This window comes from Anser cygnoides, chromosome 1 (genome assembly GCF_040182565.1).
Source record: "Anser cygnoides isolate HZ-2024a breed goose chromosome 1, Taihu_goose_T2T_genome, whole genome shotgun sequence".
NCBI classification, from domain to species: domain Eukaryota; kingdom Metazoa; phylum Chordata; class Aves; order Anseriformes; family Anatidae; genus Anser; species Anser cygnoides.
Window position 1 is genome coordinate 16,208,595 of NC_089873.1, and position 244,722 is coordinate 16,453,316.

At 42.0% G+C, this 244,722-nt stretch overlaps 4 protein-coding genes and 1 long non-coding RNA gene across 12 annotated transcripts; 4 read left to right on the plus strand and 1 right to left on the minus strand.

Annotated features, from left to right (window-relative positions):
• The first annotated feature begins 1,739 nt into the window (after positions 1-1,739).
• On the plus strand, positions 1,740-50,622 carry ABCD2 (ATP binding cassette subfamily D member 2). Its single transcript, XM_066989848.1, has 10 exons — positions 1,740-2,991; positions 4,370-4,550; positions 7,801-7,922; positions 10,690-10,858; positions 14,206-14,300; positions 15,662-15,807; positions 35,416-35,561; positions 42,899-42,983; positions 43,723-43,848; positions 46,160-50,622. The coding sequence occupies exons 1-10, from the start codon at positions 2,071-2,073 to the stop codon at positions 46,368-46,370; spliced, it is 2,202 nt and encodes a 733-aa protein (XP_066845949.1). The 5' UTR covers positions 1,740-2,070; the 3' UTR covers positions 46,371-50,622.
• An 18,373-nt stretch (positions 50,623-68,995) lies between these two features.
• On the minus strand, positions 68,996-74,021 carry LOC125183315 (uncharacterized). The gene is made up of 3 exons (XR_007165132.2): positions 73,894-74,021; positions 73,305-73,455; positions 68,996-71,699 (listed from the first exon to the last, which is right to left on the minus strand). It is a non-coding gene; the product is annotated as an uncharacterized lncRNA (long non-coding RNA).
• A 25-nt stretch (positions 74,022-74,046) lies between these two features.
• KIF21A (kinesin family member 21A) lies at positions 74,047-164,163 on the plus strand. Of its 8 annotated transcripts, XM_048068474.2 has the most exons (37): positions 74,047-74,293; positions 104,218-104,440; positions 105,735-105,917; positions 108,440-108,589; positions 109,473-109,607; positions 112,244-112,411; positions 114,252-114,367; positions 118,485-118,680; positions 119,400-119,589; positions 120,285-120,348; positions 121,058-121,261; positions 124,325-124,363; positions 126,535-126,619; positions 126,802-126,919; positions 128,191-128,379; positions 129,347-129,546; positions 129,965-130,072; positions 130,574-130,642; positions 130,748-130,959; positions 131,632-131,785; positions 132,161-132,361; positions 133,685-133,786; positions 135,530-135,695; positions 136,211-136,231; positions 140,136-140,196; positions 140,408-140,462; positions 141,855-142,072; positions 146,649-146,759; positions 147,320-147,448; positions 149,041-149,079; positions 151,084-151,220; positions 153,627-153,807; positions 154,216-154,380; positions 155,041-155,158; positions 157,794-157,964; positions 163,025-163,224; positions 164,051-164,163. In XM_048068474.2, exons 1-37 carry the CDS (start codon positions 74,250-74,252, stop codon positions 164,142-164,144), a joined length of 5,016 nt encoding a protein of 1,671 aa, XP_047924431.2. In that variant the 5' UTR covers positions 74,047-74,249; the 3' UTR covers positions 164,145-164,163. The 8 variants fall into 8 exon arrangements, with proteins under 8 accessions (XP_047924431.2, XP_047924434.2, XP_047924438.2 ...); XM_048068477.2 differs by lacking the exon at positions 149,041-149,079; XM_048068481.2 differs by lacking the exon at positions 147,320-147,448.
• Positions 164,164-173,706: 9,543 nt separating this feature from the next.
• On the plus strand, positions 173,707-210,361 carry LOC106042005 (sucrase-isomaltase, intestinal-like). Its single transcript, XM_048068484.2, has 14 exons — positions 173,707-174,119; positions 180,296-180,464; positions 181,143-181,239; positions 182,034-182,146; positions 190,037-190,162; positions 190,708-190,839; positions 195,408-195,521; positions 195,634-195,750; positions 195,832-195,916; positions 199,591-199,708; positions 202,810-202,978; positions 203,514-203,630; positions 205,778-205,926; positions 209,715-210,361. The coding sequence occupies exons 1-14, from the start codon at positions 174,100-174,102 to the stop codon at positions 209,842-209,844; spliced, it is 1,656 nt and encodes a 551-aa protein (XP_047924441.2). The 5' UTR covers positions 173,707-174,099; the 3' UTR covers positions 209,845-210,361.
• Positions 210,362-210,916: 555 nt separating this feature from the next.
• On the plus strand, positions 210,917-222,340 carry LOC136789754 (sucrase-isomaltase, intestinal-like). Its single transcript, XM_066990568.1, has 7 exons — positions 210,917-210,940; positions 212,238-212,294; positions 214,012-214,142; positions 214,951-215,039; positions 215,411-215,460; positions 219,131-219,289; positions 222,097-222,340. The coding sequence occupies exons 1-7, from the start codon at positions 210,917-210,919 to the stop codon at positions 222,154-222,156; spliced, it is 570 nt and encodes a 189-aa protein (XP_066846669.1). The 3' UTR covers positions 222,157-222,340.
• The last annotated feature ends 22,382 nt before the right edge of the window (positions 222,341-244,722 follow it).

Consider the following 244,722-nt stretch of genomic DNA (forward strand, 5'->3'; position numbering starts at 1 on the left):
TTATTTTACTCATGAAGTAATCAGCAGTGAAACCAGGCCTACTTTTATTTAGAAACTGAAAGTTAGCTGTACTGCTCTAGTTCAGATTTTGACATCTTCCTGGCTTTGAATTGTGCATTAAAAAATACAAGGACCTCTATCCAGATCAGTAGCCTGTCTGAATAGAATCCCAGAATAATTGAGGTTGGAAGGGACCTCTGGAGATCACCTGGTCTGACCCTCCTGCCAAGCAGAGTCACCTAGATCACCATTTTCCCCACCGGCAGAAACTCCAGTAAGACCCAAGATTACTCCACATCTTCTTGACATAACTTTCCAGTTCACTGTGGACACAATTTGGGCAGCCTCCCACAGAAGAAGTGAGCAATGGATGTTACACGGTCATGTCTTGCTGGCCTTGGCTTGCTGGGTGTTTTGGATGGCACCTGGAGGTTACAATAAGCAAAGCTGTCTCTCTCAAACCAAAGATACTATTTCTTCACCCCGAAGCTTGCCTTACTATGTAAACATCATCATTGCACTCTGTCCGAAGAGGGCTGTTTTATATCAGTAATGAGACTTAATTTAACTCTGCGTGTGCTGAGTCACAGCGAGGTTACGTGGCCTCACTGTGCATGCCTGGGGGAAGGTAGGACTCCTCTGAATGCCTGGAGCACATTTTCTGAACCTGCTTGTCTCACACATCTTAAATGATGCTTTGTGATATACCGGTAGATGCAGTCACTTCATTTTTAAAGCGTGAAGAACACAAAGTCGATTTTTAAGGACTCTGCTCTTCCCTCAGTGACTTCAGACACAATACCTTACCCAAACAAGTGAAGCAGCAGCGATAACGAATTTGGGAGCGAGAAATGCAAACCAACAAACAACCGCCCCTACTGCCAACCCCTTGGCATGGCTGTGGCCAGCTCCCGCGGCCAGGCACCCCACCAAGGGGCTGGGAGCGGGTGGTTCCATCTCCCAGCGCTGCCACAGCCCGGCACCGCACTCCCTGAACCCTGAGGCGAGGGAAGGTGCAACGGGGAGCCCCCCGCAGCCCGGTGAGCTCCCTCCGATACTGACAGCCCTGCCTGCGTGCTTCCCCCTGTACTCGGCTCTGGTGAGGCCGCACCTTGAGTACTGTGTTCAGTTTTGGGCCCCTCGCTACAAGAAGGACATGGAGGTGCTCGAGCGAGTCCAGAGAAGGGCAACGAAGCTGGTGAGGGGTCTGGAGAACAAGGCTTAAAAGGAGCGGCTGAGGGAGCTGGGCTTGTTCAGCTTGGAGAAGAGGAGGCTTAGGGGCGACCTTATCGCTCTCTACAGGTACCTTAAAGGAGGCTGTAGCGAGATGGGGGTTGGTCTATTCTCCCACATGCCTGGTGACAGGACGAGGGGGAATGGGCTAAAGTTGTGCCAGGGGAGGTTTAGTTTGGATATTAGGGAGAACTTCTTTACTGAAAGTGCTGTTACGCATTGGAATAGGCTGCCCAGGGAAGTGGTTGAGTCACCATCCCTGGAGGTCTTTAAAAGACGTTTAGATATGGTTTAGTGGAGGACTTGTTAGTGTTAGGTCAGAGGTTGGACTAGGTGATCTTGGAGGTCTCTTCCAACCTAGATGATTCTGTCATTCCCGCTCCCCCTCCCCGGCGCTCCGGGCCGCGGAGGCCCCGCCGGCCCCCCCCAGCGCCTCTCCCCGCTCCGGAGGCGGCGCCACGCCGCAGGGCAGGCGGAAGGAAAGGGCTCGGCGGCGCGGCCTCGGGCTCAGCCTCTCCCCTCCCCGGGGCCCAGCTTCCCCCCGCCCCGGCGACGAGCGGCTGCGGCCGGGGCCGCCGGGTGGCTGCCGGGGCCGCCCAGCGCGGCGCAGCCAATGGTGGGCGGCGGGGCGGGCTGCGAGGCGCCGGGCCGCCCGCTGCGGGAGCCCAGCGGCCGGGGGAAGGCAGCCCTCAGTCGGCCGCTGCCGCCGAGGGGGGAGCCGGGCACCGGCAGAGCCATGAAGGACCGCCGGGGGGACCCGCGCCGCCGGGCGTGAACCGCAAGCTCTGCCGGCGGAGCCTCGGAGGAGGAGGAGGAAGGGGAGGGGGGGGAGGAAGGATGAGCCGCATGCTGCAGGAGGCGGCCCGGAGGGTGCAGTGGAGCCGGTCGAGCTCCGCCAAGAGGGCTGCGTGCCTGGTGGCCGCCGCCTACGGGCTCCGGCTCCTCTACCCCGTCATCCGGCGGCGCCTGAGGCGGGCGGGCGGCGGGGCGGGCAAGCAAGATGCCGGCCGGGGGGAGCCGCGGGGCGCCGGCTGCCCGGGCAGAGCCCCCCCGGCGGTGAACGCGGAGTTCTTCAGGCAGCTGCTGGAGCTCCGCAAGCTGTTCTTCCCCAAGCTGGTGAGCGCCGAGCTGGGCTTGCTGTGCCTCCACTCCGTTGCGCTGGTTTCCAGGACCTTCCTCTCCATCTATGTGGCAGCGCTCGACGGGAAGATCGTGAAGAGCATCGTGGAGAAGGAGCCCAGGAGCTTCGTGGTCAAGTTGATCAAATGGCTGATGATCGCCATCCCGGCCACTTTCGTGAACAGCACCATACGGTACCTGGAGTGCAAGCTGGCCCTCGCCTTCCGCACGCGCCTGGTGCACCATGCCTACGAGACCTACTTCACCAACCAGACCTACTACAAGGTGATCAGCATGGACGGGAGGCTGGCCAACCCCGACCAGTCCCTCACCGAGGACATCATGATGTTCTCGCAGTCGGTGGCGCATCTCTACTCCAACCTCACCAAGCCCATCCTGGATGTCATGCTCACCTCCTACACCCTCATCCGCACGGCGCGGTCCCGGGGCGCCAACCCCATCGGGCCCACGGTCTTGGCTGGGCTCGTCGTCTACGCCACGGCCCGCGTGCTCAAAGCCTGCTCGCCCAAGTTCGGCAAGCTGGTGGCTGAGGAGGCTCACAAGAAGGGCTACCTGCGCTTCATGCACTCACGCATCATTGCCAATGTGGAAGAGATCGCTTTCTACCGGGGGCACAAGGTAAGGAGGACAGAATCTGAGGGTGCTGGGTTTGCTCCAGCAGTGCCCGAGCTGACCTGCACTTCCCCTGCCGCCCTCTCCGAGCACTTTGAGTCCCTCTGACATTTAAACCTGTTTACAGCTAGCACTTCCCGTTTCCTAGGAAAATGCAATCTCACAGGCAGTGTCTGGGGGGAGCAGAGCGTAGTTCCCTTATGCTCTGACAGTGTTCCTGTTTTGCAGCCGTACCCTATGCCTTTCTAGAAAGCTAATCGTCGTTATTGTTTTTCTCCCACCCAGTGCACTCCGCTTAACTCTTCCAGGCTTTTTTTTTTTTTTTTTTCCTTCTTTGTTTATGAGCTACCAGATTTAATGCTGCCAAAATCAAAACCAAACCACACCGGAAAGTCGAGGGGAAAACTCTATGATAGTAGAGATCGCTACAACCTTTGACACTCTTTTACATAGCTAAGCAAAGATATAGTCATCAGAGTCTTAAAATAGCTTAAGTACTGTACTTCAGCAGTCGCAGTTACATAAACCAGTGGCTTGTTTTAAAGCCACCTTACCAAGCAATTCTTAGTATTTTATTAGAAGTGAATCTTGGCTGTAAGAGCTTTCAAACGTGATTTGGAAAAACAAGTGGTATCGCATAAGGTGAAAATGAAAACTGGAAGCTAGCCTGACGTATTACTAACACTTCCAGTCCTAGCAACGATTATATAATGCAAATGGTTTGTTTTGGTAGAAGCAATTGTGCTCTAAAGCTGCCTGTAGTAGCGTCTGAAGTGCAGCTAAATTAAACAGTTTCTTCTATTCCCACGTATACTGGCTCGAACAGAACGCATTATGTCACACTGACTTGGAACTGTCTTTGACTTGTTAAACCTCTTGGGATAATTCTCTCTTCCTCTAGACCGCTCACAAAAACAAGAAGCATTGCATTTCAGTGATGAGCCCTGCAAGTCAGAGATAATTGATCCCCAAATGCTTTCCAATTTGAGAAGTTTCAGTTGCTGTGAAACTCTACAGCTGCATCTTCATTAAAAGGGTGTAGAATCAATCTTACTTTGATTGCTAGAATCAGCTATAGTGACTGCCTGGTATGTTGTTCCTGTATATATCAGAGATCTTAAAAGAACTGAAAACTTGCCAGTGGGCCATCCAGGGACAATGATGTAAATAAGAACCAGGTCTGCTGACTCCCCTAAAGCTGCGTACTTTTGCTGAGAGAGTGCAGCACTGTGAAGATGAAGTACCACACAGTAAATGAGATTTAAAAGCCACAACTCTGGATAATTGATTAGTTTGTGCACATATGTGAATGTACTTGTGTGGCACATACATGTTTGTTGCATTGTATAAATGTTTTATTTATTTTTATTTTTTTTAACTGTAGGTAGAACTGAAACAACTGCAAAAAAGCTACAAGGCTTTGACAGATCAAATGAATCTCATTTTATCCAAACGCTTGTGGTACATCATGATAGAGCAGTTCCTGATGAAGTATGTCTGGAGTAGCTGTGGTATGATTATGGTCGCTGTGCCCATCATCACTGCAACGGGATTTGCGGATGGCGGTAATAGCTTTTTTACTGATTTCCAAATGTTTCTTCAATACTTCCTCAAAAGACTATCCTTTCCTTAAATGTTGTTCAGATTTATTTACTGTGCACAGACTTTATTACCAGATCCATGTCTCATGGATAACTTTCAGGCACAGGAAGTCAGCTGAGGAGGGAGCAATGCAAAAGATACAGCTTCAAACATAGACCCGATAAACGGCATGAATTCAGGATGCTGGTGTGACATGAGATTGTAATGACACTTGCAGTCCTGTTCACTAGTTTGTTGGGATGGCATGCTGATTCTTGCAACATCTCCCGCTATTTTACAAACTGATACTTACTAACATTCCTAGAGAGCTTATCTCCTCATCCCACAAACCATACTGTAATTACAATTAGTTATTCTATTACATGTTGGCCTGTTAGGAACCACTATTTTCCCCTGACTCACTGAGGGAAGAGGGATGATGTTCATATTTCAGGCTTGCATGGCATCATTTTTGACATCCTGTCCCAGCTTTCCAGGAAGTGGTAGAAGACTCAAGTCATTTGTTATTGCAGATGGTATAAGAAAAAGAGAGCAGAAAAAAAGGGCAATTAGGGAGTGGTAAAGACGAGTCAGGGAGTTTGCTTCAACAGGTTTCCTTATGCACAACTCGAACCACAGGATATATTACAAATTTTCTGGGATTCATTAAGTGTAGATGATACAGTGTAAGCAGAAGGATGCATTTTATGTTTGATACGTTTAACCAGGAATGAATGGATTGTTTTCAGTGTAGGTCTTGGTAATTACATTCCAAATCAGGGCTGTCCAACTGGACAAGCTTGGTTCAACCTGCCCTCACGTTATTTAGCTGGCTTGCAGTTGTGCTTGCACGTGGCTGGGTTTTCAGCTGCCTGAGCCACTGGCCGTCACATGGCTCAGGAGGGCACTATATCAGGACCAAGGCTGGCATCTGGGTAACGGCATCAGAAATACCAGGAGGTCCTATTCCCAACAGACTAATTCGTAGCAAGGCATTTTACGTCATGCAACTAGTGAAGGTTTTCAGCACAACAGAGAAGCGATTAATCAGTTTAAGAGTCTGTCTGCTAGCATGAGAATGAGTGCAGTCAAGACCACACATTGTAAGTATCTCGCTGGTATTAACAGCATGAATTGAAAAATGAAAAAGAATGTCCTTTGCGGGGATTAAGTCACAGTGAAAGTGTATGGAACAAATGAGTGATAATTGATTTGCGTGCATGCTAAACTAAATAACATTCCTGTTACTCATGGATATTCTTTTGATAAATACTTTTCAAATGTGGGAGAAAAAAAAAAAAGACAAGGAGATAGCTCATGTTGTAAAGAAGCAGAATATTTGCTACCAGCAACACGAAATGTTAAAGCACAGAACTTATTATCGAGCCCAGAGGCATATCATAATGATGCTTCATAAACACATTATTAATAACGACAAATCAACACTGTCAAGATCAGCTAGAAGTATAACAGCTATTCAAATAATAGAGCAGACTTGAACTTTGAACGAACATTGATCTAGCTGGTAAAACAGTGCTTCATGTCTCAGCAGATCAGAAGCAAGTTGGTTCAAATCTGAAGGACTAGATGGGCTGGATTCATTACTTTAGGACATTTGTTACTTTAGAATTGGTATCAAAAAACCAGTATCATGATCAGACCTGAGATTTCAGGTATATATAACCTCTCTGCCCTGTTATAGTGTCTCACTTTAAACACAGGAGGCAGGCTGTATGAAAAATGTCTGGGGAAAAGTTAGAGAAAAGCAATCTTGGTGGGTTAGGCATGTAATACTAGAGACCGTGTTTCAGAACAGCAAAATGCTCATAAATTCTGTGTGGTTTTAATTTTTCAAATACCCCCAGAATTATGCCTGAAATGACTGATGCAGCGGTTTGTAGAGATCTCCAAACTATTGGGAAATGAGCTAGCCTGGGTGCTGGAAGCAGATTAAAAAAAATTCATTCAAGAGGAATACTGCATTAGTGTAGTTAAGACATGGGCGGTTCCTAAATGACATACTTTTGATAGTTCTATGTACCCTGCATGGGCTGTACTCCCAACAAGACCAGTTAAATTTGGTTCTCTGAGAAGGAAGAAACAAATTTCAATTTAGTTTATAGTAATGAATTAACTGAAGGTTACTCTTCTTGGAGTGACAATGATGTTCCAAAGAAGTGAGAACTACATGAGCAAGAGTTTTGTAATACCTCCTTTCATTGCAAGCGGTTTCCTGTCTTTTTTAATAAAAACATACCTCTCATTGCGTTCCAGGTGGCTAGATTACATGCGACTAGTTGATGGTGTACTGGTGCTGTACAATTTAATCTAGAAAATAGGAACACGTGTCTCACTTACTAAAAAGTTACAAGACCATCTGAGGACAGAAAAAGGAATATATAGTGTATATGAACAAATTTATTAAATGAGAAGTTTATAAAGTTTTCCCTAAATGATGTATAGCCTATTTCAGTGATTCAGATGTAATTTTGTAGGGATACCTTTTTGAATGTGTGAATAAAATAAAAAAAAACAACAAACAAACCACAGTTAGATTGAAGTACCTAATGAGGACAGAAAGATACATACATCTGGCTTTGACACTGCATGTAGATGTCTGGACAGTAGATTTCTACAACCTGATCTTGTCGGTGAAATGAGGCAGTTACCAAGAAAAAAAAAATACTGTTTGCTATACTCTTGTTCTTGGGTCAGATGAACAGAGAAGCTGTGTTGTTAGAGAAAAATATCTTATTTAAACGCATGCCTTTAATAATAAAATAACTTGCTTCATTCTTACAGAAATGTTGCCAAGTTTGCATCGATATGAATGTTTCATTTTAAGTGAGTAAAACAAGGCTGAAAACAAATAATTGCAAAACCAATAAACGTTCTATCAGAAATCTGTTTCAAATTAGGTTTCACTTTTTCATATTCTGAAAAATTTCAGTTGCATAATTATGTATGAAAAGGAAATTATCAAGGTAGACAAACAGTATAAAAGAATAGGAGGTATTGCATAAGAAGATGAATTCCTTATATTCCCACTTATTGTTCCCAAGCTGTCTATGCTAATTGCATTCACCAGATCTTTCCAAAGGGTAGTTGTTGTAGAGTTAATTTTTTCTTAATTTGAAAGCTGCTTTATAGTGGCTCACATTTTAATCATAATTTATTTGGTAGAGATAATTTTCAGAAGAATATCTAACATTTTTTTTTATTTTTTACTTTTAGAGATTGAAGATGGCCAGAAACAGGCAGTGGTTAGTGAAAGAACAGAAACTTTTACTACGTCACGAAACCTGCTGATTTCTGCGGCAGATGCTATTGAAAGGATCATGTCTTCATACAAAGAGGTATCGTACATCAGTCAAATGCGAACCAGAAAGGAAATAAAAGTAAAACAGGATTTACATCTAATGTAAAGTTAAAAAATAGAATTGTTATTTTTAAGGAAAATTCTACTGCAACTAAATCCATGGAGATCTTTGAAATGACTAGAGTTTGGTCTTTAGATTTAAGTCCTCCAAGAGTCAAAAGTGCACAGCTGCCAGTATGATGCAACACATAAATGTAATTTGTTGTACCTGTCTTCAGGTGTCATCAGAGTACAGTAGAAGTTCCTGGAATCTGAGTGATAAGGGTTCAGATTCCCCCTCTGTTTGGAGCACAGACCTGCATTCAGGTTGTCCTCCTCCCAGTGGACTGTGTATTGGGACTCCCATGTAGAAAAGTGCATGAAATGCAAAAAGAATGGAATGCTTATTTTCTGGCTGCCTAAACCCTAGAGCCATTTTTAGTATTTTCTGAACCTGTTAAATTGTAAATAATTTTGCAAAGTAGAGAAATTTTAGCAGGAAAAAAGTCCACCTTAGGACTGCAGGTAGCCCAGAAATACAGGATGTTCATCTGGAGGATCAGAGAGGTTTCAGGACCTCACCCCAATTCTAGTCAAGTTGGACTTTCACCTGTGTTCTCTCTGGGGGATTTCTCTAGGTGCAGACTGTTAAGCAGAGGAAAAGCTCTGTTATTCTCCTCAACATTTTCTTCTACATTTGGTTCTGTGTTTGTTTAGCTAGTTTTTGCTCATCCTTTTGGTGGGGACCCCTTTTATGGGAGGAGACATGCATTAGCTGGGCAGCTAATCAAAGACTATGGATTCCATTACTTGGAATCCAGCCATTAATAGCTACAGCTTTTTAAATTGGGAGAGGAGAGGTAGTTTGGCGCCTTCAAATACAGTCTCTGACAAAGCCAGAGCCTGTCTTTTTTTTTCACAAAGTGTTCTTCTCTAATGGACTGTGATTTTGACCTATGCTGCTTTAGCTGTTTTCCTTCTTGACCTCTGCTCTTATGAGACTGCCAGATAACCTATTATGCACTGATGTTATTCTACTCTATTTTCCATAATTTAGTCATTTATATAATGTACATGGGGACTTACAAACATTGTGGTTTCATTTTTTGGAAACAAAAATCCTTGCAAAGTAGTAGCAACAGCTGAACAAACTCATTTGTTTTATCACGTGGTGAAATTTTAATCCAGGCAGTATGTGATCAAAGATCACTTCTTAGAACCTCCATCTTAATTTTACATTTGTACTTTTCTTCAAGAAATACTGCAGAAATTCAGGCAGTTTCCAAAAAATGATAGTATGCTTCATTCCACTTAAAGTGGTAGTGAAGCTCCAGTTCTTGCCCACTTGATCCACCACAGCAGCCTTCTTCCAGTGAATGTTGCTCAGTTTGCAGGTGAGGTTGGCTCAACTTTTGCTTGCAGCTCAATAGTTTTGGTAGTACTTCGTGTTTTGACAAAGTGAGTTTGTAGAGTCATGGTTTAGAAACTTAATACAAGTTCTGTTTCTTGTGGGGTGCTGTTGGTGCACATTTCATTCATCATGTGCAGGATTTTCTCCATCAAGCGTCGCTGCTATTTGCTAGAAGGGTTACCACTGAATTTGCTAGAAGGACTCCAGTGTGGAGAACGATGTTACAGCTCCTACAGCCTCAGGCGCTGTTAGCCCAGTACTTTTCCCAGCTGTAAATGCAATTACCAACAGGGCAAGACAGTGTCCAACTGATGGAGTTGAAACAGTGGCTGATTACTCTCTTGAAACTGAGTTTTTTGAGATGCTGTAGCTAGTTAACTTGCAGTGGAGTGATGGCCCTGCCTAGTACTCACTTCTGAATCTTGCACAAACAGTGAAGTTTGCACAGGATTGTATCTTGCTCTTCCTATCTTGTTCTCTGCATTTAGTATAAAAACCTGTCTTTTTAAAATCATCTAATCATACCTATGTAATAAGATGCCCAGGTTCAATTTTTTGCTGCCGGCAGATGGAGGCAGTTCTTTGGGAGTTCTTGGCGTGTCAGTGCCTGTGAATAGGAAACCACCAGGACCGGAGATCTGTTCTTTCTGTATTCACCAGGTGGTAACATAGATAAAAGGATTTTAAAAATGAGAAAGCCCTGTAAGAGACCTCACCATTTTAAAAATTCCCAGTTGTAAACCAGGGTCTCAGATTTAGCTCTGGTGCTCTGGCATGCAGTTGATAGGAGAGTCGTTTCTTTTCTGTACCGTATTTTACATTAGCATGTGCCCTGGTGCTACCTGTTTTACACAGGAAAAGCACACCTTTCTCGGGAGGCTTAGGGAACACAGGGAAATGAATAATTATGGGTGTATATTTTTCTCACTGCTGTTGGTCTTTATTTTCCTGGGAAATGCAGATTTTTTTTTTCTTTTGTATGATAGGCTATTCTCAGCTATCTAACGTAGCTGTCCTCCACAGGCTGAAGACTGTACTGATCAGTGGAAAAGAGCAGTCCCTGCAACCTCCTCGTTTACTAGAGCTATAGTGAATTACACTGGCTGAAATTCGTCCCCCTCAAACTGTCTGTTTGCTGGCTGGTAGGAGCTGTGGGTGGCATTTGGGTTAGCACAGAATCTCAACAGAGGAAAATTGATAGGTGACGAAAGATGCATCATTGATCCTTCCACAATAACATCTGAGAAGCAGTGACTTAGAATGGCTGGAAATGGTTTTCGTGAGTCTTTGGCTAAGCATCTAATTGTTTGAATTTGTGTCGTGTAACTGAAATGAGGCATTTACTGTTTTGCAGGTTACTGAGTTAGCAGGATACACTGCCCGTGTCTACAACATGTTTGCTGTTTTCGACGAGGTGAAGAGAGGCATCTACAAAAGAACTGCCATTATTCAAGAGTCTGAAAACAACAGTAAGAATGGAGATAAAACAGAATTACACATCAATGGGCCCTTAGAAATCAAGGGTAATTAAGTCACATTTTTATATATTCCTCGGGGGGGAATTCCTGGCTGGTGCAACGGGGCAGTAGTTGAACAGAGGTTTTGTTTCTGCAGCAAGTCAGCCTCCAGAGACCATGTTGCCTTCCATTTTATCTTCCTGCTGTTTTGTAACCCTGTGCTTATTTAGTGCTTTTCTAAAACATTTTCACAAAGATTGATCAAGTATATTCTGTGAAAACTTTCAGTGAAAAAGGTATTTCAACTATACTATTAGTGATGGTGGTTGTGGTGGTGGTATTAGTATCTTTACATGGGCAGTGCCTGCTTTCCTCTGACATTTTTTTCCCCAGAAAACTGAGACTGTAACATTTTCATCCTCAAACAGGACATTTTTTGGTGGCTTTGTTTGGGGTAGGAGGGAGACATAGATTGGTTCAGTAGTTTTTGACAAAAATAAGAATTTGTTTTCAGCTACTATCAGCCTTTGCTCATTTTTTCATCATTTAGTGGGAATTGTCAACTGGAAATGGGCTGGCAACTTTACCATTGCCCCCATCTCCCAAATGATCTGATCAACATGCACTTCCTCCTTACAGCTCTTCCTGTCTCTGTCCTGTATCCTTTTGGTGCCACTGTTTTTCTATCTGCACCCTCCCTGAAGCATTTTCTGTGTACATCCCTTTCTTATTATGTTCCATTATGTACCATCTCTCTCCTTTTTTCTCTGAGGTACATCATACAGATTTTGCAACTTTTCCTAATTTTCCCAACAGCCCCCTTCTGCTCCCCATCTCTTCTTTAGTGTTGGAAAGCCTGCTTCCCACCTTCTGGCCTCTGAAAACCAAAATATCAGTTGAGTTGAAGGCACCAGAATGCTCTCTATGAAATATTTTTTTTTACAATTTCAACAGCATTGCCCTTCAGCACGAATTTCTCAACGGTCCTCTGAGAAGGTTCTTCAAAACAGACAGTCTGATGCAGCAGAATAGATAGCTGTGGAAACAGCTGATGTCTTAATCTTGTAAATCTTGGCAATCTTTGGCCGGCACTAAAAGAAATGACATCTTATAGAAAAAAAGGGTTTTAGTTCATTGGGAACAACAAAGTCGTTTTGAGGCTATTTTAGATAAGTACGCATTTTAAAAACAAATACGTTTGGGTGTGACAGAATGCTGTTTGTGTTCCCTTTTGGTTTAGTACAGTAATAGGCTGCTCCTTTTTTTTCTACAGCCTTTTCCTGAGGTTTGATTCCTCCACAGAGGCACATTTCATCTGACTTGAATTCCTCCTAAGTCGCGGTGACTAGTGTTTGCTACCGAGTGCTTGCAGGCTTTCAGAGGCAGCTAGCCAATACAAAACATTAGGACGCAAGGACTTAGACGGAATTTAGGCCAGATGAATCTAGGCCACAGGTTCCATATTATTTTTATGACAGGTTCCATTGTATACTGGTTTTCCTCCTGTCTTTCAGTCTTGATACTTCAGAAATCCCTGCACAGTGGATTTATATGAGGATGAAAGAACACGTGCTCACAACGTGTATGTCTCCATTGTTAGAAAAGAAAAAATGTAATATTCAGCTTCTCCAAAGGCTTTTTCAACACGTACTCTTTTTAAATCATCCAAAGTAAACTTATGTCCCTAAATAATGCTTGTGCTGTGTGCCTTGCGTTCACTATTATCCATACGACCAGCGTGAAAATAGGAAAAACATTAGAATATTTTAACAGGCAGTAATATTGCTATATCTGTTGTGTATATAACAATTTGGAATTTTAAAGTTGAAATATAATTGTGTACATCTTGCAGAAGTACTGGCAAGTTGTATTTCTGATTATGTCCAACAAGCTTTAAAGGCATGCTAAGCCTGCAGTCAAACACTCTGAACTTGGGAAATGAGAATTAAGTTTTCTTAATATTTACTTGGCTTACTATTTTGTATCATAGCTTTTTTTTTATTTACAATTTCTCTCCTGTACCCAAGTGCTTCAAAAATATGCGTGAATTTTGCAGAATTTGCTTGAGATTGTCTCCACAGAAAATTATCCTTCATATAGGCAGATGAATGCTAACTCCAGTGGGTGTATGCATGCTGAGTGACTGGTATGGCCCTCTTTTACTAAAGTATGTCTTGGCCAAATCTGTCAAAATCTGTGATGTGGTTGATCTCTCATTTGCATACCAGGTGCTTTTGAGGAGTCTGAAGGCAGTAGAGCCTGCTATGATAAAGCTGCATTTTTTTTTTTTGACAGCAAAACACTTTTGTTTTCCGTAATTTCATGTTGAACACCGCAGAACTGTTTTAAATATAACTTACTTTAGGAAAAAAAAAAGAACACTTGGGCTGATACATGACACATAAATTTTTGCCCAGTTTGTTATAGTTTGACAAAGTTTGAAGAACTTGAACAAAGAGCCTCCTAAAGGAAAATGTAAAACTTCAAGTTACCTGAAGGAAATACTACCAGATCCCTTTATAATAAACTCAACTTTTCTTTAATTCCATTTTTCTTTATTCAGATTAGTCTAAGTTTTAAAATGTGCAGCCTTCTAATACAGAGGGGGATTCTTTTTTCTTTGCATCTGGTGCATAAAGATAATTTCTGGTACTTGTCTTGGAACCCAGCTGTTGGGTTTTGTTAGGCAAATCCATCTGCAGGCAACCAAGAAGGTAGAGTTGATTTCTTTTTTAATTATTCCCAGAAGAGTTTGTTTCCAAGTCCATGTGTTATATACATCCAAATGTCTGATGGGCATTGTATATTTACATTTGCCACTAACCCAGATAGTAAATATAGCTATTGGAGTGAAATAATATTATAGAGGTTTCCACAAATACTTCTCAGACTTTTACACTGTCTGTGGCTTCAAAAAGAGATAGAAGCGAGCCACTAAATATTTTATCCTTTGCTCTTGTTTCTGGGGGAGGCTGAACTGGGCTTACAGTTTCAGAGCGGGTAGCAAAAGGAGATTCCATTTTCCAGTGAAATCTCCAACAGAAGGTGGACTAGACTGCCTGTGTCCAAGGCTATCCTTGAACTTTCTTACTGATTGATAACGACCACCTATTTAAAACAAAATACAACAAATACAGGTAGGATGTGAATAAATGTCTCTTTGTAGTGCATTATATATTTCTAATGCATACTGTGCATTATATTTATAATGAAATTTTGGATCCGTTACACACTTTTGGCTAATACTGACTGTGTCTTTCTGACCACCTAAGATACATTACCCAGATTTTTTATTCAAGTTGAAACTCACCAATTTATACTTCTCAGCTGTGCACAAAGGCTGCAAGATACTGCTTAATGGGAGGTTTCCAAAAAATTAAACGTTGGTGTTTTCTTTCTTTTTTTTTTTCTAGGAAAAGTTATTGATGTTGAACATGGAATTATTTGTGAAAATGTTCCAATTATTACTCCGAATGGCGATGTGGTGGTTTCCAGACTAAACTTCAAAGTAAGATGATATGCAAGAATCTTCTGATTGTTGCCATCCCATTAACATAAACAACACAGAATTCATGTACCTTATGTTAAGTACTTGGAGGAGCATATGGATAAAAGGGGAAGTCCAGAAAGGTAGGCATAGTAGCTCGACAGAGGCAGACATGTGTAGTTTATCCTGCTCAAAGAAAGAGAAGAGAGGATTTCTGGTGCTGTTTCCATCTGAAAAAGGAGACCTGGGATTTTCAAGGGCATATATGAGAGTCTGCATCCGTTTTACTTAATCTCGGTGAAATTGGGATGCTTTATTCACATGGGCTCCTTTTAAGGTCTGTGTTCACAGCAACAGTGAAAAAAACTTAGTATGTAGTTAGTTTTAGCTGATGATCACAAAGAGCAGTACTAATAGTTGACAGTATAGTTCACAAGCCTTTACTCGGTAAAAGTGGAGTCTTTACTCAGTGAAAACTTGGATTGTTTTTAAAAATCTTTTACAGATACCACTCGGTAGATGCTTGCGATTTTAATTGTTGACCTTCACTGAATTACTCCCATGCATATCCTGATGTACCAGTGCAGGTGTTACTATTTTTAAAAATAGTTGAAATTACCGGAACGCTAACTTGAATAATTCCAGCAGGTCCTTTAATTTAGCTAAAGCAAAGTGTTCCTCTTGTCACCTCTATGCAGTACAGGCATTAGCAACTAGAAGGACAGGGTCCTACTTATAGCAAGGCTTCCTATGGCTCCAGTGTAGGAATTTCAAATTTGTAAAATTACAACATTACAGTCAAGGAGACAGTTCTATTTATTTGTCTCCGCAGACAAAACCAACAAAAATTATAATGTAACAGTCAGTATATTTATATAAAACATTGACATTGTAATTATGCATATATATATACTCCTATGTACGCATGTTAATATTTAAATGAATAAAACCAAGTGTATTGCACCCAAAATAACACTGGTAATTAAGTAGGAAAGGACAACATGAAGTAATTTTTCCAAATCATTTGATCTGGCTCACATAGCTTAAATTATTATTACCGATGGGCATAGTACTGCTCTGTATGCCATCAATAACTTTGGGCCTGATCCGCATTAGAATAATTGATTCTGACTGCGATGTATTGATCTTTTGATATAATTAGCATACCGTATAGGAACACTCGGACATTATAGAAGTTATTTTCATTATTATACCTAATTCCACTGTTTCCAGAATGTTTGCATAAAAAAATGTGCAGGTGATTAATGAAAAGGGTTGATAATTTGATATAAATGCTTGCATATCTCCCTCTAGGGTTCTTAGAGCACCTTGTGTCATATCTACTGCACAGTAACATATTTTCATTTTCGTTATTATTGTAGGTCGAGGAGGGCATGAATCTTTTAATCACTGGTCCTAATGGCTGTGGAAAGAGTTCGCTTTTCAGAATTCTAAGCGGTTTGTGGCCTGTGTATGAAGGAGTTCTCTACAAACCCCCACCGCAGCACATGTTTTATATACCACAAAGGTATGTGTTTTGCTCAAGGTGATACCTTTTCTGGTTACATGCATTTTGACCCTGCTTCTCTTATTTTCCATCTGTGATATCTAGAGCCCAGTTACAAGGTGGTGAGCACCACCTCAGCTGTACTGAGAGAGCTAAAAGAAGAGATTGCTTTTTGTTGGTTATTCAAATCTTTAGTCATTGACAAGGGGTAGCTCAAATGTGATGGACACTACGCTTCCCTGATGGCGAAAGAGTCCTTTATGATTGGGATCAAGGGAACTGACTAGAATCTGAAACAAATTTGAAATAGACTTAATAGGTCGTAATTCTGATTTCATTTTAAAACCAAAGATTAAACCAAGTGAGAGTGTTTTGGTTCCCGTATTTTGAATTGTTCAAAATAATGGTAAAAACTTCAGCTCTTCAGCTTTTACACTGCAAGACAAGAATCCAATCCGATATTAACAGCAAATTGCCTTTTTCATAATGTGGGTTCATTTCAGTAAAGGGAAACAGCTTTTTTATGCTTTGTTTGTGCTCTGATATGCTATTGGACTCTCAGAACATAATTTAATGCAGTTGATCTTGAATATCTCCTCAGAGACTTCTAACTAGGTTGTTTTGTGAAAGCAAGATCAAACACTGAGAATCTTTGATTGCTTTCTGTAGTTCATTTCTTCCCAAGGGCAAAAGAAGTATTCATGGCACAGTTTGTAGTCTTGTTTAAAAAGTACAAGTTATTAAGCTGAATGGAAAACATTAACTGATGAATAGATTTTCTTTGCTTCAGTTGAAGGTAATGCAGACAACTTATCTATAACTTTTTCAAATTTATGTATAATTTACTGTCAGCCCCTGTCATAAAAGTTCTACACAGAGAAAATTTTGAAATCGTAGTACATCACATAATGTTCTAGACTCTCCTGGAAAGCATTACGTTATTTGAGTGCTACTGCCTAGAAAAGAAATTTGATTTGCAAGTTAGACAACAAAAGTAAATTATACGTATATTTTTACCTACCTACACACAGTCTTCCTAGCAGAAAATCAAGACGACTTGATTATGAAATAGAGACATGGAGTTGGAAGGTGAAGTATGTGAGGTTCCTACTTCAGTACCATTATTTTATGGCTCCCCTCATGTTAACTCTAAAGCCGTAGATTTCTACATCTGTGTCTTCAAGAAGTACAGCCTTTCATTAACACCTTTGCAAGAACCACAGCATTCTGGGTTTATGGCAAGTTGTTAAGTGTTTTACAGTTTAATTCTTATTTTTTGTCTCAGGTTTATACCTGCACAGATGTCTCCTCCTTTGAGTTACAGTGGTGTATGTAAATCATGGTTAACAAGCAGTAAAATGTGTGTAGAAAGATACTGCATGGCATATTTCATCATACGTTTGTCTGAGAAAGTTACTTGCATGTTTTAAGTTGATAATTACTGGGTATCTGCCATTCTGAGCTTGCAGTTATAAGGGAGATATAAATAAGATGGTATATAAAACTAACAGGTTAATTAAGCACATTAGTGTCTATAAGGTGCTTACAAAACAGGACTGCTTATTTTTATTCTCTTCAATTAATAGTTATAAGGCATTTGGGACATGATCTTTTTTATTCTGTTACCTTCAAAATGCGTAGTGTGAAGCAGCTCTATGTAATAATTAGCAGTAATTTTAGATAGACGATAAAATTAAATTAAAAAATAAAATTAAAAAATAAAAATAAAATTAAAGACGATAGAATGTTTGTGGAAAACAGTATTTTTCCTTAATATGATGTAGATTCTGAAAACAAAAGTATCAATATATTATTAAGTAAAACTAGTTTTGGAGAGACTCTGCCTTAGTTACTTTGTAAGTCCTTATTCAGTTTTTCTTTTTTTGTTCTATTTCAGTTCATCAAACTCTGAACTTCGTATAGAGTGCTTATTTTTCATATTGTCTTTCCTATCCCAAAGATATCCTATCCTCAAAGACTTTATCTTACAACATCTGTATGGGATCAGGGAAAGAGTTATAATCACAGTTTTATTCCTGACTGATGAATGCATGCAGAAATCAAATTCCATATTATTGAAGCGTCTGGTAATGTTAGGTGATCAGTTTGAAATGTACAGGGCTTTTATTTTTGAGATTATTCAACACTTCTGTAACACATTTTTTATTAAGATCTGATAATTCCAGCTGGATTTGTGAATGCTCAGCTTTTCTAGAAGTCTGGTCCTATGTTTGTCACACACGCTAAAAAAAAAGATTGCAGGTAGTGACCAATTGTGGACATTTTGGTTTAAGTGACCTGGCCAGCTTCTACTCTGTAGTCAAATCAGAAATAAAGAGATGGGAAGGGCAACGTTCACTAGCATCACCATTGTGGGACAGACTGAACACTGACTGTCAGTTTCCGAGCAGCTTGAGGGCTTCATTCAGGTAAGGTAGTTGGAGCAACATGCTCTATTAAGTTTTTCAGAGCAGTATTTCAGAATTCCTGTTGAGTGAGATGTTCCTAAAATCATTATTTTTCATAGGTGGAACGGAAACTATTCTGAAGGTTTTTTTGTTGCAGGAAATCTTGAATTTCAACCACTTCTGTTCCCTGTGTGATCCTAGCCCTTTCCCAGAGCAACATCTGAGGCCTCCAGCCCTTCCCACTGATGTCCCCTTTACTCTCGGAGAATCAGTAGACTCTGACGGTGTTTGGGCAGATTTGTCATGGTGCTGGTTGAGGGGATTGAATCCCATCTGCTGGGTTTTGGTTTCCATAAACGTGGTTCATTCTTAGCTGTTTCCTCTAACTTTGGGGCGCTGGAGGAATTGGCTCCAGCACACCTGTTCATTTCCGACCTCTAAGTCAGAAACCAAGATTCAGCCAGCATCTGTGCAGCCCTCCGTGACTGAAGCCGTGTAGATACCGGCATATCACCCCAACAGTGGACCCTGAAGGTGTCAAGCCAATGCAGTCCATCCTAATACCATCCTCCAGGAGAAAGGGTGCAGTGTGGAGGTCCTGCTGCTGCTGGGTAGTCTCTGGGATACCTGAGTGCCGTTGCCATGCCTTGGCTCTGCATGAGCTCTGCACTCCTGGAAGATTTCTTCAGGACTATTCCCTTCTCAGAGGGCAACAGTGAGTGACAGAGAGGGCTCTTTTGACAAGAGCGCTCCATGTTGTGGCTGAATATTTTGAAGCCTCGTTTGATGGAGAGTTCAGCTGTCAAGGTGTGGGTTCAGTAGGCTCAGAAGCACGGCCCATCACTTTTAAGCGCCTTGTATTTCGAAAGGGACTGTGAGACTTAGTCTTGGAGGGATTTGTGGGTCAGTGTGACTGAGTGCAACGAAGGGGTTGGCGGAGGACAGCCATCAGTTTTGTTAGGATGACTGTGAGCATTCTGAGCTGCTTCTTTTTGCTCAATGTATTTGCTTGCTGGGCTTTGAGAGCCTTAGATGAGTATCTGATGAAAGGTCTGAGCAGCTAAGGAAGAAGGGCAGGGTCTGGATCCACCCTCTTTCCACACAGGTGGAGTTTGTTGAAACATCTGGGAATTATGGACCCGGATTGTGCTCAAGGTCAGAGGGAGGGAAGGAGTACCATTCCTCAAGGTGGTGCACAAGTCTGAAACAGCTGCTGGAGACCACTGCACAAAGCAGAGACACCAAGAATGACTTGAAGGAGATTCAGTTTTAAACTGAGGTTTCTACATTTCATGAGCAGATGTGGATTGCTTTATGTGGTCCTGGCAATTTTTGCTGCCTTTATTCCACTTCAAAGTGTTTTTTAACAGCTCATTTATTTGTGGCCTAAATAAATTACACATTTAGTTATTGTTGTTTTTTTTTTTTTTGTCTGTCCCTGGCTCTAAAATACATGTAGAATTTCTCCAGTGGTATCTAAATCATTCTGAAGTCCTGAAATTAAAGCAGCTTATTATGGAAGTTCACACTGGTGCAGCCATTTTGCTTATTAACCCTGTACAAATTGCTGCTTGGTCAAAACTTTCTGTTTGCTTGTTTAGAAATAATTCTAAAACTGCAAACTGAAAAAGATGGTGCCCTGCCTCCATTTCATCATCTATATATTGCAGTGTTACCTTAGAGAAAATTTGGGTTCCAGATTAAGAGGATTTGGGAGGTGGTAAGACGGTATCACCCGGTGAGGTATCATCTACCTCACACTTTAATTTGATGGGTAAATGAAACTGGGCCATAGCAAAAGGCTTTCAGGTTGATGGATGTCTATTAGAGCAGTGAATTAGGACAACATGTATAATTGTGTACGTGTCTCTGTTGCAAGGACGTGGGAGATGGCTCTCCGTGAATCAATATCGTTACAGCCGAGCCTGGTAAGAGCTTCTTCCAGTGTGCCTGTGGCTGAATGTAATTCTGTATCAGCCTTCTTGGCCTCTTCAAGTCGTATGCACTAACCTCATCTGCACATGGGAATTGGTGAAGAATACAATGACTGCTAAGTAACAAAATACTCCCCAGTAAATAGGAGCTCACTGAAAAGATTGTTTTTTCATTTCTGCTCGAAACATCACAGTGTTTGTAGTATTGCAAAAATGCGTGGGAAACCATGTCTTTGCTGAGCTCAAAGGCTACACACGAAAGTATGATTTATTAAAGAGCGAATTATCTCATTGTATACTCCAAATTTTATCACCAGTGCCAACACTTTGTAGTTAGCTTTACTTAGCATTATGTAGGCTTTAAAACAGAGCTGTAAGAGTCCCTATTTTTTTATCTCTTTAGAGTACTTAGCATCATTATTCTGCTTCTTTTGATTTTACCTCTCTGAAGTCATAATAGATGTGTTTTTTTCCCCTTACACAGGGCCAAGGCCTGTAGAATTTGGCCTTTATCAGTCACAATTCTGATGGATATTGATGGGACATACTGCCCTTTTGGGGAGCAGGGAGAGAGAAGCCCAAGGATTTTTGTGAGCATGACTCTGCCACTGTCTGTGGTGTGCCTTTAGAAGAGGAGGGGGGCAAAAGGGAGGGAGACTTTCTGTCTTCCCTTTAAGCCGTCCAGTATCATATTGGTGACAAACGCAGCTTATTCTCAGGAACGGATTAATGTTATGGTATGATGAGAATGATTTGTCACAGTCACCGAATGGTTGAGGTTGGACGGGACCCCTGGAGGCCCTCTGGCCCAACCCTTCTCCTCAGGCAGAGACACCCAGAGCACTTTGCACAGGATCACATCCAGGTGGGCTTTGAGTATCTCCAGAGAAGGAGGTTCTGCAGCCTCTCTGAGCAAACTGTGTTCAGTCACCCCATGGTAAAGAAGCTTTTCCTCATAGTCAGCTGGAACTTCTTGTTTCAGTTTGTGCCCGTTGTCTCCTGTACTATCAGGTGGCACCAGTGAAGAGACTCTAGCCCCATCCTCTTGAGATCCTCCCTTAAGATAAGATCCCCTCTCATTTCTTTAGTCTCTCAGGCTTTCCTCATAAGAAGGATGCTCCGGTCCCCTAATCATTACATCTTAATTTATCACATCTCATTAGAACCTCAGTGGTTCGCAGAGCATATACTCTTACCTCTTCTTCTACTTTGCTGTTCCTCCTTTGCAAAGTAAAATTCATTCAAGATAATCCCCTCGTTGTGTTACTCTCTTAATTAACTGGTCCAGAAGGTAGTAGGGCAGAGAAGAGGAATGCTTGGGGGTGCTCTAGTTGGTAAGGAATCACGATTCGAATCAGAATTCAGAAGCATTGTTTTAAATAACATATTTTTTCATAGCACATCAGCAGTATATCTGAAGGTGGTCTGATTTCTCCAGGCTGTGCCCTATTCCTTCTCTACCTTAAACATGGGACGACAGGAATTAGCGTGCTATAGCATACAGTTCCTCCTAACATACTTCTGCTCTTCTTGCTCTCTAACTAAAAGTCTCAGCTTCCTCAGTTGTAAGGAAACACAGATTCTGCATGTGTTGGTTCTCGTTTTGTTAGTTCTCCTTTTGATATAAACGCCAGCAGAATTTTACACCTACATACTTGCAGGTTACCTTGACAACGCCACAGGAATATTCAGTGTCTCTCCACTGCGAAGCTGCAGTGAAGCTGTAATCACCATTGGAATATTGATATAAATTATTCATTGTTTTCTGCTGTATGTGTCTTATTTGCATTGAGGAATGTATCATGCAGTCCCTGTTGGTTCCCTAACCTTTTACCCTGACTCCCCAGTCTTCTCAGCACATGCCTAAAACATCCATCAGTATTTTTCTCTGTCTTTGTTGAGGATTGATTCACTGATTTGTATTCATAGAACAAAGTAGTTCTTAATCCACTGTGCTCCATTCTCCATGCCCGCTTTCACTGGTTTCTCCCTCCATCTTATTTCTACTGTAATTTGGGTTTTTTTTGAGAGTTGTGTTTCTCCAGCAGCAGGCATAGCTTCCCTCTAATTCCATGTGGCGTTCTGATAGAAAACACAACCCTGATCACTTTCTCAGCAGTCACCACAACAGTGACATTGTAGCACGAAAGAACATGGTTCATGGCACCAAAGGACATGGTTTAGTGATGGGACTCAGTAGGTCAGGTCAATGGTTGGGCTTGGTGATCCTGAAGGTCTTTCCCAACCTCAGTGATCTATGATGCTATGATGACTCTCTGCTTCTAGTTCTGTGTTCTTTCTGCTGCTCATTCTAGTAGAGCTCTAATACTGCTTTCCTTCAATACCAAGCTTGTCAGATGCTAAAACAGAGGCAACCAAAGATGTACTAGTGTCAGATGTTGTTTGTTCTATATCACTTATGATTTATATACCTGTATCTTGCTGTCTTCTTGCTAGGGCAGTATGGGATGTAACGGACTAAATGTTTCTGTGCCCCTCCTAAGCTGCTTGTTTTTGCATATGTCTGCTCTATTTCTGATGTTTTATCATGCAATCCTCCGCAAGTCTTTTCCTGTCTGGTGTTTTTCCTTCTCTATTCTAAAAATATCCTCAACTACTAAACAAAACTGCATCAGCTACTAAGATACATTTTCTCTCCTCAGCTCTGTTGAGTAATCCAAATGTCTGAGGTAATTTGCCTCAAGTAGTCCAAGCATATTCATCACATGGGTGAGACCAAACGAGTATTTCAGTTCTGAGTGACATAAATAAAAAAGTGATAAATTAAGAGTAATTTTTACATTATAAGCACGTGAAACCTTGCAAATTACAATGTAATTCTAGAGTTATCTTAAGCATGGAGGTAGTTAGTAGAGGCCACTGCCATTAGAATGTGATTGTTTTCTAGACAATTGTTGACTACCTAAACAATGTCATCTTGCAAAATTGCTGTGCTCACTTCCAGGTGCCCTATATTACATATTAAAGTTTATGCATATGTAGTGTATGTGTGTAGTTCTGCATTAGACTACTTTCTCGTTAGTGTGTGGGCTGTTGATAAGAGAAGTCCAAGTGAAGGGCTGCTCTAATAAGCCTGTGCAAGTCCTGTTGTCTCAACTCGTTTAGATAAGCTCAGACGTCTCAATGCTAAGTTTTATATTTTACACGTCCTGATGTCTCTTGTCAGCTCACACAGCTGTGTCTTTATGATCCCTTTGGTGGAGGTCAGTCGGAGTTACGCTGTACTCTGACTGTACATGCCAACACCACACTAGCAATTTTCATTGCCTGTCAGCATTTTGGTGATGTTGTACCACCACGTTGACTTGCTGCTTCAGTACTTTGCCATCATTTCAAATCATGCTGTATAGATATCTGCTCCTTTGCATACTTCATCTCTGTGATACTTATTGTTATCAAGTTCATGGCACTGCTTTTAAATATGTGTATTTCCAAAGTTCACCACTTATCTGACAGATGCGAAAAATGCCTGTGATAGATGGTGTTAACATAAAACTAATGATAATATACCTCAGTTATGCGTGATAATTTTGATGCAGGTTTATTCTGAGGAATTAGCTACCACTTTGTTTTTCTCTTTTTTCTTTTTTTTTTAAGATGAAGCAAGTGAAGGCAGGTTAACAAACTATTCTGCTCTTCATTAGAATGAGTGGCCTGGCATCTGTGAGGACCCTTTGACTGTCCCCTCAGCCAGGGCAAAGCTTCTCCTACTTCATCTGGCTGTGACTCAGGTAGAAATGCTTGTGCTTCTCCATGCTGGTTGGAGGGAGTCCTTGCTTACCTCATGTAGAACAGAAAAGTCCTTGCCTTGCTGCCTGGAGGTTAGCTGAAGCTTTGCGTGGCAGGATCACTAGGAGACCTCTCTGTTTCCACTGAAGGCTCACTCACAGCTGTAAAGCTTGAAGGTTTTTAGTTTGCTCTATTCTGACTGACTGGAGGGATATCAGTAATGACAGTACCTCTTCATAGCACATTGTGAACAAGACTCGCCTATGCTAATAGTCAGAGGTGGAAAATGGCTTTAGGGATTAACTGCTACTCCCTCTCAAGCCACAAGCCACGCAAGGTGCCTTCCTTACTGGCCAGACACAGAGTTAGCTAATTAAAGCACAGCTTACGAGCCTTTTCTTTTATTAGGCAAAGAGTGGTAGAAATCCCAGACTGAAGGCTTTAGTCAGCTTGTTGCATTGGGGTTTACAGTTTAGATTTAAAATGTATTTGCATAAATCCAACATCTGGCTTAGAGGCCACAGCTAAACTGATGTTTGTGAAGGACTTCAACATGCTCTGGGGTTTTGCTGCCTCAGTCCCTTCAGACGGGGGCGTTGTCTGGGGCAAGCTGTGCCTCTGGGAGGTTCCAAAAGGACTGAACGTGGGTGAGGAATCTGTGGTGAATCAGAGGTGGAATCAGAGGTGTTGATCTGTACTCAACTCCTATTCCATATGGGGACCAGCCCATTTCCTGGTGGGCAGTTGTCTGCAGCACGAAAGCCAGCACCACACTTTGTACAAATGAAGCCAGGTTTGAATCAGGAGGGAAGTCCAGACTTGTTTTTTTACAGAAATTTCAGTATCACCTCTTATCTACTGGCGGTCTTTTCAGTTGAAGTGGGTTCTATTACTGCCACCTTTTGTATAGTTGGACGCAGAGGCTTCCTTCTCCAGATGCATGGAGGTGGCTCACTCAATGCACAATGTGATCACTTGAATCTGAGTGCAAGCCAAGTTCCTTTTATTTGTGATCCATGAAAGAAATCAAACATTCAGAGGATTAAGATCCGTTCAGTAACTCATTGCGTTTCTCCTAAGTGACAAGTACACAAAGGTTTAATGTAAAGTGCTGTCAGCTGCAAGGCTGATTAAATACCATGACGTGTATGCAACCTAAAGGTGAAATCCATTCTTGTAGTCAGAGCAACATCCCTCCTATTTTGAGTCTTGCTTCAGTATTAACCACATAAATCTTATTTTGGCTCCTGCACAAGAGTGAGTGTCACTAATCTGCAGAACTTCCTCCATTTACATTCTTTTGAAGTGTCTTCCTCAATGTTACAGAACTAAATTTTTGTCTGTGTGTACAACTATTTGCAGGAATATTTCCAAAAGGATCTCTGGCAATCACCTGCTCTGTTTTTCAGAGTGTGTTTTGGACACCGTGTTCTTTCCAGCATGAGCTTGCAATACCTCCAGCCTCTACCTCCTTCTTTTGATAGGATTTGGAATATTCGAAGTTGACATCCAGCACCAGTAATTACATGTTGCTTGTAACACTTACCAGGCATCCATCTATCTGCTGGACTGTTTACAGAACTTCATTTAAAAGCTGGGAAAATTAGGCTTCAATTTTTTTTTAAGAACATTGTCACGTTAAGCATGACAAACATTTTATAAATATGAAGTCACAAAACAGATTATAACTAAGTACGTGGCTGATATTTATAGGCTCTATCCAACAAAGCAACCTGTGCTAGGTTCATTTTGCTAGGATAAAAAGCTCACTTTCTTTTAAAATGTAGTTTTAACAGCACTTCCGTGGGAAAAGTCACTTACAGGTTACCTGAGCTCGCTGTGTAACATACGAGTGGTAGGGATGAACTTGCATGCTAGGAAGTAATCTGGTGGTTGCATTTAAACTGACTAGTTCCTGCAGAGGAGTGCCATTACTGTGTCCAGCTTGGCCAGTTCCCTCCAGCTTAATGCCCTACATTGCAGCTGTTCAATAAGGGATCTTTGATAGATGAACAGAATGAAAAATGTTTAGTATTTCAATAGTATTTTACCTAGGAATATCACAAAGCATGCTTCCAATGCCTGATGCTATCAAATTATGAGAGGCGACTTGGCAGCATGCAACTGGGAAGCCCGGGGCAAAATGATCTACCCAACCTTTCTTAATATAAAAAGCTTGGTACGAAAAGATGCTGACCTTTGGGGTGGGGGACAGCTGAAAGCCCTACTAACAACTGTATCCTCTCCACCAGGAAGAAGGCCTGTCCTCTCCTTGTTACTTTAGCACTCAATGAAAAACTCTCATTACAGAGTCCTGTGCTCTTAAGTGTCCGCATAGTTGACATAGCCAACACCTCTCTCTTGAGGAGAAGGTGGCACTCCTTACCATGCACTGTAGGCTCTGGCTTTTGCCTGGACTTCACAACTTTGTCCCAGTTTCAGTGTGAACTGGACCTTCAGCCCTCTCCTGGCCTCTCTGTGATCTGCTCGTTCAGACACCGATCTTAGGGGTCTGGTCCTGTGTTTGCCTGCTTGCAGGCTGAGGATGTCACATTTTCATCCCTCCTCAGTTCACCATGGTGTCCGAGGTGAATATAAGTTTAATGCAGCATGGTGATTCTGTTCTACATTCTCTTGGAAACAATGCAGACTTCACTAGGAACTACCCACTTGCCAGAGGGAAGAGCATGAGCTGTTTTTGTGTACAAGTGTTCAACCCCCCCACCCCAACAAGGTAAAACAAAGAGCAGTTAACTCGTACACCGAAGGTAGAACTTGTCTAAGTTCACTTAGGCAAAATTTAGACGTGCTTGTGTGAGCTTTATAATGACTGCCTCCAAAGGATGATTCACTATTGCAGTGCGCCACTGAAGGTGTTGGTTGTTGATCCCAGTATGAAAGGCATTCGAACTCTGTTAGGCATTAATTAAAATTCCTTTTACTGGAGATGAGAATGAATAAGTTGATAGCATAGATAATCACGGAAACACAGAATGGTTGAGGTTGGAATGGACCTCCTGAGGTCATCTCATCCGCACCCCTGCTCAAGCAGGGCCATCAGGTTGCCCAGGACCACGTCCAGCTGGCTTTTCAATATCTCTGAGGAGGAGACTCCACCACCTCTCTGGGCAACCTGTGTCAGTGTTTGGTCACCCACACAGCACAGAAGTGCTCCTGGTGTTCAGGCAGCACCTCCTGTGTTCAGTTTGTGCCCATGGCCCCATGTTCTGTCACTGGGCACCACTGAAAAGAGCCTGGCTCTGTCTTCTTTACACCTTCCCTTCAGGTATTTATGGGTATTGATGACATGTGCAAGGCTTCTCTTCTCTAGGCTGACCAGTCCCAGCTCTCTCAGCTTTTCCCATACGTGAGAAGCTCCAATTTCCTCATCATCTCAGTGACCACCATGTCCTTCTGGGTGCTTGGAGCCCAGAGTTCTGCAGCATCAGATGGACCTCTAGTCACATACGGCCCTGATCCCATCCCTGCTAAGGTTCGTTGGCATTATGGTCTCTGGAGTTCTGATAGGGCTTTCTTAAAAGTAAGCAATTCCATTTATCATTTTTACTGTCAAGCAAAGGGAGGTTGGCATGATAACGTGCTGCTTTGCTTCAAGATAAAGACAAGGACATGCAGGTGGCGTAATTGCCGGTGCCAAGTAGGAGCTGCCTCCAGGCTCCTTTTTATGATTAGCCAGCAAAGTTTGTGCTGGGGCCAAGTGATAAGTGCAGTGCAGCACAGGCCTGAAGGCCAAGTTATATCTGCAGCACAGCCCAAGATGGTGCCCGCCCACGTCAGCTGTCACTAACTCCTCAAGGCACAACAGTCCTCTGGTTCAGTCTGCTGCATCTGCTTGTCTTAGGACAAGCTTCTGAGACACACAAGACCTGCTGGAGGTACCAGTTCATTATAGGGCTCCACTGACTACAGGGAGAGCCTAGGATGCCTAACTGAGACTTGGATGAGTAACTTTTAGGTGAGATGAGTCTTTTCTGCAAATAATGCTGAGCAGTCCTCAGAACACTGGATTTGCAGTTCTTTGTTCTCGAGGCTTTATATCATGGCCTCTTGGGAGGATGTAGCAGGTGGGTTTCCTTCTGCAGTTCAGATGTGTGCACTAGCCTAGCATAGATGGGAGCACGTCTTCCCAGACAGGGAAGGCTTTTCCAGGCTTGTTCATCTGCCTATAGTTTTGCATTAATTATGCCCTATCGATTTTAGTTTCTGCTAAACATTGCTACAGCTCCCATGTGGCTACTTGAGGTACCTATAAAATGCTACAAAGTGGCTATAATGGGTTTTGAACTTTCTGTATGTCCACATACATGGTGTGTCTCTGTGTTAATGTGCTGTCACTTTCTGCCCTGTGTAAAGCAAAAGTGTTGCACGGAGGATTAGAGAGCAAAGTCATGGGCAACTAAGGATTGTAGAAACCCAGAGCAAAAGCAGCCTCTCCTATTGCTGCCTCAGTGTCTACACTTGCTCTTCTCCCTGAAGTAAGGTGTCACTGGTGGTCTGCGAGACCCTGAATAGTCTGGGATCTTTGTAAAAGAGGGAAACTGCCTTGCTCGTTGTGCTACACTGCTGTGATAAAGGTCAGAAACATCCCTTAGGTAGGGTATGCCTGGTGGGACTGGCAGGCCAGGCTCTTGTCCAGAGCTTAATGTTCTTTCTTCAATTTATTGATCTTCCTGATCACGCATCCGGTTGATCCTTTTATCATCAGGACTGCCAAAGGTATGAAAAGACTAGGCCTGCTAAAATGGAGTGTTTAAGGAGAGGGGATTTTTTTCCTTCCTTTCTCAGGCTGGTTGATTTGATTCATTGCAGGAGGTATAATTATCTCAGACTGCATATCTGCTTGTATTTTGTACAAATTGTCAGGGCTTTGTTTTTAATTATACGCGTGTTCTTGTGTTCTGTCTGTTCTGACTATTAGAAGAAACAAACTGAACAGGAAGATAAATTCGTGAGTTGTTCACCATAAACTTTTATGTCATCTGATCAGTTCTAGTTATATTGTAAGTGATCTAAGGTGAATAAGTAAATCATCAGATGGGATGATACCTGAGCATGAATAATGCTTTAAGTTAGAGGCTTCCTTTATCTTTCTGTTTATTATTTTCTCCCAGATTATTTTCTTGAAGATGTATACGTGGCTTCTTATCAGAGAAAGCCACAAAGTGACTAGTGTGATTTTTTTGATCCTAATTGCGTTGAAAATTCAGTCTTTAATTCGGAGCACTTCATTTTCCATAAACTATGTTAATGGCTATAGGCTGGTTACATTCCACTCCGGTAACTGATCTATTTGAAATATTTAGAGGATGTTCACGTTAGTTCTGTGTGAGTGGAGAGGAAAGTTCAGTGCAGAGTATATTGCAGAGAGATCAATTATTTATGTCTTTGGAAGGGTTGCTGAAACTTTAGCTGGCCCTAAAATCCCTTAAACTAGACACAGTGCAATAAACTGAGGCTGTTCCTTTTTGAATATTTGGTAAATATTATATTATTTATTCTCTCTATATTAACTCTTTAGTGATACCACCTTCTTTGTGAGAGAAAGTAATGGATACAAGACAACTGTAAAACATTCATTTCTCAAAGTAGTAGTGGTGACGCTGTCATTGCCTCTTTGCTGCTTATTTCATTAATGTCATCAAAGAACCTGGATCACTTTCCTTAGTGGAACCTGGAATTTCTTGAGCATCACCACTGATCAAGCTTTGCTGCCCTTGAAAATGTGGAGTTTTTACTATTAACTTATACCAGGGGCATGGCAAGAGCTGGAGTTCTGCTAAGGTGATTCCAGCTGAGGTATTACAGCACCTAAAATTTAGGATCTTGGCACCAGAAGGGTGAAGGGAAGTTTTAAATACAGGTGGATTCCCTAGGCAGTCAGAGATTTAGGGCTTCAGGAGGATTATCCAGGAAACCTATGTGGTAGATGCAGAGAGCCACCTAGAGTTAAACCATAGGAATCTCTGAAGATGAACGTATGAACTCCTGCCTCTTAGGACATTTAGGTGCCGAGCTGAGAGCTAAACATTAAACCCCTTTATCTATAACGAGCCCTCTCCTGAGAGCAGGCACCTAAATAAGGTTAGAACCCCCTTTAATACACTTTTACAGTGCTACTGAAGGAGTAGGACAGTTACTGCATTTTATATTAAAGAGCACTGAACACAAAAGGAACAACATAGATGATGTTTCTCATGGGGATTGGTACTAAAGTCTCCCTCTTTCCAGTTGTGGCCTCTGACCATTATAGTATATAATTAGGCTCTTTCCAATAATTTTCTCTTTGGACACATGATTGCTGCCTCTTAGAAACAATCTCCTTGCTTCATTGGGAAGATGAGAAGGTGCCCTCTCTTTGACTCCTCTTTAGCCTGGATGCTAGCCTAGAAAAATGGGAAAATGATTCCCTGCAAACTAAAGTGAGAACTTAGCCTGAACCCAGTTCTTGGAAGAGGCTTGTTGACTGTTAGCTTGATATACACCCCCTCATTTTTCATCTCTAGTAGCCACTGTGGTTTGTGTTGGACTTAAAACTGTTTCTTTCACTGTCCCTGCTGTAGTGGACCTTCTGGGGATTTAGAACTCATTTGGACATATCCGTAGGTGTGAACTGTGCCCTTACACTTTCTGTGTCGAAGTGTGCCCTTACACTTTTCTGTGTCGAAGATCCTTCAGTGCAAACACAGGCTCACTGTGATCTTTCAGGTTTCCTAGGAAGACGTCTCCATGGCTGGAGCTTGGGCTTCAGTGTAATCTTCTTGAATAGGAATGCCTACATTTGGAATATGTTTTACTTTAGATGTCAAAGCTGTCACTCTGCACTCTGAAACCATCCCAATCTGCTTGGAAAATCCAAGCTGAAATGGAGAATCTCAGGAGTAATGTTTCCCTTTCTCTCTCTTCCTTGGGTATGTTAAGGAGGGACCTTGTCACACAGAGACACAAACTTAAAAGGTAGGTCAGCCAAGAATTTATAGTTGTATTACACATTGTTTTCTAGAGGATAAAGCTTTTGTAACATAACTTTGCCCATCTGTGAGAATAACAGTGCAGTAATAACTGCAAACATACTTGGCAAAAATGGCAAGTTAGGTCTTGATTCAGTGGCATGGAGATGGGTTCCAGAATCACAAGCCTCATGTTTTTAGACTTCACCTTCCATGGAGAAAATGTTAATCACAGTCTATGCCAAGGAAGATAAGATCATCAGACTGTACCTGGAAGCAGTTCCTTGGGCACTTACATTGGACTAATCCCTTAACTTCTAACGCCAGCCACTTAATTGAGATGTATTTTCAGTCCCTTATTTATTTCAGGGTGCTTATAACTAAGTCTCTGACCCATTCAGATTGCTTTATAGACTTTCAGAGTGTATATTGATTAGTTACTATAATTCTTTAAAGCATTGTAGATGTCAGAACAGGTTAGCAGTTTTGTCAGTACAGTTTAGGTTGTGTAGAAGACCACAAATACTTCTGAATATATTCAGGGAGTATTTGTAAATGTTTCATGTGGATACGGCTTGTTCTGATTTTGGAGAAAAAAATTGGCATCAAAGCCAGACATCTTCCTTAACTTGATACCCAAAAGAGTGAAGCTGCCTGCTCTTCCAAGCCATCAATGAATTAATAGGTATTAGTACTGCCTGTTTACAACATGCAGTGTTAATCTACCCTTCCTTTGAATTGGTGTTGCTTAACATCTCCTACATGTTAGTCCTCTGTTTGGAAAGACAAGTGCCTGCTGTGTACTCCAATCTGTTTCATTCCACCTCCCCATCCTCCCTATGAGATTTCTCTAGTATTTTGCCAGTGTCATACACAATGTCAGGTGTTAAGAGGGGGGCACTGGGGAATCGTCCCCACCACAGGCTTCAGATTGCAGTATGTGTTGGTATTATCTTTCTCTCAAGCCTGTGCTCCAAGGGAGAATTCCTAAACCTTGGGAATGAGAGCTCGTTACTAGGAATTGAAGTGCAGCAAACTGGTACTTTTGATGCAATAAAACCATCAAACTGGCTGAAGAAGGTCCGTTTGTAGGATCTAGAATTGCCTCTTCCAATAAATACCTTGAAATTCCAGAAAACGAGGAAAAAAATCAGTACATTTTCTCAGCTTTCTGAACTTTTGACACCAAAGTTCTAGAAAAGAATTACTGGGCTTAAATCCTCTCTCAAAACCAGTTCTCTTGTCAGAGAGCAAAGAAAGATAGCAACTGCAGAGCTATTACTGTCAAAGACATGACCCCACACAGCACAGAAGTTCCTTTTGGAGTCTAAAGAATGCTTTCTTTGAGATGGATGCCCAGACACTGTCTGAAAGGGAAGACTCCATAAGAAATCAATTATGAACAATGATTAAACTGGAGGAGAACTTCAGGACGAAAAGACTGGTTTTGTTGTTTGAACTGCTAAAAATTTAATGAAAACATTATTTTAACAAGAAGCTTACCAGCAAAGACAAGACTTCACTCCTTCTGTATCCAGTTTCTCGTACTTCATGCTACCTAATGTGTAGCTATCAAACACATGTAAACTCAATTATAAGAACATCTGACTTTTAACAGGCTTTAGCGTGTTTGTCTTTGTGGCATCCATGGGTAGGTAAGGAGGTTATTGTCTTCAAGTTACGGGTAGGGAAATCAGGTTTGGTATGAGATGAACCTCATCTGAGTAGACCCTCACAAGTTAGTTACCTAAACTAGTTGTCTGGGCACTGCCTCCCCTCTGAGGGAGAAAGACAACCCCAGGATGAAATTCATCCCCACCCTAAAATAAATGGGATAAATCAACCACAGAGCTACCTCTCTTTGTTGTCAAGAGTTGGAGCCCTGAACTAGATGCCAAGCAAGGTGAAGTGTGCCCTCAGGGATGTGAGTGGCTCCCTCTGAGATGGGGGAAGCAGAACTTGCTCTCCCACTTCCAGGGACAGACCCATAGCCACAAACCATTTTTCCTCTCTTAGTTAGTAATTGATGGATTTCGCTATTCCACTGCAGGCTGGGCTTTTCTTTTGGTTTTACAGACTAGGTGGGGAGAAGTGATCTTGGTAGTACTGGTGCGTTTAGATGGGAGGCCACAAGGAAAATCCAGTTGTACCAGGAAGCGGTGCTGGTGACTCAAGAAACAGCATGGGAGCAAGCGTCCTAGTGTGGTGCTTCTGAGCGCTGCCTTCCTGCTTGTGCTGTAGGTTAAATCTCAGCTGCTAGTCATTACAGGATCATACTTCGCCAGGGTAAGGTGTTAATCCCCAGACAAATTATATGACAGGTAACTCTGTCCTCCTTGCTCTCACCTGCAGCTTCATGTAAATTACAAAACCTTTTGTACATCCTTCATCTAAACTTTTCTGAGCCAAGGTGGAGTTGCTGTCTTCTGTCCCAGAGACGGCAGCAGTCTGGAGCAAATGAAGTGATTTCTACATATGCATATTTCTACATACAATAATGATTCTGTAATTCTGTGCAATAAGTAAAGACTTTTTTTTGTTTCTGAGAACACTGTGGAAAAGTATTGTATCGTTACTTCATGAAATTACATAATGTTTATAGTTAAGATCTTGCAATGGCTCCATTAATAGGAATGGTTCACTGTTCTTGGTGTTGGTGTTCGCACAGCAGCCCAATAAGCACGAAGCAGAACAGACAGAGCAAAGAGGAGCACCAGAGCTTGTATCTGACTTGTGGTTCTGGTTTTGCTCCATCCTGCCCGCAGCAGGGACATGACCAGATGTTTGTGAGCAGTTCAGATTCCCTGCTCTTCCCACCATCAGCCAGCTGGTGGTGGAAGCAGCATGACTACAGGTGGGTACAGGCTGTGTCTGCAGCACAAACAACTATCTCCGTTCTCTGTGGCAAGAGCAAGCTGCCTGAAAGACTCCTCGTTGCTGGCCCAGTCTCCTCCTCTGTGTCGTCATCCCCTGGCACCACAGCTTTAGTAAGACGAGTGGTATTTTGGCAGATGTACCTAGAGGGAATTAGTTTAACTCCTGGTACCAAAAGCAGGATGGGGTCTTAAGCCTGACTGTTCTTCAGCTCTGACCTTCCCCTCTTAACTCAAAATCCTACAGATCATTCCTTGGAAGCTGGGCTGTTTCTAGCTTTCAAAACAGGACGTCCTTCACAAGAAATCCTTGGAACGCACCAGGAAAAGAGATGGTCGGATACCTGTGTCTCAGACTCTTTATGTGCTCTGGCTAACCACTATACAAGCTAGTTCCTATCTGCACATGGAGCTCAGGTGACTTCCCAGGACTGTGGACATATGAGCCCTTTCCTTCAGGGCTGACGGAGCTGCCTGTGCAGCTCATTGCAGAGCGGTCTTCCTCCAGTCCACTGGGCCATGACTTCTAGCCCGCTGCTTTTCAGTGCTCTGGTGGCTGATAAAAGCTGCAAGGGCAATCCTCTGCTGTGCCACCTCATCTTGCTGCCAGGGCCAGCAATCCTTGGCCTGATTGCTAAAATGATCCATCAGAGTACATAAACCAACGTTTTGTCAGGAGGCATTAGAGTTCCCTAGGCTAGCCCAAATTTTGGCCTAAAGTATCTCAGCTGCTTCAGTAAAACCAGCTCTGGGACTTCTAGTAAGTTCGTAAGAAGTCTGTCTCACTGCACTGACATGGTTGATACATGGTGACATGGTCCAACATGGTGCCACAGTCACTGACCGTGTTTGTGACTGGATGGGGCAGGTCAAAACGGGAATTACCAACATGGGGCCTTTACATTTTGTGCTAACAGGCCTGGCCTTTGCAGACTGAAGCTGGATTTGGATCACTTGAAGTAGATGGGGCTATCTTCACACTTATTGTTGGCATTTGTGTATTTCTTTTCCTCTCTAATTAGGAAATAACTAAAACTAAAAAAAAATGCTGTGTCAGAGGTCCTGCATGTGCTTTGTTGGCCTGGGAGCGAGGCTCACCAAGTGGTGTCATACATGGATGGGAGGCAGCTGGTGTCTGAGGGTCCCTTTGCTGTCCTAACCTGGATGGCCTGGTATCATCTAAATTGCTGTAAAACTGTTCTTCAGTATGACCTTGTTTAGAAACTAGAATTTTGAGGGCCTGGGCTGTACCTGGGGCTGTGCACAGCCCATGACAGTGCGCAAACTGCCCATGGCCCAGGGACTGGGCTGTGGCTGAGGGCTCTGGCTCCGAAGTGGAGACAGCTTATCTTAGTAAGGCAGATGAGATTACCGGGTCAGGGAATGTGGAGGTTCAGAAGAAGCTTCTGATTGTAAGTAGAAACCTTCAAAAAGGGCTCTGAGGTAGATGTTTATTCTGTCATTTTGTTTTCGTGGTAATAATACCCATGTTGCTATGTTGTAATCAGCTGTTATGTAAACAGAATGTTGTCCCTAAGGTAAGTTTAGAAAAACATTCACCCACGATGTACTCACAGATAAATCCAATTTTAGCAACACGGTGCTTAAAGCATTATACTGTGCTCACAGATTGTCAGCAAGATGCACTCACCTGGAGCCAGCTCTGGCTTACCAGTTTCTCTGTGTTGTTTCGCAGGCCCTACATGTCCATTGGAACACTACGTGATCAGGTCATCTATCCAGACTCCGTGGAAGACATGCATGCGAAAGGCTACCAGGATCAGGATCTGGAGTGTATCCTGCAAATGGTTCATCTGTACCACATAGTTCAAAGAGAAGGAGGTAAATTGCTTGTTTTGGTAAAAAGCTTCACAAAATCCATTATTTGGGTGTGTGTATATTAGTGAGACTGACTTCTACTTATTGAACAAGCAAAACTGGATCCAGACCTGTGGTTGTGAGAGCTGCACAACTTCATGTTGCTGCTAATGCTAATGGAGGGAGAAGAGCTCTCCTCTGCAGCAAATCCATGCCCAGCTGAATGTTCTTGTTCAGGTATAATGTCCAGTCTTTTCATGGTATTATGAGATCCCCCTTCATATTTCTAGAAAATGTTGTGTCCTAAAACCTTGTAATGTCACTGACTACACCAACTGCACAGCATGTGAATGAAAGGAGAGTCAGGTCTGCTTTCACCTTCCCGTTTTGTATGATCAGAACTATGTGCCACGGGAAGAAGTGTCTAATACCACACCACCAGTGTGAACAAGTTAAAAATAACCAAATGACAGTGACTGACAGTAGAGCTTTACCATCTACCACTTGCCATTTAAGTTGCCAATGTGTTCCCAGTGTCGTTTGTCCAAAGAGGAGACAGTGTAAATACACTGGTACAGTAAAAGTTGATATGCTGAAGGCTTCTGCTGTATCTAGGGAGCTGAAGCATTTCATGGCTTTTCTTTCCCCCAGCACAGCATTAATTTTCTTTCAGTTGTTCCCACCAGCAGCCACTAATCTCTAGTTTGAATCCCCCCGTCCCCATCATTACACTTCTAAAACAAACATAGGACAAAGTTGGTACCATTTAGAGGGAAGAAGGAGAATCTCCAAACCCCTCCAGGGAGGTGGCACTGGGAGTGCTGGATGAACCCTGCCAGTGAGGTACTCTGCCAATTGTCAGTGCTCCTTTTTGAGAGAGTCATTTGGGTGCATTGCCTTGTAACAGGTGTGCTTGGAGTCTCTCAGGATCATTGTGACAACTGAGTAGTGCCTCAGCCACTAAGAGTCCCAAGGCAATGTCTAAATTCCCATTCCTGCGTGGCAGCCTCCTGTTCTGTTCAAAAGGCAGAAGGTGTATTGCATTTTAGAGTGGGGAGTAGTAATCATTTACAGCAGCAGTTGTATAACTACAGATATTTCTCCACCTCACAGCCCTGTTGATAGACTCTTATCTTTTCGTGGGTTAATGCTTCTTAGTTAAGAATGTAATAATGACTGTTGACCCTCAAGATACAATAGAACATAAAAATCTGTCATCATGCTAATTCATGTTATTATTCGAGTCTGATACTATGACACAAGGATTGAGAAAAGGGGCAGGGAACTAAATGCAGTGATTGGAATAATTGCAGAGAAGGCCTGTACTCGCTACACTGACATTAGAGCTATTACTGTTAGTATCCCTGAGTCAGTTACTTCTCTACGTGGAGTGTGCAGATTGCAGAAGAATGAGCAGATGTGTTGGAATGGGGAGCTGGAAGAGGAGAAGCAGTTCAGTTCTAAGTGGCAGGAAGGCGCTGCGGAGTGTGCATTCATAGCCTGGTGGTACTTGTAGGCATACTGAACAGCACGTGACCCTCAGCAGCCAAAACCACATCCCCAGTGGTCTCTGAACGCACATCGCTGTGGTTTATAACCCTGCAGGTGGAGCATGTAAGCGATGATGGGGCAGTTACTGCGCTCCACCTCTCAGATGCCAGTGCCTAGGGTTGGTGTTCTGAGCTGCTAAACTGAAGACCCAAGTCTTGCTCCACTTTCTGTGCCAAAGGACAGTAATCGTGTTTTATTGCTGACCCCATTCTTGCTCTTCTGCTTGTCTAACTGCACAAGGGAGACTTAGGAAGCAATCTATAAAAAGGAATAGAGGACGGTGTTAATGTTCATTGGTACTGTATCAAAGCTCCAGTCAGGATAAGGGAACACTGTGCAAAAGTTGGCAGAAGCAAATGTTACAAAAACTTTCTTAGGCTGCAATCTAAAATGACACAAGTGGGCAAAGCCGGAAAATAGAGGGAGGGATTACCACATACCAGGAAGTTTTTAAGACCGTAATACACTTACTTAGTCACTTTTCTCCTTGGGCATTTGCAGTGCAAAGGGAGGAGAGACAGGAAATCTGTGACATATGATTTGACACGTTACATGGATTTCATATACTTACGTATTCTTCAGAGCTCCCCCAGTCTGGGTCAAAGACTCGTATTCAGGGTTTTGAACCAGTGGTCTCAAGAAGCGTTTCTCTGGCTCAAACAACTGATTTTTTTTGTTTATACATAGCTGAACGTTTTATTTTTATTCATTTTTTCTTTAATTTCAGTCTTTTATTTAAAATTAGATTTTTAAACTAAAATGATTTCTATTAGAAATGGAGTGTTTTGTTTGCAAAATAATGAAAAGTCCTATGTAAAGCTTGCAGAACAAAGGACTTACACAAAATTGTCCTTCTTTTTTGGCAAACTGCTCTGATAGTTAACAAAAGCTGATGCTTTCCAATCGAAAAGAGTTTTACTGAAAAAATTCTCAGCAAGTTTCTGTGTTGGACACATTTTGTGAATGTACAGCATCTGGAAGAAAGAAAAAAAAAAGCCAGCATCAAACCAGTTTTAGTTATTCAGATTCTTGGGTATACATGCAATACATCAATGCTGTTTCAGTTTTCGTAAATGATCCAAGAACGGAGCTGTCTATCAACCACCTAGTTACAGAAACAAAATGTAATTCTTCAATCCTTTTTCTTCAGATCCTCTTCACCTCCGGAGTCTTTCTCTGTCTCTTCCCCTTTCACCTATCCCCTGCAGTGCTGTGCCTCTACCAGACGGTAGGCTCCTTAGGGCATGACCCCGTTGCTTTAATTGACCACGAATGCCACACACGTATAATATGACGCTTTACAGTTTTGTGTAAGTCTGCTCCCTGTGGGCAGTTAGGAAAAGGCAGATGGAGCCAGAATTACACAGCTCTGGCTCTGAATTTATTTGTCCTGGAGTAACTTCATTGTCTTTGGCTGAGTTATTTGCACATTGCATCAGTTGAAGGGTCACCAAAATCCAAGGGTAAAGTAGCCAGAAAAAGCCTGATATTATTCTCGCTGCCAATGGCATAAATTCCCATTTTTTTGTAGCAATAGGGTTTGACCCAGTTAGAAGTAAGTAGAATAGTCAGAAGAATAAGTAGGCCAATTTGGCATTTATCTTCAGTGTTACCCTTACGAAACCTTTTTCAATCCGTAGCAGCTGAATACACCAAAACCAAACCAAGCAAGCAAAAACCCCACCAGCAGTACCACTCCCACAACACCACCACTCCTGATGTTGCTGAGCCCAAGCCCTAGATAAATCCGCTGCAATTCCCGTGGCAGCAGCACCCCTTGCAGCAGGGGGCAGGATGCCCTTCCTGCAGAACCCCACACCGGCGGTAAGAGGAATGCCGTTCCCCTGCCTACCTTTGCCCTCCGGCCTGTCTGTACTCCTTAACTTTGTCCTCATGTAAAATACTAGAAAACTTGGCAGAAGCTTGAACAGAGTGATGCTGATGATTTAAGATTACATTGTATTGTAATTGGTGCAGTGAGTCATCATGGAGAAACTTGTGTGTATGATATTAATGCTATTCAGTAACGCCATCAGTAAGGTGCCCCATCAATACCTGCAAAGTTGCTAGCTATACCAGAACAATAATTCCGTGCAAAATGGGGAAAACAAGGTTATATGCAGCATGGGTGAAGAAAAGGCATGTCCAGAGGTCTGAAGAATACTATGGAGACGTACAGTAGGTATCCATAAGATGTCTTTTTTGACCTGCTGTGAAAATCTGCATATATTTAGCAAGTGTCAACAGCGCTGGAGCCATAGGCTCATGGTAGCCTGTCACATGAGGGAAGCCGTGAGTGCGTGTAGCAGCATGCTGGCTGCAGGACCAGGCCTGCCCGCTCAGGGCTGATGACATTACTGAACGGGTTTGACCTGTTTATGGTTTCTGAGCACCCCAGATTATAATTATTCCTCATTATTTTGCACATTTGTCATTTCGTTGGGTCTTGGCCAGGGAGCCATTATGCTAAGCCACGTATAAGCACACAGACAAGCATATTTCCTCTCGCCGAGATTTTTCCATCTGATCATTTTAGCCCAGGATTTGCTTTTGTTAATGCCACGGACAGTAACTCTGTCGTGCTCCACCGGCTTTTCCAGGGGCTCTGAAAGAGCCACAAATCCCTGCAGCGCCACGCTGAGCTGGGCCTCATGCCATTGATCGTCTCTTTGTTCCTTCCTCAACTAAGGACTTCCCTCGCACATTCATCCCGCGCAGCACCGGGGCTGTCTTCCATTTTGACAGCTGCCTGGGGACATACGTGGTGCATGAGGACTCCCTGTTCAGCAGCTCATCAGGAGTGGGCTCCCTGGCTGTAGTTTGCTGCTGTAGCCTCTCTCCTGTCCTGCCACCATCCTCCAGCCCATGTCTGATGAGCTGCATTGGAAAATGACAAACTGGGAAAAGGAAATTTTTAACTTCTTTCTTTTTTTTTGGCAGCTGGGTGTTGTCTTGCATGTAAGTGCAAGGATGCAGGATACATAGTGCTACCGACCCCAGGTGTAATCCTTTTTTTTAAAGTCAAATTTAGCTTGTTTTTTCCTTCAGAAAACTTAGGAAAAAGAATTGTAAAAGAAACCGTGCAAGAAAATGAGCTGCTGCTCCCATGAGGCAATCACTAATTTCTACTGACAGCTGTATGTGTTTCTATCACCATTACTCTGCCCCAGCACACTGCATGTGTTATTCATCTTACTGGTTGCAAAAGGCACTTCTGTGGCATCTATTGTTCGTCACATCTGCATCGTATCATGTGCAGTCAAAGGCTGTGTGTACCAAGGAGCTTGGTGAGGAATTTGGGCTCTGAAAGCCAGGATTATGCTGGTACCTCCTGAGAGTGTTGTGCTGTGCTCACGGACAAGCCATTTCTTTTCTTTATTTGTAAAATGGATGTAGCTGTAGGTGCTGAAAGCCCCTGACTTGGCTGATGTTTTGGGAATGCTGAGGTCCTTTCGTGACCTGCTCCATGCCAGCTGCAAGAAAAGAGAAACAAGCAGATGCATTATTGTTAATGCACAGTAGGAAGTTAGTTTATTGTGAGTTAGATTGCCTAAGCGTTCAGAGGAAATAGCTCAGACATTAGAAAATAATTTTTGAAATGGCAAAGGGATAATGCGAAAGTGGATCCTTCCTCGTCTATTGTTTAAGACGTTCCAAGGGGTGAGTAGGGAAGTTGAGGGAGGGAGCGAGGCAGCAGGAGGCAAGAAGCACTGCTAATATCAAGTCAGAATATGAGTTGAAGGGACCCCAGAAATGCTGTATCCTGGTGAGCTGAGGCTAGATCTTACCCCTTCAGGAAAATCAGAGAATGAGTTTGCTGGCTTAGGGACAGGGTTTAGTGGGTGACATTGGTGGTAGGGGGGTGGTTGGACCAGGTGATCTTGGAGGGCTTTTCCAACCTTAATGGTTCTGTGATTTCCTTCCCATTTTGCAGCCCCTTCATGAACCTCGTTCTCTTTCTGACCATTACTAAGACTTCGTAAACCAGCTGGTCTAAACACAGGCGCTGCTTCCATGGGCCATGTGCACACACGTGCACACCCACCCACACCCTCCTAGCTCAGATCCAGAGCTCCCATCACAACACATCCCTGGAGATCATCTATATTCTCGGCTTTAAAATCAGAAAACATAAACAGTCATTTGAATGTCACCTTCAGAAGTGTAGCTGTTTCTATGGCTTTTGTGAGGGCTCCAGGCATTTTGTAATCCTTTTGGGAACCTACAGGTGTTGGTGGGGCAGCACCGCAGCTTTATTTCTGCATGGTCCCAGTGCTGGGACTGGTCATCAGAAAGAGCTTGTGTGCACCTGTCCCCTGTTCAGAGCTGATCTGGACGGCGATCCAGTTAATCCTTACACAGCTCCCTCTCTGCTAGGAGCCAGCTGCTAGGAAGCACTGTGTGCGCCCCCGGGGGGAGCTCACTGGGATCCTTAAGCAAGAATGGAAGGAAACTAAGGAAAAACTGTAGGACTGGTAAAGGTGATGTATTTCTGATGTACACGTGTTTTTTAAATCTATGTACACATTTATAAAAAAATCTTGATACTACTTTATAATTCACAATTTTATGCAGAGAAAATTCTTGGAACTCAGTTTCCAGCATTTTCAGTCCCTGCTTTCAGCCACACAAGCAGGTGGTTCACGCCTCGGGTTCATCTGGGCTTACCTGGGCTGGCAGAGCCCTCCCCAGCCTCCCGCACCACCACAAATCTCACTTTCCTCACCTTTGCTCAGGTATCAGCAATGACACAGCCCACCAGTGCTGTGTTACCGTGCTTGTTACACTGCTTCTGGGCTGATTTGGAAAAATGTTTTCTTCCTCACTTGGCCCTCGCCCACCTTTCTCATTAGATTTACCAGGAGATGTGCCTCACCATATTTTCTCAGTGTCCGTGCTCTCCCTTTTCAAAACTCATCTTTGCTTGCTCTTTTGCTGTTCTGTCTATCTGGATTGTTTAATCAAAAACTTCATACTGTGATTTGGTATTTGAAGTTAATTTTTATGAGGTGGGAATGAATCGTGCCATATTATGCACAGCAACACAAGCCCCCTGTAAGACTGCAGATACCATCAACACCCTGCTGCATGCGTCTGACAGCGATAAGATAAAAGTCGGTTGGAGGCCTGCAGAATATTAAATAAGAATATCCAGTGTTATGCAGCCGTGAGTCACTTCTAAATACAAGGTAGCAGGAAGTTTGTATGTAAAAGCCTCCTGTCTGCGTGCACGGTTCTGTGCATTAGCTGCTTGTCTGGGCGCACAGAATGCATCCCTGTGTCTGCATCTGTGCTTCTCTCGAGTTTGCTGACTCACAGTAGTGAGAGGAGTCAGGCACTAAACATTGTAATCTGATGCTGCTGCTTATGGTTTTTATGTTTGTTTCTTTTTACATGCTGAACTTGTTTTTAAATTTCCACTCAAATCCACTTTCCTTTCAAGAAGTTATAACAAATAATTCCTTAAATAGCAAATAGTTCCATTAAAAAAATGGCAAAAAATGGTTAGTTACACACAGGTCAAAGATGTTTCTTCACAGAGATGGTAAGTGAAGTTTTTTGACAGTAAACGTATGATGGAGAAGGTGAAATTCCTCTTTCAAAGTTGACATAGTATTTGTGACATTTTTCCAATTGATTGCCAGTGGAAAGGCCATGAAGTATTTCTGAAGATGCGATCCAGAACCCTGAATGTCTCTCCGGCAATGGAAGTGCTCTTTATGATTTTGGTTGGGGATGTTGCAAGTTAAGGTGTATTTCCTTCATCAGCTCACATTGTCCTGACATGTTTTGTTTGCATTTTTTGTAAGGCTGGGATGCCATCATGGACTGGAAAGATGTCTTATCAGGAGGAGAAAAACAAAGGATGGGCATGGCTCGCATGTTTTATCATAAGTAAGCATTTGGGTTTGTTCTTGAAATAATATTTGAAAATGAGGAAGAGTTTTGGAGGTTTGCTGTAATAGTTTGAGCAGTAGTAGATGATGATCTCCGTGCAGTGTGCCCTACTGCTAGACGGGTGGGTAGCACTGCAGCCCTTGTCATTTATTCATGTAAGCTCTGCTTTTAGTTTGGGCAATGCTTCTTACTTAAGATTTGCTTTTGGCAATGTAGCATTACATTTTCTGGATGTTCTTTTCTTCACCTAATCAGGCACAAATATCTTCCCGACATCTGTCCTACAAATATTGCAGAAGTCTGATGGACTGCTTTAGAGGCCATGGGAGTTGGAAAGCCAACCTCCAAAATTTTTTGATTTTGGAGACTGCAAACCCTGCAGAGGCAGCCCTGTCCATACACAGCAGCGAACAGAAACTTTCTGAGTTGCCTGTAGTTACAGCGTCCCTTGTTGACAGGACAGAGTAATACCAGGTCGAACTAGGGCACAGAAGTTAGATCACTGTGTACTCACACGGACCAGGAAATAAAACCCATTTTTCCTGGAAGCCACGTCTGTACCTAAAAAATGCTTGGGAACTTTATGTTGGTGCTAGGCAGCTTCCAGCTGCAAATGAGAGGCAGCTGTCTTGTAAAAAACAGCTCTCTACTTCCTGTTGTCATCTCAATTAAACATCGTATGTGGGAATATTGTCCAAAACGTAGATGACTTTTGTTCTTTATTTACTTTTGCAAGGCCGAAATACGCACTGCTGGATGAATGCACAAGCGCGGTAAGCATTGATGTTGAAGGAACGATATTCCAAGCTGCAAAAGCTGCTGGGATATCCCTGCTTTCTATAACACACAGACCTTCTCTTTGGTAAGTATGTCCAGGAATTTGTCATGGTCCTTGCTTTTAGCTTTCTGGCAGACGTGGATTGGCCTTTGTTCTATGAACTAGAACAGGTGTTTAATCAATAGTTACTGCACTTTCTAAGATAACCTGTCTAAAATAATAGCAATGTAAATGCATTTAACATTGATTTTTTTCATTCTTTGACACATACTTACTCCCCCCTCTCATTTTTTTTTAAATGTGTGGCAGTTATTAACTATAAATAGCAACATGCAGGTAGCTAGGGGGCAATTAATTAGTCCACTACACCACAGCCACAATACCTGTCACCAGATTATTCTATAAAGATGATGAGATACATGAGCAGTCTGGGGGAATTTCACTAGTGCTTGGGAGAAGATGGGAAACATGGCAAGTGAATCACCTACACTTTGTTCTTTCATAGGAATTGATGCATCCATATTAAAACTATGTCATATTAAAAGTATGTCAAAACTGTGACATAACTTCAGTCATGTCCTGTATCTGTAGGGCCCATGAGCTTTCAAAATTTGATTTTCTAGTAAAAAAAAAAAGAACAAACGTTAGAATTCTGAGAAAAATCATTCTAGTGAGGTAATGCTAAGTATGGACGAGTCCCTCAAAGGAAATAAATACAGTCAGTAAATACATAAAACAACCGAATACTTAAAGGGCAAAAGGAGATAAGACGGTGTAAGCTGACATTAGCAGAGACTATTTGTTCTGAAGTCCTTGATCTCTGCTAGAGTCAGGTTGTTTGCTTTTTTAAGCTGATGACAAAATGGATCAGAACCTGAATTTTAAGAAAAAATTGGTATTCTGATAGGGAAAAGAAAGTCATACAGACACTTATTTTTAAAATAATTTAAACTATACTTAAAAATAAAAGTTTTTTTAATTTCAATTTTTTTTAAAGTTGGCATTATTTCAAACCACTGCTCAAGAATGCAGGTATTTGAGAGCATCCCACCTACAAATAGTGATGATGCAGAGGGAAATTCTGCAAAAGAACTCGTGAGAAAGACCTTTGAGTTCAGTTTTCCATGGATGTTTCTTGTTTTCTATTACCTGTGCTGTTCAGGAAGGTTTGTAGCCTCCACGGTATTACTGAAATTATCAGAAATCTGGTAATTTATGGGGATCGAGTATTGATAAAAGCAGGTGGCTAGATGGGATGTGATGGCTTTGTTCTGGAGAAGTAAAAAACAAGTGCTGAGTATTCAGAAATAAGCATCAGGTATGCTTCCATAGGGACTGCACTATATAGACAAAGGTCAGGGCCACATGCAGCTTTCTCCTTAAGATTATACCAGGAACTATTTGCTCTTTTATTAAAAATATTGGCTACCTTCCTGGACCACAACTATTAGATGTCTCAGTCATCTATCTTAGCCTCCTGGTTTTATTTTATTTTTTATGGGTGAAGAAATAGAGGGACAGTTTAAGCATTTGTTGTCACAAAAAATAGTACGAAAGAAGTGGTGAATGTAAGCCTGAAGTTGAATCTCATTTGACCCTCATGTCATAAGCTATTGAGTTTATTAAACTGTCACATTCCCCGGATGGAATTTATAATCACTGTTTTATGACGTGTTTCATCTTCTGTAATTTATAGTGATAAATTACACAGTCATAACAGCAGCTCTGAGGGAACTCTCTTGCACCTCCTGATAAATGTCCTGTCAGGTCCTGGCAAACTCCACACACACGTACACCTTTGAATATTTTCAGTGCACACACCCTGATACTCAAAAGATTTGTGGCTCTTACAAAGACTTTTTTTTATTTTGTCTCCTTGCAGTGTTTTAGGACTGGAGGTTTATTTATCCAGCCTTATAAAGTGCAGGGGAACAAACTGAGGTATAATTTGAACAAGCTACTTTTATCAGTAGCATCAGGTGCATCGTGCCTGAATGTATTTTCCCCTAAAGCAGCATAACGTCTCTTGGAAAGTTAAGTAAATAAAATGAACTGGGGCACACATTCCCTTTCCTTACTCTGAAGAGAAGGTATTATTCGTATGTGCAACGGACTGGAACTGGGAGGAGTGTTGATCAGGGGTTATGATCAGATATCTGTAATGTCACTAGAGATGAAGGCCTAGGGAAGTCCTGGGGACAGGCTTTGAAATACCCAAGCCCCTTATAGCAGAGCATCCTGGGTTTATGGGTCACCGAAAAGCTTGTGAAAGTCTTACCAGTGATCCAGAACTGGACAACACTCATCTTCCTGAGAGATGCCACTGAAAACAGACACAGACACCCCAACTGCGTGCAAAAACGAGCCATTACTAACGTTTTGATTTCTGACGCAGGAAGTACCACAGTCACTTGCTGCAGTTCGATGGACAAGGGGGCTGGCGCTTCGAACAGCTGAACACGGCCGTCCGTCTGTCACTGAGTGAGGAAAAACAGAGACTGGAGTCCCAGCTTGCAGGAATTCCCAAAATGCAGCAGAGACTGAATGAACTGTGTAAAATGCTGGGAGAAGACTCAGTGCTTAAAAAAATGGACAAAGAGGAATAAATAATTTATGTTTTATGTTTTTAAAAGTATTTTTTTAGTTAAAAGCATTACAGGTTCAGACATTATCCTTTGCATGCATTGTGCTAGAGGCTTAGAGCATAGAGAAACACAGCCAGCAAAAAATAATGCTCTGAATGCTATGTAGGACTTCAGCATTTTAGTATTAAGGAAGAACGCGGTTGAACTGTGAAAAGAAAATAAGCAAGTGCACAGAGTATGAGATTAGTCCTTGCAGCTTATGTTAATTCCTAGTGAAAGCTCAATTCACTGCAAAGAGCTACCAACACTCTTAGGTTTTGTAGGTGAGTTTTGGCCTGAGACTTGGCCTGCGGAATGTGCTCTTGTACCAGGTCACTGTGTGCGTATGATATGCCTGCTACGCAGAGCGAACCTGGCATCAAACTCAGGCATGGAGCACGGCAGAGGCAGCATCTGGGTGAGTATGCGGATGCGTGCAAAAATCTCACTTGGGTATAAGAAACATTCTTTCAGCCCACGTAAAACAAAACTCCTGTTCTACTACTGAGTCGCATACACACCTTTAGCTGCGTTTCCATAGGAAATAACGTAATAGGCTGACCAGAAGGTGATTGCCTAAGCAACCTACTGCCCTTGCAACAAGAGAAAGAGGGAAAGAGCTGAATATGTAATACACAGGTGCTGTACTTGATGCTGTTGTGCACAGCTTCGGAGGCTCTTTGCCCTTGGTGATTTATCAGCTCCTTCGGGGAATTATTTGTATCCTGTTCATAGCCTCTGGGGGGGGAATGTAGCACTGAGCCTGGCATCAGGAGACTTTGTTTAGCTTGACTAAGTCTTTCATCTGCTTCAGGGGCCTGATCCAGCCACTGGAACTCTGACCCAGTTCCTCCATTGGTAAAATCAGAGTGTAGGCACTGAGACACTTTGTGATGGGGAGGACTGTGGGAGAGGAGAACGGTGGTTTCTAACAATACACTGAATTCTCAGGCATGCCACTTAAAAAGCTCGGCACTTACAAAGGGCTGTGAAAAGTTAGAGCATTTTGTAACCACTAATTGACGCCTGCCATGTTTTGTTAGAGTGGGTGAGCACTGCTCTCCCTGTGGGCAAGCAAGAGAACACAGCAGTTACAGCTCTGCTTCCAGGTGCGCTCACTGGTCGTGCCAGCTACTGCGCAGCTCGGTAGGAACGGTGTCCCCAGTCGGTCGGAAGGGCTCTAAACTGAAACTCCGTGATACCTCAGAGTTGGCCTGAGTGCCTTGCCTGAGGCCAAACCCAGTGAACTAGAAATAAAGACGGGGATGGATGTAAGAGCTCCTGGTCTGCTCTCCCTGCCTGCAAGCACGCTGCCTTTCTTGATGAAATGCTTGCCATGGTCCATTAGGTTCCTTAGCAGCAGCATGTGCTGGGATGGGGATACCGCAGCTGCAAGATGTACAGCTGACCTCTCCTCCTTCATTGCTGGAAGCTGTTCAGAGACAGCTCAGGAGTGAAAGGCAGGGCAGGTAAAAGCCTTTGCAGGTATTTCATCTGCTGCAGGTGAATGAGTGAGCCTTAGAAGAGATACAGCACTCCTGAAGTTTGTTGGTTCCTTTTTTTCCTAGAAGAAGTACAATTTCTTAGGAGATTTCTGGTGATTGTTGCTTACTCTGGGGAAGGGTAGTGCACAACTGCTGAGCGAGGAGAAATGTGCTGGGGTATTTGCTGAGCTGTGTTCAGAACTGAACGCTACAGACAGCTTTTCATAGGAGAGCAGGATTCACATCTCAGAGTAGGCTCTCTTCCTTCTCACTGTGTGTGCTAGACTTGCTGCTTTGGCTATTCCCCTATGGCTCTTGCACCAGAACCTGGAATAAGTCTGGTCCCTGCCCTGCTCCTTCGGAGTCTGTGGCTTGAATGCAACCCTGTACTTGTTCTGGTGACAGCTCTCATTAGTTTTCTCTGCAGAGTCCCCTAGGACATCTCACTGACACAGAAAGGAGTGCTCCTGGGAACCTCTGAAAGGGATGAGAAATTAAGGTTCAAATAATAAGCTGTTGTGCTGCAAAGTACAGGCGAAGTACAAAGCACAGGTCAGCGATGTGGTGGATGACGTGTGCGTGCGTTTTAATCTGCGAGTGTCTCTGCTTGTCCCTCTCCCTGAAGGCTAGCTTTCCTCCTTCTCATCTTCAAAGACAAATTTGTAACTGCTGAGGAAAGAAGAAGTCAGCCAAGAATCTGCTCTGGGTGAGCATAAATGAGATGACTGATGATTTTAAGGCCTGTGTGTTCCTGAGTTATGTTTCTCGAATCAGGTGTGCGCCGTGTGCCTGCCCTTGCCACAGCTGCAGCACACCTTTGTGCTAGCACAACCCAGCCACAAAACCACTTTTCCACAAGGTTCTCCCGAAGCAGGAGCGGAGGTGGAGGAAGGGGAACGACTGTTATGCACTTTACTGTGTGGCTGGGAGCCTAACCAGGGTTGTCCCGTCCTTGAATGAGGAAGACGCTGAGAGGCACCGAACGATTGGCCCAGTTCAGCATAGCTCCCAGTTACAGCTCCCAGCCTCCCACCAAAGCTCAGCACCGCAGCACTTGGCTGGTTGGGAGCTGGTACTGGTGAGCACAGCCCCCCAAAATCTGCTTTATCGCCTTGCAGAGATCAAGCTGGCCATCTGTTCTGGCCCAACAAAAACAAAAAAAAATTTCTGAGGGAACTGCTTAGAAGGAGAAAGTTTTTGTTGGTCGTGTTGTTTGTTTTTAATGAAGTTCTGCATAAAATGTACATCATGACTGATGAGATTTTAATGGAAACTGAAATTGCACTAGAATCAATGTAATAGTATTTTTCTTTGAGTTTGCTATGTATTTCTTGGATCCAGTGATATTCTTGGCTGTCCCCATTCAGTAATATGGTGTAAAATAACCCAGCATCTCACTCTGCATTCTTGCAGGAATGAAAAGAACATGAGAGCGCTGATAGGAAAATAAAACCCTTCCCTAAATAGGATTTGTCTGAGTAATACCAAGCTAGTTTTAGAAGGATTTTCTGTGCTGGTGATTCATTCTTAGTTTCATGGTTTGAAGAGAAGCTGCCCTGGAGATTTTCTCTGCAAACGTCTGGCTTGTTCCAAATGCTGATTGAGACAGGAGCCTCTGGTTCTGTTTCTAGAGAGTTTTGCCTCTGGTGTGATGGAGGGCAGCTCACTTTGTGCTCCTTTGGACATGGCCAGGAAAGCAGGAGCAGAGGTGCACGCTCCCCGCTCGGGGAATGGCTCAGGTTGATGCTCTTCTGCAGCCACGATCGAGGGAGCACGGGGCTGTTGCAGTCCTCCCAGAGAGGGCCAGAGCAGGGCAGGATGCCTCGGTGGTATCCTTTTTCTTGGTACAATGAGAGTTATCCATCAGTGTCAGTTCTCTTTGTGGCTTCCAGGAGCTGTGGCTCCCCGGGGAGCCAAGGAAGCGCCTTCTTGGCTTTCCTTCCAAGTGGTGCATCCAGCTGGAGCTAGGCAGATCCCATTCTCAGCAGGGATGTGGTGTAGTGCTGGGTGTCTCCAGCCTCCCAGGGCAGCCTCTCATGCCCCAGCACTCAGGGCAGACTGGGCTTGGCTGGGTCTGCATCCTAGAAGGGTAAGGTGCTGAGCAAAACTCACACCAGTCTCAATCATGGAGTAACCGTACAATAAAAACATGAAGTATCCACATCAGTTCGTTCAGATAATGCTGGGATTTTTTTTTCTAGTCTTCAAAATGGAAGGAAGCATTTTCTGTGCATGGGATTTCAGTATTTTAACCTAGGAAAAGTTTGTTTTTCGCTTAGTTTTGGGACCAGGCTATTTCGTGTTTTAGATTTGGAAGCCCTCCTTCTGCAGGAGTAGAAAAACGTAAGAATCTTGAAAGGATTTTTTTGAAACCAGTGGGATCTGTATTGAAGTGAGGAATGAAGGACTAGGTATTCGATGGTGTACATTTAGGGAAAACTGCAATAAAAATGATATCCTAAAGCAATCGAACAAACAGATCTACAGGCCCCTCAGTGTGTCAGAATCATCATAATGCATGTCAAAGCCAAGTTTATGAGCCTATGATCAGATTTCAGTCGTATATGGAATGAAATCACCCTACTGAGTCGTTCATACAGCTTGAGAGAACTGAACTGCTAATCGAATGTGTCTTTGTTTTGTTTATGTTTGATATTAATGCCTTTTTGAGAGCCGACAATTTATAAAGCAATAAATTATGCTTTCCAGTTGTAATTTATTCCAACTTCAAATAAAACATGTTGCATTTACTTTGCCTTTGCAGTTTTCCTTATGAACCATGCACAAAGCAGCTGAGACCCGTGCGAGAGCTGTGCGCGCTGGGGACCCCTTCCCGTGCCTCGTTTCTGTGATGGGGTTGGGAAGCCAGGGGTAGGTGTTGTGTCCACCCACCGAGCTGGCTTGTGTCCAGCCAAGTCAGAGAGCACCGACAGAGCAAAGTCCAGGGCGTGAGCCATGAGAAACGCACATTTTGGGGTTTTGGGGGGTTGTAGGACTGTGCTAGGGCTCATCGCAGCACGAGGAGACAGGCTGGAGTGCGGTAGGAGGTGAGGCCACACGTGGCTTTCATGTTTTTTTGGAAAACGTGTTGGTTTTTGTTCCTTGGAGAGCATCCCCATGTTCTGGCCAGGCCAGCAGAGGGCTGGCGCCGTGTGCTGGCTGAGTAGAGGTGTTCAAAGGCTTGGTACAACTGAAAATTTCTGGTCAGTGGGGAATATCTAGAAGAACACCTCACGGGGCCTAACTTCTGATTAGGGCTCATTCTGCGGCACCTGCTTTGTGTGTTTTAAATTAGTGTCTTTAACCCCATGTAAATGAGGCCATCTATGACAGGGCACCAGGAAGTGTAAGAAATACTGCACCCACCCAGCGCAAGTTTGGTGTGTGTGAAGACTCTGTTTTTAAAGAGAGTAATTAAAAAGGAGAGAGAGAGAGAGATTGTGGCTGGTGGCCGATCCGGGGCTGAGGAGCCAGCCAGGCCCCGGGCAGAGTCCCCAGCAAGAAACCAGGCTGGGAGGAGGTCTGGGAAATAAAACAGTCCGACGGAGCCCATGGGAAGAGCTTGGCGAAATCCCCCGGGACTGCAATGCCCTGGTGCAGGCTGAGGCTCAGGGAGCAGACGGTGCTTTGACACCTGTGGGCCTGGTTGAAAATCACCAGGAGAGAAGACACGGAGCCACAAAAAGCCATGCACAGAGCTGCAGGCTCCAGGTTAAACAGGCAAGAAAGGGCAGAGCCTGGCATTAGGGAAGGAGAAGAGGACTGCGCTGGACTAGCTTGGAGTTTGCAAATGCTGGCATGGCCAGGAATGGGGAGGACATGCAGTCATCCCCGAGCCTCCCTTCCCAGGAGCACAGGATGCTGAAGCACAGCAAGATCTGGGAGTCCAAAAGCCAGCAGGACTTTTCTTCACTTGTGTATGTGCTGAGATCCATATTTGAGTGTAAGTCTCCACCATGTCGCTAAACTTGTCACTAAGAAGAGTCCGAAGTGAAAGAAGGTGGTGGGGGAAAAATCCCTGAAGAATTTTCTCTGTTGGATAACTCTATGTTGACTGTGCAGCTTCAGCAACATGAAAAAATCAGTAAAAAAATAAGACTTTTTAACATCTTTCAGAAGTTTACTCTTACATGAGAGATCATTTGCAAACTAAAAATGTTGCTTAATTGCCTGGGAGGTTGGGTGTTGGTTGTTTTTTTTTTTTATTTTTTATTTTTTCCTTATTTTCTCTGTTTTTACAGGGGACAAAGGGAATAATTAAACCTACTTTGGGTAGGTCAGCTTTCTTGGTGTCTGTTCATTAAATAATCCTAAGTTGGAGGAGAAGGGGTTTGGAAAAAATGGAGATGCCACGTATCTGTTGTCATCAAACATACAGGGACAAGCTGGCCCTGACAGCATTTGTAGGATAACACAGGTATCAAGAGAGAAAAAAACACTCATTTGTTGTTTGATTTTAGTATGAAAATTGTAAAAAATTGTAAAAATAGTAAAGTTTAGTTAGATAGAAATGTCTTTGAAATGAAGTTTTATATTTGCTCTGTTTTAGAGCCACATTTCAAGTAGATCAGATTCATGATGATTTTGCTAAAAATCTGGGTCTTTGGAAACAGAAATTATTTTCACTGTAAGTGACACTATAACTTTCACGTAAATCCAACCTATCTGACATTGAAACAACAACAACAAAATCTCATTCACTAATCCTCCAATATCTTCTCTTTTTATCTCAGTTAAAATGTTTTTCTCCTCATCTATAGCCACGCGGTGCCGTAAATACATCGGGTTTATTAGAGAACTCTCTCTCAGCTGCTGTGTTTCCATGCTGGAGGTTTTGGAGATCTCAGTCTTCATCACACAGGTTTCGCTGAGCCTTCCCTGCCCACCCTTCGTGCCCACTTTCTATCGCCTTCTCTTGCCTTGTCTCGAGCCAGCCCAGAGCTGGTGCCCTCCACACAGGAGACAACAAATGCAACAGCATTGAGAAAGCCTGGCTTTTGCTTTTGCTCATAGTAAGACATTCTTGCACCGAGCAAACTCTTCCCAGTATCAGTTTCTGCGTGCGATGCCAGGGTGTTATAAAAGTTGTGGAGCTCATCCTCACGAAGCACAACCAATCCCCGCCTAATCCTAGCAAGGGCTCATCAAAAGCATGCAACTGCTTTTCATAATGTGCTTCGGAGTATTGTTAGGTAACGCGTAAATATAAGCAGCTCTTAAATAATTACAGGTCTTCAACCAAAAATCCCTTTATATTTTGGATGAAATGGTAGCCACAGAAGCAAAATTATGAAAATCCCCCTTTCCTTGCTAGAGTGAAATGAGCGTGCGAGGAGGAGCAGTCCCAGTCTCTTGCCAGCCTACTTCAGTGCTGTAATCATGGTGCAGAACTCGAGCCCGGCCTCACCTCTAATCTTCACTTGTGTATGTGCCATACGGCTGATTACTGAGCATCAGAGGATAAGGGCTCTGTTTATTAGACATTTGACACATGTTATTATGGGTGGGAAAAAAAAAAAAAAAGTTATTAATGCATTTCATGAAGAGATGAAAGCCGAGGCGAGGTTTGCCTTCCTGGGAGAACGGCTGTGTTTCCTTTGTACAGGCTCACTTCCAGGGACTTCTGAAGGAAAGTTAAATTCCTCCTTCGAGTCATTGGCTAAAAAGTGCTTCTGTCTGAGACAGGTTTTAATTAAAAAAAACACCTAGTGGCATTGTCAATTTTAAAGGTATTCAGAAATCACAGGATCGCAGAATCAGAGAACTGTAGGGGTTGGAAGGGACCTCCAGTGATCATCGGGTCCAACCCCCCTGCCAAAGCAGGTTCCCTAGAGCAGGCTGCCCAGGTAGGCGTCCAGAGGGGCCTTGAATATCTCCAGAGGGGGAGACTCCAAAATGCCTCCTCCTCAAAAAAGAGCCCGCTAAATGTTCCCTTGAACCACCCTGGTCTCGTTTGGTGGCTGTGCGGTGGCTCTGGGGTACAGAGGAGACAGTTGTGGTGCTGAGGGGACACCGCCGAAGCGCCCGCGCCTGTGAAATCAGCACCAGCACGGCCTCCTCCTCCAACCCAGGCTTATTGCATACAAATTAATCTTCTTGCTCTCGGCTTCAACTCCTGGTCTGCCTATCGAAGTTCCCAATTAAGGCTGGAGTTCCCCGGGGCACGTCGCAGACAAACCCGGTCGGGTGGGCCGGGCGTGCTCCTGCCTAGGCCACACTTCGGGGGCGCCTCACAAAGGCCTGCTCAGTCTGCCGTGAAGTGCAAGGCCGTGTTCAAAGCGCGTGGTTTTTGTTAGCACCATGTCTGAAGACGTGTGTTTACTTTGCCAATTCAGAGCCTTACACCGCTGCAAAAGGCGTAAACGAGGCTCAGAAGCTGGAAGCTGCAGCTAGCAAATTTGGGCCAGGACGAAGCCGGGGCAGGTTTTGCGTCAGATGGGGACTGGGGTACAGCAGAAAGGGCCTGTCTGGAGCAGGGCCCTGCTCGGTGGCAACTGTGGCTCGTGTCATGCAGTGCCAAAACAGCCCCTCCTGGCCTACCAGTAATTACAGGAAGGGGAGCAGCCACCCGCGCCTTCAGGGATGGTTCGGGCAGCACACCGAGCTCTGGTGAACTCCAGGGGAGTTTGGGAGGAACGGGCTGAAGAACAGGACCTACAAAGGACCGAGCATCTCCAGCTCTTCTCCTGCCCACACCTTTCCAGCAATCATCCAACCATGAGTCCCACGGACTCGGCAGCCCCACAGAAGAGCTGTCCTCCTCACTCCTCCACACAGATTTCCAGATTTTGGAGTAGAGGAGGGTGACCTTGTAGTGGGCAAGCACAGACAGACTCAAGCCGTCCTGCCCTGGCGCCCAGCTGGCCCCACACATGCATGCACGTTTAGCCCACCCCAAAGAGATGATTTTTCATGCAGGACCTACTGCATGAAATGTTGGGCCGAGCATGGTGCTGGGCTGCTCCAACCGTGGTGCTGGGCTGCCTCCAGAGCAGAGCTGGCTCCTGCTGTGCCAGCCTGGAGCATGGGCAGAAGACCTCTGCATCTGCCTGCCCCAACATGTCTTAAACTGGCCACAATCTGTTTTCTGCTCTAATCCCAGCTGACTGCTCTGATCTTTTCAAGGTTTTTGGAGTTCTTGTGGGTGGAGGCAGAAGAGGCACGGTCGCACGTTCTCCTAAAGAATGAGGTGTGTGCAGAAACGATTTGTGTTGTGCTTGAAGTTGAGTCCTCATCCACGGTGTGCTTGGGTGGGGGCAAGGCACAGCTCTACAGAAACTTGTGCAGTCTTACGGGCTCTGATTTACTGTTTCATGGGTAACGCTAAGCCTCAGGAACCCTCTTTGAAAAATGCTGCTAAAACTCCAGCCCACTGGGCTGCTGGCGTGAAGGAAATGGTGTGAACACCACGATGAGCGGTGGAGCCAAATTCCTTCCTGGAGAAGTGCTGGGCTTGTCAGGGGAACCAAACAAACCAAGTGTTTGGTCCACAAAGCTCAGTGTTACCGTGCATCTCCGTTCTTAAAGGGTTTCCTTAATGATGCTGATTAGATTATTAGAGAGGGACTTGCAAGAGCCCATGTTACTGCTGAGCTTGCAGGCTCGTATCACATCGCGCTGCAAAGGTTTGCTCCTCAGCCAAAGACTGGAGCCAGTGGATAACCAGAGTAATTTTATTGGCAAGCATCCCCTGTGAAGTGAGGTAGTGTGTTCTGATGACGACGTATGCAACTCCTTTTGGTGTCACTGGACTAAAATTGCCATTACTTTCAGGCACGACACATAACATGACAGCTCCATGCATGGCCCTCAACCTAACGAAGGCACGTAGGGGTTTGTTTTGTATGAATATAATTTTAAGTTGCTCGGCAACTTGTGGGAGTGGCTGAATATGCGATGCACCATGGCATATATAATCGGTGAGAGCTGAAGTCGAAAGTACTCACAGATCCTAAATTCCTTCCCAAATTATTTTCCCTGTTGTTTGCGTGCTGCATTACTTAATGGGAGCAGATCTGCGTCCCGACCGGCACAGCTATGGGTAGGGCTCAGGAACCAGGGCATTTCTCAAGAGTTTCATGGTTTTATCTCCGCCAGGCTGATGTTCTACTAGCCAAAAACTTGTCTGCCACACTAATGGAGCCTTCAGTGAAGATGACGTAAGCTTCACAGGTGTGGATGAAAGCCAAATTGATTTTGGCCTTTCGTTATTCTTTGTTGTGTAGGACTGACGTGACTGATAAGCTGAGGGGGAAAAAATATTGGGGAAAAAAATGAAACACATCTCAGTTTCCTTCTCGTCGATCCCAGCACTGAAACCGAAGCTGTCTACCTTTGCAGAAACCAGATGTAGCAGGCAGGGAAGCACTCTCACGTTGCCTAGGGCATAGCTTTGATCAGCCAACCTCGGCTTGCCTCTCACAAAGCTTTCTTCATGCACCTGATAAAGGATCCTGCCGGAGATAATGAATCATGATGCATTTAAAAGAAATTAAAGGATTTGTGTCGAACTCTGCCTCTAATCCAAGCCAGCAGCTAATCCAAGGACAGCGACAACCCCGGGCACCCACTCACGGATGGAGCACCCCCAAATTTAGGTCACTGCAATCGGAGAGGCAGAATCGATAGTCCAGGGTGCACTGGTCCCTCTAGCTTACGAGCTTAATTGAAGGGGAAGGAGAGCTGAAATTAATTTTTAAACAACCTGACTGGAGGGCAAAATCATCTTAATTAAATCTCGTTCACTCTTCCTCTGATCCAGCAGGCAGATGGTGTTTCCCTGCTGCACTTTGAAGAGGTTAGCCCAGAAAGACTCCCAGAGAACACAGATCTGGGGCTGTCAGAGCTCACCTGCAGACAGGTTTCCACTGCAGGGATCACCGACGCTGCCCGTCTGTCCGCAGACTGACAGATTTGAAGATGACAGCCAGAATTAGAAGGAAAAGGCTCACTATGCTCCCAGCCCTATCCCTCCATGGTGAAATAAGGGGGTCAGGTATTATGGAAAATCTTATTTTTTTTTTCACCTGGTTAACAGCAGTTTGTGCTTCTTTTTATCGACTGAGTTTTGAGCACTCTCACTTACATGCAGGCTGGCTTTCTGGAGAGGAGAGGTGCTGGGGAAGGTGCCCGGGACAAGGGGCTGGCACACAGCGATGGCAATGTGTGCCCACCTCACCACACTCCATGTGGCTCTGCCTGTGGTTCGTATTTTCAGGCTTTACAGTCTGGATGTGAACCTAGAAATATATATATTAACTAATCAATCAATCAGTGTCTTTCTCCTCTTTACTTACTTCCACAGAGCTAGAATTCCAGGAAAAAGATCCAACTGTTACGAGATTTGTGATTAAAGAGGGGTGAGGATTGGCTTTGCTGAGAGAACAGCTCAGCCCTCCACCCTTTCAGCCCAGCGAAGGATCAGGGCAGAGGCCAGCAGCAGCAGCTAGGTGTCCTTCTGCAGGGCTCCTGGGCGAGGACACCCTGCCAATGCACCCTGCCTCTCTGCTAGAGTCCCCTGCCGTGGTGGAAACAGCTGGGAAAGGAGGAATACGTGAGTCCTGGTTCCGTGCTGGTGAGGTGAGGCTGAGGGAGCAGAGGCTGCAAGCGGAGCAGAGGCAAGAAGAGAAAGCAAAGCAGAGGAAAGGGAAAAGCAAAGAAGGGAAGCCAGGGAATGCTTCCCCTCTGGGGGCAGCAGCAGCTTGCTTTTGAAGGCCAGAAGCAGTGCATCTTTGAAGTTTGCTTCAAGCTGAGCACAGAAGAGCTCCGAGGGTGTTCACATAACAGAGATGCCTGGCAGTATTTCCGGGGCTTGCGCAAGGGCTGCCATGAAGTCAACCAAGAAAGAGATTAAGGAGCCGCTCCCCAGCTCGCAGAGGTGAGACTGTGAGCCAGGGACCCACTCCCTAACCAGCCGCGAGGGTGAGGTGGAAAACCACTCCTCCAGCTGCAGGGAGACCACGCTTCCAGCCCACAGGGAGCCTGCACGCCTCTTGAGAGTTGTTAGAACATGGCTGGGTTCAAGACCACGGAGTGCTCATCAGCATTGCTTGGGCCAAAGATGGTTCAAATGCTTCTTTTTGAACCCATTTGTAGAGCATCTTTAAACCCCCGGTCCCTATGGGACACAAAAAACCTCCAGGAACCACATCCAGCTCTGACCATGGGAATGCCGTTCTGATGTGCCATGGCCGTGCTCCCAGCACCCTCACACCGTGCGAGAAGACAAGGCCTTGTTCCAGGCCGACCACCTGGCTTCAGGCACAGAATCCCAGAATCCCAGAATGCCAAAATCCTCAAACCCCAGAATCACAGAATCACAGAGCAGCTGATGCTGGCAGGGCCCTCAGGAGGCCGGCTGCTCCAGCCCCTGCCCAAGCAGGGACACCCAGAGCAGGCTGCCCAGGACCACGTCCAGGCGGCTTCTGAAGGTCTCCAAGGAGGAGACCCCACAGCCTCTGTGGGCAACCAGTCATGAGCACGATGAGTGCGTGGGGCATGGGGACTGACTGCAAGAGCCACCCGCAGCTCCTCTTTGCCTGGGGAGGAGGCTCTGTCCCCAGAGCAGGAGAGCAGCCAAACTAACTGGCTGCTGTGTGGGTGAGACACAAAGAGGTGTGTAAAGGCTGGTGGACTGCCAACTAGCTTGCGCTGATGTGAAATTACTCTTTATTTCCACCATAATAAAGACTTTTGAGAGCTATTGTTGTGCCTCATGAGGACGCAGCACCGCTCAGCATTGCCAGCAATGAGTTACACGTGTAAAACTTTAGCAATGTCCTCAGTGTCTATGAAACGTGTGTCCTGAACACGATGGCAAGACGGGAAAGTTCCTAAACTGCAGCCTGGGAAATACACAGTTAAAGTTTTTTTGGTGCCTGTATCCTTTTGGCGTAGTCTGCCCCCCGTGCATCCAGGAGGAACAGTCAGAAATGGGACAGTGAAGGGGATAAATGAGCCCTTGGTGTGACTGTTGAGACATGCTGTGTGTACCGCGTCAATAAATGCTGAAAACGTGTCTTTCAGAGCCGCGCTGTCACACATGCCACAGCCAGCTGGCTGTGAGACTTATGGGATGTGATGAAATATTTTCCTGGGTGTCCTTACACAGAGGTATTTCAATGCCATTCCCCTGGTGAGCCAAAACCTGTTTCTTCTTGCTTCAAAACGAGGTGCTACTTGCTGAGGACAACTTACATCATCTGTTTCCAATGACAGTGTTCAGATACTCAGGTGAAGAGGAATGTGGCAAGATTTCAGATTTGCTAACACCCCACCTCAAAAATCACTGCTTGAATATAGTGATATTTGTGCAAAACAACAAATATCGGGTATTGTTATCTTTGTATTTTTGATTTCTGAGCCTTGGGGATATGGCTAATCTAAATTTTCCCGTTTTCTTTGTGAGTATGAGTGTGGGTTACTTTCTTTTCAAAAAATGCTGAATGGTTTTACTTCTGCATAATTCAGAGCAGAACATCAAATCTCTGCCTTTCCTAATAACATTACAACAATGGCAACACTGATGTTTCGTAAAATGAGAAAAGAATTTCTTTTATCTCTGTCTATATCATATAACAGCAATGAGAAAAAGAAAAAAAAGATTAGATATGTATATATGTATTTTCTTTTATGTGTGTATCTTTGAACTGAGCCAACTGGAAAATTTCAGTCCCCCCAGAAGAGATTTCACAAGATTTTCTTAGCAACTAAAAAGGGGGTTGCAGCATAGTACATAAATCATTTTTGGTACCCAAAAATTAATTTATAAAGCATGTTGGACAACAGAAGATAGTTCAGCATGTGGCCGAAGATAGTAACACAGATTAAAGTTCAGATTCATTTGAAAGAACACGATCCATGGGTTAAAAGAAAGGCTGTAAGTAGTAGTTCAGTTAGAAAATATACAGGAAGGCCAGACCATGTAGTGGAGCATCCTGGAAAGATACATGTGGTTATGCTGGGGACTGAATGGTGAGCTAGGTAGTGGTGAATAATATTGAGGTGTATTGGGGTGTACCTGGGTCTACGTGCCATAGGCACAATTCTTTGACTATTTTTGTTGCCTAGAGGCAACAAAAAAATTTTGTTGCTTAGAGGTTAGACAGAAAAGGCTGTACAAAGGCTGTCATGGCAAACGCTGTCATTCTGATGAAATGGCCTCCTTGGCCAAGACAAGGCAGGAACAGCCCTCTAAGTGAAAGGCAGTATTACCTCAATTCCTCTGTTTTCACCCAACCTCAGAGCAAGGTTTTTGTGGCTCTCGGAAGGGTTTGCTGGGTGCATGAGGTGCTGCACTGGGTCTGGCCGGTGTCTGACAGACACCCACAGTGGACAATTACATCAAAATTTCCCCATAGGGGAAGTTTCCTGTAATGGCAGCTGTTCACTATCTACATTGGACCTTGGCATGTGTACGGTTTATTTATCATCGTTAGTTATTACTTTGCACTGCAAAGTACAGGCCGCTAGCACCACTCAGCTGCTTGCCCAGCCCATCAGAAGTACTGCGCACAAGGATGTAGAAAGACCTCATTTTCTTCTGAATTTTACTGGGGATTTTGGTTTGAGGGATATCTTGCCTCAGGGATATACTTCTAGGCCTCTGTGTCCATCGTACCCTTCAGCATGGTGAGGCAGGACTTTGTCCCTTGGTTCATCAAGCAGAAAAATGCGGTCACGGTTTTTCCAGATATATAGATTAATTCAGAGCTTAAGCACTAATTTACGGCCTTCAATCTGGAAACCTTAACTCCAGCAGTGAAAGATATTGGAATTGAAATCAATGTAGAAATATTCTCTGTGGAGCCCCAGGGCTTCTTCATGTCCTGCCCCCAACTACCACCCAAGCAAACATCTACTTAGATAGCTGGTTTGATACCCTGCAGTTTGCTTTGTCAGCAAGAAGCACAAATAGTAAGAGGTTCTCAGACAAATTTCTACATCTCTGTTGTGTTATCCTACCTGGAAAATTAGACCAAGTAGGTCTATTCAGAAATAAATCGGAAGACTAAATGTCAACATATATTCCCTACGTACTTCATTTCTGTATATAACAGTAATATAATAAATATAATAGTAATATACTAATAATAGTATAATAGTAAATAATAAATGGTAAAAATAATAGTAATGTAATAATGTAATAGCAATAATAGTAATATAATAATAGTAATGTATTAATAGTAATATAATAATAGTAAATAATGAATAGTAAAAAACAATAGTAATGTAAAAAATATTATTTATTACTATCCAGTGGTAATGTAAGTTTTGCTATATTTTGGCTTGAGCAACAGCACTGATTTCCAGGCAGGTGGGCTCAGCAGCTCTCTACCAGTGTGCTCTGATGCGGAACATTTCAGCCAGCCAAAGATTTGATATTTACTTTAGTGTCTGAAAGCAGCAGCATTTTAAAATCACCTTGCATGTTGAACCTCTAGGATGCCTTCCTGAAGAATGAATGAAAGGCTTCTGCAACAGGATAGTCTGAAGCCTAAACCAAAATACAGAAATGGCTCAACGTCTGCAAGATGGGTACTTTTCCCTGCCCAATCATGAAAAGAAGGATTCATCAGACATTTGTTAAAAAAGATTGACAGCAAGTATCTGTATCACTTTAATACTGTTCTAATGTGTGAGCTTTCATGTTTCTGCGTCTGCTACAAAGAGGGACACAATGGTTAGTTAATTAAAGAGCTACAGGGTGCGCTAGCAATGGCACCAGAGGTACAATATAGCACCTGGTGAAGTTTTAAAACAAGCCAGTTTTCTGCACAGGCCTCCCAGACTGCGTGTTTGAAGCTGCGCTTGGGAAAGTGCCCTTCTCCAGCCATTGCTCAAGCCAATGGGAACCAGCTTGTTCAAGGTGCGGTTGTACACACCCTGTTCTGCTGTATAATTCATGGTAATTATATGCTAGCTGGAAACACAGAACAAAACCAGGGCTAGAGACAGATAGACAGTCTGGGGAAAAAAAAAAAAAAAAAAAAGGAAAGGAAAGGAAAGAAAAACACCTTTGGTCTGTGACAGTTTTAAACGGTTGTCACTCGTTTCCTCCTGCAGCAGCTACCACAGCCGGACTCCTGCTCCTTGCCTACAGCTGGCCTCACCCTTGCTGAACCTTCCCGAGAGTGGGCACGGTGTCAGGGTGTGGGAAAAGGAAGGTCTCCCAGGGAACCCAGCCCTCTCAAACTGCATTAACACAGCCGTATTATTACAAGAGGTGGGAGTCTGCTTCTCCAGACCCTGGCAGTGCCTCTGGTTTTACACGTGGCCGGACCAGCCACCAGGCAGAGCTGAGCAGGGCTCGCTCCCTCCTGGTGCTGCTGTAAAGGCAGCCCAGGCCCATTGGGTTTGAAGGGCAGGGTCGGTGCCTTTGGCTTCCTTTTGGACCAAAAGCCCTGCTGCCAGGCTGGAGGGCGGCGCAGCAAGCCCTCGGTGCCTGCAGGGATCTCATCTGCTTCTGGCTACACGCTCTCCTTCCTGCAGGAGGCCATAAAACTGACCTTTATGCAGCTGCCAGTCTCTTATTGCCCCTGGTTTAGTCATAGTGGAGTGTAAATTTGCTTTGAATTGCTGGTTTGGGTTTTATTTCGTGGGAGTTTGTTTGATTCCTAAGGAGAGAAAGCATGAACTCATAACTCTCCCAAATAGAAGTATACAGGCTATTTAATTTGGTGTAGCTGCAATGCAGTGTTTTTAACAATTAGTCCCTACTAATTAGCTAATTACACTGTCACTGGTGCAGCTATGAATAGATGTTAAATCTATTGCTTAGTGCCGTAACAGAATCAAACCCACGTGCAATGAGATAACGCTCCCTGCAGACACTCCCAATTTCCCCACGGTCGTTACTACAGGAAAGAGGCAAAATGAAAGCCAGCCTTTTCCAATTTATTTCGTAGCGTGACATCACGTTGACATCGTACCCCTTACCAAGCCCCGGAGACACCCACCAGTGACCCGCAGGCATCAGTGCCGCCACAGCCAGAGCAGTCAGTGTGTTTGGGGCACACCGAGGGCAGAAGCTGTACAGGATTTTTCCTCCTTCACCACAAAGTGCCTGAGACCTGCCCAGTAGGATGGGGAACCAGCATGGTTACAGACGTCCTGAATCAGTTTTTTTTTTTGCAACCCGCACCTTGATGTCCCATGCAGAAAGCAGGAGCTGAGCATGATCTGGCCACAGATCATCATTATTTCATAATTACCCATGCTTTGTACCACCCTTATTCAACAGCCTGTGTATATATCCAAATACACGTACTGACACAGGCAAATTCTGCTGTCACTTCTTAGGAAGGGCATAAATATGTAAGAATAAATCAAGGTTCCATTCATTAAAATTAAAAATAAAATGTGAAGAGGAACTTCCTTTTCACATAAAGAAAAACGTCCCAAACAAGCAACCTGAAATTTTTGAAAGAAAAATCCCGTTCCAAGTAAGAAATGACCATAAGCGGTATCTGGGGGTACAACATGGCAGAAATACTGCAGGCAATCTGGATCATTTATTTTCAGGTGAAGAATATGCTTTGCAAAGACTGCCTGGTAGGGTAAAAATGAGAAGGATTATAAAACAGAAATTAAAATCTCTCTGGACAAACTGTATTTTGCAAATCAAAGGATGTAGAAGAAATGTGAATAGTTGTTTCACCATCTTTCAGCTGAAATGAATGGTGCAATGTTGAATACTTTAAAAAGGAGAAGAAATAATTCCGTTGTTAGATAATCTGAATCCAGCCATGGTAGCATGGCTCCTGAAGATCACTTAGGAAACTCACAAATGTAAATGGAATAAGACTTTTAAATGACATTTTACTATAGACATCTTTATGTAAATCAGCCCACATAACCAATGCTACATGTATCTTCAAGTCTGGAGCTATTTAAATAATGAATAACGATAGCTGATGCGGAATCATTCTGAGTTGATTTACCTGTTTCTTCCCTTCTTCTGAAATTTTAATTACATTGTGACAGAAAAGCTGGAGCTGTGAGACAAAATGGAAGGTTTTCAAGGTTAAAAATACGAGAACAAACATTGTGCTGATTAATAACCAAAAGAACAAAACAAAGCCAGCAATAGTGGATTTAAACAATTAATACCGAAAAAATAATTAAGTTACATATCATCTATCTTCATGATAGTGAAGGCAATTCTCATGGAAAGCAACGTTTTCTTTGAAGACATCCCTCCTGGAGATTTTAATAATAATAATAAAAAAATGGTCAGAGCTTTCACCTTTGTAAAAAGAAGCTTGAAAGTTTGATCTGAGTATAGACTCAGAAGGTAAATGCAAAGAATACCACCTATTTTTTGAAGTGCAAGAGTTTGGCTTCTGCTTTCTTCGGCCTTAAGTCTTGTGAGTGTTGATTAATGTTTTTCATGCCAGTGAAAGCAGTGAGGCTTATCAGTAAGGCACAGATCTCCACTGGGTGAGTAAGGGTAGTAGAATCTGGCCTGAATGAATCAGACAAATAACCATAATTATGGTATCCAGGTGCCCAAGGCGCTGCCTTATTCAGCATACACAGCTGAGAGATGTCAAGCTCTGGATGAACCAGCTACTCTCATCCTGAGCTGGGATGCTCCTTGCTGCTAAGGCTTGGACAAACGTGGCTGGGCAAACTGTGGGAAAACACTAAAATCAGGCCATGCAGTTAGGCAGAGCATGCGGAGACACTTCAGCATCAAACAGCAAGTAGCACTAGGTGGTGCTCTTTTCTCTAAGAAATTAATATTCAATGGCTGCTGTGAGAGGAATGGGCTTGCCTTTTTCTTTCTTTTTTTATTTTTTTTTCTTTTTTTTTATTTTTTTTTAATGACATTGCGTCCTATTTTCTACAGTGGGACTTGACTTAAAGAGCAGAAAACTCGTAAGCAAAAATGTAAAGTGAAACAGAATGCTTTCCTGTGTTGATTAGTCATCTTCTGTAAGCCCGGAGACATACATCAGGTCACAGAGTCCATTTTTGTGAGTGCTCACTGGCAGTGCTTCAGGTCCTTTTTTCCCAGGGCTGTTTGCAGTGCCCCGAAGGTGAGGGATTTCTTACTTCCATAAAGATATCCTATATTTTCTTTTTATTTTTCCATTCTTCTCAGTCAAGGTCTGTGTTCCACCGTAATCCGTCCTTGGTTCATTCCCTCCAAATATTTGTGTTCTTTAGTTGGAATACTCTGTGCTGTTATTTAGCCAAGTATACCTATATATATACCAAGAGATATTTTAAGTCTTCTCCCTTGCACCCATCTATCAGCCATTGCAGTTCTTCCTCATTCCTGCTGTTTTTTCTATAAACAGCCTCGTATTTTCAATGTACAAATCTGTCAGCGTTTTTATTAGCAGCCTCATGAGAATCTTTGCTGAGATCTCTATTTTCCATGAAAAGGCAGACAATAATTTCAGTCCTTATGAAAAGACCTAGAAGCATCTCCTAATACAGACTGACTCATTGATAGCATGTGCTAAATGAAAGTCAGAGCACAAAGACAGAGGAGAAAATGATCTTTCATTTTGGAGAGGGGAAAAAAAAAAAAAGAGTTTTTGTTATTACCACACAGGAAAAAGATGTTAGATTATGGATAACGTGTGTCAGCTCAGTGCCTGTCAAGCAGACAAACCCAGTCTCAGGACTTAGTTGCAAAAGGATTGGGAAAAAGAGAGTAAAAATCCATGGTGCACCTAATTGTGAGTGCAGTTTCCAGTTTCCATTCCAGTTCCCCGATTTTGGGCAAGATGTGTGGAGTTGGAAAAGGTCCTGGGAAGGGCCATAGGGATGTTCAGACATGGTACGAGAAGTTGAATAGAGTTAGAGGGTTCAGATGGAAGAAGGGACAGCTGCAAAGTCGTGGGTAGTTTGCTGCCCACTCTTTCTTTCACTGTTGAATGAGGGAATAGCTGGCTTTGAGCACGTTTTGGAGAGTGAGCCGTTGTGCTGCTATCCCAAACATCGTTTAACTTCTAATGTATTAACAGATTTTTTATGTTTCTCCATCCTCATTGTTTTCAGCCATTTTTCTGAGGCCAAGTGAATGTTTTTAAAGCCAATTCCTATTTGTTCTTTCAAGTGCATTGTGCTAGTTGCCTTCTTCAGTGAGAGCAGCACCATTTAAGAGCTTTAACCAGCCAAACCCTAAGAGAAGTCCTGCTGGGTCAGGCTGAAAACCAAAACCAAACACAGGTTTTGGCCATCTGCACGGCCAAGGATGAGGTTTTGAAGGTGCCAGCAGGGCCTGCAAGGCCCCAGCCTCCCAGCACAGCGCTGCCTGGACAGAGATGTGGGTTGTAGGGCCTGGGGGGTGGCAGAAGGAGATGCTGTTCATGGCGAGCACGTGCACCTGGCCTCCTCGGCTGGTCCAGTCTGCTGAGATCCCAGTCGTTGGAAATGCCTGTTCCTTTTATTAGCTGGTAATGGAGGCATTGTTCACAAATCTTGTCTAATCCCTTCTTATGCCAGCTAATAGTCTGCTTCCCCAACCTCCTGTGGCAATGGATTCCGGAAGTTCCTCACCGCTGCGCAAGGCCCTGCCTCGGTCATTTCGGCAGCAAACTGTTCCTGCACGCCCCGTCCAGAGAGGCAAATTTAAAGAAGATTTTGTCTGTCACTGCTCTGCATGTTGTCCTTTGGCCTAAGCATTTCCAAGCAATACGTATACAGCGAGTGGTATGAGAACTACTTCAAACAAATACTGAGGAAAACAACGCTCAGCATGTTCCCAGGAGAAAGCAAAGAGTGGCTGCTCGGCTGGTGGCTGCTGCCTGGATGAGCAAATGCCTCTTCTCTGCCTGCGTGGAGCCCAGCACAGACCTGGAAGCACGCGTTTTCCTGGCCTTGCAGCCTGCTGCAGGGCTTGGAGCAGTGGCTGTGGCTGCTGCTGCCATGGCACGACGTGATTCTTACTGCGTAGCAGTGGTCCTTGTGTAGCAAACCCTACAGCTCCCTGTTTGGGAACTCCTTCCCACACCTCCTGGCTTGTTCCACCACTGTTGCAACTGTTTTCTTTTTTCTTTCACGAGTCTGTGAGAGTGCCAAGCCAGGCTGCATGCATACAGGGAATAAAGCAACTCGTGCCATGCTTAATCTACAGCTGTCATCCCTTAATTTATAAATTCCATGATGCTATCAAAATAAAGAGTCAGTTTTGTCTTGCAAGACGTATTCTTTCCCTGCCCAGCCCTCTGTTGTGCAGGTGACGCTCCACCCACTCGCTCTTCCCCAGGCTCCCCATGCTGCCTGTGGCTTGTGGTCCCAGTATTGTGTAGGCAATTAGGCGTTTCTTCGCCCACCTTCCGTCCTTAGGTTTTTGTTATTTCTATTTGTTGTTTTTTATTGCGGTAATGCCTAAGGATGCCAATTAGGAAATAGGATTTCAGCTTAAAAACCTGCAAAACAAGTGCAAACCCAGTGAACTCACAATCCGGGGCCTAAACACGCTGTGGCTAGTGAGTACCTACAGTGGGAGGAGATAGGGGAGAACAACGCAGGAGGACAGGGCAATCATAAAACTGGCCACCGATCTACCTCTGCTAACAGCCATTAGAAGGATCTGCAGGAAAATGGCAACTTTCCTGGCCTCGTTGGGACTAATTTCATCTGAGCGTTTTCCCAGTGATGGAGAACTTAAAATTGATTTTGTCTGGAATGTGCCAGGTTTTGATGCTTGCTGTTTAAATACGTGAACTAATTTTTTCTGTCTTATCTAAGGCAGGTTGGCACAGCTGCTGTGAGGAGGCTGCCCTGGACTGCAAACGCTGTGTTCGCCGTGTTCCTGTGGGACTCCTGTCTTTTGGTGCCTTCCACATGTCCAGTCCGAACCCAAAATTGAAAGCATGGTGGTGATGGGGGAAGGGTGAAGGGCAGAGGAAGGATGAGGGTACAGTTGGGAGGGTTGTTATGAAAACCCCATCATGTTGGGTAACTGTATCCTTAAGGCAAAACTGGTGTTGTGCAACTGTGACACATTCATGTCTGAACAGCTGGCTCTGGTGAGAGGCAGCAGAAATGAATTTCCCGTGCAGTTTTTGTATTAATAATTCATCTCATTAAGGTGTGGTCTAACAACCATGCTGGCTGCTAGAACCAAGATGCTGGTTCTGACAACCATCCCTGCTACGGGCATCTGCAACTTGCTTTTCCTTCTTGCCTTGGTTTCCCCACATGAGAAAGGGGAAAAGTCAGGCTTGATTTGGCTCACAGTTGGCCTTGTACTCTGTTCCTTTGGAGGTTCTTTAGTCTTTTCCAACAGTATGGAAAAAGCATAAAATTCAGTCATCCCGATCCCATAGCATTTGGGTTTCTTTCAAGGCGTTAGTGAGAATCAGGTTTAGAAGCAGAAGTTTCTGACCCATGGTATAGAGTCCCTTGTAAAAAAAAAGTGCAGGAACTGGATGCACCTCGGGAGGTATTTAATAGCTCAAAGCCAAAGTAAGGCCTCATCCTGCTAAGACTTGAGTTATATCTTCTATATAATCTTATATATCTATATATTCTACAGACTGTGCTAGATTTGAATAGGGTTATCATAAATCATTATACCGAATTACATTATTGTGAAGGCTACTGACTGATCTATTTTTCTCTCATCTCCATTGTTTATATTCTTCCTGTAATACCTGAAGGGATTTCCAGTTGGCAGTGAAAATTTACAAATTTTTGATCTAAAAAAGCTGATCCTAGCTCTCGGTTAAATTACAAATTCTTAAAACACAGTGACATAAAAGGCCTGTTCATCCTTAACATAAATCTATTTTTTGAGTGGTGCCTGTTATGATCACGTAGGGGAGGGTTTCCTCAGAGATACATTTCAGCCCTCTTCTTTTTCTTACTTCTTCTTCTAGTCTAGCAGTGTTGGTTTGGTAGGGATTTAATGCATATGTGTGCTACATGGCATACAATGCAATGTGTATATTTATATAAAAATAATTATCTTGGAATAATCATTAGTGTAGACAAGGGTTTTACTAGAACAAGTTACAGCAATACTTAGGCCCCGAAGAAAGGGAAATAAGTGTATGGGTACAAGCACATTTTTGTTATATAGCACAAACACTCTGAGCTGCAAAGAGAAGAGAAAAACTGTACGGCTTTGTTAACAGTGCTATGGTTAGCACAGTGCAATTTTTGTGCATAGAAAGCATTACTACATAAAGAAATTCTTATTTCTGCATCAATTACAATGGTGTAGCAACTCTATCCCCACTGAATCCTGTTCTCAGCTCCAGATATGTTCCCTTAATCATATTTCTTTCCATCATATTTTCTCTTTTGCAATTCATTCATTTCCTGGAAGGTAGATGGAAAAGGCCCATCTCCTTTTTTCTTTCTTTAGAGGTTCCTGGTACTTCTTGATCTCCAGGAACCACCCTACAGAGCTATCACTAGGCTTTGACTCCAGAGATCTCTCTTCGTTCTCCACCCCATTCCTTCTGGTCTCCGTACCATGTTCTCTCCACAGCCACCTATGCTAAACCAGCCTGTTTCCTTTCCTTAGCTGGTGTTATTCAGATTATATAAACATGTTCTTGTGCTCCTTTCTTGCTTTACAGCTTTGAGATTACCTTCCCTGTCCCATCATGAGCCAAGCAACTGTTCCTTCAGCAGCCTGTTTTCAATGGTAACTGGAACCAAAGCCCCCCCTGTTATACCTTTTTACGTGCCAGTTTAGAGTGGTTTGACTCTTTTTGTTCCTCTTTGTTGTTTGATCAAAAGTCTTGGTGAGTGATGAGAAGAAATTGGAACGCATTTGATATGTTTTCTGTAAGCTTGACTGCTTTCAAAGACCTGCAAGTTGAAACAGAGAAGCCAGCCAGAGAAGAAAAAGTTGCTTCTAGAAAGCCCTTAAAAATCAAGATGTAACAGTTTCAGGAAGTTTAGTTTAGTGTGTAGTGAAGATCTTTCAAAAGCTGACTGTGGAAAAGCCTAAGGTTCACGTAACCCTAAGGCATCACTTGGAAAATGCAAACAAAAGTTTGACTTTGCCAAGAAGAAACCCAGAAGCACTGTATACTTCAATGCTGAAGAATTTAGTGCTTATTAAATAAAATGGTGTGATTACTGCTGAAGGGTGAATATTGCTGACTTAATTTCAATCAGCAACAGCTCATGAAGTCCATTTTCACGGGAGTCCAGTCACCCTTCCTGTGTCAGAAGATGCTGGAATACAAGTAATTATTGGGTCATACAATTCGTAGAATTATGACAGACTAGGACAAGGAAAAAACTATTGAGAAAATATATAATCCCTTACATGATGAGCAAAGATCTCTGCACTTTTTTCAAATTATCATATGACTGAATGTGAAAGAAAAGATCATTAGAATGTACATTTTGTGTCATATTTGCATATACATTTAGGCTTCATAATGTGTCATGCCAAAATCACAGAATACTTTGTGGATGGCATGCAGTTAAAAATAATTTATTTATTATACAGATTGAAGAAAACAATAGTCATTAAAAAGATGATATCCCAGCTATTTATTTCATGTGAGAGAATTTGATAAGATTGCATAAATTATGCAGATGATTAGATATATTGAATTTTCAGAACAAAGCATTAGTGCCTTTCTTTTATAGCTCATGAACATTTCAGTATCCAGAAGAATATCTGACTTCTAGAATGGTGGACCTAATGTTTAACTTGATAAAACCCACACATCTTGCTTGAAGTCTTCTAGTAGTCATAGTGTATTTGCTCTAGTTAATACAGGTTTACCAGAAATTAGTAATTTCAGCTGTTACTGCCTGTCTCAGTAAAACAGTCTCACCTTGACTACTTAGCAGAAAAAGCACTAGAAAACATCACAGCTGTATTATGCATGTCTGGCTGTTGTCTGATAAGGTTTTGTATAGTGAAATCTTAAAAACAAACAAACAAAAAAAACCTGTCAAAACATCATGGGCTAGATCCTCGTGGCTGTAAATTGTCTCAGCATCATTATTCTCTAGCACTTTTCTATTATTTCCATCAATAGAATCTCTTCTCAGAACTAAAGGATATTTCCAGCAGCTCAAAGTCATAGTCAACCCCCTTAGCATGGCCCTAACCAGCCAGCTGAACCTTTGATTGAACTAGCTTGGTTAGCATCAGTAAATTATCACAGTTAAAATATCTGAAGTTAAGGCTCTACTGCTCTAAGTGGTCTTTCAGTTCTTTAATTAGGTCTTTTCAAAATCAACCTATATGGCACATGCACGACCTAGGCAACCTGGCCACAAACATTACGAGGCCCAAGACTTGGGGCTTGGACATCTAGGTGGAGACGACTGAGCATAAGGGTGACTCATTGCTCTCCACAGACCGATGAGCTGCTCATCATGACTGTGTACAGCTCTTGATGTTCGGCTCTGTAATTTCTGACGCTTGAGGAACAATACGAGGAGCTTCCCCATCTGTGCAGCTGTGCGTGTGCATGCACGTGTGTGTATTTGTCAGTCAGAGCCCTCGCCCGTCCAAATGCAGACCTTTGTTTGTTTGCCCAGTGGATGAAGCTCGTGGCACTGAGTCACAGAGCAGAATGGAGGGGTGAAAGTATACCAGCCGTGACATGGGACTGCTGCCAAGGCACGATGCTCCTAGCAGTCCTCCTCAACGCGCTGAGCAGGGATCAGAGCCATAAAGTCCCTGGCTACTCCCCAGTTTTACAGTTTGTCCCCTCTCTGGGAGCCTCTGCAGCTGACCGGGGGTGACCAGCCGTGCCTGGTGCCTGTGCCTGGGAGTCCACAGCGGCGCTCTGCTGCGGGTCTTGCCTGTAGGCATGTTGAGGAGCATGAGGAGAGGGCACCTTCCCAGCTCATTCTTCAGCTGTGAGGTTTCACAAGTCTGTAAGAGTTACAATATAGCTTTATTAAAGATAAACAAGTCATTGGCAGTATAGACGATGAAAGAGAGGGAGTGATTGTGCCCTTATTTATTCAAGCTAATCCTCCAACGAGGTGAATATGATGCTGGAGAGCACAGGTCAACCACATTATAAGAAAGGAAAAGCAGAAGTGATTTAAGTTTCCTGAGCCAACCAACCTAACAGTATAGCAGAATACTTGCTTATATTAAAGGAATAGGGAAAACCCAAAATAAAACAGTTCATTTAAATAAAAGGACTGTTATTTTCTCAAAACAGGGAATACAGGGAAAAATCTGTCATTAAGGAAATAGGACCTATGTCTTTTTCCTGGTTTACATCTGAATGGTCACAGAACAGGAAATTTACGTGAAATGTCAAGAAGCTAAATGTAACTTGTTTTATTATTTTCAGAGGAGTCTCTCATTGGACTGAAATCTTTAGGATAGAAAAGGTTAACAGGATATTATAAGACCAAAATAACCATAAATGACAAGAGAACAGTTTTACCACCCAAACTAGTTTTTACACCCATACTTCTGACTTTCTGTTTAATCCCAATGCAGATAAAAAATCTTTGTCATAAAGGTAAATCTTTTATGATTGAGATGTAAATACTGACCCAGCTGTATGAGTGATATTAAGCTCAGGAGGAGTTCTGCCAGACTGACTTTGCTAAATTCATTTTCAAAGCACAAGAGAGAGGGTTGAATGTGATCAGGCTGAGAGAAATGTCTAGGGGTTCAGGAAGGATAGAAAAGAAATGGCCCTGGCAAGTTCTAGAGTGTGATCCTGGGTCTGAGCAGCCGGGAATGTCACAGACAGCTCCTGCAGCTGCTGGCTGGGCATTTAGCACGGCTCATGCTGTGGAGAGCTGGAGGCGCGGACCTGCAGGCTTGTACGCATGCTCAGGGTGAGGTTGATAAGGCTTTGCTCTGCTGGGGCCTACCCAGCTAAAGATGCTGCGTGGAACACATGCAGAGTGATGTACAAGTACAAATTCAGCTTTAATGTGTTTGTTACATTAGCACTGTAGCTGTGTCAACCGGAAAGAAGTATTGGATACATTTGGATAAGAAAGTATCCACTTTACTAAAGCTATTACAGCAAAAACATAATAACCTTTGTATTTTCCATGTTTGCTTAAGCTTTATTTTTAGCTTGAGTGGTAAATCTGATGTAAATAAATTATGATATATGATATGCTATAGGAGGCCACTCACCACGGAGCTATTGTTAAGTAGCTCAGTATAATAAAGGTAAATGCACAACACCGTCAGGAGTGTTTAGGTCCCACTAGGTGGAAACGCCCTGAACTATGAGCTTTCTATCGCTTTCATTTTGAAGCTATTTTGCACGAATGCTAACAATTAATCTGTGAGAACTTTATCTATTATCTATAAAATATTGTGAAAAAAAAAAAAGAAGCAAAACATTTTTCCTATGGCATAAAATAGAGAATATGGCTGGAAGCCCAGGGAAAATTAGGTTTTATTCTGTGTGTACCAGGTTCCTGAGGCGGCTGCAGCCTGAACTACCTGCGCCTCCATTTTTCTGCCCTTCCAGTAAATGTTATGTCAGCACACCTCAGTGATATGCTGCGGAGCTTAAACCGCCCTGTTTTCCATCGACATCGGAGCTGTGTATGGCGGTGCTACGTGATTCAGAAGAGCACAGGAGACCACCATTTTGTACAGCAACCTCCAGGCCAGCCGCTTTCTGGAAACGCTCCAATCCCTAAGTGAATCAAGGAGAACAGAAGAGGGTGAGCGAGCGAGGAGGAGAAACATGCAGAGTAATGATGACACAGTGGATTTCTTCTCCTGAGGGGGGCTTGCTTGTGGAAGAGACGTGGATGGCCAGAAGCCCTGTCCGACGGTCAGACCTCACCTGCCCACCTCTGAGAGAGGCCAGGGCCCGGCAGCGAGCAGTATTTGCTACCAAACAACCTGAAGCACAAGGTTTTTAGCATACCACTACAATTTAAAAAATAAAAAAAAGGGGCTTATTCTGACAGAAAGCCTCCCTTAGGAATGCGGGTTGTTTTGGGCAAAACAACGGGGCTTGTCTCCTGGCAGGGGGTACCACTGGCATCAGAAATTCCTGTCAGCCGCCCACAGGGTTTCCAACTGCAAACCGCGCGTTTCGGTAGGGGAAGAGGACAGCGGGCCAGACCTCGGCCTGTGGGGTGACTGACAGACAGATGGACAGACGGACAGGCGGACAGACTGACTGACGGACTGACGGACTGACTGACTGACAGGCCGGCGGGCGGGCTGACGGCTCTCCCCGCCCAGGGCCGGAGCGGGGTGTGTGTGTGTGAGGGGAGGAGCGCCGCCACCTAGCGACTCGGGCACCCAAAATGGCTGGAGAGGGGAGGTGGAGGAGGTGAGGGTGGGGGAGCCGCTGCCTCCGCCTTCTCCTCCTCCTCTTCTTCGTCCTTCTCCTCTTCCTCCTCCTCCTCGTCCTTCTCCGTCGCCAGGGGACCCTCCCCGGCGCGGCGGGGCCGCTCTCCCGGCCCGCCCGGCACCATGTCGGCCGGCCAGGACGAGAGCTCGGTGCGGGTGGCGGTCAGGTAAGAAGCGGGGTGTGTGTGTAGAGGGGGGGAAGAGCTGCAAAACCCTAAAAATATCGGGGCTAACCGCGGCCACACGCTGCAAACGCTTACTCATCGGGGAAAGGCAGCCCCTCGGCTCCAGCCGTTTGCATCGCGAAGCTCTGCCAGAGCAGCCTAGGATGATAAAGGGTTTTTCTTCTCCCACCCGTAAACCTTGTACCTAAAATTGCATGGATGGGTTTCCGTGAGGCTGCTCACACTACACATGAATAACTCTATGTAGAAGCCGTAGTGGGAGTGGAGCTTAAATCATTTTGAAACATCAGCTAATTCAAATTGCTCTTTTATCGGAGATAAAAATCTGGTGTTCATCAGTGAACTCTTGGCTCTTCTCGGTTTTCTATGGGAAGATATTATTTCATTGTTTGAAGAACTTCCAGATTAGCCCACGGATGTCTTCGCTTTCAAGATGCCTTTACATAATTCAAACATAAGAGGAAATATACCCACGCATGCACCCATATATAAAACGTCAATATTTGGGTTTTGGTTGCAATGCTGAATGATGACGTCTTTTTTTCCTTTAAAGAAGATTCTTTATATTATATGCTGATATTTGGAATATTTGATATTTATATTATATGCTGATGCATCTGGAGTATTGTGCCACAAGAAAACAGGCTGTAGGGGAAGGTCTGTCCCTACCAGTTGGTCTTTACTGCTTCCATTTCACCTTATTAGATAAATAGGGGTTGTGCAGGCAAACAGAGGGCATGGATCTTTTTTTTTGGATGAAGGCCGTAGGAATAGGCGATGCTGCTGAATGCTGTTGTGGGTACGTGCTTGTGGGGGCAACAGTTCAATAGCACTTTGGGTGAACAGAGAAACGCCGCCCCTGCACGCTAACGTGGGGCTTATGCTGCAGTTGTTCATTAAAGTCTGCTTGTGGTAGCGTTGTCTGTGTGGAGAGATGCTTTTGTGAGTGGTGTCTGTTGAAGCCCTTTTTCACATAAAAATACAGGGAGGTATTATTCCAGAGCGTAATTAGGCTGTGTTTTCAAAAGGGAAAATATGAGATAGGTGTGATTCTAAAAATAGGGCGTGTTACAGGTTAGCAGACTGCTCTGTCATTTGAAGAAAATATTAAATATCTCCCGAGCCAAAAAAAATAGTGATGTAGAAGTTCATTTAAAATACAAAGGGTTGTTGTAACTAGGAATTAAATAAAAGCTACTGGTGCAAATAGGTTTATGGCTGTAGATGTGCGATGAATAGATTAGAAATAGTATCTGGCAAAAAATTTGTAAAAGTGAATTAACATCACTCAGCTGGATTAAAATAGTTCACTGTAGCTCTTAAAACAAATCCCAGACGTTACAAGGCACATTTCTGTAATACCTTTGTATAACTAACACCTTATATCTGAGTATAGTTCACTGGTAATGAGGGATTACATCTTTCCTCCTGTCTGCTTTCTTCCTCTGGAAGATTAACTATTCATGTACAAGATTTCTCCTTCTCTGCTTAGAAATCATGAACAAAAGCGTGCACAATTACTCTTTCCCCACCAGTGACTCTGTTTAGATTGTTTTCTGCTGTTTCTGGTTGTGTATTTTGTGAGGTCCTATAACACACCATGAGTTGCAAGACCAGTTGCATCAGCGCACTGCTGTACAGCGCGCTATGAAAACTGGATTCTGTTTTCTTCTCCTTCTTCAGTTCTTTTGGGGAACTTGAGCTTAATTCAGTGGAGTGATGATCTCCACTGTTGCGATGATTTAGTCTTTGTTCTGATATGTATGTTTTCTGAACATGGCTTGCTCAACGGGAGGACCAGCTTTTAGGTTGCAACCCACGTGGTAGTGGCTGAACCGAGGTGTTTCAAAGGCGTATTGCACTGAACCCGCTGCAGCACTGAATTTGCTTAAACTTGAAACATCAGCTGAAGAACAGACATTACTGAAATGGTTTAGCAAATTGTTTTTTTTTTTTCCCAGAACATGGTTATCTCACTTAATTGTATACAACACCATTAAAAATATTTCTTTCCAATTAACACCACCTTTAAGCTATCATTTTGTATGCTAATTGCTCTCCATTTTCTTCAGTGTAATAATGGGTTTGTGAGCGATGAACTAAATACTCCGGTTTAGTGAAGCATGAAAGCTGAAAATAATTTGCCATATAATCCAGTAACTAATGTAAAATTCCCCAATTAAGAAAAAAAATTCTTTCTTCATTGTCAACTGCCTCTGAAAGACTTGTGGACTCAGATTTTGATGATGGTCTGCTACTTCAACAAAGAGCCTGGCTCTTTGCATTCCTCTGTCTGACTGTGCGTAGTGTCTGCTTTCAGATGAAATTAGAGAGCCCCTGTGATAGTTACCTAATCAGGTGGCTGTTTTTTCTTTTAAATGTGAAAAGCTATCCTCTTGGCAAATCTGAAATTACCGTCTTGCTTTTCAAAAAGTCTCTTCAGCGTGTGAAGATTTTGCTGAGGAGGCTATGAAATGGTGGAAATGTCGGGCAGCTGTTTCTGGAACCAAGTCCATGAAAGGATGTCAGTTATAGTTCCAAATTTCTGCGTCTTGCCATGTTAGTGGTGTCTGCAGCCAAGGTATAGCGTACAGGTTTCCTGGGCAGGTGAAGGTCTCACGTAACATTGAGGATCTCACTAGCCAGCAGTTTGTGTCCGTGCTGCACACAGGGTCATGGTGCGAGCTGTCCGGGGCTTGGCTGGGGTCGCAGGGCTTGAAATAGCTCCAGGAGCAGAGGTAGCAGTGCCTGCCCTCGCTCCTTGTAGCTTGCAGTGGTACAGTTCCAGCATCCTACCAGTGCTGGTCTAAGCAGACCAGAAAGTTGGGCTTAGGTCCTTTGCACTTTTGGATGCAGGCTAGACAAGGGAACTGCTGAAGAATAATAATGTGTGGATGGAAGTCACCAGGAGGCTTGCTTGGAGGACTTCTCTCTGATGGAGCATGGAAAGATGTCTGTTACGTGGATCCTGTTATGCAGAAGACGTCAACGCTGTAGTAAACATCTGTCTTCTGGTTCTCCGAAGAAGGACGAGCTTGATTCACTGTGAGTCATTGAACGTCCCAGACACACAGATGATAAGCTTCAGTGTTGATTTGTAATGCTGCCTTGTCAGATGCTAAATGGAAAAAAAAAAAAAGAAGAAATAACGAAGAGTTATGTGAAAAGATGAATCGCTCGGGAAGCTGACCACCGGTCAAGTAAAATGGCTATTGACACGTGGCTGGGTGACACCTCGGGTGGAGCGGACAATAAAAGGACATGAATTGATGGTTGGTGAAGCTAAAGGAAATGGGGCTCTGGCGTTGGGTGTGCTGTCATGGTGAAAGATGTGCCTTCTTCCCTGCTTTGGCAAGATAACAAGAGTGCTGCTGCGATCAGCATCTCTCCTGTGTTCCATCCCTCGTGCCAAGAGGGGGAGAACTGCTCCCCTCTTCCTCACCTGTGCAGAGTAGCCGGGGGATCTGGCCGCCAGCTCTTCCCCGAAACATCTTAAAAGTGCCCTTCTTGTACCCGCCCTGGGTGTCTGCAACACTTCGTAACACCGCTTCGCTTCCCTGAAGTCTTGGTGTTTGCCAAGCATGGAAATGATGTGCGCAAAATGTACCGCCTCTATCAGGAAACTTCTTAAATAACAGGGGAAGTAGTAATTGTAGCTCAAGAATTAAAAACTTCTATTTCTGGCATTCCAAGAGGGGAGATGGGGCACTCTAGAAAGGCCTGCTGATTACTAATACAATTTGGGAGCATAAATTTAGCAACCAATCAGGCTGTTTGTGGCATGAAATCAGGACGCACTGTTAACTTTTGATAAGGCAAACGGGCTGCGTTCAAGCCGTGTAACCTTAGCCTTCCGAGGCATAGATTTGTTATGGAAACACTGGATTTGTTCCTACCCTGGCCCTAGTTCTTGAACTACGTGACCAGTTGGCTCTCTTCTGCGTTTTTTTCCTCCTTTGCTTGTTTCTGTGTTTTTTTCACCCCATCTACTGTTTGTCTACCTTTTCACCTTTTGCATTCCCCTTCTCAGCACTTTTTTCTGATTGCACCAAAGTTTTTTTTTCCTCTGTGACAGACCCAGCTATTGCACACCAGAAAATAAGCAGCTGAGTGGAGGGAACCTGGCTTTTTTTTTTTTTGGTAGCTGTGCTTTGACGCCCTTCGGCTGTTGAAATTAATTTTCTTTCTTAGGCTGCTGTTCTGCAAACACTTAGTGTTGTGTCTAAGCTTCCTGCCACGAATAGATCCTGAAATGTCAGACGAGTGGCCGTGTGTGCTGTGGTATATACATCGTAAGCTCTGGCGGGCAGAGGCTCTCGTTTGTGCTTCCCATACAGCGCTAAGCGTTCTCACGCTGTATAAATCAGTCTGTAAGTAGATAAGCAACAGCAATACATTACAGTACTGTGAATTGGCTCCTAAAAATGAGCCAAAGGTTTCCTTTTATTAGACAATTATTATCATCCAGCTGTAATTATGTGAAGGTTTGAAAGTTTTGGGGCAGAATGTCTTGGAAAGTTGGGTATTAATGAAGTTCAGTCTAGCAGTATGCAAGTATTCCCTGCCAAAGACAAAAAAAAATGTTCAACAGTATCAAATAGTAATTTTTTGAGTCATGTCAGGTGTTGGGAAATACTTCTTTTGGAAAGGGAGTCTGTTAATGGAAAGCTACAAAGGAGATTTTGTTTTTGGAAAGCTCACGTTTCATATCTTTTGTAAGTTTTGATGTTTCCCTTTGTACCGTGACTTAAACAAACATTCCCTTGTCCTTCAGTGAAACTTTACGCCACTCCATCCATATGTTTTGCATTTCAGCTGAAAAAAACCCACAGCACCATCTGCTGCTGAATTAATTCAGGTTTCATCATATCTGACTCGATCAACCGTAACTGATGTTGCTTGGGGCAGGCTGAAATCTGTGATCTTGCTTTCTAGGAAATAAACTTGCCTTTCCACCACCCGTGATGTAAACACAAATTCATCCTCTCATGGAGGGGAAAAAAAACCTAGTCAGACATTTTCCTTGATGTTACAATTTCCATGCCAAAAGATGAATGTATCTTGAATTAAAAAAAAAAGGGGGAGGGGGGGGAGAAAAAGGCAATGAGTGGTATCAGTCTGTCCATACTTGTGGGTGAATTGTGTTTTTAACTTGGCATTTCCTAAAGTTTGTAGAAGACTTTGGATTTTCTAAGCGAATTAAACTCCTGTTTCCATTTGGTGGTATTTCCTTTGCTACACTCTTTGGAGAGTTTGGGTTTAGGTTGTCGGCTCAGACGTTCCTTTATTACTGAGCTCCTGAAGGCTTCACATTTTCCTTTTTTCTGTGTGACTTCTGCAAATTCTTCTACAGTAGGTGAATGACCCTTGTGCTTGGGATGGAGGCAGCCTCGCTCCCTCCCTCTGCTTTCCCTTTATTTGCTTTAAGTGTTTCACAGGTTGCCCTTGCTGCCCTGCCTGAGATGGCTGCTGGAATTCTTGCTTTCCTCTTACGTTACCTGACTGCTGCTGGGGAATTAAAGCCATTTGAGGTGCCTTTTTATCTGCTTAAGGAAAAGATTCAGTATTCTGTCATATCTGGGGCTGCTGGGGCACAGGATTTTTTTCTTATACTAATTTAATTCCCATGTAAAATACTCGCAAGAAGTTAAAAGTATTGTTTGAACTGGAGAACAAGAAAGTTTAATTAGAAATCAAACACCATCTGAACGAGTCCAGCAAGAGTAACTACATGAGCTGTGCCTTTTCCTTGTGTCCTCTTTCCCCTCTACTCTCAAAATGTTTTAAATCTTGTTCATTTTCTTCCTGTTCTTCCTCCTTTTTTGTAGTCCTCTGTGTTTATTGCCAGTTTTCCCTGGTGAAACTTTGGTGAAAGAAACGTCTGCTCCTGTGTGACTAAAGGCAGAAACGCAGCCTTATTTTTCCAACCAGTTCTCTTGTTTGATGCATTTGCCATAGCAACAAGATGCAAATGGAGAGCAGTGAAAGGGTTTGCAGGTCGGTGGCCCGGTGACTTTGATGTGTGGAGAAGGCCTGTTCAGTGTGTGTTTTAAACTGTGAACCACATGCATTGCCTTGGAAAAATCCGTGAAGGGACATATTTGTGAAACTTTTCCTTCCTTGAAGTTGTTCATGTTGGTCCTGAAAAGAGTAATTCTTTGAACTGGTGCATTTCTTGTAATGTGTGATTAAAACCAGTTGTTTTTATAGGTCGCAGAGTAAAAATCTTTCCATATGCTGCAGGGACTGGTCTGAAGTGCTCACTTGCGGAGTGCGTGTAATTGGGGTGGGTGATAGGGGTTTGGAGTGCTTACATCCACGCCATGTCCCCTTAGCCATGTGTAGCCTCCAAACATAAGCCTTGGCAGCAACACAACCTTAGCAAAAGCTTCTGATATTATTGTTCCTCACACACAGTAATTCTTGTGCATTCAAGCTAAAGAGTGCTTTCCTGCTGTTGGTTTTAAGAATGGATTCAAGCATTTGTTGTCTGGATAACTTTTCTTTCTCACAGCTGGTTCTTGTGTTTGTACTACTACATGAATGCTACGTAGTTCAGTTGGTCAATAAATACTTAGCTCTTTGGGAGGATGTTTTACATTTAATGCAGATTCTCCATTCTTCAAGTCCTCCAGGTTTCCTGCAATGCATTCTCTTGTGTACGGTAGCTAGAAGGACACCGATCTCCCCCTCACTCCCCTTTCATTTATTTTCAGCATAATCGATCCTTTAAGAACATCAATAAAGCGTGATTCTTGAGGTGGGTAAGAGTTAAAGGGCTGTAGCATGCTGGTTCAGCTTGCAGAGCTGAACATGCAGAAGGATATAGCTAATAGGACCGGACAGGAAATGTTCCTCTCTCATTAGACATCTCAAAGTCTGACTCTATCTTTTCTGCCCTGGTTTCTTTTGATAAAGGAAGATTTTGTTCAAACATTCTTCTTAGTCTAGTTTGTCTAGACTAATCTAATACAGAGTTTTTGAACAAAGGTCTGCCGTGTCTTGGGTCAATGACCAACCACTTGGTTATTGTCTTTGTTGGGACAGAAGCCAACAACCTGTGTATTTCTTCTTTGTCATTTTCATTCACTATTTTTTTTCCTTTTATTTCTATCCATGATAGCAGTCTTAAACAGAAGACAACTGAAACACCAAAGGTAATGCGGCATTTAAACCTGGAAAGCTGTATAGCTGCAGAGTATTAATGTCAGTCATGACGTTATACTGAACTACGTAACTTGTTAGCAATGTTGATAAACGTGGATTTTTTTTCGTTTTGTTTGTTCTTTAAAGTCTTATCTATACACGTTACTTTGGAGACTAGGCGGTATTGATTGTTCCCCTATTTTCTTTTTCTAGTTACAATTATATCATAAGAGTGAATGATTGGTACATTTAAGAAAGGTTAATGTGTTTTATAAGCAAATTGTTTGAAACACATGAAAGACCATGAAATATTTTCACACAGGGTTAAGGGGGAATAAATATCTGAATATATATTTTTTCGAGGCATGAGAGAAAAGAGAAGGGTTACTCTTTTTATAGTTTGAAGAAGTAGTAAGTCAGAGAGAAGGCCACCTGTTTAACTTAAGTAACTAAAAGTGTGATTTACACTTCTGATCTAATCAGCCAGCTCGTCACTCAGGAACAATGAAACTGCCCTTGTGATCTTCATTAGCAGAACTTTGAGTTCAGCAAAAAGTGTTCTGGCTGGTGTTCAGTGAGCTCTAAAAATCAGATCAGAGGTAGGACTGAACTGGTATTGTCAGGTAAGTTATTTGATGTTTAGTTACACTGACACTTAATTGTCCTCTTTTTTTTTTGTTTTGTTTTGTCCTCCCAAAAGCTTCAGGCTGATTCTTTTCCTGCTCGTGGCCCCTGAAGTGACCTACATTGGCTGGTCATCTAGTCAACCTGCTGCCTTGGCTGTGTAGGTCTGCTTCATCTGTTTTCCCCAAAGCCTTTGGGGGAACAGACGGGCTCTTAATCGTTCTTTACGTGTCAACGAATAAAGCCTTGCTAGGCCCAGAAAAGGAAGAAACATTCTACAGTTGAGAGGTTTAGATGAAAGTGCTCTGTTCGGTACTTTCAGCCCCAAAAGCAGGGGTTGATTTTAAACTCTTGTGACTGGTGAACACCAGGACATTTTGGGGGAGGAAGAGGAGACTTACAGAAAGTGGTGTTAGCCTATATCTTGGATACTAGTTGACTGAACGTAAAGGGCAAGTGAGCTCTCTGCTGTTGTTATAGGCAAGAATTCAAGCGATTATAAATAATGCATAAAAATTGATCATGAAACAAACATTGTGGCAAAAAAAAAATAGTATATAGAGAAAATGGAGTTTTTATGCAAGGCATGAAGTAACTTATACATTGATAATGTACTGATAATGTGTTGGCTGATGTCCAGTGTTCAGTTTAGGGTGCCACTGTTCGAGACAAATGCAGACTAATTAATTGTATTTAGAGGCAATTCAGGAGAGAAGGGAGATGACTGGGCATCTAGGGAACAGGACCAGTTCCGTAATGTGAGAGATGGGAAGTGAAGACTGCAAAAAAAAATAAAATACCTGAAGCCAAACGCGAAGTAAAAGGGAATAAATTGTTCTTCATTTTCCAGGTGAAATGGATAAATGTTAATAGTCTTGACTTACCCTAAGAAAAGTAAAAGATAGGAAGAGAACTGTTTACTGTTGTAAGGATGGATGTCCTGGAGCAGTTTGTTTGTGGAGCTGTGAAATTGCCCATAGGAGAGACTTCTAAAACCAGCTCAAACTTCTGTCTGCCAGGAACGCTTTGGACATAGCTGATATTGGTACAGAAAGGTAGAGTGGGTGAATAAACCCTCTGACCTTCCAGGTCTTTTCCATCTCAGTTGCCTGTAATTCCATGGAGCTGCATGTTCAGTGCCAAGGCCTGCATTCAGCAGCTGAATGATCCCGTTCAGAGGCCACAATATGCTTACAGAGGTATGACAATGTCCACGTTAACAATAAAGCTTTGGAAATTTGGAAGGGTAAGCTTAGACTAATTCAAGTATGGAGGGAACTCCAGAGGTCATCCGAACCAACCTTCCACCCAAAGCAGGGTCAAAACTAAATTCAGGCCATGTTGCTCGGGGCTCTACCGAGTTATTCGGTCTTGGAAAAACCTTCAAGAGTGGAGAGTCCTCGGTCTCTCTGGGCAGCCAATACATGGCTGACCTCATGGGGAAAACATTTTCCTTACGCCACCCTGGGAAGTCTCTTGCTTTAGTTTATGACTACTGTCTCTTGTTCTCCTAGCCTCAGTAAGGAGCTTGGCTTGGTCGTCTTGGTCATCTTCTCAGGTATTGGAAGAGAACAGGCAAGAGCTAAAAGCCAGCAAGATATTGAAGAACTCCATGTGTATAGTCTTGAAAAGGGTGAGATGTGGGGGAGGGCTTCAGCAAAGGGACCCCAGCCTCTTCTCCAGATGGGTTCTGAGTATGAAGGACATAGCAGGGCCTTGGCAGACTGACGGGCGTGCAGTGGTGGTGATGATAAGGCTGCTGTTGGGAGGTAATGTGTTGTAAGCATCCGCAGCATGAAGTAGTTGAGGCTTTTGTTTCGGTTTGCATGGTTAATAGATTCTTCTTGTTCTGAAGTCTATTCCCTGCCACCCCCTGGTCTTGAAGGCTGCTTCACGATAGGTGTGATGTTGCTGCTGTGGAGGCCTTTGGAATGTGATTCAGTGAAGGGTAACGATCTGCTTCCCTCTCCTCTCTGCGGGAATACTTGGCAGTCACCTTTGCCACAGTTTAAGCTCATTTATGCTTTTGGCCAAGCTGACAAACAAGAACAATTAACCTCCAGCACTGCTTAATGTTTAGTTGCTTTATAGATGTTCTTGCTTTCCTTAACAATCTCATAGAGTAATTGTTTCCCTGTCCTGCCCGTGACAATTCAGGTTTCATTCTTTCAGTTTTGGTTTGTTCAATATATATTCTGTAAGTCGGAAAGAAACGCAAGCAGTAGTCATTGCTTTATCACATGAAGCATGTGATGATCTTGTGAATACAACCAAAGCGTTGGTTACATATCTTGGAACAGTTTCTCATGACTCTTAGGAAATTAGTTATAATTTGTGCATTATCCATTTTTGTCCTGTCCTTGGAGAAATGGATTTTTAAATTTTCAAGAGTCTTTTTTTTTTTCTCCGCTGTGTTTGTGTGCTCCCATAATGACTGCTGAGCATTGGGCAAAGTAACATTCAGTTTGGTTTGTGTTGTTGGATGCCTGCCTAGTATCCGTGTCTGAGTTGTCTGGTTGAAGTTCAGTCTGTTTGAAAGAGAGGCGTGTACTGGGGGACCAGGGAAAGTCCTTTGAAGCTCCCGACATCTGCATCTTTCCTTGACAACACCTACTACTTTGGATTTCTCAGGCTGCCACTAGGAAATGCTACTGACTAACCAGCTTTATCAGATATGTCGAGGAAATTTGACGTGGTCTAGCCAGAAGACTCTTTTAATTTTTATTTTTCATGTGTACTCTGTAATTTATACTTGCCTATTTCCTCTTTTAGCTTAAAGTGTTTTTGGGAAGGCCGTGTGTCCAACCAAGGACTGTCAGGTGGGGCAGAATGCTGGTGATGTACGGCTCGACATCCTTTTGTGAAAGCAGCTCTCCTGTGTGCCCCCGCAGCAGAGAGGGGATGGTCACTGCAGCACAGCCATGTGTGTGAGAGGGCCTGCCCTCTGCCCCAAAGCTGCATCAATTGGCATTGGGGTGTTTTTCCATTCCGATAATAGAAATGAACTCTGGGATCCTGACTGTTAACCCACTTTCTGTTCAAAATAGGCAACAGTACTGTAATTTGAATTTAATGTACTAATGCATAAATGGTTTAAAGATAATAGCTGTATTTCACATACAAAACTTGTGCACTTGGCTTTCCTTTAGTCACTATTACTGTTTTCTGTGGGATATAGGGTTTGGGCTTGGTTCTTCATTGACAGTTAATGCTGTATTTGCTGCTTCATTGTCTCCAGTTTTGGCAAGATCTGTCTCTAGCTTCTGATGTCAGATCCTCTAAAGTGGTTTTGAATGCCACCCCTCAGAGCCAGTCAGTTTAAGGCATGAATTTAAGGTATTGTAACCCAGGGTTTCAGGTATTAATTCATTCAACTCATTGTGAGACATTTTCTCTCAGAGTCACTTTACTTTTAGTACAATATATGAATTGGATTATAAAAATTTATTTTCCTTATCTGGTTGTCCTCTGAGGCTGAAGGCTCTGTCTCTGGAGATCTTAGATGTAGATGTGGAAAGCACCAGAAGAAAAACTGGTGGGCAAAAACACACACTGATGGATTTATTAGCATGTGAGCACTGGTGTTGGTCGATGTAAAGTGATACTTGATGTACAACTTATAATGTGCTGCTGGGAGAAATAGCTGAAAGAGCTTTTGTGTTCAAGGGCTTTATTTTCTCTCTGGGAGAGAGAAGTGCTACAGTTGTTGCCAGTACTGGGAATTGTCTGGGTGTATGAGCTGTTTGGCTGGGCAGTGCCGTGTGTGACCTATATCGTAGAATCACAGGATGGCTCGGGTTGGAAGGGACCTCAAAGCTCACCCAGTTCCAACCCCCTGCCAGGGGCAGGGACACCTCCCACCAGACCAGGCTGCCCAAAGCCCCGTTTATCCTGGTCTTAAACACTTCCAGGGATGGGGCATCCATGACCTCTCTGGGCAGCCTGTGCCAGTGCCTCACCACCCTCTGAGTAAAGAATTTCCTCCTAACCTCTAATCTAAATCTCCACTCTTTTAGTTTAAAACCATTCCCCCTTGTCCTGTTACTATCTGACTGAGCAAAGAGTCGCTCTCCATACACCAGCGTCCCCAGTTCTGTGTGCCAGCATGAGCAAACGCTCAGTTCGGGGTCACTGGCCGTCTCTCTTCCAAAGCTGGCACTGCTTAAATAATCTGTGTAACTTGTTTTAGTGTTGTTTGTTTTTTTTTTTCTTTCAGTACAGGACTAAGCTATAAGGCTTTGGACACCTGTCCCTATTTATAGGGTCACCTCTGGTGGTGGGATATCAATAAGCTCATCTCCTGAGGATTTATTTGGTATGAATGTCTGTTTGAGTTGGGTCCAATTGCAGCACAAATGTAGGGGATGTCTTCAATTAATCTGTAAATAGCTGAAACGTTTTGTTCCCAAAGGAAATGGACCCTCAGAGCTCTCCCTCTCATCCCCTCCAGCTAGGTAGCAATAACAAGACAGTGTAGCACCAGGGATTTTTCAGTTTTATTGTTGCGTCTAAAAAGTTCAAAAAAGACACAGCCAGAGCTTTGTTCCTTTCTTTTAATCCACAGATCCTTCCGGATATCCTCAATTATGTGCCATTACATACTGGGCTTCTTCAGTTCAGTATGCTGGGGGCTGACGCAAAAATCACAGGAGAGCTCCAGATTGCACAAGGAAATCATTTATGTTGGTTTTAAGTTTTTCCGCAGAAAAGAAAATCAATTTCTTTTTTGGGTCAGGTTTTTCCTCATTTGTTTACGAGCCCTGGTCTAGTTTTTTTTTGTTTTAAATTGTTAACTAAGGTAGGTGACAAGGGACTGTAAATGTCAGGTTCTCTCTTGATCCTTTTTTTCATTTAAACGTGGCTCTAGCAAGTGTTGCTGGTTGTTCCTGCTGTGGCAGCAGGTTCGAGGTGGAGTGTCACTGCCGTACCATCTTCCAGCTGCTGAATCGGTGTTGCTGCGTTTCTGCTGCCTTGGCAAGGCCCCTCTGCTGCTGTCGAGGGGAGTCAACAATCTCCCAGTGCTGCCGTAGCCTGTGAGCCAACAACCCAAATGCTCTGCTTTGCATCGGCTGCTAGGAAACGCAGGGTACGAGCTGAGAGTAAGTGGCTGTGGTACCCCAGGTTACGACCGTGGTGATGGGTGGTATAGAGAAAACACGCAGGATTGTGTACATTTTTGATCCATGAACTCTGATAAGATTATCTGACGTGTTGTGTAACACCTGACAGCGGGATTTGATTGAGAATCCAATTATGCGTGTAGTTAGAGGCATGCTTGTTTGTGAGGTGTAACCAGTCCTGACCTCAAACTTCACGGCAGGGAAATCCTCTCCTTTCATTTCCTTAGCTCCAGATAATCCCGCTCCCTGCTCTGAATCTCTGGCTCATTTAGTTTCAACTTGTTTTGCTCTCCTCCTTGGGCCGCTGGTTCTTAATTCAGAGGCCTAGCAATGGTTAACTCCGGTAAGTATGGTTGAGAAATAACCTATTTGTAGTTCTCCATGGGCCTTGCTAATTATTCATGTGATGAGGCTTATATAAGGGCCGCATTGCAGTTGCGCTTCATCTGATGACAGCGTTTTGTATTTCTGTGTAAACAGAAGTCAAGCGATAAGGCATGGGCAAGCAAAGTCTATAGGTGAAACCAGGGAGAAAGCAAACTTCGGGGAGGATCTTAAGGTGGTTCCATCTGCTGAACTGCTTCATTTTTTTAAAAACGAGATTTTAGAGGTGTTTTTTTTTTTTGATAACTGAAAGAACCTTCATTGCCATTGCCATGCTTTGCTTTAACATTTAAGATTCAGTAGTGGTCAGTTGGACCAAACAATATTTTCTTGAATAGTATGACTTAACAAAATATTGAAAGTTAAAACAGGACAGATATTTTTATCTTCAGCTTTGACACTGAAATTGTAAAAGTAGCCTGTCATGCGAGAGTTATAACCACCTATTTCAGAGATCTGCAAATTCCAGAAGAAAACAAATAGCATTGATCTGCTAATGCTTTGTTAGGCCCTTGATTAATACTGCTGGGCAATCTGTCTAGAATATGAATTAGCTTAAGAAATGTTGCCTAAATATTCCGCCTTTTTCTCTAGGTACCTGTCGTGTCAAAATATATGTTGGAATAAACAGCTTTCTGCCTGTTCTCCCCATCTATCAAACTTTCTTGATGCTGCTAAAGGAGATTATTTTAAATGGAAACAGTTGGCCAAAACACCGGGCCTTTGTTATGCCTCTGAGATTTGTATTCTTTTTTTGAGCCTCACGGTGGAGGCGGCGGAGGTTAGGATGTGGTGGAAGGCCGAGCTCATCCCCTGAGTGGAAATCATGTTGTGTATAGGTGTGGGAGGCACTTGGCTGATTCATTGCCATCAGTGCTGCAATGTTTGGAGCTTGCTGTAACATCGAGTGTTCGGGCTTCTTTGGGCTGGTGAGGAAAAAGTCCGGATCAGCTCTAACTCTGTGTGTGCACCTTTACGAAAGCACAGGCCCTAGCATGGGACTCTCCCAGGCCTGTATGTGCTGCCAGTATGCCATTACTGCTTTGTTTCTTGTGAACATGTATAGTCGTCCCAGCAAAATTCTTTGTTGTAGCATCTCCCTTTCTGCACTGAGCTGTTTTATGCCCCATTTAAGCTAAAGGAGCTCTTATCTTGTCTCGTGTTAAGGGTTCAGAGGAGGAATCACAGAATCATTGAGGTTGGAAAAGCCCTCCAAGATCACCTGGTCCAACCACCCCCTACCACCAATGTCACCCACTAAACCCTGTCCCTAAGCACCACGTCCAGCCTCTCCTTGAACACCCCCAGGGACGGTGACTCCACCACCTCCCTGGGCAACCCGTCCCAGTGCCTGACTGCTCTTTCTGAGAAGAAATGTCTCCTCATTTCCAGCCTGAACCTCCCCTGGCGCAACTTGAGGCCATTCCTTCTAGTCCTATCAATAGTTATCTGTGAGAAGAGGCCGACCCCCAGCTCCCCACAGCTTCTTTTCAGGTAGTTGTAGAGAGCAATGAGGTCTCCCCTGGGTCTCCTCTTCTCCAGACACAACAACCCCAGTGCCCTCAGCCGCTCCTCACAGGACTTGTGCTCCAGGCCCTTCACCAGCTTTGTAGCCCTTCTCTGGACATGCTCCAGTGCCTTGATGTCCTTCTTGTAGTGAGGGGCCCAAAACTGAGCACAGTACTCAAGGTGTGGCCTCACCAGACCAAGTACAGGGGGATGATCACCTGCGTGGAACGAGACATTTGGTCACAAGCTCTGTGGTCGGGACCACAGCCATCTTGGTTGGTCCTCTGGTCTTGATGTGCTGCAAAGGAGACAGTACCTGACGGCTTAAATTTCTGAGGTGATTTGTAACAGTTTTTATAAAAATGCTTGTTTTGAAAGCACCTATTCTACCTGCAGTGCATGCGGCAGCTACAAACTGTTCTGTGGACGGACTGCAGGTGATTTGCATCCATGGTTTCTGAGAGCAGCTGGGAAGCGTACGACGTTGAAGTACTGCGTGCCAAGCGGAGCTGATTGAATTCACTCAGGACAAAGAGATGCGTTTCGACCCCGAAGAGGCTTGTCTGGACAGACGTTTCTTTCTGTCCCCAAGGAGCCGCAGCCGAGCGCTGAGCAGGCAGAAGGGCTCCCGGGATCAGGTGTTGCTGCTTTGTGTATGCCGGAGCTGCGGGAGGTGGGCAGAGCCGCGGCCAGGCTGCGGCTGTGCACGGAGGGGCAGGATTGTTCCAGAGCCGTGGGCAGGGCCTCCCCTGCATGCAGTGCACAACGGAGAGAATTGCCTTTAGTCTGTGAGAGAGCAACCGTGCGATGGCCAGTGTTTTCAAAGTGCCCTTGCGTTAATAGTTCTGGTTGGAGTTGTAAGCTGAGCTGAGCCTTAATGAAAAATTAAGCCTGCGGCTGGAACGTGAAGCAGAAAATACTTAGCCTCACCGCTGGGCCAGCGCAGATGTAAGTTGTTTATAGCAGAACAAGTAGCAGAGAAGTACCTACCTACTTCTGTTTAGATCCTATTCACAGTGTTAACAACATAGCTGGCTTGTGAACCTGTCAGTTCACCTCGTGATGCAGTACCTGGGTGCACTGAACATGAACATGTTCTATCTCGAAGCTAAAACTTTGCTGAAATGGTATTACCGCTATTCCTTTTATTAGTGGTTATTTCAAACTGTAGGCTTGCTAGCGCAGCAAGGTTTGTGTGCTAGTAGCAATTAAACCAGGCCAGTGACTGAGTTCCCACAATAATTTCCACACTGAATTTGCTCAGCCTAGCCAGCAAGGCCTGCCCAGCTCTCTGCTAGAAGACCAAGCAGCCTCTTCTGTTTGATGTTCTCCAAAGTCAGGAGTGTGAAACTGGACCATACTTTCCTGGTGAGATAGAAGAGCACGTGCTGTCATGTTGTTACATTAAAATCTCTAGTGCTAGCTCAACTGTTAAGTGGGATATTGCAGTCAAGGGGTTACTTGTATAGTTTTAACTTAGTGGAGAACTGGTAGGTGTAATACCAAAGCACCACGTTTTTTAACTTCACTCAGGTGATAAGCGTCAGTCAGTTTCCAAACGAAGTAATTGTTTGCTTTGACTTAAGCCATTCTGGAATATGTTTCTCCAGCTTGACATGGAGCGTGTTCTTCCCTGCTGGCAGTGGGCATTGCTACGTTAGGCGATGTGGAGGCAGCCACAGGGGCTCCAGTTGTTTGCCTACTGTAGAAGCTTCAGCCCAAATCAACCAAATAAAAAGTTGAAGTAGTCAATTTCATGTATTTAACAACATATGAAAATTAAAATTGTTTTAAAGTTTCTGGTTGATCAGCTGGAAAGTTATTTTCTCTGCAGTATCCACACTCAAATACAACTTTTCACTTTTAATAAAATTCCCCATTTTCTGACAGAACTGTTTTAACAAAAAGCTGAGTACGTGCCATAGGTGTTTGTGAGAAGTGTACATAGTGTCTGGAAAGTCCTTCAGCATGACTTCCTGCAGAGAGGGTGAGGGGCTGAGGATGTGAAGTAGGGGCAGCACGTCCCCCGGTGCCAATGTTGCTGCAGCAGAGCCGTCTGCCCCCTGGCATTGGGATGTGAATTTGTGTGTGGAAACCTGCTTTCAGGTAAAGTTCCTCCCCTCATCCAAAATCAGTGTGCAGTGGGCTAACTACAGACCATAATCTTTTGTTCTGCTAAGTTTTGCACCTGTTTGAAACTTCATGGGCGGTGGTGTTAGAATCAGTACCAAGAGACTCCCAAATAGCTTCTGGGGGGCTGGGGAGTGGAAAATGAAGATTAAAAAGTTTGGGGACTGTCAGTTCCCATTTGCCTGAAATGCTTGCTTGCAACAAAAGAGCATCCAGCGTTGTACTGAGCGATCAATTCAGAGCATGACTCAGCGTGGAAAAATGTTACCTACTGCATTTCTAGCATAGTTCCCTGAATCGCTGCCTTTCAACTGACTTCAGAGGCTTTCTTCTAAAGCATCATCCGAAGCTGACCAAGAGCAGACAGGTGGTGAAGTCTTCACAGGGCGGCTGAACGCGGTGCCGCTGCATTGGAGCAGAAGGATGGAAGAATTTGTCCCTAATTCTTGATGCTGTTGCTGCTAATGTGGATGTTTTTGCAGCCTTGCAAATAGACACAAAGGAAATAAGTTTGGATTTGACATTCAGGCATATAAAAATGTACAGTTGAACCAAAAGGACTGAAGAAGGTGCATAATATTGTTCCTTTGTTTTGCAAATTTAAAAATAGATAGTACTAAGTGGGGTGGGTTATTTTCTCCTTAGTGCACAGTTATGATTTACTAGGCCAGGACTTGCAGTCACTGCTTGAACAGTCTACCTTCTGTTTGGAAACAGGGCAACTTCTGTTCATTAGAAACAGTCGACAATACACATGAAGAAATTTTCTGCAGTTTGCTTTGGAACGTAGTGGATCGGGTGTTATGGATACAACACTGGTGGGTGGTTTTTTTTTTTTAAGTAGGGAGTGGCATAAAAGTCATACAGTGGATTTTGTTCCAAGAGCGTAGCTCTGAAAACTAAGAATGAAGGCACTGTTCAGAGCAGCTTACTAAAACACAGTTTCTAGCTGTCTTACCCTGTTGTGAAGTGTCTAGTTGCTATTTTAATAGTGTTAGGTAAACAGTCATTTCAGTAATAATTAACGATGACTTGTAATTTTCTTTTAATTGACGTGATCCTCCTTTTCTTTTATGGTATTATTTAACTGTAATTACTTGGGATGTGGCTTGTAGCTTTAGCTATAATAAGCACGTCAAAAACATTTTGTTTATTTAGAGTTACGTGAAATTGGGAAAATGTAACTCCTGAACCCGTCGCTCTAGATCTAAAGCAACCAACTGCCCTGGACTTAAGAGTATATAACTGAGAAGATAATTCCTGTATAGAGGTGAATGAAATAAAACCAGTTTTCAAGTCTGCTGTACTACAAGCAGTAATTTCTGGCCTGTAGCTCTAGGGGTTGGAAGAGTGTGTGGGGTAGGTGGTGTGTGGGCCTTAGCAAAAAGGAAAGGCAAATCTGAGTGAAAGAGACAGCTAGGAGTTATCCTTTGCCACAGATGTAGGAAACCCTTTTATCTTTGTTTAAAAGTAATAGAGAGTGTGTCTTTTTTAAGAACTAAGCTCTTTTGAAGAGATAGTGGTCTTAGAGGAGGCATTCATTTAACTGTTAACAGGGAGAAACTGGATGAAGCCTGGTGTTGGCATGGCTGAGATCTTTGGTCATCTGGATGATTTTGCCTTACGTTAGCTTGTTTTATCTTTCATATTCAAACTTTTATTTTCCTATAGTGAATAAACATTGCTTTGTTTGCTGCTTATTAATGAGGATGCTTGCGGCACCCATTCTTGATTTCCCTGGAAGTGCTGGTAACTTGAAATGTGAGCAAGTTCATGAATGCATGCACTTGTTTTTAAAATAAATCATTTAATTGCATTACATACATATATATTTATATATATATATAAAATTATTCATTTAACTCTACAGGTAAAGCTTTCGCTTTTGGGGGTGCAAATAAGTGTCATTGCCCTGGAAGTAGGAGTGTCCGACTTGTGAACCAGAGAGCCCCCATCAATTCTGTACCTTCAATGGAAAATATTTGTGGGCAACATTAATTCATTCATCAGCATCCTGTGATGCTGTGGGCGATAGTTTTGAAACCATGTGTCTCACTAAATTGTATTTTAATAAAATTTTACTCCAGTAATTATATGGTAGTTACAGGCGTGCTTTATGGAGAGCTGACGCTGTACCCGTTTGCTGTGTGAGTGGGATGCCGTTTCCTGGCTGTGTCTGGATGTGTTGGGCAGATTGGGCCCTGGCTTACAAGAACCCTAATTACCCTCAAATCCCTGAACTCTGTGACCGAGTTCAGGTGCTTAGGTACTCAGCCCACTTTTTCATTCCTTTCCTTTATTCCCCTTACACTTGCATAAACGCTATACTTACTGTAGCTTAGTAAAGCACCAGTACCTAGAGCTTTTTGAGAGGCTGGATAGCCTATATTTGCCACATCACTTTTGACAGTACAGTTTTAGCTCAGCTGAATTCTTATTCTTTAAAATGGCTGGAAATAAAACCTCTCTAAAATATTGGCAGTGTCTGTTATCATGACTCAGTTTTAGGCTCGGCTGTGCATTCTTCACCAAGCTCTCCTTAAGCTCTTTTGATTAATTTTTTTCGTCTTAACTTACATATAATGACATTTATTTAGCAGATTTAATCTCTGGTAAGTGCTCAGTTGTGTACCAGCAAGATGCTACAAAAGGTGTATTTCCTGGTAGTGCCCTGCTTACCTAACAGCGAGGCCGTGGTGTTAACAGCAGCCTGGCTCAACCACTTCTTACTGCTACGTGCTCCAGAGCAGGAATGATACGAGCTGCTAACTTTCTTGTTAAATCTAAATTTTGGAAGAGAAAATGTAATTTGCAGATGATTCTTCCATTTCATTTAGAATTGCTTTCCTCATGAAAGCTTGTTTGCAGAAAGACGCACTTGGCTGCCTGTTTTCTTGGTGTCTGGGGACACTCCAAAGGACCCTTCTTTCCTCTCTCCTCTTGGTTATGTGACCTTTGTGTTCTTTAAACAGTGTGAACACCGGGTACTACTGCCATACATTTTTTGTGACAGTAATTTTTTGCTAGTCTTCAGTCTTGTCAGTGCTAATGAGTGATGTGAAACAGCACCAATGAAATGAAGATGCTACTTCATACTTCATGTCTATGGATGATCTTACCAGTTGTAAAAGCTAAAACTTTTTTTTTCAATAGAAACCTTAAATTTACAAGAAGTGAGAGTTCTTATGATAGACACAGATTTAGTTTGTAGTTTCTGTCCTTGTTTTGCTTTTTGGATATTTGGCTTGGCACATAAATACACGCAAAGCACAGCCATCAAATGCCAGACTTGTAGCTTGTTGAACCCTCTGGAAAACTACAATTTTGGTGGCGTGGAACAGTCACCTAAACTTAGAGCCACAGATGGCTCAGCTCTCCTTGGAGTAAACTTCTGGGTTGCGTATTCTCCTTGATCCCATGTTTCCTCTCTTGGCTCTGAAGGTTTTAATTTGACCTCAGACAGACCTTTTGGAGGGGGAGGCTTTCCCAGACCACCTGCATTTCATGCCTGAACCGGGTACTTCGGCTGTCTCTGCTTTTTTACTGCCCTGGGGTGATGCCCAGACCTAGCAAGCTGAAAGCACGGGTAGGGTTTTCTAAAAAGCTTGAAGTTACTTCTCAAAAATATAAACTACAATGATCTATCACCTTCTAGAGTTAGAATCATAGAATCACAGAATCATTAGGGTTAGAAAAGCCCTCCAAGATCACCTGGTCCAACCATCCCCCTACCACCAATGTCACCCACTAACCCATGTCCCTAAGCACCACATCCAATTCCTTTTTGCTCCATTCTTAAGAGGTGCAAAAGACTCTATTTTCAGGGTGAAACCTTACTAGTGAAGCTGTTTGTGAGTGACCTGACTGTTTCAAGGTATGTCCACATGTTTGGTACAACGCAGTGTCCAGACTTTCAGCTTAGCCAGCCGAGCTCATAGTATGAGCGCTGTTGTTCTAGTGCACTGTAACAGCAGAAATACTTGTTCATGCTTCTTAATCACTAAACTTACTCATTTGTGCGCCCTAATGAGGACGGACAGCCTCTCCAGGCTTATTAGCTCTGTGGGCATCAGGTGTCTGTAGTCATTTCAGCCCTGGAGTGTGTTTACTCGAGGACAGGAAGGAGTGTGATGTCTGTCCCGCAGATTTACTGCATGGTGTAGGTGTGCTGTATTCCCGTCTGTTACGAAATTAATTTAGTTTTAGGAAGGCATGACTCTGTGTTTCGTTTCTTGGTAACAGACCATAAGTACTTTGGGCCTTAATTCATAAATTAATCTTTACTGGATTTGCTTAGATCTAATTTTCTCTAATATGTTAGAATCATGGAATGTCCTGAGCTGGAAGAGAGACAGAAGGATCATCGAGTCCAACTCCTGGCTCCACACAGGACCACCAAAATCAGACTGTGTGTCTGAGAGCGCTGTCCATACAAGTCTTGAACTCCGGTAGGATCAGTGCTGTGCCCATTGCCCTGGGGAGCCTGTCCCAGTGCCCGACCACCTCTGGGTGCAGAACCTTTCCCTAACGCCCAGCCTGACCCTCCCCTGATGTAGCTTCATGCTGTGCCATCGTGTTACTATTTCTGCATTCGCTTTCTGGGGGCGGCGACACGTATAACACTAAATGTTCAGAAGAAAAACAAGGCAAGTGGCACAGTAGAACAAGTTTTTTTTAGCAATCTGTTTGCCGTAGAAATGTTACTTCCATTATCGGTTCAGCTCTAACCAAATTGCTCTCGGATTCAGAGCGTGCCAGTTCTGTGCTTGGCAGGCACTCGGAGCTTATTGTCGTGCTGCTTTTCCATCGCTGCTGACCTTGCCTCGAACTAGAAATAACCAGAGCCTGCACAAATCCTGCCACACGGTCCCTCTCTCTCGCTCTCAAAAGTCAAATTGTTCTCAAAAGCTGTGGCTTTCTCAGCTCCCTAGAGAGTAAATTAGGCCAGGGGAAAACACAAGAAGGAGCTTCGGATGAAAGCATTCATTCATGTTATAAGGCTATAATATATTAGAGGGCTACGGGATTACTGGAGGGGCTTTTATCCCTTCAGTGGGAGCGAGGGATGGGGCAGGGGGCGGCAGGGGCAGTGGGAGGTGTGTGTGGGAGCACACTCGGGCTTTTCCCCTCCCCTAGGTTTTCTTTTCTTGGCAGAAGCACATGACCGTGCCTGTCAGCCTGAGGATGCCATCTGGGTTGCAGAGCCTGCTAGACTGTTACAGAATTGCACAAGAATTAACGTGAAATCATACTGCTCCGCTGTTTTCTGGCCGGCGATAGCAACTGCCTGGAGATGCAGCCATTGTGCGGGGAGCATTGTGCGAGCAGGCAGGAGCAGCCGCCCGCCTCGGCCTGGCACTGCCAACATGATCCCCAAATCAGCACTTAACGGGTAGGGGAGCTGCTCAGAGGCAAGCTGCTGAGCAGGGTAATTGTCTTAAGAAATTAAATTTGTGTTCAAAAAGAAAAAGTAGCCACAGAGGTAGAGATAGCATGCAGCGGGGGAGAGCGGGCCAAATCTAGTTACGGCGGTGGTATGTTTCCTCAGTTACATCTAATTTCAGCTGTTCATTTGTTGCCTTCCCATTACTTGGGAATTGGAAGTGACAGTCTGCAGCACTGAAACAAAACATCCTGCCTTCCTTTCTGAAGACTTTTTATTTTTTGTCTGAGGCATAACAAGCAATCTATTAAAAATGTCACATCTCAGAGGCCATTTGGTAATTTAGTGACTGATTTTGCTGAGTGTTTTGAGCTCACGGCTTAATGGTCGTGTTTAGTGGCTACACGTGAATCGAAGGGATGCTGATTCCTATTTACCAGTATCTTAATAAGATTTTGGAGTAAAATATGGATGACATATGTTCTGCTTTATCTTCTGCCATGCTTCTGAGCAGATGATTTTATCCAGGAAGACTTTATTCCCTGGTACAGCAGCAAATAAAATTTTCATCTAGATCCCTACATGCCATGGCTGCAAGTACTCTGGTACCTGAAGGTAGGAGGCATTGGCACACGTGCAAGATCTCTGCCTCCCTTGTGCAGGGACACGGTGTGAGTTTTGGCTGAGTCCCACCCGGACCCTGCCCCATTTCCCTGGGCTCCGGGCACATGTAAGATAAGCTGGCAGCGCCGAGCTCGGGGTGGACACGGCAGCCATGGCAACTTCTCGGAGAAACGCCGGTGGGAGCGGTGCCCAGACCTTACGTAAGAGCGATAGAGTTACAGTCGCATGGGAGCTAAAGCTCGCTGCCCGGGCTGGGAGCAGCTCTGCAGCTGTGGGGGCACAGCGTTTGGGGGGTCTGAGCCGGCCCCTTCGCCCTGGGGGGGTCACCTGGGACTGTGCCAGCTCGGGACTGCTGGGCAGCACCTCTTTAAATCCCCATGGCCTGTGTGTTTGTAGTGCGAGCATGCCTTTTGTAGGTAATAGCAGCTTCATGTCTGGTGTAATTCCATATTGATGGTACCGATTGATCGACACCGCTGAATAGCGCTGATTAAGGCATCTAGAAACAGAGTTAATCCTTCTGCGGATATAGCACCAAAGTGTTCCAAACGTACCCGGAATTTGCCTCGTGCTTTGCCTTTGTTTATAAGGCTGGTTGTTCATCATTCATTCAAAATTAAAGTACTGCATAAAATAATCATTGTATTATTACTTCAAAAGCGGGTGGGTTGGAGGGGGAGGCAATGACTTGCAACACTCTCACCCTTTTTTGTTACAAAGAGTTGGGGTGTGGGTACATGCATGTTTGGGAAGTAAAAAAGCAGGGCAAAAACTCACTAAAACAGCTCTTGGAAACACATTTGTGTCAATGGCTACCCAAACCCCCTTTGGAAGTGCTGAGAAGTACATTACAGAACTGCATCTGTACTACGGGTTAGAGAACAATAACTCACCAAAGAAAAGCATTTTTATCCATGACCATTAGGTAACACCCCAGCCTGTGTGTACGCGGGGCAGGGAGGGGTAGCGCCGCTTGTGCTCAGGCTGGCTGGCAACTGGAACAGGAACGCTTAACTGGTGATGGTTGCCCATGGGAGCCTGTAGGTTTGTTCCTGGGTCCTTCAGTTTTGGGCCCCTCACTACAAGAAGGACATGGAGGCCCTGGAGCGTGTCCAGAGCAGGGCTACAAAGCTGGTGAAGGGCCTGGAGCACAAGTCCTGTGAGGAGCGGCTGAGGGCACTGGGGTTGTTGTGTCTGGAGAAGAGGAGGCTCGGGGCAGACCTTATTGCTCTCTGCAACTGCCTGAAAGGAAGCTGTGGGGAGCTGGGGGTCGGCCTCTTCTCACAGGTAACCAGTGACAGGACTAGAGGGAATGGCCTCAAGTTGTGCCAGGGGAGGTTCAGGCTGGAAATGAGGAGACATTTCTTCTCAGAAAGAGCAGTCGGGCACTGGGACGGGTTGCCCAGGGAGGTGGTGGAGTCACCGTCCCTGGGGGTGTTCAAGGAGAGGTTGGACGTGGTGCTTAGGGACAGGGTTTGGTGGGTGACATTGGTGGTAGGGGGGTGGTTGGACCAGATAATCTTGGAGGGCTTTTCCAACCTTAATGATTCTGTGATTCTCTAAGAGGTAGACCTGGCATTTGTCACAGGCCAACTTTTCTCATATCCTTAAACCTCACTGAGAGGTAAAGAGTTAATATTCTGTTCAGCTGATTGAGATGAACTCATTCACATGCTGCAGTTGTGGCCTCATTTGAAGTGCCAATGCATACAGCAACAAGCAAGCTATGTGTGCTAGCAAAAATACAGAAAAGCAGAAATACTAGGTGTCTTTGGGATGAAATCTCTAGCTTTCCTTACTCACTCCTTGTTGTGAAGGAGCATGTTTAATGGGGGCGAGTGTAAATTCGGTGGAATAGAAAGGAGGGGGAATTGCAAAGCCAAAGCAGTGGCAGGAAGCTTTTTTTTTTCTTTTTTGTTTGTTTTGGAGAGGTTTTGTTTCCTAGGTTACACTGCCTGCTGCACCTCATTTAAAGTTTTAGTAGGTGCTCCCGGAGTTAATATTTCATATGCTAACAGGTGAGACTTTCTGTATGAAATGTAATGGGCTCAGCGTTTTAAGAGACGAGCACTGGAGGGCCTTGGGTGTTCAGGTCAGTTTGTGTCCTTCCTCCTACTGCGTGGCGTTGGAGCAATGTATGGAGTTATGCTCTGCAGAGCAAGGTGAAAGCAGGCCTTTCCCCACTGCAGAGCTTAATAAAAAGGAACTTTACATGGGATCAATGTTATGCTTTCTTCTTTCCAGCACTCAACTTTTGACTTTTCTTTAAAACAAGGATAATTTGATTCTTTGCCCTTTATAGGTCACTCTCAGGAGCTCTTATGAGCTTATTGCTGTTCTGTCCATGTGCTGAGAAGGCACACGGTAACTGCTGTGAGTATTGCCCTTTGTTACAGCAGCCGAAGGTTTGCAATACTTCACATGAAGACGCAAAATAATTTTTTCCTTGGGGGAGAAATTAGATAATGTGGGGATTCTTCACGGAGTGGAAAGTAGTTGTAAGTATATGTGTGTGTGTATGCAATATAAATAAAGATACATTTAAATCAGTGGGACGATTTTCCATCCCCAGAAATAAACTAAGAGATGATGTTTTTCAAAGGGATATTATGATATTATCTGGCTTAAACAGGAACTCATTCTGGGAAGCCTGGTGTCCTGCATAACACAGGGTATTGACCCAGTGATGGCTGTAGTCCCCGAACTGTACGACCTGAATCGGCTCCAGCTGGCAATATTTATTTCTTAGCAGCGACGTTTTGTACCTATCCTACTGCGAGATTAGTGCCGGGACAATACAGTGCATTACAATGCCACCACTGGATAGTTTAGCCCTCCCTAATGAGACAGCCTGTCCCAATGTGCTGAGGCAGAACAGATTTAGGGGATTAAGATTGATGCGTGTGGCCTGGAGGCTGCAAAGCACCTATAAACAAGGGTTGGGTGTGTTCGTGCTTTGGAGAGGAGGCGAGGGAAGGATGCAAGGTAAAATGTTGTTTGGGAAGCTGCCACATCTAAGGAGACGTGATTGGAAATAGGTAGAAGACACCCAATTGTATACAATTAAGAGAGTGGCCTGAAAAACAGGTGAGGTGGGGCCACGTCGAAGATGAAATGAGTAAATCATATTGGTCCTGGAGAAAAACCCCAGTGGCAGACAGCCAGGCTGGGAACTGGGCAAAGAGAAATGACCAAAATGAACTCTTTCACATCTTCAAGTGTGGGCGCTGCCCGCTTTGCTGACATTGAGACATGAGAGCGAGAAAGGTTTGGCCGTAAGCAGAAGGAAAAATCATTTTCCTATTTGATGTGTGGGACAGGGTGGAGGGGGAAATTTTCCTGTAGGCAGTGGTAGAGCAGAAGCTGACCTGCATGAGGACTAAGACTTGCCAGAGCACACATTCAGTGCAGCTGGAAAGACTTTTTGAGAGCCACGAAGTTCAGGTAACCCACTCACACAGTTCATAAATCAGGTTGCAGCTGAGACATGGTGCTTACTCATTAAGCTCCTCACGGAGCTAAACTTATCAAGGGAGCTGTATGGGTTTCAGAGCACGAAGTGTCCCTTGAACAGATCACGGGATGGGTGGTGAGGATCTTGTCTGCACATCCTTTTTGGGAAAGATGTCTTTCAAACCTGTCACGGGTGCAACCTTCCTACGCCGTGGACAGTCTGTAAGAGAAGTCATACAGAGAAGGCAGCCCTTCAGGGAGAAGCTGCCCTGACGTGGAGAGCCTTGCTTTGTTTTCCCTTTGTGCTGCATGCATCCTAACGCAGTACTGCTTTTTTTTTTTTTTTGCTTAGCACAGCCTTCAGTTTTAGTTGCAAGTCAGGGCGGGATGCTGTGCTATCCTGGTGGAGGAGTCTCAGCCGGGCCAAGCTGCTGGTTGTGACACAGATTTCCATCAGCTCCGCTGGTCTCTGGAGTAGCGCCTTGCTGCAGCAGCCTGGTTGTGGCCACACGTGAGCCCTTGCAGCTTGCTGTGATGCTGGGCTCTGTGGCAGCAGGGTGCTCGGAGGTGCTGCCTGCTCGCAGGCCGGGGAGCTTACTGGGAGGGCTCCGTACTGGGAGGGCTCCGTACTGGGAGGGCTCTCGTGGGAAGTCTTTGCGGGCTGGCATCAAAACTGCTTGCTTGGCAGTCCTGTCACCTCTGTGAATCATGCAAACCTTTGATATTTTTTGCATACGGTTCCCCTTTGTGGTCATTTTGAGCCTTTACTTAGCATTAGAGGGGAGAAAATTATTTGGCACCTGTCATAACCGTGTTAATTCCTCAATGTAGGAAATTAATTTGAAACTTAAAAACAAAACAAGCAAAACCCAGTGAAGATACATAAAGAAAAACTAGTTTTTATTTGTCAGACTTCATTCTACAAGTCAGAGCTAAAAGCCTTTGGGAACTGGGGGGTAAGTTGGGTTTTTGGGATGCACAGAAAGTTACTTAATTTTGAGAATGTGTTTTTCATTTTGATCTTTATAGAAGGTTTTTGCAGGATTCATTGTAGTGGAAAGCAATGTGAGAAGTACCTCTGGAACTTCAGGAGCCCTCAGAGTTCATGCTTGGAAGAACGATTGATTGCCTTTGTGCCGAATTCACTGGATTAGCGAAAGAATAAGTGCTTAGTCTGAAAAAGCAGCTTGCCCTCCGACTGACACGAAGGCATTAACCTAAAGCAGCAGAATAACCAACTTAGCTGGCAGCTTCTACCCATTGCATGCTACAGGCAGGGTGCTACAATGGTTTGTTTGCTCGGTTTTCCACTTGTGTAGGGTGCTTTTTGGAAAGGCACGTGATGAATTTCTCTCTTTCTACCTAGAAATAAAAGCCATTTTATTACAGAATGTTCATTCATTTAGAAGAAAGTAGCACTGCCAAAAGCTTACGTACATCTTTTGTCAGGTTTTGTGATTAGTGGACGCAAGTCCACTTGGATGAAGTTGTTTGCTAGTGAAGGAGCTCTGTAACTCCTGAATTATTTTTCATATTATTTCATTGAAAGAATAAAAGATAATTCTGTAATAGAGAATCCGTGACCTATATTACACACTCCATGTCCTTAAATGCAAATACAATTTCTAGAATATTTAAGCTTATTTTACACATCATACAGTCATTCCTTTAATGATGTTTTTCAAAGGTTTGCTTAATTCCCACTCCGCACTAGAGGGTATGCTGACGAGAGACACATCTTCTGCTAGCAATGAACTTTTTATAAAGCAATTAATATGCAGAAAGCCTTACAAATAAATTATGGTTATTCTTGGAAGTATCACATAGTGGGATACAGTGAAGCTTTCAGAATAAAAGTTCTGAAAAATGCTCCTGATAGAGATGCACATCCCAGAGTGGGAAAAATCCTAATCTGTAATAAAAAAAATAAAATAATAAAATAGGTGATGTAATTTTTACAGCATGTTTCTAACCTGAGTTATGATATATTTTTCGTGATATAATTCAAACTAGTCTGCAGCCCACTCATTCAGAGCGTGCAGAGAGCTCTCCCTACCCGGCAAGTGCTGGGACGGCCGCAGTAGGTCAGCAGGCAGCTTTGGACCTTTCTGTTCCCATTAGGTTTTCGGAAGAAGTTTCACGTGCCTGGGGAGGAGGGTTTTGGCTTCGTTTCCTCTGGAAGGGGTATAATTTGTGCACACTGCAAGTGCTCTGTGCTCTGAACCAGCTAAGTGAAGACACGGGGGCATTTTGCCTCAACACAGCACAGCCACCCCAAACCAAGCACGAATATAGACGTGGCCTGTAAAGCACAGGGTATGAAATATGCCTTTAAAGTGTGCTCTCCATATACAGATCTTCAACTTCAGCGTTGTGTAACTGAAAGTAGCAACGCTGAGGTATATATAGGTACCTGAGGTTTGATTTAAATGGAGAATCTGTATATAACATTCCGTGATTTTTTGTATGTTGCTGTACTGATGTTTTATTGCCCCTATATATAGCCTTGTTTCTCTGCTGTCTTTATGGCCCTGCATGTTTTTTTAGTAGGTTTTGCGTTGAGAACTTGGAAACACTTTAAAAAAATGTTAAAAGTCAATTCCATAAACAAATTATTAGTTAATTACAGCTGGAATAATATGTTATTATGTTGGGCAGAGTTTTTTCTTCCTGGTAGTAAACCATTAAGCAAATCGAGTCACAAACTTCCACAGTCTGCTTTCGTCCCAGCTAGTCCATGAATTCAGATGTGACAGTACTGCAGGAGTATTGATGCAGAGAAACTAATCAATTGCAAAATGTAGGAAGTCTGAGACGGCTGTGTTCCTCAAACTGGTTTATCAGAAACTGAATGAACTGAAATAAAAGCAAGAATTTGTCTCAGTGGGGAAATAATGAGGAATAGGACACTCTTACCTGTAGAACTTGATAAAAATTGTTTTTTTTCCTATGAAGATATGTTGCTTTGCTGAAACCAAGCATTATGTAGAAGTGTTCTTACTGTGACAAGAAAGGAAAGGAAGAAAGGCAAGCCTTCTCCTTGCTATCATAGCAAGGGGTCTTTCATATAAGATAACATATAGCCTTCTGGAGTCCCTGCTCCCAAATTACTACTTCAACATTTTTTTCATATTTTTGTTGCTGTCAAGAAAATCCCTTTTCACAGTGAATGCAGGAAGAAGCTTGGTAAACCTAGAAAGTCTGATTTCAAGATCTGAAATGAATCGTGCAAGTTGCTCTTCAGCAGTGCAACCCATACGTACAGAAACATTCAGGGTCGCGTGCAAGTTGTCAGCTTGAAGTTAGTAGGTGAACGTTCAGGGAAGGTGGCATTATTTTCACAAATGTTTGCACGGGCAGGGCTCTGATACAGTCAGGACTTTTGGCTCAGACGGCAGGAAGCTTCCTGTCTTGAGGAAAAATGAGAAATTTTCAGTAAGGAATTATTTTCAAATTTCTTATTTACACTGTTCGTATGCTCCTTTTTTTAAATGATGAACTTCTAATGGTTCTTTTTGTCTCTTCTTAAACAGAATTAGACCACAGCTAGCCAAAGAGAAGATTGAAGGATGCCATATTTGTACATCTGTCACACCTGGGGAACCTCAAGTGTTCTTGGGAAAAGATAAAGCCTTCACTTTTGATTATGTGTTCAACATCGACTCGCAGCAAGAAGAAATCTATATACAGTGTATAGAAAAACTGATTGAAGGTTGCTTTGAAGGCTATAATGCCACTGTCTTTGCTTATGGCCAAGTAAGCTTTACAATTTTATTTAAAGTATTTATTTTGGAATAAACACAAAGAGTTTCTTGTAATTAATCTTCCTCTTAAGTTTCACAATGCATGAACCTGTTGTTGTTGGCTTTATTTTAAACAAGTTATTTTCTAGAATATTGTTTAGGAGTCTGCACAGATTCTGTGCTGAATGGCAATTCAAATGCAGCAGGCATAAGTGGTAGGTTTGGATTAATAATAGTACTGAAAATGGCATGAGTCCATATAATTCCTGAATTCACCCTTTAATGCAGCAATACAAATTAGTGACTTAAGTAAGTAGATTTACAGATGTAACTTGTACTAAAATTCTTCTTGAGCAGTTCTCCATCCCATCACATTTTCAGGTGCTTTTGGGAGAAGGAGGTTTGGTATTTGTTAATAGATCCTGGAGAACTTCGGGCCACACTTTGTAGGCAAAATGTAACGATCAGATTCCGAAGTCTGAGAACGTTTCCTAGAGAACAGATGTCCCCTCAGTAAGCAGGGTGCATTTTTTTTTCTCAGAGCTGAAATATCATTGAGCACAGCATAGAGAATGCTTTATTGTTTTCTGAATTTTTCCTTTAGTAACTGATTGCATAGAAATTGATCTTAGTGGGATGCTGAATTTCACCACTGTTAAATGTCTTATCTCAAGTGGGTTAGGTGAAGTCTAGCCATGGTGAAACAAAGCAGTTGGCAGATCCAATTTGGTAGATTATAGTCAACAGCATAATGCTGTCTTTGTCTTAGACTTGACCCACTAATTAAGTAAAAACCCAACGCTACCTTGTCTTCTATAGGACTTCAGTTTTAATTAAGCTGTTTTCTTAGTGAAGGTACAGCTTGTAGTCTTAGGTGCTGTCTATAAATGGCAATATTCTACCTGAGATATTAAGGTGTTCTTATTAAGAAAGTTATTTGATCTACTTCAGTAAAGAATGCTTTTACCTCCAAATAAGTGCCTTAATTAGCATTCTTGGTTGAAAATGTTAACTATTCTTTTGACCTCAGAGATGATAACTCAAGGCGGGTGTAAGCAGCTTAGAGGAAGCTTGTAGGGGAAAGGTTGTGAAAGATTGAAGTGGTCCCTGCCTGTGTTGTAGCTGATCCATGGATAAACAGTAGAATTTCTGCAACATCTACTGTTGGTCTACTTTTTCTGACTATTTATGTGCATATTAATATTGCAAAAATGTCAAAAACTGACTTTGTAGTCTCTGTTTAACACTAGTGTTCAGAAACTGTTTCTCTGAATTGTGTTCTAGTGACAACTACTTGTTCAATTTAGACAGGTGCTGGCAAAACATACACCATGGGCACTGGATTTGATGTCAACATAACAGAAGAGGAACAAGGCATTATATCACGTGCTGTTAAGCATCTTTTTAGATGTATTGAAGAAAAGAAACAAGCTGCTATTAAACAAGGACTCCCACCTCCAGATTTTAAAGTGAATGCACAGTTCCTAGAGGTAAATCTGATCTGTGTGTGTGTATAATTTCATTTATTTTCTGGAAAACAAATGAAACACTTTTTCTGGTTGCTACTTTTATACTCTTTCTTTTCCTGTAAGATGTTTTGAATTAATCTTCAAGATTTCAAAAGAATTTTTTATGGAGTTTGCTTTGGCTTTTTAATGTATGAAAAGAGTTTTTTTATCTTATTCCAATTATTTTAGTAACTTTATTTACAGGGTTATTTTGAAGTGTAGAAATAATTACAGTTGTCATCATTTATCCCTTTCTATGCCATACATTTGTTAATGGGGCCTTTTGCTGTTGCTTGTCTACAATGCTTTATGAAAGTTTCTTTCATAAACTTTTCTTTATGAATTCTTGCTTACGAAAGCAAGTCATTTGTTCTATGTTGTACCCCTTGACTAGTGAGCCATGCTTTGCCTGTTTGTTTAACTTTCCCATAGATTTCTTTTGCCTTCAAAATCTGTTCAGTAGACTTGGTAGATTCCTCTCATGAGAGAAGAAACCTAGCATAGAAATAATTATTTTTCTGTGTGTGTGTGATCCTCAGTGGTTTAGGACTGGGCTTCTGTGTCACTGCTCCCTCTTTCAGTAGGCCCAGAGAAAACCTAGGTCGGTACTGTGGATAAACTGTTCCCTTTGTCTGTTCTTGTTACAGCCTCTCACTACTAGCTGTGTATACACTTGTGATTTTTCTGATCCTGCAGCAGGTGCTGGTTCACCTCTTGCAGCTTTTATGCTGTGATTCCTGCCAATGTATCTGTTTTTTAAATCAACTGATATGACTGTAACATTTACATTCACTACCAAGCTATAAAACCTGATACTCAAATGATATTGACAGGGAGAGTCATTTTAGGGAAGAGTTGTATATATGTGTATTATTTAGTTCAGTATTTTGCAACTTTGTCTACTGCGGCTTTGGAAGAAAAAAAAATGTATTACCAAGGAGAAAAACCGGTTGGTTTTACTACTGCTGAAGTAAACTAGGTCGTCTAGTCATATGTTCCTAAAACTGTTTTAAAGATTAACAAACTGGCATGGCTTTTGCACTAGTACAGATTTGCCACTGTTAACCTTAAGCAGAGGTTCAAGTTCCTCTGGCTAATGTTTTTCTAGAGAGATTCTGGGCTTGAGAAAGGGTGGTGGAAATGCTGTGCTGTTCTTTTCTCTCTCAATTTTAACATTGGGAGCTGCAGTGTCATTTCTGCTCAGGCAGCTGCAACAGCAGTGGTGTGAGGGGTAGTAACTGTACTACTTAAGTGTAGTTTCGGAATTCCTTGATTTTTTTTTCTTTAAATTTTTAAAAATAACTTTACAAATGTGGCTGTAAGAGTCCCAAAATATAGCCCAGTAATTGAATGTTACAGTGATAGCAGTATGATGGGTTATTGCAGTACTTTAATTCTGAACTGCAACCACAGTGACATACTTCAGATGAAATCCCTATCTAAATTAGACAAAGGGTAAATTATATATATATATATACACACATATATATAATAGCTTCTTCCTTAAAATGTCATGGTTTTGGATTATTTTTTTTATTGTGCTGTGGCTAAATTGGAACTTCCCCAGAAAGAACATTTCCCAGAAATTAATTTTCTTGCTTTTTTTTTTTTGACTGACAATGTCTCTAATAAACAGCTTGTACAAAAATTATTGTATTAAATTCCTTCTAGGAATTATCTAAATTCTAAATACCTATTCCTTCTAGGTTTATCTAAAAGAGAAACAGACACAGAATTATTAAGGTAAAAGGGAAAAAATGAGAAAAGGTGTAATGGGAGGAGTGTGTGTTGAGTTGGAATTGTTTGGAAGAGGGTGCAGCCAACTGCATCAGCAAAAGGAGAAGCCCAAGGTCAGACCTGAAGACAGCAGGTGCTTGCCACAGAAAGCACGGCCGTTGCTCTGCTGGCACCGGTGCCTGCCCTTGCCTGGTCCCAGCAAAGAGGGATTTTCTTCCAGGTCTGCCTATGTGGAAGAAGTTGTAGCTTCTTAGGGTGACATAACATGGAGTGTGAGGTGCTGGTCTCTGCTCCCGGCGTCAGGAGCAATGTCAGGAGGCGTGGGAATGGCACAAAGCTGTACCAGGGGAGGTTCAGACAGGACACAAGGAAAAATTCCGTTACGGTGAGGGTGGTCACACGCTGGAACAGGCTCCCTAGAGAGGTGGTTGATGCCCTATGCCTGTCAGTATTCAGGAGGCATTTGGACAATGCCCTCATTAATATTCCCTAACTTTTGGTTAGGCCTGAAGTAGTCAGGCAGTTGGACTTGATCTTTGAAGGTTCTTCCAAATTGAACTATTCTGTCCTAATAGTGAGGTGTGCAGATGACTTAATTTGCAGCTGCTGTTTATCATCCTATTGTCCTTGTAAAGCACCCTTTACTGAAAGCCTTGGCATGTCATGGATTTTTAGAACCTTCTGCATGTTTCATGCACAGATTTAGCAGTCTTTGAAGGAATTCCTTCCTATCATAATATTACTTTTTTCCCCTTTTTTTCTTTCAGCTTTACAATGAAGAAATTCTTGATCTGTTTGATACCACACGTGATATTGATGCAAAGAATAAAAAATCAAACATTAAAATCCATGAAGATTCAGCTGGAGGAATTTATACAGTGGGTGTTACGACCCGAACTGTGAATGGAGAATCAGAGGTGACCATTTAAAATAAATTACTCTGTAGCATACCAAGTGCATTCTAAGCATGTTGTCTGTATGTTTTGATAAACATCGTACCTTTCCTATTTTTTTCATTCCTATTTTTCGTCCTTATGTAGTGGTGGTAACATTTCTCATACCTTAATTCCAGAGAAAACTGCAACAAGCAAGAGAAGCAAATATTCACAATTATCATTCTGTTCAAAATGAACAGTTAGAAATAGAGGTTATGCTTGCTAACATAAGCCTTCTGTATCTTAGACAATTTAGGTGTATATTTAGCTGAAACTTTCCTCTGTTTTTTGTAGGCTTAAATATCATGTCCGATATTAATTTCCTCTTAATTCCAGAAATAGACTTTTGCCAACAGTGCAGTTCCAGTGGGAGAAAATTTTTTGGCATGTGTGTAAATCTAATTTCCCAAATCTTGTATGTTATTTTTTTAAATCCTTTTATATTTTATCCTGTGACAGGAAAGCTCTGCATGATGACTGATGTGAGGTAAACTGCTGTTTAAAAAAAAAAAAAAAGTGTCCATGCATTGCAAATCTTAATACAAATGTTATTGTACTATGCTTTTTCATACAAAAAGTACAAAAACCTGTACATTTTTGCCACAGGTGAATGGAAGGGAGATTGCTATGTTATTACTAAGGGACAGTAAAAAGATGGGTACAAATATTTAAGTGGTTTCTTTTAGAAACCACAAAACCCATTTTGTTTACTTATTTAAGAGTCTCTGTGCCTTTTGCATATAGGCACTGAAATGATCGCAAAGAGAAAAAGCTTACTTGTATCCAAAACAATTTGTTGAGTGCTATAGGAACACTTTTTATGTAAATTGCAAGCCATGCAATGTACTTCTTGTCTGTCTTCTAGATGATGCAGTGCCTGAAGCTGGGGGCTTTGTCTCGAACCACTGCCAGTACTCAGATGAACGTTCAGAGCTCGCGGTCGCACGCTATCTTTACCATTCACTTGTGTCAAACCAGAGTTTGTCCTGCATTTAACACTGTACGTATCTTTGCTGTTAGTAAGCTTCGCTGTAATCATTTTTCAAAATGTGAATATTGTTTTGGCAGCAGCTGAGATCTGAATTGCACTTACCAAAAAGTTTCTACAGTCAGCTTCATGCTCAACGCATTTGCTAAATGTTATAATAATTTGATTTAATCTGTGCACATGTAACCATCTTCTAGCCAGAGGCAACAATAAACTGCTGCCTCTTACATGAACCTGCCCATTCTCCTCTAGCATTTTCTTCAGTATTTAGTTACAACATAACCCACGTAACAAAGTTAAAATATAATTTGTCTGTAATTGGGAAAGCGTTTTTCCAAGTCTTAGCAGTTAGTGGGTTTAGGGTTGTAGTCAAGCTGAAAGTGCAGGGTATTTCAGGTGAAGCGTTGATATCCAGTAAGGAGCAAGCAAAAAAACAGTTCTGTTGCTTAGCATTTTTATTTTAAATAGATAAATATTAAGAATTTTGATGTGTTGTAAATTTATGCAGTTTATTTCATTGAAATCCTAAGTACCTAGGTGCATAGATAACACAATTCTAAGCACGTGGAACAGCGCAATGCATTTGTAATGCCTTTTTTTGTTGTGGGTTCTTTCTTTATTTTATTCTTTTTAACACTACAAATAATCATTTGCAGGCAAAATGAGTGTCACTCCCTGGTCCTTTGTGGTATGTAGACCTGCTTTATACCCCTGTTAAAAACACTTCTTGCTGCTTCCCACATCAGAACTGGGGACCTGGTGGTGTGGGCAGCTGTCTCCTCACTCAGGGAGGGACTGGCAGAGCCTGGCCGGGCACCTCGGTCACTGCGTGGTGGCACTGTCTGCTCAGAGGCTTTGCTGAGAGCTGTGCACGTGGCTCACTCCCTGACTGTCTCACCCAGGAGCATCGCTTCTTGCAGAGCAGTGTGTCTGCAATGGGCACTTGCCACCGGCTGCAGATGTAAGCAAGATAATGCCAGAGGCTGGAGTGGGACATGTCTCCTTTGCCTTTCCCTGCAGTGACCAGGAGAGCAGAAGCTGGACCTGATGTGAACACTCCCAGAATATAAATTAATATAAATCCCTAATGGGTGGCTGGGAGAGATGCTGCTCAAGTTTCTGTCTTTGTGGCTGTCTGTAGACAGCAGTTTCAGGAGACTTTTTTTACTAGGGCAACAGCTTCTCTGAGGATGAGGGCATTGGCCGTGTGCTTGTGTCCTGTGGGGTGGGCAGGCAGCCAGGGCACTGAAACGCTGCTCCTCTCGCTGCACTCACTCTGTCAGCACTTCTCAGGAGTTTCTGGACGTACATTTGATTTTACTGGATGTGTGAGAGTGAAAGGATGTGTTAAGCATTGCTTTGGGGGCTGGGAAACAGTGATCCGCCAGCAGTGTGACTGTCAAAGTATCCAAAACAGGGACAGTCCAGTCTCATGGAAGTGGAGTGAATTCATCTTGTCTCTGAAACTGCTACAAAAGGAGATTGCTTAAAAAGCTTGAAGTGTTGAGCTGCTGTGCGAATGGCTTGGTCTGTAGCCACATGTGCTGCTTCTTGCACTAGCGGAGGGAGCTGTTGGCTAGTTGATCAAGGACATTGCCACAGAATACCCGATCTTTTTATTTATTTATTTATTTAAAGAAAAAGCAGAACCAACCATGCTTATTGTGACAGAAATTCCTAATCAAGCCTGTATATTGGACTGTGTGAATATTTTCTAAGTCTGGTATAGACTAGATATATGCCTACTACATGCTGCTGGGGCAAGTAGGTAGAAATAACCCTGAGGTGGGTATCAGAGCAGGAAGGTCAAGAAGTGTTTAGCTTGAAGATTCGTCTCTTCTTCAGTGTTGCTTTCGTGTCAATAGGTCTAATTAGATTTAGAGTAAATTAAAATCAATGATATGTTATAAAGTTAATTGACAAATAAAACCCTTGGACTATGATAAAAGGTAATTTTACTGCCGTGCTTTGGGATGTGACAAAGAAAGAGGCTGAGGAACTGTTCCCTGTTCGTGGTGCAGTGCCTTCCTTGGCAGACTCACTGTGCTGCCCGAGGGATGATGGAAGTGCTGGTCATCCCAATTACCAGACAAAAGGAAGGAACCTCTTTCTCCTATACTCATTCTGCTGTCTTTACTTCCTGGTCAAGTCAGAAGTACTGATGGAATACTGGCTGCTGGGAAAACTGACTTAAAAAATAATTCCTAAAATAAAGTTGAGCAATCGGGCCACAGAGAAACTGATGATGGGGATTAGAGAGGTATAGAGGTATAAAATCAAAATAAGTTGGTTGGAAGGGTCTGGTAATTTTGGTGTGTGTGTAACAATATCATTACAGTTTTGTTAAAATCCTTGTATTTCCTCCCACCTCACCCTAAATCAACTGTAGACCATGCTTAGAAGTAATTGATATTGACAAGCATCTAGAGCTGTCTTCAAGAATATATTAGTAGATATTACTAAAACAAAAACATTTTTTTGTTTGTTTTTTTTTTTTGAGAGATGTTGTTGCTATTATAGGAGAATTAGTAAATAGGAAGGAGATGGACATGACAAAAAGCTGTTCTTGTAAATAATTGTCGATTGAACTTTGTGGGAGACTAATATAAAAGACCTTACCAAGCTTTATGGATTCTCCTTTATTTCAGGATAATGCCACCGATAACAGGATAATATCTGAATCTTCTCAGATGAATGAGTTTGAAACTCTTACTGCCAAGTTCCATTTCGTTGATCTAGCGGGATCTGAAAGGTTAAAGCGAACAGGAGCTACAGGAGAAAGGGCAAAAGAAGGCATTTCCATCAACTGTGGACTAGTAAGATTACAAAACTTGTTTCCATGGGCCGTCAGTACCATCTGCTCTTCCTTTCTGGATCACTTCCTTTAAATTAATCCCTAAAGTCGAAACAGATCATGTGCAGAATGGGGCCTGAAGTATAAGATGTAACAGTATGCAGTATATATTGATTCCTACCAGGTTGTGGCTTGCTAACATTTTCCAACTTGCATTAGGCTCTAACTAGCAAGTAATACTACTTATAACTGTTGTGAAATCTAGTTAGTTACATCAACTCTTAAAAGATCTGGTAAAGTTCCTTTTACTTTTCATTTTTATTTATTTATTTATTTTTTATTCCATCAAGAACCAAACAAGTGGAGAAAATTGCAAGCAGTTTTCAGGGAGTACAGGCACATAAAACATGGACAATGAACAAGTTTAACTGATGAATAAGTGCTGACTCTATATTACAGTTATGAAATGTAGTATAAAACAACCCTAGACAAAACATTTCTAAGTAGAAATAAAATTTTTAAGTTGATAGCATCACTTCATATTTTTTATCTGAGTACTGGCTCTTTATGCATTTTTGTAATTAGCTATTAAATGCTTTATTTAATTATGAGTACACTGAAAAGTAGTGCTGGTGATTATCAGTGAAGATTGTGGTTTCATATCTTTTGTTTTGAGCTGCTTGGCTGTGTGTAGGCTCTGCAATTCTTCTTTTAAAGACCCAATAACACAAGTTCATTTTGTTTGAAATCATACCTTTAAATAGCTTTTTTTTTTCCTGGTTCTAGTGTATAGTATCAGATGTATTCTGCACACTGGAACTTTTAATGATTCTCTTACAGTCAGGGCAGTGGTTATATTTTGTAGCCAACGGAAGAGCATTCACTTCAATTTCATCATTGATATAGGCACAAAGCCAATAGAAGTTTGGAGTTTTAATGGAACAAATGCATCTTTAACAAAAATGGGTTACAGAATGCCCAAAGGCGAAAACAAGCATAGTAAAAGTAATATTTTATATGTTCACAAAACATTTACAGTGAATTCCAGCCATTAACTTTGGGAAACACAGATGAAGATGAATTAAACTTTAAAGCACTCTTAGCACATGGTCTGTATGCAGTTCTGCAATTGCTGGGTGCAGTAAAGCCATTTTCAAGACTGTGTTAAAAATTGATTGTACAGGGCGCCATCTAGAGGAATGTGTTTTAATTTGGCAAGTGAATAATCCTGTACATGTAGTTAGTTATACATCTAAAAATAAGTTTATAGCCAAATATTTAGCTGTTTATAAACATGAAACAAGCCACTTTTTAGCAATGCAGTGGCTATGGACTACATAATTTCAAACCTTAAATGCTTAAATCCTCGCCAGATGCAATTTATTTTATATCCATAGTGGTAGTAAAATCTGTTTTTTCATATCAATACTCCATATATTATTCTAAATTTAGCGTAAAGCAGCCTGATAAAGATCAATTTTAAAGATAATGTGGCTACCATTAGAGGCATAGACAAGCTTTAATAATCACTGAAACAAAGTGTTCGTTACATGAAGTAGTTCTAACTTAGTTTGTGAATGATGTGAGATATCAATAGAAAGTGCACACAACTGTGTTAAGCTCTTTGTTCCTGAAGATACCAGACTGTACAATAAACATTTATAAATTTCCATGCTAACAGTAAATCAAATCATTTCCAATGTAAAAACATAAAGAAATACTTTTTTTAGTATGTTAACTGTCATGTGATTTCTACGCCCCACCCTCCCAATGCACAGGCTGGAGTTTGTGACTGATTTTTAAAATAAAGCTACCCAGGAATTCATTCTAACTTGCATGTAATGTGAACTTGTGTTTTACAGCTAGCTCTTGGCAATGTAATAAGTGCGTTGGGAGATAAAAGTAAGAAGGCAACTCATGTACCATACAGAGATTCAAAGCTTACAAGGCTACTTCAAGACTCCCTTGGGGGAAACAGGTACGGGAATATTTTGCATGTTTCATTGTGAATGGAAGTGAATGAGTACATGATCTTCAGAAAGTAAAATAGCCCTTAAAGAGAGTTGTTATCTTTATTATTGTTTGTTGGTGGGAGGTTCCAAAACTAAATGACTGTTATGATTGGAAATGACTGTTATGATTGGAAATGCTGGCAACGCAAGGAAAAGATATTAAAGAGGCTTTTTGCATCATTCTTTTCAATGCTGTTGTAGCTTTACTAGACATGGGGCTTTGAGTTACCTGGAAATGATAACTTCTAAGTAAAGGACAAGTCCTTCCTCTTTAGATTATAGGTACCATAAATGTTAAATCTGTTATTGTGTCATAGCCTTATGAATTACAGCATAGTTTAAAGCCATGGTGGCTTTCTGCTTCAAGCAGATGTTTTTGTTGCTTTTTTTTAACCTGAATTGTTAAACAATACTGGCTTTTGATGTGTTGCCAGTATAGTAACAGAGGAGGTGACTTTGACTTCGTCTATCTTTAAATACAACTGTAAAAACAAACAAACAAAACAAAACAAACAAAAAACACCAGAATTCTCCCTGGAGAACTTCGTCAGACTATTGCTATTTTAACTTCTCAAATTTTGTGTTCTCTGTTTGATTTTTTTTTGTCACTAATTTCCCTTCAGTCCCTTTTCTCATGCCTTTTCCCTCCCCAAGAGGTAGCATTGTGGTTATCTGCGTGCAGTTATCCCATTATTTACTCACCATCCAGTTACAGGTATCATCCAGTTATATTTCTTCATTCAAGCCCTTTGCCACGGTTTGTGTTGGTTACCATGGAGGTGACTGCATTGCATCCACAGGGCTAAGGCTTGGGGATTAACGATACTGTGCCCTTACTATTTATATTTATAATTGCATTTCATATTGTGAAGTCCTCATAGATGCTGGCTGCTGCTGAAGCTGTGCCTTGTAAGAGCCAGATGAAGGCCTAAAAGCAGAGAGACGTTTCTGCAGAGGCATTCATGCTGACTTTGATGTCAGCCTTACCTCTCAGGAAAGCTTTATTGTTGGCTGATGTCTCTCCCTGGATGTCTGCTGGCTTGCGTCAGCATGTGTTGCCATCTATTAGCTAGGGAGCCCAAACCACATTTGCAAATTAGATTGTCTAGCTCCGACTGCTGCCCTTGTGGGCACAGGCTCACTGTCTGCTCTGATCACCATGAGCAGGAGCTTCATGCAGCCAGTTCTCCTTGCACAAAGTACCCTTTGTTGTTGAGCAAGGCAGCTTAGCACATACACTGCCGTCTTTTCATAAAGGTTGTCTATTTCAGGATATTGTGGATATGTCCAGTTATCTGGTGGTGAGTTAGAGACGAGTAAAATCAAACAACTGTGTCACCAGAACTGTTTGTACGACCCTTCTCTGTCTATGTACTGCATAAAGACGAGGAAGAGAGGCTTAGGCTCTGGAAGCTCTAAGCAAACATGCAACATGAACATGTAGAAAGACAAAAGGGACCGTAGTTAAGTATGTTTTAGCAAGCTAGTACATTTATTGCTCTATTTAATCTGATATGGCTGACTGCTGTCCTCAGGGGGGCAGGAAGTATTCTGGGCATTTCACAAAAGAATAGGGAGAAGTGGAGATTTCTTAAATCACTGCTCTGTTCTTCAGAGATATAACTTCAGTAACAGTCTGCAGTATTGCAGCACAGAGATATAAAAAATGGGTAAAATAAAGGCTAGGATTTTCAAAAGTGTTTAACGGAGGAAGAAACCCAATAATAGGGAAAAATCAGGAGAAACCGAGTGCATGACTTCCAAGCTGTTTCTGGAAATAACTTTACAAATAGCATTTCTTGACTAATTTTATATCAAATACACCAGCTAATAGTCACTTTTCAAGCTGCTTCTAAAATTACACTTTTACTGAAATATTATTTTAATTTGACTCAAAACATTTTTTGTCTGGTAGCTCAACTGCTCCCTCTTCTGTACTTCAAGAGAAATTACAGCTTACTGTAAAATGCAGACAGCAAATGCAGTTCCAGATCATTTACAAGGTTATGAAGATATATTATTTCTGTTCCTGACGGATGTTCATTTTTTTTCTCCCACCCCTCATTTTTATTCATGTAATATACATGACAAGACAGGTAAAAATTAGTAATTTGCTGTTAAGGAAGAGTTGCACATTGTAACACAACTTAAATAATTTCATATCCATGCTTTAGCAAACAAACTGTGGGAAAGCTAAATTTTAATAAATATGCATTTTTTCCTCAGGGAAATCAGATTATTAGATTCCTGCTAGACTTTTCCATAGCTTTTCAAATTCCACCCTAGGTACTACAGTCCACATTAGCCATTCTCTTTTGCAAATACTTAAAAAGATTTGCTGGTAGTGATTCAGGTTAGAATATAATTCAGGTTAGAATACAAATACAATTCTGTAACAGTTTTGAAGCAGCATTTAAGCATTAATGCTTCTTGAGTTATTCAAGTTAAAATATGGAGCACTCTCTAGATTTCAGGGAGGCATTTTAAAGAAGTGGAAAAATAAAAGGAGTAGAATGGTGTTTAAAAATGAGTCCACTACAAAATGCAGATAGGAAAGTGGAGTTTGAGTTGCTCAGTTTTTAAGAAAGCTAGCAGAAGCAGTTGTCTGAGGCTTAGAAAAGGAGTCAGATTCTAAACTGAAAGCACAAGTAGTCCTGATCTCAGAATTACTATTATTTTCTTAATCTAGCATATTCATATCTTTAGGACTAAACTCCACAAGTCTGGGGAGGTGATGCAATGGTACACAGGAGATCTGAGAGAGAATTGCAGAAATCTAGTCCTGTCTTACATACTGAGTCTATCCCGTGTCCTCAGGCTAGTTACTCTTTTTAGTTTAGTTTCCCAGTGTGTAAGGTGAATATAATCACTTGCCTCACAAAGGGTTTCAAGAAGTAATTTGTTTTTCTTGATCTGAAATTACAGAAGGCGAAGATCAGATCCAGTCTGTCTAATGCAGATATTTCTCCATTGCCCTGAAGACAGTGCACTCCTAACACAACCACCTAAGCTTCCACGTACAACAAAGAGAAGCACGTTCCTCTAAAGCCTGCTGGGGATGATCCAGTCACCTCCTATATATGTGTTTTCCCCTGTCTATTGAGAACTTAGGGCATATTGGTGCCTTTAAGCTAGGATCTACAGCTGGAATTCTGGTTCTGACCCCTCCAAACTGTTCTTGTCTCATGTGAAATAAGAGTGAGTGTGTGATCCTGGTTCCTCCCCTTACCAGGCGAATAACTAAAACATTAGGCTGGAATGAAAGGCATTTTTTTCTTTGTTTTTTTCCCCCCCCACCTTTTTTTTTTACAGTCTATTTCTTGGAGCAGGGAGCATGTTCTCACCTTGTATATCCCAAGATGGGATGGCTAGAGGGTGGAGAGGAGCACAGGAAGTAGTTGTTTGTTTTGTGCATAGAGCTCAACTATTGCTCCTTTTTATGGAGGTGCTCTAAGCTTAAGTGGTGTTGCAAAACATGGAATTAATTTCTTGCCAGGTGTACTGAGGATAAGTACTATCTTTTGGGCTTCTTTTGGTATAGCAGATATTTGGAGCTGAAGAATTTAGGCAGTTTGGATCTCAGTAGAAAAAGATAGGTGGAAGACAGGTATTTTATGAAGTTCTGGGCACATACGGGCAGCTGAAGGTGAGTGTTTGGGCAGCTTCCAGATTAAGTGGGTAGCACCTCATGAATTAATTAGTCCTGACAACTAACATGATCCAAATCACTATTTGAGGCCTCAGGTTGCCTTGAAGTATTTTAATCTCAGTTTACATGTGATTAGGAAAACTGAATATAATCTGAACAAGATTTCTAGGAACATCAGTTAATTGCTTTTATAATTTAACATGTAGAACAATTAATGATCTCTCTCTTATACTATGCTAGGGTGATACAAGATGTAACAGTGCTGGAACTTTGTGGTTGACAGTCTTCTGCTACAGTGAGCTAGATCTAAAAAAAATTCACAAATGTTATGAAGTCACTGCATCTTTTTTCACCTTCTATATGAAGACCCATTAGCTTCTCTGTACTCTTTTTGTTCTTGATTTGTAAAGCTAACCTATGTTTGTAACTTGCAGTCAAACACTCATGATAGCGTGTGTGAGCCCGTCAGATCGAGACTTCATGGAAACCTTGAACACATTGAAGTACGCAAATCGGGCACGAAACATCAAGAACAAGGTGATGGTTAATCAGGATAGGGCTAGTCAACAAATAAATGCTTTGCGCAGTGAGATTACACGGCTACAGATGGAGCTTATGGAATACAAAACAGTAAGTGTATCCTTTTAGGATTTCTTCTGCTCTAAAATGATTATAGTTCTACAGCTTGTTTTCTGTTGGCTGATTCCATTTCACACACTAAAAAAATTGGATAGTAACACTCATTTATATAAGCACTTCCAGTCATTACCAGATGCTCTCATGCTTAGTGATGAGAAATAGTCACTTTCAAAGTGAAAATGATCACAGTTTAGATTGGCATATGAAGGAATATGTGAACAGTTATTGGGTACTGCTTTTAAAAACTTACTAGAGAGCTAAAAGTATTTGTGTTTTAAAAATAGTTTTTAAATTATACAAGCTAAATAGTCATACTTCACAATGCCCATTTCTTCCTGAAAATTTAAACTAAAGATAATGCTTTCAGCAATAAATGTGGTTACCAAATAACATCATCTTCCTCTGTTATACTTGAGATAGTATCCTGATTTAATACAGATTGACTTTTCATTTCTTAACCTCCTCAAGAACTTGTATTTCAGGCTAATATGGAGCTATGCAGGCAGGACCCAAGTGCTAAGATGTTGGCCAGACATCAGTGCTTTGAAAATTATCCATACTGTTTTAAACTCTTTGAGAGAATAGTATCTTTTACTATAAGTATCTATGTGGAATTTTAAGCAATCTGTGGCTTGTCTTTGCTATTCTTTTTTTAAATATAGATCAGCATTTACTAGTAATAATAGTAATAATATCTGTATTTCCTTAAGGGTAAAAGGATTATAGATGAAGAAGGCGTTGAAAGCATCAACGACATGTTTCATGAAAATGCTATGCTGCAAACAGAAAACAACAACCTGCGTGTTAGAATTAAAGCAATGCAAGAGACTATTGATGCACTGAGAGCCAGAGTAACACAGCTTGTGAGTGATCAGGCCAACCAAGTGCTAGCCAGAGCAGGTATGCTGTGGGTGTGCTGTGCATGCTTGTGTGTAAACTGCTTAATAAGTACATGAACTCAAATCAGTTACATGTTCTTGTTGCCATGTTTCCCTTGGAACAAAGAGTTGAATATGGAAAAGGTAACGTGGGTTCTACTTTGGCAGGGAAAGGTCCCCATCTAGCTCTTTTCTCTAATTCTGGTGACTTCTATAGATAGAAATTGCTTGGGACTGACTTTACCATTCATGTAATACTATGAACAACATGAAGTGTGAAATAATCCCTTTGGATAAGAATTATTCTATGCTTAGTTACACACGGACTTAAACATTTTGCTTTGGGGAGGACCCAAACACAGATGGGTGACAGTTGGCTTGCTTTTCACTTCATGGAACAATCAAGCAATTGAAATACCACAAATGCATTGTCCTTCTTGTGCACTGTTTGTCAGATTCCTTTTGATTTATAGTACGTCTATTACTAAAAGTTGTTAATATAGAAACAAATGGAATACAAGAAATTATTTTTAATAACCCTGATCACAGGACACAAATAAGAACCACACTCTTAATGCAGCTTAAAGAGGAAATATTTTTCACAAATCAGAAGATCTAAATGTGTAGTCTGTATGACTATTTCTCTTTGCTGGTACATTGCGCCTAGTAGCTTTATTGAGATATTAATGCTGTTGTTATTCTCCCCCACCCTCCAAGGAGAAGGAAATGAAGAAATTAGCAACATGATTCATAATTATATCAAGGAAATTGAAGATCTCAGGTATTTAAATAATATGTATTTAAATCATTTTTATTAAAAACAAATACTAGTAATGTTAGCAAGTAAGTACTTCAATTGACTGATCATTGTGTTTTACTGTGTGAGGATTGCTTTAGGACAGTGGTCCTTCAGCTTCTAAGACTATCTGGTGTTGCTTTTGGACACAGAAAATTTAAATGTTAAAAATGAAGCAGACAATATAAATGTTGTTACTTGAATGATGATCGCAACTTGATATTGTTGCACAAAAACAGCAAATTTGGCCATGTTGTTTTATAATAACTTCATAGTCTGGTATAAATGATAGTACTGATAAATTACTTATTAAAAATTAAATTAAAGGCATTAAATACTCTAGATATTTATATTTTTCTTTCTGGGAGCTGCATTATTGGAAAAAAAAAAATCTGTCCTATTCTCACTTAATGATACATAATACTGTAGCTTTCGTGTAATGTATATACATGTCTGCATATACTGTATGTATCTGTATATATGTGTGTCTCTATATAAATATATTTGTCCACTTGGGTATTTGTATATGATATATGTGCAATGTCTGTACCCACTGGGTAAAATGGACTGACCAGGGATCTACCAGTTTTATTTCATAAAACTTCACCTTGTATTGCAATTTCTTTTAAAACTGAAGATAATGCATTGCAGTTACAGATACTAAAGAGGTGTACTTCTCCCTTTTTTTTTTAAGAGCAAAATTATTAGAAAGTGAAGCAGTGAATGAAAATCTTCGACGCAACTTGTCAAGAGCTTCAACAAGATCAACGTACTTTGGTGGACCATCAGCATTTTCTGCTTCCATGCTTTCTTCAGAAAAAGAGACAATGGAAATTCTAGATATAGCCAAGAAAGATCTAGAAAAGCTGAAAAAAAAAGAAAGGAAAAAGAAAAAGAGGTGGTGTATAAATTATAGTGTTATTTATTTATTTTTTATTAGTAAAGGGATGTGTTATTTTATTAACTTTGAGAATTTAAAATTCGTTGTTTGTGTGTGGGTTTGGTTTTTGAACTGCTGTTCCTACAAACCCTTTTACACGTTGAATTTATAGGTGTTTTTCTCTTGCATCTTTTCTTCCAATGAAGTATATGGTATTTGTAGAACGAATGTCTCCAATTTAATGACCTTTTTATATTTTATAATTTTGCACAACTGTAAAAGCACAGGTGCTCTCCATAACTTCTTTTAAGCATCTGAAGTTCAAAAGAAGTTTTCAAGAACAAAAATTACAATTTTTTTCTGCCTTGTGTCAAAAGTGATACAACTTTCTGAAGAAAAGATATTCTGAATAGCTGGGAATTCTTTGGTAGCTCTTGGAATGGCTTCTTTTGCTTTCTCTGTCTTCTGCTTTTATGAATGTTTTTAATTTGAGGTTTCCTACTTCTCTGCAACATCGTGCTTTGCTGTTTTTGCTATCCAGTTTCTCATCTACTAAAATGCTCATAGACATTGATATAAATGCCTGTTCAGACAGCAGTTAGTACAGCAAGGATTTGTTTGTGTACTCCAAGACTATGATTCCGTTAAAGATGTTTCCCTTTTCCTAGAAATTCTCCATGCTTCTACTTTATTACTTTTTCTACTAATGGTCCTTCAGGCTTTTTCTACAAGTTAGAAGTAAATCTAAAATGGTGCAAGCCTGAAATGTGGTAGAAATGTAAAGTAGCTTTGGGTTAGTGAGATAAGACCCCCTGCAATTTGGGGTCTTATCTATAAATCCATACATTATATGAATGTCTGATACTTCTGGAAAACACTCCTTTTAATTGTAAGTAGATTCTTTCTTTGCATCTCATTTTATTAGGAAACTTTCATGGGGATTTAGATAGATTTTTGTGTGTCATGTTTGTAGGAACTTGAGGAGAGGGTGGAAGTATTAAATGAAATCAGCAGAATCCTCTGGCCTCTGTTCAGCCCAAGAACAGAGCTTCAATGTGTTCTTTAACATACTGAACAAAAAGATGGTGGTAATACCTCTTATTTGTAGGAGATGTTCACTTAGAAAATAAAAACCCTCCACCAGACAAACAGGAATAAAAAACAACCCCAAAACAACCAAAAATGAAACAAAGAAAAACACTTTGGGAAGTTTTCTACAGTAGTAAAAAGAGTAGTAGTAAAAAAGTAGTAGAGAACCATAGAAAAATTTAAATTGGAAGAGCCCTTTTGGTGGCCAGTCTGTGTTTCAAAGTGGGTCTTGTGTTCTATAAAATGGGATCATGCTATCAAAGTGCTGGTACGGATTGAGTCTATCTAATGGCTCGCCTGCAGATTGCTAAATAATGTTGTATTTCTGAGGTGCATTTGTTATATTGATAAGAAGTATCTTTATCTTATAAAAGATAAGATGCTTTCATATCTTAGCATCTATAAAGATTTCATAGATGCTAGGAAATAACAGAATTTGAGGGATTATCCATTCACGGAGTGCTTCCATCTGATTAATGAAATGTAAAGTCTGTGTTCAGGTTACATCATTGTGAATTTTGATTCTATTGAAATTTCAGGAATTGGCAATAGGTATGCTAATGTACTGCAAAGGGACTATTTACCCTGCAGTTTAGTAGGGATTCTTTGCTCTACTTCTGTTTTCTACAGGCATTTAGCTGCTTTTACTGTACTATTTCTTTAAAGGGTTACTATTATTTTAAAGTCGTCTAACTAGCAGTTTCCTATTAAAATGGGATTGGTAAGCCTAGTTACTCACTCCGCCCCATCTGCCACCTTTCTTGATCTGCTCATTTTCTGGTTAAGGGTCAGTATGATTGATTAAAGGTCTTAAATACATGCAACTCATCCAAGTTGTTCTGAGGTAGCCTGAAGATCTAAGAGCCAGTTTTTGAATGAGCAGCAGGTATGTACTGCTTCATATCTGTAGCCTTTAATAAGCATCTGTCATAAAGACTATTGGAAACAGTTTTTGACTGTCTTTTTGACAGTTTTTGAAGTCTTTTGACTTCCCTAACCTTTATTAAACTAAATTAGCAATAAAATGCCATGTGGTTCAGCATGTTAGCTCCTAGCTGGTACTGAAGTAAGATAGCAGGCGGTGTGAAATAGGCTCATATTCAAAACTCCCTAATAAAGAGAACATGAAGAATTTAATCAGTTCTTGAAATTTAAGCCATCTCTACTGTTAAGTCATCCAGACGCTTCTTTGCTGCTACATCACCATTTGTTAAGAAGGAAAAAGTACAAGTAAAAATACTAACATTTTATCCATCTCATTGCTTCTGATGCATTTTTTTTTTAAATAACAAGTAATCACTGGCATCTACTTTTTGAATCCCAGAGAAAATAAACTGCAATTCTTTTTACTTAAAAACAAATAAGACTCCAAACTACAACAAAAAATTGCAGTTTGAAAAAAGTTGGTATGAGTTATATTCAGAATATATGATTTGGAATATTACTAAAAAATTCTCATTAGTATTTTATATTACAATATCTTACCAGCATATATATAAAACTAGTGCATTATTTTTGTCTTGGTATATTGCTGAGGATATGCAACTTTGTTTCAGTGACAGTACTTATTGAACTTTTCAGTTCTTTAACTTCCAATTTTAAGTGGCAAAAGAGGATAGAGTGTCTTTGTGTTTTTTTTTTTTTTAAGAACTGTGAGATTTTTGAATCCATGTTAGAAATAACTCTCAAAAGGAAACATATTTTCTATATCTAAAACTTCTTCATTAGTGTAACTTGAATTTACAGTTGTTGACAGTGACAGATTAGATAACCTACAAATGCTGCTTCTTTGTTTTCTATTTACTTTCCAACTGTGCAAAATGTATTGCCTTTTTACTACTTGTTGTCTCTTGACGATATCTTTTAAAATTTCGTTTTTAAACTCCACAAGCTCATATATCATTTTTTACCTTCTTATCACTTTTGCTTTTCACTGTCTGGTTTGTCCTTCATTGGCTTGGCCTTCCAATACTGTACCTCGTGCTTTTGAAGGCTACAGAAACTTGAGGAAAGCAGTCAAGAAGAAAGAAGGTTGGAATATTTCCCAGGTTTTTAATTAATTGTAATTTCAATTAAGTGGTTGTCATACATGAAAAGAAGTTGGGTAGATTCATAAGTACCTCAAAAGTAGGTCCTTCAGCTTTTCAGAATTCTGTCCTGTTTTGGCTTTCAGCAAGTGCCAAGGAGGAAACTTCTGTTGTGGAGCTGAGGTTGACTTTGGGATTGCAAGCAGTTGTGGGATGGTGGTGCCTTTGGGAGTCGCTATAGAATTAAGTAGATTTCTTTCTTGCATGACCTGTGTGGGATGAAGGGCAGGAGGAAAGTTTTGTAGCTCATATAATAGGAAATGTATAGCAGGCAATATACCACCGTAATAATTTTGGCATGTGACCTTCATACCTCAGTTAAGTCTGCTCACAATCCCTTTGATTTTTTTGAAATCGCATTACTGAAGCCTTGACCATTCTTTCAGTTCAATTTCAGCCAAGGTAATAGATGGAGAGCAGTTACTTTAAAGGCTCTATGACTAAAAAGAGAAATACACTGTCCTTAAAAACTAAAGTAAAGGAGCTTTTATTTTTCAGCTGTCTACTTTGATTCAAAAAATCCACACTGGATTCATGTAGGATGATGACATGAATCTGCAGATCAGTAGTATACCTGTGAAGCAGTCTGGGTCTGTGTGGAGGAGCTGCTGGGTCTCCTTCCTCCTGTCTTCTCCCGTTTATTAGGCAGAACACAAGTTCTCTGTAGTGGCGAGCTCTGTACTGTGTGCAGGAGAAGGGAACCTGGGAACTTCTCTTGATCTGTATGAAGATTGGAGCTAAGATCTATTAACGTTTAAGCTTATTAGTCAACATGAAACAGAGCATGTTGTGGGTTGAGTGAGATGAGAATCTGTGGAAATGAGATTGCAAAGCTCAGTGTTTTTTGTCCAGCATTTGCTTTCTGGACAATTCTGGGTAGATTTTTTACTTCCAGCCTCCAGTCTGCTGCATGGATTCAGCGGATCCACATGAATGCCCTCTGCCTTGCTCATCGTCAGCTGCAGCTGGATTCAGTTTCACTGGTGATGAGTAGGGCAGAAGGAACCATCTAGCACTGTAACCAGTACTCTTTAGAATAGAGCTCCGTCTTAAAAGTGACTTTTAAATTTGAGTAGTTTCTCAAATCCGTTGAACGTGTCTTGTCACCGCACTGAGGACTGGATTTGTCAGTTAGGTCTCTCAATGCTCCCCTTCCTCTTGTGTCTACCCCTGTTCTATCACAATTTCCTGGCTATTGGGGATTGTTTGGGTTTTGCATATGTAATTCTAGAGGGACTGATATTTGGTCCATGACAATTTGCAGAGTGCCATCAATTTTTGAATTTTAACATTTGTATGTGGCATCTCAGCTCTGCACTTTAAAAAACAATAATAATAACAATAAAAATTGATGAGACTTCATTACAATTACAGTTCACAGTTCAGGTCCTTTAAAGAGGAAAGAATATAAAGGTACTTAGCATTTAAATAAATTTTGAACCATACTCTGAAAAACAGAAGCATGGAAATATACTGAAATGCAATGTTGATTGTTGGGAAAAGTTTCTTTTTGAGATGCAATCCTGTTGCAAAAATTCAGTATTTCTCAACTCTTTTTGTTGTTGTATCAATCAACGCCTATTTTGAGCATTCCCTTGATGTCCAAGTAGATAACTGATCCAAAGAGTAGGTGTGGTACTATAGGTTAGGAAATTTTCTCTTAGGGTTTATGCATAAGATTTCAGACAATCGTAGGCATGTTAGACTCTGTTATAGATTGAGAGTGTAGTAATGTCTATACATGTATATTGCACCTGCACACAATGTTCTTTCCTTGTTTAGTAAAAGCTATTTTGGGTACACTGCAACTTCCATGCAAAAAGAATACTTCCGCAGTTTACAAAGATTTGTATTTTGATTGTTCCAGCTGTGCAATATGGACTAAAACAATGTGATACTCATTAATATTGTGTAAGCTAAGATTAAGAGTGATTAAACATTATTTTATTCTGTGTGGGAATTTGGAAGTTGTGTTTTACCCATGCCCAACATCTATACTTTTGTATGCACTTTTTTTTTCGTCTTTATTTGAAATTACAACTTACTGGTTTGGGGGATGGGAAGCACTTGCCATTTCAGTTTGTGAATATTTTGTGTATGTGCCTCTTCTGCTAGTGTTAAAGATGACAACACAGATAATGAGCAAGAGAAGAGAGATGAAAAAGGCCCTTCGGAGAGAGAGAATAATGAATTGGAAGCAGTAAGTATTTATAAGTACTTGTGTTGATTTATTTATTCTCTGTGTACAGATTTACAAGGTTATAGAAAGAAAATTAGGAATGAGTCAGGTGAATATTGTTGCTTCCCAGTGATAGTAGGAAGCAAATGGGAGATGGAGTAGCGTGGGTGTGTTTTAATGTCTTTCTCCTCTATGTTTTGTAGGAGGAAATTCAGGAAGTAAGTGATCATGAGGATGAAGAAGAGGAAGATGACGAGGATGAAGATGACATGGAAGTTGTTGAAAGCTCAGATGAGTCAGATTCTGACTCTGATGAAAAAGGTGATGTCAGTGCAATATTTTGTAGAATTTTTGGTACAGATGCTATCTGTAATTCTTTTTGTTGTTGTTGTTTATGATTTTTTGGGGCAAGCCAGATAGCATGTTGTCAACCCACTATTAATAATGCTCTGTGGATTGTATGTCCAGGGAATTCTTTGTTGCCTGTGATGCTAAAACATATAATCTACATCTGATTAAGCGTCCCCATACTGGCTTTAAAACTGAACAGAAGCCATCAGGTGCTTGACAACACATTTTTTCTTTAGTTAGAATATCTGAAGTGAAAGGCTTAAGTATTTGGTTATTTTTATGAGTCTGGACTAGTCACCAAAGTGACAGCTCCCATTTGGCTAATTTGGGCATGGGTAAAATTTAATTTTGAAATGCTGGGAGTCCATCAGCCTTCCTAATTTTGCAGAGGTTGTGTCTATTTATGTAGAAGCATCAACAGCTGCTGTACTTGTGGCATGCAAATTAGTATAGCTAGAGTGAGAGATAGCATTACCATCAATTCACTCATGTGAGTTGGGCCAAATGGGCAAAGCAAGTCTGTTAATTGCTTCCTGTTTGAGAGTCACAAGCAATTAGCAGCATTTGCAGAACCTAAAATAAATAAATAAATAAATAAATCTGGAGCACATAATCTTAAACCAAAAAAAGGATCCAACTCATCAAAGAAATTAATTAAACTTTTATAAACCTTGCAGTTGGGTTAATCCTTTTTCCTTACTTTTCCCTCTGACTAGTCTCAATCCCTTCCTCATTCCACTTAACATGAATGGGGCAGCTACTCTCTTCTTAGGATTTTGGTAATATTTTTTTTTCAAGAGCTAGAGAAGGGAAAGTCTCCCATTGGAGTCCTGGCAACAGCCAGACTTTCATTCATAAGCCCAGCAGGTTATAAAATCAAAGTTGTTCTCCAGCCCTGAAGTGACTCAGGTCTCACAGTCTGTGTAACTTTTGTATGGGGAAAGAGAGATTGCTGATGGTGAGTTTTAATTGTAAAGAATTAAAACATTTGGGCAACTAAGTTTCAGTGAGAGAGATCTTTTCCTCCCTGTTTCTCAGTTTTATCATGGAGAATGTTTAAGGAGGAAACTTTGTCATGAATTTCAGTAATGGTTTCACTTGCTTCATTGTGTTTCGTTTAGAATTTTCGTATGTACAACGACACGTCAGGAAATGACCTTAACATTGCAGGGGGAATCCATATTTATGTGGTCACTGTTCTGTTAACAGAAGTCTTAATTATCCATATCTTTTTATTTCAGAAAATTATCAAGCTGACTTGGCTAATATCACCTGTGAAATAGCCATTAAGCAGAAACTGATAGATGAGCTAGAAAACAGCCAGCGGAGACTGCAAACACTGAAAAAACAATATGAAGAGAAACTAATGATGCTACAACATAAGATTCGAGACACTCAGCTTGAAAGAGATCAGGTTCTTCAAAATTTGGGTAAGAAGTAAAAATTATTTAAATCTAAATGGTAAGATCTCCAGGTTGAGTTGTTTGCTACTTTCCTTGCCTCTTTTTGCAAACATAAGCACTTGCAGAAAACAGAAACAGGTTTGTACCCAAAATGCTAGTGAGTCATACTTATTTCATTCTAGTTTCTACCAGAATTGAGAGAGAGATTTTTTTCAAAAAAACTACTGCTACTGACAGTTATTTGATTTTACTTGAATGAGCATTTTCAATTTTCTAGGAACTCTCTTTTTTTTTTAACATAGTTCTTAAGACAGTACATGAATTAAAAGTTTGTTTTAGCGCCAACCTCCCCCTTTCCTTTGGCTTGCCTAGAATAAGAATGAGAATCAAAGCGGCCTTGCAGAGATGTTTTACTGACTACCACATATTTAAATAGAGTTGTGTTAAGATGAAAAATTATTGGTGGCATTAATTGAGCCACAAATAAATTGAAGTTTGGGAGAGTACTGGGGGAAGTTTTTTTGTTGTTGTTGTTGGTTTGTTTCTATTATTTCTTTTTAAAAATATACTATATGTGCTTTATCATAGTTACTCTGTATGCTTTTGCTGTTCCCTTGTTCTTCCTTAGACCTTTCCTTTTGCTCAGCATCAGACTGTGGTTATTAGGCCTGATGTCTCTAGGGACCTGGTTTGACTGTTCTTGTGATCTTGTGCACGTGAACAAGCATGTGTGTATCTGTGTCTTCAGGTATTTGGATATTTATTGCCCAGTGCAAAGAAATCAGAAGGAAAGTAGTAATATTTGATCCCTTACCCAGGAAGGCATAAAAGATAAAGATCTTGAAACAGTGCAGGTGACAGGAGCTAGATACAAAGGACATTTTTCAAGCATATTGTGAAAAATGCTAAAAGCAGAGGAAAGAGTCTTCTGCTGTGGCTGGCAAAATGAAAATATTGTAAACAAAAGCAGACTAAGAATTCCCTTTTGTTCTAGGTTCTGTAGAGACCTATTCAGAAGAAAAGGCAAAAAAAATCAAGTCAGAATATGAAAAGAAACTCCAAGCCATGAATAAAGAACTGCAGAGACTTCAAACAGCTCAAAAGGAACATGCACGATTGCTTAAAAATCAGTCTCAATATGAAAAGCAACTGAAGAAATTGCAGCAGGAGGTGACAGAGATGAAGAAAACTAAGGTATATTTCAGTATATTTAAGTGTCTTACAATGAGTGTTTGTTCACTGGAAAATGGGTTGAGATCGTCTCTGCGTTTATCCCCTGGATAATTCTGTTCTTGCTGTCAGCTGCTCAAAAGACCGAAAACAGAAAAGATTTGACGACTGTGCTATTCCTATGTGTGCACATGTGTGTGGGGAGTCCTTTTAGGTTTAATGAACAGATATTACTGCATCAAACGTGGAGAAGCTTGTGCTGCTTATTACCTGTTATTCAGCACTGAGTGAAAAAGACACATTAGATGGAGAAGGGAAATTGCTAAAAGCATGTAATATACTGGAAGATGGTAGTTTGGAGGAAAAAAAACTCTTTACGTAGTGGGGGATGGGAATAGCACTTCAGTGCAAACAGCTTATCTAAGTGATGACTTCTTCACAGGTTCGCTTGATGAAACAAATGAAAGAAGAGCAGGAGAAAGCTAGAATGACTGAATCTAGAAGAAATAGAGAAATTGCACAACTTAAAAAGGAGCAACGCAAACGAGAGGTGATTTAACAGATAGAGAACTTTCATTTGGAATAAGTAGCTATCATTAAGATGTGCATCCATTAGCAAGCATGTGCCCTGTGTAAATGTATTTACTGAGGCAGGCATGTACCTGTATACTTTTGCCAGTCAAAATGCTCATAATTTGGTTTGACTTATGTGATAACTCAGTTCCCAGCTTCAAGCGATACGTGCAACAGAAAACTGAAGACTTGCTGAATATGTACATCAGTGTTATTTTATTAGTGAAACTTTGCAAAACTGTTGCTACCACCTTATTTGCATGTGTGTTGTTTTTGAAAGATAATAACTATAGTGAAAAACCTACTGTCATTCTGTCCTAGAAAGAACAAGAAACCATTGTGACAACCATTCATGTCACAATATTTTTGCAAATTTACATTAGTGTATAAAGGTTGTCTTTTTTTTTTCTTTAATACAGTAATTCCTTGTGGCAGATAGTGGAGAGAACATAATGTGTTGCTTTTATTTTTTCCACAGCACCAGCTCAAGCTTCTGGAAGCTCAGAAGAGAAATCAAGAAGTAATCTTACGTCGCAAAACTGAAGAGGTACTGTGGTAAAACAGTAACACATCTTTGAAAGCAGAACAATATTGTATTGCTGCAACTTAGAATGGAGTTTCAGGGTAATTGTGTCTTTTCGCTCTGTTTCAGGTCACAGCCCTTCGTCGGCAAGTAAGGCCTCTGTCTGATAAAGTGGCAGGAAAAGTAAGTCGAAAGCTGAGCCTGCCTGAGCATCCTATTCAGGAACCAAGTTCTAGCTCATCAGTTGAGCACGATGGCTCCAGAACAGCAGCACAGCAGAAGATGAGAATCCCTGTTGCAAGGGTTCAAGCATTATCTGTAACTGCAACAAATGGAACAGGGTAAGGACTAAAACTCTTCAGTACGCTTCTTAAAAGAACTGAAAATTGCATGAGCTTTATAGCAGATATTCACGCTAATGGTACGTATTGAAGTGGTTGGTATTTTTCAAACTGCTGTCATGTCATGCTCATAAAACAGTCATTTTACCATTACCAAATATAATTTCCATTTTGTGGGCTTAAGTAAGCGTGGAATAATTTAAAATGACATTAAAGGATAAAGTGTATTAAGATGCACAAAAATTTCAAAATCCAGTTAATCTGTTTCAAAGAAATGTCCTTGTGGATCCAAGGCCCGTAATGTTCTTATTTTCAACAGTAATCCTGTTGTAAAACCCAGTGTAATATATTACCTTTACTGATGGGCTTCCACTGCAGCTTGAAGCACATTTCCTTGTTAAACAGGGAATTATTATTAGGTGGCACTGAATTTCAGTGGTGCATCATACAAGATGCCACAGTGCTGATACATTTTTTTTTACAAATGCTATAAATTTAAGTGTAGTAGAGTTCAGTGCAGGGTGCACATAGGTGTCTGGCGCAATGACAAACTGCAGGAAATTCTGCAAGAAATTTAAGTTGTTCATGAAAAATATTCTGGCCTGATAGTTTCCCCATTCAAACCTGGACTATTTTAGACTTAGCTGTATGTTTCTCTTGAATTTAAAACAGAAAGAAATATCAGCGGAAAGCAGTGACAACCAGAGTTTACTCCTCAAAGGCAGCCAGGATGAAGTGGCAGTTACTTGAACGCAGAGTGACTGATATCATTATGCAGAGGATGACCATTTCCAATATGGAGGCAGATATGAACAGGTTACTTACGGTGGGTGACCCACTATGTACTATTGGCTATGTGGTCGTATTAAATAAAGAGTAGTTTATTTACATTTGTTGTAAATGTGTTGCTATGATGGTGTCATAGGCAAAGTGACTTGGAATCCCTTGCAGTCAATGAAGAAGCTTTTAACTCCAGTAAGCATTTGGAGATGGGCTTTCTGTGCTCAGTAAGGAATAACAACACATTAATGGGATCATGTGTAAATATGTTAAAATATTTACCTGTAGAATTTCTTTCTTCACTTAGAAATAATGATGTGTTAATTAAATTTTAAGAAGAAAAAGAAAACAAAATAAGGGCACTGAAGTGCTCTAAGTGTTTACTAATTTTTATGTCATATTATGTCTTTGGGGAAAATAGCAACGCGAAGAGCTTACAAAAAGAAGAGAGAAACTTTCAAAGAAAAGGGAAAAGCTCATCAAGGACGGGGGTGTCAGTGAAGCAGATAGAAATGTCCAAAACATAAATGAAGAGATGGAATCACTAACTGCAAATATAGACTACATTAATGACAGCATTTCTGACTGCCAAGCAAACATTATGCAAATGGAAGAAGCGAAGGTAGGTCAAATATTAATTGAAATAATAGAAAGACGGAAAAGAAGAACAACTGTGTTAGCCTTGAAAACGTTCTTGTTTAGAAACACATTTTGTTTTGGTTGTATAATTATGGAACCAGGAACTGCAAATTGGTGAAGAATTAACTGACATCTGAAATGAAGGGTGTAAATGCAACTGGACCTTCAGATCTGAGTTTGTGTAACCATAGTGCAAGTTAATATGCAAGGCATTTAAACATTGAAACTGATGCTTTCTATGCTGCTGGTGTCAAATTAATATAATTCTTGGGACCAAAAGTTACCAGCTTGTATCATCCTCCTGCAGCTGTTGATACGCTTCTACTCCCTTGTGATGTTTTCATATGCTTTAAATATACATAAGTAGTTTTGTATGTTAGCATTTATGTAAATTACTTTCATTACATATTGCCTTTTGGTATATTTCCAATGGTGGAACAATAGCTTTCTGTAACTAAGGAGGCTTTTCAGTTGAAGTTGCTTGTTTAGGATTGACTTCAGATAGACAGCTTCCCTTATTAAGTTACTATTATGATTGATGTAGAAACTTGAATATTGGCTAAAGCAGTGAAATGTGAAAATTTGTAATGTGCATCGTAACATACGTGATCCAGCAGGAAGAAGCCACCAGATACAGTCTCTGAGATCCCTCAGTGTGTGGTAATATGAAGTCTGAACTGTAAGACTTACCAGTAATTTTACATAGCAGTATTTGAGTTCTCCCTCTGTCACCTTGGGCTAGTTTGTGCGTTAAAGCATGCTATATAGCCAGTAGCTTTTACTGATTTATTTGCATCAGGATTTCTTGATTTTTGGACAGCGTGGTGGAAGGTTACAGGACTTTATACTGCCAGTAGAATAGTGAACACAAAAGACTTCTTAATTCCTAAGGGTACTGGAGTGCTTAATACTGACTGAGAATAATCAGAAGAAAAATAATGAAAAGACTAGGGGGAGAAGTCTTCAAATACACAAAGGGGGCAGAGACTAAAGAAATAAATTTCTTTCTGTATCCACTGTGAATAGCTTAGAAAGGAAGCGTATGAGTTACAGGTTAGTAAGAGTTTTCTAACAGGAAAGAAATGGAAGAATTGGAAGGCTGCAGAATCTGTACAATGGAGTATTTTGGGGGATAGTTTGGAAAAAAAGACTATCGGGCATGGTTTAGAGGAAGCCAAGGGAATAATTGGGTGATGTTGGAGCGTTCTCACTGTTTCTATTTTTTATTAAGTAAAAAATGATTAAATACTTACAAAAATGCATTTTTTTCTCTGACTACCTGACTCTTTTATTGGTGCACTTGTAGGAAGAGGGAGAGACCTTGGATGTAACAGCGGTGATTAATGCTTGCACTTTGACAGAAGCTCGATATTTGCTTGATCACTTCCTCACGATGGGTATCAATAAGGTAATGTAGCAAGCGAAATGTGCGTGTGTGTCAGGACTACGCCATGTATCAGGAGCAGAGCTGTGCTGACATAAAGGCTGGCTAACTTGAATTTACACCTGTGGAAAGTAAGCCAGACAGAGCAAAGTGGATCAGCGCTACTGAGTCATGCTGGTTCTCAGTGTGGAGACCCTTGAGATCTATCGTCCCTTTCAACCCATTTGGTGTTTTTCTAATCCCCGGAAGAGGCCACTTCATTCTACAAAAATATAGCACTGTTAAAAGAGCTACATGAGGTAATTAGCAATCAAATAAATAACGTATTTCCATGTTTTCCAACAAGCTCCTAATAAATGCTCAGGATGTTCTCTTTAAAGACTGGATCAGCTCAGCGACTTTCTTAAGGATGTAAGCCTTTTTAAAAAATTTGTTTTAAGGTAGGATAATATAATGTTGCATGGCACACTTTGATCAGACTTCTGCTTTTGAGTAGAGCAAGATGGGCTTTTCTTAAAGCTTTGGGAAATAATACTTTCAAAATGAGTAATTGGCAGTTTATAACTATGTGCACACATGTATCACATGCTCTTGCAGCTGCTTTTCTTGGTGTTCAGAGGCCACGCTCAATGACACTGAGCTGAGTGAAAGATTTCTAGGCTATTGAAATGAACTTCGAGTCAGGCCCACTGACTAATTTTCTGTTCCATTTTTGCGTTCTTGATTCACTACTGTGGTGACTAAGGTAGTCTAAAAAGTTTGAGAACAAAACAACAAACGTGAGAAGAAAATTCCCATAATCACATTGGCTTCTGCAAAATTTGTTTTATCAGCCCTTAGGTGGGTTGAGTGCATACCTGATTCCTTGCAACAGAGTTAGTGTATGAGAGAGGAGTCTCTGACTTTCTCTGTTAACAATTTCTCCTTTCAATTAACGGCAAAACGTTCCATTATGTGAAGGTCTTTCTTGTAAAATTGATCATGCACGCTTTCTGTTTTATTGTTTCCGCATGCAAAATGAGTCTATTGAAACATGCCTATTGTTTTAGTTTGGATAAAATAAGAATCAAATATTTGTCCATAGTACTATACTTTCTTAATTGATAGTCCTTGATCATCTTCTATCCTGCAAGCATTTCAGAAGACGCTTTCTATCTTCATCTTTCCAATTCTCTTCTATTTGGGAAGTCTTTCCTCTAAATTTCCTTGGCTACACTTTCTTCAGCTAAAAAAGCCCCACTAAACCATGGGTCTAGGGAATTTCCCTTAAAATGGATTCTCTCTTAAGTTAGGCTGAGAGATCTTCCAGCAAAAGCTGAATGTTCAGTGAGTAATTCTGTAGGAAAGATTACTGTTCTGATTTTTCTTTATTACAGTATCACAGGTAATAGATGAAAAAATAATAAAGAAAGGGGTACTATAGTGATTTGTGAAAAAATGAAGGTGTTAATTTTTGTGTGCTTGCTGGTCTTGAATAAGCACAAGAAATCTATGAATTGTACTTGGGATTCATATCCAATTTAGCCTCTGAATGCATATTCAGAAGGAAGAGTCTGAGGATCACAAGTTAAAAGAATGCTAAACCAGTTACTTAAAAAAAGTTTGACTTTTAGTTGACATCTGAACTTTAGGATGTGGGAGAAAGGTTGCATGTTGTTTGTATTCGTAGTTTTAAAAACTTTTTGGCAATTCTTATTTTCTAAACAAGGGTGTTGTGATGAAATATCATTGGTTTTTTGTTTGGTTTTGTTTTGTTTTCTTTCCTAGGGTCTCCAAGCAGCTCAGAAAGAAGCTCAGATTAAAGTTCTTGAGGGGCGTCTTAAGCAGACCGAAATCACTAGCGCTACTCAAAACCAACTGCTGTTTCACATGCTGAAAGAGAAAGCTGAGTTAAATCCTGAACTTGATGCTTTGCTGGGTCATGCTTTGCAAGGTAATTTTGTCATCTTATATTCTGAGCCGTCAGCTGCATGTCATGTTTGCCTTTCATGCATGCTGTACTGGGCATTCTAGGCTGTTTCTTTTCTGAATAGATGCTGTATTTTAACATATTAAATTTAAACTCTATTTCACAATTGATGTACATGCATGTCATTTTTAAGTATATCCACTCAGCAGTGAAATGTAGGAAATAAGCTTTTTATTATTGAGACCTTTAAAATTCAAATAATCTGTCTGTTATTTTTATAAAAGATTGCATTTACAATTCGATGTGTTTTTGACATTTGAATGTGAAATTCTAAACATATAATCCTGTTCAATCACCATACGTTAGTGATTTTGAAAGTGGCATTGTATGTCTCTTACGGCATCTATTCTACTTCTCGTGAGATGATATTAAGAAAAAATATAGAGTACATTTGGGTACTTATGTTTTATTTCTATTTATAAATGGATATGTTTTGATTGGAGTGTTGCTTTTGTTTCCTTGTTGCTGTTATTACACAGACCTAGATAGCATACCGCTGGGTAAGTATGTTTAGCTTTCTGTGTACTGTACAGCTGCATGAGTTACTAATTCATTCATGTTCACTAACTGGTGCGTCTTAGAATTTGTGAGTGTGTGAAGTTTGCATGAACTGTTCTGTAAACGTACTCCTTATCATGAGCTTACAGAGCATTCCTCCTTTCTGAAACCCCCTATAGCATCACATTAGGTTTGGTAGACAAGTGAACACAGAAAGCAGAGCTGTATTTCAAATTTATGACTTACTGTCTGTGAAGCTGTATGTTCGGACTATGTAAGGCTATTTAATGCTATGTTACCACTATAGTTGTGATAAATTCCACCTTTTTTCTGAAAAAAAAAAGTTCTTAATGCAGTTCATTTTTAACCTTTTGCAGATAGTTTATTTCATAATGTAAATATTTTACAGTGTGTAGATTTTATCTCACTTTTTTTCAATTGGGTTTAGTTACTGACTTCACTAACTTTTGAGGAGATTAATCTTTTTTTGTTGTTGCTTCTAAATTATTCCCAAGAAGATGACATGCACTTTCTCAGCTCCTGTGCTCGTAGTCATAAATTTGGCTATGTTTGAAACCTGAAAGAAATATTCCTGATGTCAGTTTGTTTTGTGTCATCCTGTGTTACTTCCAATCCCATTAAGCTGTCCTGTGCTAGTCTGCATAGGCATCTGAAACATTTCATATGTCCAAGACTGTCTTAAAGTGTATAGATCATCACCTGGTATAAGCCAGTGAGAACAATTACAGCTTTGCCAGTGTCTTGACAGGTGGCACCTTCTGATGATCTGTGTTAGAGCATGTTGCTGCATTTTGCTAGTATTTCCTCAGAAACATCAGTGGTTATTAGTATTGTAGTTAGTCAAAAATAGTCCCTTTATTGCGTGTGTTTGTGTGTGTGCATTCACCCCTGTTGGTGTGAGAGCAGTGCTTCTCCAGCCAGGATGTTAGCACTGCATTTTCTTTTAGCTCTGGACAGGCTTTTCACTTGTTAACAGCATCTGGAGCACTCTTTTGAAAAGACTTTTGTTAAATGCATTGAAACAGTAGCTCTACTGTGAAAATTTTTGTAGAGTATATACCATTAAAGAAGCTTTTTAACACTTTGCTAGCATGAACTGAGGCTTTTAAAACACTTAAGCCACTCAGGACTGCGTTAACACCTTTTAGGAAGGAAACTTCACTGGATGTACCTTAAACTGAATACACCATACTAACCTCAGTCCACACTGAAATCCACACTGTTGATAGTCTGTGTTTTGTAGATCACTAGTGGGTAAACCTTTTTGGGCTGCAGTGAGTTCAGACGCCATTGAAGTGAGGCTTTGAGGCTGCGACTGATGACTGGGGCTCTTGTGCAGGGGCTCCCTGGTAATCAGACATGATTCCCAAGGGTGGAAGTGAGTGTGGCAGAGACAAATTTCAACAGCTCAGGGGCAAGACCCACTCAGCCCCATCCCTAACAGGGTAGTTGCACCTTCAGGGTGCTGATCATCAGCTGGTTGTGAACTTCTCCCTTGATGCCTTCTTTCAGCTCTGCGATCTGTAAATTCTTAGCCATTTGAACAGAACTGGCTTGAAGAAGTTCAGGTGTTCCCCAGTGTAGTTGCATACCTGTGTTCAAATGGAGCCTGAAGAAGAGGTTTCGATCTGCAGATGAACTGCATCACAGGCTCAGATTTTTACCCACAGAACGGGCTTTTTATGCACACCTACCTTGGGTGCAGATGTAACACGACCACGAAGTGAAACACTGCTGGAGTGACTCCTTCCTGAAGCAGTGGGAGCTGCTTCTCCTTCCCACCTGTGACAGCCGGACATTCCTGGTTGTGGCTTGCAGCCATGCGTGTGCAGATCTTGAAAGAGCGGGTTAAAAGTTGTCTCCGCTGGATTAAATGTGCTGGTGTGGCACATTTCAGTACTGGCACTGTTCAGGTGTCTCTACATGAGGACGAAGACCTCATCGTGAAGCCATCAGCAAAGCTCTGCACTGGTCTTAGATCACTGATTATCAGTAGTTCTGTCTCCTTCATCCTCACAAGCAGTACTGCCTTTTGCTAACTTTGTTGTTCCTTTCATCTCCTCTTGCTGAGGACTTCTTGCAGAATCTTGCTCTTCTGTCTCTTTGCATTTCTTTTTGTTGTTTTCGTGCACTGGTTTTTACCTGGGGGCTTCCCACAGTCTTCCTGTGATGAATTGCAGATAAACCCAAGGAAACAATTACTACAACACGTCAGGTCATGTGAGTGTAAGCCCACAGGTAAAATCCCATCTTTTGTGGCAATCCCATGCTTTCTGCTTTTGCAAGTAACATCAAAGTTGATCACAGGCCCTTTATGAGAAGTGCATGAGGTAACATCATCACAGTAATTAAATAAAATGCATTTATTTTACTGTCGCTGCTTTGATGCCTTGCTAGGGGGAACAATACCCCAGTTCTTACCTGCAGAAGATACACAATAATAACATATACAGAAAGGATTTAATGTGGGCTCAAACCCAGGATGGAACAACAACAAAAAACAACTGTTGTATTAGTTTTAACAGTGTAACCCTGAGTACCTCTGAAATGCATTGTTGGAGCTGGTATTAGATTGATGTATGTTTTAGGCTTTTTCAGGAAACATTTTTAGATTTAGTGTACACAAGAAGGCAGCATTTTCCCTTTCATTATTTCTTCTGAGAATTCAGCTGGAGATTATATATTTTTTCTGCCTTTCTCCAAAGCATGAACTTGCATTTAAAATATATGCATGGACAAACCTGTGTTGATATGGGTACCAAATATATTAATGCTGTGTGTTACAAACGGTACCTGCTTTCTGGCAGAAATAAGTAAATAACCTTAGAGCATCTCTAACAATGAAGAAGAGATTTAGTGGAATGTCATCAGAATGTTATTTAATCCATACGATTTCATGTGTGTGTTCAAAAATAAGGGACCTGCAGGAATTTAATACCCATATCCTTAAGCTATACTTAGATTTATCACTAGGATAACATGCAAGTAAAGGATTTTTTCTCCTGGCAGTTTGGAATTCATTGTACATATGCCCTGGACTGGTTGTCTTAGCCTGATGTTTTGCATGCAGACATGCTAATCTGATGTTTGATAGTGTAACAGTGTGTGCCATGCATGCTGGTTTTGTCTTTTGTGCACAGGCTTGAATATCCATTTTACCTCAGGAGCGTTTCTACTGAACAGCTTCTTTTCACAATTGCCTTCAATACAATTAATACTTTTAGAAGCAGGTCTATAGTATTAAATGGTGGCATCATCCTGTTTTGAAACGTATATGCTTACATACTAACAAAGTGCTTGCTCCTTGTCAGGCTGATGCTGCCATTCTGTATAAGCTGGAGCTGAGCCTCAGCTCACTAGCTAGATAAAAATGCATTTTATTATTTTTTTTCATTTTAACAGATTTGATTCTGTCTTGGAGCAGGATGATCACAAAAAGGAAGTGGAACAAGCATCCTTGCTGTCCATTGACTAGCATCTTCTTTTCCATGTCTTGCAGTTAATCTACTTTGCTTTTCTTCTTTCTGTCTTCCAGATCTCCTTCTACAATTTCTATTTCTCTGTCAACCGTGTTGCTCTACTACAATACAGGACCACATCTGGCACTATATGCCAAGGTGTATGATTTCCTTAAGCTGTGTGAAAGAACTTAGGAAAATTTATGAATGAAAAATTCAAAAATGAAAATAAATTAGGGAAAAAAAAAACACAGGAAAAGTCAATGAGAAATGACTGGCAAATAGGGATTTGCAAAATCTCTTGACTACCTTTCATATGCCGTTTGTCTACATTCAACATTATCTGAAATGTTGTGTATAGTACTTAAAGCCTGGATATCCTGTTGTAGATTCACAGGCTAATGTTATTCTTTTGGTGATTTTCTAGAAAATTTGGAAGATAGTACTGACGAGGATGCCCCATTGCATAGTCCTGGGACAGAAGGAAGGTGAGCAATCTTTGTTAACTGGATCTGGTTCTAGAAAAAACGCTGTCACTTCCTCTTTTTGTAACACATTATGTACCCATTAGAAGATACCTGTGAAGAGGTTTCATTCCACATTGCCTACCAATTCCCTAGGAAGAAGGATGAAATAAAAAATACACATTCTAAAAAGATACAGCTGTTTTCTTTCTAATTGTGCTGTAATTTCTTTTAGTTCATTGTCTTCAGATCTTTTGAAGCTTTGTGGTGAAGTCAAACCCAAAAGCAAGGTAGGCTGTACAATAATAATAATAATAATTTATACTTTAGTGGCAGCTTCTGGGGGATGCTATTGCATTGCTCTAGAGACATTAATGAGTGAAGACTTACAGAAGGTGAACTGAAGTACTGTTCATGTGATTCACTTGTAATGTGCTTTTGCTTAATACTCCCCTCTGAGAAGCAATGATAAAAATGCATTGTCTTTCAATATCTTGTGGCTGAATTTTTACAGTTTAAGAAGAGATTTTCTTCAATTACTAGCACTCCAAACTGGAGTAGATTTGTAGTTTAGTATTACTGAGGCTACAGTTTAACGCCAGGGGAATTGGAAATATGGTTTCTTTTTTTTTTTTTTAAATTATTTTGTCATAATTATTTGCTTCTATGGTCATAGGAGTGTAAAGGATGTTTATAAGCAAATAGAAATTTGTCCTTCAGATTCTTAATTAAAGTTGGCATTGGAGGTGTATATCCAGGTTGGCTGCAGTTTAATATTAACAGGAGTGGGAACTGGAAACGTGTACTGTTTGTGATTTGCTTCTGTGGTCACAGGAGCATAAAGCAAATTTGTAAAGTAAGTAGAAGTCTATATTCTTTGCTTTGCACTGCAGTCGACTTTAGAGGAACATATCTAGGTTGGTGTTGCATTACTGATAGCGTCCCTTGGCTTCATGGCTCTTTGGGTAGGTAAACTGAATTACTTTGATCTGAAAATGTTGGTATCAAGTAAACATGTAATTTTTGTAAGGGCTGTGTTTAGGCTAGACCTTTTTCTTCCCCAGTGGCCTTTCTTTCCTTGAGGAATTGATCTAAATTTCACAGCAGCAGCTTAAACACGTAAAATGTATGGTGAGCTTTCCAAAAATGACCATGTTGCATAAAGCTTGGCACCTTTCTGAGGTTCTCTGCTGTTTTCCAACTGTTCGAATGCTGAGTGAATCTTAATTCGTCTTGGCTTGAATTACTTCTGAACTGATATAAACTAAGTAGCAGATGTTTTTACATCATAAGAAGCATCAGCGTAAGAAGTTACTCCAATATTATTGTAGTTATTTAAATTCATATTTTGCTTTATTCCTCTGCTTTATAACATTTCATTTAGTTAAACCTTAGGAGAATAACATTGCACTCTTGTAGTATTGATAGGCACTTGTAACTGGTTTCCAAGGATATCCTTTCAAACAGTTGTCAAATCAATGTTTCATGCTGTTGAACTTGACTTGCCTCCTCTGAAATCATCGCGAAGGGTACAGGTGAGCTCCTTGGTTTAGTTTCCAAAGGTAGTTGCCAAGTGATTTGAGGGGGATGCTGATTACCAGCTAATTATAATCTTAAACGTAGCATTCTTGACACATCCTAAGAAATGTTTAAGTTGCAACTTGCTTTCTGTTTGTCTGCAGGCCCGCCGGAGGACCACTACCCAGATGGAATTGCTATACGCAGATAGCAGCGATTTAGTCTCTGACACTAGTGCTGCAGACTCCACTTTGCCTGGCCCTCTTGCATCTGCTGCAGAAACCCAAGAAAGTGGGGTGACTGCTGACACAAATGATACTGCTGCTAGGGACAGGGAGTTTATTCCCCCACCATCTGGCTTACCTTCTAAGATAGGCAGCATGTAAGTTTGGCCATGCTGTACTAATTATTCTTCGCTTCTTAGAAGTGCATGTTGCCAGTTTCTTGTAATCTGTTATTTTAACTTTACAAGGGAGGTTGATCTACTCAAGCTTACTAAATACTGACAAAGCCCTTCCTCCTTTTTCTGCCATCGCCACTCTAAAAGGTAGAAATGCTCTGTTATAAGTAATGTGTTTCCAAACTTCTATTAAGTTGTTCTGTCATAGTGAGATTATTGTAGCCTTGTTTCTAAATAGTGAGAAAAATCCACCTCGTACCTTGGATATTTTGTTTTACTAGTGCTTTGGGAAATTCACATTCTAGGGAGATAGCAGGAAGTCTGCTTAGAACAGCAGAGTTTAAGAAACAAACAAACAAAAAACAACAAAGCAGCAACAATAAAAACTTTAAATAATATAATGTGGTAATAGTATCTGTGTGTGGTCCTAACTGTCAGGGAAAATCTTCCTGTGAGACATTTTGTGTGGACCGTGCTTAAACTGAAGAAGTCTATACATTAATGGAGTATCCAAGTGTAAAGTTGAAACAAACATGTTAAAATCCTAAACTAAAAACTTTATTTTTGTCTTTTTACTCTGGGGCCAAGAGGCCTCTCTTGTGCACTCTAGTATGTGCTTTTTTTCATTTGTTCTTGCTGTTTTTTTATAACTACCAATATCACTGCTGGTTATCAGCCGTTCACTGCTAGAGACCATTTTCTTGACTTTTTTTTTTTAAGGTACTAGCTTCTATATTCTGCAAACTCATGCGTAAACTGAATGCACTTGCCATATTCAACTATATGGAAAAACTGTGTCCCATACCTATCTTCCCGTTACAGATGCTGGAATTAGGCATCTTTCACTATCCATCTGTCCTATTTGCATAATGATTTTACAGCAATCTCCATCTAATGTACACTTGCAATTTGTATTATTTCTACTGTGTATTTCTAGCATGTGCTTGAGGTGGCAAACATGAACAGTAAAACACTACTGACAGCAATTATTAACCCATGCTGATGGCTTCAGTGCATTTTACAAGTTGAGTCTGCTTGAAAATAATGCTCTTGGGGGGTTAAGACAGGTGAAGAAACCCACTTGTTTCAGCAGTTAGTGTGAGATCACTAGGGACTCTTGAAGCTTCAAGATTTAAAACATCAAGTGTTATGGCCTGGCATCCAAGACTCAGGTAATACCAACTTTTGCCTCACTCCATCTGCTAGAATGCATCCATTTGTGTAAGTGAGCTTGCACAAGGCAAAATGGATCTCTTCTAAAAACTGTATTCTGTGAGCATTATACAGTGTGCTGCAGTGAATCGATTCAGCCAGCAGCAGGCCTCACTTATTTTGATTTGCTATTGTTCATGTTTTGGCAGATAAATGATCAAAAATGGCCACAATCAGTCTGTAGTGATGTCCTCACTGTAACATGAAGGCTTTTTTCATAACTAAAGCTCAGTCTACTTTCTACAGTAGTGCTGTTTTTGCTGGTCACTGGTTGTTGTTGACAAAAGGTTGTCTTTGTGAGCCATCCGGCCTTCCTATTTGAGCCTGTAGTGCTTGTTATCTGTTGTAAAGAACTGCATTCTTCTGAGGCAGAGTGTCATCTTACCTGTAATAAACATCATCTCCCTTGTGCCTCTTATGTGGCATTCAGGGATGTGGAATTAGTAACGGTGATCGAAAATATGCGTTCTCTGGAAGTAACAGGTAGTAATTTTATGCTTAGGTGCAAAGTTAGGTGTCTGCATATGCATGAACTCTGCTGTGGAAACCCTTCAGTTTTCTCAGTTCTGTGGTGATTCAGAGAGGAACCAAAATGTGCATGGACAACACTGAGTCCAGCAGCCACTTTGGTTGGAATTCTGCTTATAGGGACAGCCAGTGCTGTTGTCCTTTGAGACTCCCACCTCAGCTCCAGCAGAGCATGGTGGTTTCCCGTCGGTCTTGTGTTACATTTGCCAGCTCTGATCAGGTGTCTGTGATATCCTGGGAAATCTAAAGGGACACTGGAAACCTGTAATTAGGTGTGTGTCTTGTGCTTTTACATTCAGGTTATCAATAGGATGCACCTGTGGTGTTTGTTTAAATCTATGTTTATTCCACGAAGACTACACTTTTATACTACCTGCATTTCCAGGGTTTCAGAAAGGATTCATTATATAATCATGCTTTTTACACCTTCTTCTGAGCTCCATCACTGCGGAGCCAGAGATGGAACACTCAAGGGGCAGGTAGAGAGTAAGCAGGAAGGAGCTGGCTCCGTGTCTGACTTGGAAGCCACTGGTGTGAGTCAGAGGAGCTTGGGCTCTGGTTTCTGGTGTGGTTTATTTAACCTGCTAGCTGCACAGTAGGGATATAGGCAATCTAGGCAGTGGAAACTAAAGCTCAAGTTTGTTATCCTTGTTGAAAAATCTAGCTATTGGGCTGATCATAGGACTTGCCTTGTGACCCCAGGATTTCTGCATTCCTAAATACATACCTCTACAGCATAAAAAGAGGGAGAGTGTGTGTCCTGTTCCCCCTCTTTTTATATGTTCTTTGCAGAGTATGCCTAGAGATACGTGACCCTGCAGGGAAAGAGGTGCTCTGGTGTTGAGTGAATTGAACCCACCTTCCCTTCATGTTTGTGCTCTTTAACCACTACACTTTTGTGCAGAACTATAGAAGTTATTGCTTCTGCTCCTCCTTCTGTATTTTGAAGACCCTGTTTATTTGCAGTTAGGGGGACTGTAAGGGTCTGCACACAACTCCTGGCACTAGGCCCTACAGGTAGGACCTTCACCTTTGTATGGGAGCTTGTGTTCAGCATACATGTGATCACTTGGGACAGTTTGGTCAAGTAGCTGTTCTTAGTTGTGCTCTCCGTTTTCACAGTCACAGAATGGTTTGGGTTGGAAGGGACCTTAAAGATTACCCAATTCCAACCCCCTGCCATGGGCAGGGATGCCTCCACATGACCAGGTTGGCCAAAGCCCCATCCAGCCTGGCCTTGAACACCTCCAGGGATAGGGCATCCACAGCTTCTCTGGGCAACCTGGTCCAATGCCTCTCCACCCTCATTGTGAAGAATTCCTTCCTTATATCTAATTTGAACCTACCCTCTTTTAGTTAAAAACCACTGCCCCTCGCCCTGTCACTACACCCCCTGACAAAGAGTCCCTCCCCAGCTTTACTGCAGGCCCCCTTTAGGCACTGGAAGGCCGCTGTAAGGTCTCCCTGGAGCCTTCTCTTCTCCAGGCTGAACAACCCCAGCTCTCTCAGCCTCTCTTCATAGCAGAGGTGCTCCAGCTCTCTGGTCATCTTTGTGGCCTTCCTTCGGACCTGCTCTAGCAGGTCCATGTCTTTCTTGCGCTGGAGCCCAGAACTGAACACAGTGCTCACATGGGGGGTCATGAGAGCTGAGAAGAGGAGGGGAATCACCTCCTTCAACCTGCTTCTTTTGATGCAGCCCAGGGTACGGTTGGCTTTCTGGGCTGCCACGCACGCTGCTGGCTGATGCTAAATCATGTTATTTTTGCCCACCGGTCCTCAGATGGGGTTTGTGTAACACTGACTTCCTCTCAAGGGAAACCAGCAGAGCATTTCTTGTGTGGAGAAATTGCAGATATGTAGATCCAGACTCTGTAGAGCTCTGAGACTGAATGCTAATAACTGTGTCAAGCCAGTGCCTGCCCACTGGGTGTAGTCTGCTTAGTAAAGTTGTCTGACACAAAAGCACTTTGAGAATTGCTTTCTCGCTTTTAGAGCATTTCTGGTCTTGCTGGTTGTTTCTGATAGAAACAACCTCTAAACACACACACACAAAAAGCATAAACCAAAGCACACATGGCTTTTCTGTTTGTATAGCTAGCAAGGAACAGGAATTGAGAAAAGTGGAGATCATCTGGATTACCAGTAAAATGATGGTGCTTGAATGTCAACATCAGTATTGCACTCTTGATCATTTGTTATTTGTATTGGGAAGTAAAAAGTTGGTATAAAGACCACAGTGACTGTGAACTGGAATTATTTTGTAGAAAGAGCTAGAGAGACAAAGGAGGGATGGAGAGCAAAGAAGAAGAGAAGCAGTGTCATAATATTCAAGCTGTCAGTGGAAGATACTTTCTCACATCCCAGTTGTGAATTTGGTATCAGAACGGGAATATGTTAGTGAATGTTTTAATTCATCTGCAAGAGCCATTGTGATTTCTTTTCTTCATATCCGTAAGTGGTCTATTGTAGATGAAATTTGTGGAATAAGAAATTCTAGATCTTAGACTTTGAGTCTTCTTTGTGGTCTTAATTTGAGGCACATCCTCCAGCTACTGTATTTATTTTAGTCAACCTCTTTTATTATTGAATTAGTAGATCTACTGTGTGTTTTCAGTATGTGTCTCTTGATATGTTGATGAACTATGGAAGTTAATACATTTGGTATATTTTAATAATGTGAGAAAAAAAAAATCTGGTAGTCTCAAGAGATGAAATAATAATACATTAAGTACTTCTGAGTGAAAAAATGACAGTTAATGTGGGAAAAGCAACTTTGACAAAGGCCTGTAAAGTAAGATAATGATTCCTCTTGATTCAGTTCCAGACAGCCATCTTTGTCGGAGAAGAAGATACCTGAACCTTCACCTTTAGCCAAGAGAAAAGTCTATGACAAAACAATGGAAAAGACAAAGGCAAAAGAACAAAAACTGTAAGATTCCTTTATTTTCTCTGAAATAATTTAAACCGTGGGTATATCTTCTTGAAAAATAAATCTGTATTTTCTGTTTCTTTAATTTTCGGACAGTTGTTTTTATTGTTGGCAATGAAATTATTATTGCTCAACTGCTGTGTGTGTATTTTTATTTTTTTTATTCCCCCCAAGTAATTTTGTACACACAAATAACTCTGGACCAGAGCTCTGAAAATGTCCTTTGGAGCATTTGCAAATTTTTAAAATTATTATTATTAAATAGCAATCATCAATTTCTCTAAGAAACTGCAGTTATATAAGAACTTCATTTCACATACTTGATTTTTCTGCTTGGAGCTTCTGCTTTTATCAAGCAAATTTTGAACATTTTGCCACCTTGCAGTCTGAAGCAGTTGTAGTCTTAAGTTTTGTTAACCTTCTCTGGGAAACATCTGTAGCCATCATCATAATTTTATTTATTTGCTTAAGAAAAGAGGATCTAACATTTGAGGCATGTTGCATTTAACATCTCTAATCATTCACAGCCTGTTAAAGAAGATGTTCTTTTTTTCTTGTAGCTCAGATTCTGGAACCCCAGAGGCTAGTCTGTCACCTCCTACTTCCCCACCAAGCCGGCCCCGTAATGAAATGAATGTTTTTAGTCGTCTTACTGTTTCTCAGGGAAACACATCAGTTCAGCAGGATAAGTAAGTCACAGAGGGAAGCCTCAGCCCCCGAACAGGGACTTGGCAAAGTGCATTCAAGTTACCAGTGTAGTATCTGTTAGATATTTTGCCTTTCTCCTGCAAGACAGGAGGAGACATTTCTCCTGCGTTCATGTATCTTTCAAATAAAATACTTAAAAACCTACATGAAACTGCTGTAAAAATTCAAGGAAAACAATTTCCTGCTGAACCTTGTTTCCTGTATTCTAGGCTATGTTTGGTACTTGTAGTTTTAAAGCCTTAAACTGTGACAGAAAAGAACTGTAGAATTTTTAGATATATGTGTATTTGTGTGTGTGCTTACACTTGAAAGTAGAATTAGGCTAACAACGTAGGAAATTGTGCTTTTGACAGTTTTTCAGTTATTCCAGTTCAGAGCACTGTCACAATAGCACCCTGGAGGGCAGGATGTTGAAATGGCTAGAATGCAGTTGTTTAGAGATTATCCAAATTATTGAACAGGCTCACAACAGGAGGTGATCTGGAGGAGCAGATGATATCAACACCTCATTTAGAAGTAGAGCTCAGTTTCCTGGCATGTTAGGCATCTGTTTCTGTAGGAGTTTGTCCAAATTGCAGCCGCCTTGGGTTGAACAGAATTTTTATTGCAGGTTTCAGTACTGATAATAGTGCCATGCAGCACTTATGAACTGCAACTGAAACTTGGAATAAACCTCTGGTTCAGACTATAGCAAGATGAGAAATAGGTCTCTTTCCACTTTTTTTTTTTTTTAAATAAAAATTTTGTTTTCTTTCAGTCTGCAGGGTTACCACATACCAAGCAGTAGCTTGCAATGCTTGCAATAATTTAACAGTGCTTGTAACTTCTTTATCTTTGATATGTCATCTCACTGCTAACTCCCACTTAACCTTTTTCATTTTCTTTGCACTGGCTTTGAAATCAAAAGGAAGCTGCTGGATCTGTTCAATTTGAGTTAGAAATGAAGGGTGTCTTATGACATACTGAAAACATTCATGTCTCGGGGGAACTTTTTCTTCTTGTGTGTTCTCTTGTTTGTTTTTTTTATTTTTTAAAACTCTTCTTGAAAAGGAGAGGTGAAGGACTTTGAAGTAAGGATAATTTCCAAATTGCAGTTCCTTTTTCAGTGGGCTATCAATGTTTAATATTTATATTTTCCAGATTAACATTTTACATCTTTTTTTCTATACTTAACAGGCATTGGTGTTAAAAATGATTTTTCCTTTTCATATTTTCAATAAGCATTATGTTCCAAAGGTTAAAGTTCGAATCCATCTTCTCCTTTTGCTTTACCTTTACTTTTGTAAGAAAATATTGGGGAAATAAAAAATGACTTAGCAGGCGTTACTCAGTTTCTTGGTTTGAGGCAGTCTACCAATGTAACTCACTGCCAAGAGAGCCGTTTAATGATTTTTTTTCCCTAATATTATCATGGATTTAAGGTATACCCTGAGCAATGCTACATACTGTGTATGAATTTGCATTGCTTTTCTGGACTGGCCATGCTGTTGTTTGTTCTTCTAATATGGAGGCTTTACTTTGCTGCTGATACCTATATTCTTTCTCCTCACAATTCCACCACTGTTGGTTGTAGGTCTGATGAAAGTGATTCCTCTCTGTCGGAGGTACACAGGTATTCTCTCTTTCTCTTTTCTTTTTTCCTGGCATCTCTCAGTGAAGTTATTCCAGTTCTTAGGAAATTTCATTTTGCATTTCATTTAGATGCATGAATTTTCCTGATACTTATGCACTGTATAATTTTTGCTTTTGCCAGAAATTTAAAAATCTGAAATTCTGGTCAAGCATGTGTCCCCACCCCCCCCATTTTTTAGGGCTTTGTTTATCATTGTTGAGCATGTCAGTTTGGTGGTTGTTTTTTTTTCTTTTTTTTTTTTTTTTTAATGAAATAGGGTGTACACCTTTCCCTAGACATACTCTCTCTTTGTTTTCTTTGAAAAAGAGCAAATATTTTCTCACTTTTTTGAAGCTCGTCTTTTTTTTTTTCCCTTGTTCAGTTGTACGCTTAGGTCACTAAAAAATTAAATTCTTCTGTAAATAAAAACAAATAGTTTCTACCATGTCTTTTTGACAGGATGCATAGTGGTTCAAGAGATGAAAGAAATGTCCCTAGTCGTGTTTCCAAGCAGTGGCTTAGGCTGTTGGCACTCAGTGAAAAAATTTAGCAAGAAAAGGGCAGTTAAAAGATTAATAATAATGCGTCGGTGGCTTTGTCTAGTCATTGTAGCAAGCATAGCATGTTTTGTCTGTAGATTTCAAAGCACAGCATACAGGTAGATAAATAGCTCTGGGACATGTATTTTACAGGGCTTGTCAAGGGAATGAGTGGGTGAGAGCAGCAGTAGGAGTAATTCGCAGTCTACAGGCAGCGTGATCCACTGGAGAATATTACAGAGAAAAAACGTTAGTTCTGTGTAGCATTAGAAAACAAAGCGCAGACATCTAAAATAATAATAATAAAGTAAACTGTCTATTTCTGTATTCTTGAAAACACTATAAATAAGGTGCAGATTGAAAGATGAAAGTATTATTCAAAGTGAGGAAGTTATGAATTACGTAGAATAGAATCATAAAATCATCATTTCTAACACCGTACCAGATAAACCAGGCCACCAAGTTGGCTCATATCAGTAAAGACCTCTTCCTTCTTGTAGCAGTTTTCTGCTGGGCAATATTTTGGAATTTTTACAGTTTCCCAAACCTGATGGTTTTTATGAGGTAGGGCTTAGTGGCTATTTCTCGTAATTATGAACTTAATCCCTAGAAAGGTGTGGCTGTGAGTCTTGTCTGTGAGCTGGTCAGGTCACAGCATTGTGTTGCATGTTTGTGGGCATTATCTAACACGGAAACAGGGTAGGCTTTTCTACACTTCACAGGTAAAGGGAAGTACGTGTGCACTGTGCATGCAGTTGTATGCATGGGATTTTAGACTACTACTTATTTTATGAAGATTAGTGTGACTTTATGTATTTATTTTTCAGGCTGGGTTACAATCTTTTTGGTACCACCTCAGAGTTAGCTACACGTACCCTGGAAAGATTCCTCCGGAGTGCCTGTAGTCTCACTGCGCACCCTTATAGCCATTTAAGTTTGGTGTTGTGTACAGGCTAGGGACCTTCCTCAGGCACATGAGTTAGTAGCAGTTCTCCAAGCTCGCCCGTAGAGGGTAGCTGATGTGAAATTGTTCCCGGAATTACTTCTTTGGAATGTTTCTCTTTGGAATTGGCTGTGTACGTTACCTTCACTACATTTTTCAGATGTGCTATTTGGACTAAGCTGTCTTTCTGCAATTTGCAGTCTTGTGGTTGGTCCTCTGAATCCAGGAGCTTTATGCATCTTGGCTCTTTCAGCATCTTGCAGGTTTTCCCATGTACTCGACACTCAGCATCCTGTCTCTTTTTGTTTCTTGTTTGTTTTAGTTTCTGATTTCCTTTATTTAGCCCAGAGTTCACACTTGTTAAAGCTAAGTAGTAAAAATCCTTGCATAGTTTATAAAAGGCATTCAGCTGTTCTGTCCTCGCATGTAAAAAAATGAAATTAACTTTTCCCCTACATATAAGTAAATTAATTTGATCTGTGTCTATTACTATGCCCAACTCACATTTTCTTTTTTCTTTAGGGGGATAATTAATCCATTCCCTGCTTCAAAATGCATCCGATCTTCTCCACTTCAGTGTATCTATACAGCTGAAGGACATGCCAAGGCTGTGCTTTGTGTAGATGCAACTGATGATCTTCTCTTCACTGGATCTAAAGGTTGGGCAAGCTTCATGCACCTGTGCTGTCTGTACAGGCAGCTTTTACAACCGGGGTTATTGTGAAATTCCCAATTTGTGCTCAGTGCTGTACACTCAGTGGAAAATGTGAGGATCTGTTTCTAACATAAGCTGAAGAAGGACTTACAGTAATTATCTACAGATTTTAACCTCATTGTGTAGTATTAAGCTACTTACTTGTAGTGGAAAAGGTAACGCTCAAGAACAATGTTAACATTTGTTGAATTTTATGATGCAACCAGTCATGGTAACAGGTGCTCACATGATGTGCAATGGCAAAGTAATAGCCTCAGGGCGTAGAGGTAGAGGTGTGGGAATTAGCACATCTCCTTTGGCTGCCCTACCTACAGGGTTTGAATAGATTCATTCTGCAGAGCTAGAGCTGTTTTCTGCTTTCCACGTGCATCTCATTACCTGCCCATTGTGGGCTGTGAGAGTTGTATGGCTGTTGTGGGTTGGGCTAGATTTAGTAGTCACTAAATTCCCTACTGGGTGGAACAGTCTACGAGCTCTTCAAGCTGATAGGAATAGCATTTTGGAAGAAAACATTTCCTTCCTATTTTTGTTGACTCTGCATTGTAATCACTCGGTTTGGTTTGAAGATAACATAACTGGACCTCAGTGGTTATTTTTCATAAATGTTGTTTTTCATATCACTCAAAAAGTTGTTTTTGTATGTTCTCTTTTTCTGGATCTTTTCATATAAGGCAGTTATAATAAAGGACTCGCTAAGTTCTTAGTAATGCGTGAAACTTTGGAAGTTCTCTCAAATAGAGCCTATGTGATAATCTGTGAATTTTCCTTGAAGGTGTTGAAGCTCAGGTGAATTAGAGTGGTGGCTGGGAAGAAGTTAGTGCCTACTGACAGGGAGACTCTCCTTTTCACTAGTACACGTAACGTGTCCATTCTGAAATTTCAGGGCATCTTTATTTATTCCTGCATTGACACAGAGATAGCACCCTCAGCTGTAGGTCTTCCACTGCTAACATTCAGGTGTGGTTTCTTTGGCTATTCCCCTGCCTATTAAAAATACCAAGGCACACTGATAGAGTGAATTGGCAAATTTTTGGTCTTATTAATTTTCAGCCAACATTTTAGCATTTGTGCAACTGTATACAAGTGCAATAAGAGGATGTATTTATAGCTTCTGCAAATGCTGCTGAGTTGATTTGTATTGAGGTTTCAAATTCAGTGCCTATATGGGGAAAAAAGGCTTTAATTTTTTAATTTATTTTGCATATCTTTTCTTTTTTTTTTTTTCCTTGGAACATAGGAATGCTTGCAGATGTTGTAAATATTTGCTCTTTTTTGTCATATGCTAGCTTCCCATACTTACAGAGGAATATTTTCTGCATGTATTTTGGAGGGGAAAACTTCACAAAGTGCACTTCTACTCAAGAGTAGAAGAGTGTATACAGCTGTTTAATTAAATAAGGCTAAATATTCTGGAATCTGGTGCTGAAGCAGAAAGCTGTAGCTTATTGACTGCATATAACAGTAACAGCCAGTGCCAATTCAGGAATGATAATTAGCTCTCAGGTGCATTGTGGATGTTGGGCTTTGGACTTAACAGTTGAGATTTTTAAAGCAGCTGACCAGTTCTTGGTATGCTTACCTTCTTCATGCCATCGTAACAACTGCTGACACCTGAAGTTAGCTCTTTGTGCTCCCAGTATTTACTCCAGTAAAAATCTATTTCTAAAATATAGAGGATGACTATGGCATGGTGCAACAAGGAGAGTATCCTGTGTGGACTCCATTTGTGCTGCAAAATTCTTGAAAACTTCAATGCATTTGGGATTTTAGTACACAAAAGTTTGCACTATTTAAATTGGGTTGCTACTGAATGAAAACTATGACTAAAGCACTTATGCTGGAATTTTCAGATGCTCTTAAAGCACTGAATAGTTTGAATTGCTTCTTGACTTTGTATTTGTTGTGGCAGTCAATCCTCCATCATCCTGAGGCTCGCATTCTCTCCTGAACTATGATCTTGATGAAGAATTTTTGGGTGTAAAATTGTGTTCTTCTCTTCATCTGTCATCATCCAAACCTCGCAACCTCCAAACTTTCTTTGTCTTTACTCACTTTCCTTGGGATGGGACTTTATCATTTTAAAATGTTCTGAGAGCTAACATGCACATCTTGAACATGACATTTAATGATTCACCCTGCTTAATTTTCATGATGGTAGACGATGCCCATGTGTACTCTTAAAGACCAATTTTGTTTAGTGATTTTTATGCAGTGCCTGCCAAAAGGAAGGGATATCTGTGAATACAACTGAATGTATGGATTTTTTTTTTAATTATTGAGCTTTGGAAAAATACGAGTTTTCTATTTTAATCCCTACCTTTTGTTTTTGTTTTTGCTTGTCTTTGTTTAGACCGTACTTGTAAAGTCTGGAATCTGGTAACTGGACAAGAGATTATGTCTCTGGGGGGGCATCCAAATAATGTTGTTTCTATAAAATACTGCAACTACACTAGTCTGGTCTTCACAGTCTCAACGTCCTATATCAAGGTGTGGGACATCAGAGATTCTGCTAAGTGTGTTCGGACATTGACGTAAGTATATTAAACCTTGAATACCAAGAGCTTAAATGAATCTTTAACTTTATCTAAAATTAGATTAAATTCAATAGTGTAGTTCAAATACACTGTTGGGCCTGGAGGCTTTTTTTTGCTAAAAAAAAAAAGTTAAAAAAAATTTTTTTCATGCTAAAAAAATAGCATGTTCAGGGTAGGTCAGTGTGGGGCATTGGTAATATATGAAAACATGAAACAATTTGCGTACATGCTTATAGTGTTTTATCATGTCTTTGGTATTCATTATTGGCTTTATAGCCCTTTTGCTCAGGTAAATACGTGTTATTTTAAACAACGTATAAAGTAAAGAGAACATAACGTAGTTGTTTTATTTATTTATTTATTTTGTTTTATTTATTTATTTTTCTCCTCCCTCCATGCGCTCAGGTCTTCGGGCCAGGCAATGCCCGGTGATGCGTGTTCAGGAAGTACTAACAGAACAGTTACTATCCCGGCTGGAGAGAACCAGATCAATCAGATTGCACTAAACCCAACTGGCACTTTCCTCTATGCAGCTGCTGGAAACTCAGTGAGGATGTGGGACCTGAAAAGGTACTGAGCATCAGCAGAAGAGAATCTTCCTTGGGTGGTTACATGTGCATGTGTAACAAAGTCAACAAGGTGTTTCCTGTTCATGATAATATCCATATTCTGGGTAAAATACAGTCAAGATATGGATCAACTAATCTGTGCTATAGTTGTTACAGAGATAATGGAATTGATCTTGATTTCCTTGGTTGTTAAGGTTATGGTGAGTTGTTTCAGTAAAATGATTGGGGAAAAAAAACAAGGTTCTGTGTTTAAGACACGTGCTGAAGAGTAAGGTGACAGATGCATGAGTCTTGACTGGTAATTGCAGATGAGGTTATGATTACTGACTGATGTAATGCAATATAATGTGTGGCTATGATAATTACTAGATAGCATTTTTTCCAAACAGAACCTGCACCTAAAGAGGGCACTCAAAATACAGGGAATAATCTAAGGAGTCTGTTTTTAAGTTTTTTTTTTTTTAAACCTAAATAGAAACTTTTATTTCCACTTCACATTTATGCACGGATATGAGAAACAGAGTAAGTAAACCAGTGGAGGACTAGTGAAGACATAGGAGGAAAGAACAAGATCCATCCTGGCAGAAACTGTTATAGCTTATGTTGGATACATGGAAAAATAAAAAGAAATCCTCATTCATTTATTTTCTTATTCTTGAAGATTTCAGTCTACAGGAAAGCTAACTGGTCACCTGGGTCCTGTTATGTGCCTTACTGTGGATCGAATTTCCAATGGACAAGATCTTATTGTCACTGGTTCAAAGGATCATTATATAAAGGTAAACCACAAGTATTTGTCTGTTTATTTTAAATCTTCACATCAGTATGGGATGCAGGCTTCAGCAGGAGTGACTCACATCTCCGTATCTGAAATCTGATAACCAAGGTAGAAATTATTCTATCAGATTATCAATAGCATTCAGTCTTAATAAGCATCATTTTTAATCTCATGATAGAACAATTTTGAAAACAATGTGAATCAGGTTGCCTGTAGTTAAACTTTTTCTTCATTCTTAGTAAGGTGGACTTCAGGTGTGTGAAGTCTTGGAGGAAGATTCATTACACCTGCTGTTTAGATACTTTCACAGGCTAAATGTTACTTCAATGAGTGCCTCCCTTTTGGAGTCCAGACCTACTTGCCTTGGCAGAGGTGCTCTGTTTGCTCTCCACAGTAAAGAGCTTGGGGTCTAGCCCAGGCTCTTGCTTACATGTTACCCCATTTATAAAGTGGGGTTGGAGAGAAAGGCCTCTGCATCTCAGCCCAGCTGTTCAATCCTTTGGGTTTTTTGTTAGCACACACTTTGATTATGCTGAGTTGTGTTTAAGCATAGCATAGTGAGGTTATGACACTTCTCTGCTTCTTGTCATTGTGATTAATTCACTCAGGGGTAGGGAGTCAGTTTTTTTGTTTCTGGCTCTTGCTTTTTTTTTTTATTTTTTCCTACCACAGCCAGAGTGCATTTGAATCTACAATCTCCAGTTTCTCAGGAATGTGCCCAAACCAACAGGGTATGTTTCTGAGAACATGGGAGCTATACATCATCGTCCCCATAAAGCTACCTCTCACACTGCAAAGAACATGTGAATTGTGAAGCCATAAATTTTATGAGGAAGAGACCCTAGTTTGTTGTGGAGGGTTATCCTTCATTCTGGTGTTGCCTGCTGGATTTGCCTATACTTCTCTTACACTAGAGGAAGTGTATAAACACAGCTGGGAGTGCAGCAGGGAGCCAGAACCTGAGCAAGCTTTCTCTCTGAGCTATAAGCTTTCTCTTTTTGCTGTTCCTACCCTGCAATTCTTGGACTCTTGGCTGTGTGGTGGGCTAGCCTCAGAAGACAGGCTGGGAGGTAGGTACATAACTTGATGGCTTGGCCTGTGGATTTCAGTCCTATCAGGATGTCCCTGTGGTTATAGGCCAGAGGATTCTTAGGGAACAGGGCGACACAGAGAGACTCTAATAATTTCTTCTCTATATGGCTCGGAATATTGGGTTAGTTAGGAGCTACCATCCCGGCACAGTACTGAGTGGAGGACATCAGTGGGCCAACAGGATGCAATCGTGTAATGTAAGTTTGTCACACAGCCGACTCCTGTGACAAGCCAAGGGGGTGGGAGGGTTTTGGGAAAACTTATCTGTCAATGGTCAGAGCAGTTTATCTGTTGTGTTCTGCTATCCTTGTGTGCTCCCTTGCTGTGAACAAGCTACCTAAATTCTTATGAGGCTGCCTGCTTCTTGACTTACACTACTAGAATATCCATGGATATTTTGGCCGTGTGTACAGCAGTGGGTGTTCTGCAAGGTTAATACCTCCAGGACAGTCAAGTCACTTCAGACACTACAAATGATGTGCACATTGATGGTCAGTGCCATGATTTGGGATTTCTCGGTCCTTCTGCACACAGGTAGATGGACTGGATGTAGTAGATCTGGTCACAGCATGCTGCTCTCCCTCCACAGAAAACTACGGTGTTATATTCTGAGCCAGGAATGTTAGTCATCTCAGTCTAAGTGCCTAATTCTGGTGGTATCATTGGACATTTTTGTTACAATTGGAACTGATTTGTGTTTATTGAATGCTGTAATTTGTAAAATACCTTTAACTCAGTTAAGGTTTTCTTTCATATTGCCAAGCTGTCCCTTTCTTACTGCCAAGCTTATTAATTTTGAAAAGTCGATGAAGATCTAATAATAGGGAATGAAGTCTGACATTTGCTTGTGAAACAGGTAGTGGTTTTTAAAAGTTACAGCTCATCTGTTCCTCCTCAGCTTAGTTTAACTGAGTGAGTTGTGGCTTGCTGCAATGCAAAATGAAACAGGATTGCTTAATACTATTGCTCTAGAGACAAATAGCTGATGGGCTGGTTATGGCTTAAATTCTTTAAATGACACCATTTTAACAATTTGTTTTACGACTCCATTCTTGAAGCACAGCCAAGGAGAGAGGTGTGTCTAGCCCCTGGAAACTAAGAGTACGTAATGGTGTGAATCCCTTGCCAAAACACCTTGTCCAGAAAAATATATTTCTTCAGGTGTCTCTGTGCTTCTTCCTGTTTGAACCATGTTTCCTATACACAGCTCATGAGTGTTGTTTCTCTAGCCAAAGACATGTTATAGATAGGCTCCTTCTTATGAAGATGCTATGTGTTTCATAACTAATTAGGAGCATATTTTCCCAGATCAGTCTTCTCTATGTCAGCACAGCATTCCTGCATCAGGCAAAAGGCAGAAGAGAAGAAAGAGGTGGTTCTATTAGATAATTTCTCTCTAATACACATCATAATAACATTGGACTGTAATAAGACTTCAGAGACCTTTCCAAGTTTTTCCCTTTAAGTTATTCACTGCGTGTCTCCAAGCTTGTTAGACAGCAGATAATTTGGCTTACCATATTTGATAATTTATTTTATTTTAGATGTTTGATGTAACTGAAGGGGCTCTTGGAAGCGTGAGTCCTACACACAATTTTGAACCTCCCCACTATGATGGCATTGAAGCACTTGCTATTATGGGAGACAACCTTTTTAGTGGATCCAGAGACAATGGAATTAAGAAATGGGATTTGGCTCAGAAAGACCTTCTTCAGGTAATGTAAAAATAATGTGGCTAATGTGACAGTCATGCTTTAGAACTCTTTTCAGGTCGTGTAAATTTTCAGGTTTAGATGATGACTATTCACTTAGTTACTAATGTTTCTAAAATGGAAGGCACAGCACTGAGTGAGAAGGAAATCAATAATGTACCTATCTTTGTACTAGGAATGCACTTGCTTTTCTCTTCAGTCTGTGTAGTGTCAGGAAATCCTGATGAAGTGGTTAGGCTTCATTTTAGTTTTGAGTATGTGTTTTTATTGTTGTTGTTGTGTTTGTTTTTGTTTTGTTTTGCTTGGAATGAAAGCAGCACTTTCCTTCTTCTCTGTGAATTGAACCATTGGGTAACAACATTCTTATGTCACTGACAAGATAGTAAATTTTGGATTAAGAACTCATTAATGACAAACAATGCTTTAGGTCAGGCTACAGAGTATCTTTTTGTAGAAAGGGGTTTAGAATCTCTCTTCCTCCCCCCAGTCTTCTTCTAAAAAGTTTCCTCCTTAGACTGCCGTTCACATTATATAACATAAGCATTCTATAAGACCTGTAATACACATATAGTAATCTCTGCTAGCTGTTAGAAAACATCTGTTTTTGCTAACCATGACGTAATTCAGGGCGAAAGTGGCCACTGGAGGCTACGTTTCAAGGTGAAAGTGTCCACTGAAGGTCATGTAATGCAACCTGCTGCTGCAAGCAAGGCCAACTTTGACGTTAGGTCTGGTTACAGAATCACAGAGTGGCTGATGCTGGCAGGGCCCTCAGGAGGCCGGCTGCTCCAGCCCCTGCCCAAGCAGGGACACCCAGAGCAGGCTGCCCAGGACCACGTCCAGGCGGCTTCTGAAGGTCTCCAAGGAGGAGGCCCCACAGCCTCTGAGGGCAGCCTGTGCCAGTGCTCGGTCACCTGCACAGCACAGAAGTGCTCCTGGTGTTCAGATGGAGCCTCCTGTGTTCCAGGTTGTGCCCATTGCCTCTTGCCCTGTTCCTGGGCACCACTGAAAAGAGTCTGGCTCCATCTTCTTTGCACCCTCCCTTCAGGTATTTGTGTACTTCAGATGGAGCCTCCTGAGCCTCCTCTCCAGGCTGAACAGCCTCAGTTCTTCTCTCAGCCTCTCAAAGGAGAGGTTCTTCCGTCCCTACATCATGCTGGTGGCCCTACATTAGACTTTTCCCAGAAAAAGGGGCCCAGAACTGAGCACAGTGTGGCCTCGCCAGTGCTGAGTAGAGAGGCATTGCCCAGCTGAGTTTTGAAGTCTCCAAGGTCACAGATTGCACAGTTTGCTTTGGGTGACCTACTACGCTCCTTAACTACTCCCGTATGAATTCTTCTTTTTCCTTGTACCCAGTCAGAATTTGGTTTGTTGCAACTTTCTTTGCTGTGCGCACTTGAAAAACATCTGACTGTTCTCACTAGATTTTCTGTTTTGGGTAGTAGAAGATAGCAATTAGGTTTCTTTTCTTCCTTCTTTTTTTCCAGGCTCCACACTCTGATTTCCCTTTCCATCTCCTTGTTCTCCAGCCCCCAAATGTTTTCCTGGGGACAACTGGACTTGCTTCAGTTTATCAATACCCCTCATATGCTGGGAGGCCCCAGATTGGACCTAGTAGTCCAGAGGTGGCCTCCCACCTGCTAAGTACTGGGAAATAATTACTTTCCTTTACTTGTAGTCTACATTCTTGCAGAGTTCCCAAGTATGTGGAAGAAAGAAATAAACCTTCCATGTCTTTAATAGAGGTTTAAAAAATAAATAAAAAATATAAGATAAATAGGGAAGGATATATGCTCTTGAGATAATTGAAGTATATGAGATGATAGCACAGAGAAGGAAAACAAGATGAGTAGAAGAATCACAACCTTGGACTTCAAGAGAGCAGATTTTGGCCTGTTTAGGGACCTGTCTGGAAGAATCTCTTCGGATATGGTCCTGGAGAAAGGAGGGGCCCAAGAGAATGGTTTGATTTTTCAAGGACTTCCAAGCTCAAGAGTGTTCCATCCTGACATGCAGAAAGTGAAGCAAAGTTGAAAGGAGGCCTGCATGGATACAGAAGGAGCTCTTGACTAAACTCAAACGTTAATAGGCAAGAGATGGAAGTGAGAATAGGTAACTCAGGAAGAACATCAATACTGTCTAAATATGCAAGGTTGGAGTTAGGAAAGCCAAAGCCAACCTGGAGCTGAGTCTAGCAAAGGACACTAAAGGCAACAAGGTTTTCCCCAGTGGTATCAGCAGCAAGAGGAAGGCTGGGGAAGATGTGGACCCTGTGCTGAATGAGGCAGGTGATCTGACAAGAGCACAGAAAAGGCCAAGGTACTCCATGCCTTCTTTGTCTCAGTGTTTACTGGTAAGGCTTGCCGCCAGGAGCCCCACGTCCTTGAGACAAGTTGGTGAGTCCCGAGTGAGGGTAACTTACCCTTGGAGGAGGAGGATCAGGTTAGGAAATGTTTAAAACAGACGGGAAAAATTGATGGGACTACATGGAGGCATCTGGCTGATGTCATTGTGAGGCCACTGCTGATTATCCTTGAAAGGTCATGGCAGTGTGGGAGCTTCCTGAGGACTGAGAGAAAGCAAATATCACGCCTATCTCCAGGATGGGCAAGAAGGAGGATCTGGGGAACTACAGGCTGGTCAGTCTCAGCTCAGTACCTGGGAAGGTGATAGAGCAAGTAATCCTGGATACCACTGCCAAACGTATCAAGGACAAGAAGGTGACTGGAAGTAGTCAGCATGGATTCATGAACTCAACCAGGCTGAGGCCTTCTATGATGAAATGACTGTCTTGATGGATGAGGAGGGAATCTCAAGTTGTTTATCCAGACTTTAGCAAGGTTTTTTATGCTGACTGTTTGCAATAACATGCTAATTCACAAACTTATGAAGTATGGACTACAGAAGCGCACTGTGAGGCGAATTAGAAACTGCTGAAGTGGACTGAAACGATTGTAATCAGCAGCACAAAGTCAGGTCACTAGCGGTGCACCCCAGGGGTCAATACTATGTGCTTTTTAACATTCTTATTGATGACCTGGACAGCGTGGCAGAATGTACTCTCACGACATTTACAGATGATACAAAACCACGAGGAGTGGTTAATAGAGGAGATGGTTGTGCTACCCTGCAGAGGGACCTCGACAGACTGGCAAAGAGGAACTTCATGAGGTTCAGCAGAGGGAGATGCCAAGTCCTACATCTCCTAAGGAATAACTCCAAACACCAGTAGCACAGGCTGGGGGCCAGCCAGCTGGAAAGTAGACTTGCAGTAAAGGCCAAGAGCCTCCTGGACTGTGTTAGGAAGAGGGCTGAGGGGAGGGGATCCTTCCCCTCTGCTGGACTCCCCAGTACGAGAGAAACATAGACATACTGGAGCAGGTTCAACGAAGACCTGCATTTGAGCTTCCTGCTGAAAGAGCAGGAAGAGGATTGAGGGACGGGAGCCTCTCTCATGAGGAAGCACCAAGAGAGCTGGGCCTATTCAGACTGGAGAAGAGAGGGCTCGGGTGGGTTGTCAGTATATATAAATACCTGATAGGAGGGAGAAAACAGAGCCAGATTCTGCTCAGTGATATCCTGTAGAAGAACAACGGGCAGAAAAGGACAGGGGGCAGTAGACACCAACTGAAATACATGAAATATTTAAGAAAGAAAATGAGAGTATTTTGTTTGCTTGTTTGTTCTCCCCTGCAAAGGTGATTGAACACTGGAACCAGTTGCCCAAAGAGGTTGTGGAGTCTCCATCCCTGGAGCTCCTCAAAACCAGTACATGGCTCTGAACAGCCTGCTCTGGTTGAGCCTGCTTTGAGCAAGGGATTGGACTGGATGATCTCCAGAGATCCCTGCCAACCTCAGCTACTCTGTGGTCCTGCAGACGTCACATCTAGAACTTAGTTATTTTTTCAGTAAGTGTAGGTATAATTTTGACTTGATCACGTATATGGTAATGTAGCAGAAGAGTCTAAATACCACAGGTTTCATAGGTACCCTTTGACATTCCTCGACACGACTGTTCTACATGAGGAAAAAAGCCTGAAATAGAGCTGAAGCTGCTTTAAAGTATAAATGTTAATATTTCATCAGGTCCTGGTTTGGAAAACCTTTCTGGTGAAAATCATTCAACAAACGTGCTATTTGAAAGAATTTGGAAATCATCTACTTTACTTGGTGCTATACATCCCAAGTAGTGTATATTGTAGATAAACTCCAATAGAAACCTGTAGAAAGGTCCTAGAAAGCTGTGTGTGCTCCATAATATGAGTAAGGCAGCAAAACAAAAGAGTTTCTATAAAGCTGACCTGGAGAAGAGCCAGCCCTGGTTTCCTTAAAAGACAGTAAACTTGAACTGTTATTTCCCTGGTGTTTGTATCAAATGGATGTTGTTCTCAGCCAGTCTGCGCAGCATTTTGCTTTTGGAATCAACAGTGAAATGCTAGTGTCCTTCCTCAATAAAGAGCTAATGTATCTTTTTTAAGTGCTATATCACCAAATCAATTTATGATGCGTAGTGGGAAAAGAAGAAAGGAGGAAAGCAAATATAGAACCATAGTTCTGTTTCCCTGGTATATTTTTTGAGCAGTGTTTGGGATTATTTTCTTTTTGTGTTTTATAACTTCTACAGACAAATTTCAAAAATACACTGAGACCATATGTTCAAATATGCGTTCAAATATGCATTTGAACATATGCAGATTTAGCGTTATCCTAAATTAGCATTATCCTAAATTAATTTCTGTTCCACATCATGGCAGTTGTGCATATTGGTTTCTCTCTCCTTGTTTGTAGCACTATTTATCAAAGAGAAACAAACCCTAGATGACTTGCAGTGTAGATGTAGCCTCATGGAAGGAAGCACCCTCCTTGTTCTGAAGAAGAAGCCACAGGGCTGGGATGTGTCCAGGCTGCTATAGCTAATGGACTGCAGGATGAGAGTTGGGCTTTGAACTCAGGGTTGTTTTTTTGTTGTTGTTATTTATTTATTTATTATTATTTCTACTTCAGTGCACATTCATCTATATTTCTTTCATCCCTGTGAGATTTGCCTGCTTTCTGTCTTTCAGCAAGTTCCTAATGCTCATAAAGACTGGGTGTGTGCTCTCGGTCTGGTGCCCGGTGCTCCAGTTCTGCTCAGCGGCTGCAGAGGAGGCACCCTCAAGCTCTGGAATGTGGACACCTTCGCCCCGATTGGGGAGATGAAAGGACATGACAGTCCTATAAATGCAATCTGCACCAACTCCAGCCAGATTTTCACAGCAGCAGAGTGAGTTTTTCATCTCTATAAGCCTTTTACCCTAGCTTCTGCTGTAGTTCTGCCCATGCAAATGCATTTGGGAGATCTTCAGTTGTGTAAATCCCTTCATAGCAGACATGGGGAAACCTGATCCATGCCCCTAAATGCCAATAACCTGCAGCAGTGGTCTCCGAAGTGGGGTGTGTGCACTGCAAGGAATGCACAAAATGATCCTTCGGGATGGAGGAAGAAAATACTTGAACTTCACTAGTGCATATTTATAACTTAAAAATGAATAAAAACACATATATTGGAGGTGCCTGCTCAAAAATTTTTGAGTGAAGGGGTACACGATCAAAACAGTTTGAAGATCACTAATGGGCAGGATGACGGGGAGAATTAGGCAATAGTGAGAATTTTACCAACTTGCCTCTTCAGTTAGGCTATTATTGCTAGGGCTAACTCCTGACCTGTAGGAATTTTTCTAAAAGCCATGGTACCTGCTTTCTTTCTTAAGTGCTAGCAGGAGCTTTGAAAGATTAAAAGACAGTCCTACTATCCTTGAAACACCTTGATTTGAATATTTGATTCCTCAGTATATGTGAGCATATTCAGTACTTGAAACCTGAGGTGACTTGATTAAGAAAAGCACCTTATTCTGTTAGTTGTGTGGTATATCATAGGTTTCAAATTCTCTTGGAGACCCTTGCATATCTGTTATGGAAATCTTAGTTATACAACAGTACCTTTCTGAATAAAGCACCCGAATTTAAAAAAAAAAAGTTTTTCCCCTTCCCAAATTATCCATATTAATTATGTAACTCTAATACGGTTTTGGTTTGGTTTTGTTTTTCAGTGACCGAACTGTGAGGATCTGGAAAGCTCGAAATGTGATAGATGGACAGATCTCAGATACAGGAGATGCAAGTGAAGATCTTGCCAGTAACTGAGATGGTGGGCAAAAATAAATATATTGATGGATTTGAGGTGCACTCTATGCAGTTTGATGCATGCCTGTTAAGTAAATGGTGATGACTGGAATGAACTGAAAAATAAGAGTGAACTCTTCTACCAGACCTGCTGTCCTTAAAACACGTACTGTATTTAAGAAAAAAAGGTAGCATTCTTGTATCTCAGTGAATCACGTACATATGTCTATATATAATGGCTGAGTTTGTGTGCATAAGTAACACTTGCAGTTTAACTGGAAACCAGTCTTCTCTAATGACCATCTCAAAATTATAACTGGGAATATATTCAAAAGAAAAGTGTTCTGCTGTATTTCACTCACAATTACGATCAGCTGTGTTGCGTTTTTAGGGTAGCACGGGAATGATGATTTCCTATTAATAAGCCTTTGATTATGACAGACGTTTCAGGATTTTAAAGGTCACTTACACTGTTGTTAGGGAAGTGGAGAGAATAAAAGATGGCAGGAAGCTGTTAGTGACAGATCCTTCTGATATGACTGTGTCCCGCTAACAGCAAATGCTGTATGATCTGTGTTAATGTTAGCATATAATCCTCGTTGACCAAAGTTGTGCAGCTATGTATACTCTGTGCTCAGGACTAGAACTAAAACGCTCATAACTTGGTATGTTTTATTAGTGTTTTGCCTATGTTCTGTAATGACTAGGTGTTTGTAATGTCATAACAGAAATATATCTTAAACTATTTTTCTTATGGATTTGTTTCTATCATCTCATTTTCTTTTTTTTTAAAGCAAAAATGTTTTTTCCTTTTTATCTAATTTTATATGCTGCTATATGTATTTTAAATACACTGTTTTGCAAGCCTTGGCAGTTACTTTGAGAACTGAACCACGTGTATTGGAAAAAGCTATGTAAATAGATGGTTGTATAAAGAAAATATCTTATCATGTGCCTGTATGACTTTTAAAGCTCTTAGAGTGTGGATATTGAGGGAGGATGTATAATTTAGCCAACTGCTCTGAATATTAATTTGTAAATTCTGCAAATTTTAAAATTTTATGTAGATTCAGATACAGTGCTTGGATGTTGAGTTTTTTTGATTTTTTTGTTGTTGTTTGTTTGTTTTTTCCCCCAAAAAATATAGATCTGTAAATTATAGCTTATATAGGTAACAAATAAAGATGTGAATGTGAACTATTTCTCTTTGACTTTTTTTTTTTGTCATAGTTCCTTGGTAAGAATTCACTTCACTTGCAAAGGCCCCAGGGGTAAAACACACAATTTCACGTAGTGCAGTAGAATTGCTTGCTGAGTAATGCAGCCCATAGGTTGTTCTGGTACCCCACTTCTGTCTGCTAGTTAGGCATTATTTCTGCTTTCATAGTACTTAGGAACCCTAGTAGGATTCCCTCGTACTAGCAGAAACACAGCAGATGGCTCCTGTTCTCAAGAGATCACATCTCGTACCTTGTTACGTACAGTGTCAAGCAAAGAAAAGCCCTGATGCTTCTTACTTATCTTCGAGAAATTATTTCCTCCTCAGCTCAGCTTGAAAGCAGATGAAAATGCATGCTGCTTGCGAGTTGAAGTCTGATTTAACTCAAGTTTCTGCAGAAATCAGAAATTATGTGCATTGTTAGGCAACGTACAGGTTAGGAGTTAAAATATGCACTAATTGGTATCGCTACAGTTTATCTATCATGCTTTCAGGGTGTTTAAAGGGTACATGTGTACGCGATGTGATTTGGGACCACATCACTACTTGGAGCAAATGGAGAGTGGATTTACCTGTGAGAGGCTGTGCCTGCCTGCTGCGGGGTGCCCTGGCCAGCGTGGTGAAGGCCACCCTCTGCCGAGGCACAAATGATGCCAGCAGCTCGATGACCTGTGGCTTCGGAGCTTAACACTAAGGGCTGTCATCTGGGAACCCTAGGTAGCTTGTTACTGCATAAGATTCACATGAATATTGTGTTTTTCAACTGCAAAAAAGTCCTTACAAACATAAGAGACTACTACTTGCTGTCAGGCTGTTCTGCCTTAAGAAACCATATGGCGAGGGGCTGTTGTTCCAACAGTCTGACTTGCAGATGCTTCTCTCTGGTAATGCTTGAAAACACAGACATTTTGTTTTATGAACTGTCTTGGCGGTTGGCACCAATATGACTGTTAGGTAATTGTGTGTATAGAAAGATTTTTTTTTTCCTTCAAGAAGACATCCCACCTAAAAATGAATCTTACTGTACAACACAGAGGTACTCTGAAAGTTCTTGCCATCAAATAATTGGAGGGAATTTGTCATTTTGTAAAGGTCACAGTACCAGTGTCTTGTTTTAATGGAGATTTCTTCAGCTGCTTTTCTCCAAACTTTTCATTTTTAGTGTAAAATTATGTGTGTGACACAAGATGGATCAGAAAAAGGTAAGCACAGGACTCGGAAGATATTTGTTTAAAAAATGAAGGGAGTCTCTGGAAAACGGCTTTTTATAAGAATCCTGAGAAAAGTCTTGGGACTGGGACTCAGATGTTTATCAAAGTTTGTGGAGAAATTAGTCAGTAGCCCTGTCGTATCTACTTAGATATGTTCTTAAATGCAGGCAAGGCCGTGTGTTATAACAGCATGAGTTTATTGAATTAGCTTTGATAAAATATTGGCAATGCCATTAATAATCTGAGGGGATCCTTATCACAGCTCTGCCTGGTATAAAAGGCTACAGGCTGCGCGCAGAAATCAGCAGTGAACCATGGAGAGAACCAGGAGTCTCTGGCTCTTGGCCGCTGTGCTAGCAGGTAAACGTCTGGTATTCCTATTTTGTTGTAGTCTTCCGAAACAAGAGCTAAGTTTGATAACAGCAGAAGAGCTATTAGAGCAGGAGGTCCTCTTTTCACACGGAAAAGGAGAGAGCAGGCATGGGCTTAACTCCACCTGATGTGACTTTGTGGGAAGACAACAGGGCTGGCTTGGTAAGAGGGATACCTCAGTCCAGCAGTGTGCTCAGCTCTTGGGTGCCAGAGCAGGCAGGCTGGAGTCACTGCGACCATTCAGCTGCTGAAAGTTAACTGGTGCTTTGGTGATCTGTTTTCTGTGGCTTTTACCCACAAATACCAGAGCCTAATAATAGGAATCAGGTTTATTCTCTCTTTAAGTTGCCAGATAAAGGAAGAAGGAATCTCTGCAGCAAGTACCTTGCAAATGTGTAGGTGAACACAAAATGTACAGACTAATACTAAAAGGGGCATGGTATTGCTTTAATTCCTTGCTTACGCCTTATCACAGCATTTTCTAACCTAATTTCACAAAATTGAAGTCAAGATTTAAAAAAAAAAAAACAAACAGTGGGGATACTTTTTCACCTATATCTTTCAAGCTGCCTCTTTAGTTTCTGATCCCATGGAAATTATCATGAAAAAGGAGCAGGTAGTCATAGTTGTTACTAAATTCAGCTGCTCATTTGCAAACATATGTAGAAGATGAAAAGCAAACACAGACCATAAAAGCAGTGAAAATCATGCAGAGGCTTTAAATTTAAATATATATTTCCACTTGCTGCTGTCCCATTTGCACTATTGTAGAGGGAATTCTAGTAACAAGGGCTGAAGGAGGTTGCAGCCTTGTTCAGCTGCTCAGAGCTGCTAGTGCTTGGTTTCAAAATTCCCTAGAACACTTAAACTTCATACAGGTGGGGAGGAGAAAAAAAAATTAAAAAATATTCTTGGTCTCTGCAGGAGCATTTTTTTCCTTTGAACTAGCTTTTTCCTTCACAATATCTTTATGAAGTGTTTTGAAAGCATTTCATTATAGAAATAAGTTGATAAAAGTCTCTTGTTAATAATCTGCTCCAGTATGTTCGGTCACATTCTCTGATTTCAGTAATGAAAACATTGACACTGCATTTTATTTCTATTAGAAAAGAAAAAAAAAGGCAGCTAAATGTGATGGTTTTACTCTATTTTGTGCTTCACCCACCCAGATGTTAACTAGCAAACGCAAGGCAGAGCAGCACGAAGCTGCTGGCCCCGGGAGCTATGGGTTGGAGTGCAGAGGTGGTGTTCGTGGTGTGATTTTCTTCAGCCCCTGTGGCTGCACAGGTTTGAGGACCTCAGCACCCAGATGGCTGTGGGAAGCCTTTGAAATCTTTTAATCTCTTCCTCGATAAGCAGGAACAGTCAGCGTGCAGCGTGCAAAGGCCTGGCAGCTACTTCCACGGGACTTGCAAGCTGCGCGACTTCGCTATGTCTTCCTCAGGGGCACAGTATGAAAAAGAGAGGGTTTGCAATCCCAGCCTGGGCTGAAGTGTTTAATTAAGTTGTTGATGACTCTTCGCTGATTTTTGCTGCACAGATAGGTCACCTAGGGATCGCTGAGGGGTGTTCATGCTCCTTTTGTGCTTTGGATGGAACAAGGGGGGCAGAATTCTGGGCTGCCCTATGGGATGGATGTGTGCTGGACAGAAAGCAGCCAGCCCACCCAAGGGTGGCAACAGAGAGGGCAGCCAAGCACCAGCCTCTGCCAGCTGGTGAAGGTCAACTGGATTTATGTGGCCATTCCCACGTCCAGCAGCTGACACGAGGGCATTGTGGCAAGGATGACTTAGTTACACCAAGCTGGGAGGTTGAGAATATTTCACTAAAAAGATAAACGGAGCTGGTGTTCAGCTCCTGTTTCTGTGTGTTCCCATCCTCTACTTGGAGCTAAACTCTGGTAGGACCACATGATGCAAATTCCTAGTGACTCTGCAGTTTTATGCTGTATTTTTTTCACTATCCAGAATTATTGCTTATGCACAGCTGCTTGTAAACTTCTTCATATGGAGAAGTCCCAACTGCATCAGCAATCACGTTTTAAGCTGCCAAGTACCCACCAGTCCACATAAAATAAAATGTTTAAAGCAGGTGATTGTCATTTTATGGAAAAGAATAATTATCTTCCAAGTAGATTTAATCTTTGAGTACTGCTGTAACGGCTACAATTTACACTTCAAAATAAGTAAGCAGCCATGTGCCTGCTCTCCACAGGACCCTGGGGTGTCCTGTCGGCACCGAAGGCAGCTGGCCCTGCAGAGCCCATTCTCCCTGCATGTAGGGGCAGCGGGGCTGGACCAGCAGCTGGGGACAGGAGAGGGCTGAGTGCCTCATTAAGAGGTTTTGATTTCGTGAATGACTGATCTGTCCCTTTTCTTGTCCTACCAACGTTTTACCTTTACTGTAAGGGAAGATATTTTGCTATATTACTGTATTAAGTCAAGGAATGTTAATACAAAGTACTAATAATACATACATGTAGTATTTATATAATGTATTTATATAATTTATATGTTCATTTATATAAATGAAGCCTCACAAACATATATGTAATCAACATTTTTATATTTACAGATATGATAGAATCATAAAATGGTTTGGGTTGGAAGGGACCTTAAAGACCATCCCGTTCCAACCCTCTGCCATGGGCACACCTCCCACTAGACCAGGTTACCCATGTTGTACAGATGCATGAAGATTTTATATATTTATAACTGTGTATACATACATAACCTCTGTGAATACCATGGCAGAGAATATGCACATAGAGAATGTAGGATGCGACACCTCAGCAGCAGTTTTGGTAGCTCGCTAGTTAACTTTCCATGAGTATTTCTGAGTATTTCACGTATTTTATTTGGTCATGCTTCAGCTGAATACCTGAAGCTCTGAGCACTGAACAACAGAGACCATGCTGTGTTGGCATGGAAAAGAAAGTGGTTCCTCTGGTTTCGGTCATGAGTAGGCATGCTGCCCTGAGGTCACCTCAGTCAAAAGAATTGTAGCGTTGGCCCCCAAATGAGGAAAAAGAAATTATCAAAAAAATTATAACCAAAGCAGATCCCATTGCTTGTTTCTGTGTGGTTTTCTGTGGTCTCTGACTGCTTTCCCCCCCTGTGCAGCCCTAGGCCAGTGCCGCGGCTCCAGCCCGGAGCAGTGCAGCAGGGCCGTGGCGGTGCAGAGGCGGGTGGACTGCCACCCCCAGCCCGGCGCTACCCAGGAGAACTGCGAGGCGCGGGGCTGCACCTGGTGTACCACCGACGTCCCCAACGCGCCCTGGTGCTTCTTCCCCGAGGACAGCCCCTACGGCTATTCCCTGGGCGGAAACGCGGAGAAGACGGCTAAAGGCTGGAGGTAAGCTGGCTGTGAAAACCACGTATTTCTTTTGTTAATGGAAAGGTGAGGATGGGGAATGTGTTTTGCTAAGCCGTGTACAACTGGGGTTCTGCGCCAAGCCGCTCACACCACACCACCGGTGTGTGGAAACCATGTATTCTTCCTATTAATGGTATGAAGAGCCAAGTCAACCATATGAGATTTAGTCATCTAATTTTTAGCCTTAAAGCTAAATGAAATAAATATCACTGCGTGCTACTGGACTCCTCTGTATAGGTGAAAAGCCAGTAATCAGAGAGAGGGGAAAGCGCTAGTGCTGCAGCTGGGATGGCTGAGCACCGTGCCACCCGTCCTGCTGCTCCCGGCTGGGAGCTCGGGCTCCTGCTGGAACCAGCAGCCCACCACCACCTCCACGATGAGGAGGAGATCCTAGCAAATGGAAGAGTAACCTCAGTTTATTTCTCTTCATAAATCAACATTTGATTGATTGTTGTTTTTTTTTTTTTAAGAATTGATGCAGGATAGCTGAGTTGTTTCCCGACACTGAAACTGAGGCCTTTTTCTGTTTCAGGGTAACGCTGAACAAGCGCAGCCAGCTGTCGCTGTTTGGAAATGACATTTCTCCTGTTGTAGTAGATGTGGAGTTCCAGACGAAAGACAGGCTCAGGTTTAAAGTGAGTATTTTGGGGGGAGGAAAGTCATTTAAAGAAAGCCACGCACACTAGCAAACCAGCTAACCTGCCCGGGCCCCCTTTGCCTTGGCTTAGATCTATGACCCCAACACAGAGCGCTTTGAGGTACCCCTCAAGATTGACTCCCCTGGAGTGGCTGCCGAGGACACCAGCTACGACGTTGAGTTCACAGATGATTCCTCCCACTTCAGGATCAAGAGGAAGAGCACCGGCACAGTGCTGTGAGTACGAGAGGTTATTAGCATTGTTTTTTGGAGAAAATAAGAGTGATGGGGCAAGGACTGTTTCCTACTGCTTTATTGTATGTCGGTATGCATGGAAAGGCTCAAGCACAAAACAGCATAAATCCAGATTTATGCTTTTTCCTAGAAAACTCTCATTGTTAATAGGAGTATCTGCCTGTATAATGGGCAATTATCCACGTGCATGCAGGAAAGATTATTCAGTTTCTTATCAAATAAGTTTTGAGACTGCAATTTCTGGGTGCACAGCTTGAGGCATTGTTATTCTCAGCTTGTGAAAGCACTGAAGCACCATTTTATGAAATTTGGGGTGTTGTAATACACCAGAAATTGAGCACCAACTCTCTTGCCACTCTTCCAGATGTAGGTCGAGGAAACTACAGCTCAAAATCACAGGGGCCATCAGCTTCCACTGGTTTCAATGGAAGCAGGGAACAGCATTTGTGGGTCTAGCTCGTTGCTCTCTGAGAAAACCTGGTACTGGTATTGGTACTTTTCAAACTCATACTGGTACGCACCTCAGCAGAAGCTCCCCCCACCAGTGCACATCATCAGGTTTCTCATTTTCTTGCCTTCCCCCAAACTGTCTGTAGCACGTAATGCTACTTAGCAAGAGAGTTTTAGGGAGGTGAGGCTCTCTACATCCTCATTGAGGTGCCAGTTGTGTTTGGGGATGCTATGGTGAAGTAGCCTTCAGCCGTCTGCAGTGATAAATGATGGTGTTACATGCTGCTGTAGGTTACCACTGCATCACTAAGGCGGGCAGAGGAGATGCACAGAATATTGTAATATGGGTACTGTTTGCATCAGGGCCTTGAGAGAAAAAAAAAAACGAAGTGTGCGCTGCCCACAGGAGGCTGTGGTTGTGACTGTATTAGCATTTTAATTTAGATCAGCAGCACATTTTGAGGTGAATCTCCTGATTACACCCACCTCTTGTACCCTTGGGACCTTGGTACCAGCTCTGCTACTGTTGCACCCCTTCCGAGTGCAGATGTAGCATTTGCAAGGTGCATTCCCAGAAGGTTATCGTAATCCAAGCTGTTCATTTTATGCATTAGAAAGTTTAACCCCCAAAAAAAAAAGCAAGTCAGATTTTTTTTTTTCCAGAAGTTCTTTGTCAAACAGACTAAAAATATAAGCATTATCTTTCCATGAAATGTAAGGATGGCTTAACACGTGTGATGCAAGTAAGACAATGCAGCCTCTGAAATGGTGTGAGACTGCAGATGGAACCACTGCACTGGGTTTTTAATTAACTATCTGTCCTTTTAAATTTCAGTCTTGTGGTGTCTCTTTTTCTAGGTGTCACAGCCAATTCTGTAAAGTTTTCTTTTTGCAGTCTATTGTAAATGAATGTATTATGCATTGCCTGATAACAAAAAATAGTTTAATTCCTCGTTAGACCTAACAGCTTTGTGAAAACAGTGCGCTTAAGTTAAAGGCCCTATTTTCTTCTCTTTGTAATGAGAGATTTTTGCAGAGGCTTGTTAATTGGCTTGGTGAAGGAGGAGGTGCCTGCACAGCGAAGCACTGGCAGCTAGCTCAGTCCTTATCTTGACCCCAAACCTGAGGGTTTGGCCTTGGTCAGTCAGGGCATCCTCAAATCTGGGACATCCCAGTTAAGGGAAGGGCTCTCCATGAAGCAAACACTGGATGTGATCCTATGCATGAGGGCTCCCCATGCCCCCAGAGCTGGCGCAGAGATGCTCTGCCACTCAGCAGGCTGGGGGCTCTCCAGAAATAAGGAATTGGGGTGAATACTGGGCATGGTCAGTGGGGTTTTTAGCCTCTGAGCAGTGGTAGTGCTGCTAATAAAACATCCTCGTCAGCAGAGAGACGGAGGATTTTGCCTAGAGAAAGGGAAATTCTGTGCTCCTGGGGTTTTTTATTTCATGTCAAATGGCACAGCCGGTGCTTATAGACTGAAGCATCACACCCCGGCAGGGAGCAGTTCCTCTCACAGCTGAATCATGCTTGGAGTTAAGTTCCCTGTGCGAGGAGCAGAAATGCCTCCCTTTCGTCGGCTTGTCTGTCCATCTGTCCATCCTGTCAGAGCAAACGAGTGCAGGAACACCGCCACATCCTGACTTGTGGCCGATTTAGCCATCAGAGGAGCTGTGTGGATGGAAATCTTTCAGATTAGGGCAGCAGGTTGTACCGCCCGGCCTGAGGGCCACTTGAGCCCATTTGGCTGCAGGCTCAGCCCTGCCCGCTCAACAGCAGGCTTTGTAGCAGGCCGGGGCTGGGCCTGAGGCACAGGCCGTACCTGCAGGGAGTTTGTTTTCCTATTTTAAGAAGCCAGCAGACATGGTCTTGCCATCTCAACAAGCAGCTGAATCAGTCCTTAATCAGAGTGGACAAATGAGGCCCTTTTGACAGCTGCATGCCACGGGGTTGACTGGAAAATAACAACCAGGCCCGGGCACCTTGCTGGACCTGCCTAACGTCTCCGAAAAGGCTTTCCCACTGTAAAGCAATCCCAGATGCTCAAAAACCTTCTTTTCCTCACACTCTTTGTCTCCTACCAACAGTTTCGCACTGTTGGATGACCCACTAAAAGAAAAAACACAAACGCTGAATTTCCTCATGGTGGATATAATCCACGTGGGAGCAGTCTGTTCCTAGCAGTTTGGGGTTGTTCTCTGAAAATCCACACGTGCATTCGTCTGCCCTCCTTGCTGTAGTACAGTCTCTATCCTGTGTGCTTGCGCTCCCTCAAGAAGGATACTGAGTTGCTCAAGTGTGTGCAGAGAAAAGCTACAAAGCTGGTGAAGGGATCAGAAAGCAAGAGTTATGAGGAGCAGCTGAAGGGATTGGGGTTGTTTAGTCTGGAGAAAAGGAGGCTGAGGGGAGACCTCATTGCTCACTACAACCCCCTGAAAGGAGGTTGCAGCAAGGAGGATGTCTGTCTCTTCGCTCAGGTGACAAGGATAGGATAAAAAGAAATGCTCTCAGGTTGCACTGAGCAGGTTTAGATCGGACATTAGGAAAAAATTATTCATGGAGCATTGGTCAAGCATTGGAACAGGCTGCTCAGGGAAGTGGTGGAGTCCCAGACCCTGGAAGTATTTAAGAGATGTGGATGTGGCACTAAGGGACGTGGTTTAGTGATGGGACTCGGTAGGTCAGGTTGATGGCTGAAATTGATGATCTTAAAGGTCCTCTCCAGCCTGGGTGGTTCTATAATTCTGTGCTGCAGACACAGGAGCCATGGGATGACAGGATGGATACAGCTGGTGGCAAGCTGCCGCTCTGTCTGCCTGATGTAAAAGCCCATCCCAGCTCTGCCATTTGTGCACACACAGCCTCCTCCTTGAGAGGAGTGATTTATCGCCACATCCACAACGTTGTAGGGGAGAGCAGTGGAGTCCTGAAGTCTGCAGATATCCTTGAATATTGATTTACAGGCCTTTCTCCAAGTCGTGCGCAAGGAGCCCTTCCAATTGCTGAACCACCCGAGTACCAGCTTGAGGAGGGCAGGATAAATCCAGGGCTGTGTATTCACAATGAGGGGGGAGAGGAATGAATTATGTCAGGGAATAGCCATTAGCAGCTGATTGCAAACCTCATGTGGAGTCAGGATCAGGAATAAAAGGCCAAGTTCCACTACATTTTCAGCTTGCGCCAAGATAATCAGGGGACGGGCTCCTCTTTGCCTGCATGGGGTGAAGATCAGATGGGATCATGCAGGGAAATGATACAGGTGCTGCTGGGGGCTCTGGGACCAGCAGCTGCTGGTGGGCAGCTCTTGGGCTGTCTCCGTTTCTCCTCCTGGCAATGCCTCTTGGCTTTCCTCCCTCTTGCCTCTCTCCTTCTCATCCACTATTTTCATTTTCTCTGTCCCATCCTATCCTGCCCATCTTTTTCACTCCTACTCTTTCAGTGGGGGCCAAGGCAGGTCCTTCCTGTGTCAGGAACAATCAGAAGACACCGGAGGGAAGAGGTGCCAGCTCTGCTGGTGAGGTTGGATGGGACTCAGTCCCATGCAGATGCCAGGTGTTTTCTGTCTTGCTGAGGCTGTGACCCAAGCCTGCAGCCTATCGAAGGCTCCAGGTCTTAGATCTCAAACAAAAGGAACAGGGACTGGAGCTGTGTCTCCTGCCCTGGAGGTGAAATTCCCAAACTTATGGAGCAGTCGAGGCTGGAGGGAAGGCAACCTCTCCCTGCTCCTATAGTACTACAAGAGCTGTTTTGGCAAATTGGCCCGTTAACAGCAGCAACCACGTGGAAAAGGTAGCATGAGGTATGAAGGCTTAAAGAAAGTTCAGATTTCCTTAAAAACAGAGAGTAAAAGGCTGGGAACTATTTGTTTTAAAGCAGAAAAAAATAACAAAGGCATACTAATTTTGCAGTGTGTGATTACTCTGTGGGACTCACTGCCCCAGGGCAGTGCTGACACGGGAGGTTTAGCAGGATGCGTATTCGTGCATAATAAAAAAATCATCTCTAAAAAAAAATAAATATTTTTGTCTCCATGTCTCACAAGATAAGCTAATTCTATGAAAACAGCCAGAAACTTCCTCCATAAACAGATTATTGCAGGGCTGTCTCTGAGTGACATCTTATGCCTTCCTCTGCGATACCTGGCATGGGCCATTGTCAGAGACAGGCTACAGAAGGATGGGCTATTGATTTGATTCTCCACTTTAATATCCGTTCTCCAAGCGATTTTTCCTCATGATGTCATATGAATAATGGAAGACAGCATTTTTCCCAAGCCAGATAAATGCCCTTTTCTCTCTATTAAGAGTTAGGAATACCTCATTTGCTACTGGGAAGACATGGCACAAATAACAAAAATCTAATCAAGGTTTTCCTTCATTTCCAAAAAGGCTGCTGCAGAGTTCAGCTGCCTTTTTTTATTGATTGTGGTAGAAAGCACAGATGCCACTTACCATGAAGATGTTTTTACATAGGCACAGCTATTAGAATGATTTATAGTGCTATTGTCTTAAACTGCGGTTTTGCTGAAAGCAACAGGAGCAAATTGTGTGGATCATGGGTAGCTTGGGTTTGCTCCTGGTTTACAAGAGCCATTATTTTAGTCTTCTAATCATTAAGATTTATGTTACATAGCTGAGACGTATTGGAGCTATATCACTTATTCAAGTGTTTTTCAGTACAAAAATGAAGCATTATATATCCAGCCACTTATAGGAGATGCTCTGATACCGTGACGATGAATTCAGTAGAAGTGGAGCAAAACTATGTCAACAACTATAAATATACTCTGCAATTCATTTTAAAAAAATGTCAGGTTTGTGGAAAATACGTTGCTGGCAAGAACTTTCTCCCCCTATTTATTAGATCACCTTTAAAGTAAGAGAAACATATAAAAAATTATTCTTGGCATGCCTTCTGCAGGCCAGCAGTGCCTGGGGTTTCCTCAAGACTTAGAGTTAATAAGCAGGCTGGCTGTTGTGAGACAGTGGAAACATTTTTCAGAAATCTGAGTGCAATGCAAAATAGGGGAGACAGGGGCTCCTGAGCTGGTGCTGCCCAGCAGCTCGAGTGGGGTGAGCCAGGGCCAGGTATATCCGAGCATCTGAACGCAGGGCCTGTGCTTCTCAGTCACGAAGGTCACTGAGCTCTGCTGGCAGGGTTAGGTCTGCTTTTCTGATAGATGTGTGAAGTTTCCACCTGAATTGCACACAGATAAGATATGGGGTGTTCACCCTTTTACAAGGCTGTGGCTTCCAAAGGGTTTGGAGGCCAAGAAAAGCAGGTGTTAGAGAGGACATTTTCTCCAAGCCAGTGAGCAGGAGAGGGGTGTTCACACCCTAAAGCAGTGAGCTCTTTTCTCTGGTGTTCATTGCAAAAAGCAGAAAAAAAAACAAAACAACAACGAACAAACCCTGGCCCAACCTAAAATGATTTTAAATGTTCGAATAATGTGTTATACATGTCCTAAAGAAGTATTTGTCCCAAGTGTCCTCGCTCTGGGAGTTTTATGTGACCTCCCTGTGTGCGCCAGCAGTTGCTCGCTCACAGCAGCGAGAGTCAGCACTCCTAAAACATGAGCACAGCGAAGTCCTTCAGCCAGGCAAATCATCTGCTGTGGTTCGTATCACAAAGGAATGATGATTGCACTTCTGAAAACCATTCTCTTTTAGTCATCCTCCTCACACATCATGAAGATATTAGTCATCAACATGGGCAGGGGATTTTACCTACCTGCCTGCCCATCCTCCTTACAACTGCCTCCCTGCTCTGCTGCCATTACCTTTCGTCCTGCTGGCCTGAGGCACTTGGGCCAGCCAGAAATTTTAATTTTTACAGAGTTTTCCAGTCCTGAATCAATGCTTTTTTTCCAGGTGTGAGGTTAAAAAAAGAGACAGCTTTACCCTTAAGTATAGCACACAGTGTTTGGGGGAAAACCCTGGCTTTTATCAGTCAGGCTTACAGGAAGGGTCAGCAGTGAGCAGGCAGAGGTGTCAGGCACCCAGCTGATGTTTCTGCAGGCAGGATGGTTCCCACCACAGAGGCTCATCGCAGGGCTTGGATTTCCTGCAGTGAGCCTGAGTGCAGCTATCACCTCTCACGGATTTTCATCTGCACAGGCTTTGCCACCTTTAACTGCAGGTGGGGGTTACATTTCTGACAGTGAACAACCTTTCAGCTGGGCTTTTAGAGTTTTTTTAGATTTTAGGATCCTTTCTGTTGTCCATCACAGCACTGCTGTGGTTTGCAAGGCTGCTGGAGGAGAACCATGCAAATTCCTGCACATGCGGTGTCATTTTATGCTCCCTCCTGTTGCGTTCTTTCTATCTGCCTAAAACCAGCAAGCGGGGAGGTGGGAGAAATATAACATTTCCTTTTATTGTCTCCGAGTGTTTGAGGAATGACAGACAGTGTTTTTTTTCATTTAAATGATTGCTCTTTGCCAACGAAAACACAGCGAGAACGTAGTGAATAGCTCACCACTGTGCATTGCAGAGCCCGAGGGCAGCAGCTCGGGACTGGAGGCAGAAGGAGGAGCCAAGGCAAAACCTATCCATGCTCTTTTTCAGATGAAGGAGACATAGTGGTGCCCAGAAAAGAAGAGGGAGCAATCACCTGCATTTTTAAAGTCATCGTTAATGCTGTGTCTAGCTTGTGGCTGCTCCATCGAGCTGTGGTCTGCAGAAGGACCACGCTGGTGGAGAGCAGTGGCTGGCAGCATGGCGCAGCTGAGAGCAGGGCACTGTTTTGGGGGTGCTGTGCAGAAGCTGAGCTCCTGACAGTGTCCTGGGGGAGTGCACAGGGCGTAAAAGGGTTTCTCTGTGCCATTTCAGGACTCAGTGGGGCAGACAGTCTGCTCCCAGGGCTGTGGTTTTGCAGCACCCCAGTGCCCCTCCTGGGCAGGAGGGACTGGCCGAGTGGAAGGAGCACTTTTAATGCCATGGTAACGCTAATTGTGCTCACGATGGGAAACGTCAGTGCCCTAACGTGAGTGCCAGGGATGTACAAAGCCTCATGTCCTCCGAACAGACATCATGGAGGGTGCTCAATGAGTTAGGACAGATATTTAAGCTCTTCCCAAAGCACTTCCCCTCCGGCATCCTTTGCTTTTTGCATAACCCCGCGGTCTGCTCAGAGCCGTGGCACAGAGCGGAGCTACGTGACATGACGGAGCTCCTTCGGACAGGCGTGCAGCTCCAGAGAAAGCCTCTTGCAGAAAGACCTCTGTTTGCCAAGGGCTGGGCCTGATTCTCAGGGATATTTTGGTATTTTGGGTGCATTAGCCTTCGTGTAAGAAAACAACCTTATTCAGTGCTGCGTGTAGGTGGGGGAGATGCTGGGAGGGAGTGTTGCTGCTGCCAAACAACCGAATCAGGAGTTAAATACAAATTATTACTTTTCCTGCTTGTCAAAAAAGGCCAAATAGACTTTTCTAAAAGGCACACACCCTTCAGATCATGGGCATGATTTAGGGCTGGTCTAGGGCACTGCAGGGATGGATTGTGCCTTCCTATTGCACACGGAGGCAGGAGGGTGCCTTGGACCACCTCTGGCACCCCTGTGAGCAGGTCCTCGCTTCCCCACGGGGAAAGCAGGGCTGCCCAGGCTGGTGGGCTTCCAGCCCTTCCTCCCAGCCCTGCCATCCCTTCCTTCCAACCCTCTCTGCCATCCCTTCCTCCCAGCCCTGCCGGCCCCACCAGGGTGCTGGTGGCAGCCAGGGACAGCGCTGCTCCCCCGCTGGCACTGCACATCCTCTGCTGCTCCGATTTACTGGTTAATTTGATCAACCATTTAATTTTGTCAAAATCATTGACAAAAGACCATTAAAAGGAGAGTTATGCCTCTTCTATGCTCTATGGCTTCGGCTCATTTATTTTAATTAGCTGTAACAAATTCATGGTTAAACAAGGCTCGAGAGGGTGCTATCTAAATGTGGTACTCATGGCATACACAGTACCATTAATGAAACACTTCTCCACAGCTTGACTATGTTCTCCCCCATCTAGCTTGCAGCTCATTATAGCACTAGAGATAGGAAACAGAATGTAACACCTAATTAAAATGTGAGCCTGTGTCCACAAATGATTCAATAGAAATAAAGGCATTAAACTGGTGAGAGAGGTGAGGAAGAGCCATCGCAATATAAACATCCCCTGTGAGCAGTCCGGAGGAAGGTGTCGCTCTGCTGGGCTAGGTGCCTGCATAAAGTCGGGGTAACAAGAGTGTTGGGGTCCTAATCCAGCAAAGCATTAAAAAGTAAAAACTGGTAACAACCAAATATCTGTTGATCTCATTAAGCATTCTGAACCCCACTGCGTAATAACAATTTTTAGCCTGCCCTGTTGGTTGTCATAGAAATAGCACAAGCGATGACTTATTTTGGTAATAGGATTCTAGATAGTGTCTTCTCTTATTTTAGTCGTTCTTTTCAAAATTATACCGACGCGTTTTATTGTGTAAGGAGCTGAGGTGTCTGCAGCCATTGCAAGATGAATTTAATGTGTGTTAGCTTAAGTATATTAGAAGCTTGCGTAAAGCTCAACACTTTTTAATATTGTTACTCTCCAAAATAAAAGTATAAATAGCTGGACGTGAGCTTCAAATGATGCGTACCAAAGATGAGCAAGCTAACTATGTTTCCCTCTGTTTGTCACAGGTGGGACAGTCCCCTGGTTGATCTGTTTTTCTCCAACCAGTACCTGCAGATTACAACGACTGTGCCATCCACCTCGGTGTACGGGTTTGGGGAACATGAGCACGTGTCCTTCAAACACAACATGGACTTCGTTACCTACGGCATGTTCAGCAGGGATCAGGCACCAACGGTAACTCACTTCGGGCAGCACTTTGCCCTGAGCTTGTACCACGAAGAGGGGGTGGCGAGGCAGAGCTTTGCTAAGGGGACACCTCTCTTGGTGTGGTAACACTGCTGATGGGAAGTGATGGCAAAGACTGAACGCCACGTGTCGTGTCATAAGTTTTAATTGAGTAAGAAAATCATAAGCCATTTTGAGGTGATTTGGATACCTATTAGAGGCTTTCTCATGCTGCTGTAGTTGTCAGAAAAAGAATGTTTTGTATATCTAAGTCCTGAGTCAGAAAAGCATTTAATCTCACATGCAGATTGATTCCTGCTCATCCAAACAAGCTGGCCTTCAGCAGGATCTATTAAATGTTTGGCAAAACTGGGGCCAGTGCTTGATGAGTCTATTTTAGCTGGCAAACATGTCTTACCTTTGCCATTCTGGAGGTTTTAGCAAAATATGGAAGGTTTTGTTAAGATTGGCTAATAAGAAGCACCGTGTTGAAGCAGAAAAAAAACTACTCTTGTTCCATCAATTTGAATTCACACCAGTTTAGAGGAAAAAATCCCCAACCTTTAAAAACAAGTCTCTAACTATGAATTAATTTATTTTTTTTGTCTTTGCATACATACCTAGTTGACAAAAAACATGAAAAAATGGCAAAGCCAAGCCATACGTAACATGCTGTTTATGTTTCAGCCATTTGCCAATCTCTATGGAGTTCACCCTTTCTACATGTGCGTAGAAGATGACTCCAATGCCCACGGCGTTCTCCTTCTGAACTCCAATGCGCAAGGTAGGAGGACATACAAATTCACTAAATTGATTGCATATAGAAAGGCAGTAAATTAGTAAATATATAAAAAAACTGTTTTACTGATTACTTTTTCAGTGCAGTAAAAATGTAACTGACTGTTGCATAAGTGAGTGTTCAGTAATTGCTATAAAGTTTTCAAAGAGATTTCAACAGAATGACTGTTAAACAAGGTAAGGTATTTTCAGGGAAAATATATGATTAATTTTTTAAAAAATAGATGCACGTACAGGGAAAGGAGAAGGTGGAGGAAATTTCCTCTGGGATTGGCATAACTGAATCAAATCAATTTAGGTTAGTCCTATATTCTGTCTGTGGAGAGTAGTTTTGTGCGTTGCCATGGCCACCTTACTGTGTTAATCCAATAGTATAATTTCAGAAAAGGGGAATCTTCACTCAGTCTATAAAATCAGTTTCCCCTGGCAGGCAATGACTTCCAATAAGAAGATTAAAATAGCATCTAGGAACCCTAAACACAAGCTCGTGGTTCCTTTTTATATAAATGAAACTGAGACAAATGAATCTGGGCACTCTAATCTGTGTGGGTTTCTGTGATTTATTGCTGCACCGTGCCAATCGGAAGATGCAGATTACAGAAGGACTGGCCAACTGGCCTGTGTGCTCATCTGATCACACGGCAAGGCACCAGGGAGTGACTTGCACGTGTGTCTACCTCTGCCTAGGGACACATCAAGGCACGGAGGAGAGGAGCTCAGCATGCTTACACCTCATGATGCAGAGTTAGTTTGTCCTGAGAATCTGTTTTTCCCTTTCAGATGTTTCTCTGAGTCCAAACCCATCCTTAACTTTCCGCACCATTGGCGGGATCCTTGACTTCTATGTCTTCCTTGGGCCAACTCCCGAAAACGTGGTTCAGCAGTACACAGAGGTTAGTAGAAAGTGATTATGGCACGTGGGGCAGTGCGGTGGAACAAATCCCATTGGTATCGGGTAGTATAAGCAGGTAGCTTGGCCAAAGCTTGGTCTCATTCTGGTTATAAAAAGCAATAGCTGATGTGGTGAGGCAGGTGGGGACGAACAGCAGGAAAAAAATCCTATGAATACATTAACAATAAGAGGAAGACCAAGGTGAGCACAGCCTATTATCAGAAAGAAAATAACAGGATGTATAAAGACTGAAATACATTTTTTTGCTGAAGCCCTCTCCCACACGGCTGTGCTCAGCTACTTAGCACAAATAATTTTAAACAAGGGGATAACAGCTGACTTCTTGCGATGGGAATGGTAACTGCGTGTTCTTTGTATCTGCTGGGAATAGAGCACCGACTTAGTTTGCAGAAGATGAAAATTCAGTGGTAGGAATTACTTTCTTACTATAAGAGGAATCAAACACTTGAATGAACTATTCAGGGGGGCTAGGGAATGTCCCCTGTCAGAAGCTGGTAAAAACAGGTTGGACAAACGGTAATATAGACTTGCCAGGAGTAATCTAGATTTGTCTAAGAGCCAGATGCTGATCTTGTGGCTATCTTTAGGTGCTTTCCAAACCTTCCTTTTGTTGGCATAATCATAGTATTATATAAACACTTACTCTATAATTCGAACTGAGCATTATTTTGAGAAAAAAAAATAGAAATGCTGATAGGCAGAAGGTTGCTAGGAACTTATCAAAAAACATTGAATGCTGTAGACAAGGGACATTCCTATCAGCACCTGGGCCATACTGTGCATTACTACAGCAGCTTCCCTATTGCTATGTCTTTTGTATTTTTCCAATGGGAGAGAGCTGGCTGTATCTATATATTTGGATTCATATTGTGTGGCCCATTCTCAAACCATACGAACACCACCTATGACATAATCATCCAAAAATCCAGTATGGCTGATAGTTTTCTCCTTGCTTTTCATTTGGCATTCAGCTGAGGGAGCCAGACGGAGTTTCCAGCCCTTTTCCCCTTGTCATCGCCTTGATTTGCATGAGTCAGAGAGCTTGTGAGGGGAGGAAACAATGAGGAAGGGCTTAGTTAACATAATTAAAGCAGCTATTTTTTCCCCTTAACAATCTAAATCAGCAGTCATTTTTTGTTTCATTTGCATACCTAGAAAGAGCCCTCATGGTTGTTTTGAGCTGGTCCAGCTTCTTCATTCTGGGTAGTTTGGGGCTGCCAGGGTCTTCTCACTGCCAGTGACAGGAGCAGGCAGGTGCTGGTTTGGAGGGAAGGCCACTAGGTTTGGTGGGAAGGCCACCTGGTTCAGGTGCTGCGTGGTTTGCTCGGGGGTGTGGGCCTGAAGAATGAGGGAAAAAAAACAGGGATTATTTTAAATGCTTCTGTACCAGTGTACAGAAGCAGTCTCAGTCCATATGAAGAGACAGAAAAATGTTCTTGATCGTAGGTACCACATCTGTATTTTGGGTGCTCTCTCTTGTCATTCCACTCCAGAAACCTGTAGCGAGTGATGCAAAGCTCCGGTGTCTTTTTATAAACCCCGTATTTATACTATAGGTGGTGAGTGCAAAAATTTTGTACATATAAATGTATTTACGTATGTATGCACATAAAGGGAGAGAGAGAGGTGACTAGGTGTCACATAAGAAACAGGATTGGAGCTTGGCTTTCTGTGGTTTTGTGTCCTGATGCCCCCTTCTGCCACCTCCACCCTAGGACCCTGTTCACAGGACCTGTCACAGAGCTAGGGATGCTGTCTGGCAGCAGGCTGCGTCTGAGCAGAGGATGGGGTGATGGATATTGGTGTGATTTGTGTCTCTTCTCTGCTCTGACACTGGTTTTTACAAAACTTGTGTGTGCCTCATGGTTTGGAGTTCTTGGATGAAAGTGGCCAGAGGTTTCAAAACCTGCTCAGAGTGGCTGCTACGCCGAGAGTTGGCTTGTGTTGTTCATGCTCTGCTTCAGTAGTGAGAGCAGGAGGGCATTAAAGGGATGCAATGACTAGAAAGAGGTCCGTCCAAGCTCTGCTGGTCTCCCTTTTCCAAGCAGAGCTTCAGGTGGGAGGCTGCTGCTGGCCCTCCGTGTCCTGCAGCAGGAGCCACGGAGCTGTGACCCTCAGAGGTCCTGGTCCCTCTTCACTCCTTCCCCACCTGTCCAACCCTCAGCCCTGGTGCCATAGATCAACCAGCAAATGGGTTTTTGATCCTCCACATTGGCAACCAAGCCCAGAAAAGACAAGTGACCCACCCACCTAGGCAGGGCTGTGATCTCTGCGACGAAAGCCCTTATTTCAGGGAAGTCATTGCAGCAGCACGACGTAGGTGAGAGCCATCCCCATTTCTTTTCAAAGTCTTTCGCTGGTGTTTGAAGGGAGCGTTTCTGCGGCTTAGCAGGTGGCCAGCAGCTGAAAATAAAATGAGAGCGTTCTCACTCCCCAGCTGATGAGTGCTGGCAGCTCGCTTTCCACCCCTGCCTCTCTGGAAATGGAGCTGGAGCAGAGAAAACAAGGTAAAGGGGAGCCGGTGGGCGTCTCCGAGCTAGACATGTCAAATGCCGGGACAAAAAAATCCCCTGCTCTGTATTCTTCAAGCTTGTGCTCCGCTCTCTAGGGAATCTTAAAGAATGCATGGTAGCAATTTCACGGTGAAATAATAACTTCTTCAGTAAACATCCTGAAATTCCCGGATCGCAAATGTTGCAATTACCATATTATTAGTCTCTAGGGCAATGATTTGGCTTTTATGTACGAGATATGTGGGAAGGTGAAGGAGGCAGAAAAGGCTCTGTTTTTCAATTGCATTTTCTGTCACGCTGAGAGGACTCGCAGTGAGGTCACTGTCACCCCCAGGGGAAGGAGAGGGGCTGGCAGGGAGGAGTGTGACCCGCGCCTGGAAGGCATCGCTCAGCAGCATCCCTCAGCTCTCCCAGCTGTTTGCATGGCTTTCCTCTGGGAAGTGGCATGTCAGGAGCTCCCGGCCACGGGGGCCTGCAGCTGGTGGGGCCAGGCTGCTCCCCGGGGACATGGTGCCTGTCTCCTACCCACACGAGCAGATGCACAAAGCCACTGCATGGGGCTTTTTGCAGGAACTACCCATTGCATCCCCTCCGGTGCGTCCCCACTGGCACCGCGGGGTGGACAAACACCAGCTTGGCAAGAGAGCTGTGCCTGGAGCAAAGTATTTTGCTCCAGGCACCTTCTCATGTATTTTATTCTCTTGCTTCAATACCATTTCCAGACCTGAGTGACCCTTCCCTGCCCCCCCATAATGCTTGTTTCTGCACAAGATTTAACTGCTTAGCTCGACTTGGTGCTTTTATGCTGCTCCCTCCAAGGCAGTGAGTTAGGAAAGCCTTGTAATGAAGCTCCCTGCGGGGTCTCTGAAGGATGCAGACTTTCTCTGTGCACCTCTGTGGCTTGCTGCCAGCACCCAGGGGTGGCCCATGCACAGAGACGGGCCAGCCCCAATATCAGACCATCACTGCCAAATCTGGTGGCAGTTCAGGGCAGGGTAACAGTGCACAGCAGTAGAATATGAGCTCCGTAACAAGACAGTCAGGAAAGTTATAGTTTAATGAAAAGAACAAATACCAAGTTTAACAGCTTCTGGGTAGAGTGAAGACCATGAATTTGTTGTTTTACTAAAAATTATCCAATGACAAGCTTTAACAGAGCATACCGCATGACTCCCAGTTCTGTTCTGAGAGCAAATTGCTGCTTTACTTCCTCCTCACTGTCCTCATAGGGCAGTTCTGGGTGGAGGGGACCTCAGGAGGTCTCTAGTCCAGCCTCCTACTTGAGAGCTAAATGGGGAGCCTGCTCGTTCAGCAGTCTCACAGCTGAATCCACGGGCCCCCAGGAAAGACCAAGCAGCTGGTAGGTGTCCAGCAAAGAAAGAGGTTTGAAGACCCTGATGTCTAAAGCCCGTAATATTTTTAGACTCTTGAGACTGTGAGCATCTTTGCAATTGTTCAGCTGTTGCAGGGCCTTTCTTCTTGCTTTCCTAAAACAGAGTTCAGCTTCTCTGCACAGACTTTGGGTTCAGGTTACCTCTGCCTGACTGGGCACCCACAGCACTCACCCGCCTCCTCAGCTAGGGGAGACGAGCTGGAGACAGACATCCAGGCCATAGGAGTACCTGTATGTAGCCATGTGTCACTATCCAAACCCACCATTTCCATGACTAAATCCAAAACATTAACCCAGCGTGGATTTTTATATTTTCCTCCTACAGTTTTCCCTCAAAAAATAAAATTAAAAAAAGAGGAAGTTTAAGCAAGTATCAGTCTCCAAGAGACATTTTATATGGCTAACTAGGGTGCAAGGGTTAAAGTGCAACCTTCTGTGTTGCTCTTTGCCTGCACTGCTGCAGATCTCAGCTCCCTTGCAAGCATGGGAAGGAATACCTCCCTCTCTGGCCTCTGTGACAGACAGGGCACAACCCTTCAGCCATCCCTTTCACACCAGTCTTAACGTTAATGGGATCCTGGTTTGCTATTTAGCATTTATGACTTGGTTCACATCCTTGACTCGAGACGCCCGTGGTAGTAATGTTGTTTGGCCAATAACCCAAAGCAGGGTGTGCGAGCACAGGGAGAGTGCGTGCAGATCACCTGCCTTTAGCTGCTCACTGAGCTTTGCTCTCACTGAGGAGCGCTTCCAGGGTACTTCCTAGATGTGTCTGCTCTCAGGTGCACCTGAAAAAAAAAAAAAGTGCAAAAATTACATAAAGCCAAGTTATGCAAACCTGGAAAAAGTAACAGTGAATCTATTAAACAACACTTGGAGTTATTTGTGAACCAAGTGCAGGAGGAATCGAGGTAGGAAAAATAGCATCTTTTTTTTTTTTTCTCCTTCTGCACTACTGTATCTTTTTTTTTCTCAGTTTGTATACTCCATATGTTTGCTGTTTCTGCATTTCTCATGTTTTCCTCCCTCAGTTCCCCCACCATACCTCATTTACCTTTTCTGATTCTATGCGAGCCAGTTTTGCCGAGCAGGCTTTCTCTGTGTACTGCATTTTATGATCATTTGTATGCAGACTGCAATCTATATGAATTAACTAGATCCTAAATATATATCAAATCCAACATGAGATTCAGGTTTGCAGAATTGCAGCTCTGCCTCTGCTGATCCATCTGCAAGGAGGTACCATATGCCAGTTACTTTATCAGGAAGCTTCAGGGGGATCCATTAGAGAGAGTCCACAGCATAATTGGAAAAAAGAACATTTGTTTTCCCAGCTGCCCTGTTTTCATCCTTCCTCTTCAAATGTTCTGTTCACTTCAATTACGCTCACCATAGCTGCGCCAGCCCGGCCAACCTGGGGAACTAATTGCTTTAAAAGTTAATATCTTGCTTGCAAGGTGGATTTTCTTCCATTTGTTCAACCGTAATCCCAAATTCCTCAGGGGATGCTGTCACAAAATGCTGCCTCGCCTCAGGGCAGCTCTGAGCCTGCAGGACCAGGGAATAGAGCACAGCCAAGCTGCAGCATCCCCCAGCGCTGGGGACAGGGCTGTGTCCTCTGGAGGCACCTGCCTGCTGCCTCGGTGGCCACAGCTTCACCTCCAGCCCCGTCATCATCCACCTGGGCACTCAACGCAGCACACGGGGTGGAAGTAAATCCCCGTCCAGCTCTTGAACTGGAAAACAGTGATGTCCCAAGCTCATTGGGGTGCATCCCAGGGGTATCCCCTCTCCAGGAGCAGCATGGGGCATCGCAAGGCTCCCGCTGCCTCTGAACCATCCCAGCCAGCTCAGGGGACAACTGGGATGCTGGTCTCTGTGCCATGCAGGCATCTTGCCAGGGCTCCGGGCTCTGCATCCAGCAGCAGGATTAATATTTATCAGCTGTTTTTCCCTCTTCCTCTTATCCAAAGGAAGAAGCCTGTGTGCAAAAGGTTTTATTTCATTAGGGAGTTCTTTTGTTTCGGTCTGCTTTTTTAACCTTGTTTCGAGAGGTCACCCTTTTTACAGTAGAGAAAGCGTGGGCGGAATGTGCATCTGCTTTTGGAGCACGAAGTGGTGGGGTTCATGGATCTCATCTGGCATCCTAACTGGGCTAAAACAAGCTTTGTTGCCTCCGTAGATAAATTTGTCTTTCATAAGACGAGTGCTGTCGTGACAGAGGATCAGACTTCTTGCCCCGAGTCTTGCTGTGCTGTGCTGGACACCACGGTGCCAGACCACAGGGCATCCTGGAGATCGTCCCAAGCCATCACTCCCTGTCCAGCTCTCCACAGGAAACCCCAGCAGAGCTGGAAGGATGGTCTTGGGGATCAGATGCATCTGCACACGCTGGAAATAACTAACAACAGGTGTAACCAGAGGAGACTGTACCATAATAGCACGTGGCTTTGCCACCGGTGTCCCCCGTGCATGGTTTGGGGCCACCTTCATCTGCCCAGGGCCTCTCCTGGCACGGGCACAGCAGCTGATACCTGCCCTTGCTTCTTCTCAAGGGCTTTCTCTCCAGCTGCATGTAGGTGTTGAGGAGGGTGATGGCAGATAAATCCAGGGGAATGGGACAAGGAACAGGCAGAGGGGGGAGATGCAGTGCTCAGCCACCACATCCCTGCTGGGAGGACTCAAACCGTTAACAGGAGGTTTAAAACACCCTCTGCTTTTCCAGGCATTTCTCCTCCACCTGTTTTTCTGTCCATTGCAGTATGTACATCCCACCACTATGACCTGTGGCATCTTTTAGAGCAATTTAAAGACCAGCATTGCTGTCCCAGTCCAGACTTTCTGGAGAAAACCCCAGAGCAAGAGGCATCTCTACACATCGTGATGGCTGGAGAGCTTAGCCATGCAGCTGACAGGGAGTGCCAGCACTGCTTCCTTTTAGTTAAGTAAAGAAGATGGATTTTAGCTGCCAATATTCAAGTTTTGTTCTTTTTCACTTCTTAGCATAATTACCTAACTATGGAGATTCACCAGGAAATAAGGGAGGAATGGTTATTTAGCCAAAGGGAGTCAGTAGCTGTGACTGATAAATAATCATGGGTGCTTGCTAGCTACTTGATTTCCATGTGTTGCCTGCAACAATGTTGGAATTACTGAACAAAGTCTAATTTCATGGGTTCTAACTGTTTAAAATGGGAATAAGGACTTGGGGATATCGCTCCCACGAAACACCGGTGTGTACCAATGAGGCAAGGGAAGGTTTCGGCATGTTTCTGGAACAGAACTGTGGTGGTTGTTCTCCGGCTGCCCGAGCAGCTCTCCCCAGGGAGCAGAGCAGGATGCCTCGTGCCCCTCTGCTCGAGTTTCCTCGTGCAATTTGCATCTGGATTATGTGGAGCCGGAAATCAAATATTTATAAAATCACAGTTAACTCATTACTTTGTGCTTCAGACGAGAATTTTGATGGAGCGAATGGTAACTCTGACCTTGGAGGGGTTTGGTGATGCCTGGCAACGCATCGCTGTGGGCCAGCAATATCAGCAGGCAGTCATAAGCAACTGGATTTCACCGGGGAGGTGTGCAAATAAAACTAAAACTTCAGAGAGCTCCAATAAACATTAGATGAGTTAGTTCAGCTGGATGTGACAACAGAAATTAGCCAAGCTGACATTGCTGCACAGCGTCGGAGATTTGCCGTTTATTGACCGAAGAGTTGGGTCCACCAGAAGAAGCTTTATTTTAAAGCTCATTTTAAAGCAAAGTATATTGCACATTTTACAATAAAGTGTATTCTACAGTGAGCTGTTTGAGAAAGTAAGGGGTATTTCAAGGCTGTGTGATATATGTGCTCTGATCTTTGTGGCTTAAATGAGCTGGGAGCCTCTCCTGGTATTTCAAGGTAATTTCTCTCCCCAGAATCTTCACCTCTCCCTTTGAACCTGTATTTTCCTCATTCCTGCCCTAGGCCATTGGACGCCCGCACATGCCTGCCTACTGGTCCCTGGGATTTCAGCTCTCCCGGTGGGGTTACGGCAGCATTGATGTCTTAAAGGAAACCGTCAACCGCATGCACCGCTACGATATCCCCTACGTACGTATGAATTTTTCACTGTGTATGTTCATTTTAAAATCGGAAGTGGGATGAATACCATTATATTCGAAGAAATGTGACTATCCTGAGAAGAGAATTGTAGAGTAAAAGGATGTTCATAGTCTTATGTAGTGGTTCCACAAGTCAAATCTTTACAATAGTGAGAAGAATGTTTAAAATTGGCCTGAAACAATGGGTTTAAAGTGCTGCTCTTGGCTGCATTGCAGGTGATTTGGGTACCGGTTTGCTTTCCTGCTGAAACAACAATCAATTGGCAGTACCAGGTGCTGGCATTTTAAACATGAACTGTGGCAGTGCTGACGCATACCACTGCCAAACAGTTGCTAACCTAGGTCTTCCACGTGTCCACTTTGTCCACTGCTGTCACATAAATTTATAGGAGCTGAATTTGGCCTCAATTCTTTACAGTTACTATAGCCAAACACTTAGCTCTCGCTTCATAGGTTAGTTTCTTCCTAGGAACACAGTTACACATATTGATTTTCTGTATAAAATAAGTCAACGTTTGCTTTTAAAATATTTAGGATGTCCAGCATCTTGACATCGACTACATGGAACGTCGCCTGGATTTTACCTATGACAAAGAGAATTTTGCAGGTCTGCCAGAGTACCTCCAAGAGCTGAAGAAAGCAGGAATGCACAACATCATTATTCTGGTAAATTAAATATGGTGTTAATTATTTCTCCATTTATAAGAACTATTTGCATCATAATGCTCATAGCAGTATCTAGGCGCTAATGCATGCATGCTGTTGTAGCACATTTTCCATTTTTGTCATTTGTTGAGAAGAGCCAAACAATTTCTCACAGACTTCACTTTTAAATGTGTTATGTTTATAAGGTACCTGTGTGTACCAGTACCATCTCTATACCATAACATCAATTTACTTTCACATTTTTCCACTTATTTATGATAAATTTTGCCTCTGCTCAAGACTGAGTTCAGGCAGAATTGCTTTAATGCAATTCTTTTTCTGATAATGGGCAAATGAGTTTAGCATGCACACAGAAATAGCTGAACGGTGGAAAAAAAATCTCATAATCAATCTGGAGAGATGGTAATTATAAATCATGTTGCCTTATATTTACTTTTCATCTAAATTAATGTAAGAGAAGTTTGTTTGCATGAACATTTGTGGAAAAATGTATGCTGAACCTGTAACCAGGTTCTGATGTACAGAATCACAGAGAGGTTGTTGTTGCAAGGGGCCTCTGGAGGCCATCTGGTCTCCAGGACCAGCTCAAGCAGGGTCACCTGGAGCAGGTTGCCCAGGACCATGTCCAAGCAGCTTTGGAAGACCTCCAAAGAGGGAAACTCAAAGGAATTAATTTAGGCAGAAGTGAAAATCAGAGATTTCTATCTTCTTTTGTCATTTATTCCAACAAAGATTGCTATTTTTCTCCAGCGAGTCCCCATAAATATCCTTGCACCGAAATTACTTGTTCTTACAGTAGATACAGTGAATGGCAGTAGTGGTGAGGAAACTGGAGGCCAGTAAATTAAATAGTAGTCCTTGATGGGTCCATAAGTTGTTGCTGTCATCATCATTGTAAATAGCTAACCCATCTGTAGGTGAGCACATGTGCAGTCAGGACTAACTGCTCTTTCCAACTGCTATGCTGTTTGGGCTCCCTATATCCTCAACACCTCTCTAAAAATCATCTAATCCTGTAGAGGTCTAACATTAAATACCACCTGCGTATTTACTGATTTGCCTAAACAAGTTTGTGAGACATGAATACATGAGCAAAATACCTTGAGTTTGGGGGGTAGCTTTTCCTGTGCACACTCTTGCCCTTCAGTAAATACACAGTAGTCACCCCTTTTTCATCACAGCCAGGATGTCTCCAGTTGTTTTGCAGATTAGGAAGCTACAGGCAAGCAGTCACAATATAGTGGGTAAAGAATGTTATCTTCTTACTCGTGAATTTAACTTCAACGACACTTTTAAAGCACTTTCAGTTTCTCAGATGGAGCATGCTAGAGCAGGGCAAGGAGCTGTTGCAGTATAAATCTAAGTTCAATAGTTAGGCAGATAAGAGGAATATATCAATAATTATCCATTTGTGCAATAATGGGAATCCTAATAGGAGTCCTTTCTTTCCCCTAAACTGTAAATAGAGACTGTATTGCACTCTAGGACTTTAGATAAGCTTGCGAGAAAAAAACAAAGGTAAATCCAGTTTGCCTTCCATTTTTGAAAAGCTAGTGGGAACTATAGGTTGTATTGGTAGCGAAGATTTCTCTCTTTGCTTTATTACAATTGCTGATGTTTCTGTCACATTATGACTGTTAGCTTTGGTTAGTGATGTCCGTCATTCCTGTAAGTTGAGTCAGGGGCTGGAACGGTACGAAGGGTTTCATTCCCAAGTGAGAGCAAAGCCATGCTACCTGCAATCAAGGCAAGTGTAATCCAGTCTGATAAGGGAAGAGCAATTTTCTATTTAGATTCCCTTTGGGTAGTGACAGTAATGAGCGAGTTGCCCAAGTGCAGCAGATTGTTGCCTCCCTCTTGATGATTTCAGGAAATGTGCTCTGATTGCAGACACTTCATGTCATGTAAAAGCATGTGAATGGATTGTGAGTGGATTTGTGGGAGATGGGTGCAGTCCCTCAGCTTGGTATGGAGCATTTCAGACCACTGTGGTCACAAGAAAAATGCAGATCATAGAGTCATCGAATGGCTTGGGTTGGAAGGGAACCTTAAAGATCATCTAGTCCAACCTCCTGCCGTGGACAGGGATACCTCCCACTAGACCAGGTTTCCCAAAGCCCTGCCCAACCCATCTGGAGGGTCAGCAGTACTAGCAATTACTGGTGGTCTGCCTGAGGCCGGGACTCCAAACTTAGCTGTGCCACCACCACCAGGGTGGCTGGTGCCTCGCCATCAGGAAGTCCAGTCCCCACACTAATGCTGAGAGCCCTCCATGCCCCTGTGGTCACCTTGACAGCAGCATGGCCCCATTATTGGAGTCTCTCAATGCAGTCTCAGCACTCCTCTCTCCTGGTGTCTTTTAGAGGCTGCCTCCATGTAAGGGAGATTTTGCCTCAGTGTGGCAGTACTTGGTTATCATTATTGAGCTGAGTAACATGCATACTTCAGCTGTGACTTATTCTGAGTCAGAACAAATGTATTGTTTAGAAACAAAGAAGGAATTTCTGAAAGTAAAAGTGACTAGAATGTAAAATTATAAACATTATTCCTGAAGAGGAAATTTAATGAAAGACCTTGTATACCTTCCATTAAATCAAACTAAAAATGGAAACAGTTAGGAATGGTGAGTGACAAATTTCTTAATAATAATAATAAAAAAAGTCAATAGCAACATGCTTATGATTCAAAATATGGCATGAGTGCTTTAACATTTTCAAGTCCATCTCTGTGAGCTGTAGAAGCTAAAATTTCCAGAGATAGATGAGACTTCTGGATGCGCATCAAAATCTATTTTTGAAGCTATAGGTGCAATTGCGCTGGTTTGGTTTAGTGCTGGGTGTCCCAGGTTTCAGAGCAGTCAGTCAGAAGTATGGATGATCTGCACCTCTTCTACAAGAGATGCTAAAAGATGAGCTAGGGAAGATTTAGCAGCAATACAGTTCCTTCCCCCGTAGATTTGCCTGTGGGTTGCAAAACCAGGGCTGCGAGGGTTTTGTTCCCTTTAGGACATTGCTAAACCTGAATAATAGATTAGATTTATGCACTGGAATAACCTTTCAGCTGAAGGAAACAAGAAGTTTGGATCAGGAGTAGCTAATTAAGTTGACTTCTTCCAGCCTTCAAGTCCCTTGAGAACCATCTTTTCCACAATTATAAGATAATTACTGAAGATGGACAGTTTTCTCTTTTCCAAAGCTGAACTATTCAACAAGTTAAAAACATAATGGACACTTACACTCTTTAATTATGAAGCCGATGTTGGAGCTACGTAGTTAAAGCTGAACTGAATTTTGCCTTTAAGGTGGGAATTAAGCAAAGGCTTAAAAAAAGCAGAGGCTTTTATTTGGAAGAATACACTTTCTTCACCATAGCTGCCATAGGGCTTACAAGTAAATCAGCAATTAATTTAGGTATTAAAATGAGCTTTAAAACATGGCCTTAAAGGAATTACCATTTGTGATTGTATATTTTTTGTCCTAATTTATAGCAGTTACACTTCTATCAGCTATTAATTAAAATTCATTTGAATTATTGCACGAGATATAATGGAAGAATTATTTCAGTGGCATTACTCTCCATTGTGTGTCATAACTGAGAGTTTCTTTGCCTTAAGCAGAACCTGAGGGGATAACATTTTCTAAGAGAAAAGGGAAGAATTCCCTTCTTCTAAAATGGCTGCAATCTTTCTTTGTTCTAAACAGCGCAAGGCAGAGAGCTGCTCCCAGTTAGGGGCATACTGCCAAGCACACTAACCTCCTTCAGTCCCAGTTGGCTGCTGAGCAGAGTAGAACAGAACCTCTTCACTGACATCTCAAAGTATTCCTGCCTTCAGGGCTTACCGGCATGGTGGGCCACCATCTTCCCCAGGAGCAGTTTAGGCTCCCTTTCAGTGAGCTCAGTGGCCACTGGTGGCTGACCCGGGGCAGGAAAGCTGGTGGTGTCCATGCCACTGGCAGCGACGGGAGGTGGTGAGTACCCCTGAGTGGTGACGGGGAGCGGGGTGAGCTGCAGGATGCACCTGCAGGGAACAGAGGAGTTTGGCCACTCCGGCTTCATGACTTGGGTTACTCTGCACCAGGCTGACATAAAAACTCCTCGTCCAACATCAGGTCTGAAGAGAGGGCTAACAAGGTTGGATGTGTCCCAACTTCAAGCCCCTTGAGATGTTTTAGTTATACCAGAGGTGAGCTGCTGAAGCTAATGAAGCTGAAATGAAGATTGTCTTGGAGGGAATCCAGAGCTGCCCAAGTTTAGTGGCTTCAGAAGGGAGGAAAACAAAATTTGATGCCTCTTCAAAATCAGTTGAATATAGAAAGTCTCATAAAAAATAAACACGAAGGTATTTATTAATTTCACTTAATTTTGCCTTAAACAAAAAATATTCACATCTCTTTAACGACTTTTCCTAAATTATTATGTGCTCTCAACTCTTACTAACTTTTAGTGTTGTTTTCTTCCAATGTTACTGAAATCTGCATTAAGAACATCAAAGTGTTCTCAAATAGAAATAGAAAAATTAACTGTTACTTCTGAGATCTTGATAAAGGAAGTGTAATCACTGCTTTCAGGATCCTTTCATATCTAAGGACGAAGAACCAGGTACTTACAGGCCATACGACCTTGGAGAGGAAATGGGAGTCTGGGTGAACAACTCTGATGGTGTAACTCCTGCTGTTGGACAGGTTGGTTTACTAAATTCTCTTATGCTTTTGATTAAATGGAGCTCCGAAGTGTTAAAGAAGCTGTGTAGCAGAAATAAGACAATAACCAGACATTTGTACCTGTGAACTCTAGGCCTGGCCTCCCGGAGATGCAGTGTTTCCTGACTACACCAACCCCAAGACAGTCGAGTGGTGGACCCAGTTGTGTCTGGAGTTTAAGAATGTCCTTGACTATGATGGGATCTGGATTGTAAGTCTGATTACATATGCCTTCCCTTCTTTTCAAAACAGAAAATAAGGCTTTTGACCTGTCTTACTCTCTTTATTAAAGGATATGAATGAACCTTCCAATTTCTTACAAGGCCAGTTTCCTGGATGTGCTGATAATGATATCAATAACCCTCCTTACATTCCTAGTAAGTAAAGTTTTCTTGACAATCTTTTTTTGAAAAAAGCTAATTCTTAGATACATTTTCCATCTTCTCATTTTCCAAGTGTACGGTTACAGATTCATTCAGGACACAAATGTCTCAGCTTCAGTGGAGTACCAAGCATAAGAAACCTTCTGTCTCTGGGGCAGCCTTGTAACAAGGCAAGAAAAGTGGCCTTCCTTGCTGTTCTCTGAGCAATGGGCCTGCACCATAGAACAGGCAAGGTACCTGTAGACTATAACTCAGATGGAGATTTATGGAAGGAGTAACTCTTCTGCTTTACCACCGTCACTGCTAGTCTCAGCGCTGGGCAGTCCCTGCCTTTTCTACAACTGATAACAAGGAAGATTGCCTCTTCCTGATTCCTTAATTCAAAATATTTTCTTTCTCATAGGAAATAAATTTCCAGTCCCCTATTAGAAATTAGTTATAGGCTAAAAATAAGCTGTAAAGGCCCAAGCCTATGGGAGGCTGTTAGGAATGGGAACACCTCTTCCAGTAGCTGCGTTAATGGCATGCTCATTCTCCCCCAGGAAGCCCTGAGTACTTACAATTAGTGCCAGTGCTCCTGGCAATTCATCCAGCCAACATTTCCCCAGGAAAGCCCTGCTGCCCAAGTAAGGCTAATATACAGCAGGAAGTTGAGACATAAATGAGTTATTGACAGTGAAATATTGGAAATGTCCCCTTTTTCCCTTCAGGCTGTTGTACTGTCATGTCAATTATTCATTTTATTTATTGAACCTAATTTCTCTTCAGTTTGAACACGAGAAACTCAAACATAACAGAAGCATGACAAAATTATAAAAAGATTGTTAATTATTGAAACCAGAAGCAGAGCTTTAAATTAAGATTTAGATGTTCACTCTCATTATGGGAAAACTGTTGTAACTACAGTACACTAGCACTGTGGGTCTCGATCAAGTTGTCATTGACTGAGGTCCAGACACTCATGAGACTTTTTGGGACAAGAGGGAATAGCCTCAAGTTGCACCAGGGGAAGTTCAGGTTGGCAATTAGGATAAATTTCTTCTCAGAAGGAGTAGCTAGACATTGGAACATTGGAACGGGTTGCCCAGGGAGGTGGTGGAGTCACCGTCCCTGGGGGTGTTCAAGGAGAGGTTGGACGTGGTGCTTAGGGACAGGGTTTAGTGGGTGACATTGGTGGTAGGGGGGTGGTTGGACCAGATGATCTTGGAGGTCTTTCCAACCTTAATGACTCTATGATTCCATGATTTCCACCCCTGTCTTGAGTTCCCTGTTTTTGCCAGCGTTCAGAACTGCAAAAAGAGGCGTAAGCCTTTGGGGAAGAGGACCAGAAAAGCAGAGTTCCCTTCACCCTCAAAAATAAAGGAGTGAGGGATGGACCCACACAGAGTCTCCTGAGCTGTGAAAGTGAGCTTTGTGACACCTAGGATTGAAGTTTGAGCTGTTTTAGAGGAACTAAGCAGACCTAGAGACCTAGATATCTAAGTGACATGTAAGGACAATGGGGGATGCAGAAGACAGGGTTGTGTTTTGAGCCCAGTTTCTCTTTGGCTTGCCCATTCTTGTGCAACGATTCTCCTTCTACGTGCAGCTTGTGGTGTTGGTCTCTCTTGCAGCCAGGATTCTAAGGCGTCTCTTCCAAGGTGCAGGAGAGTTGGTATCCAATGTTTTCACCCAGTGTTTAAGAACTTTCTATTATATTTCACATTATGCCAATACTGCACATACCCTTGCCTGTCTGAGCCCCTAGCTGGTGTAGGTGTGAGGTCGGACCTAAGCAGCTCAGTCCAACAAGTCAGGACCTCCCTGGGGTCAGCACAGTTTTGGGGGCTCACTCTTTGTCATGGGCAGCTGAGTCTGTGTGAGTTCCACTCTCAGTGCCTCAGGTGTTTGGTAATGTAGCCTTCAGCCACCTTATCTAAATCATAACCATGATTACCTGTACCTGCGGTTTGACCTTCTAAAAACATGTACCCTTCAAATCAATTTTCTATAAACCACTTTACAGTGGAGATTACTATGTACACTGTAAAATAATCAGTATTGCTGATGCAGAATGCAAAATATTCAGAATATGAAAGAAGCATGAAAGTATGATTCATGTGGCTGCATTTGCTTTCATATTGCACCTTAATTTTACAGGGCTAATAATTAAGTGTCACTGGGATATTAAGTGTAACTTTTCCCAGAACCTTAGTGTCTTCTTTAAAGCTGTACCAGTCAGGGTTGCTTGGAAATTGCCTATAAATGAAGCTATTTCTGAAGCAGATCAACAGCACTGGAGTCTTTGTGTCTAAAGATCCAAAGACAGGGATGCCAGCTTTGGTGGCCTGGCAGAGCAGACAGGTTAATGGGGTTTCAGGTACAGAGAAATGCACTTTGTAGTCATGAACTGCAAACATACAGCAAAGTGTGATTAGGCATCGAGGTTGCTTGCTCATGAAGAAGTATTTACCATAGTGCATGCACCCAATTAAGCATGCAAAAGAGAAATATTTGACAGTCTGTCTTTTTCTTTTTTGGTGGGGGGAGAGGATTTTATAACAGTCATCTCCACCTCTAAAAATAAATCCATTGTATAACCCAAATACCTGACCTGTCCAATTCCTGCTGAATTGCATATAGCAATTTCATGAAAGCTAGATCCAGAGAACAAGAAACACATTTTTCCCACACCAAATGGGTCTTGCCAGCATCCCCTTAATGGGGGATCCAAGACCAGGCAGTATCTGTGCAGGCAATTCTTACTGCTTCCCCTTGGCTCAGCTGAACAAGAGCGGTGCCAGCGAGGTCAGGGCTGCCCCCGACCATTACTGAAGGCAAAAATCTGTCACTGCCTCCGCTGTCTGTGACCTGCTCATGGAAGGAGTTATCACGTAACCCACCTAGGTGCGAATATGCCCATTATGATCAGTCCTTGCTCTCTTCTGTGCAGCGTATCGGGCCATAGCAGATGGCCTGCTAAGGACTGCTGCATCTGATGCATCTTCCTCCCCTGTGCACCTCTGATGCTCCCTGCTCACTGCTGGCGATGCTGCCTGGGGCTGTGCCACTGGCCCTGCTGCCTTTTAAGTCTCAGGTTCCTCAGGGGAAGAAAGGGATCAGGCTTGATTAAGTATGAATTTTGCCACTGTGGGGCAGGGTTATGCTGCCTACCTGTGTCTGCATCTCAGTGGTCCACGAACCCAGGTCTTGTGATTTCACACAAACATAAAAGTTGCCTGGGCATCCGAATTTCTGGTTTTTGTTTGTTTGTTTGTATTTTTTCTGCTTTTGTTTGTTTGCTTTTCTTGCAACATTTTCACTCTTAAGTAAAATTTGTCACTACGTAGAAGAATGTGTGTGTATATTCTTAATTAAGCATGCAGATGTTTTCTCTGTGGCTATTGCTGAATACACGATAGCTGTACAGATGTTCTGCATTACTGGACAGAAAACTTGAACCTCATTAGCAGGGTTTACTCAGTTCCCTCACCCTCCTGAGGACGTGTGCCTGTCTACAGGAAGGTATTCACAACTACATGCTAACCTCTAATCAGTGCAGATCCTGCAGTTCTTCAGCCTTTCCTCTTTCCAAATCCTTTGGTGTTTTCCCTCCTAAATGAGTAAAAACATGAAGAGATTTGAAATCTGATGCATATAATTTTACAACATTTTTTTGTCCTTCTCAGGCATTTCTGATCGTTCCCTGGCTGAAAAGACATTGTGCCCTGACTCCAAGACTTACCTGGGAGAGCACTACAACACACACTCTCTCTTTGGCTGGTCACAGACTGCACCAACTTTCCAGTGAGTTTTCTAAGTATTTCTACATGCAGATTTCAGGTGACTGGAATGCATTTTAAAAGCAGCTGAGGTACTTGGGAAACCTGCAACGGTATCTCATAAGAAACAGCCACGTTTCACTTTGCTGTTTGTCATTGAGTAAGAACAATTTCAAGAAAAGAGACTCTTGGCAGAGGAAGCAGAACCTTTTCCAATTTTCTTTTTCTCAGCTAAAATCAGGGTCTGCTTGTAGGGCTTAACTCTTCAACTGGTGCTTTTGTACAGCCAGAGCAAGTTGTTCCCATCCTGCGTTAGAGCTGCTCTCATACCGAAGCAGCCTTGTGTGGCACCAGGGGAATTTCTCCATCCCCTCACTACTGGAGGAGCTTGCATGACTGCCAGGGAAGGATCTGTACCCAGCTCCCTGGCTGCTGCCAGAGCTGCCTCTGGTTGCTGGCAGGCAGCGTTTTGGCCTGGGGCTCTGTGGGTGCAGGAGGGCTGAGCTGCATTGCAGTAGGTTTGCTGTCGGCTACTGGAAAGCTGTCCCTTAGCAGCTGGGAAGCACTCAAAATGAGCTTACACAGGCAGGCGCTGCTGCTGTCAGGCTAGAGTGACAGTGGAAAGCTAGCTGTTTGATTAAATCAAATGGGCAAATCACGCGTTTTCCAGCAGAGAGCGAAGACATGGATATGTTTAATGCCACAATGTAAGTGCCAAAGCAGGGGTCCTTGTGTTGGCTTATTTTAGCATTAAGCATGCATTTTCACCAGTTGTACATCCAGGGGAGTTGGCTAAGTGAGCCTATTTAAGGTGTCGATGCACTTGCAGCTCTGTGCCAAGCCTGGGGGAAGGGAGGCACTGGGAAAAAGCCAGAAGCAGTCTGCTAGCTCTTGTGTGCTGGGCTGAAGAGCAGCCCAGCTTTTCAGAGCTGGGCAGAAAGCCCTTGAGCCCTCACCCTTGCTGACTGCCCAGCCCAGCCAGGATGCATGGGACACAGAAAGATTTTGGGGCTTCTGCAGCCTTACTTCCACTAAGATCCCCTCACCACAGGAGCCTCCACCAAGGTTACATTTCATCCTCCCCCCAAGGTGGTGAACCTTCCCTGTACCTGTGCTGCTTATTTTGCTCAGCCAAACTTGCAGAGTCCTTCAAGGCTGGAGAACACCACCAAAAACACTAGCAGAGGCAGGATTTGCTGCAGAGCTGGGGAATTTGATGAAGAATTTTTCATACATATTCATTTGGTTTTCTTAAACGCATTTCTTTTCAAGGCTGCTTGTATACCATTTCTGCATCTGCTCTTCACAAATAATATAATAAATTAAATTACTGATGGGAATATTTAGCAAACCAGCATCAATTGTAGGGTATTGGCTGAAAACAAATGACAAGTTCATAATCGCATACAAAACAATTCCAAGAATTATGCTAATGAAGCTAGAGAATAGGAAATGTGTCATCTGACCCATGTATGCAGTCAAATGGCTTGAATTTGGGTATGGTGAACTAGCAACAATCAGCTTGTGCATAGCTTGAGGCCAAGAACTATTCACACATAATATTCTGTAAATAATTTCAGTCAACAAATACATTTGAGAACATTAGGACCAGTTCAGCAATGATTCATAATAGACTGAAATTTATTCAATAAATTATTTGTTGCAAATTGTTTGTGCAGCTCTGGATCACAGTTGAGTTGATCCAATATTGCCCTCATTAGCACCTCCATTTGCAAACAGAGCCAAACTTGTGCTGCACAGCCAGAGGAAAGAACTCGTATGCAGGACACCCACGAAAAGGTTCAGGAAAAAGAGATTTCTGTCCCTGCAGTGCTCAAAAATGTCATTTAAACACACAACAGGGAGTCTTGTGCAGTTATTGGGCTCAATGGTGCCCCCACGTTACAGCACCAAGGAGGTCCTGTGTGAATTGCACCTCTTGCTGCATACAACCCATATGTTTAGGCATGTATGAAAGACCTTGAGTTGTTGTTGGTGGTGGTTGGTTGTTTTGTTGGGTTGGTGGTTTGTTTGGTTGTTATTTTGGCTGAAAGCAAGTGCTGAAGCATTTTAAAGGCTCTGTGCCATTACAGAACCAATGCCGAATGTTGGCCATTACAAGTATGAGTGAAAGAGCTCTTGCACAGATCTCATTAAGGGAGAAGGAGGTAGATGGTGGACAGCACGGTTTATATTTCAGGCTAAGATTTCCTAGAGAATCTATGGAGTTTTATTGCCCAAATCCTATTAAAGTAAAATTGAACCTGTGCTCGTGCAATCTATAATGCTGCAATATGTAACCCCTCGCAGAGATTATTCTATGCTGAGGAACTTTGTAATAGATTTGTTAATAAGGCATATTGCATCTCCTTGATTTTCTGGTGGTGCAGCAAAATTATTTCCAAAAGGAAAGGAAAAATTCATTACACCACTAATTCTGTAATGAAACCTCATAAATCAAACAATGACAGGAAATCAGAGGAAATACTATGGGAAAGGGGTGACATTTTGAAAGATTACGTTTGCTTTCTGTATTGATTTTTTTTTTAAGATTTTAAAATGTTGATGTTCTTTCTTTTTCTTTCTTTCTTTCTTTCTTTCTTTCTTTCTTTCTCTCTCTTTCTCTCTCTCTCTCTCTCTCTCTCTCTTTCTCTCTTTCTCTCTTCTTTTCCCTAACTTTAAGTCCAGGATATTAGGACTTTATTTGCCAATAAAAATGTCTAGACAAATCTAACATTATATATATATATTATGCTTGTTTTTAAGAAATGATAGGACACTAAATTAAATGAACTAATATAGAAAGGATTCTCTATTTTGAATGTTTACTTTGAGACAATGTTAATAATAAAATAAAAGCAAATTAGATTGTTGGAAAACTAGAAATACCTGAAACAAACTGTTTTGGGGATCACATAGTTTTTAGTTGTTTACTTTGGCTACTGAGTAAAACTTTCCATTATTTATAGTTCTGGAGCCATGCTTTCACATGGCCCAGGCCACAGTAATAATTGTTTCAAGGATAACACTGTCCAAGATAAAGCTGTGCTGGAAAGCTCAGTCTGATCATATGACTCTTTTGTTTACCACTCCTATTTTTAATGATCTTGTTGCAATTTTTTGCAGTGCTGCCCAGCAGGCAACTGGCAAGCGGGCGTTTGTCCTGAGTCGGTCTACCTTCGTCGGCAGCGGGAAGCACGGGGGTCACTGGCTGGGTGACAACTTCTCCCAGTGGAAGGACATGCACTACTCTATCATTGGCATGCTGGAATTCAACCTCTTTGGCATGCCCTATGTGAGTCTGAAGTCCTTCGGGCAATTGCTGGCTTGTACCTGATATCACTTTAAGTGAGATGTTTTCTGCAATAAGCTGCTTGAGACGGCTAGCAGTAATGGCCTGTACGGAGTAGGGAACTGCAGATTAAAAAAAAATAAATGTCATCAATCTTGGCTGGCTAAAGAGAAACAAAAATAGCACTGCCAACTTCAGATTAAATCACTGCGTGCCACCCCAAACAGATCTCTTTATATTACGTGTTTTATGATTTGAGGTCCCTCTGTAAGTTTCAGATTTTGCAAGCTGGGATGCAGGATTTGTGTAATTATTGAAATATGTAAAGATCTTCCACACTGATTTTAATGCTCCAGGAGCCAATAAAATCTCCACCCCAGCAAAATTAGTATCACTATTTTCTGGAACATTCTTATGAAGTCATCAGAAACTGGTATCTCTTTCCAAAATTTATATTTATTAACAATCTTCTGTGGTTTCTCATTTTTGGGCCCCAGCAACAATTGCAAACACTTATGCTATGATATTTTCTCTCCAGATTGGTGCTGACATCTGTGGGTTTAACTACAACACTACCTACGAACTCTGCTTGCGCTGGATGCAGCTTGGCTCTTTCTACCCATTTTCCAGAAACCACAACGCAGAGGGAAACATGGTAAGTAAATGAAGTTATGCAGAGCTGTACTCTGTGATTACTGTACTGACGATGTTGCTTTGTATTACTTCCTCATAAATTAACCTGCCATTCTCAGGAAAGCTTGAGCAGGTGATAGGGAATGATGTACTGAGAGCAGGAATTACTCTGTGAAGTGTAAATTTTTCCCATCCATAAAGGAAAAATGGCTTAGAAACTGAAAAACATATAGTATCTAACATCTGAAAGTCCTGTAGAGGTAAGACTTATCCTCTCCATCTTTTACCTATTGAAGCCCAGCTTTTATATAAGAGCCAGTGAGTGCCAGTACATCTTGCTCACTTGTTAACTTCAATTTTCATTTCAGTACCCCTGCAACTTTAATAGTTATTACATAGAAGGGGAGAGAGGGCATTATACACCACACTTGCTATCTAAAAGTGAGTTTCAGACAAACGCCACAGCTAGAAACTCCAGACAAGCACGTGAGGACTCCAAGGACAGCCAGCAACAGTGACAGCACTGTCAGCCAAGGAGAAACAGAGCCAATGAGCCCATGAGCAAGATGAAAAAGCGCGGCCTCAGATCAGAGCCGTGCGTTGGCTTCAACTTATCATATAGTCCTTTCAGGACTTATCCTAGATAGAAGGATCCCGTTGTTTCTAACTACAATCAGTGTGAAGGTCTTGCAGCCTTTGTAAGCACACTGTGTTATCTGCAGCAATGATGAAAAGGTTCTGCTAGTTCAATAACTGCCTTTTTTGTTTCTCTTTGCTTTGTTTTGTTTCTTCTGTAAAGTGATCTGTGCAATTCTTGAGATCAGGTTGTTAGCTAACCTTCAATTTTCTTTACGGTTATGTCATCAAAATGTTGCGACATTTACATTCCTCAAAGAGACCTCTTCCTCTGCATGAAAGTATGATGTACATCCAGAAACAGGGCAAAAGCAGGAATAATAAGCGATTGTGCTGGCATTAGGAAAGTCAGGATTTACCCTATAGTCTATAATAATACCTGAGATATGCTGATATTTCTCCTGAGGAGAACAAATGGCTGTGGGGTTTTAGGTGCTGTTGTCGATAAATATTTTCTATTTACCTCTGTTCAATAAAATTAGAGATCCCTTATTTATATAGGTTCACTTGGCCTGTTGGGCATGCAAATGGGTCTAATCTAGGTGAATGGGTACTATTAATGTACACACAATTTAATAGGCAGGAAAAGTGACAGGAGCTGCAACTCAGCCATGACTGAATGACAGAAGTAGCAGAAGATACATTGGGTTTTATTGGACCACTTAAACCCATTTAAAACATCGTGTTCCCTGACAGAAATGAACAAGGCATTTTGGGTGACTCAGCATCACCTAGCAAGTCTTTTTTGTTTTTCTTTTTTTTCCTGAACTTAGGCAATATTTGTAGTGTCAGACTTAAACTGATAAAAATACAGTGCAATTTTTGAAATAACAGATGGATGCTTCAGACCTCAGAGCCAGCAGGAAAGATTATTCTGTTGTAAACATAATAGTGAAGAAACTTTACTTAAATATTGAGTTTAATTAATATTAAGTTTGGTGTTAAAATAAAATCTTAAGTAGCCACTTTGCATAATCCACTGGGGATTTCAAATGGTTTAATACATTTTTTTTTCACTGAAAAGCACAAGATAGTATAAAGAGCTTTGTTACTTCTGTTCCTTTTATGTTTCATTATCCTTGGAATTCATCACATATTCTTTGATTTTAATGAGAAAACTGAGTCTTACAGCAGAATTTTGTGCAGGTGGAAGGGAGCCAGGTGCCTTGCTGGTGGTCTTATTTTAGTGCTGGAGAAGTTGAGCTGGGAGGGATCAAAGGACAGACTTTGTGGGAGTGGGAGACACACTCCCACTTTACACTCTTGGCCAAAAATACGTATAAAATAACTATGCTTTTGCCTTTGTTTGGAGGTTGCTGGTCTTCCCTTTTTCCTCTGCTTTTCCTTCTCTGTCGCAGAGGGCTGACGTGGTTCTTAACGCATGTTCTAGTTCACAAATCAGTACTTTTTCTACATAAACATTCACATTCATGGGATTATGCTAGCAACAGCTTGCCTTAGGTTGCACGCAGGTTTCTCTGTTGAATGTATATCCATAGTTATAATGCTCAGTGCAAAGCTTTTACTCAACAGGAACAAGACCCAGCGTTTTTTGGAGAAGAGTTTGCCAAGATATCTCGAGCTACGCTCCGGATCAGATACTCCCTTCTGCCATACCTCTACACCTTGTTCTTCGAGTCTCATGTTCATGGCAACACAGTGGTACGATCGCTGATGCACGAGTAAGTTCAGAGACTCTCTTTTTATTATTATTTTACTCAAAGAAGTAGTTGAGCTTCTGTGTACAAACTAGTTGACATCTGCCTGAAAATAGCGATAGTAATATCAGTGCATGCTTGCTCTTAAAAAGAACAGTTCTACAATGAAGTCTAATCAAAATATATACAACAAAAATAACTTTATATATATGATATGGATATACATTAAAATGTAGCTTGTATTTGTTTCTAGTGAAAAAAGAGTTAAGTAAGGAGAATTCTCAACGTTTCTTGGTTTAGGCAAATATGCAATCCTTTCTTTTAAAAGTAGGAGTCACATACCTGTATTTTCTGTATTTGAATTAAATCTATGAAATGTGTATTCTGGCCCAGAATATCAAGAAGGCCTCATACAGAGAAGGCTCCATTTTCCAATCATCCATGGCATTTGCATTTTCCAATTTAGCACTTGCATCTGCATGCTATGTATGAAACCTACATCTGTGCCACAAATTGCATAGAGAAAATGGGGACAGAGATGTTCGAGTCTAGAAGCAGGTGCAAAGAGAAGATTAATAAACACATTGACTGAGAAAACCCTTGGAAAATGTGACCTCAGATTTTTTGAACAGCTATTTTTTTGCCTTTTTTTTTCTTCCCTGTTTGGAAAAAGTAGGAATCAAAGCGAAGTCTAGTTTCCCTTTCAGCACGTTTAATTAGCTTTTTACCTGCTTTTGGTAATTTTTTTATTTCAGAATACCTTATCCAAAGACGTGTTCAAAAGGAGAGAAAATAATGCACATGAAAGGCTATTGCCCAAAGCTCTGGCACAATTTAGTCTCATTGGTTCAGGTTACGTCCCGGACTGTTTAATGTTCTTTTCCCTTTAGGTTAAAAACATTTTGGTTAAAGGGTAAGGCATTTTTGCAAATTAAACTGAGATTACACTAAAGTGCAGAACATGCTAATACAAAATGGTTATGCACAAAATCTATTTTGCCTACTCAGTGTAATGGCTAACTGATTCATTTTAAAAGTGATATCCTTCCTCTTCCTACTCTGCTACTTTATTTAACAGGGTAACATTTAGGAGAAGTTTTATAGGTATTCATGTCTTACAAGGGGTTTTATGCTATTTTAAGGATTTATTTTAGCAGTATTTTCTGTTAATTGGATTTATGTGAATATTGGAAATGACCAAGTTACTTTGGGCATTAATGTTCGATAACCTTTGCTAATATCAAATGATTTTGGTGATGTTAAGGCTGTCTGTCTGTCCACTCACAATATATTTTATCTGAACTCTTTTGCGACACGTCTACATTAGGAAATTTCCAAGTTTGCTTTGATTTCATTTCTAGAGTAGTCTCAGATACACCAGCTGAGACTCCTGTTGGGTGAAACTAAGTCAAAAGGTGCACTCCTGCCATTAATAGGAAGTTAGCTAGGATTACTGGAAATAAAACCTCTAAAATGCAGGTAGGCAGTGCAGAGATCAGGAGAACAGCACAAGCTGGCTTCCTACCCAGGTCCCATCCTAGCGGGCATGTCACTTGCTAATGTTGCCATAGCTAGATGCTAAAATTGCTTTAAAATATTTAATATTATTACTTATTTCTGGTTACTATTGTTACTTGATGAGTATTTCTTACTATTTCTAATTAATGCTTCTTTATTTAGTGTGCCTGCCCAGGTAAAGAATGTCACCTAGATGCTAACAAAGGGAGAAATGTGGGGTTTAGAGAAAGAGAACTGAAACAGATTTTTTGAGGTCCAGGTGATGGAATTTTACATCAAATCTTTCTCTTCCTTGTAACAAACACAAAGCTAAAAAACTGCACTAGCTTTTCAGGTGTAGCTGTTACGAGTTCACAAACCTCACCACGAAAATAACTGTAGCTGGGCAGGGAGTCTCCAAGCAATACCTACTTCATGTGGTCATTTCAGATTTCTCATTTCGTTTCAAATGTTTAGGTGCTCATTTCAAACAACAAACAAGAACAGCATCCCAGGAGATGCCTATATGTCTTTTACGTGTCTCACGCAGAGGCTTTCACTCAGTGAAACAGACGCTGGTACCTTGGCTGTCCAAAAAGACCTGGGGGTGGTAATCCATTACTGTGCTCCTGCGGGGAAAAGCTTTGCTTAATAGCCTACCGGGGGAAAATAAGACAGCAGAGAGGCTACTGCCTAACCATAGGAAGCATGTAGATGGAGTGAGGCGTATTTCATAGATCACAACTATGCTGTGCTTAATGGCTTATGTTTTCAAAATGGGAAAATTCATTTGTTTGCTGAATGTGTGCTCATGGTTGCTGTAATTGAAAAAGAAATAGTGCTTAGTTAGATGGTGAGATGCTCGTTTCCAAGTGCAAGTAAGATGATCAGCTTCTCTGTTGTCATCATTTCTTAATCAGTTTTTTCTCCTGAAATCTCCCACAACACAGTGCGTTGAAATAATACTTTAATTTTATTACAGTGAAATTAAAAATAGAGAGAAGTTGTTGAGAGGACAAAAAACCTAACACATTATACTTCAGAAATCTGAAAACCAGGTAATTCATCTAAAAACCCACCACACTGAAAACATTTACAAAGCGTTATGTTGAAACTCAATAATGCCCAAGATTAGGACATACAAAAGAGCTACTATTTTTTGATAGAAAAATAAACGCAGAATAACTAGTGTCTTCACCTACTGAGGTTTCGATAGATGAGATGCTGAAGCATGCCTTCAAGGAGAATTTTTCCTGAGTTCCACGTGCTCTCCTAAACTTGCAATATTTTAGAAATACGAGCACTGAAAGTATGTCTTTTAACTGCCGATGTATTTTTGCTATTTTGGGTACCCTTACCAAGCAGGTAGGGTGTCAGAGCAGGCACTGACACTGAGCCACTCTGCTCCATAAAATAAAAACCTGCCTTTAGGAAGGGGCAGCACCAAGGTGTTGAACAGCCTCAGTTAAACAGAACACGGAAAATAAACTTTGGAACAGATTATTCTCTGAGGACATAGGAATTATACACTAATGTGCAACAACCAGTGTGAATTTGTCAAAAGCAAATTATGATTGCCTTTTTTGATGAGGCAACAGGGCTATTGAGCGGGAAAGGGAGGAAAGCAGGAGGTACAACGTAGCTTGATTTTAGGAGGGTAGAGCCACTGCTCTGTGTGACACTCTTATAAGCTAACTGGGAAATGATGATCTGCATGGATGTCCTAGGAGATAGGCTTACAAATGACTGGAAGCCTGTTCAGATTCTCAGAGATTTTATGTTGTATGAGCTGAGGTTCCTAAGAGGGGGGAGGATGTCTCCTTTTTGCCTGGAGCTTGTCAGTATTTTCATTAGCTGATGCAGGATGCAATAGAGAGCTCATCCCAGGCTGGCAGATGACCCTGGGTGAACGGGATTGCAAATGCATGTCTGGAGGATATGATCAGAATCAGAATGATCTTAATACATTGAATAAAATATACTGAAATCTGTGAGGTGCCATCCAGGCAAGGCAGCTACAAAGTGCAATACGTATGAAGGTTGCTTGGTGTTCGTCCTGCAAAGGATTTCTAATGCAAATCTGTGAAGGGTGTAGGAAGCCATATCACAGAATCAGAGAATCTGCCAGAGCACGGCAGTGTTACTGTAATTTCTGAATCTCTGTCCAGCTTTTGGCACTCCCTCAGCCAGGAGAAATATGTGGTGGTGGTGAAGGATGCATTAAGGAAGCAGATTTCTTGTGGCAGCGAGTAATGTCGAAATATTCTGCAAGTTCTATAAAAATGTGAATTAACATGCCTCACTTTCCACGCTAGATTTACCTCTGATCAGCAGACTCGTGGAATAGATACTGCCTTCCTTTGGGGACCTGCATTTATGGTTGCTCCTGTTCTTGAAGAGGCAAGTACTGCAATTAAAAAACGCCATCATACTGGAATAAAATAAGTGAACTCCGCTTGGGGCACCAGATGACATTCAGGGCATGTTTGCTCATATCCACCCGTTTCCTCCTTCCCCTGTCAAACCCTGCAGAAGGCATTTCAAAACAAGCCCGAGCAGCGCAGGGCTGCCCAGTGCTGGAGGTGGGAGAGTGAAGGCGAGGGCACGGCATTTCCCTGCCACTGCGAGCGCTGAACAGATGTCAGCAGGCTGGATGCTGCCCCTCGAGCGCTCCTACGCCTGCGCTGACAGATCCCTCCAAGGACACACACGGCAATAATCGCCAGCCTAGGAAGAAACGTGGAGGGACTGAAACAAACTGGTCTCCTTATTTACTGCTGACCCATTGCGTTTTGGCGCTGCAGCATCTTAAGGGTTGTGCAAGGCGTTTACCAGCACCACGTGCACACACCACCCTTACAAAAATGATGACAATGATAGCTGATAATATGGCAGGCTTTAAAAGCCATCATTTCCCTATGGCTGTGCTGGCCACAGGTTAGTTCAGGGTAGCAGATGCTGCCGTGGGCCCCAGAATAGAGCTGCAGGGTGGGTTTGCTCTTGCTGCTCAGCTGGAGCAAGGGTGGGTTTCTCTCCTCACCCCGCTGCTGACTGCTAGCAGGGTGCAGCCTCAAAGGAGCACCAGAGCGGTGTAGTTGTGCAGAGGCAAACATCTCCATGTGATGTATCCTGGAGCTGTTTGTGATCAGCATGCTGCCGGAATATCTGAGACATTTCCTACATGATGCTGATGATCAAACACGTAAGAAGGCTTCTGCGTGTCATTTTTTTTAATGCAACCCTTGTGCCTCTGTGAATTTAAAATGAAATTCTTATTTCTTCACATAAAACCGTTCCGACTCCTCTGTGGCACTTCATCCGTCAGTCCTTCATCTTCAGACTCTTCCAGGTTTCTAATAGCTGGTGACTAACGTGGAGAATTCAAAGGGTCTCAGGCCAGTAAGATGATGAAAAGATGTGGGAGGAACCTTCCCATAAAGAGCGGGTGACAAGCCAGGGGTTGCTTCCTGCAATGAAATGAATGAAAATGATGATGATGACTGCCTCAAACCGCAGCATGGCACCTGCTCACCTGGAGAAGGTGTGGCAGGACAGGTTTCCCTCTGCTCCTCGAGTCCGAGGGTGTGAGTGAGGGAGATTAATCAAAACAAAAACGGGAAATGTTCTTACACTGGCTGTTACTTAGGCACTCCTTAAGGCAAGGCTCATCAAGAGTCAGGCGGTGATTGCACGCTTCTCTGCACATCAGAATAACCAGAGTTGTTGTAGTAATGCTGAGAAAATCTAGGAATAGGGACATCTTGACTTTATAGGGTTTTCTTTCAAGCTTTAAAGGTGTTTTACACAATTAGACAACTTTTAGTTGCTAAACAGACAGGGCACAGCACCCCAGCCTTACTTGCTGCAGAATTAGGACACCTTCCCTGAGCCATGCAGCACTGCCTGTTGTGGGAGACAGGTCGCAGGACAGGACAAATTTCCAGGTTAGCAGTTGCTGTATTCTAATATGAGATTTGCATGCGTTAAAAAAGCAGCTATTTCTTAGTTCTTCTATTGGTTAATATGAAAAAAAAAATCCCTAAAATGTCAAGTGGTAACTATGCCTTAGCTCTTCTCCTCCACCTTGACATTTCATGCTCCATCTCCTCCCAGGGGATAACCATAACTCTGCAAAGGGGCAGACGTCTGCTTTGAGACTCAAAACTAATCTGTTTGTGAGAACAAGCAACTCATGACCAAAAAAAAAAAAAGGAAATATGTTTTGATTCTGACTTTTCCTAGAGTGATTAATTCAAAGTGCCTTTAGTGTGATTTTCTCCCTGCAATAATACGATGCAATGCATGCTGTAAAATAAAGTGCAGCAATTGTGCAATTAGCAGTGCATTAGATAATATAATTTATCTGCAACTTCAAGTGATTGCAAATAAGGCATATATCTGCATGTCCTGCGTGCAGACATAGCTCTTTGCCTGTTTTAGCAAGAGGGACGAAGCAGTGGTTGCCCTCACTGCCACTCCAGCCCGCTCAGTTGCCTGATGTGAAGTCCTGCCTTGCAGTGCCGTAGCCCTCGCTGGCATCGCTCAGATGTTATGTTTGCAAGACGTGGAGCGGTGTGCCACGCTGAACTAACAACTTAACACTGACTCATCCCACAGACCTGTAGTACAGCCCCCCAGATTGGGTAGGGTCATCTATTTTGCATCATAGATTGGCCAGCACGAGTCCATTGCTGTGACAATAACTCAGCCTTAATATCCAAGATTTGATGCTGTTAGAGGATTGAGTGTACATCTATCCATGCACAAATATAATAAAGCTAATGTAATATCAGAAATGTAAAAAGAGAAGGACTTTAATCATTTTATAACAATTACAGGGAGCGAGATCTGTGGATGTGTATTTCCCTGAAGCAACGTGGTTTGACTACTACACTGTAAGTATTTCTAAAATTCAGTTTCTTACATTTTTACAGAACTTAAAATATTACAGTTCCAGCAAAATGACTTTTAGCAATGTTCAGCAGTATTTTTACCTCAGCATCTGTGTTTAAGAAAACTAGAGCACAAAAAGTCAACACCAGGCTAGCTGGGAGAGTAAATTGCACAGCTTTCAGTAGCATTTTATTTGCTATTTTTGGTCTGTAAAGCTCTAAAGACACAGAGAACGCAATTTTCAAGAGCAGCCTAGAAATTCACAAAATTGTCAAGATTTCTATTCTTTTTTTCTTCACCCTTATTCCATGCTTAAGTTATTATACCTATACCCTTACCTGTGTAGAAACAGAGACCTGAGCTGCGCTCCTGAGAACATGCTGCATCCTTTTTGTGCACAGAGTTTTGCACACGCATCATTTTGGACAGAAGGCATATGTACAGAGCAGCATGAGGCTCCCTTCCAGAAGATGCTTCAGGAGCTGCAGAGCAAGATGCTTTGTGGAAAAAAGCCAGACTCCTCTAGATTCAGGGGCTGCAGGGTTCGACCTCTCCAACGCCATTCCCAGCGCTGCAGTTCCCAAAGTGCTCGGGTTTTGAGCTAACTGTGCTCTGCTGAAATCTGCTGGATGAAACCAGCTCTGGCTTCAGGGGTAGCTAGTTAGGCTGATGTTAAAAGCTTTCAGAAACCTGAGCCCAGGAGCATCAGGCTGCTGCTAACTACCCTGAGCAGCACTGCCAGACAAGTGGGAAGGACAGAGATGCTCTCGGAGGAAATTCAGGCTTATTCTTCAATAGGCGCTGCTCTGGGCATCTGCAGCATGTCACTGGTGTCCTCAGAGGGATGTTCATCCAGCTCTTTCCCTTTCTCCTCTCATAAGGCCATGGTTCAGTGGGGTCGGGCATTTTGCTCAGCCCTCCTTGCTGCAGTTCCCCCCAAGCCCATGTGCAGGGGCGGGCATGGGAGCATCGTCCTGGTGTCCCCTGCCTGTGGGGCGTGTCCCACACATCAGCAAAGAGCAGCTCCCAGCACTTGGCATGTGTTTGCTGGTGCTCGTCCAGAAGCAAGGCTGGATATTAACCATAAGTTATAATTACCCTTCACAGAAGGCAAGAGCCAAGCCCTCCTGTTACCTCCTCTGCACATAAACCTTGCCTACACCTGGTTTTGAGGGATTAAAGCAGAAAGAAACGATGCAGAGAATTTATGCTAGTTGTCTACACATATTTGAATTTCACTCATTGAATCCCGTAATTACTTTTTGAAAGGGGAAGACTTGTCCTTAAAAGAGAAGAAAATCTACAGTTTACATTCCCCAATGATTATGAATCACTCACCTTACACTGAAATGTGACAGTTTCCATATGCATAAAAAAAGGAAGTGAAAGTTTCCTTTTCTTTTTGCTTCATGTCTTGATGAGTTTTTTTTCCCCAGCATACAGAGGAATGATACCATTTTAAAAGACGATTTACTGTCTTTCATTCATGATGGCTGTATCTTCATGCATATGCATCACTGCAGGGGCTAGATTCTCCTTCACGTTCAAAAAAGAAACTGGAATAACGCCCCTGAAATCTGCTTTTTTTTGGTGCATATTTAAACTGGTGTAATTCAGATGAAAATATACCCCTTGGTCTCCTTTCCAGTGATATATGGTGATAATGTTTAGTGCCTGCATTTGCATATATTTTTTTAACTGTATTAATTTTTGCGGTAGGGTTACAAAGTGCCAAGTGCCTGGCGCGGGACGTATGCTACCGTCGATGCCCCATTGAACAAGATCCCTCTGTTCATCCGTGGAGGCTACATTCTGCCAGAGCAGGCTCCAGCCACCACAACTACCAAGAGGTAATATCACGAGCCGTGCCTGTCCCCAAAAAACAGTGGTGCAGTTCAGACTCATCACCACCAAAAAGCAATCAAAAAGAAAGAGCAGAAGAGAAGCTATCTGCAGCTCCCAGCTGCCATCCCAGCTGATAAGCACAGTATTTTTATCCCACTACTCGCTCGGTTGCGTTAGAAGTCACCCCGGAGATGACCCACGTCATCTCTCACATGGCCGAAACCCACACCTGGCTCTGCAGCTTTGCTAGGAGAAGCTCTTGCACCTCTCACGGCCACGCTGACCAGCTGCCAGCCGCTCGCAGTGAACATATGCTAGGGGAAGATGCAAACCTCTTGTCCTTGGGTGAATTTATCAAATGCCACGGGCAAGGTGGAGAGGCTCAAAGCTCTCTCGAGGAAGATTGTTTCCCCACACCAATGGGTAAAGGGCTGGCCTCGGGTCTGAACCATGCTCAGACACCAACGTGAGCAGGGAAGGGAGGGAGCAGCACCATGCAGCGACCAGACCAAAGCACAGTGACGTGGCCTCAGTGACCAGCTGCCTCCCCAGCTGCCCAGTTGTCACACATAAGGCCACTAAAGAAGGGGGAACTTGTCCACACAGGCACTTGAAAGGTGGGAACAGAGCAGGGTAAGGTTCTCATCGTAATTTCAAGATCCATTTTAGGGAGCTAGGTAGTCATTTTTCTGTGTAACCTTTCTTGTAACCTTGAAATTAGAGCTAATCGTGTTCAGAAGTTTTTGTTAAATAACATGGAAGGGGCAGTGGCCAGAAGTTCATACCGACATCTCTTGGTGTATTTGTCAACAGCCGCCTGAACCCATTTGGGCTCATTATCGCCCTGAACGAACAAGGAGAAGCTTCTGGGTCTCTCTTTTGGGATGACGGTGATTCGATCGGTGAGTCTGGGCCCCCTCTATGAAGCAGGGTCTACACGCAGGGCTGTCCTCAGGCCACCTTTTCAGCAGTGTAATGGCTCTGACTGCTCTTACAAAGAGCTGGAGAGCTTTGAGGTTGAACATTAGAGGTGAAAAGCAGAGTGCTCTTGAAGGCGGCGTTTCAGCACAAGAAAGGTGTGACATTGGGGACGGCTGCTCTGCTCGAGAGGGCAGTAACTCATTTCGTGAGGTCACACCGAGAGGAATAGAGGAGGAGATTAAATAACCCACAGTCCTCCGAGAGTGACGTTAGCTGCTTGCCACAATTAGTGTGAACTGCTCATGGATTTTGCTGTTTTGATACTAATCCTCCTTGTTTTGTGTTTTAACAGATACTATTGAAAACGAGAACTACTTCTTGGCTAAATACACATACGGCGCAGTAAGTAGCAACGTACCAGGTACCCGCAGACTTAGAGGTAGCTCTACTGTAGTGTAGCTGTTGTAAGGTGCTGATGTCTAACTTTCATCCAAATAACATTTTTTCGTACAGCCCAGCCTTTGAAACTGGTAAGCTACCTAATGTTTTCGTTTGCAGGCAGCTGCAAATTAATCCAACCATGAACCTGCAGTTTTCTGTTTGCTTCATTGACTATCACAGTGACGCATCATTAACACCCATGGTGTGATGTGAACCTGCAAATCCACTTTTTTAGCTCAGATATTTTTCCTGAGTTGCAGGTCCTGGGGATGAGGGATATTTTCCTTGCCTTTCTCCTGCAAGCACTTTTAGTCTGACGGGTAGGAGAGGGCTGTGTTCTCGCCTACAGGATATCCTCACAACTTTTTAGCTGTGCTCACACGAAGCTTGTATTTTGTGGCCCAGAGAATTGCATACTCTCCCTTCTTTAGCTTGCATCTCCTTGTCAGATGGCACGGAGATTGCTCCCACGGTCAGCATCCCGTGGAGTGATTCAGCAAGCTACCAGCAACCTGCTGTGCCGTGCTGATGGATGCTTCATACAGCACAGGCACAGAGTCAGGGCTCCAATGCCTTTCACATGTGGTTCACTTCTCAGGCGTGTCTTGAGAAAGCTGAACAGAAAAACTCAGCAGTCTCGGCTTCATCTGAGAAAAACACTTTAAAATAAAACCTACTGGAAGCTCATTAAGTGTATGATAGTAAGTTGTGGGAGTTATTCAAAAAAAGCTGAACCTACTTCAGCATTCTATACAGATTATATTTCATCCGCAATTCCAGTGTTCACATGTACTGTAGCACAGTTCTCACACTGTGTGTTCCTGAAAGCACCAAAGTAGTCTATACAAAATCTTCAGAAGAATAAAAAATTATATTAATGCTTATTGTGATATTGCTCTTAGAATATGTGTCCTCCAGGAGTGAGAGCAAGTAAGAGGAATCTGATGGGTTTTATTATGTAGTCTTGTATATTTGTGAGGTATTTTTCTGGAAGTAACACTGCATGTCTAGATTTAAATTTAATTTTTAATCTATTTTCTTCTTGATTTATCATGAAAAAGTCTTCTAAGAAATGATATTTCAACTGCAAAAAGGAAGAAAAATCACTTTGACTTTCTGTAGTCTGTGTATAGCAATTTATTGCAGGGAGGCTACAGAAAAACAATATCCAGTTTTATATTAAATTCTGATCTGTGCAAATTAGATTGTTGATTCACTGGCTCTTCCATTTTTCATTGCTCATATTTGACTTCTGCCTGTAAATCCATAACTGAATTCCCTATCTGCATTCCAATAATCTCTAATGTCAGTTTTTTATTATGTGTTTATAAAGAAAAAAATCCATCTCAAACAGCAAATTGCAGAAGTATGAGAAATGTTTGAGAATCTCGGTGTATGTTGCACATTTCTATATTCTTAAAAAATTATGGATGAACAGTTTAATCATATTCACTTTTAGAAAAACACACAAATTTTGGTCCCTGAGAGATTTACTGTTAAGGTCTGACATCACAGCATTTACGCTGAATCCAGCGCAGAGTTCTGCAAAGGTACCAGCTGCAGGATTAGACCTTCTCTTTTATACTTTCATTCGAACAACCCAGAAGTACAAAGGAATTCAGGACCAGTGCAGGCACGTAAACCTTAGGGAATGATTCACGCTGCCTGCTCTCGGGCACTGCCTCACCGCGGTAGGTGTTTTAATTCACTTGACATCATTTTGACACGCATGATGGCCAAGTGACCTAAGTCAAGGTGCCTCATATTATTAAACCTACTAGTTTAGAAAGATGTGAGCCAGATGTATAGGCTCCACTTTACTTCAGGGACAAGCAGGGAGAGCCAGAATCTCTGCCTCCGTGCCCAGAGCAGACAAGCTAGAGACGCTCAGACCATGCCGAATGCTTTCAGCTACACCAAAGGAACGGGGTGGATGGCTTGCTGTTTGCTGAAATGGGTTACCAAAGAGGGCTCTTGCCCAAGGAGATGGCAGCTTCTGAAAAAGTATGCTAACCACTAGGTAACTGAATAGCCTGGGAGCAAGTTCTTTTTAAAACTGGTCCAGTTTTCAGGGGGAAAACGTTTGGCGAAAAAAAAATACATAGGGGAAGTCCTGGCTTCTGGCCTTGGGTCCAGGACTTGCTTGTACTTTACATTTATAGGGCTTTAAGTGATATCCGTGAGGTTCCTTGCTCCAAATTGAACCCGGAACCTTCCTGGGTGATTGCTGTAATCACACTAGGTGCTTGGGGAGGAGAGGGTCACTCATTGCCCTGGATCACCACCTCTCCTTCTCCCCAGGGCCTTGAAGGAGGGCAGATTGGGACCTGTCAGATGGACAGTGGCATCTGCTGCAGAGTCCTCAGAGCTGGAGTGCAACCTCAGTTATTAACACAGTTGTAATCACTGGGCTGAGCATCACACTGAGCTTGCTGAGTCCGTGAGACCACCTTGAGCTAGCTCACCTGCCTGGCCATGCTTGAGACAGAAATAAATCACTGTTGGGAGGTGGTCTGTCTCTACTGAATCTCCCCCTGTCAAATATGAGCCCATTCAGCAATGGCGGAAGGTACCATGTACAAGTACCCCAAGGCATTCTCCAGAGGCTTTTAGAGGTCTCTGCCCATTTGCTCCCCAGTAGCCAACACTCCTTATTTCAGATTAAATCAGCGTGCTGGGGATTAGCACTTATTTTTAGAGGGGATGCCTGAAGTAAGCAGTCTGAGCACAGCCCTAAGTTACAGATACTGTGATCTAGCTTCTGCTCCTCCTCCTGCCGTGCAATATTGAAATAACACAAGCTAATTTATGCAGAAGGTTCCGTCATGGGCTTCTCCTTGGCATATTTTTAAAAAGTCATGATTGCATAGCAATTCATCATTTCCTGAGCAGTATAATTCATCTTTATTTCCTTAACAACTTTGATCACATAACAAATGCAATAATTCCTCTTCATTGCTTGTATGGGAAATTACTGTTGCTGGTGATCCAAATGAATTTGTTTAATGACTTTGTATGTTCTCTTGGTTCATCCCTAAATACAAGATATATAGTAGGTAGGAAGTATAACAAACAAAGCCCTGTGGACACACTGTGTTCCTTCACTGTCCTTAAAGCCGGGGTATGTATATCAGAGAAGATTATTAGCAGGAGTTTTGGAGATGTGGGATGTAAAATAGGGGCAACATATCTAGCAGCTGATGTCTGTGGAAGATGCTACCCATTTAAAGCAGTTAGTTGCAGATGTTAATCAAATCTGCCTCAAGGTCACTAATTGAATCTCTGTATCTGGATTTTGGGTTTGCATATGCCATTGTACCCTGCAAATGGGTACAAGAACCGAATTTGCATTGATCACGAGTAGAAAACCTGGCCCAAGAAGATGCCAAACGAATGTTGTAGAAGCAATTGTGTTTCTTATTTTGTTAGTTTATGATGATACACAAAACCTTTCTTATGTGAAGATTAATGTGAGTGTTGTTTTTACTTTATGTTCTCAGATTGTATTGTCTACATTGGAAGGCTTTCTGTACATTGGCTGACAAAACTGAGACTACAACAGTCACAGTACCAGTAAGTCAACTCCAAAGAGTTGTGATGGTACTAAAATTTCCTGTGTGGCCTTTTGCAGGGCAACCTGAAGACAGAAATACTTAAAAACGGCTACCGGGGCGCTGACTCTCTGAGGTACAACAAAATAACAATTCTGGGCCTGAAACTGAGACCTCACACTGTCACACTGAATGGAAGAACCATCCATAGAGATACCTTCTCCTATGAGCTGAGTGGGGTAAGAGCTGCGCTGAGGGGTTATGAAAAATCTAGGGGGAATGGGAAGAGACAATGAGTAGCAGTTTTTCATCCAGACCCTTTATGTTTCCAAGTATAAGCAGGCATTTATTCTTGGTACAACAGTCTGAGTTTTAGGAAAAAGAAACAAATCAAGAGAAAGAGCTGTTACAGGAAACTTTCATCTTTGCTATTGCACACACAGTCTCTCTTTCTCTCTGTCACTCGATGTCTGCCACTCACACAAGTTTTTTAAGCTAACGAAATAATGGAAAGAAGACACATTTCCACAAACTGAGAGAAGTTAGCTGTTTTATGGACATTGTTATCATTCTGATAAATGAGAAGACCTGACAAAGATATTTATCAGCTACTGAAAAGAAATGGTAGAGGTATTTTTGTACAAGTACTTAGTGTCCACAAATGAATGCGCTGTAGCTGGCTCTAATGAGCATCTCCCTGTTGTCAGAGGAAAGAAAGGGAAATCTCAGCCATATGTTTGAATTCCTAAGGAAACTATTAAAGCAGCGAGTCACCAGTCGCAGTTTCACTGTCTGAAAGTGGGAAGCCACCTGTCCAATGTCATTGTCCCAGGTCTGAATGCATGACTTGCTTGTACCGCGCTGCTCCTTTAGCACCTGCAAGGAGACACCCCATGGGGATGGACTGGACATCCCTAACACACCGCAGTCATGGGCTCAGTGGTCACAATTTTGTTTTCCACATCAGAACAGACAAAAAGAGCAACACTGGCTCTTGTTACTTGTCCCTTACGTGCCACCAAGCTGAAGTGGGTCTTGCACCACATGTGTGCATGTGGTACTCACATCTGAGCACTGGTCTGCACCCAGGGAACTCCCAACACTAACCCTCTATAACCCTAACCACTAGCTCATCATTCAGTCAAAGGTACGTAGCTGAGGCAACAAGCAGTGGATATCATGTCTTTTGTTACTCTGCCTACTCGGCCTAACGATTTAAGTTTATTTGCAACCAAAGTGGGATCCCCATTATATGCACCTGGTTCTAACATTTACTTTATTGAAGAAATCTGTAAAGGAAGAAAATTGCTGAGAATAAATTTCTGCCATGGAGAATCATAAAAAAAATAAACTCACTTTCAGAGACGATGTCATAAATAAGAGTAATCAGTGTTGCCTCAAGGGAAGAAATTGTTTAACAGCCAAACTGCCTCTAAGCAAGCTGAAAGCAACATAAATGTGGCAGGGTAAAGAAAACACTCCATTGAGATATGCTTGAAGGCACCAATCTCAGAAATCCAGAAGATAACTGCATGCTAACAGCAGAACATAAAAAGATGATCAAGAAAGAGTAAAAAGCTTGTCACGGAAGTATCATTTAAAACTTGATCAAAGCACAACAGATGATCTCTGTGGCTTAAGAACCACTTCAGATAACAGGGAAAAAAGCTACCAGACTGCTGTAGTAGGTCCAAACTGCACAAAATTTACTGAAGTCAGACAGTAACCTAAACCAGCTAAATATATTCCTCTTACAACTGTAAGAGATTCAGCCAAACCTCTCCCACCATTCCTTTACAGCTGTTTTAATGCCATTACCTATAATCCTCTCTTGTGTTAGACATTCTATTAAAAAAAAAAAAAAAAGCGTTAGCAGCCAGGGTTTAGATCTTGAAAAATTACAACCCATGTAATTAAAAAAATAATGAATTCTAAAGGGCAAATTTGCCACTTTCTCACAGGCTTAATGAGATTACATACCGCATAATAGTTTAACAAGCACAAAGACTACAGTCTGTTTGAAGGGATATAGCAGAAAGTAACTTCTACTATATTGCTTTTGGTTTACAGAAAGCAAAATTGCCTAAAAGCAGTGCTTAAGTGCATAATTGAGCCATAGTTATTTGTATATAAATAGAAGCAGTTTGCTTAGTAATAAGCCACTTCTTTCTCTCCAGTTCATGCAGTGCTACCGTGGCATGTGTAATATCCCAGAATCTTCCTATTATTAGGACTGTTTATCTTTTTTTTTTTCCGCTGGAGCGCTGTACCCTAAGAGCCTCAGACACTCCCCTGCAACTGCAGCAGGGATGCTGGAGGAGTTCTTCTGTGGACCAGGCTCCTGTTGAAAACAAAACGATCTGTGCATAGGAAGATTCTCCTTTTTCTCTGCTGGGAAGCAGCAGCGCAGTCTGGGGCAGCCTTTCTGTCTGCTCTGTGCTTTTTGGTTAATGTTTGGGTGGAGTTGCAGTATTTCTGGCTGGAACTGGCTCTGGATTTGAGTAAAAGACAAATCATTCAAGAAGTGGATTTTCTGCTTACCAAGTAGTGGTGGAGGACTGTTTTTGAGGAATTATGAAAATATCACACACTGAAGAAGTGATCTAAGCATCGACTGTTAGAGTCCTATTAACATCAATATGTGGAAGGGCAAAGAAATAGTTAAGAGATTCACACGGATATCATGCATTTTAAGAGATTATTGGTTGTGAAACATAAAGATAAAACTGAAGTGCTAAAAATGGAAATTGCATAGCATAAAATACAACATATTTAACACTGAACAGACAGAGCAGGATAGATATTGTATCTATAATTTCATATTTAATTCATGTTATTAATTAATTTTAAGATGTTACTGAATTTCTAAAAGGGATGTTGAATTGGATACTGGAGTAGAAAGATGCATACTGCCAACAACTCAGTCTTGTCTATCAGATGTTGTTAAGGGACTCATAAAGGACTAAGCTCCCTTCTTGTTTTGAAGTTGGTCTTTACTAAGTTCACACAAAACTGTTGACTATTTTTGTGTCTTTTTTTTTCACAGAAACTCACTCTATGGATTTCTGCCCCACTTACTCGGCCTCTGAACATCGCAGTTTACTAAAATGTTCAGAAAACACTGATATCCTTGGCTCTCAGACATTGATCTTTGGTTTTATGTAAAGAAGCATTTAGTCATTAAAGTGTTGCTTACACACCTGATGACTGCTCTTTTCATATGTAATATTTGCAATTCAGTATTCATCAAATAAAATTATCAATAGTAGTTAATGAATATCACCATAAACAAACAATACACTGAACATCTGGACAGCCAGCCCAATTCACATTGCCCTGCTCTGGGGGAAGCAATGTGGGTCTGTCAGGAACATCTATGGGAAACACTGCTCGCCATGAGCTGGGGTCACACACGTCTGCTTTGCAATTCAGCTGTTTCTGGCTGCAGAATGATCTCCCAAGACCATGAGAAGCTCCATCTCATGGTATCTAGAGCCACTGTTATTTCCATGTATAATAGTATAATAGCCATTTACTGGTTCTCCTTCAACATACACCAGGAGAGATGCACATTATGGCAAGGTTGGGGCTTCATGAACTCAGCAGTTCACACCCTTTTAGCTCTGAGCTACAGCACTATTTTTACCTTCGTTGATACTTATCTATAAGAAACCTGAGTCACAATTTGCAGCCGTAAGAGCTTTAATAGTAAACAGGTATTCTAGTAAGGAGTTTGGGAAGGGACTGGCATCCAGTGTAGGCTGCTAGGACCAGCTCTCCCTCTCCCAGCAGTTAAGCTCCTTTCAGAGCATTGTAGGCAGGGTTATCCTTCATTGCAGGCTTCTTAAGATGACTCTTCCTGTTCCTATCTCCCACTATTGCAAAAAGTACAGAAAACCCCACTGCTGGTGGCAATGCTTGGTCTGTTCCCAGATCCAGATTCCAAAATTCTGCAGTGGAAGGTCTCCGCCACAGTCTGCCATCCCGTAAAATTATCAACCACTGTTTCCTTTTCAGTGGGAAACTGTTCACCAATCTACTACACTTATTACACTTTCAGACACATGATCTGATTTTTTATTTATTTATTTCTATGGGTGGTCCTTTGGGGACCCAGGATTTGTACTCGATGGTCCTTGTGGGTCCCTTCCAACTTGGATATTCTATGATTCTCTGATTCTACTAACGCTAGTGAAAGTCTTTTAACAGGAATTTCTGATTTTCTCAGTTATCAGTCCTAGACCACTCCTCGTCAAAGATTTCACCCAGGTCATGTGTTTTTAGAACGCATTTCTTCTGAATTAGCCAGGCCCGCAGTATAGAAGTAAATTCCCCTGGTTTATGCTAGCTGCAGGAAGACGAACACAGTTTTGTCTGACTGGTAAAAGGTTGCTTTCTCAAAGAGGGCTGGGTCTTGCAGAGAAAATTTAAGGCCTGGGTCTCACCAGAACTTTTGTTGGCTGCAGCAAGGTCAGCTGTGAAACATGTCTGTTCTGCACAGCGCAGAGAAAGCAGCTCACTCATCAGCTCTTGTGGGAAGGAGCTGGGGAAGACGCTACACAAAGGCATAGCTGAATTGGAAGGGCAGAACATGGGTTGTGGAGTGAAAGCTGATCTGAGGCGATGGATTTGACAACCATCTTCCTTGCACAGGACTATAAAACATAGTTAAAGTAGTACTTGCTGCATAACCTGTGGACCCAGAGGACCTTGTCTGTGCTGTGTGACACAGCTCTGCAGCAGAGTGCTCAGAGCAGCTTGACACGGATGGCTTGACAGTGTAGGATAGATGGGGAAAAGTAAAGCAGACCCATCCTGTGCAGAATCCAACCCCTCATGTCTGGTCTGTGCAAAGATTGCATCAGAGATGTACCCACCTCTGCTCCCAGTTTTCCCCCCAAACTGAAAAAAAAAGCCACCCGGCTGAGGATGTTAGCTCCTTACCATGGCAAAATGCAGAGACAGAGCTAATGCTGAACACCACAGAAAGCAGACTTGTCAGCAGCCTGCCTGGGGGCGGTGGTGATGTTTTGGGTTGTTTTGGGGTGTGTGTGTGTTTTAGTGAGGAGGATTTGTCTCTAATCTGCCTCACAGTGCGGGGAAAAGTTGACAAATGGTGAGAGAGGAGCCTAGTGTGGGAGCTCGAGCGCTGATGTGGCTGAATAGGAGAGATGTCGCTTCCACAGAGAGCCCTTGCTGGATCACCGTCTGAAGGCAGCTGATACTCACTGGTATTCTGTGAAATCAGTGACTAACCCTGCAATTTCATATACTTCTTAATGAAATAAGAGCAGAAAAATGCACTCCTACCAGCATCAATATGCTGTTCAGGCTTGTATTACAACCTGGACCTTATTTCTTTGTTACCTCGCTCCTTGTAGCATCAGTGAACACAACAGGAAATCACCAGTCTGTAATACATCTACCCTGGGCTCTGATTTCACATGTTTATTTCATAAAAGTAAGCAAGACAGCCCTTGGTAGGCATTTGTATTAGAGACATCAAAGAAAAATGGTGTTGCTGTGTGTGCGCATGCATGTGTTTATCTAGCTATTTATCCTCTCTTAGCATTGTTCTGCAGGTGTAATTTTAGATCTACTTTTGTTTTCTTTTTCTTTTTTTTTTTAAGTTCTGGTTGTATTTCATGTTCTTTCCCATCCTGACAATTTCTTTTTTGTTTTTGAGAAAAAGATAAACACATTGACAAAAAATATGGAGCAGGTGCTACAAGAGATATGAACTGGATCCAAGAATCTATAGCCAAATATTTTATCGTCTTTTTAGATTAGATTAGATTAAACATGAACTTTCCCAAGTGTTGGTCTAGGTGGAGAAATTTATTACAGATATAGATCTTCAGTGGAGAAGATCTGTATCAACTTCTCTGGCTGGGATTTAAAAGTGTCTGTAGTCAGCTTCTTTCTCCAGCCTGCCTTTGTTAGCTATAAAATGCACCAGCCAAGTCCTTCAGAACCTGAAGGAGTTGAAATGTAAAGGGAAAACCTTAATTTGTATTTCAAAACCCAGTTAATTGCAGGCTCCTTCCTTATGAAACCATAAAGCGAACACCGAAAATCAATAGCCAGTGTACACTGACAACTAAGAGTATGCCATTAGGCTTCACTTCTGCACAGAAAGAAGAAGCAAACATCCTCCATACTACTTCATGTATATTTACGATTTTTTATTTACAGTGAGCAATTTTAGACTTCATCTCAAAGAATCCTGCTGCTAATTTTTGCTAAACCTTCATACCGATTTTGTATAACATGAAAAAATGGCTGTAGACTGAACAAGTTACACCAAGAAAAGTAGCACAAAGTAAATGAAGGAGACATGCACAGAGGGCTCTGCTCAGAGACAAAATAAAAATAAAATAAAACAAACAAACAAAAACACTTTTTGATGTGTTCAAATGTAGTATTTTATGTCTTCGAATAAAGAAAGTAAAAAAGCATATTGGACATTGCTAGAGCAAATAGATATTGAAAAAGATTTGGAATTCTGTTGGATGACCACCTGAGAATGAGTTCCCAATGCAACCTCTCTTTTAGAGATTGCTCTACCTCTTTTTTTTTTTAATCAGAAAAGAGGTAGAGCAGTCTCAAGTATACAGATCAGTAAAAGCAGAGATGTCATAGTTCGTTTGTGTGTTGTACTGGTACCATCTTGCTGGAACGCTGTGTCCCGTCCTAGTGTCAGAAATTCATGGAATATACTGAAACAAAAAAGAAAGAAAAGATGATGCAGATCAAAACCACAAAAACATCTGAAGGACTAGCAAATGGGTCTTCCAAAGAGAGCACAAAGGAGCTCTGCTTTAGGGCCAAAAGAGATCTGTGGCCCATGAGAGTCTCCCTGTAACCACAGGGGCAGAAATCTGGTGACAGAAGCTCTTTAAACTAGCAAAGGTAAGATTCGATGTCTTATAATGAAACCAGACAAATTTCAAGGCTGACATTTAACTGTTGGAACAGCTTGTCATAAGCTGTGGTGAATTTTCCTGTGGCAGAGGTTTTTAAATGAGAAGTGAATGCTTTTCTGAAAGAAAGACTCTTGCTCAATAATTCAGGATTTTTCTAACCATATCCTTAGCCCGTGTCATACCAACTGATCACAGCAATCACTCTTGGCTTTGCAATTATGAATAATGAAAGGGGTGTTTTGTAGGTTTTCACAAAACATTAAAATTTCCATGACAAGTCAGTGCTTTTGGAGGTCTCCACCCAGTTAGAAAGATCACAAAATGCCATTGATACAATCAGTCCATTGGTAAGTTTTGATGTGTAATGTATTTGGACCGTTTAACTCATTCTGTAGGTTCTGCTACTTATTTTCTCCTGTCTCCAGGAGTTCCCAGAATCTCCTTGGAAGTTAAAGCAGTTCGGAGCCATCTTATACAGGGATTACTTGCCGTTCAGATGGCCTGGGGCAGGCCGGCAAGCCACGCTTGACCACTGGTGTGACGGAGGAAGGTGAGCGTGAGGCCCAGGTACACCAGGCCGGAGGTGTGGTGGCAGGGTGGACATGGGGACGGTCACACAGCAGTGCTCAGCACCACGACCCAAGTGAGAACGCAGCCTCCCGGGGACGTCCCCAGGCACAAGATCTCACCAGGGTGGAAGGCCCGGACCTGAAGTGGCACCTCGGCTTCTGGGCTGCCAGACCTGCAGGTGCAGGGGGCTGGAGATTTGGGCTCCCATCACCGTGCTCACACCAAAATGCAAATGGGTTAAAAACTATAGGGGTTAAACCTTGTTGCAGATGCAAAACGCTGCCCCTGAAAGCCCTAGCAATGCTCCTGGGTCATGCCTTGGCTGTGTCAGCCACTGTCTCTGTCTGCATCTCAAAGAGAAAAAATGTACATCAGAGTTTTCTGGTATCCTCCCCTGTTTGAGATCGCCCCATAAACTGAGGAAGGCCTGTGAAACCTGGGCAGATACTCCTGTTTAAACAGCAAGGCTGGGATTCCCCAGCTGCTCCTGCGCCCTGCCCTGGCTGCTGAGCTCGAGGCTGGGTGAGAGCCATGAGGAGGGGAGGAAGGCGGCCTTCCTTCCCTCAGGGCAACCAAACAGTCAGCTGGAGCAGCTCTGGGAGCACAGAAGGGGACCCCGCCAGCAGGAGCACGGCCTGGAAGCTACACTGAGCTGCACCGAGCCTGGGACAGGTGGAAAGGCTTCTCCTAGTGACCCAGAAGGGATTAGGTAGACCTCGTAGCAGTAACAGGGTCTCCGGAGGTTGTAGCAGAGTGGCACTACAGAGAAAGGCTCACAGAGATGACCGAGCAGAACCCTGTGATCACCTGGAGCGTGCCACTGACCTTGTACAAACTCCTGCGGATCCAGGGATTGTTTGGTGCGTGAAGGAGCTCCCTGTCAAATGGAAAAGTGCTGTGAAATACAACTCTTCTCATTGATGTTACCATGCTTGGTGACAAAGCAAGGACCGCCAAGCACTGGGTGTTCTGGGATGCTACCAAACGCACTCCTGGCTGCAGCAGAAAGGCTGCTCAATATTTACTCCGATTCTTTGCCATACTTTTACTCTTTGATATCCCCTCAATTCCTTTCATCTTCAGGAGTGATTAGACTACAAGATGTCCATCAAGTCAGACATTTATTTCAAGGGGTACCTGTGATCTCTGAATAACCAATAACAAAACAGTCATGAGAAATATCCTGTCAGCTGCCTTCTCCAGAGCCTGTCTTCATCCCGAGGTGATCACAGGGATCTGCTCAGCCTTCCCATGGTTTCCTGCTCTAAGTCTATCTGAGCCTCTTCCTTTAAATGTTGGCCCTGATGACCATCCTGTCCAAACAGTAATAGCATCATTTTGGGGTATTTTCCTTCTATAGCCCACATCTCAGATTAGTAATACTTCTATGGTACACTCTTATGCCATGACAGTACTCCAATCATCCCTAAAAGGTCTCTAAATGTCTAGGTTAAAAACCCATTTTTAAGCTGGGATAAAATATTGGTCTTTTTAAATAAAAATTCAGAAGAAGCAAAAAGGAAAGCAACGCAATTCTCTGCCCTTTGAAAAGGTGTTGATAATTTTTTTTCACCACTTGATTGTGCATACTGGAGAATAATTCTGTGAAAGCTGGGATAAAAAGCATGGCAATTACTGGGTCTATATATATGCACATGTAAAATATATAAAACTTTGCACAAAAATTTAAGATACACGCAATGTTCCTCTCTTTTTTGCCAAGTTGGTAAAGACAAAAGAGCGCTTCCTTCTGTGCTGGTGCGGCCTCACCTCAAGTACTGCGTGCAGTTCTGGGCACCAGAGTACAAAAAGGACATGAAACTGTTGGAGAGTGTACAGAGGAGGGCTACGAAGATGGTGAAAGGCCTGGAGGGGAAGACATATGAGGAGCGGCTGAGGTCACTGGGCCTGTTCAGCCTGGAGAAGAGGAGGCTGATGGGGGGACCTCATCACAGTCTACAACTTCCTCGCGAGGGGGAGTGGAGAGGCAGGTGACCTATTCTCCTTAATCACCAGTGATAGGACCCACGGGAATGGTGTCAGACTGAGGCAGGGGAGGTTTAGGCTGGACATCAGGAAGAGGTTCTTCACCGAGAGGGTGGTCGCACACTGGAACAGGCTCCCCAGGGGAGTAGTCACTGCACCAAGCCTGTCTGAATTTAAGAAGTGTTTGGACTGTGCACTTAGTCACATGGTCTAAAATTTTGGGTAGACTTGTGCACTTAGTCACATGGTCTAAAATTTTGGGTAGACCTGTGCGGTGCCAGGAGTTGGACTCGATGATCTTTATGGGTCCCTTCCAACTCAGGATACTCTATGATTCTATGATAGGTTTTTAGATCAAGGAGCCAGAGGCACTGTACTTTATGGCAGAGGAGAAACGATTTTATTTTCTTATTTTTAGTAATGCATAAAAGAAAATAATGTAGTGCACAAACTACGCAGCACTTCATTGTTTCTTAATGCTTCATGTGATCATAAAGGTTCAGAGGCTAGAAAAGGAGAAGGCGTTAGAAAAACTCCAACCCACAATGTCTAGAATTAATATGTAGATGAAAAGCTAAGGAAGTAAAAACAGTGCTTACTGGGGGAGGCCTGGAGCTGTTTTGCCTATCTGAGACAGATGCTTTCCGTTTTTCAGCTTCTAAGGGGAACTTCAAACCACGAAGCAACAATTGGAAGATGACTGCTATGTCTTCAAGAGCTCTTTCATATGTGGATGAACCTGCTTTTGTGTAAACTTCTTCGACTTTTTTTTTTTTTTTTATGTATTATAAGTGCTTCTGAATTTCCTTCTTAGTGAATCACCTGCAGCTACACATTTGAGGCTTGTTTTGAAAAAGTAGCTATTTATATATTCATAAAATATACTTGCACGTTAAATGTTCACGTTAAGCTGGCAATAACATTAGAATAACAGGATGTTTTATTTAGGATTTAAAAGGGGATTATGAAACCAATGTTATATAAAATATCTGCCTGCATTCTTAATTTCAAATTGTCTGAAGGGTTAAATTTGATATTTTGGGTCATCTACAGAATTGCTACTGAGTCCTCTGCAGGAGATGTATATGACGAAGGTGCACCTATATCGGCACTGTAGTTCAGATGAGGACCCAGTTACTGCACATGGGTCCAGGAGCATGCAAAGGGAATTTCTTTCACCCCAAGCTAAACCAGAACAGGTGCTCCAGGATAGCACATGGTGGACTCCAAACCTCAAGGAGCATTCAGGCTACATGGAATTAAATCCGCCATAAAGCATATAGGGTAGACATTGGCTCTTCAGTCCCTAGCCTTTCACTTTGCATTGTATTGCTTTCTAAGGCAGACATTAGCTTCAAGAACAAATTTAGCCCAGGAGCTCATAAAGCTTGAAAATTCAGTTTGCAGTTTTCCTCACTAATTAATAAAAATGGTGGGGGATGGAGAAGAGGAAAAAATCAGAAAAAAAAATATTTACAGAGAAGTTTGGGGTTTTTGTTTTTGTCTGAGCCCACCCTTGCCCACCGGGAAGGACTGATAAAATGCTCTGCCTTTTTCCCTTCAGAAACCTCATCTATAACAGAAATATGAAAAACTGTCAGCCCAGCTGCTGGAGAGGTGGTGTGAGCCCAGATCTCCCAACGGAGTGTTAAAATACTCCTACTTCACACAGCGTTCCTCCGTCTTCTTTATGAGCTTAGCCTGCTAATGCTAATTTCTCTGGGATAGCATATCAACTTCTATGATTCCTAATTTTATGTTTATAAGACTATTATGGTACTTTGTTTTGAAGTGCAGAGGTCAAACCAGCAACTGCTAAAACTCTGCTTTGTGAAGGATATCCTTTTAAACACGACTTCAACTTTTGCTTTGATGATGCTCACGGGTTTGTAAAATTTAAGCTGCTGTACGCATTACCGGTACTGGTGGCATAGTTTCATTAACCTACTTCAGATATTTTTTAATAGCCTTTTGTTTTGCTGTGTTAGGATTTCAAGCAGAGCAGATTATCTCTCACTTTTGCCTACTTTGCTGTTCCTTCTTTCACTGTTCCAGATCGCACCCTTTAATTGTAAATCCTGTGAGGCAGGAGACTGTTGTTTATTTGGCTCTGTGTTCTTAATAGAGCCATTATTAAACATAATAAGTATATCTCCTGCTGAACCTTAAAAAGCAATAATTATCTTATTATAACTAGATCTCAAAATCCACTCCTTCAAGCCAAATGCTTTCTCCACGCTTTCGTCTTTTTCCACCTCTAGAAAATAGAAGATGCTAATTTAGAGACAGTAAGAAATTAATCTTCCCTGTAGTTGTTATTATCACTGACATAATTACAATGACTTTTATGTGGTAGTTCCTATGCAACCGATGCTTGCATATGTTTAACAAGTCAAACCTATTACAGTTGCTTTTCTTAATGCTATTTGTTCTGTACCATTTAGGACTAGAAACGGCTATGGGCTTATTGGTACGTGCTAAACTTTCTTTGGTCTTATTGAATACAGGAAATGAAGAAAAAGGGAGTGAGATTTTTCCTGCTTAAATTTAAATTTAGGTATCTGCAGCACAGGCGTGGAGATGCCATGGCTAGCATTTGCTGGGGCTCGTTGGTCACGGCAGGCACCTGGCCAGCCAGCCCCAGGTGCACACCTGCTCTGTGGACATCCGATCCCAGATGGGATGATTTCCATCCCTGGAGTTTCCACTGCTTCTAAGTGGCAGCTGTTCAGATCACTGGGCACTGGACTGCAATCGGATTGCCAAACTGACTGATTGCTCTTCCCTACCGGAGTGCAGGAAGGAGGGCTCCTTCCTGAGAGGGTGCTGTGCTTCCCAGGAACCAGTCCCTGGAAGTCCCCAGGCAAACTGGCTTTGCAGAGCAGGTGAGTGGGCCACAGTCTTCCATACATGGTCTTTCATTACAAAATGCATGGAAAGATGGTGGAGATCGCAACACCGAAAAAGCAACGACAAGGATAAAGTAGCTTACTTTACACTAGCTTTAGAGTCATCTCTGTCTTCTGAAGTTCTTTGGAAAAGGAGCTTTTACATAAAAGTAATCTGAATAAGTGAAGAACAAGGCAAATCGTTAAAGCGCTAAATCTGGGAGATACTTGCATCCCGTAGGTAAGACAGCAATGCCCGTCTGTCTGGTTTGGTTCAGCTAAGTGCTCTCTAAGACTACTGCAGGGTGCAGATTAAAGGTCAGCTGTAATGTTTTGTAGGGTAACTGGCTCCTTAATCTTGCTCTGACAATCAGCCAAAAATAGGCAAGTGATCAGTCTTACTGATGTGGCCTAACAAGGTTGCTCTTCCCCTGTTGCTTCGGTCCTGCAGTGAATGTTACACATAGAAAAACCCCGATGCTGTAACTACTTTAGTGCTGCTGCTGAAAACCATCTCTAGGATGACTTCTTGCAGAGCTAATACTCCACAGGAGAACCCCACAATCTGAAGCATTATTTAAAGGGAAAGTTTTGCTGCTTGTTGTGTTAAATACAAGCACGGGGAACCATTTGTGGTTTTTTTTTCAGTGCTTGGATAAGCCTGAAGCTGTGGAGAGAAGTATGGCTGTCTTTGGGAGCAGCAGGCTTTTGTGCAGAATGTGCCCTCCCTAAGCACCTGTAGGACAAGAGGAGCTGCTGCCTATAGCAGCCAACATGTCACACCTTAACAGACTTAGAATTCATGAGCATTTTTAACATTTAGAGCATTTTTGTTAAAGTCAGCTAAGGTATAGGGTTGAGAGAAGCTTGGGTGATTCTACAAATTTACAGTACAATTGACAAAGTAGAGAGAGTTGACAGGGAAACCCAAGGAGAGGGACTGAAGGTTTCTCTCAGACACTACCTGGGGACTCTCCTCGCCGTGGCGATGACTCCACCGCATTCCTGTGCACCACCAAGCCTTCCCTAAGAGCAAAGAGACACTTCGGGGAATGCTCTGTGAAATAATTCAGTGAAACTCCAGAGCAAGCTGCAGCCGAGGGAGCTGAGCAGCCGCCGTGCCTGCTGGTGACGGGGAGGAGCAGCCTGCACAGCCCGCACAGCTGGCAGGAGCACAGCTGGCCGAGCTGCGGTGAGGGGGACGAGCAGCCACCTGCTGCTGCGAGGTCCGGGGGACAGAAATCCTTTCTGGCTCCTCCCGAAACAGAGCAGTGACCCTTGGAGCTGGTGCAGCACCAGCCATGCTCTGTCTTTTGGGAGACCAGCTTGACAGCCCGTAACCAGGTGAAAAGTGGGGCATGGCTGAAGGAGGAGGGCTGCGGCTGGTGGCACGGAGTGAAGCCAGTGTTTTATGTGTTGCAAATTATTACTCACCAATCCTTTAAAACTTTCTATTATTTAAAATCATGTGTGCAAAATATTGTTTGCCCAGGGGAAAAAAAATCCTGTCTTAAGTGTCTGGGGAAGGGGCTGTAGGCGCCATCTCCTATTGTACCGCACCACAAATTCTTTACAGCTGCTGTCCATCCTGTCTCCAGTTCCACACCTGAAATTCTGCTCTCTAAAACAAAGCTCGGCATATTACGTGCATGACCTGTACCTTTGCTTCTTAGAGGAACGTTAGCATTTAGTTGCATTTTACCGTTATTCCAGGGAACCCGATTTACCATAAAATCCCAATCACTTCATAGGACTACTCTTTTTTTCCTTATTAATGGTCTCCATTATGTTTTATCTGTGAAGTTTCCCAGTAAATGATAAATGCATTGAACAGCACTGATCCCCAAACACGCCATTATAAATGCTCTTTAGAATTATTTTCTGAGTCATAATCTTTTTTGCATGTGCTGCATTCATTTTGTATAGTGCTAATTTTTAATCAACACATCATTTGGTGAGAAATTATATCAAATCTTTTAGTGAAATCTGGAGATATTACATTACATTGTCCCCATTCACTGATTTTATCAATAGAAGTAATTATCTGGCATTATTTGTTTTCTGTGTGATCTTTGTTGCCCATCCTCTGCAGTTATCTTTAAAATTCACATGTTGAACCTTAGCCTAATTTAATCTCTTTGAGGCAGGAACAATTCCAGTGCTAAGACAGTGCAGAGCACAAAGGGAATTCAGAGAACTACTAATAATAACTGTATGCTGATTATTCTTCAGCACTCTGCTGTGATCTAGTTGTTTCATACTTATTGCATTACTTTAGACAGGAAAGAATTTTAAGTACCAAGTCCAGAAAAGACTTTGGTACCTAAAAGTTACTTCTTGAAGTGTCTATATCGTAGGATTCTGCCCCTGAAGAGAATTTTGAAGCCTCTGTTAGAAGTCCACATTTCTTAAATGGAGCATACAGACACCTGGAAAAGACAAGCTATTTAGAATTAGCTTATAAGAAATACTGAAAACAAGGTTGTGTTTGAGATCCCACCGCTCTCCACGACAGAAGGATTTTGCTGCATGTTGCACTACCCCAGAATATTTGGTATCTCAAGGACAGAATAAGGTTCACATTTCCTGTAAATCATGAAATGCATCTTTCTCTCCTGTCTTCTGTGTACAAGTGCGGTGATTTCAAACTGAAACATATCCATTATCTTCCTGAGCCTGGAAGCTCAAATCCACATCTTGTGTCACAGGGCTGTGTTGCGACATCAAGCTGTTTTGAAAGAGGCGGTGGCTGCATGCTGAGAGCAGGAGGTTGGACGAGATGAAACGCAGGGGTCACTTCCAACCTAAATGATCGTATGATTCTGCGATCAGAACAGCACGTTGCCACTTTTTGGACAATGTGAAATGGTGATTTTCCTGCTAAGTTAGCTATCATGCTGAGACGGCCTCACGATGTAAAGCCGTATTTCAGGTTTCTGTTAGATTTAAAGTTGGACAGACAGCTACTGCGGTAAGTAAAATAAAAGTTACTGAGTTTAAAAGGTCAGATTAAGCTTTAGATAAGAATAAAGAATACCTAACTTGCTTCATGTAGATTCTCTACTAGGAAGGACTATTCATGGCTAAATATAGATTAGGGTCAGCACAGCTACATATTGGAATCATAGAACTGTTAGGTAAAGCATGCTTTTGATTTGAAAGGGGTTGATAAAGTAAGTGTTGAAGCATGACTCCAAAAATTTCCTTGCTGTACTGAGTTTCTGTGGTGAGAGTGCCTTCTCAGCCAATGCTAAGCCAAGGCAAGGGTTAGGATTGTAGAAATTAAATTTAGGATTACTGGCAGAGCTAAGACTTAAGAAAGAAGTGCTGGGTCACATTTCAACAGTAACTGAACGTGACCCTTTCCAATGCACAGATATAGATGCACAGTTCATGGTCCAGTTCTTGGGATCTAGGTGGCACTGAGCATAAGGGCTGTGTTAGACATCTGATGCTCGGTAATAGAGGAATTTAATCAGGTATTGAATTCATGGGCTGGTTCTTGGAACAAGGTATGCTGTAAGGCTAAAATCGGACTAAGTGACAGGATTCGTACATCTTCAGAAATTATGTGTAAAGAATTGAGTCTGGTCTTAGAAGCTCAAGCTTGTTCTTCATAAAGATTAATACTGAAGCATGAATAATGTTCGTCAAAAAGACTTTTAAAAACAACTTTTTAGAAGTACAAAGTTTTAAAATGCCTTGACCTTTTGAAAGGTTATGTTTCTTAGGAACACACAAACTGGACTAAAAGTGTATTTTGTAATGTCTTCTTCTAAATGTACTGTATAACTCTATACAGCTGTGCTAACTATATCACAAAGAAAAGATACATGAACAATGTAAATGACTAAGCACCTGAAGTTAATATTCAAAGTAAAATATTAATTTGTACTGAAACATCAGTTAAACTCAAGAGGGTTAATTAGTTCATTGTTCATTTCTGTTCTGTTGAGTTCTTATAAGGACGAATTTGGCTTAGGATGTTTAATTTTCTGCAATGATTTAGACATCCAATACATTTAAGAATCACTCTTTTTTTTCTGATTTTTTTCTCTTAGTCATACAAAGTAACATTCATTTAGATTTTTAGAGCTTCAGAATTCACAAACTTAATTTTTCAGTGTTTATAGTTAATTTCTATGTCTAATGCATAAACATGAAATGAAGAACCACTATCCAAATTAATTATACATATATATTTATTTATTTTATGGAGTTTTGAGTTTAGTTCTGAGGAAATTTAAGAGCACAATCCATGTGAATATTTTAAAATTGGGCATTTACTTTAGCTTTGCATTTATGTGAGCATTTTTTTCACAAAGTGAAGCATTCATGATGTTACTGTCTCAGCTTTGACAAATGCTAGTTGTCCTGGCAGCTATCCAGTATATTTTTGAAGAATAACTTTAACACAACTGTACTATGGTTACCTAAATAGTATAAAAATGTTCATGGAATCCTTGCTACTGTGGCTCTGGAATGTATGCTGCTGGTATCTGGCAATTGCCCCAAACTAATTAGTTCTTTATTTATGAGGCTGAATGTTTATTCCACAGTTGGATAAATAACGTGCATGATATCACTTCAGGAAGAACATACTTTTACCAGAAGGCAAGTCCTTTTTGAAAGGAAGAGAAACAAAAGGTTCTCATTTATTGCAGATAAATATGGAATTAGAAGCCCTGACAGCCACCAGCACAGTTCAGACTATCACAGAATCACAGAATCACAGAATTGAAGGGGTTGGAAGGGACCTCGAAAGATCATCGGGTCCAACCCCCCTGCCAAAGCAGGTTCCCTAGAGCAGGCTGCCCAGGTAGGTGTCCAGACAGGCCTTGAATATCTCCAGAGAAGGAGACTCCACAACCTCCCTGGGCAGCCTCTTCCAGTGCTCCATCACCCTCACTGCGAAGAAGTTCTTTCGCATGTTGGTGCGGAACTTCCTGGGCTCCATCTTGTGGCCATTGCCCCTTGTCCTGTCCCCACAAACCACTGAAAAGAGGTTGGCCAAATCCCTCTGTCTCCCACATCTCAGGTATTTATACACATTGATGAGATCCCCTCTCAGTCTTCTTTTCTCCAGGCTGAACAGACCCAGGTCTCTCAGCCTTTCTTCATAGGGAAGATGCTCCAGGCCCCGTATCATCTTTGTTGGCCCTCCACTGGACTCTTTCCAGGAGATCCCTGCCTTTTTTTGTACTGGGGAGCCCAGAACTGGACACAGTACTCCAGGTGAGGCCTGAGCAGGGCAGAGTAGAGGGGAAGGATCACCTCCCTTGACCTGCTGGCCACGCTCCTTTTTATGCATGCCAGGATCCCATTGGCCCTCTTGGCCACGAGATCACACTGCTGGCTCATGGTCAACCTGTTGTCAACATGGTACATGATGCAGTTTAATCTTTCATATTCTATTAAGTAACAGAATCCAATTTACTTCCCATTTGAAAAATATTGTGCAACTTTAAGTGATATTTTAAAACTGAAAATAAGTAATGTATCAGGGCTCATTTGAATCATCTGTGAATATGAGTAAGTATTTTGAGACAACAGAAAGCGATGTGAGAAAACAGAAGCATCATACTAGTACTTTTCACAAAGTTGTGGAAATAGTACAAGAAATCACCCAAACTCAGAAAGCTTTAAGTGTGGTCTTACACCTCACTTTTGTCAGGAAGACTGCTGCTGTCCAACAACACAGTCGTGAGTTTAAGCATATGGTTAAATGCATTCCTGCATTAGTGCCATAGTTGTTCTGGAAGGTAGTCAAACTCATTACATTATTTGAGCTACAAATTTTCTGCCTCATTAAAACCCTAATTGCTTGAATGTTGCCATGAAATGAGGAAAATCTGATGGGCAGTGTTCACAAAAGACAGTTCACATGCTGTCAACTGTTTTAGGAATTTTAATGTAATGGAAAATAATATAAAATTAAAATTCATGGAAGATGGAATAAATGGCTATGGAAAATAAGGAATATGTTTTTTAAACTTTCACTTTGCCTATCATAGGTCCTTTTCTATCTCCATGAAAGAAAGAGAAACGACTCTTTGAAGTTTTCATTTACTTCCTCTCCAGATATTTCAGTGAGTTGCTAAATGTAATTACTAGAAGTCACAATGTCTTTTTGATTGTTCATTAATAATGCAAAATCAGCCCATGCTATAATTAATGTTTGGTAACTGGGACTATAACTGTTATTATGAAATGCAGTCAAAATAAATGCTATAAAGTAAGAAAATTTAGTTCATAAGTATAGAATCATTCAGTTGGAAAAGACCTCTGAGATCATCTAGTCCAACCTTTAACCTAGTACTGACAAGTCCATGACTAAACCATGCTACTAAGTTCTACATCTACATGTTTCTTGAAGACCTCCTGGGATGGTGACTCAACCACTTCCCTGGGCAGCCTGTTCCAGTGCCGCACAACCCTTTCAGTAAAGAAATTTCTCCTAATATTCAACCTAATCCTCCCCTGGTGCAGCTTGAGGCTGTTTCCCCTCATTTATCACTTGGTGGTTGGGTGCTATAGTTCTGGAGTGATTAAAACCAGTTTCTCAAACTTAGTGTTTACACATTGAAGCTTGCTTCTGGTAAATGGGCAGAAAAAGACGACTTTGCCATGCAGTAACTGTAATTCTTCAAGATCTCTGGAGTATCTCAGAAAATTGCATTTACTCTAAAATAATAAACTTTCTTGGAGTATCTGAATGTAAAGATCTTACTGCTGGAGGCCTATTCTGTATGTGAAAGCCAATGTGTTTCAACAGATAAAAGACACCAACTCCTGCTTTGCCAGACTGAGTACCCAACCTAAAGATCCTATCAAGGAATAACAATTGGTAATTATAAGAGTGGGAGTTTCAACAGTATTCCTGTATTTTACTTACTGTTGCTTGAGTCCTTGCAGGTTGACACTTAAAATTGATTGCAGAAGCCAAATTGATATTATCGATGGTACTGATAGTCTGTTATCCTCTCAGAAGATTTTCCTTTCAGCTGGAAAATAGAGGATGTTTAATAACCTCTCACGACTTCACAAAACTTTCCTGACACAATTCCTTCCCTTCCCAGGCTCCAGACGATAGCATCCCATAGTGTGGGAGAGGTGCGAGCTTTCTGGTTACACATCTAACAGTGGGCTACCAAATATGACAAAGAGCCTTAAGGAACTGTGAAGTTTTTTCCTCTATGAAAGTAGTAGGTCATGTTCTATTTATGCAAAAAGTGCATATGTTGGTTTCTTCCACACAGGAAAAAAAAAGTGTAATCTTGGGAAGAAAAGAACTGAGAAGTGAATGAAGTAATAAACGTAAAAATCCAGTACAGCTTTCAAGATGATTTTGGGACTGAACTTCATTGTAAGCCTAACTACATGAAAAATATGACATGGAGGGACTTGGCAACATGCTTAAATTTCATTTATCTCTGAAAGAATAAAAACAGAAAATTGCTTCTTTTTTTTTTTTTTTCCAAAAATGAAGCAATAAACTCTACAGGGGGATGTATAACGGCAGGTTTTTTTAAGATTTCACTCTGTTGGCTTACACAGACAAATTCATGAAAGAAACTGCTAAAAAGCAACTGACATAAAAGTTTAGTTTTGCTTCTTGCTGGCTATTTAGAATATACAGTGTTACCCTGACTGAGACCCCTGCCAGAAGTAGAAATGATATGTGACCTTGATATATCATCCAGATTATGTATTTGTGTGTGACTATTGATAGGCAGTGGATACAACACTTACCCAGATTAGGCAAGGTTATCACTCTCGTTGTGCACACATTTGTCTGAATATTTGCGAGTAGGTAACAGATCAGTCAGTGCTCCCTGATGGAATCTGTGGTGCAGTCTATACTCAAAGATTCAGTCTGTGCTTCTGTGCTGATTTTGGCAGAGATACTGTTTTCCTCCATGCCCTAAACAGTGTGAGCTGAAGTCCCATCAATGGTATTAGGAAATATGTGAAGAAGTCATGTGCGTGATTAATGAAAGGCACAACCTGACTGATGTTCTAATGTAGCAGCTTGAGTATTGCTGATCCTTAGTTCAGAATTACTATGATTTTATATTTTATTTCTGAAAAAAAATGCATTTGTTTTTAGTTCCAGTGAAGAAAATACAGCGGAGAACATATTAATTAGCTGTAGAGGCTGAGTGTGTTAACTTCTTCTGAACTAGCTAATTCTCAAAGCAAGTTTTATATACAAAGACTTCACCTCCAAAGTTGTGTTTCCTAAGGTAGCAGTGATTTTATGAACACCCTGGAAGCAAGCTGAGGGAAAAAATGTGGGTAGAGATTAGTCTGAGAAAGAAATTGTTAAGTATATTATTACTAAAAGATTAGTAATACTCTCATATTTTATGCAAATCCAGCTGATATTTCTTTGAAATATGAAAGGCCTAGAGGTGAGTGGGCATGGCAGGAAGGATGGAAAAAAGAATTCCAATCTTTTAAGCGTAGTCCAAGAACACAGGAAAGGATGGAAGAGGAAGAAGTAGATTTCCTCTTCTGAAGTTAAGATACAGAATATCTGTATCTAAGATATTCAGGCTGGATATTAGGAAAAATTTCTTCTCAGAAGGAGTGCTTAGGCATTGGAAAAAGCTGCCAAAGGAAGTGGTGGAGTCACCGTCCCTGGAGGTGTTGAAGGAAAGGGTAGATGTGGTATTTAGGGACGTGGTTTATTGGGCAATATTGGTGGTAGGGGGACAATTGGACTGGATAATCTTAGAGGTCTTTTCCAACATTAATGATTCTATGACTCTATGATACTGTCCATAAGTGCTCAGAAGATCTTGTGATAAACATACTGAGGTTTCGTTTTGGAGCTGCCTGATCTTATACTCATTGAGAGCCCTTGATTATTATTTAGACTTCTCAAGATAAATTGTATGCAATCTTTTTGTCACCATCCTTGCTGCCATACTAAACACTTTAGCAGCACCTGAAATTGTCTGCTGCCATAAGCTAGTGATGAGTTGTCTTTCTAGAAAAATGGCTTAAAACACATCCTTACATGTTTCTGGCAACTTGTCCAGAAATTAAATCAGTCTGGCCCATGGCTCATTTGAAGGTGTATCAATATTTCTTCATTCAGAAAGTATGATTCCTTAAACTGAAATCTAAACTGTGATCTGCCTTCATTGGCTGCTAAAAAACAGTACTAAAAGTACTCCAAGACACATGATTAGAACTTGAGATCCTTAGTACATGCTTCACTCTGAGATGAGATCCAGAAAATGTGTTTTCTAGATCTAAAATTTCCCTATTTATTGATGGAGAAACCTGACTACACAGTACCAAGTGTAAGATGTGAAATGGATTACATGACTTCTCCTGGATGATTTTGAGAAGTGCATCAGAGGTCTTTGCTATTTTGAAGAGATATTGAACAGACTGAAAACTGTGACAGGAACTGATGCTACCACCACTTAACCTGGAATGACTATGCTACGGAAGAATGCTTTCCGTAGGATGTGGAAGGAAGGAGCTTTATGGTTTTGTTGATGATGACCTGTCTCTTCTGGCCTGAAATGAACTGGAAGCAAGCTTGAAATAATCCAGGAAATTTTACCTGGTGCTAAAGGTGCTGTGATGGATTACACAGCCAGCTCTGGTGTAGATAAGGATAGTACAGTGCAATGAGAATAATGGAATTGGTACCGAGGTGTACAAACAAATGGAGTACTAACTGCCGTTGTAGAGAAATGGTGAAATCATTTGCTGTCTCTGCACTGATGACTCACGAACTTCCTCATGCTTACGCCATGGTGACAAGGTGCTCTTTTCTCTTGCAGACATCAAGGATATATTTCAAAGGCTTTGATACACAGGCTTAGATACTTTATACTAATGAACGTATTCTCCTTGACACCTGTGAAGTGCAGATATAAGCCCTTGAAAAAAGAGTGTTTAAAGTGAAAACCTTGAAGGAGTGGAGATTTCTTCTTTATGTCTAACCTCTGAGTCAGACAACTCCTTTAGACTTTACTGTTACAAAATCAGAGCTTCATCAGTATTTGTGTGTTTTGAAAGTGGGCTACAAAATTACAGAATTATAGAAGATAATTCATACTAGACGAATGATCAACACACTGTATCACAGATGGTTTTAAAGCCTGTGGTCTACATTCAGCCATAGTGTTTGCTGATGGTTCTGCTAATAACACTGGCCCCAGCAAACGCTAAATGTTTTGTCTTTGGTCACTGGATTAAAATAACCACCAGCAGCAAAGAAAGAGAGAGTATAAGAATCAAAGACAGGAAAGAAAGATGTAATGATTCTCAAACTACATTTTATACTGGCATTGTTTCAGTGCTATGTTCAGCTATCAGAAAGGACTTAGTTTTGTCTAAGTTCGATCCCTTCTTTCAGCTCTTGAAAGAAACAGTTTGACAGCAGCCAGGATTAAAAAAAAAATAAAAAAATGTGTTTATTGGATGTTAATCAATAGAATTACTGAACAAATGCTTGAAGAAGAAGCAGGGAATATATATATGTTCATCACAAATTCAGACTTACTATTTTGGTTGTTTCACAAATGGTTTTGTCTTAGAATCGCAGTTGTTTTTTTCCAGTAACACTGAAGCTCACTTCTAATCTCACTCCTATACTCTTCCACATATTCTTTCACATTTACAAAAGAGAAGAAGCCATTCTGAGTTCCTTGGCTTCCTACAGAATAGTTTGTGTTGTTTTTTTGTTTCTGTGTTTGTTTTTAGGAGTATGAAGATTGAAGTATAAAGTGTTTTTCTTAAGATGTCAAGTTAATGATCTACAAGGCAGAAAGCTGAGGAAGTGGAAGGGAGTAAGCAATGTTTGCATCCTGTGGCATTCGGGTTCAGTTATACTGCTGAAACCTGGAAACAGTGATGTTCTAAAGCAATTATTCAGTGTTAACATTACAGTTATTTTGGTATCTGTAGTTTGTTCATAGTTTATGCTGTAATTACTTCAAGTATGTCCTTCATTCCTAAAATTGGGTTGCACTTATTGAAACAAGATATGTAGCTGTCTGATAATTAGCAACAGCTGACAATAATAAAATAACGATCACAAAAGAAAGTGAGGAAAATATATCCCGCTTTCCACTCCAAAATTTTCAGAGTCAATAATCTTATTCAAATGTCTATGTAGCACATACAAAAAACAGCCCTGATGTTTCTTTTGCACTGTAATCTGATGGCTATTTTGTACGCAAATTCCAGATATTGCCCTAATCCTCAGGTATTGTTCAAGTCACCAGACCATATTGACATCTAAGAATGCGCAAAACCAAGGTGCCTCTCTGGAATTAGAATAATGTATATTTAGCTATATCAGTGAGTATCTTTCAACCATCTCTTGTTTACTTTTTAGTTTTGATCTTTCCCATATACATCACTCTTAGTGCCTGAGAACTATGTACTTACTCTAAGCTGAAACATTAGAAGACCAAATAGCTGTGCCTTGGTAAACATGATGAGAGAACATGGGTATGTCCCCAGCAATACTGGTGACGTGATTTTCCTTAGCTCCTCTATTATTTTCACAGGATGCTCCAGTTATGGAATCACCAATAATTGACTATTTTGTAAGCAAAATAAAACATTAAAATCAGATAACAAAAGTATAATATCATCAAACAAAACCATCTAACCTCATATCTTGTCTTCAGCAGTGATCTAAAGTGGCTTAGTAGGGAAGAATATAAGCTCATATTACACTCACATGATATCCTTCTAAGTTATATATGCCAATAGTTATTACAGTAGTTATATATAGCAATATGCTCTAGTTATTATACCTATTCATGCTGTTAAAGTTATTCATGCCCTTCCCTGCGGGCTCCACTGATAAAGTTTAGATATTTACAGCAGATTACAGAAGAGGGAGTAACAGTAGTATAATGCTGAAAACGACTTTTAAAGTTTTCTTAAGAACTGCTCTTTAGTTTTTAGTCATCTAGTACCCTATTCCTACTTGGCATTAGTCTCTGAAGACATCAACTATCCCTCACCCATCCCTTCACACTGCTGTACTGAAAAAGATAATGGTGAAATAAATTTGCTTTTATTAGGATTTTCAGCTTTCGGCTTGCTGGCTTGGCTGACGGCAGACACACCCAGAATACTTGTGAAGCATGTGGTTTTCTGTCTGCACTGAATACTTCAAGAAGGGTGATCTTAGAGGAAATACTTTGGTGATACCTTACGAGAAATGACTTTTTGATCAACAACTAGACAAGAAGGAAGAGAAAGAAAATTCAGGTTACACCTACCTGAAAACAAAGAGGCAGAAAATTGAGCAGGGTGTGAAGCTGGAAGTTTCTGAACAGAGATATCTGTGTTTATCTTCCTCGAGTTTCTGCTACTGTTTCAGATGCATGCACGGGAAGTATGTGTCTTGTAAATACGACCACGTTACTGTTTTCTGTACTCGCATTGTTTAATTTACTGGCTAGGAGTTAAGCAGGTGTCTAAATTCAGGTTCTCTCATCATTATTTTTTGATGTACTACCTGAGATCATGTATTTAACTTGAATTACACTAACAAGAATTCAGAGATGAAATTCAGAATGAATGTATTTTGACAGTGTTTATGGCTTCAGAATCACATTTGTCTTTTGTAAATAAACACATGAAACACCTTTATTTCTACTTGTAGAACCATAAACAGCCAGAGGAGTAGACATTTGTACAGGATTTGGGGTGATATCCTGTGACCTTTGACCTACCCTACATATTGTGCAACTACAGACACTGTAGTTATGTTGTGTAAATACAATGTATTGTATAACTACAATGTGTGTAGTTATATTGTGTAAATACAGACAACTACAACACAGGTGTTTAATTTGCTTTTGCCTTACTTTCCTGTCTGTGAAATGGGGGTGGTATCAATTCCATCTCGTAAAAGTGCTATGATGAGAAATGAATATTTAGAGCTACTTGGATGCCATGAGAATGGATGCAAATTAAACATAAAATTACATGAGAAATAAGACAATGTAACTTTTACAGTAATTCTGAATTATTTTGTACAGATTCAGCATGGCTGAATGAGTGGTCTTTAAAGAAAGGCATGACCCTGCGGAAGTACACGAGAGGGTGAAATTCACATTTTCAATGTGTTAGTGTAGAGAACAACCAAGGTGAAAACACACCTTTTCCCTCAAGTACCTTGTAGTAATTGGTTTTGGACAGAAACGTGACCATAGAACCACAGAACCATTTAGGTTGGAAATGACCTCTAAGATCGTCAAGTCCAACCGCTACCCTAGCACTGCCAAGTCCACCACTAAAACACGTCCC

Bases quoted from the DNA above. Each gene is read 5' to 3' on its own strand.
- ABCD2 (XM_066989848.1), top strand. From the start codon at position 2,071: ATGAGCCGCATGCTGCAGGAGGCGGCCCGGAGGGTGCAGTGGAGCCGG. The intron at 7,923-10,689 runs GTATCGTACATC...ACTGTTTTGCAG, and splicing joins TCATGTCTTCATACAAAGAG to GTTACTGAGTTAGCAGGATA. The intron at 43,849-46,159 runs GTAAGTATGTCC...TTTCTGACGCAG, and splicing joins ACACACAGACCTTCTCTTTG to GAAGTACCACAGTCACTTGC.
- LOC106042005 (XM_048068484.2), top strand. From the start codon at position 174,100: ATGTCTGTCTCTTCGCTCAG. The intron at 190,163-190,707 runs GTACGTATGAAT...TAAAATATTTAG, and splicing joins ACCGCTACGATATCCCCTAC to GATGTCCAGCATCTTGACAT. The intron at 195,917-199,590 runs GTAAGTAAAGTT...TGTCCTTCTCAG, and splicing joins TAACCCTCCTTACATTCCTA to GCATTTCTGATCGTTCCCTG.
- LOC136789754 (XM_066990568.1), top strand. From the start codon at position 210,917: ATGGCACCTGCTCACCTGGAGAAG. The intron at 215,461-219,130 runs GTAAGTAGCAAC...GGCCTTTTGCAG, and splicing joins CTAAATACACATACGGCGCA to GGCAACCTGAAGACAGAAAT. The intron at 219,290-222,096 runs GTAAGAGCTGCG...TTTTTTTCACAG, and splicing joins TCTCCTATGAGCTGAGTGGG to AAACTCACTCTATGGATTTC.
- KIF21A (XM_048068474.2), top strand. From the start codon at position 74,250: ATGTCGGCCGGCCAGGACGAGAGCTCGGTGCGGGTGGCGGTCAG. The intron at 120,349-121,057 runs GTATTTAAATAA...TTTTTTTTTAAG, and splicing joins AAGGAAATTGAAGATCTCAG to AGCAAAATTATTAGAAAGTG. The intron at 130,960-131,631 runs GTAAGGACTAAA...AATTTAAAACAG, and splicing joins ACTGCAACAAATGGAACAGG to AAAGAAATATCAGCGGAAAG.